The sequence below is a fragment of the Scyliorhinus torazame genome, chromosome 3, assembly GCF_047496885.1.
Source record: "Scyliorhinus torazame isolate Kashiwa2021f chromosome 3, sScyTor2.1, whole genome shotgun sequence".
In the NCBI taxonomy this organism is placed as follows: domain Eukaryota; kingdom Metazoa; phylum Chordata; class Chondrichthyes; order Carcharhiniformes; family Scyliorhinidae; genus Scyliorhinus; species Scyliorhinus torazame.
Genome location: NC_092709.1, coordinates 314,660,398 through 314,918,702, shown reverse-complemented (window position 1 = coordinate 314,918,702; position 258,305 = coordinate 314,660,398). Strand labels below are relative to the sequence as shown.

The window sequence follows — 258,305 nt, the reverse complement described above, 5'->3', positions numbered from 1 at the left end:
GCAGGGCACTGGAGATCATGCATATTTATACAGTTCTCTGTGGGCGGAGCCAGCCGGCAGGGGCTACCGGCGAACCTGTAGTGCAGGTCCTACCTTACATCTCCTATTACAGTGGATCACCACAATCTGCTTTTCTGTAATCTGATTTTCCATGAAGGGACTGTACCCAAGCTCGGGATAATCTCTTTAGTACCTATTTCTCATTGTGGGTATTGTCTGAGGGATCATAATTGGCACAAGCTCTCTGTCCTGCTTCAGTCGCGTGAGAGTCCATTTGGCCATATTGTCTGGTTCACATGGGCGCGGGATAACTCTCCGAATACTGCTGTGAAATGAATCCAAAGGCGTCCAGCAAACGCTGTTGGCTGCTCGGTCTTTTCCTGCCTACATTTATTGAGGCCTTCTACGGGATCTCCCTTATTGTAGCCGATTGCATCTAGGATCGCAGCATGCATTTCTTGGAGGGTGCCTCCTCCTACATTTTGTGGGTCAGGAAGGGCTGCCACGACTGAGGGGTCGAGGCTCAAAACTGTGAGCATAACTTGCTCTTTTTCGTCCAGGTCGTACATGGTCGCCTGTTGTTTAACTCTTGCAAAATAATGGTGTGGGTCCGATGTGTGTTGGAACGGTGTTATCTTATCGCACGCGTCCCTTAATTGAGTGACGGTTAATGGGGTGGTGTACAGAAAATCGGGGTCTCCGTTTGTTGTGGCTCTGCGCTGTGTGCGGACAGGGTTCATGGGATTGTGCTCTACCTGTGCAGTCGGGGGTGGGGGTGCTTTTCTTTTCTGAGGTTTATCCTGAGTACATGTTCCACGTACATATAGATGGGCAGTCTCATTTAACTCCTGCCAATCGGGGCCATTTTCCTGATCTAACTGGGGTCCAAATGTATTCTGGAAACCATTTTGTGCAGAGAGCAGGAATTGCAGGTCTGCAATTTGCTTTCGATATTTGGCGTGATCTACCGAGCTCTGCCTTTGTTCCGTCGTGGAACTGTGGAGTGCTCGTAGGGCTGCCTTTAAATCGTTACATTGTTTCTTTAATAGCTCGACTTGGTGTTATGTCTCCTCTCGTACCTACACCACACGTTGTGTGTCTTGGTCGGCCTTGTCGTATTGTGACTGAAAGCTGCTTAGGTGGGCGAGACAAGATTGGTGGGCTCGTTTGACATCAGCAATCTCCTTGTCCTTCGCCGCTAACTGCTCTCTAAGTTGCCTGTTAACTTTTTCGTACTCGCTATCGTCTCCCTCGCTATTATTTTCTCTGTCTTCAATCTCTCTGCGGTGTGTCCTCACAACCTCTTCTGTGCCTTGCAATTGTGCCAAGCAGGACACGATTGCCATCGGCTTACGAGCTTTCCCTAAGCTTTTCTTATGAATCTAGGTCTGGTTCTCCCACCAAGTATGTCCTATACTCCCGGGACCTGTTTCGTCGTTTGCACAAAATCCATCCAAAGGGGCCATCCTTTCCCTTTGAGATATTTCCGAATTTCCTCTTCCTATATGGGACACTGCCCTGCTCTATTGGTCACTGCGACCTTGAATTCCTGGGGATTCAAATTGCCTTCATTGCCATCCCTACTGTAATCTCTGGGTTTCTACCAAATTTGGAACAGGGGGGAATAAAGTGGTGATGTAAACACGGGTACGGCTTAAGCTATTTTCCGGTCTACAAAACTCCCGACAGTTTTACGCAACAAAATATATCAAGGTTACCTTATATCCCTTGTTCGTACACATGCAAATAACACACTTCTGAATCTTGGAGGTTTGATCGATATTGGTCTTATGCTTGTGGTTTTTACTTTTTCTAATTGGATTTCTAATTCAAATTTGGGTTCTCTCGGAGTGACAAAGCCACTTCTTTTTTTTTAAAATACATTTTTATTAGGATTTTCACAAAATATCAACAACAGAATGAAAAAGAAACCCAATAGAATTAAATACAAAACAAAGTAAAACAACCCCTGTGCCCCCCTCCCCCCTAATAAATAATAAATTAACACCCCGAGTTAACACAAAGCAAACATAGCAAAATATACACCCCCTCAGATCCCCCAGGGTTAATAAACAAAAATAAAATAGAACCCCCCCCCCCCCCCTCCCCGGGTTGCTGCTGCTGCTGACCATTCTCTACCGCTCTGCCAGGAAGTCCAAGAACGGTTGCCACCGCCTGAAGAACCCTTGCACCGATCCCCTTAAGGCGAATTTCACCCTCTCCAATTTAATAAACCCCGCCATACCGTTTATCCAGGATTCCACGCTTGGGGGGCCTCGCATGCCTCCACTGAAGAAGGAGGGCTACCTTCGCCGGGCTACCAGGGACTCAAAGGCCAGAATACCGGCCTCTTTCGCCTCTTGCACTCCCGGCTCCCCTGCAACCCCAAATATTGCGAGCCCCCAGCCCGGCTTGACCCTGGATCCTACCACCCTCGACACCGTCCTCGCTACGCCCTTCCAAAATTCCTCCAGCGCTGGGCATGCCCAGAACATATGGGTGTGATTTGCTGGGCTCCCTGAGCACCTAACACACCTGTCCTCACCCCCAAAGAACCGGCTCATCCTTGTCCCGGTCATGTGTGCCCTGTGCAGCACCTTAAACTGTATGAGGCTGAGCCTCACGCATGAAGAGGAAGAGTTCACCCTCCCTAGGGCATCTGCCCATGTCCCCACATTCGACCTCCTCTCCCAACTCCTCCTCCCACTTACCTTTCAACTCCACCACGGAGGCCTCCTCCTCCTCCTCCTGCATCACCTGGTAAGTTTCCCCACTCCAACCCCCCCCCCCCCCCCAAACCCCCCCGAAGGCACCCTGTCCTGTACTGTGTGTGGCAGCAGTCACGGGAATTCCACCACTTGCCGCCTGGCACACGCCCTTACCTGTAAATATCTGAAGGTATTCCCCGGGAGGAGCCTGTACTTCTCCTCCAGTTCACCCAGGCTCGCGAACTTCCCGTCCACAAACAGGTCCCCCAACCTTCTTAGCCCTGCCCTGTGCCACCCCAAAAACCCTCCATCTATTCTCCCTGGGACAAACCGGTGGTTCCCTGTATCGGGGTCCACACCGAGGCCTCCACTTCCCCCCTGTGCTGCCTCCACTGCCCCCAGATTGTGAGGGTAGCCGCCACTACCGGGCTCGTGGTATACCTCATCGGAGAGAGCGGCAGCTGCGCCGTTGCCAGCGCCTCCAGACTCGTACCCTCACAAGACGCCGTCTCCAGCCTCTTCCATGCAGTCCCCTCCCCCTCCATCACCCACTTGCGCACCATCGCCGCATTGGCGGCCCAGTAGTACCCACAGAGGTTGGGCAGTGCCAGCCCCCCCCCAACCCTACTCCGCTCAAGGAACACCCTTCTCACCCTTGGAGTCCCTCGCGCCCACACAAACCCCGTTATGCTCCTGTTGACCCGCCTAAAGAAGGCCTTCGGGATAAACATCGGGAGGCACTGGAACAGGAACAAAAACCTTGGGAGCACCGTCATCTTAACTGACTGCACCCTACCCGCCAGGGACAGCGGCAACGCGTACCACTTCTTGAACTTCTCCTCCATTTGCTCCACCAGCCTTGTGAAATTAATTCTAGGCAGGGCCCCCCAGCTCCTGGCCACCTGGACCCCCAAGTACCTAAAGCTCCTCTCCGCCCTTTTTAGTGGGAGCTCGCCAATCCCCCTCTCCTGGTCCCCTGAGTGATCCACGAACAACTCGCTTTTCCCCATGTTGAGCTTGTACCCTGAGAAATCCCCGAACTCCCTGAGGATCCTCATTACCTCCGGCATTCCCCCCACCGGGTCCGCCACATATAGCAGCAAGTCGTCCGCATAGAGCGTCACCCTATGCTCCTCCCCGCCCCGCACCAACCCCCTCCAGTTCCTCGACCCCCTCAGTGCCATAGACAGGTGTTCAATCGCCAGTGCGAAGAGCAGGGGGGACAGGGGACACCCCTGCCTCGTCCCTCGATGCAACCGAAAGTACTCAGACCTCCTCTTATTCGTGGCCGCACTCGCCATCGGGACCTCGTACAACAACCTAACCCACCTGACAAACCCCTCCCCAAACCTGAACCTCTTCAGCACCTCCCACAAGTACCCCCACTCTACCCTATCGAAGGCCTTCTGAGCGTCCATCGCCACCACTATCTCCGCTTCCCCCTCCCTCGCCGGCATCATAATAACGTTCAGGAGCCTCCGCACATTCGCGTTCAACTGCCTCCCCTTCACGAATCCCGTCTGGTCTTCATGGATTACCTGCGGCACACAATCCTCAATTCTCGTGGCTAAGACCTTCGCCAGCACCTTGGCATCTACATTTAACAACAAAATCGGCCTGTGAGACCCACATTGCAGGGGATCTTTGTCCCGCTTCAGGATCAAGGAGATCAGTGCCCGGGACATCGTCGGGGGTAAAGCCCCCCCATCCCTTGCCTCATTGCAGGTCCTAACTAGCAACGGGCCCAACAGGTCCACATATTTTGCGTAGAATTCGACCGGGAAACCGTCCGGCCCCGGTGCCTTCCCCGCCTGCATGCTCCCTATCCCTTTGGCCAGCTCCTCCAGCCCAATCGGTGTCCCCAATCCCACTACCAGTCCCTCCTCCACCTCCGGAAACCTCACTTGGTCCAGAAAGCGGCCCATCCCTCCCTCCTCCAGTGGGGGCTCGGACCGATACAATTCCTCATAAAAGTCCCTGAAGACCCCATTGATGTCAACCCCACTCCGTACCACACTCCCTCCCTTATCCTTAACTCCCCCGATCTCCCTAGCTGCGTTCCGCTTCCAAAGCTGATGCGCCAGCATCCGACTTGCCTTTTCCCCATACTCATAAATCGCCCCCTGGGCCTTCCTCCACTGCACCTCCGCCTTCCTGGTGGTCAACAGCTCGAATTCGGCCTGGAGGCTATGCCTCTTCCTCAACAGTCCCTCCTCCGGCACCTCCGCATACCTCCTGTCTACCCTCACCATCTCCCCCACCAGCCTCTCCCTCTCCCTCTGCTCTCTCATCTCCCTGTGGGCTCTAATGGAGATCAGCTCTCCCCTAACCACTGCCAACAGCCCCACCTCCAAGTGCCACAATGGGCGCTGGTCCCTCTCCTCCCCCAGCTCTCGGTCTACCCAACGCGGGGCGTGATCCAAAATGGCTATTGGCGTGTACTCGGTTTCCTCTACTCTCGCTATCAGCGCCCTACTCATAATAAAGAAGTCGATCCAGGAATAAGCCTTATGAACATGCGAGAAGAATGAAAATTCCCTAGCCCCCGGCCTTGCAAATCTCCAAGGGTCCACCCCTCCCATCTGGTCCATAAACCCCCTCAGCTGGCTTCCTACCTGTCCTAGACCTGGAGCGATCCAGTGCCGGATCCAACACCATGTTAAAGTCCCCCCCCATTATCAGGCCCCCCACTTCCAAGTCCAGGATCCGACCCAACATGCGCCGCATAAAACCCGCATCATCCCAGTTCCGGGCATACACATTGACCAGCACCACCCTCTCCCCTTGCAGCTTACCACTAACCATTACGTACCTGCCGCCATTGTCTGTCACAATGCTCGACGCCTCAAACGACACCCTCTTTCCCACCAAGATCGCCACCCCCCCGATTTTTGGCATCCAACCCTGAGTGAAACACCTGATCTACCCACCCCTTCCTCAATCTTACCTGGTCTGGCACCTTCAGGTGTCTCTCCTGGAGCATGACCACATCCGCCTTCAGTCCCTTCAGGTGCGCGAACACCCGGGCCCGCTTGACCGGCCCGTTCAGGCCCCTTACATTCCAGGTTATCAGCCGGACCGGGGGGGCTACCCGCCCCCCTCCCCCGCCGACTAGCCATAACCCCTCCTTGGCCAGCCACCCGCACTCACCCCACGCCCGGCCCGTTCCCCACGGCGGCACCCCCCCATCCCAACCCCCTCTACTCGCTCCAGTTCCCCCTTGACCATAGGAGCAGCAACTCGGTCCCCCCCCACAGCTAGGATCCCTCCGAGCTGCTTTACTCCCTCCGTTGCACTCCCGCAAGTCAGCTGACTCCTGCTGACCCCGGCTACTCCCGCCTCTCCTTCGACTCCTCCCATTGTGGGACATACCCTCCTCCTCCATTACCCATCCACAGGCTCTCCGCCTCCCCCTTCCATCCCAAGTGCGGGAAACAACCCTCGCTTCCCCGCCCCCTCCAGCCTTCAGCGCGGGAAAAAGCCCGGCCCTGCCACCTCTGTCGCCGCTCCTTTTACAGGCCCAGTCCCCTCACCCTCGACTCGGGCCTCCCCCTCACCCGCGGGGGCCCCATCCCCCCTACCGGCCATCCACCCCTACTCCATTTACTTACCCCCCTCCAAGAGCCCACCCGTCAGACCCAACCAAAACAGTGTCCGACCCACCCTAACCACCCTCATCGAACCAAACAGAAATAAGAGCAAAGAACCCCCCCCTCAAAGTGCAACACCCCAACAGCAATCCCCGACCACCCATCCCGACCCTCAGTTTGTGTCCAGTTTCTCGGCCTGAACAAAGGCCCACGCCTCCTCCGGAGAATTAAAATAATGGTGCCGGTCCTTGTAGGTGACCCACAGTCGCGCCGGCTGCAGCATGCCAAACTTCACCCCCTTTCTGTGCAGCACCGCCTTCGCCCGATTGTACCTGGCCCTCTTCTTCGCCACCTCCGCACTCCAGTCCTGGTATATTCGAACCTCCGCGTTCTCCCAAAAGTCCGATTTTAGCGGGAGCTGCCGAATGTGCTCCGCATAGCCGCAACCAGAAGTCGGCAAAGCCACTTCTAGGTCGAGTCCCGTCAGATGTCGCCAGTGATGTTGCTCTGTTTACTTGCTATAAATATGGCGGTTAATAAGGTCGCCTTTCTTAATCCTAATTATGAGTATACTTTCAGAGTCGCCAGGTATCTCTGGATACCGCCACAAGGTTCAACCCGAATACCAATCAAAGAGCCAATACACCAGTTAGTTAGTTCAAAGTCAATGGTATTTATTTACACACAGTATGATTTACTCATGCACAATAACACTACAGGCTAAACTATCTCTATCACAAAACTTAACTTCGGGTGCCCACTTAGGTCAGAGGAACAATGGCCGTTGTTCGGATCTGAGGCTGTTGGGTTCGAAGAGGTAACAGGAGTACAGCTAAGGTCGTCCGTCTGGTAACGAGCGTTGACCTTGAACTTACTTGCTTCTGGTGATGCTGGTGGATGGGTCTCTCCCCTTGAGAGCCAAATCCAAGAGAGTGAACCTTTGGCGGGGGTTCCTTCTTATACTTGGAGGGGCTTTGCGCGCTTTTAGGCGGGCCTTAAACTTGGTCCCAATTAATTGGGCAGCTTCTTGTGTCTGAGACAGTATCGGCTACCTGAGCATTAGTCCTTTGTACTTCTGAGATGGGCCATCAATATGTAAATCGACCCAGAGTTTCGATTCCGTCTGCAAACTGCCTTCCAAATATACATTCAGGCTCTGTGCCTGCTTGTTGCTTTGTATTGTCCACGTTTCCCTATAGGCTCTGCGAGTGTCCATTTTATACACTGAAAGTGGCCATCCCAGATGGCTACAGTGTACAAGCATCTTTTGCTGGTGAATTGGTCAGCAACATTGATTGGAGTTGGGGAGGAATGCACCCACATCATTCCAGCTAAGATTTTTGAAAATAAATGTAAAGTGGCCAATTCTTTTTTTTTCCAATTAAGGGGCAATTTAGCATGGCCAATCCATCTACCCTGCATATCTTTGGGTTGTGGGGGTGAGACCCACGCAGACACTGGGAGAATGTGCAAACTCCGCATGGACAGTGACATGGGGCCGGGATGAAACCCGGGTCCTCGGCCCCGTGAGGCACACTCCAGCTAAGATAAAGTATTTGGTGGCAAGTGCCCCCAATAGTGAAAATGTCACTTTACCATGTTTTAGTAATTACAAAGAAACAAGGCACAGAAGGTGCCAGCTGAAGATGAACAATCCAGAATAATACGACCTCTTGATCTGTTGTTCTGTAGTTTGAGTACAGAAGACATATTCTTAGGGCTGCACAGTGGTTAGCACTGCTGCCTCACAGCTCCAGGAACCCGGGTTCAATTCCAGCCTCGGGTGACTATGTGGAGTTTGCACTTCCCTCCCATGTCTGCGTGGATTTCCTGGTGCTCCGGTTTCCTCCCACAGTCCAAAGATGTGCAGGTAAGGGGGCAGTTAAGAGTCACCCACATTGCTGTGGGTGTGGACTCACATGTAGGCCAGACCAGGTAAGGACGACAGATTTCCTTTCCTGAGGACATTAGTGAACCAGGTGGGTTTTTACGACAATTAGCAATGGTTTCCTGGTCATCATTCCATTAGACTTTTTAAATTCCAGATTTTTATTGCATTCAAATTTCACCATCTGCAGTGGGGGGATTTGAACCTGGGTCCCCAGAGCATTATTCTGGGCCTCTGGTTTACTAGTCCAGTGACAATACCCACTATGCCACTGTAGCCATGTAAAATGGCTGACTCCCGATTAGAATGGCCAAACCCCGATTTAAAATGGCGAACGGAAGAGGCTGATGGGAAAATCAGCCAACAGGACTCAAACAGACAGCTGCAGGTAAAACTGTGTATTCGCCTCTGGGGAAGCCAGACCAAACCGATACCTGCAGCCATCAACATAACAACACACCAGCCATCTGCATAGTAAGCAGCCATCCCCGGGAACAATTGCTACAAATTAGCAACACAAAGCCGACCCAGACCTTTCGGCGCCAGCAGGAGCTTACACAAAGAAAGGTAAACGACCACCCCTCGATCAAGGAATCGCTCCAGTATTGGAGAATATCGAACCAAGTGATTGGGACCAAGTCCAATCACTTGGAACCAGGTACAAGGTCCGCCCCGAGAGGCGGGAAGCCCCTGGGGACTATAAGAATAGGGGCCAAGTTCAACTCGACCCTTCTTCTCCTCTCCGCACCCTTCGAGACCCTTGCTGAAAGAAACCGTAAGTTTTACTCCAACGGTCGCTACCAGATAGACACTCCTGACTATCGACCTGTACCAGCTTTGAATCCCGCAGGCTCAGAACCCATTCGAAAGGCCATTTGTTTCCCTGACCTGGTGGGCCATTTCCAAAGTTAAGTATTGGCCTGTTAGTGGTAGGTAGTAGTTTAGAAGTAGAATTAAGGTATAAGTATTGATTACGGTATATAATAAATGAGCGTTGATTTAACTCTTACTAAGCGGTGTGTTGGATTATTAATCATTACTCGGACTTGAACCACGTGCCGTTATCAGAAAGATACCTGGCGACTCAAGAGCAAAGGTGACAGAATTAGAGCAAATAAACTAAGGCTAATAAGAGCAACACCAGCACCTCCCATACCTGAATGATTGAAGATTAAAATGAGGAGGAAATATCAGGTTCATAAATAAGCAGAGAACGACGCTGAATACAAAACGTTACAAAGGAGAACTGAAAAAAGAACTGAGTGGCAGAGTATGAGAATAGATAAGCAAGTAACAGAAAAGGGAAGAGACATCTTTTATGAACGCAGTAAAATTTCTGAACCTATGTAAGAATAATTGAAATTGCCGCCACTATCCTCATTCTGAAGGTTCACAGGAAGGGTGGCCAATTGGGGACTGAAAGATTTTGGAGGTAGTAGGCATAGTGTGGGAGCAAAATGCCTAAAGAAGAGAATGCTGCCAAAAAGTGGAGGAGGGAAATTGGATAGGATACAAAAGCGGAGGTTAAGGCTCGCAGCGCTCAAATGTTGAAAAGTTTCCTGCTTTGTAAGGGATGCATGTTAGGTTGCTGAAAGGAGGATAGAAATTGTGGAGATTCTGACCACAACCTTCCAATCCTCCTTAGATATATGGGAGTCGTGTTGGAGGACTGGAAAATTGCAAATATCATACCCCTTTAAAAAAGGAGATCAATGAATCCAGCAACTGACTGACCAAGGGGGAACTTAATAACAATCCAGGACAAAATAATTGACACATGGAAAAATATGGGTTGATAAATTAAAGTCAGCACTGATTCGTTAAAGGCAAATTGGGTAAGTTGAGTATTTTTGATGAAGAAATGGAAAAGGGTGGATGGAAGGTAGTGTGGTTGAAGATATGTATTTGGACTTTCAAAAGTACCACATCTAGTAGCAAAGTTGATGTCTGTGGAATTAAAGAAGTATAGAAACATAGAGTGGTTACATCACGGACGACCAGCTCTTCATATCTGTGCTGGCTCTCTGCAAGAGCAACTCGGCTGGTCCCACTCCCCCACCCATTCCTCACCCCTGGTGTTTTTCTGTCTGATAATTATTTAATACCCTGTTCTGTTGAGAGCCACAACTGAATCAGGGCGTTGCAGATCCTAACCGCTGTTTAAAAAAAAGTTTTATCTCATGTCATCTTTGGATCTTTAGCCATTTATTTTTTATTGGTGTACTCTGGTTCTTGACCCCTTTGCGACTGGGAACAGTTTCTCACCATCTACTCTGTCCAGCTCCCCCCCCCCCTGATTTTGAACACCACTACAAAATCTCTTCTGAACCTTCTTTTCTTGAAAACAGCTCCAGCATCTGAAATCAATCCATGTGCACTGAAGGCCCTCACCCCTGAAACCATGGGGGGGGGGGGGGGGGGGGGGGGATTCTCCTACCCGCCGCGCCACATTTCTGCCCCGACCAGCTGGCGGGATTCTCCGTTATGCCAGCCGGTCAATGGGGTTTCCCATTGTGGGGCAGCCCCACGCCGTCGGGAAACCCCCGGGATCCGGCATAACGGAGAATCCCGCCGGCGGAGAATCCCGCCCCCAAAGTCTTTTCTGCACCCTCATGCCTTCACATCGATCCTAAAACATGCTGCCCAGAATTGGACACAACATTCCAGTTGTAGCTGAACTTTCATAAAGGTTTTCCAAAGCTTATGCCTCTAGCCCAGGATTTTCTTTTCTTAATATATTTTATTGCAAACATATTCAAAAGTACAAAAACATAAATAAATCAAAGAACGTTCTCAACACCTCCCAGTTCACAACTTGTGCAAGTTTGTCCCCCCTTTTCACCCACCCACCCCACGATGAACAATTCCTCAAACATGGTCATGAACAGTCGTCACCATGTCTCGAAGCCCTCCGCAGATCCCCTCAATTCAAACTTGCTCTTTTCCAGCTAGAGAAATCCGTACAGGCCCCCAGCTAGGCCGCCATCCCTGGTGGTGTTGCCGATCGCCTTTCCAACAGAATCCTTCGCCAGGCAACAAGAGAGGTGAAGGCCACAACGTCGGCCTTCCTCCCCTCCATCAACACCGGCATTTCCAATACCCCAAAAATCACCACCGTAGGGTCCGGCCTGGCCTCTACCCACACGACCTTCGATAGTGTCCCAAACACCCCCTCACAGTATCTTTCCAACTTCTCACAGCCCAAGAACATATGCACATGATTTGCTGGTCCTCACCCACACTTCTCACACTCATCTGCCACTCCCTGGAAGAACCCATTTATCCTTGCCCGAGTCATATGCACCAACTTAAACTGAATCAAACTCATCCTCGCACACGAGAAGGTCGAATTCACCCTACACATCGCCTCACTCCACATTCTCCATCCTATCTCCCACCCAGCTCCTCCCATTTCTCCTTAGTCCTCACCAACTGTGCTCCCCCCTGCTCTCCCAGCCATCTGTATATATCCCCAATTGTATCCTCCCCTTCCAAATCCGGGAGAAACAACCGCTCCAACAGGTGTACTCCGGCAACTTGGGAAACCCTCTCTATTCCTTCCGCGCAAAGCCATTCACTTGCATATCCCTGAACTCACTTCCCTTTGGAAGCTCCATCCTCTCCCACAGCTCTTCCAGACTTAAAATATAAATCCCTCATCCTCACCAGCCACACTTCTCTCCACCTCCTGTAAATGCCATTTGTCTCCCCCGGCTTAAACCCATGGTTCCCACACAGCGGTGCTAGCACCGACATCCCCATCATCCTGAAGAGTCTCCTCAATTTGTTCCACACCCTAACGGTGGCCTGTACGACCAGGCTCTCCGTTTACCTCCGAAGTGCCAGTGGATGCGCCGCGGTCACCATGGCCCTCAGGCTGGATCACCCACAGGATTCCTCCTCCATCCTAACCCACTCGGACTCCTCTCCTTCCCACCACCAAATAGTAGTGCAACAGATTTGGTAACGCCAACCCCCCTTTCTGCCTCTGTAGTGGGGCCCTCTTCACCCTAGGTACCGTCCTCACCCATATAAACTCCGAACTCGCTGCATCCACTTTCTAGAAAAAGGCCTTCGGAATGAAGATCGGGAGGGTTTGGAATACAAACAGGATCCTCGGCAGAACGTTCATTTTTACCCCCGGACCCTCCCGCCAGTGTCAGGTGTAACGTATCCCACCTCCTAAAGTCCTCCCTAACCTCCTCCTACAACTTTGTCAGGTTCCATTTGTACATTATCGCCCACTCCCCCATCATATGAACCCCTGAACACCTAAACCTGTCCCTGGCTACTCTAAATGGCAACACCCCCAGATTGGCTCCCCGACCCGCCACATTCACCGGAAACACCTCACTCTTTCCAACCTATAGTTTATAACCTGAGAAGGCCCCGAACCTCTCTAATATTTCCATAATTCTCCTCATACTCCCTAATGGGTCTGATACGAACAACAGCAGGTTGTCTGCGTACAACAACACCGGGTGTTCCCTACTCACACTCACAATCCCCTGCCACTCAGCTGACCCCCTAAGGGCCATCGCCAAGGGCTCTATTGCCAGCGCAAACAACAGACACCCCTGCCTCATTCGCCTATGCAACCCGAAGCTCCTTAAACTCATATCATTTGTCCGTACATTCGCCACATACAACAGACGCACACACGCCACAAACCTTGGCCCAAACCACCCAGCGAAGTTGGAAAACAGGAAGGAACTACAGGCGAGCTTTGACCGACTATCTACCAGGAAGGCGGTGCGCCAACTGAGGCAAGCAAGGGGTGCAGTTTACGAACATGGAGATAAGGCGGGGCATATGTTAGAAGGTCAGCTCCGGAGGGAGGCAGCAGCAAGGAAAATTGTTCAGGTGAGGGATAGGACAGGGAAGTTGGTAGTGGCTCCGGATCTGATTAACAAGGTTTCTGAGGAATTCTATGAGAGGTTGTACAGGTCAGAGCCACCTGCGGGAGACCGGGAGATGCAGGAATTTCTAGATGGGTTGGAGTACCCGAGGCTAGGGGAGGGGGAGAGGGCTACATTAGAAGGAGCGATAGTGGAGCAGGAGATAAAGGATGCGATTGGGAGGATGCAGACGTGGAAGGTGGCAGGGCCGGATGGGTTTCCGGTGGAAGATTATAAAAAATTCAAGGATAAGCTGGCACCGCTGATGGTGGGGATGTTTAAGGAGGCGATAGGGAAGTGGGTGTTGCCACAAACTTTGGGGCAGGCATCGATTTCCCTGTTGCTAAAAAAAATAAGGATCCACAGAGTGTGTGTCGTATAGGCCCACATCGCTTCTGAATGTGGACGCAAAAGTATTGGCGAAGGTACTGGCGGGTAGGCTGGAGGAGTGCCTCCCGAAGGTGATAGGTGAAGATCAGATGGGGTTCGTGACAGGGAGGCAGCTTTTTTCAAATGTTATTGAACGTAGTTATGGCACTGGTAGAGGGGAAGGAAACAGGTGGTTGTGGCATTGGACGCTGAGAAGGCGTTTGACCGGGTAGAATGAGGATACTTGATGGCAGTTCTGGATCGGTTTGGGATTGGACAAGATTTGTGAACTGGGTAAAGCTATTATATAAGGAGCCGAGGGCGAGTGTCCACACAAACAACATCAGCTCGAGATACTTTTCTCTCCACCGTGGGATTAGGCAGGGATGTCCTATGTCCCCCCTGCTGTTTGCACTCGCGATTGAGCCGTTGGCCATCGCATCAAGAAGTTTGGGGGTATGGAAAGGAATAGTGCAGGAGGGGGGATGCAAGCATAGGGTGTCCTTATATGCCGATGATTTGCTGTTATACGTGTCGGAACCGAGTATGTCGATAGGGGGGGGGGGGGGGGTATTGGAGCTGCTTCGAGTGTTTGGGTCTTTCTCGGGGTACAAACTAAATCTCGACAAGAGTGAGTATTTTGTGGTGTCTCAGCCGGGGGTGGGGGCAGCTGTGGGGGGGCTGCCATTTCGTAGGGCAGGGACTCACTTTAGGTACCTGGGGGTGCAGGTTGCCCGGGAGTCCGGGGGGGGCTCCGCAGGTACAACATTTCTAGTTTGGTGGGGAGGGTGAAAGCTGATCTGGCAAGATGGGATGGTCTCCCTCTGTCACTGGCGGGTCGGGTACAGGCGGTTAAAATGAACGTGCTGCTGCAATTTCTGTTTATTTTCAATGCCTGCCGATTTTCCTGCCAAAGGCTTTTTTCAGAGAGATTGAGGGAATGATTCCTTCGTTCATATGGGGAGGGAAGGTGGCCAGTGTTAGAAAGGTGGTGCTACAGAGGGGGTTTGGGTCTACCGAACCTGATATTGCTATTGGACGGCGAATGTGGAGAAGGTGCGGAGCTGGGTCAGAGGGGTTGATTCCCAGTGGGTCAGAATAGAACATAGAACAGTACAGCACAGAACAGGCCCTTCGGCCCTCGATGTTGTGCCGAGCTTTGTCCGAAACCAAGATCAAGCTATCCCACTCTGTCATTCTGGTGTGCTCCATGTGCCTATCCAATAACCACTTGAAAGTTCCTAAAGTGTCCGACTCCACTATCACAGCAGGCAGTCCATTCCACACCGTCACCACTCTCTGAGTAAAGAACCTACCTCGGACATCCTCCTATATCTCTCACCCTGAACCTTATAGTTATGCCGCCTTGTAACAGCTACATCCCCCTGAGGAAATAGTCTCTGAACGTCCACTCTATCTATCCCCATCATCGTCTTATAAACCTCTATTAAGTCGCCTCTCATCCTCCTCCGCTCCAAAGAGAAAAGCCCTAGCTCCCTCAACCTTTCATCAAAAGACCTATCCTGCAAACCAGGCATCCTGGTAAATCTCCTTTGCACCCTTTCCAATGCTTCCACATCCTTCCTATAATGAGGTGACCAGAACTGCACACAATACTCCAAATGTGGTCCCACCAGGGTCATGTACAGTTGCAGCATAACCCCACGGCTCTTAAACTCAAGCCCCCCTGTTAATAAACGCTAACATACTATAGGCCTTCTTCACGGCTCTATCCACTTGAGTGGCAACCTTCAGAGATCTGTGGACATGAACCCCAAGATCTCTCTGTTCCTCCACATTCCTCAGAACCCTGCCGTTGACTCTGTAATCCGCATTCAAATTTTTTCTCCCAAAATGAATCACCTCGCACTTATCAGGGTTAAACTCCATCTGCCATTTTTCGGCCCAGCTCTGCATCCTATCAATGTCTCTTTGCAGCCTACAACAGCCCTCCACCTCATCCACTACTCCACCAATCTTGGTGTCATCAGCAAATTTACTGACCCACCCTTCAGCCCCCTCCTCCAAGTCATTGATAAAAATTACAAATAGCAGAGGACCCAGCACTGAGCCCTGTGGTACACCGCTGGTAACTGGTCTCCAGTCTGAAAATTTTCCATCCACCACCACCCTCTGTCTTCTATGTGATAGCCAGTTACTTATCCAATTTGCCAAATTTCCCTCTATCCCACACCTCCTTACTTTCTTCATAAGCCGACCATGGGGAACCTTATCAGACACCTTACTAAAATCCATGTATACGACATCAACTGCTCTACCTTCATCTACACACTTAGTTACCTCCTCAAAGAATTCAATCAAATTTGTGAGGCAAGACAAATCCGTATTGACTATTCTGATAAAGCTGCATCTTTCCAAATGGTCATAAATCTTATCCTTCAGGACCTTTTCCATTAACTTACCGACCACCGAAGTAAGACTAACCGGTCTATAATTACCAGGGTCATTCCTATTCCTTTTCTTGAACAGAGGAACAACATTCGCCACTCTCCAGTCCTCTGGTACTATCCCCGTGGACAGTGAGGACCCAAAGATCAAAGCCAAAGGCTCTGCACTCTCATCCCTTGCCTCCCAAAGAATCCTTGGATACATCCCATCTGGCCCAGGGGACTTGTCGACCCTAAGGTTTTTCAAAATTGCTAATACATCCTTCCTCAGAACATCTACCTCCTCCAGCCTACCCGCCTGTATCAATCTCTCATCCTCAAAAACATGGCCCCTCTCCTTGGTGAATACTGAAGAAAAGTATTTATTCAACACCTCTCCTATTTCTTCGGACTCCTTGCACAAGTTCCCACTACTGTCCTTGACTGGCCCTAACCTCACCCTGGTCATTCTTTTATTTCTCACATAAGAGTAAAAAGCCTTGGGGTTTTCCTTGATCCGACCCGCCAAGGACTTCTCATGCCCCCTCCTAGCTCTCCTAAGCTCTTTTTTGTAGCTCATTCCTTGCTACCTTGTAACCCTCAAGCGACCCAACTGAACCTTGTTTTCCAATCCTTACATACGCCTCCTTTTTCCTCTTGACAAGATATTCAACCTCTTTTGTGAACCATGGTTCCCTCACATGGCCATTTCCTCCCTGCCTGACAGGGACATACCTATCAAGGACACGCAGTATTTGTTCCTTGAACAATCTCCAATTTTCATTTGTGCCTTTCCCTGACAGTCTCTGTTCCCATCTTATGCTTCCTAATTCTTGCCTAATCGCATCATAATTACCCCTCCCCCAATTATAAACCTTGCCCTGCCCTATGGCCCTGTCCCTCTCCATTGCAATAGTGAAAGACACCAAATTGCGGTCACTATCCCCAAAGTGCTCTCCCACAAACAAACCTAACACTTGGCCCGGTTCATTACCCAGTACCAAATCCAATGTGGCTCCCCATCTTGTTGGCCTATCCACATATTGTGTCAGGAAACCCTCCTGCACACACTGTACAAAAACTGCCCCATCCGAACTGTTCGACTTATAGAGGTTCCAATCAATATTTGGAAAGTTAAAGTCACCATGACAATTACCCTGAGACCTCCACACCTATCCATAATCTGTTTTGCAATTTCTTCCTCCACATCTCTATTACTATTTGGGGGCCTATAGTAAAATCCTAACGCCGTGACCGCTCCTTTCCTATTTCTAACTTCCGCCCATATTACCTCAGTAGGCAGATCCCCTTGGAACTGCCTTTCTGCAGCCGTTAAACTATCCTTGATTAACAATGCTACTCCTCCACCTCTTTTACCACCTTCCCTACTCTTACTGAAACATCTATACTCCGGAACTTCCAACAACCATTCCTCTCTCTGTTCTAACCATGTCTCTGTAATGGCCACAACATCGCAGTCCCAAGTACCAATCCACGCTCCAAGTTCACCTACCTTATTCCGGATGCTCCTTGCATTGAAGTAGACACACTTAAATCACCTTTCTGTCTGCTGGTACACTCCTGCGACCTTGATACCCTCCTCAGTACCTCACTACTCTCAACACTGGCTTCGGGACTACAGCTCATTTCCCCATCCCCCTGACAAATTAGTTTAAACCTCCCTGAAGAGCCGTAGCAAATTTCCCTCCCAGGATATTGGTGCCCCAATACAGGTGCAAACCGTCCTGTCTGTACAGGTCCACCTTCCCCAGAATGCACTTCAATTATCCATGTAACTGAAACCCTCCCTCCTACACCATCCCTGCAGCCATGTGTTTATCTGCACTCTCTCCCTGTTCCTCACCTCGCTAGCACGTGTGTCGTCTTTTAAAAATTTTCCTACTTCAAGATTGTGAAGAAAACAACTTTACAACTCTGTTCCGAAATAAATAACTTTGGCTTTATTGACCAAAGTCTGCATGCAGATGGCTACAGGTTAGAGAGAGAGAGAGCTGTTAAGGTAAACCTGCTCATTCTTTCTCAAGCTCGCAAAGACATGGAGAAAACATTCAATATTTATACAAAAGCTGTATCATTTTACAAAAACAGACCTTGTTCAAAAATGTCAATACAGTCATAACTTCTGATCAAACATGTTGTCATGGAAAGACCCTGACTCGGCTTATTTGCAGTATTTTGTCTTTAGAGGATTTAAGACGTGGTCCTATTTTGTTTTTCACCTCTGCCCTCATAATGCCTTGACGCAGATGGACCTAGGTCATGAGGAGGTTGTGTTATTAGGACATTCCTAGATCGTGGCTTTGTTATCAGGTTTTACTAAGGTCACGCACTATTTTCTCTCTTCTGGCCTTGTATGATACGATTATGTGGATTCTTAGCTTTGTCTAGTTTGTCAGGGTCTGAACTTGGCACTTAGCTGACACAGCTGTCTTACACTTGGTTACATAAGTTGGCTATTTTTCCCATCATGCTATTGCTGAGTTTGTACACTTTCGCACGTGGCACCGGCAACAAACCAGAGATGATTACATGGCTTGTCCTGGCTCTCAGCTTCTACCCTAGCTCCCTAAATTCCTGTTTTAAATCCCCGTCCATTCTCTTACCTATGTCGTTGGTACCGATGTGTACCACGACTTGCGACTGTTCCCCCTCCCACTTAAGAATTCTGAAAACACGGTCCGAGACATCATGGACCCTGGCACCCGGGAGGCAACATACCATCCGTGAGTCTCTTTCGTTGCCACAGAACCGTCTATCTGTCCCTCTAACTATCGAGTCCCCAATAACTATTGCTCTCCTGCTCCCCCTCCTTCCCTTCTGAGCCACAGGGACGGACTCAGTGCTGGAGATCCGTTCACCGTGGCTTACCCCTGGTAGGTCGTCCCCCTCAACAGTATCCAAAACGGTATGCTTGTTACTGAGGGGAACAACCACAGGGGATCCCTGCACTGACTGCTTCCTCCCAGCCCCTCTCACTGTCACCCATCTATCTTTATTCTTCGGAGTAACTACATTCCTGAAGCTACTATCTATGACCACCTCTGTCTCCCAAATGATCCGAAGTTCATCCAGCTCCAGCTCCAGTTCCCTAACGCGGTTTCTGAGGAGCTGGAGATGGATGCACTTCCCACAGGTGAAATCAGCAGGGACACTGATGGCGTCCCTCACCTCATTCTGCAGGAGGAACATTGCACTACCTTCCCTGCCATCCCCTCTAGATAAAACAAGAAAAAGAAAGAAAGAGCTTACCTGTTATTCACTCTACCCCTTAGGTTAGAGGAGGTGGAAGGGTGGGGGACACTACAAGTGCAGTGTCTAGGGTTTAGAAACCGCCCAACTTAAATACAGGTCAAAATAAAACACTTAACCAGCAATCACTGCGCCCCACACGAGAACAGCAATCAGCTGTTATGGGCCTGCGCAAACAATTTAAATCTTTACTACTTACCCAGCAGTCACTCTGTCCTCACTCCGACGGATTCAGCTGGAAACTTCCAACAGTAAGTTAAAAAAAAATTTTACTCCCCTTCTCAGCAAGCACAAACTCAGCAACCACTGCGCCCCGCACGAGAACACCTCAGGGAAAAGAAAAACTACTTACCAGTCACCAGACCATCACTTACCTGCAGGCTGTGACGTCACGGTGGAAGAGAGTTTGTGCAGGGGGTCGGGATTGAAAGCACTAGCAACAGTGCCGCTCCCGATAGCCCCGGAGAAGTACTCAGGGAGTCCGGGAATAATAGCTTCATTGAGAATTTGGAGGCAGTTTCGCCAACACCGGATTGGGGGCAGGGTCAAGGGAAGTGCTGATTCGGGGGAACCACAGATTTGAGCCAGGGAGGTGGGATGGAAATTTTCGGAAATGAGAGGAGAAGGGGATTAAGACACTAAAAGATTTGTTTCTTAGGGGTCGGTTTGCAGGGTTGAAGGAGCTGGAAGCGAAGTATGGGCTGGAGCAGGGGAAATGTTTAGATACATGCAGGTTCGAGATTTTGCCAGAAAGGAGATACAGAGCTTCCCGGTGGAGCCGGCCTCCACATTGCTGGAAGAGGTGCTGACGACTGGGGGACTGGAGAAGGGGGTAGTGTCAGCGGTTTGCAGAGCTATTTTGGAAGAGGAGAAGGCACCACTGGAAGGGATCAAAGTAAAGTGGGAGGAAGAGTTGGGCGAGGATATGGAGGAGGGGTTCTGGTGTGAGGTGCTCTGGAGAGTGAATGCCTCCACCTCGTGAGTGAGGTTGGGGCTGATACAACTGAAGATGGTATACAGAACACACCTCATGAGGGCGAAGGTGAGCCGATTCTTTGAAGGAGTAGAAGATGTGTGTGAACGTTGCGAGGGGGCCCCCGCTAATCACGTTCATACGTTTTGGTCCTGTCCAAAGCTAGAGGATTACTGGAAGGAGGTTTTTAGGGTAATTTCCAAAGTGGTGCACGGGAAACTGTACCCGGGCCCCCAGGAGGCCATATTCGGGATGTCGGATTAGCCAGGGTTGGAAACGGATGCGGAGCAAGATGTTGTAGCCTTCGCCTCGTTGATCGCCCGAAGGCGGCTCCTGATGGGATGGAGAGCAGCCTCTCCACCCTGTGCCCTGGCGTGGCGGGGGGACTTGTTGGAATTCTTGACTCTTGAGAAGGTGAAGTTTGAGCTGAGGGGAAGGATGGAGGGGTTCTACAATTCATGAGCATTATTCATCATGCACTTTCAAGAACTGGATAACATCGAACATTAGTTGGGGGGTGGGGGGGGGGTTGGGGTGGGGGTGGGGGGTGGGGGGGGGTGGGAGGGTTGGGGGAGGGGGGGCGGTGTGTGTTAATGGTGACAATGGGTGATTCCTGATTCCTATTTGTCATTTATTTATGTGAACATGCGGGCTAATTTGGGGTTTGGTGGGATTGTTGTTATTGATATGGGGATTGACATATTTGTTACTGATTATTGTTTGTTGTTGGTGGGTGCAAATTTGGGAGAAAATGTGAAAAAGGAGAATAAAAAAATACTTTAAAAAAAACCTTGGCCCAAACCTAAACCTTCCCAAAATCTCAAACAGGTACCGCCACTCCACCCGGTCGAAGCTCTTCTCCGGGTCCATAGAGACCACTACCTCTGGTACCCGTCCCTTCGACAAGGTCATAATCACATTTAATAACCGCCTAATGCTACTGGAAAGTTGCCTGCCCTTTACAAAACCCGTTTGGTCCTCTGCGACCACCCCTGGAACGCATCCTTCCATCCTCCCCGTCACTAACATAGCCAACACTTTCACATCTGTGTTTAACAATGATATGGGCCTATATGACCCACACTTCAACGGGTTCTTCCCCTTCTGCGGGATTAGCTTGATCAACACCTGGGTTAATGCCTCCTGCAGCTCCCCCTTCTCCAGCGCCTCGTTAAACATCCTCAATAAGTGTGGTCCCAACTCCGTCACAAACTCCTTATAGAACTCGGCTGGGTAACTGTCCGGCCCCAGGGCGTTCCCTGACTTCATTCTTTTTAGGCTATCCAGCAACTCTCTCAGCCCTATCGGCTCCTCCAGACCTACCTCCTCTCCTCATCCAGCCTTGGGAATTCAGCTCATCCAAAAACCGCCCCATATCCCCTTCCTCACCACCTGGATCGGCCCTATAAAACTTTCCGTAGTACTCCTTGAATGCCTCGTTAAACTTCCCCCGCACTGACACGACCTCCCCCTTCCCTGTCCGTACCCTCAGAATTTCCCTGGACGTGGTCTACCTCTGTAGCTGGTGGGCCAGCATACAGCTTGCCTTCTCTTCATATTCATACTGCACACCCCTCACCAGTGCCCCACTGCCTTCCCCCATCGTCAACCTATTGAACTGCCCCTGTAACTTCTTTCGCTCCACCAACCCCGCCTTCGTGGAGGCACTTGAATATTTCCTGTCCACTTCGAATATCTCTTCCAACAACCGTCCATCCTCCTCCTATCTCTGTGCGCCTTGAACGAGATAACCTCCCCCCAAACCACCGCCATCAACGCCTCCCAAAATGTGACCGCCAATACCTCCCCATTCTGATTCAACTCTACATAGTCTCTGATCACGACTGCGCCTTTTTTTTTAAATTAAAAAATTTAAAAAAAAATTCTCCTTTTTCACATTTTCTCCCACATTTACATCCATCAACAATAAACAATAATCAGCAAGATATGTCAGTCCCCATAATAACAACGATCCCATCTACCCACCAACCCCCAAACATCAGCCCGCATGTTTGCATAAACAAATGACAAAAAGGAATCAGGAATTACCCGCAGTCATCCGTAATCTTACACAGCTCTCTCCCCGCCACCCCCGCTCCCCCCCCCCAGGTCAGGTCTCCAGCTCCTCCCGTCCAGTGCCTCTTGTAAAACTCCTCCTCCCAACCTCGGTTCCTTCCCCCCAACTTTCCACCCCGGCTAGACCACTCGGACCCTGTTCGGCCAGGCTCCGATGACCGCAGCCCCTCCCCCCACCTCACTCCCGTTCATTGGTCGGCTTAAACTGGCCAGCGTGGAGGCCCCTGCCCGGGTCCCTTTCCCACTTGCCCGGCCCTAGGAAAGCCCAGAAATCCCCTTTTAGCACACAAACCCCGCATATCCACCTACACCTCTCATTTCGAGTGCAAGTCCCGTCCCTTCCCTTGTCCAAATATATACCACATTGGCTCCTTTAGTCTCTACACCCGCGCGCAGTGATACAAAAAAGAAGAAAATACAGTCATGAGGTTACATCGGCACATGGCCATTCCTCAATTTGTCAGTTCTGCCACAGTCCTTCTGCTTTCGCAAACTCCTCCGCTGCTTCCGCCGTTCTAAAATAAAAGTCCCTGAGCTTGTAAGTCACCCTCAGCTTCGCTGGATATACAATGCCGCACCGCACCTTGCTAATGTACAGTGCCCTCTTCACCCGGTTGAAGGCAGCCCGCCTCCTTGCCAGCTCCACCGTAAAGTCCTGGTATACACGTATACCAGCTCCAGCACACTGCACCACCCGCTTCTGCTTGGCCCAGCTCAGGACCTTCTCCTTCACCCTGTACCTACAGAAGCACAGAGTCACTGCCCTTGGCGGCTCACTCACCTTTGGTACAGGCCTCCACGACCGATGAGCCCGATCCAGTTCATATCGGGAGGGATCCTCCTCCTTCCCCAATAGTTTTGCCAGCATCGCGGCAAAATACTCAGTCGGCTTCGGTCCTTCAACTCCTTCGGGCAGCCCCGCAACCCTCAAATTCTGTTGCCTGGATCTGTTTTCCAGGTCTTCCATTTTAGTATCCTTGTTAGTATCCATCCCCTTCCGCATCTCTTTCCCCATCGAGGCAAGTTGATCACCGTGCTGCAATAACGTCTCCTCCACTTCCTTCAGCGCCTCCCCTTGCTCTCGCACCTCCGCCACTGCGGTCGCCACCTCCGTCCTCACCGGAGAAACCTCCTCCTCCACCAGCACACTCAAAACCTCCCTCATCTCCTTCCTCACCGTCTCCATGCATTTCGCAATCTGCTTTTCAAATTCCGTTGCCATCACCTTAGTTATTTCTACAGCCGTAAGCAGTGCGGCCTTCCCTGGTGCTCCAGCCTCCATTTTCCTTGGTGACCCCGCGGTGACCTTTCCACTCCCCGACGGACCTTCAGCTGTTTTTTTTCCGGCCGTTTTCTTGCTCACCCTCGACATTTTTTTTTGTTCTTTTTTTCCTCCTGTGTCTTCACTGTGCCTTCTCCCTGCTTCTGCCGCCTCCGCGGACCCTGGGACCGGGCTTAAAGCCCCGAAAATGCCGTTCCTGAACGGGAGCCCTCCATTGTGCAGCCACCTCCCGCCCGCCGTCACCGGAAGTCACGACTGCACCTTCCCACAGAACCCCTTGTCCGCCAAAAGCCCCGAATTTAACCTCCATCCTGGCCTCTGCTCCTGCCTCGAGCTAAGTCTTACCTCCAGCCAGTGCGGTGCATGATCTGAAATTATGATTCCCTCATACTCCGCCCCCACCAATGCCACTCGGCTCACCACAAAAAAGTCAATTCTGGAGTATACCTTATACATGTGCGAGAAGGAGTGTTCCCTCTGCCCCCGAGTTCCTAAACCTCCACAGACCCACCATTCCCATCCTTTCCATACCCTCCCACTCCTTCGCCACCCTCAACCTTCCCATTGACTTAGGGCTCGACCTGTCCACCCTCGGTTCCAGCAAGCAATTAAAATCACCCCCCATGGCAGCACATGGCACCGTGGTTAGCACTCCTGCCTCATGGCGCTGAGGTCCCAGGTTCGATTCCGGCTCTGGGTCACTGTCCGTGTTGAGTTTGCACATTCTCCCCATGTCTGCGACGGTTCCCCCCCCCCCCCCCACAACCCAAAGATGTGAAGGATAGGTGGATTGATCATGCTAAATTGCCCCTTAATATTAAAAAATAAATCACCCCCATAATCAAGTGATGTGTGTTCTGGTCTGGAAACATTCCCAGCAACCTCTTCACAAACCCCACGTCGTCCCAATTTGGTGCGTAGATGTTCACCAACGCCACCAATGTCACCTCCATCACCCTGCTCACTATCACGTATCTCTCCCCAACCCTCCGCCCTGGTCCTGCACTTCCTTGGCCCCTACAAACCCTGTCCTTTTGCTCAGCAGGATGATAGGTACATAGAAGATAGGAGCAGGAGGCCTTTTGGCCCTTCGAGCCTGCTCCGCCATTCATCACGATCATGGCTGATCATCCAACTCAGTGGACTAATCCTGCTTTCTCCCCATAGCCTTTGATCCCATTCTCCCCAAGTGCTATATCCAGTCGCCTCTTGAATATATTCAATATTTTAGCATCAACTGCTTCCTGTGGTAATGAATTCCACAGGCTCACCACTCTTTAGGTGAAGAAATGTCTCCTCATTTCTGTCGAAATGGTTTATCCTGAATCCTCAGACTGTGACCACTGGTTCTGGACACACGAACCATTAAGAGCATCTTCCCTATCTAGTCCTGGGGGAATTTTATAAGTCTCCATGAGATCGCCCTCATACTTCTGAACTCCAGCGAGAACAATCCTAACCTCGTCAATCTCTCCTCATATGACAGTCCCGTCATCCCTGGAATCAGTCTGGTAAACCTTCGCTGCACTCCCTAGAGAGCACGAACATCCTTCCTCAGAAAAAGAGACCGAAACTGCACACAATATTCTAGGTGTGGCCTCACCAAGGCCCTGTATAATTGCAGCAACACAACCCTGCTTCTGTACTCGAAACCGCTCTCAATGAAGGCCAACATACCATTAACCTTCGTTTTTAAAAAATAAATTTTGAGTACCCAATTCATTTTTTCCAATTAAGGGGCAATTTACCGCGGCCAATCCACCTACTCTGCACATCTTTGGATTGTGGGGGAGAATGTGCAAACTCCACACGGACAGTGACCCAGAGCCGGGATCGAACCTGCCATTAGCCTTCTTTACCGCCTGCTGCACCTATATGCTTACCTTCAGAGAATGGTGCACAAGGACACCCAGGTCTCGCTGCACACTCCCCTGTCCCAATTTACAACCATTCAGGTAGTAATCTGTCTTCCTGTTTTTTGCTTCCAAAGTGAATAACTTCACACTTATCCAAATTATACTGCACCTGCCATTGATTTGCCCACTCGCCCAACCTGTCCAGATCTTGCTGTAGGATCCCTGCATCCTCGTCACAGTTCACTTTGAGATGTTACGTTTTGTTCCCTCATCCAAGTCATTAATATATCTTGTTAATAACCAGCCCCCGCAACTTGTCAAACTCTGAGTGAAATACCTGACCCAAACGTCCCTTTCTCAACCTAACCTGATTCTTCACCCACAGATGCATCTCCTGTAGAAAGAACACCCCCGCCTTCTTGCTCCTCAAGTGCGTGAAGACCCGAGACCTCTTCACTGGCCTGTTCAGTCCCCATGTACATTCCATGTTACGAATCTTAGCTCCATTCCCCTCTACTATCCGCATCCTCCCCTTCCAATTCTGCCTCCTTTAATTTTGGCCTAAACCGGGCCCATCCAAGAAGGCCCTCTTCTCCGCCCATGACACAGTTCATTCTCCAACCACGCCATATCAACCCCCCCCCCCCCCCGGGCCAATCCCCGCAGCCACCTCACTTCCGTTCACCAGTATTGTGGTAAACCACCGTTAGTGTATTATATGTATTGTGGTAAACTGTTACTGTCCTACATGTATTGTGGTAAACCACTGCCTGATGGTTCCACCTCCCCTCGGGCTCGGTATAAAGGTGGCTGACCTCCGGCCCTGCCCCAGTTCGGGATCAGTGGCCAGGAGACTTTCTGTTTAGCTTATTAAAGCCACAGTTCGTTCACTACTCGTCTTGTGTTAATTGATGGCACATCAAGTATTACCTGCTAGAGTGGCAGCTCCTGCCCAAAGGCTCCTCCTATGTCCTTTCCCTCCATGGTCTGTGCAAATGGCTCCCCGTGGACCCACACAAAGACAGATACAAAACCACAGGTCACCCCCCTCCAAAAAGAAAAACGGTGTGTGTGGGGGCAAGGGGGTGGAGGTGGTGGGGGGGGGGGGCATTGCCACCGTACAAACTTATTGCCCCATAACAATCATATTAGCAAAATCACCCCACCCGAGAAAAAGCCCCCATCCTCCGGCCCCCACAATACCCGCATCTTCCGATCTCTGTTCCAGCTCCTCCGTCTCCCATCAACGATCAGTTCTCCCCCAGTTTATGGTCTCTAATGAAGTCATTGGCCTCATCTGGGGATTAAAAATAGTACTCATGGCTTTCAAAACTCACCCACAGTTTCACCGGGTACATTACCCCAAAACAGATCTGTCTTCGGTAAAGCACCATTTTGGCCTTGTTGAATCCAGCGCACCTTTTCGCCAGCTCCGCTTCAAAGTCCTGATAGATCTGGATCCTGTTCCCTTCCCATTCACAGTTCTGTTTCTCCCTGGCTGACCGCAGGATCTTCTCCTCCACACATTTATTGGGCCCCACTATCACCGCCTGTAGCGGCTCTCCCGTTCTTGGCTTTTGCCTTAGGGACCTATGCGCCCTATCCAACTCCGAGGCCTTGTCCAGCACCCCCTCTGCCTCCAGCCCCGCCAGCATCTTTGATATGTATCTCGTAGCGCTGGTGCCTTCCACACCTTCAGGCAAGTCAGCAATAACCAGATTCTGCCTTCGGAATCTATTCTCCTGCTCCTCTACCTTTGCCCTTAACGACTTGCAAAGGTCACCCAGGAGCCCCACCTCCGGCTTCAATGCCACGCTGTGGTCTGACGTCACCCTCTCCATCTCCCAGACCTGCGACCTCTGTGCCTCCAAGCGCTTCTTGACTCTCCATCGATCCTTTCAAGGATGCTATCGCTCCATTGATGGCCTTCGACCGATCTTCCTGCATCCTCTTTTGCTGCTGGTGGAACTCCTCTCTAATAAACGCCATCAGCTGCTCCACCTGGGCTTTTACAACTTGCGACAACCTTCCCCCTCCGCCATGTTGCTGCTGTGCCACAGGTCTCCTCCAGTTCCTTGGCCAGGTCTTTAACCTTCTCCTCTGATAACCAGCAGACGTGCCACTCATGGGGGAAATTCTTCTTACCTTCTGCTGCACTTTTCCAAAGAAATTCCCCTGCTTTCGGGTAAAAAGAGCTAAAGCCAACGCCTTTGAGCTGGAGCTACCGTGTACGGCCACTCACTCCATGGCCGCCACCGTAAGTCCTTCTAGCCCAGGATTTTAATGCCTTTTTAACCACATTTTCAACCTGTCCTGCCACCTTCAATTTGTGCACTTACAACCCTCCGGTCTCTTTGCTCCAGAACCCCATTAGGGATTATTTGGTTTATTGTATATTGCTGCTCCCACCAGAAAGTATAATTTCACCTCTCTGAGGTGATCTGCCATGGATTTGCCCACTCCACCAGCATGCTTTTGTCCTTGTGAAGTCTATGGGTTGTATTTACCTAAAATTGCAGTGTGCTGGATCAGGTGAGAACAGCTTAGCTCAGTGGGCTAGACAGCTGGTTTGTGATGCAGAACAAGGCCAGCAGTGCGGGTTTAATTCCCATACCAGCTGAGAATTCTGAATTCTCCCTCTTGCGTATCCGAACAGGCGCCAGAATGTGGCGACGAGGGGCTTTTTACAGTAACTGGTGAAATACACGAGAAGACAGATCGGACCACATCCGTGTACAGGCAGCACGGGAGCATTGTGGTTAGCACAATTGCTTCACAGCTCCAGGGTCCCAGGTTCGATTCCCGGCTTGGGTCACTGACTGTGCAGAGTCTACACGTTCTCCCCGTGTGCGTGGGTTTCCTCCGGGTGCCCTGATTTCCTCCCACAGTCCAAAGATGTGCAGGTTAGGTGGATTGGCTATGCTAAATTGCCCTTAGTGTCCAAAGTTGCCCTTAGTGTTGGGAGGGTTATGGGGTTAGGGTGGATGTATGGGCTTGGATGGGGTGCGCTTTCCAAGAGCTGGTGCAGACTCGATGGGCCGAATGGCCTCCTTCTGCACTGTAAATTCTATGATTCCAAAGACATTTGGCAGGTGAGTTTTAGTGCAAAAGATGTGTTAAGCAATTCATTTTTGGTAGTTCCTTCAGAGTGCCCTGGTAGCTGCCTCAGCGTCAGTGGATACACTACTGATCCGGTTTCCCGTTGCAAGTCTCAGCAGTGCTTTCCACTTCTGGGCCACCTCAACCTCATAGAAATGCAGTAATTTCTCCTCCACAAAACCGTGTATCTGATGCAGCGATACTTCAAAAACCCACTTAAGGTTTGAGTGCTGCATACAATTTAATTTAAAGACTTTTAACGAAACCTTTAAACACAAAACATTTGCTTGACTCATAGCATCTTGAAGTTAGGAGATTGCAGCTTCAAAAAAACAAAACAACCTTTGCTCTCATTTCAATCCATTACTGACATGGTCAGTTAGCAGATTGATGGAAGACTGTTAGAAGGAACATTGTGTCTGGGCTGGCTGAAAAAGAGGCAATGAGCTGAATTGATGGCCTCTTTCTGCACCATAATGTTTCGGAGCTGTGGAAGCCTGTCATTTTAGCCTTTAGGGTGCTGTCCAAGGCTCAACCCTCTTCAGGCACTTTGTCACTGACCATCCCTCTGCCGTAAGGAGAGAGATTATTGGGCTTCTTTTCCTCATTTGTATTCTGGTGTTTAAAGTAATGAGATGAACACTCGTAGGGTAAGGTTTTTAAACAAGATAGTTCACAATTCCAGTATGAGTATCCCTCTGATGGTGAATTGTGCATCCTACAAAAAGGGAAAAGAGTTTTTAATCTTTACTTCACTCATTTATTGATGACATGAAAAGTGAATGTACACTAGTCTGTGGAGTGCAGTTTTTAAGAATAAAACAATGTCCTATACTAGTGCAAGATGTTATTGGCTGCAAAGGTAAAGAAATGGCTAATTTATTGTCCGCTGAGCCTCAGGATAAGAATGATGCCCGCCTCAAGCCAGTTGCATTGCAGGAGTCTATTCCCAATGCCGGGTTTTCTCTGAGCTTGTCGACGGGTCAGTTTGCAGTTAATGAAAAGGGCCACTTGAAATTCATACACCAAGGTCTGGCTGCTCTTCCTCCAACTCTCCAAAAGTGGCCGTCTGCCGTTATTCTTTGCCCATACATTGGAATGACTTCAAACCTACAGCAAAGCATCTCTTGCTCATCGCTCTCTGGAGTCGTTCCTTCTCAACTGCTGATGCTATTCAGGGCTGACAAAGGATAACGCCTCAGGGACTTGGTCGAAGTCCAGAGTTTAATTATTAATTAGCTGTACCAAGAAAAGCGCAGCTAAAAGACATCAACTCCTTCTGAAGGGTAAGAGACAGCATCCTGGGGTCTGTCATAACAAATTGTGGACAACTGGTCTAACCTCTACTTGCAAATTCTCTCTTTTGATCACAAAGATGGTAACGACATTGGAGAGGATGAATTTCAGGGAATCATTCAGCAAAGATTATTAAATGAGTGAGCTAATTGACATTAATAACACAGAGCTGAATGGGATGTTAGGCTTTTGATCATGGGCAGCAGAGAATTCAAATCACAAACAACTAAGTTTTCAGTGTTACAATGACACTTGTCGTTTGACGCACCAGTGAAGAAAATTGTTGGGGAATTACATAAAACAGACAGCTAAATATCTTCAGATTAAGAAAATATATTCACAAATTACAGCAGCAACTGAGGCAATTTCACATCATTTGTTAATGTTCTACATACTTAAAGTTTACATTGTGTAGTATGGCATTGATAATACAGCAGGCAAACTGTAAAAGGTGCAAGATTATTTCAATGCACCAATGTCTGTGCTGTACTCAGTCCAGTGCAGAGTTCACGTGTTGCGAGCAAATACCAAAGCTCAATCCTTAAACAATCATTTTTGTGTTGAACAGAACATTTCACGAGCCCAGGGTGATCAAAACATTATTCTTGGTCGCTACCACTGCTGTCGCTGCTGGTGGCATCCAGATCTTCCAGTGATCTCCTGTTTATTCGTGAAAGAAGAGCAAGTATTAAAGCTTTTCAAAACCCACAATCTCACTTTGCAACAAATCTGGGTCATAATTTTAAGAAAATACTATATACACCCGATGCAGAATAGGCAGACTGTGAGGATTGGTACAAGTGAGGTAGAACATGCACTTACATAGAAAATAGGAGTAGGCTATTCACAGCCTTCTGGGGTAGAGAATTCTACAGGTTCAGAGTGAAGAGGTTTCTCCTCATCTCAGTCCTAAATGGCCGAGCCTGTATCCTGACCCTTTGTTCTAGCCCCCCCCCCCCACCAGAGAAAAGATCTTCACTGCATCGAGTCTGTCCAGCCCTGCCAGAGCGTTATATGTTTCAATGAGATCCCCTCTCATTCTTCTAAACTCCAGCGAGGGCTTGTCGACCCAGTCTCCCCTCGTATGACAATCCTGCCCTTCCCTCTACTCCACTAAAAAATAAAGAAACTGTGTTGGAAACACTGGTTACAAACGTGAACTACGCCGAGCAGACAGACTTACTTCTCCTCATCAGTCAGCTCAAATTCCTTCATCACCCAGTCAAACAGCTCTGATGTTGCAGGTAAACTGAATGCGCCGGCCAGCTTCACCAAGTCAAGAGCCAGGGCCTTGTTATTGCTTTCCTTGGCGTGGTCCAAAAACTCATCCAGTAGTTCTTTACTGAATAAAAATAAATTAAATTAAACAGATCGAGAAACTTCAGGAAAGCACCACTACTGAATTTCAAAAAAACGCACTGAGCAAGGGGTTGCCTCCCTTAATTTTAACGTTTACCGGTCCACATGGCATTCATTTCAATTGTTGAACATTAACAAGAAACAACTTACCCAGGAACCCGGTTGTTAGTTTTAAAAAGTTGCAGCATCCCCCTGCCAATAAAGATGACAAGTTATTGCATACACATTACTGGCTATTTAAAGTCAAAGATTGTCTTGTTTTAGGTTTAAATTGTCACTGGAAAGTTAGCAAATCAGTTTACATAAGAAAACACTTTTGCCACTCAGCACTTCCAGGTGAACTAGTAAAGCACAGGCAAACTAGCAAAGCACAAGCAAAGGATGAATGAAGCTCCCTCCACTATTCCTCAAAAGAAAGCTCAATTCCAAACTCCAACAAGACATTCTCCTGCCATTTTCCCATAACCCCTGATCTCCTTATCAAGAACCTAAATATCTCGGTCTTAAAGGCACTCAGTGGCTTGGCCTCCATAGCCTTCTGCGGCAAAAAGTTCCACAGATTCACCACCCTCTGGCTGAAAAAATTCCTCATCTCAGTCTGAAGCCGTGCCCTCGGGTTCTCGTCTTTCCTACTCGTGGAAGCATCCTCTCCACGTCCACTCTAACCAGGCCTCTCAGTATTCTGTACGTTTCAGTGAGATCCCCTCTCATTCTTCTAAACTCCATCAAGCACAGACCAGGGTCCTCAACCATTCCTCATACGACAAGCTTTTCATTCCAGGGATCATTCTTTTGAATCTCCTCTGGACCATCTCCAAGGCCGGCACATCCTTCGTTAGATATGGGCCCAAAACTGCTCATAATATTCCAAATGGTGTCTGACCAGAGCCTTATACATCCCTGCTCTTGTATTCTAGCCCTCTTGACATGAATGCTAACATTGCATTTGCCTTCTTAGCTGCCAACAGTCTGCATGTTAACTGCAAGAGAATCCTGAACTGGGACTTCCAAGTCCCTTTGTGCTTCTGATTTCCGAAGCCGTTTCCCATTTAGAAAATAGTCCATGCCTCTATTCTCCCTACCAAAGTGCACAACCTCACACTGAATTGTATTCTATCTGCCACTTCTTTGCCCATTCTCCTAGCTTGTCCAGGTCCTTCTGCAGCCTCTCGGCTTCTTCAACACAACCCGTCTCTCTACATACCTTTGTATCATCTGCAAAGTTAGCAACAATGCCCTTAGTTTCTTCTTCCAGATCATTAATACATATCGTAAATAGCCGTGGTCCCAACATTGACCCCTGCGGAACACCACTAGTCACCAGCTGCCATCCTGAAAAGACCCATTCTTTATCCCCACTCTCTGCCATCTGCCAGTCAGCCAATCCTCTTTCCATGCCAGTACCTTGCCCTAACACCATGGGCTCTTTTCTTATTTAGCAGCCTCCTGTATGGCCCCTTGTCAAAGGCCTTCTGGAAATCCAAATAGATCACTTCCACTGGTTCTCCATTGTCTAACTTCCTTGTTACCTCCTCAAATAATTTTTTTTTTTTTTAAATTTAGAGTATTCAATTATTTTTTTCCAATTAAGGGGCAATTTAGTGTGGCCAATCCACCTAACCTGCACATCTTTGGGTTGTGGGGGTGAAGCCCACGCAGACACGGGGAGAATGTGCAAACTGCACACGGACAGTGACACGGGGCAGGATCAAAGCTGGGTCCCTCAGCGTTGTCGGCAGCAGTGCTAACCACTGCACCACCATGTCGCCCCTCCTCAAAGAATTCAAACAAATTTGCTAGGCATGACCTCCCCTTGACAAATCCATGCTGACTCAGTCCGATTTTATCATGCACTTCTAAGTACTCTGCAATCGCTTCTTAATAATAGACCCGACCCTAAAATCTTACCAACAACCAAAGCCAGGCTAACCGGCCTACAAATTCCCTCGCTCCCTTCTTAAACAGGGATATTATGTCAGCCATGTTCCAATCATCCGGAACCCTCCCTGCCTCCAGTGATTCCTGAAAGATCACCACCAATGCCTCCACAATCTCCTCAGCTATCTCCTTTAGAACCCTGGGGTGTAGTCCATCAGGTCCAGGTGATTTATCCACCTTCAGACTTTTCAGTTTCCCCAGCACCTTCTCCTTAGTGCTGGTTTAGCACAGGGCTAAATCGCTGGCTTTGAAAGCAGACCAAGGCAGGCCAGCAGCATGGTTCAATTTCCATACCAGCCTCCCGGAACAGGCGCCGGAATGTGACTAGGGGCTTTTCACAGTAACTTCATTTGAAGCCTACTTGTGACAATAAGCGATTTCTTCTTTATAGTGATGGCCACTGAACTCACCTCTGACCCCTGATTCTCCTAGAGCTCTGGCATCCCACTGGTGTCTTCCACCATGAAGACTGATGCAAAGTAACTATTCCGCTCCTCTGCCTTTACCTTTGTTTCCTATTATTACTTCTCCAACCACATTTTCCAGTGGTCCAATGTCTATTCTCGTGTCTCTCACCGTTTATATATTAAAAAAACCCTCTTGCATTCTTCTTTTACATTACTAGCTAGCTTATACTCATATTTCATCTCCAACCCCCTTATTGCTTTTTTAGTTGTCTGCTCGCTTTTAAAGGCTTCCCAATCTTCTGGCTTCCCACTAATCCTCGCCATTTTGTATGCTTTGTCCTTTGCTTTTACGCTGTCCTTTATGTTCCAGCCATGGATGCCTCTTCCTTCCCTTAGCATGTTTCCTCCTCCTAGAGGTAAATTTCTGTTGTGCCTGCCGAATAACCCCCCAAAACTCCCGTCATTGCTGTTCCACTGTCTTCCCTGCTGGGCTCCTTTTCCAATCAACTCTGGTCAGCTTTGTAATTACCCTTATTACCTTCTCGTCTTTGCAGTTACTCTTATTTCATTGTAATACCGTTACATCTGATTCCGGCTTCTCCCTCTCAAACTACAGGGTAAATTCTATCATATTGTGGTCACTGCTCCCTAAGTGTCCCTTCACCTTAAGTTCCCTAATAAAGTCTGCTGCTGCATGGATGTTAACCAAAGTCCTGAACAAGGCCACCACTTGGGTATCCAGGGCATGTTTGTTGTCACAGGAGCAAACTCTTCGAATTTTTGTGTCAGGTTTACAAAATTCAAAGAGAACCTGTAGAGCTCACAGAGAGGTGACTTTTTAAATAAATTTAAAGTACCCAATTCATTAATTTTTTCCCAATTAAGGGATAATTTAGCATGGCCAATCCACCTACCCTGCACATCTTTGGGTTGTGGGAGTGACACCCACGCAGACATGGTAAAATATGCAAATTCCACAATGACAGTGACCCGGGGCTGGGATCGACCCCGGGTCCCCGACGCCATGAGGCAGCAGTGCTAACCACTTCGCCACCGTGCCGCTGATGCTGAATCTAGACATCTGACAGGACTGACGGAACAGTGTTAACCCACCAGTCAAAGACTCACTAATCTAATCCTCTCCTCCTTCACATATTATTTTAACAGCTAATCATGTTTCAGAGTATGTTCTTCTGCATTAACAGTCATTTAAAGTAGGCTTTAGTCAGCCATAGGTTACTCTCCACAATACTCACCAAGCATCTTGAATTCGACCTCCTCTCAAGAGCAGAACAGTCACATTTCCCAGAGAGGTAGCCGTCCATTGTATGTTACGGAACTGCTCCCGTTTGTATGCAGCCTTTATATCCAGTGCACAATCAGCAAATGTAACTTGCAACTGTAAAGAAATCCACAGGCCAATTTCAATACTTGTACACAGCACCTCAATGTATTCTGGGAATCACATCCTGCTTCCATCCCAGGAATAATAGAATTGGGGAAACACAGGCAAGGCTTTGACTGCTTCGGGGCAAGATGCCATTGATCTTCCCAATGTTAAATTCCAGGAAAGGTTTGGCTCATCCATGACTTATCAGATAAACAACGTTTCAAACCACAGGGATGTCCCTGGAATTCCTTGGCTGGAATGTCCTATCCAAGTGGGTTCAGGTAACATTATTAAACACAATTACATTCCAGATTCTGTCCTGGAGTCTATAATTCCCCTCAATTCATTATTCCTCGTTGCATCAAACCTTCAAAACTGATAAAACATGCCCAAGACTTTTCTAGCTGTAAAATTCTATAGCATTCGACTCCCAAGTACCGCTATCAGAAATCCAGCCTTATAACCGCCACTGGTTAAGTTTTCATCTACAGTTATTCGAAAAGTACCTCCAACTTTGTTGACACAACTGCTGGATGTTACCACTGATTACTTTGTTTTCACTTCAGATGATAATAATCATGCATTTAAATTTAGTTTCACAGGATGGATGTGGATAAGCAGCATTCAGCCCATTGAAGCTCGTTCATCTAGAATTAATTTGTATCGCCTACTCCGCTTGGATGTCTATTCCTCACTCACAGAGAGGATTGAAAGTATAGCCAACACACTTAATCAAAGCAATCAAAGCAATTCACAAATCCCGATTTGAAGGTCTAACCCCATATCTACTCAATTAGACAAAAAAGAAAAATCCACTTGCACAGTTGTTAACGTGTACCATCTCTGCCTCTGATCATGTCGCCTCAAAACACAAACTGCTCCCCCTTGGTCACCCTCCTATTCTTCATCCTCTGAACATCAGCTCAGCTAAAACACAACTCCACCTCCACAAGGCGCAGCCTGATGCAGCTAAAGTTGGTACATAGAGCCCACTTAACAAGAACCCGTATGAGTAGGTTCTTCCCAGAGGTGGAGGATAGATGTGAACCGTGCCAAGGAGGCCCGGCCAACCATGCCCACATGTTCTGGTCTTGCCCCAGACTTGCGGGGTACTGGACAGCCTTCTTCAAGGCAATGTCCAAAGTGGTGGGGATGAGGATGGAGCCATGCCCGAAAATGGTGGTCTTCGGGGTATCAGACCAGCCAGATCTATTGCTGGGGAGGGCGGACGCCCTTGCCTTCCTGATCGCCCGCCGTAGAATCCTGTTCAGCTGGCGGTCAGCAGCACCACCCAAAGCTGCAGACTGGCTGTCCGACCTCTCAGAATCTCTCCAAATAGAGAAAATCAAATTCGCCATCCGAGGGTCAGGCGACGGCTTCCACAGAACGTGGGAGCCATTCGCCGAATTGTTCCGGGACCTGGCTGTGGCCAACGAACAAGCAGAAGAATAGCCAGGTAGCCAAGAATCGGGGAAAGTAGCCAAGGCATGAGAGGGAGAGATAGACCGGGGGACGAACAGCTAAACCTAAGAGGAAAGAAAGGCGAACCACAGGAGGGGAGAGGGGAAGGGGGCAGATTGGGGGGGAAAAGAGTGAAGAGACAGGGAATTATAGAGGAGAACCAGAGAGGTGGGGGGCAGGCAGGTGAATGATAGCCGGAGATAACGGGAAACGATAAGAAACTTGGCATTTACAGGAACAGAGAGCAAGGACAATCCAGGCGAAAGACAGGCCGAAAGGCTGAAGCGGAGGTGAACGCGAGACAACAATGGCAGTGAAATCCGTCTGGGAGAAGCAAGTGACAACACCAACACCAGGCCCATTAGTGTATTGTCCTCTGTAATCGTTTCTCCGGCACCCAAATGTAAATCTACCCGCCCGCCCGGTGGGGTTACTGGGATAGGGTGGAGGTGTTGACCTTGGGTAGGGTGCTCTTTCCAAGAGCCGGTGCAGACTCGACGGGCCGAATGGCCTCCTTCTGCACTGTAAATTCTATGATAATCTATGATAACACTGCGGGACATCATCACCACAGGTACGGTAACAGCTCCAGGCAGTCCAAAACCTACTATGGCCAACTAGCGATGGACAAAAATAAAACAAACAAGTTCAGCCACTAGCATGTAATACTTATCCATATTGGAGTTGATCTCTCAATGTATTGCTGCAGTATTCTCTCTGCCAATATACACAACGGGATATCCCATTTTATTCATTTATATTTTTCTAATTTTTAAACTCAATATGTGGTAATTATAGCCACACAATTCAAGAATGAAGTTAAATATTAACTAGAAGCACGCTGGGTCCGGTGGCACCCTAGCGGAAGCAGGTCACAGGTCGGATCGCTCTCGCCCGCGATGGGCAAACGGACCTGTTTCGCAGGATTTTTTCGGGACCTGGCGACCTGAATCGGTGGAGGGGATGAAAGGAAGAGATTTCCCCCCCCGGGGTATGGACAGTTGGACCAGAAGTGGTCGAGTGGAGCGGCGAAGTTCGAAGCAGGAGCAGCAGGGACCCCAGACCGGGTGGCGAAGCATGGCGGATGGCAGGGAACAGGGAGCGGAGACTCACTGGCCAAGAGAGCAGCAGATGGAGTTTTTTAGGAGCTGCTTCACCGAACTGAGGAGGGACACATTGGACCTGATGAGGGCGGTGATGGATCGAATGGTCGAGGCGCAAGCAGTCCAAGAGAAGGCGCTAAGGGAGGTCGAAGTGAAGCTCTCCACCCAGGCGGACACAGTAACGGAGCTGGAGCACGAGGTGGAGGAGCTGAACTCTCGCCAGAAGAGGATGCAGGAGCAGCTTGAAGAGCTGGGGAATAGAGCCAGGAGGCAGAACCCGAGGATCGTGGGCCTCCCCGAGGGCTGTGAGGGATCGGATACGGGCGCATACGTGATGGGTATGCTCGGGGCGCTGATGGGACCGGAGGCCTTCCATCGACCCCTGGAGTTGGACGGGGCGCATAGAGGCCCCGCAAGGAAGCCCAGGACGGGTGACCGACCGAGGGCCTTGGTGGTTCGCTTTCACAGGCTTGCTGATAGTGATCGTGTGCTGCGATGGGCCAAGGTGGAGAGGAGCAGCAGATGGGAGAACTGCGAGGTGCACATCTACCAGGACTTGGGAACGGAGCTGGCCAAGAGGCGTGCAGGATTCATCAAGGTAAAGGCAGCCCTCTTCAAAAAGCAGGTGAGATTTGGAATGCTGTATCCTGCGAAGCTTTGGGTTACATTTGAGGAACTCCATCACTACTTCGAGACACCAGAACAGGCTTGGGCCTTTATTAAAGAGAAGCTGGATTTGAACTAACGGGCACTTAGTTTTTTCAGTGTTCTAACTTGCTTTGACTAGGAACGGACTTTTATTAAAAGAAGAAGCTGGACTTTAACTAAAGGATTCTGGGCTCACAGAGCTTTTGTGTGGCGGCGTCTGTTAAAGTATCCTGTACTGTAATGTTTTATGAAGATTGTTTTCAGCCTGGGCAGAGAGAGGAGGGTGCACTGGAGGGTGATTTTGGGAGATTGCAACGAGGGAGGGGTGGGGGACCTGCACTTGGTATCTTTTGGCGGGAGATCGGGGCCTCTGATTGGGGGGGGGGGGGAAATGGGCTCGGGGCTGGTTAAGGGACTTGAAAGGGCACGGGGAGATACAATCAGGTGAATGGGTCCTTAGTGTGTGGGGGGAGGGCCCGAGCATTTGGGCGGGAGACAGTCGGGCGCCAAGGGCAGGGGTCAGCGTAGCTAGCGTAGGTCAGGGGGCACCAGGGAGAGTAGAAGGGGCGGGCTAGGGCCAAACGCAGGGTGGACCTGGCAGGTCGAGCCTCGGGGGCGGGGGAGAGGTTTGGGGGGGCGGGGGGGGGGGGGGGGGGGGGGGGGGAGAGATCCCCTGTGACCGACAGCAGCAGCACCGGGGGGGGGGTTTTAGAGCCGCATTAGTTTAGTTGAACACGTGGGGCATGGGCAAACAGCTGATAGGGGAAGTGCCTTATTAATATGTTTATTCTTTCCCACTTTGTTTTCAATATGTTAAGGCTTTTGTATATGGCCTTTTTTCTCTGTAAATGTTACAAATCTGTTTTAAATAAAAAAAATTAAAAAAAAAAAAAAAAAACTAGAAGCACGCTGGCCACTTCCATCAACTGAACTGGACTAGCCATATAAATATTGTGGCTACAAGAACAGGTCAGAAGCTGGGAACATTGCAGCAAATAACTCACCACCTGACTCCCCATAGCTTGTCCACCATCTCTACAAGACGCAAGTCAGGAGTGTGATGGAATACTCTCTACTCGCCTGGGTGAGTGCAGCTCCAACAACACTCAAGAAGCCTGACACCATTCAGGACAAAGCAGCCTCTTGATTGGCACCCTGTCCACCACCACATTCATTTCCTCTATCACCGACGAACAGTGGCAGCCGTGTACACCATCTACAAGATGCACTGCAGCAACTTACCAAGGCTCTCCGCTAGCACCTTCCAAACCTTTTTAGGTCTACTACCTAGAAGGATGAGGGCAGCAGATACCTGGGAACGCCACCACCCAGGAGTTCTCCTTCAAGCAGCATACCATCCTGACCTGGAAATATATCACCGTTCCTTCACCGTCTCTAGGTTAGAATCCTGGAACTCCCTCCCTAACAGCACTGTGGGTGAACCTACATCATATGGACCTGCTGCACTTCAAAAAGGCGGCAGGGACTGCATGATAGCACAGTGGTTAGCACTGCTGCCTCACAGTGCCAGGGACCCAGGTTCGATTCCTGGCTTGGGTCACTGTGTGGAGTCTGCCCGTTCTCCCCGTGTCTGCGTGGGTTTCTTCCGGCCGGGTGCTCCGGTTTCCTCCTGAAGTACAGGTTAGGTGGATTGGCCATGCTAAATTGCCCCTTAAATGTCCAAAAGGTGAGGTGGGGTTACTGGGTTACAGGTGTGGGGTCATGGGCTTGGGTAGGGTGCTCTTTCATTGTGTCGGTGCAGACAAGATGGGCTGAATGGCCTCCTTCTAAGGGAATAATTGCTAGACTAGCCAGTGACACTCCCATCCCACGAGAGAATGCATTTTGAAAACTGCATAAACAATCAAAGTTGAGCTGAGGAATCGTACTGACCTCTGGACTGTGTTTGTCACGACCCATCAGTTCAAGCACTTCCTCCACAAGATCCTGCTTATTACTGTGACCAAGTTTCCTAATGTCTGTGTGAAAGAATCAAAACAGCAACACCTCAGCCTCTATTTAAAGGTTGAAAACTTTATTTTCCCTTCAAATGGTCAAACAGGTTGCACTGACCTTTCCAGATATTTGGAATCAGGTGTAACTGGTTCTCCGTATCCAATGCCTGCAACAGATCCTTCACACCTTGTACATTGGGATAGTAAAGCTGTAAAAAAATTACTTGCACTTTAGAATTTATTAAGGACTTTAGCATTTCTCCAACAAAATGTTTCCTGCATGTCTATTAAATGCAGCATTCACTAAAGAGATTAAAACAGAAAAGTAGCTTCAGCAATGACAATATTTCAGGTGCAAGTCCTCTGCCAGAGCTACAAACTGGAGGCTAAATGCCACCCTTGAACAAAACAGATACTTGCATGGCTCCCCTTCCTATTTCTCTTTGGACCACCCCTTCACTACTGAACTTAAGCCATGTCTTATTATCTCCCCCCCCCTCCCCATACACTCCATTAGGAACCTCTGATCCCCTTCTCTTTATCTACACAATGCCACTTTTCGCTTCCTTCCCCAAGGTTCATAAAACAAGCAAAAACACAAACTTGCTGGATAAACTCAGCAGGTCTTGCAGCATCTGTGGAGAGAGAAACAGTGTTTTTATTTATAAACAGGATTACTCCTGCTGGCCCATTCCTGTCCTAACAAGCTTTTCTCCTCGGAAAAACGTAAGAAACAGGAGTGAGCTATTTGGCCCCTTGAGTCTGCTCGTCATTTGAAAAGATCTGAATGTGGCCTTAACGCCACTCTCCTCCCTGCTCCCATTACCCTAGATTCCCTTGTAGACCAAAAATCGAATTGAGCCTTGAAGAAGGTCAATGCACTAGCCTCCACTGCTCGCTGGGGTAGTGTTATGTTCGGTGTTGTAGCCGCAAATCAGAGGTGACACAAGTCAAGTTTGTATAACATAGTGCAAGGGGTTTATTTACAAGATGTTGCTCAAACAGGGTTCAATGGTGAGCTCCTCAAAAACCCGTGAAACACTCCGATTATGCTGTTTGAAAACATACAATATTTTGGCTTCAGTCCATTCTCGGTGATGACAACATCTGCTATAGATTCTGTACTCTCACTATGCGCAGACAATAATTGGCAGCATGACGACACCAAAGTCTATTGCAAGAAAAATACTGCAAAGGGCGGGTTTACCAGTTAAATATCTAACTGAAGACTCACCGATTACCAAAGTGTCCAGTCAGCTTAAGGAATTAAAACTCGCTATTGTAGCAGTACAAGGAGACTAGCAGCTATTTTGGGTCTATCCAAAATTAAATGGGAACACTATTAAGATGGAAGTGGATACAGGTGCTGCAATATCACCTGTACCTGAATCGATATACCATCAGAAGCTTAAGTATCTATCTGCCACTGTAATCATCTGATGCGGTCTGGAGGACATATACCGAGGAGGTTGTACTGCTGAAGGGCTTCATCAAGGTGACTGTGGAAGTTAATGAGCAGAAAATGGAGTTGCCTCTTCACATTGTTCAAGGAAACATTCCAGCTTTGTTTGGGAGATCTTGGTTAAGGAAGATTTAAGTTAACTGGGCCATCATGAATTAACTTGTCGATTCTACGAACAATCTTCAACTACTTCTGAGAAAGTATGCTGCCACTTTCTCTGGATGCAGTTCATCAGGATATGTAGAATTGTCAGCTTATAGCCCCAATTAATATTCAGAATACTTTTGTTCTATTCTCTGTTATTCTTGTCCATTTTCTACACCCACCCCATAACCGTTCTGATTTACCCAGCCAGCTGGATAATCTCCCAGTTCTGATGATTGATTCTTGAGGAAGCACTCGCCCTACCTTTTCTCTTTCAGATGCTCATCAATTAGAGAAGCGTGTATGCTCAGAGTATTTTCCGGTTTCAAAACCAGCATCTATATCTTAAAAAAGACTTTTATCTGCAGACCCAAAAAATAGTATTTCAATTTATCAACTGGGAGTTAGAAACTATTAAAAGAGCTGTACATAGACATACCGATGGAATGAGGGTTTTATACCACTTGAGAACCACGTCAATGCTCTCCATCATGCACAAGATGTTAAAGAATCGCCCACTGAGAATTAAAAACAAACTTGATAAGCATTTTAAAGTTTCATCAGCAACAATTGTCTGCATTTACATAGCACCTTTACCACAGAATTGTTACAGCACAGTAGGCGGCCATTCAGCCCATCGTGTTTACACCAGCCCTCCGAAAGAGCATTTTACTTAGTGCCTTTCTCCGGCTTTCTCCCCCCAACTCTGCACATCCTGCCTTTTCAGATAAATCCCTTTTGAATGCTTTGATTGAACCCGACTCCACCACACTTCCAGGCAACACATTCCAGACAGTAACCACTTGCTGCCTGAAATAAATTGTTCCCACATTACTTTTGCTGTTTTTACAAAAACATTGGGTGAGATTCTCTGGCTTCCCCATGGCCACGGCTTCTTGGTGGCCTGCCTTTGGCCCCGTTGGTGGGATCTTTTGGTTCCGTCGCTGCCAATGGCATTTCCTCCAGGGATGCGCCGTCGGAGGGACCACAACATCCCTCCGACGTGAACAGCCGGAATATCTCGCCCTGTAAATCTGTGCTCGCTCGTTCTTAATCCTTTCACAAGACAGAACAGTTTCTTCCTATCTACTCTGCTCAGTGAAAAGTTTGTCCGAGTCTACTGTGTCCACACCAGTCACGATTTTGGTCACCTTTATCAAATCTCTTTTCAGCTTTCCTTTCTTCTTGAAAAATAGTCCTAACCTTTCCAATCTATCGTCACAACTGCTGTAGTAAATGGAGTGAGGCGAAACACAGGAGCCTTAAAAAACTATTTTTTTATGATTTCTTTAAAAATTCATTCACAGAATGTGGATGTTGCTGAGCAGAATTAGGCCACTCGGCCCATCGAGTCTGCTTCGTCATTCAATCATGGCTGATATTTTTCTCAACCCCATAACCCCTGATCTCCTTATTAATCAAGAACCTATCTATCTCTGTCTTAAAGACACTTAGTGATTTGGCCTCCACAGCCTTCTGCGGCAAAGAGTTCCACAGATTCACCACCCTCTGGCTGAAGAAATTCCTCCTCATCTCGGTTTTAAAGGGTCATTCCTTTAGTCTGAGATTGTATCTTCTGGTCCTAGTTTTTCCTACAAGTGAAAACATCCTCTCCAAGTCCACTCGAGCCAGGCCTCGCAGTATCCTGTAAGTTTCAATAAGATCCCCCCTCATCCTTATAAACTCCAATGAGTACAGGCCCAGAGTCCTCAACTATTCTTCATACAACAAGCTCTTCATTCTAGGGATCATTCTTGTGAACCTCCTCTGGACCCTTTCCAATACCAACACATCTTTCCTTAGATACGAAGCCCAAAACTGCTCACAATACTCCAAATGTGGTCTGACCAGAGCCTTATACTGCCTCAGAAGCTCTTGTATTCTAGCCCTCTCGACATGAATGCTAACATTGTATTTGCCTATTCAGGATTCCCAAGTCCCTTTGTGCTTCTGATTTCCTGAGCATATCCCCATTTAGAAAATAGTCTATGCCTCCATTCCTCATTCCAAAGTACATAACCTCAACACTTTTCCACATTGTATTCCATCTGTCACTTCTTTGCCCACTCTCCTAGCCTGTCCAAGTCCTTCTGCAGTCCCCCGCTTCCTCAATACAACATGTCCCTCCACAGAGCTTTGTATAATCTGCAAACTGAACAACAGTGCCTTCAGTTCCTTCTTCCAGATCATTAATGTATATTGTAAAAAGTTGTGGTCCCAGCACAGAACCCTGAGGCACACCACTAGTCACCGTCTGTCATCCTGAAAAAGACCCCTTTATCCCCACTCTCTGCCGTCTGCCAGTCAGCCAATCTTCTATCCATGCCAGGATTTTACCCTTAACACCATGGGCTCTTAACTTATTTAACAGTCTCCTATGCAGCACCTTGTCAAAGGTCTTCTGGAAATCTAAATAAATCTTGTCCACTGGTTCTCCTTTGTCTAACTTCCTTGTTATCTCCTCAAAAGAACGCTAACAGATTTGTCAGACATGACCTTCCCTTGAAGAAGCAGTCCTGACTCAGTCCTATTTTATCATGCGATCTCATCTTTAATAATGGACTCTAAAATCTTGCCAATAACTGAAGTCAGGCTAACTGGCCTATAATTTCCCGTCTTCTGCCACCCTCCTTCTTAAGCAGGGGTGTTACATTAACCACTTTCCAGTTCCCTGGGACCCTCCCTGCCTCCAGTGATTCCTGAAAGATCACCACCAATGCCTCCACAATCTCCTCAGCTATCTCTTTTAGAACCAAAGGCCAACTTGCATTGTCCATCTCCAATTACCAACATTCTTGAAAGGCTCTGTGGTGATGGTGCACCCATAGTGCTGTTAGGAGGGAGTTCAGGGAAGAAACGACAATACAGTCTCAAGTCAGGATGGTGTGTGACTTAGAAGTAATGCAGTTTCCAAGCGCCTGAAGCCTTCGTTCTTCAAGGTAGCCAAGATCGCGAGTTCAGTAGGTGTTATCAAAGAGGCAGTGGCAGGTTTCTGCAGTTCATCTCGCAGATGGTACACATCACCGCCGCTGTGTGCCAGTGGTGAGGGTGTGAAGGTGCTGCATAGGGTGCCAATCATGCTGGCCGCTGTGTCCTGGATGGTGTTTTACTGGAGCGCCACTCATCCTGGAACTTGTGCTTGGAGATGGTGGACAGGCTTTGTGGAGTCAGGAGGTGTACTGCAATGGCTAGACTAGAGGTATTGTTAATTATGAAGCGAGAATAAAGTACTTGAACAAACTCCAATGCAAAAACTAAAAATGTTGGGAATGTAATCTGTGCACTTGGTGCGACCAAATCTCCAAATTAAAGCACACGATTGATGCGTGAAACCCTCAGGTCTAATTTTAAATTAGGCACTAAAATTAAATTGGTCCCATGCAGGATGCTGTTCTCTGATGCCCAATGTCCTGATCTCTTGTGCTCTTCCTATTCTGGCCTCCTGCACATTCCCGACTTCCCTTTGTCCCACCGATGACAGTCATGCCACTAGCTGCCTAGGCCTCGGAAATCCTCTATCCCTCCCTTTTCCTTTAAGATGCTCCTTAGGACTTTGACCAATCTCCATTTGGTTTGGTGCCAAATTACGTTTGATTGCACCTGTGAAACAAGCACCTTGGGATGTGCTACCGTATACAAATTGTTGTTTAAAGTCAAGCAATTTCACTCAAGGTCTGGTGATTTGGCTAAACTTCCACTGCAATTTATGCACGACATCTCAGTTTAAAACAATAGCCACTAATTATCCCTCTCTGGGATTACGGATTCCTTTACTTAATTTCATCTCCTTATGCATATAGCACTCCTACAACATTGGTTTATATTCATTCATGGGATGTGGTCGTCGCTGGTTAGTCCAGTATTTGTTACCCACTCCTAAATGCCCTTGAACCAAGTGGCGTGCTAGGCCACTTAAGAGTTAACCACATTGCAGTGGAGTCACATGTAGGCCGGACCAGTGATGGGATATTTCCTTCCCTGAAGAACATTTCAAATCCAGTTCTGCAGTAAGTCCTCCATTTGATTCACAACACTTCTAATTAGATTTAAATTCAGGATCCAGGTTGGCCAAAATTCTTAACGTAGATTTTGCATTATTATTCTAAACTGTGCGGATTGTTTGCATGGATTTGTCAGGTAAAGTAATGGAGAGATTATATCAACGAGCCAGCAAAATGTGGGGTGGGGGAGGGAGGAAGAGAAAGAGTTCAGGGGAATTTGAATTTAGTTTTTGTTAATGTTCTCCTGGAAAGGAAAGTTGCTGCCATTCCCCTTGAAGCTTCGGAACAGCAATCCGCGTCGGATTGCTCAACGTCTTCGCTGAAGATTTCCCCCCAGCCTCTCTCGCCTGACCTTCAGATTCAGGCTGGGTGGGATTCAGGCTGTGCAGCGCTTCCTCAGGGCCTGGCGCCTAAGTGAGGCAGCGTTGAAGGGAAGGACACCATGCCCCTTTTCTAACACCATCTGCAGGGAAAATAACAAAAATAGAGAATTGGATGGGCGCGTGGGACAGTCCTGTGGCAGGGATTGGCCTGGCTCTGTATAATAATTACACAGATGTTAGAAGCGGGTTTAATCCTAATTCCGGGGAAGTACTGGTGTACGCAGTTAGAACCATCCAAAGATTGCGATTTAAAATCACATTTTCTGATGGTGCCCAGTGCAGGGCAATTGTCCGGGGGGATTTTCGTTTCTGGGCGACTTGCAGACAACACCTGGGAACTCCTGAAGGGGATTCCCCGGCGCATCTTTAAGGTAACACCTCCAATCAGATGCTGGGGGAAGCTCAGTTGTTATGGTCCAATAAGACGGACTCTTAAACTGTTCCTTCAAGTAACTTGTTAAGCCGTTCAATTGTCCCAGCACCTTTATAGGGAAGCCAGAGTGGGAACCACGGACACATCAGAGGAATAGTACAAGATACTTCTTGCTGTTTGGTGGCAGCATCAAACCAATACAGAACAGGTTTGCAGGGTTAATTGAAGCAGTGTCCAGAGGAATCCCTTTGACCATGGCATGACTGGCCCATCACCAGCTACAGGCATGATCAAATAGGGGAAGACAGTGCGCCATGGCACAGGACTAGTAAACCAGAGGCCCAGGCTAATGGGCTTGGGGGGGGGGGGGGGAAGAGAACGGGACGACGACATGGGTTCAAATCCCACCACAGCAGCTGGTGGAATTTAAATCAATGAATTAATAAATCTGGCATTAAAAGCTAACACCAGTGAAGGTGACCATGAAACGGCCATCGATTGTCGTAAAAAACTCCATCTGATTCACTAATGTCCCTGAGGGAATGAAATTTGCCGTCCTTACCGGGTCTGGTCTACACATGACTCCAGACCCACAGCACAGCTGCCCTCTGAAACGGCCCAGTTAGTTCAAAAGGAATTAGGGGCAGGCAACAAATGGTGACCTCGTCAGCGATGCCCACGGCTCATGGAACAATACAAAAGTTTGCAAAACCGGAGGGAAAGACCCAATCTGGTGAACAAGTGTCAAACGCTCTTACTAATAAATACTCTGCTGATAAGAATCGCCCAACAACATCCAGTTGTTTCCAGTTTCAAGGATCTTGTGTAATCTGTAGGCCAATTCAAGGTCTTTCAAATCCAAACACTACAAGGTGGAAACGAGACAAAAGAAAACGTTAAGCTTTGATTGTCATATTTAATCCAGTGTTTTTCAAACTTTTTTTCTGGGGAACAATTTTTACCAACCGGCCAACCTTCGCGACCCACGCCGGATGATCCCACGCCGGCTGACCTGCGCGACCCACCTTTTTCTCTTACCTTGTTTGTTGCTGGCAAAAATGGAGGAAATGGTTTTGGGTCCTTTTGGCCCCCGAACTTGGGAAAAAAAAAGTCTGCGACCACATAAAAACAAATGCTGCCGCACTGCGCATCGATGATCGGACACGCACGCGCAGTACGGCCGACTTTTAAAAATGTCTTCCTGGCCATTTTGAAGGCCGCTCACTGCCGGCATTATTAAAAGCCGGCTGTTGCGCGCGGATCTGCGCGATCGGGAGCGCCGCACAGCTCCCGACACCCGCTCGCGACCCAGCCACGGGCCGCGCCCCCGAGTTTGACAATGCCTGATTTAATCTACTGCAGTGATCACAAAGACATGTCTGTCCTGTCTCTTTCCCCCCCCCCCCGCAATTACTGAAACCTGAGGAATTGGAACTGGCAGCTGACACAATGACCCTCCTATCCTGCTGTTTGATGCATTTTCAGCTTTGATACAGTAAACAGAGCTGTCCGGTTTTACCGTCTTGGCAATCTTCTCCACCTCTTCCCTGCCATCCCGCCCGTCCGCTGGCCATTTAACAAATGTCACTGATTTGAGAGACTGATCCACACAGGGCTAAATATTTAGCACACTGGGCTAAAGCAGACCATGGCGGGCCAGCAGCACGGTTTGGTTCAATTCCCATTCCAGCCTCCCCGAACAGGCGCCGGAATGTGGCAACGAGGGGCTTTTCAGTCTTCATTTGAAGCCTACTTGTGACAATAAGCGATTTTCATTTCATTTTCATTTTCCAATTTCCCCTGGAAAAGGGGACACGTTGCCACCTGGTGGCGGTATGTTCCCGAAATCACCTCCAATATTGATGCAATTCTTAAACCAAGGTTTAATCGATTTGATGTCACCTGGGGCTGGATTCTCCGATTCTGGGGCCATGTCCCGACGCCGGCGTGGCAACGGTGGCGCTTCACGCCAGACAAAATGGCGGCTAGCATGACGGCAGCGTAGAGCACCCGGCTCTAGCTGCCGATACGGCCTGGACAATTGCCGGGTCCGTGGCAGCGCATGGCAGCGACCTGCTTGCAGACCCAGACCACAAAATTGTGCCCCTCCTTTGGCCGGCTTACTTGCCCCAGACCCCCCCCCCCACAGTGCCCCCCAGCCCCTAATAAAGGCTCCCCCTGCCCGCGGATCGGCCCTCCCCCCAACTGTGGCGGCGCTGGACTGAGTCCGCAGCCGCCACGCCGAGTTCCCGACGGATGAGACCACACCCGACCGACGCCGTCGGGAACTCGGCCGGTTTGGGGCGGGGCATCGGGCCTCAGGCAATGTCCTGAGGCCGTCGATACGTGGCGCAGCGTACTCTCCGAGTATGTCGCTTTGGAGTGGGTGGAGCATCGCGAAAGCGGCGCCGCCTCCGATTTTGTCGGGAACTGTGGATCTCCGGCTGATCGCAGAACGCAATTTCGGCTTCAGTGACCGGAGAATCCAGCCCCTGGTTCTCCCATTCCAGGTTTGCACAATCTTCCTTCATGCACATAAGAATTCCTTCACATCAATGCCTAAATCATGTTCTGCCACGGAATAGATTTAGCTTCCTCAGCCTCACGTACTCAATGATGTTTGCAGCCCTTTCTAACCCCCTTCACAGAATTCCGCATCTCTTCATTTGGTTACAATAACCTCCATCCTGCCTCAAAGCTTTAAGTCTTGTATACCATTTAGGGAACCCAACTTGGCTCAATTCCCATACTCTGTAATGCTTGTGCCAGCCATTATACGTTATATTTTCAGTCAATCACAAAAATGTATTTTAATGACAACGCCCAGTGGGGTGCGCCTGAATAACTGCGCGCAAATGCAGGAAAGCTATTGTTGATTATTCAGGCTATTTTGAGGGTAGATGGCATGGTTGTATGGGACTGTTGGGAATATTGAGTGAAAACGTAGTTTAATAATTCTCCTACGACTCTTTGAATACCAATCACATCTAGCCTCATTTACAGAAAAACTTCAGCACTGCTTGAAGTCAGGTTGCACCAAGTCGGAGACCACTTGAAAGGTCGAGCATGCAGTTAACCGGGCCAGCTTTAGTGAGTTAGTTTCCCCCACTGCTCAGAACATTACACCCCCCCCCCCTGCAGTTATTAGAGATAAATGCACAGTATTTAATTTTTACAAGCCTGTACACTGGAAGTAGGTAGTCACACCAAGAGCATTTTAAACCATTGACATCAACAACAAGAGCATGGACGAAGCAGCTGCTTTATTTATGCAAGTATAAAGGCGCCAGAAGAGTTAAACACTTACCAGCCTCATAGCACTGATGAAGAAGTTCACTGTGGAGGAAGAAAACAAGACCAGTTAATTTTTAATGGGGTTAGTGGAGGGAGGCATGGTGGAAATGATCAAACAATGTCATGGGATCTTCTGCATCCATTTGGCAGCTGGTTTAAACATCTCGTCTACAACGCAGCACGTCCTCAGCATTGCATCATTCTGATGGAGGCTCGAATCCACAACCTTCTAACTCACAGGCGAGAATGCTACCAACTGAGCCAAGTGGTCACTTCAGCAGCACACCTTGCACAATTTGCCTTGTATAAATACACCCCAATGCCACAATACAGTATTTTTGCTAGCCAATGGCAATGCTGTTACCATGCATGGATAACTTTTCAACCAAAGGCAATCCTAGCCTCACATCCAGCCTTTAAACTCGATATTTTCCATAATATGCTGTCCCTCACCTTGAGCAACATTGGTCAGTGCACAAGTGCGTCTCTTTCTTTTCATCTACGGTTCATACTCCAGTCACATATAGGCCAGAGTAGGTTACAGAGTGTATTCTCAACCCTTTCTTCTTATCGATCCTCGCGCATTAATTTTTAAAATTCAAAATCTCAGAATTGTTACGGTGCAGAAGGAAGTCGTTTGGCCCATCATGTCTGCACCGGCTCTCCAAACTAGTATCACAAATTGTTTATGTTTAACATTGTTTAAAAGTGCCCAATTATTTTTTTCCCAATTAAGGGGCAATTTAGCCTGGCCAATCCACCTACCCTACATATCTTTGGATTGTGGGGGCAAAACCCACACAGACACGGGAGAATATGCAAACTCCACACGGACAGTGACCCGGGGTCGGGATCGAACCCGGGTCCTTGGCGCCGTGAGGCAGCAGTGTTACTCACTGCACCACCATGCCGCCCGGCTGCACATTGGTTCTATTCAAATAATTATTTCATGGGATGAGGGCCCGTCTCAAATTTCCCTTGAATGGAGTGGCTTGCGAGACCATTTCACCACGTTGCTGTGGGTGTGGAGTTTCACGTAGGCCAGACCGGTAAAGATGGCAGATTTCTTTGCTTCAAAGGAAGTTGGCAATCAGGGGAGGCAGTGGCGTAGTGGTATTATCAATGGACTAGTAATCCAGAGACCCGGAGTTCTGCTGTGGGGTCCCAGGTTCAGTGCAGATGGTGAAATTTGAATTCAAAAACTGGAACTAAGTCTAATGATGACCATGAAACCACTGTCGATTGTTGTAAAAATCCATCTGGTTCACTAATGTCCTGTAGAAAAGGAAATCTGCCATCCTTGTCTGGTCTGGCCTATATGCGACTCCAGATCCACAGCAATGTGGGAGACTCTGTACTGCCCCCTCAAGGGCAATTAGGATTGGGCAATAAATGCTGGCACAGCCCAGGATTTGAATCCACATCCCCAGAGCCTGGGCCTCTGGATTATAAGTCCAATGACATTAACCCTAGAACCTCATGACTACAAGTATGGTGAACTGTGAGAACGACAGCAATAGTCATTAAAGCACATTAAGCTAGTGAAATGGGCGGACAAGTGGCAGATGAAATTTAATACAGACTGATGTGTAGTAGGAAGAATGAGGTGTAATATACAACAACAGGTATGATTCTAAGCCGGCACAGGAGCACATATACAAGTCATTGAAGGTGGAAGGACAGATTGAGAAAGCGGTTAATAAAACACAGGAAATCTTTGGCTTTATAAATAGCGGCAGAGAGTACAAAAGCAAGGGAGTTATGATGAACGCATACAAAACACTGGTTTAGCTCAACATGCCCCGTTCTGGGCACCAGATGAATGAAAGTGCAGAAAAGATTAATGAGAATGGTTCGAGGGATGAGGAACTTCAGTCATGGTGGATTGGTGGATCGATTGGAGAAGCTCAGGCTTTTCTCTTCAGAGAAGGCAAAGAGGCGAGGTGCTCATGAGGAACAGAGTTGATAGGAAGAAACCATTCCTATTGGGAGAATGGGGGAGGGGAGAGAAGGATCAAGAAGTTGAGGACACCGGTTTAAGATGATTTTACACAAGTAGGTAGGATTGGAATGCTCTGCTTCAGAGGATGGTGGAGGGTTAGCTTTCAAAAGGGAATTGGATCATTATCTAAAGAGGAATAATTGGTAGGACTACGGCAAAAGGGACCAGCACAGTTGCTCTTAGAGAGCTGGCACTGACTTGATGGGCAGAATATCCTCATTTTGTGCTATGATTCTAAGAATTAGCCAATTAGTACTTCCCGATTCACCTCACCATTATCCTTTTCAACCTGTGGCCCAGTCGTTCTTAGCCAGAAGGATCCTCTGGTGAAACGCGTTTGGATGGTATTGAACCAATCCTATTGCACTGCTGACTGAGGCACATAACAGACAACGAGTGACACTGATTTGGCACCAAAAAACAAAACATCACCAGCGCATAAAACCCTCCAAAACAGATCTCACTGCATTTAGAAAGGGCAAAAAGGCCACAGCCCCCAGATTTGCAATTTTAATAATCTTTATTGTCAGAAGTAGGCTTACATTAACACTGCAATGAAGTTACTGTGAAAAGCCCCTAGTCGCCACATGTTCAGGTACACAGGGGGAGTCCAATTCACCAAACAGCACGTCTTTCGAGAATTGTGGGAGGAAACCGGAGCACCCGGAGGAAACCCACGCAGACACGGGGAGAACGTGCAGACTCCGCCCAGACAGTGACCCAAGCTGGGAATCGAACCTGGGACCCCGGCGCTGTGAAGCAACAGTGCGACCCACTGTGCTACCGTGCCGCCCAGAGAGCAGGTTTAATGGCGTCATGTTAATAAAGGAAATGGTGGCTCATGCTGCTGAGGACCCGGGTTCAATCCCGGCCCCGGGTCATTGTCCGTGTGGTGTTTGCACATTCTCCCCGTGTTTGCGTAGGTCTCACTTCCACAACCCAAAGCAGGGTAGGTGGATTGGCCACGCCAAATTGCCACTTAATTGGAAATAAAGAATTGGGTACTCTCAATATTTAAAAAAAAAAAAGAAAAATGGGCAAAGGAAAAGCAAGAAAGATGAAACTCCTTTCATAGTAACCAAGCTCGACTTGTCAGATTCTGAAAAAAAACCAGATGGAAAGGTCCCAACAAATGTTCTGCAAAAAGAATGATGTTGGAATAATTTCAATCTGAGCACAGGATGTACTAACATTGCCTCACCTACCATCATCAGGATCCTGTGGCTCAAAGTGCGTCCCTTCTATTTCATCGAACACCTCAAAGATAATGTCAGTGTGTGGCCGGCTAGCTGCAGCTGTCCGGATAGAAAGGAACATCATTAACACACTAAGGGGGTGGAGAGAGAAAATGCAAGTGTCATTTACAATGTGTTTCACTGCCTGGATCGCCAATGAAAAAGTGAACCTCTGAATCTGCGGACGCAGATGAATTTGCCAAGAAATGCTACGCTAGAATAGAGAACTTGCTCATACAGCAGGCCTGAATGGTACTGCCAACTGTTTTTATATTTATATTTAAGAGAACCGATAAAAAGGCCACGGCAATAAAACATTCAACACACTTTCCCTCTCAACTACGGTTCAGGTGCCTCCAACGTTCTCCCAATTTGCACGATTCTTTGAAACTACGACCACTGGTCAGGTCTAAGAGATCCAGCTTTAAAAAATATAAATCACAGCAGCAGTGGCTCAGGCGTCGGCGATGTTTCTCATGCAGGTGCCTCTTCAAGCCTGCCACATGCAGGCTGAAGGAAGACCGCCCGCACTCAGCTCCCATTATCCAGCTGAGGTCTGTACCCCTGCGCCACTCATCATCGCCAGCTGCTCCACACTAACACAAAATAACACTTCATTCAGTAGAGGAAAGTTACATAACACAAATTACCGAGCATGGCCGATCCCAGCCTGGACATCATTAACGAGGGAAATCATCTCCATTCAGGCTCCCGATTCGTGGTGTCACTCTGCACTGTCTTTGTTATTTAGGATGCTTAAGAGGGTGGATTATTGACACAGGGAACGTTTTCAGTGCTGTCACACACACACCTTAAAAGGCACACACCTCTAAGCTGAGCACTTGAAATGCCAAAGCATACAAGGCTATGTACCACGTGCTGAGAAACGGGAATAGAAGAGGTCAGTGCTAGATTGCCGGCAAAGACGTGATGGGTCGAAGGGCCTCTTTCTGTGTTGTAAAACCCTGACTCTAACCTAACCAAAGAACCTCTTAGGAATAGGAGCACGGACAAAGTCTTAAGCTGTAACACATGCAGGCTGATTGTTTACCAATATGGTTATAATGGCTGGCATGTGTGACTCTGGAGGTTGATTTTGAAACGAGGTGGCCAAGGAGTGACCTAATAGAGGTCTTGAAAATTATGAAAGGTCTTGGTAGGAGCGAATACAGAGAGATTGTTTGTGGGGAAGAGCATAAATAGAATACTCACCAAATAATCCAATAGGGAATTCAGAAGGAACTTTAAAAAAATAAATTTATGGGACATAAGCATCGCTGGCAAGGCCAACATTTGTTGTCCACCTCTAATTGCCCTTGAACTGAATGCCTTGCTGGGCCATTTCAGAGGGAAGTTCATTGTCAAGCCACATTGCTGTGGGTCTGGAGTCACATGTAGACCTGACCAGGCAAGAATGGCAGATTTCCTTCCCTAAAAAGGACATTAGTGAACCAGATGGATTTTTTTGAAAATCAACAATGGTTTCACGGTCATCATTAGACTTTTTAATTCCAGATTTATATTGTATTCAAACTTCTTTGTGCAGAGTGATGAGAGTGTGGTGCCTCCCAGCACGGAGTGGTTGAAGCGAATAGATACACTTAAGGGCAAACTAGACAAGCATATAAAGAAAGTAATAAAGGATTGTAATGATAGATGGATGGAAGCTCGAGTGGAGCATAAACACTAGCAGACTGGCTGGGCTTAATGGCCTGTTTCAGTGAGAGTAACCCTATCTTTTAAATTAAATTAAAAAAAATTTAAAAAAAAAAGAGTACCCAATTATTATTTTTTCCAATTAAGGGGCAATTTAGCGTGGCCAATCCACCTACCCTGCACATCTTTGGGTTGTGGGGGTGAAACCCATGCAGACACGAGGAGAATGTGCAAACTCCACACAGACAGTGACCCAGGGCTGGGATTCGAACCCGGGTCCTCAGCGCTAACCACTGTGCCATGTGCCGCCCTTGTTACTGCTTTCTTGAGGTGCAATGAAAGTGGACACCTCCAGTTAAATAGCTGACACTAAAATATAAAAAAAGAACATATAAAAAAAAAAACCTCCCCTATTACTCAGTTTATACTTATCCTTTATGATTCCCAAGGAATCCCAGTTTCTGCCTGTAGCTGAGTTTACTTACCAGGTTTATAAAATATTGCAAGTAGGTGATCAAAGGTCGCCAAACTTGGTTCTGAAAAGGGGACATTTAAAAAAAAAAAGAGGACAGGGTTAGAACTCTTGTGCACTGGAATGTTTCATGCTTGGACCAGGAATCAGAGCATTCTGATGTGCCAAAACATTCAACTAAAATGCAAACAGACCACAAGACAATCAGAGACATTAAAAAACAGCTCAAAGTGAGGTGAGTCATCATGTTAACAAATTCAGGACAGCCGTTCTTTCAGCTCAAGACACACTTCAAACCTGGAGTGCCGGCTCAGACCTTGGCGTTTTTCTCGTGTGGATGTTCTCAAACAGCCCACTACATGCAAGCCGAGCAAGAAACAGCCACACTCAGCTCCCATTATCTAGCTGAGGTCCGTACCCCTGCGCCAATCATCATTGCCAGCAGCCAGACACATTTAGCTTTATTACCCAAAACATACATAAAATCTCGAAAGAGCAGAAGGAGGCCATTCTGCCCAGTGAGTCTGCACCGACCCTCTGAAAGAGTACTCCATCCAAGCCCACTTCCTGTCCTGTCCCAATAGCCCTTTAAACCAATCTACACATCTTTAGACACTAAGGGGCAATTTCAGCATGGCCAATCCACCAAACTTGTACCGAATCTTTGGACTGTGGGAGGAAACAGAGCAGCCAGAGGAAACAGTATCTGAAAAATACTGGCGGACACATTTGGTCATATCTTTCCCCTTTCTAAATTCCGACATCATCATTGATAACGGAAACAGCCTATGTAAACTTCTCACGGTGTAATTCCATCATTCCAGCAGTGATAATGCTTTAGTATTCGGAGTCACATCTCACCATCAGTTCAAATGCTCTCTAACCCTGCTTAACTTTAAGATTAAACTTCAATTTGACCATGGGAGTTCAACTAGGATAAACAATTGTATACATTGATTTACACATCCTAATTGAGTTTACATTCTCAGAGAATGGGATTACTAAGACTGTCCAAAAAAAAAAGCACTTCACAACAAAGGCAGCGACTCACTTTGTAATCCAGCTCTCAATTTGGGTGGGTGGATGGCATAGTGGTATTGTTACTGGACTAGAAATCCAGAGAATGGGACGGCAGGGTAGGACAGTGGTTCGCACTGTCGCTTCACAGAGCCAGGGTCCCAGGTTCGATTCCTGGCTTGGATCACTGTCTGTGCGGAGTCTGCACATTCTCCCAGCGACTGCGTGGGTTACCTCCGGGTGCTCCGGTTTCCTCCCACAAGTCCTGAATGGATGTGCTTATTAGGTGAATTGGACATTCTGAATTCTCCCTCAGTGTGCCCGAACAGGCGCCGGAGGGTGGCGACGAGGGGATTTTCACAGCAGCTTCATCGCAGTGTTAATGTAAGCCTATTTGTGACAATAATAAAGATTACAATGCTTGGGCTCAAATTCCACCACCATGGATGGCGAAATTTGAATTCAATAAAAATCTGGAATTAAGACTTTAAAGATGGCCATGAAACCATTGCCAATCGTCATAAAAACCCACCTGGTTCACTAATGTCCTTTATGGAAGGAAATCGGTCACTCTTACTGGCTTACATGTGGTTCCAGACCCACAGCAATGTGGTTGACTCTGGAATGGCCAATGATACACTCAGTTCAAGGGGCAATTAGGGATGGGCAACAAATGCCGGCCTTGCCCATGATGCTCACGGAACGTGAAAGAAAGAAAATCTGCCCGAACCACCCCCCACCCACAGTCCTGTGGCCTTCACTTCCATCCAATTCGGTGTTTGCTTTCGCCTTTTATTTCCGCTTCCTAGCATCACCTGAGATCGCGAGAGAATTGTGCCAAGGTAGCCAACCTTCGCCTGTGAATCTATGATGGCACGCCAGGCCGGATCCGGTCAACATCCACACCCTCAAGACAGCATCCAGCAGCTGGAACAGGGGCCGATTTGCTCCCCCTCAAGGAAGGGTGGGTCAGCAATGTTATCCGCAGCGCTCAGACTAACAGACCAGGAATCTGACAAAATATTCATTCTTGCGCCATGAGTATCACTGGCAAGGCCAGCATTTACTGCCCACCCATAGCTACTCTCGAGAAGGTAGGGGAGGGGGGGACTGCAGGGGTCCGAGTGTCCTCGTCAGGGTTTTGACCTTGTGACTACGGTGGACTACGTGGCCAAGCTATCACTTAGCTTGACAGATAGAGTCACGCTTTTTTTTTTACAATTACAGTCACATCAACACACAAAATAAACACCAGTAATACAGAGATACACATGTAATACAAACATAGAAAAGAATAAGGCTCAGTTACATACCAATATTTAGGTATTTCATTTCATTGATTATTTGGAGGGAAAGTCCCTTTGCAATCGAACCACACTTTCGGAGACTCTTTAATGCAGAATTAAAGGTTAACAAGTTCGGCTGCACCTTTTGTTCAGCCATTTGTTTCAGCAGCTCCTGTTTTAAATAAGTCGAAAAGGGTGAGACCTCGAATGAATACCAACACGATAATTAAAATCCGGTATCACAACTCTGAAAGATTTCGAGAGCAGCTACCAATGACGTGGTGATGGCAGTGGATTCAACAGTGACTTCCAAAAGGGAATTGGATATACACTGTAAGGAAATCACTGCAGGCGATAGGGAATGAGTAGTGGAGTGGGAATAATTGGACAGCTCACTTAAGAAGCAGGCACAGGCATGGAGGGTCGAAGAGCCTCCTTTTGTGCTTCAAACAAATTCTGATCCTGCCAGTGATGCTTATTACCCAGGAACGAAAGATTCTACAAAAGGAACTGAAGGTATAAATATATACAGGTAGAGAAATGATTACTTATCGTTTGGAAGCTGCCTTTTAATGCAAAACAACCAGAAATTAAGCTTATCCGTGGCAAGCATAGAAATGTGCATGATTTGCCACCAAATACACTCATTTTCCAAAAATTATTTGTTCATGGGACATGGGAGTCACAGGCTGTGCCAGCGCTTATTATTGTCCATCCTTAATTGCCCTTGAGGGGGCAGTTAAGAGTCAACCATAGGTCAGGACGTCAGATCTCCTTCACTAAACGACATTAGTGAACCCGGTGGGTTTTTAACGTCAATCAACAACGGCTTCATAATCATTAGACTTGTAATTCCAGATCTTTATTGATTTTACATTTTACCATCTGCAGTGGTGGGATTTGAACCTGGGTCCCCAGAACATTACTCTGGGTCTCTGGTTTACTAGTCCAGAGGCAATACCACTACACCATCACCTCCCTTGAGTCCAAGTGATTGTCCACAGTGCCCAAGCAGTGGGATTGAAGAACACAGTCTGCAATATTAAGTCTAAAATCCTCAAGATCTTATTTTGTTGGGTCAGGATGAGAAATGGGCTAGATAAATTCACCTGACTGGTCCTAAAATTTCATTACCCTTGGGATGAAAAAGAGGGGACTGGTGTTTTTAGGGTCTTCTATGAAGTCTCCATTTCCTGGTTACTGAACAGTAGGAAAGTCAAGTCATTAACAGTACAAATTGTGTCAATTGGGTCTCTTCGAACATTTATATTGGAAACTGCCTATGTAAACCCACCAAGAAAGCACAACAGCGCCTATACTTCCTCAGGAAACTAAGGAAATTTGGCATGTCCACACTGACTCTTACTAACTTTTACAGATGCACCATAGAAAGCATCCTATCTTGCTGCATCGCAGCCTGGTATGGCGACTGCTCGGCACAAAACCGCAAGAAACTTCGTGAACGCAGCCCAGTCCATCACACAAACCTGCCTCCCATACATTGACTCCATCTTCACCTCCCGCTGCCTGGGGAAAGCGGGCAGCATAATCAAAAAACCCTCCCACCCGGCTCATTCACTTTTCCAACTTCCTCCATTGGGCAAGAGATACAAAAGTCGGAGAACATGCACGAACAGACTCAAAAACAGCTTCTTCCCCGCTGTTACCCGACTCCTAAACGACCCTCTTATGGACTGACCTCATTAACACTACACCCCTGTATGCTTCACCCGATGCCGGTGTTTATGCAGTTACATTGTGTAGCCCTACGTATTTTCTTTTCTTTTCAAGTACTTAACGATCTGTTGAGCTGCTCGCAGATAAATATTTTTCACTCTACCCCAGCACACGTGACAATAAACAAAATCCAAATCATGGTGCAATTCCACCTTTCCACCAGTGGCCACTGAAATCCAGAGGGGACAAGGTGGCGTAGTGGTATTGTCACTGGCTATTAATCCAGAGACCCAGGATAATACACTGGGGACCCAGGTTTGAATTCTACCACAGCAGATGGTGAAATTTGAATTCAATAAAAATATGGAATTAATAATAATAATAATCTTTATTGTCACAAATAGGCTTACATTAACACTGCAATGAAGTTACTGTGAAAAGCCCCCAGTCGCCACATTCCGGCGACTGTTCAGGTACAGAGGGAGAATTCAGAATGTCCAATTCGTCTAACAGCACGTCTTTTGGGACTTGTGGGAGGAAACCGGAGCACCCGGAGGAAACCCACGCACACGGGGAGAACGTGTAGACTCCGCACAGACAGTGACCCAAGCCGGGAATCAAATGGGACCCTGGCACTGGAAAGCAACAGTGCGAACCACTGTGCTACCGTGCATTAAAAGTCTAATGACGACGAAACCATTGTCGATTGTTATAAAAACCTATCTGGTTCACTAATGTCCTTCAGTGAAGGAAATGGACCGTCCTACATGTGACTCAATGTGGTTAACTCTTAACTGCCCTCTGAAATGGCATTTAAGAGTCAATTCCAGGGCAACTAGGGATGGGCAATAAAAGTACATAAATTAATAGAAAAAAGTATATCGACTAAAGCTAACCACGCAAGACTGATTCGCATTCCAATTTGCACTCACCAGAATTAAATCCACTCTCTCATTGTACATCTCCTTTAATTCCGGGACTGCTGATATTAGCGCATTAAAGGTATAAACGTCCGCTGTAAAACAGAAATCTCGTTAATACCTATGTTCAAATAGCACCTTTAACTTAGTAAATCAACATTAACAAAACTTGTTACAGGTGGGTGGGGGGGGTGTCGGTATTGGAGAGAGGACCCATGGGGGTGCAATCCCACCCAGGAAGGACACAGTGGAGATGGATGGTGTGGTCGACCAGAAATTTGTGACTTCAGTAGGTCATTTCATATTTCAGTACTGCAGACAGGTTGGGGAACATGAATGGAGAGATGCAGAGTTCCAGGAAAGATGCCACAGGAGTCCAGCAATAGACGAGTTAACCGTGGTAGTGGTGAAGCTTTTAGAAATGATAATTCAGAACAAAATTAACAATCATTTCACTAAATACGGGTTAATTAAGGAAAGCCAGCAAATAGTGTTTAACTTGCTTGAGGTTTTGATGAGACATCAGAGAGGGTGGAGGGGGTAATGCTGTTGACGTCATGTACATTACAGTACATGTACAGTTGCACAGTGGTTGCATTGTTGCTTCACAGCTCCAGGGTCCCAGGTTCGATTCCCGGCTTCGGTCACTTTCTGTGTGGATTCTGCACTTTCTCCCCGTGTGTGTGTGGGTTTCCTCCGGGTGCTCCGGTTTCCTCCCATAAGTCCCAAAAGGCATGCTGTTAGGTGAATTGGACATTCGGAATGCTCCCTGTGTACCCAAACAGGTGCCGGAATGTGGCGACTGGGGGATTTTCAGTCACTTCATTGCAGTATAAATATAAGCCTACGTGTGACAATAAAGATTATTATACATGGATTTCCAAAAGGCATTTGCTATGGTGATGCACAGCAGAGCTGTGCAAAGTTAGAGCTCCTGGAATAAAAGGGACAGCAGCAACATGGATATGGAGTTGGCAGAGTGACTGAAAGCAAGAGTAGTTGTTAATGAATGTTTTCAGACTGGAGGAGGGTCTGTGGCGAAGTTCCCCAGGGATTGGATGGGAGGACTCTTGCTCTTCCTGATATACATGAATGACCTGGACCAGGGTGTACAGTGCACAATTTCAAATTTGGTGGATGATACGATACTTGGAAGCATTGTGAACACTTGAGCAGGATAGTGTAGAACACAAGACAGTTTGGCGAACAAGGGTCGGATGACATTTAATGCAGAGAAGTGCGAGATGACTCATTTTGGGAGGAAGACAGATGCACAATTCTGAAGCAGGAGCAGAGGGATCCCAGTGTAGATGTGCAGTGGTCATAGAAGGTAGCAGGACAGGCTGAGAGTGGTTAATAAAGCGCACAGTGTCCTCAGCTTTATTAAAAAGGACTGAGTACGAGAGCAAGGACGTTATGTTAAATTTATAAAACACTGGGTTCGCCCTCACCTGGAGTATCATGTCCAGTTCTGGACACCGTATTTTAGGAAGGATGTGAAAGCATCGGAGAGGGTGCAGAAAAGATTCACGGGAATGGTTCCAGGGATGCAGAACTTTTGGCTAGATTGGAGAAGTTGAGACTGTTCTTGGAGGGGAGAAGGTCGACAGGAAATCTAATAGAGATATTCATGAGAGGCCTGGACAGAGTAGATAGGGAGAAAATGTTCCCATTGGTGGAAGGAACAAGAACCCCAGAGGGCATAGGCAACTGGACAAAGTAATGGTGACAGGAGGAAAATAATTGTCATGCACCAAAGCGAGGTAGGGTCGTGAACGTACTATCCGAGAGTGTGGTGGGGGCAAGTTCAAGCGAGCCATTCAAAAGGGAATTGGTCATTATCTGAAAGGGAAAAATGTTCTAGGCTACAGGGGGAAGGCATTCCCGTGGCTCGATTTGAATTGCTCCTTTGGAGGGCCAGCACCGAAATGACAGGTCAAATGGGCTCTTCCTGTGCCATAACGATTCTATGATCCGGGAGGCAATGGCATGTTGAAAGCGCAGAAAGGAAAGGAAGGATGGAGGTTGGACAGGAACAGATTGGGGGTGGCAGCAGGGATTGACGTTCGAGGAGAGGAATGCAGGCAGTGGATTTGAAGCAATGAAGGCCAGAACCCAAAGAGAAAGAATTGTTAACAATGTCAGCTAACACGGGCAAGATTAGCTCAGAGTGGGCATGAGAAGAGATAGGAGAGAAACTAGGGAATGAAACAAGGCTAGGGTAAAGGGCTGGAGGTGCAAACCTCAGAGAAGATTTGTGCCAGTGGGTTAGGGGGAGGGGAATGATAGAGGCATCTGAACGGACTCAATCTTGGTGGCAAAGAATTCTGTGATTCCCTTGCACATGTTGGAGTTGAGGGTGGTGGAGATGAGAAAGGGGGTAAGAAGATATGAAGTTATCTTCACATTTTAAGAGATGCTCGAATAGCAGACAAAAGCAGGATCCATGGTGGTTAACATGCTCCAGCCAGTTGTTCAACCGGTCTTTCTGTAGACTTAGGAGACAAAGACTGCGCAAGGGAAAAAGGTCAGGGTGAGAGAACAAGTAATGGTTATAATAGGGGCTACAATTTAGATGGCGAAGGTTGAGCACATTGGTAGCTGCAGAAATGTTGTGAAGAGAGGGCAAAAAAGCTATAGTGGGGATTTTAAAATTGCAGTTATGGGCTAATTGGGAAATTTTTTCGGGAGGAATCAGACATGGGTGGAAGCAATACAAAAAAGTGATCAGAGGTGGCTTTATCTGTCAACGACATGACAGGAATAGAAGCCAAGGGTATGGAGAGTTTATACAAAAGAACAGACCAGGAGAGAATTGGATGACGATAATCGTGCGAGAGCACAGCGAATGGAGATTGAAATCACAGAAGATGAGTGGGCGGAGAGATTAATGCAGCGAAGCAGAACATTTTCTTTTAAAGGAAGTGTGGTTCAGAATCATAGAATTTACAGTGCAGGAGGCCATTTGGCCCATCGAATCTGCACCAGCCCTTGGAAAGTGCACCCTTTTTAAGAATACACCTCCCCCTAACCCTGTAACCCCACCAAACCTTTTTTGGACACTCAGGGCAATTCAGCATGGCCAATCCACCTAACCTGCACACCTTTGGACCGTGGGAGGAAACCGGAGCACCCGGAAGAAACCCACACTGATACGGGGAGAACGTGCAGACAGTGACCCAAGCCGGGAATCGAACCCGGGACCCTGGAGCGGTGAAGCAACAGTGCTAACCACTGTGTTACCATGCCACCATAAGGATATTAAATGGGACAGACAGCTGAAGTAAGGTGAGAAAGTGCCAGAGGAGAAGGGCGACAGGCTATGGTGTGATAATGACAAAGCAAATTAAACATAATTCCAGAAACGATATCATCCCATATAAGCTGTGATTTTTCCTCTTTTGTTATTTTCCACTCTTACATTAAATATTAAATACAAATCAGAAATGCAAAGCGCAGCCTACCTAATTGATCCATTTTAAATAAAAGCAGAATTTTAAGACAAAATAATTGCTCTAATTCTGCTTCTCATCCCAGTTAAAACATGGCAACAAAACTAAAGAACAAATTTATGTATGTCTGGCTTCATAATACGAAACAATTATGCAGCCATTCAATAGAATTACATTGACCACAAGTGCCAATGAGAGTATGTCAGTCATCATCATGCATTCAAAAAGTAGGGAGCATGTACAATCAGCAAAAGCATTCTTTTCCAGCACTCACCTTTCATTCGATTGTTCAGCAAGTCGGTGTACATGTTCATGGCCTTTGTATAAGCTCCATACTAACCTTACAAAACAGAAGTTAGTTATCACTCAAATCAAATGCACGACATAAAAGCGAATGAGCACATTGAACCATCAGCAGTACCTTCATCATTCCTCGAATCATTGTACAGAAAGAATGCTCATTCCGTTCGGGCATCAGGCTAAATATTCTCTCTGCATTATTGTCCACCCTAGAGAGAAGGGAAACTATAAAGTTTCTGTTCAAATGGATAAGGGTTTTGCTATAGGTTTTAAATGCACTAACTGGATGAGCAGCAAAATAGGGTAGCATTTCAAACAAGTTTACTGAATACACTTCACGATTAAAATGAATAGCCTGGATTACACTAGCGAGGCTATCAGACTCACTGTTATTATAGGTAAATTGACAGCAACATCTGGCTCTGCACAAACACAATTAGCCGCAAAGTCACAGTCTGTAAAAGGGGAGGCAGGGCAGTGGCGTAGTAGTATTGTTGCTGCACTCGCAATCGAGAGACCCAGCGTTGAGGATCAAGGTTCGAAGCCCACCACGGCAGATGGTGAAATTTGAATTCAATAAAAATCTGGAATTAATCCTGACCATGAAACCATTGCTGATTGTCATAATGCCCCACCTGGTTCACTGATGCCCCTTAGGGAATCCCTACCTGATCTGGTTCAGATCCAAAACAATGACTCTTACCAGGGCTGGGCAATACCCAGCCAGCAATGCCCACAACCCATGAATGAAAAATTCCGTTCTTCCACTCATGGTGTGAACGTGGGTTAATTTAGCACAGAAAAAGCTGGATTTTTAGGAGTTCAGTTTTTAAATGGTGTAATAACTAATAATTAGTGCATTGCATTTCAAGATAATTAATGCTACAGATATTTCTTAAAAGTTTGCATTTTTTGTACTCTGCTTGTTGCTCCTTAATCCCATTCAGTATTTATTTCATTTTCTGTACAATGATTTAAAAATAATGTGTGTTTCCTGGGTGCCTCAGTGAGGATACTTCAATAGAATTGGTAGAACAGCCTTGCTGCTGCTTGCTGTGTTGCGATGCCACAGAGCACCTCTAGAGGGTGCCACATTGCGCTAGATGTTGGGTGGAAATAGCCACAAGAAAGGCTGCAAAAGGGTGCTTAAACACCAGGCGAAGGATTTACAAAATGTCCCCTTTGCTGCCGAGAACAATATCCGGGCGAATAGATTTGATTTGTTAATCTACATGATGAAATGAAGGATTAAATTCTTCATATCGCTGACACTTCTAGGCAGTCACCTCCTGTAGTCACAAATCACGGGTGGAGTTCTCGCGTCCTAAAGAACTTTACATAACATACATAATAGAAAACTGGTGGTTAAACACCCAGAGTGTCAATAAAACTCAGCCAGCTCAGCTATACTATTCACGTACTGAACAATGGCAGATTCATGTTAACTTATGGTGACCTTCATTGAATTGTTTCATTTGCTTCTAGTTAGACTGCAGATGTTTCAAATCCATGCTTTTATTACTGCAAGCTATACACTTTGTAATCTGAGGTCGAGTTTGCAGTCTTATGATGGAACTCATTTTAAAAATGAATTTTGACATGTGGTTTGACATTTACATCAAAATGGCTAAATCACTGATCATTTTACTTATCAGAAATAGCCGGTTTCCTTCAGTGTTGGCGTTATTCCATCCACATAAGATGATGGACGGTGCAGCAAATCAAAACAATTGCACATTTTGCTGATGGCTGAAGAAACCAATCAGAGAGAGGCACGAGTGGTTACAGAGGTTATTGTGGGCTGCTGTTTTCGGCGTGGTTACCTGTTGCCACTCCGCTGCAATGGTGATCGTCGCGGCGATGCCAAGCGGCCCACAGCCAAAGCAGGTAAATCTTTTATTATGTCCTCGCAAACTGCACCCCCTGCACCACTTTATTCTCCCCTCCCACTGCCCTGAAGGGACAAACTCGTATCAGATCCAGGTGAACAGGACAAAATGGGCCCCCTCTTGTCCATTATACCCAGTGCCAAGATATTACTCCAACTGCCTTCCGGGACGTCACCCCCTGCACCACTTTATTCTCCCCTCCCACTGCCCTGAAGGGACAAACTCGTATCAGATCCAGGTGAACAGGACAAAATGGGCCCTCTCTTGTCCATTATACCCAGTGCCAAGATATTACTCCAACTGCCTTCCGGGACGTCACCCAGGTGGCTCTTGCAAAGCTCAGTTATCAATCGTCAATAGGTTTTTAAACATGGGTCTGAAAGTTAAAAATCGATTTATTAACACCCTCCGGGGAAAGAAAACTGCCAGCATCACGCCTGGCCTGGTCAACACACAACCTCAGTAACAGGGTATGTGGTTGACAACACTTTTTGTTGGCCATAACTTGGTCTCAGGTGTCTTCCCAGAACTATTTTTGACTTTAATGTTCACACTGGAAGACAGATTGCACAGTGGGCCAGTTGTCAATGATCACTTAAGTGCAGAGTTTTAAAAAACCCACTGACAATCCCTCCCCACTCCCCAGCGTAATTTGTTTATTCCCCTGCAGAACAAGCCAGTGTCAAGCCCCACACAAAATATAGCTGAATGACAAAAGAGAAATACACCAAGTTAAAAACTGATTAAAGAAAGAAATGAAATAGAAACAAAAAGAAAAAAATGGAATTCACAAAGACTTGGCAAAAAACTCAAGTCTATCTTTTCAGTCAAGGCGAGGACACTTGCTGCCAGAGAGACTCGACTCTTTCCAGCTTTTATCTCAGCGAATTCAATCGTGACTGGGGATTTGAATTTGGTTTGCGAAGCTGAACGCCACACCATTACCACGTGAGCCATTGGTACCAGCTGCTACTGGTTGAAATCTTGTACCAGCAACTGAACTGGCTCGAGGCTCGCTGGGAAAAGAAATTTCAGAAATCCCAAAGCCAAACAGAACTCCCCGGGAATTGTGCATTTCAGCTGCCCCAGAGTTTAAAGTTTTAACAGCTATGAAAACCAGGTCTCACGGCAATCTTACCCGTTGTCCGCAGACCAAAATTAAACTCGCCAAAATTCAGCGACCCCCGTCAAGATAATGCTCAAGTGGAAAGTCAAACAGTTTACAGAAACACTAGCCCCTTTACCTCCAGGTGACGCTCAGCAAATCTGACGCTTTGCGAGGACGGCCTCTCTGCTTTTTCTGAAAGTCTGCAGTCACCTCACCCTAAAGAGGATACCCATGAAATTAGTCCACAAATACTTGATCAAAGAAAGCAAAAAAAGCTTTTTAAACACTGATCACATGTTGCATAGAAAGATCTTGAACTGTATTGTGTGTTTGGTAAATGTTGAATATGAACTGTTGCAGAACGTTAACATTTTTAATGTTATAGGAATAAGGGGATGTTGCCAAGTTTATACTGCGCAAAGTGTTTGTGAAGAAAGCACCAACAACTGAATCTAAATTAGCGCCTTTACTATAGTAAAACATCCCTCAATGCTTTCTGCATCAGTCAACAAATTGCAAAGGAGGTGACAGTAGAACAAGCGACCAATTGGTTTAGTCAAGGAGGCCATCTTTAAGGAGCATTTAAAAGAGGGGTTTAGGGAAGGAATTCTGAAGCTGCGTCCCAGACAGTTAAAGGGACAGTCACCAATGCAATAATGGTGAGCAGTTTTGTTTCTATGAATCCAGCTACATCCTTTTTTGTTGCAGTCATAATTTGGCATTCCTCCCACCTCATCTTCAGCTTCTCTTGGTTCAAGCTGATCTTCTCTAGGTGGCTCTTTATCGCCATAAACACACAGGAGATCCAGCAAGGTATTGCCGATTTCAAGAGGCACAGGAGTTCCTGTTAAGACAAAGCAAAAAAATGCAAACCCTTGATTTCTGACAGTCTCAGCTTTTCTTTAATCTTCAAAACACTGAAATTGGTGACATTGTCAAGCAGCTGTGTTAGGTCAGCATTCAGAATAGAAACCTCACCCACAGCTGATATTCAGATTTCATGTTCAAAAACAATTTCCCGCTGGCTGTTCAGGTGAAAATGTCTGAATTGTAACATTCAACAACAAAAAAAGTTCAACGGGGAATGGGAGAGAAAGCCTTCGCGGTGTGGAATATTATAATTATACTGATTCTCAGGAGACTGATTGGGATTGAGAACACTTCAAAAAGATTCTGCTCGATCAATATTTGTAGAATTGGTCAATTAATTAAAAAAAAAAAAAAAAAAAAAATCACAAAATACAGTGAAAACAGCCTGAAGGGATGTGGAGGTTCCACTTGTGTCATGGGCCTCATACATTCACTTCAAGTGGAGGCCAGAACTTCAGAAGCTCCAGAGGCACCAAATCCCAGAAAAATCACATTACCACAGATCCCAAAAGCACACACCCAAGACTATCCTTTCCTTCAGTGCAGGTAATCACACCCACATAGCTCATGCAGCGCTTGGCAATAGGTTACACATGATGGAAATCGAGGCCTACCTGCTTGCATAAGCTGATCATACAAATCAACAGAGGCTCTCACTTTCCTGAGCCGAATGCGTTCTTTCAGGGCATCCACACTGATTTCATTGATCAGGGGTTCCAGTTGCTCCGGCAATAAACACTGCAGAAGAAAAAGGTTTCACCAACTTGCTTCAACCAAGACTTGCACTTCTAAAGAGCCTTTAACATACGAAGATTATTCATGGATGGGAGGGTGGCCTATACAGTGAGGATAGCGAGTGAGGGGAGCGAGAGTGGCGATGAAAACAGAGTGGGAATTAATTTTAAGGCTTTTATTTGGAAAGAAAAGTAGAGTTCAGTGTGGGAGTCCCAGAAAGTAAGGCTGAAGCAAATGAAGTCAAGATTTTACAATGGAGAGTTTATCAGTTACAGTACAGTCCTAGGATTGTTTTTACAAAGCAAGGATAAAACTTACGGGTATCGAAGGTTCAGCAAAGTCCTTCTGGAAAAGGTGAGGATAGGTGTTGACAATATACTTTGCAGCATTACACCCGGACCCCCGTGACAATGCGTAGAGACGCTGGAAGAAAAAAAAAAGACAATTCAGGTCTACACAGTGTTACGCATAGCAGCCATGATCATCCCAAAGACATCTTTGAAAAGCAACTAGAATTAAAATCATTTCCTATCGGGCCCGACCCAAAAGACCCATCACCAGAACTTGTAAAAGCACTGGGGCGAAGTATGAAAATCCTAACTTTTCAATGTATTTTCACTTAAATCCTTGAATCTCCTTTTTCATCAGCACTCCAGCCGGCGATAAGGTGCCACAGAAAAGGTCACTGCACAAGATAAGTGCTGATGGTGTTGTGGTAATATTTTAGCATGGATAGAGACATGGCCAACTGTTAGGAAACAAGAGTCAAGGTAAATTATACTTTTCAGGTAGGCAAATTACTGCGGTGTTCCTACATCAGTCTGTGGCTTCCACCATTCACAATCTTTATTAGTGTCTTGTGTCTGCAACAGGTCAGTGTGATGTGTCTGGTGGGTGGGTGAACAGTTAATGTGCTTTCCACTTGTGCGTGCCAGTTTATAAGCAGCTTACGCCGATGGAGGGCAGCAATGCGAAAGGGAGGCCCAAAGGTCTAAATCTCTCCCCATCAATACGCAGCCTCTCATCAGCAAGTCCTGAGCTGCTCCTCTTCGTGGTTATACACAAAAGCTGGGTCCCACACTAAGGTTCGACCCCCCACTTCCTGGATTGGGTAATCACCTCCTGCTACAAGGACACCTACAAGTGAGATGATGGACACTGACAACTGGGAAACAGTGGCAACATCTGGAGGCTGACTGTTTGAAAGGACATTAGAAGAGGTGAGCAGAGACCAAAAGCTCAGCAGGCCGAGAAGAAAGAGCAGAGGCCAGCAAATTATGCACCTTCTCGGTCCATTGTCTACCTCTGCAGCCATCACGGCAGAGACTGATTGATGTAGCTGGGTGTAGTGTGGGAATCCTGAGCCACACCAGGCCATGCGTTGACCACCACAGTGCAAACCATCATCTTATGGATTGGAAAGCTGCCACCATTGAACAATGGGCCAAAATGTACTATAGCCAAATTGACTGGTGATAGGAAGGAAGGTGGAGGGGCTGGTTTAGCACACTGGGCTAAATCGCTGGCTTTTAAAGCAGACCAAGCAGGCCAGCAGCACGGTTCAATTCCCGTACCAGCCTCCCCAAACAGGCGCCGGAATGTTGCGACTAGGGGCTTTTCACAGTAACTTTATCGAAGCCTACTTGTGACAATAAGCGATTTTCATTTCATTTTCATTTTCAAGTTGCGTGGAGGATACAAAGAGTCTGCCAAGTGATATAGATAGGTTAAGCAAATGGGCTAAAATCTGGCAGATGGGAAAATATCAACCTTAGTCGGAAGAATAGAAAAGCAGATTTAAATGCAGAGAACATTGGATGCTACAGTACAGCGGCTTTCCTTACATATGAATCACAAAACGTTAGCAAGCAATCAAGCAAGTAATTCAGAAGGAAAATGGAATATTGACTTGTATCATTAGGGGACAAGTGTACAAGTCGGGAAGTCTTGTGACAACTGTACTGGGGATTGGCGGGACCACACCTGGAGCAGTGTCTCCTCACTGAAGGTGGGATATATTTGCATTGGAAGGAGTTCAGAGAAGGTTCACGAGCCTGGTTCTTGGTACGACGGGGGTTGGTTGTCTTATGGAGGAAAGACCGTGGACTCATTGAAGCTAAGAAGAATGAGATATGAACTTACTGAAACATAGAAGATTCTGAGGGGGCTTGACAGAGGAACACTGAGAAAATGTTTCTTCTTGTGGAGTGATCCAGAATTAGGGGGTACAGTTTCAGAATAAGAGGTCTCCATTAAGACGAGGTGTGGTGGAATTTTTTCCTCTCGTTAAGTCTTAATTCTCTCCCTCAGACAGTAGTTGAAGCGGAGACACTAATTATATTCAAGGCCGAGTGGGAGGCACTGTAACACTGTTGCTTCGCAGTTACAGGGTCCCAGGTTTGATTCCGGCTTGGGTCACTGCCTGTGCGAAGTCTGCACTTCTCCCCGTGTCTGCGTGGGTTTCCCCCGGTGTTCTGGTTTCCTCCCACAAGTCCAGAAAGGCATGCTGTTCGGTAATTTGGACATTCTGAATTCTCCCTGTGTACCAGAACAGGTGCCGGAATGTAGCGACTAGGGGATTTTCACAGTAACTTCATTGCAGTGTTAATGTAAGTGACAATACAGATTATTATTATCGTTGGACAAGACTTATGGAAGTCAAGGGTTACTGGGGGAAGGCAAGAAAGGAGGGTTGAGACCACATTCAGATCAGCCATGACCTTATTGAATTGCACAGCAGGCTTAAGGTGCAAAACATCAACATATTGCACAGCTTCCCAAGAAGCCTAAATCACGTTATGGAATGTGTTGCTGCAATGGGTTACACTTCCATCAGATGGGTCAAAATTAAGGCTGGAAGGTCAACTATTTAAAAAGTGTTGGGAAATGGACATGTCTTCAATAGTCACTCAGTATGAACTGTACAAAATGGGTTTCTTACAGGTTCCGTTTTTCTGTTTAATGCTTTACTAATCTGTTCAGCTCTTCAGTTCATTTATCTGTTGCTCAACAATAATGCTTACTATTGGCTATTAAATGACTTTGAGAGCATAAATCAAAGACATCATTGTAACAAGGGCAGTGACTTTCATGCAAGTGGAACAAAGATCAGATTGTTGGTCACAGAACTGTAGGCAACAAGTGCAAAAAATAAAACGAAAGGGACCTAGCTAGAACAAGAGTTAATCATCAAATTGGCCCAGAGTTCTTTAACAAGACTGTTACCCTGCACGTGACTGCCACTACAACCCACATCCAATTCTCAATTCTAAGCACCCTATCCATGATAAATGAGCAGGCACAAAGGCCACATGTCCGAGCACTCACAAATTCGGGTGATGTCCTGGGAATGAGGTAAGGGTCATCCTGGAATTGGTAATGTACAGCTGTGTGGTCCTGTCAAACAAAGCCAACACGTATTGAACATCAGCAGCCTATACAGAATAAATTTCCTCCCCCCCCTCCCCGGATACGTTATTTACTAAAGTTAAACACTCACTCTGTTCACTGTGGCAGCAAGAGCTTGAAGGACTGCTAATTTGTCCCTTGAAAACAAAAAGCAAATATTGACAGCTCCAGATGAATTCAATTCAATATTTAAAGATTCTGGCATAGAAATCACAGGCTAGCAACACAGCTAACTTAGCCCAAATCGTCTATGCTGCACACAAACCCCTTCCACCTTACTTAATCTCACCTTTTACCAACATAACTTTTATGTATTTCTCCCTCACGCACTGCCTCCCCTTTAGCCATGTTTATGTTATTAACCTCACCTCCCCAGAGGGTAGGAAATTTCACACTCTAATGCAGCTATTTCCAAACTGTGGGTTGTGACACTCAATTGTATAATATGCAAACTTTAACAATTATATACTGAATGTTACAGTGCTGCTGTATTACTGTTTCTTTTGAGAGTCTGGATTCTCATTGGAATATAGTTAATGAAGTAATGATCTAACCACTTTGAAACAAGGTGTTATTGTAGAATAATACATTCATTGCTAGATGATTCTTAGTTCATTGGGTCAGTGTATCATCGGGGGAAAACTTGTACTTCACCCCAAAACTACATAGTTTAAAATGCAATTTGCCAAACAAACAATATGAAATTCAATGGACCAACCATTGTTGAATCTCCCACCATCAACATTCTGGGGAACATAAGAACTAGGAGCAGGAGTAGGCCATCTGGCCCCTCGAGCCTGCTCCACCATTCAATGAGATCATGGCTGATCTTTTGTGGACTCAGCTCCACTTTCCGGCCCGAACACCATAACCCTTAATCCCCTTATTCTTCAAAAAACTATCTATCTTTATCTTAAAAACATTTAATGAAGGAGCCTCTACTGCTTCACTGGGCAAGGAATTCCATAGATTCACAACCCTTTGGGTGAAGAAGTTCCTCCTAAACTCAGTCCTAAATCTACTTCCCCTTATCTTGAGGCTATGCCCCCTAGTTCTGCTTTCACCCGCCAGTGGAAACAACCTGCCCGCATCTATCCTATCTATTGCCTTCATAATCTTATATGTTTCTATCAGATCCCCCCTCATCCTTCTAAATTCCAACGAGTACAGCCCCAGTCTACTCAACCTCTCCTCGTAATCCAACCCCTTCAGCTCTGGGATTAACCTAGTGAATCTCCTCTGCACACCCTCCAGTGCCAGTACGTCCTTTCTCAACTGTCCTTGCTTGAGACAATTCACACCTCTTTAACCTGTGATTATCCCTCTCGCACCATTTGGACCTGTAAAGACTTCATTACCTACAAAGAGTTGCATCCAAAGTATCATCTTGCATCATTGGCTTTGTCTATATATGCTGTACGAAGTCTTACATCACCAGGTTAAAGTCCAACAGGTTTGTTTCGATGTCACTAGCTTTCGGAGGTTTCCATTGACCAGAAACTGAACTGGGCCAGCCATAAAAGCAGGTCAGAAGGTGGGAAGTCTGCAGAGTAACCAGTGCACAGCTGCAGCAGTCTGTACCATTCAATTAGCATCTTCCAAACCTGTGACCTCCAATACCGAGAAGTACAAGAGTAAGTGTGGGAACACATTCAAGTTATGCTTCCAGTCACACACCATCCTAGCTTGGAAATTTTTCCGCTGTTCCTTCACTGTCGCTTGTTCAAAGTCCGTCTCTAGCTGCATTGAGTGTACCTAAACCACATGGACTGCAAAAGCTCATCACCAACCACTCAAGGATAACGCGGGATGGACAATAAATACTGGCTACATCACGGATGTTCACCTTCCAGGATCAAATTAAGAAAATATATATCTGGCTGATGTAGCAGCACTGAAGAGACGCTTTCTGAAACATCATTGGTGATATACTTTGTTGGTGGAAGTTGTCATCACCGTCCTATACTCTGATTATAACATGCCTCATGTAGATTACTTCTACTGAGCAGAATAGAAAATAACATTAGAAAATAAAAATACGTACCAAGTTTTCTTCCTTGGAATTACTATTTCTTCTGCAGAATCTTAAAAAGCAGAAACACAACAGTGAACCTTCCAGCAAGGTTGGCAGCAGAGGACAAGACCAGAAATTGCTCTGATTGCCCAAATAAAACCAGGGCTGATGTCAACAGGAATGACAAAAATAAGTTACCTGTCTGTTTGGGTGCAGCCGACTGACAGAGGAAATGGCTTGTGGAATAATTCCTGTCAAACAAAAGTAATCAAATTCAGAATTATAGAGTGCTACTATCAAACCACCCGCTTCTTGTCTAACGCTTTGGGTCACTGCCTAGGTAGAAACGCAGGGGTTTATGACAACTTTATATTTATAAAGCACCTTTAATCCAACAAAATATCCCCAAGTCACTTCACAAGGGCATGATAAAACAAAATATGACATCGTGCCACAGAAGGAAATATTATGGTCAGAAAGCTTAGTCGAAGAGGCGGACTTTAAATATCGTAAAGAAGGAAATTGAGGTAGAGTTAGAGAGGTGTTCGTCGGGAATTTCAGTGTTTAGGATCCAGACAGCTGAAGGCACAGCCTCCAGTGGCCTAGTGGGTCAAATCAGAAATGTTCAAGTTGCCATTATGACAACACCGATATCGTGGAGGGCTGTGGGATCGGAGAAAATTACAGACACGTGCCAAGGCCATGGAGGGATCAGCAAACAAGGGCAAGAATTTTAAAATCAAAGCCGGGAGCCAACATAGGTCAGTGAGTGCAGGTGAACAGGACTCGGTTTAACAGTTAAGACACAACTCCGGTGGCGAAGCTCAAGGGCAAGTGGGAGGATGAGCTAGGAGGAGAGATAAGAGGCGGGTCTATGGGCGGATGCCCTCGGCAAGGTCAATACCCCCTCATCATGTGCCAGGCTTAGCCTGATACAATTCAAGGTAGTCCACCGGACACACATGACAGCGGCTAGGATGAGCAAGTTTTTCGGGGTAGAAGATAGGTGTGCGAGGTGCGCGGGAAGCCCAGTAAATCATGTCCACATGTTCTGGACATGCCCGAAGCTTAGAGGGTTTGCTAAGGCAATATCCACGGATCTAAAAACATGGATGGTGTCGAGTCCGGAGGTAGCGATCTTTGGAGTGTTGGAAGAGCCGGGGGGGCGAAAGAGGCTGACGCCTTGGCCTTTGCCTCCCTGGCAGCCCAGAGACGAATCTTGGTAATGTGGAGGGACTCGAAGCCCCCGAGTGTAGAGACTTGGGTAGTGACATGGCTGGGTTTCTCAGTCTTGAGAAAATAAAGTTAGCCTTAAAGAGGGTCAATGTTAGGGTTCTGTTTTCCCAATATTTAATTGGGAGGAAATTTCTGCTTATGCAGTATTGAGTGTTGGATACACAGTCTGTTAATTTAGCAACAAGTGGCGGAGTCGAGGTGGTGGTAAGGTAGATCCAGGTGTTGCACATGTGGAAACTAAGACTGTTTCCGCAGGGCAATCGCAGAGGGGGCAGTATTTAGTTGAGAAATAGGAGAGAGCCAAGAATCAATCCTTGGGTTAATGGTGCAGAAGGAAACTAAACCAGTGCAAGTGATTCTCTGGTTAGGGTTTCATAGATAAGAATGAAACCAAGTGAGTACAATCCCACTCAGCTGGGAGAGAAGCACGAGAGGAGGATGGTGTGGTAAACAATGTCAATAGCCACAGGCAAGTTGAAAAGGGCACAGTAAGAAGTCTAGCAACATCATGTTAAAGTCTAACAGGTTTATTTGGAATCACGAGCATTCGGAGCGTAGCTCCTTCATCAGTTGAATGAAGAGGTAGGTTACACAAACACAGCATATATAGACAAAGCCAATGATGCAAGATGATACTTTGAATGTGAGTCTTTGCAGGCAATTAAGTCTTTACAAGTCTAGAGAGGAATAATCAGTTTAAAGAGGTAGGAATTGTCTCATGAGTATGGCCTCAATCGGGATCTTGGATTCATGGCTCACTACATTTAACCCCCCACCATCTGGCATGGGCTTGCAAAATCCTACCAACTGTCCTTGCTTGAGACAATTCACACCTCTTTAACCTGTGATTATCCCTCTCCCCAGTCGCACCATTTGGACCTGCTCGAGGTCATCACCACACCCCCACTACTTGCCTTCAAACAACCGCGCAACCTCAAACGAACCATTGTTTGCAGTAAACTACCCAGTCTTCAGAACAGTGACCACGACACCACACAACACTGCCATGGCAATCTCTGCAAGACGTGCCAGATCATCGACATGGATACCACTATTACACGTGAGAACACCACCCACTAGGTACGTACTCGTGCGACTCGGACAACGTTGTCTACCTCATACGTTGCAGGAAAGGATGTCCCGAAGCGTGGTACATTGGCAAGACCATGCAGACGCTGCGACAACGAATGAACGGACATCGCGCAACAATCACCAGGCAAGAATGTTCCCTTCCAGTCGGAGAACACTTCAGCAGTCAAGGGCATTCAGCCTCTGATCTCCGGGTAAGCGTTCTCCAAGGCGGCCTTCAGGACGCGCGACAACGCAGAATCGCCGAGCAGAAACTTATAGCCAAGTTCCGCACACGGGTGCGGCCTCAACCGGGACCTGGGATTCATGTCACATTACATTCATCCCCCACCATCTGGCCTGCAAAATCCTACCAACTGTCCTGGCTTGATGCAATTCACACCTCTTTAACCTGGGGTTACCCCATTTCTGGATCTGTAAAGATTTAATCACCTGCTAATGCTCGCATTCCAAGCATTGTCTGGCGTCTTTGAATCTGTCCATATATATGTTTCTGGAACATACCTCTTCATTCACCCGAGGAAGGAGCAGCGCTCCGAAAGCTAGTGACATCGAACAAACCTGTTGGACTTTAACAGACTTCGTACTGTGCTCACCCCAGTCCAACGCCGGCATCTCCACATCATATATATGCTGTGTTTGCGTAACCTATCTGGTCACTCACCTGATGAAGGAGCTACGCTCCGAAAGCTTGTGATTTCAGATAAACCTGTTGGACTTTAACCCGGTGTTGTAAGATTTCTTACTGTGCCCATCCCAATCCAACACCGCATTTCCACATCAAGTTAAAAAGGATGAGAGATAATTTACTTTTGTCACACTCCACGCAAGACGTTGTTTAAGAGCCATACCTAGTGAATGAACTGGCTACTCTGTTTGGCTCATAGAGACTCACCTTTAGGGTTAATGAGACTCTAAACTACAAGCATATAGACTAAAATCTCAACAATACATGACTGAATATAGATCTTCCCACATATGGCTTGGGGACACCATTCCTTCTAAAGCATAAAAGAGGTAGTTACAAAAAGTTGTGTTAATTCAAAATAAATCAGAAGAAAGCATCAACTTTGCGTCAATAGCCACTTGCAATTGTACTTGGAAAGGAATTTGACAATCACAAGAAAAACACGAGTGAATGAAAAGATAAAGGAAATTAGCAATCTGACAGAGAAAAAAGCAAAATGATTGTTTCAAGGAATGAAAAAGCCACATTTAAATTGGCATTAGGTATACAGGAGTCAAAGAGCGACAACGATAGCAAGCATTGAATGAAACGCTGTTATAGCATGCGTTATAGCACAGATGCTGTAACAGCAAGATGTTCAGTGTGGGATATCGATGCAGAAGTGGACACGCTCATCGCAGAACTGTTAGGGGGGGGGATGCCTCAGGGGGACGGGGGGATGCCTGGAGGGGAGGGATGCCACGGGGGAGGGGGGTGCCTCGGCAGGGGTGAGGGGCAGAATGCCTCGGCAGGGGCAGAATGCCACGGCGGGGGGGGGGGGGGGGGGAGGGGGAGAGAGAGAATGCCTGGAGAGAATCTCCTTCGGCGTTTATACCACAGACGAAATCAGGTAAACAAAACTGCCCGGGGGGGGGGGGCAGACTCCCTGGCACAACCAGGGCCCCCACTCCCCCCTTCACTGTAAAGTCAGCACTGAAGTTTATTGATTAACTTTGGGCTGATATTTAACTTTTTCTCATTCATTTTCTGGAGTGTGCAAATGTTTGATCTCTAAAATGGGAGCCGCTGTAGCCCCCCCACCCAACCCGAAATTAGGCTGCTCTTCCATGCCTGGTGGGCACCGCCGGGGTTAGATCATAGAATTTACAGTGCTGAAGGAGACCATTCGGCCCATCGAGTCCTCACCGGCCCTGGCAAAGAACACCCTACCCAAGCCAACACTTCCACCCTATCCCCACTGTATCTTTTTGGACACTAAGAGCAATTTGGCATGGCCAATCCACCTTACGCGCACATCTTTGGACTGGGAGGAAACCAGAGCACCCGGAGGAAACCCATGCCTGCGGGGGGGAGGGGAGAAAGAGAGGATGCCTGGGGGGGGGGGGGGGGGGTGGTTGGGAGGAGAGGGAGAGAGAATCCCTCGGGGGGGGGGGGGAAGAGAGAGAATGCCTCGCGGGGGGGGGGGGGGGGGGGAGGACTCGGGAGAGGGGGGGGAGAAGAGAGGGGGGATGCCTCGGGGGGGGGGGGGGGGGAGGAGAAATGCCTCGGGGGGGTGTGTGTGGGGGGAGAGAAATGCCTTGGGGGGGGGGGGGGGGAGAGAGAGAAATGCCTCGGGGGGGGGGAGGGGGGGAAGAGAAGCGCCGGGGGGGGGGGAGAAAGCGAGAAATGCCTTGGGACGGGGGGGGGGGGGAGAAATGCCTGGGGGGGAGGGGGAAAGAGAAATGCCTGAGGGGGGGGAGAGAGGAGGAGAGAAATGCCTGGGGGGGGGGGGGGGGGGGGGGGAGAAATGCCTGGGGGGGGGGGGGGGGAGATGCCTGGGGGGGGGGGGGAGAAATGCCTGGGGGGGGGGGGGGGGGGAGGAGAGAAATGCCTGGGGGGGGGGGGGTAGAGAGAAATGCCTGGGGAGGGGGGGGGGGGGGGGGGGGGGAGAGAAATGCCTGGGGGGGGGGGGGAGAGAAATGCCTGGGGGGGGGGGGGGGGGGGAGAGAAATGCCTGGGGGGGGGGGGGGAGAGAAATGCCTCGGGGGGGGGGGGGGGAGAAATGCCCTGGGGGGGGGGGGGAGAAATGCCCTGGGGGGGGGGGGGGAGAGAAAGAGAAATGCCTGGGGGGGGGGGGGGGGAGAGAAATGCCTGGGGTGGGGGGGGCCAAGAGAAATGCCTCGGGGGGGGGGGGGGGGGGAGAGAGAGAGAGAAAGAAATGCCTCGGGGGGGGGGGGGGGGGGGGAGAAGAGAAATGCGTCGGGGGGGGGGGAGAAGAAATGCGTCGGGGGGGGGGGGGGAGGAGAAATGCCTGGGGGGGGGGGGGGGGAGAAATGCCAGGGGGGGGGGGGGGAAGCCTCCGGGGGGGGGGGGGGGGGAATGCCTCGGGGGGGGGGGGGAAGAAATGCCTGGGGGGGTGGGGAGAAATGCCTCGGGGGGGGGGGGGGGAAATGCCTCGGGGGGGGGGGGGAGAGAAATGCCTCGGGGGGGGGGGGGGGGGGAGAAATGCCTCGGGGGGGGGGGGGGGGGGGAGAAATGCCTCGGGGGGGGGGGAGAAATGCCTCGGGGGGGGGGGGGGGGGAGAAATGCCTCGGGGGGGGGGGGGGGAAATGCCTCGGGGGGGGGGGGGGGGGGAAATGCCTCGGGGGGGGGGGGGGGGGGAAATGCCTCGGGGGGGGGGGGGGGGGGGAGAAATGCCGCGGGGGGGGGGGGGGGGGGGAGAAGAAATGCCTCGGGGGGGGGGGGGGGGGGGGGGAATGCCTCGGGGAGGGGGAGAAATGCCTCGGCGGGGGGGGGGGAGAAATGCCTCGGGGGGGGGGGGGGAGAAATGCCTCGGGGGGGGGGGGGAGAGAAATGCCTCGGGGGGGGGGGGGGGAGAAATGCCTGGGGGGGGGGGGGGGAGAAATGCCTCGGGGGGGGGGGGAGAAATGCCTCGGGGGGGGGGGAGAAATGCCTCGGGGGGGGGGGGGGGGGAGAGAAATGCCTCGGGGGGGGGGGGGGGGGGGGAGAAATGCCTCGGGGGGGGGGGGGGGGGGGAAATGCCTCGGGGGGGGGGGAGAAATGCCTCGGGGGGGGGGGGGGGGGAGAAATGCCTCGGGGGGGGGGGGGGGAGAAATGCCTCGGGGGGGGGGGGGGAGAAATGCCTCGGGGGGGGGGGGGGAGAAATGCCTCGGGGGGGGGGGGGGAGAAATGCCTCGGGGGGGGGGGGAGAAATGCCTCGGGGGGGGGGGGGAGAAATGCCTCGGGGGGGGGGGGAGAAATGCCTCGGGGGGGGGGGGGGGGGGGGAGAAATGCCTCGGGGGGGGGGGAGAAATGCCTCGGGGGGGGGGGGGGGAGAAATGCCTCGGGGGGGGGGGGGGGGAGAAATGCCTCGGGGGGGGGGGGAGAAATGCCTCGGGGGGGGGGGGGGAGAAATGCCTCGGGGGGGGGGGGGGAGAAATGCCTCGGGGGGGGGGGGGGAGAAATGCCTCGGGGGGGGGGGGGAGAAATGCCTCGGGGGGGGGGGGAGAAATGCCTCGGGGGGGGGGGGGGGAGAAATGCCTCAGGGGGGGGGGGGGGGAGAAATGCCTCGGGGGGGGGGGAGAAATGCCTCGGGGGGGGGGGAGAAATGCCTCGGGGGGGGGGGGGAATGCCTCGGGGGGGGGGGGGGGAGAAATGCCTGGGGGGGGGGGGGAGAAATGCCTGGGGGGGGGGGGGGAGAAATGCCTGGGGGGGGGGGGGGAAGAAATGCCTGGGGGGGGGGAGAAATGCCTGGGGGGGGGGGGGAGAAATGCCTGGGGGGGGGGGGGGAGAAATGCCTGGGGGGGAAATGCCTCGGGGGGGGGGGAGAAATGCCTGGGGGGAGGGGGAGAAATGCCTGGGGGGGGGGGGAGAAATGCCTGGGGGGGGGAGAAATGCCTGGGGGGGGGGGGGGGGGAGAAATGCCTGGGGGGGGGGGGGGGGGGGGAGAAATGCCTGGGGGGGGGGGGGGGGGGGGAGAAATGCCTGGGGGGGGGGGGGGGGGGAGAAATGCCTCGGGGGGGGGGGGAGAAATGCCTCGGGGGGGGGGGGAGAAATGCCTCGGGGGGGGGGGGGAAGAAATGCCTCGGGGGGGGGGGGGAAGAAATGCCTCGGGGGGGGGGGAAGAAATGCCTCGGGGGGGGGGGGGAAAGAAATGCCTCGGGGGGGGGGAAGAAATGCCTCGGGGGGGGGGAAGAAATGCCTCGGGGGGGGGGGGAGAAATGCCTCGGGGGGGGGGGGGGGGAGAAATGCCTCGGGGGGGGGGGGGGGGGGGAGAAATGCCTCGGGGGGGGGGGGAGAAATGCCTCGGGGGGGGGGGGGGAGAAATGCCTCGGGGGGGGGGGAGAAATGCCTCGGGGGGGGGGGGGAGAAATGCCTCGGGGGGGGGGGGGAGAAATGCCTCGGGGGGGGGGGGGGGGAGAAATGCCTCGGGGGGGGGGGGAGAAATGCCTCGGGGGGGGGGTGGAGAAATGCCTCGGGGGGGGGGGGGGAGAAATGCCTCGGGGGGGGGGGGGAGAAATGCCTCGGGGGGGGGGGGGGAGAAATGCCTCGGGGGGGGGGGGGGAGAAATGCCTCGGGGGGGGGGGGGAGAAATGCCTCGGGGGGGGGGGGGGGAGAAATGCCTCGGGGGGGGGGGGGGGAGAAATGCCTCGGGGGGGGGGAGAAATGCCTCGGGGGGGGGAGAAATGCCTCGGGGGTGGGGGAGAAATGCCTCGGGGGGGGGGGAGAAATGCCTGGGGGGGGGGGGAGAAATGCCTGGGGGGGGGGGAGAAATGCCTCGGGGGGGGGGGGAGAAATGCCTCGGGGGGGGGGGGGGGGGGGAGAAATGCCTCGGGGGGGGGGGGGGGGAGAAATGCCTCGGGGGGGGGGGGAGAAATGCCTCGGGGGGGGGGGGGAGAAATGCCTCGGGGGGGGGGGGAGAAATGCCTCGGGGGGGGGGGGGGGGAGAAATGCCTCGGGGGGGGGGGGGGAGAAATGCCTCGGGGGGGGGATGCCTCCGGGGGGGGGGGGGATGCCTCCGGGGGGGGGGGATGCCTCCGGGGGGGGGGGGGGATGCCTCCGGGGGGGGGGGGGGGATGCCTCCGGGGGGGGGGGGGGGGATGCCTCCGGGGGGGGGGGGGGGGGATGCCTCCGGGGGGGGGGGGGGGGATGCCTCCGGGGGGGGGGGGGGGGGTGCCTCCGGGGGGGGGGGGGGGATGCCTCCGGGGGGGGGGGGGGGGGATGCCTCCGGGGGGGGGGGGGGATGCCTCCGGGGGGGGGGGGGGGGATGCCTCCGGGGGGGGGGGGGGATGCCTCCGGGGGGGGGGGGGGATGCCTCCGGGGGGGGGGGGGATGCCTCCGGGGGGGGGGGGGGATGCCTCCGGGGGGGGGGGGGGATGCCTCCGGGGGGGGGGGGGGGGGATGCCTCCGGGGGGGGGGGGGTGCCTCCGGGGGGGGGGGTGCCTCCGGGGGGGGGGGATGCCTCCGGGGGGGGGGAAGAGATGCCTCCGGGGGGGGGGGGGGGAAGAGAGATGCCTCCGGGGGGTGGGGGGGGGGGGGGGGGGGGGGAGAGATGCCTCCGGGGGGGGGGGGGGGGGCCATCGTGTCTGCACGGGATCTCTGAATGAGGATTTCACCTCGTGCCTCACCCCCCCCGCCCCCTTTCCCCGGAATTCCTACATCTCTTTTCTTTTCAAAAAACCATTCAATTCCCCCTTTAATGCTTCGATTGAACCTGCCTTCACCACCACACACACTATCGGGACGAGCGGCCTTGCAGACCCTAACTCACTGTGCGTGAGGCGAGCAAGTTCCCCTCCTGTCTCCTTTGCCAGTTACTCGAGACCGGCGGCGTCCGGTTTTGGAATCTTTGGCGAGTGCGAACGATCTCGCTGCGGGGCTCCCTCCCCCAAGGGCGCGTGAGGGAAACCCCGCGCCTTGGGGCTCTGCCCTGGAGGAGCGCGGGGACAATGGGCCGGCCCCGCGTTCTAGAACCCCGGCACCGAACGTCCAGCGCTCAACATTCCGCGCCTCCAGCCTCCCCTCGCGCTCTTACCCGCGAGCCCCTGGCTGCAGCCCCGCCCGGCGGCCTGCTCCCGGGCCCAGCAGACGGTGGCACAAGCGGACGCAGGGCGCCGCCATCTTGTCCGGCCGCGCGCTGCATTGTGGGCAGGGCCGGCACCCACCGACGCCGCAGGCACGGGGAGACTCCAAACCTCGAGAAAAGCGAAGGCCCTGCTGGCTGCCCCAGGTGGAAACGGCGTGATTCACCCCGGCTCCTCATTTCTCCGGTGCCGTTTCTCGGGGTCGGTGTTCCGGGACGTTCCTCTGCTCCCCTCCCCGTCCTCTGGCCACAGTTTCTCCTCCATGTGGCTGCAGTGAAAAATCTCTTTCATTTCGAATTTCTTCACCGCGTCCTGGCCACAAGATGCTCATTGGGAAGGAGATCCCCTGGAGACGCCTGGAGAGAATCTCCTTCGGCGTTTATACCACGGAGGAAATCAGGTAAACAAAACTGCCTGGATGGGTAGGGGCCAGACTCCCTGGAGCAACCCGGCCCCCCCCCCCCCCACTCCCCCCTTCACTGTAAAGTCAACACTGAAGATTATTGATCAACTTTGGGCTGATATTTAACTTTTTCTCATTCATTTTCTGGAGTGTGCAAATGTTTGATCTCTAAAATGAGAGTCGCTGTAGCCCCCCCCACCCCAACCCGGACTATTAGGCTGCTCTTCCATGCCCGGTGGGCACCGCCGGGTTTAGATCATAGAATTTACAGTGCTGAAGGAGACCATTCGGCCCATCGAGTCCGCACCGGCCCTTGGAAAGAACACCCTACCCAAGCCAACACTTCCACCCTATCCCCGTAACCCAGTAACCCCACTTTATCTTTTTGGACACTAAGGGCAATTTATCATGGCCAATCCACCTTACGCGCACATCTTTGGACTGGGAGGAAACCAGAGCACCCGGAGGAAACCCATGCAGACACAGGGAGAATGTGCAGACTCCGCACAGACAGTGATCCAAGCCGGGAATCGAACCTGGGACCCTGGAGCTGTGAAGCAACTGTGCTAACCACAATGCTACTGTGCTGCCCCACTGATCGTCCCATCTGATTTGATATTGCTAAGTTTCCATTGTTGTTTTGGGCAGGAGGGACTCCTTGTCCCTGAGTTTATTTCGGTTATTCTATTAAGTTGATTAAAGGCATAGAATCTACAGTGCAGAAGGAGGCCATTCAGCCCATCATGTCTGTACCGGACCTTATTAAGAGAACCCTACTTAAGCCCACGCCTCCACCCTATCCCAGTAACAGCACCTAATCTTTTGGACACTAAGGGACAGTTTAGCATGGTCAACCCATTTTTGGACAGTGGGAAGAAACCCACACAGACACGGGGAGAAAGTGCAAACACAGTCCACCCAGACAGTCACCCGAGGCCGGAATTGAATCTGGGACCCTGGAGCTGTGAGGCAGCAGTGCTACCCACTGTGCCACCGTGCTGCTCATAAAATTGGGCCCAAAATAAACCATTAGGCTGCTCTCCCCCTTCTGAGCGAGCGACTTGACTGGTGGTGATTTACCCTGAGGATCACCATACCTCAGGTGAACAGTAAGGTTGAGAAGGCAGGGATAACCTCAGCCGTTACAGGGATTGACCCACGCTGCTGACGTCCCAAACCTGTCACTTCTAGCTTTGAGGAAAAAGTCCATAAGTTCCCCTCCAAGTCTCTCGCAATCCTGGCTTAGAAATTCATCACCATTCCTTAAGTGTCACCAAACTTCCTACCTAACATTAACATGGGTACATCTACACCACATGGATGGCAGTGGTTCAAGAATGCCTACCCACCACAAAACGTGAGTAAACCTGATGGACATGGGATTAAAAAAAATCTTTTCCCCTTGGATACAAAAAATGGCATGGCTCGGCCCCCTCTGACGCATGAAAAAAAGTATTTTGCTTCAAAAGTCACTCTGACTGAATATTTAGATGGGTATCAATCAAACAGGCAGATTTAGTCCTGGATGGTAAAAAGCTTCTGTGTTGTTGGAGCTGCACTCATCCAGGCAAGGGGAGAATATTCCATCACAGTCCTGACTGGTGTGTAGATTGTGGACAAGGCTTTTGGGAGTTGGGAGGTGTGTTACTCACTGCAGCATTCCTCGTCTCCGACCTGTTCTTATTACCAGGGTAATCATCTGGCTAGTCCACTTCAATTTCTGGTCAATGGTAACCCCCAGGATGTTGATGGAGGAGGATTTTGTAATGGTAATGCCATTTATCGTTAGATTCTCTCTTGTTGGAGATGGTCATTGCTTAGCACTTGTGTGTTGCGAATGTTACTTGCCAGTTGTCAGCCCAAGCTTGGATACTGTCCAGTTATTGTTGCATTTGGACATGGACAGCTTCAGTATCTGAGGAGTTGCAAATGGTGCTGAACATTGTGAAATTATCAAAGAACATTCACACTTTTGACCTTGTGGAAGGAAGGTCGTATTGGCATTTCGGGTGGCAGATTATCGCTAATGCCTCATCCTTGTCTTCTGCAAGGACATAGTGGACTCCTCCAGCATTGAGGCTGGGGATATTTGTGGAGCCTTCTCCTCAGTGAGTTGTTTTAACTGTCCACCATCATTCATGACTAGATGTGGCTGGACTGCAGAGCTTGTATCTGATCCATTGGTTGTGGAATTGCTTAGCTGTCTGTCACTTACTGCTTATGCTGTTTGGCACACAAGTAGTCCTGTGTTGTAGCATCACCAGGTTGACACCTTATTTTTAGATATGTCTGGTGCTGCTCCTGGCATGCCCTCCTGCACTCTTCATTGAACCAGGGTTGATCCCCTGTCCCTCGATCTGCCCTTCAGCCTCTGGTGGCTTTTCCGATCTCACCCTTGTGCCCTGAGCAATAGAGAAAATGGGAAGAAACTGGCTTGAGTACTGTAGCAAAATCTCTTTCATACTTAATTTGAAAAAAGTGATCAAAAATCTCCAATTTGTCGGAAGAGCTTTTACAAGGAAAGTGAAGGGCAAGAGAGTAGGAAGGAAAAATACCATCTTAGGCCAAATCTTCTTCATGTCCTGTTAAAGGATGGTTCCAGGCAAGTGCTTTTTCTTCAACAAGGTTTGTTTTATTTTCTCTGCCTCATTTTCAACTGGAAACAATAGTGACTAATAATTGTAATTCACATTGCCCGAAACAGTTTTTCTCATAAACTCAGGGCCACAAATGTAAGATAGTCACCAATAAATCCGGTCGGAAATTAAGAAGAAACCTCTTTACCTAGAGAGTAGTTAGGCTGTGGAACCCACTAGCACAAGAAAAAAATTTGCACATCACTTGAATGCCGCTTGACTGGGACGTCATACCTTGAAATGAAGACATATCAGGAACAGCTTGGAATTATTTGCAATTCTCCTGCAATAATTGCATTTTAAATAGTGATTATTAAGGAGTAGCCTTGATAGATTTAGCAATATTCATTCACCCTTGTTTAATAAAACTCCTTTCTTTGGGTTAACTCAAAATGATCTCCTTTTTTCCTTAGGAACCTTAGTGTAAAGGCAATCACAAATCCTTATTTCCTGGACAATGTGGGTAACCCAGCAGCGAATGGCCTGTATGACCTGGCATTGGGTCCAGCTGATTCCAAGGAAGTATGTGGTACCTGTGCACAAGATTACAATAATTGCCCTGGACACATGGGCCACATTGACCTTCCATTAACCGTCTATAATCCCCTATTTTTTGATGTAAGTATATGAACTGTAAAGATACAATGATTGAGTGTATTGGATATATGGGGATGACTGCTATTTCTGATGTGTATGCAGTTGTATTGAATATTTCAGCATTGGGGCAATTAGAGGGAAACTGGTAAGTCACTACATGTTGTCCACTGCAGCTGATGACCTTTGTTAAAGTTGCTGGGTTTACAGTTGACAGCTATGGAATACGTTGTGCAATACCTGTAACTTGCCTATACTCAAAATACTGGAAAAGAGGTTACAAATCCTCAGGATTCTTTCGCTACTCTTGTGTTAATGGTACACATGCATTCTTCACAATTGGCACAATGCTTTACCAATACAAAAATTGCTGCTGCTAATGTTAGCAGACCCTGTGTAATCTATTGTATGAGATTCTTCTGTCTACTATTTTAACATTTACATGCACTAATAGAACAGTCAGAGCCTAGATCATACAGCCTTCTCCTCCATTCAATACAATGAACTTCTACCTCAACTCTGCTTTCCTGTCTGCTCCTCATATCCATTGATTCCCCAATATACCAAAACTCCGTCTGTCCCAGCCTTAAATACATTCAGTGATGGAGAATTCACAACCTTCTGTGATGGGGAATTCCAAAGATACACAACTATTTAAGTGGAAAAAAACTTTGCTCATCGCAATCCTAAATGGTCGATCCCTTTTCCTGAATCTGTGACCCTCGATCTATGTGTCTACCTTATCAAGCTCCTTAAGAATCATGTGTGTTTCAGTGGGATCATCTCTCATTCTTCTGAGCTCCAGAGAGTATAGAACCAACCTATTCAGCCTATCAAGATAGAACAATCACCTCATCCCAGGAACTAATCTCGTGACCCTTTGCTGTGCCACCTCTAGTGCAGGTATATCCTTCCCTAAATATGGAGAATAAACTGCAGACAGTATTTCAGATGTGGTCTCACCAAAGCCCTATACAATTGTAGTGCGATTTGTTTATCCCTGTACTCCAAACCGCTTGCAATAAAGGACAACCTGCCATTTGCCTTCCTAATTGCTTGCTGTACTTTGTAATTTGGATAAGTGCACCCAATTCCCTCTGCACATCAACGTTTTAAAAAATTTATACGTTTTAAAATATTCTGTTTTTCTATTCTTACAACCAAGCAAAAATAACTTCATGCTTTTCCACATTATACTCCTCGTTGCCCACTCACTGCCTGTCTATCATGTCTTTGCAACCTCTGTCCTCCACCTAGTGTTGATATCATCATCAAACAAGGATATCCTCAATCTCATTATCTAAGTCATTCATATAGGTTATAAATAGCTAATCCCCTGCACCGATCCTTGCTAGACTCCACCAATCACAGCATGCTTGTTATGTCTAATACCCAGTTGGTAAAGGATAAACCAGAGTCAATATTTACTCAGTTTAGATTTATTCATAGAATGAAACATTACAAGTATGTACCTTCCAATTCAACCACACCACAGTGACATAGGTGTCTTTTTATATGTGGTCATATAACAACCCAGTCAACAACATATAGTTAACTGCAATTGATATACAATTAACATTGCCAGCTGGAAACTGCCTCATTTATGTCAACTCTGCTTCCTAATTGCCCATGAGAAGATGATTTAACATTTCAGGTCTATTCACTTTGATGATTCCAGCAAGCCTCACTCCTTATCAATAGTTTTGAGATGAAGTGGACTGAAAAATGTTGGAATGAAACCCACTGAAACTAACTAAACCGAGGCAGAATTTAAATTTCAAGAAATTACCAATCAGACACGCATCAGAAGTAATCATGTTGGATGTTTGCATTTGAATTGAGCGATTTGGTTTCTCCCTCATAGCCTGGCAACTAAGTGTGCAGTCACTACAATAATGTATCGCGTTAAGTCAAAACCTAATTTTTAAGAGTAGCGTTTTGTTGACCTTTCATATACAATAGAATTAAAGCAGCTAATGCCAAGCTAAACTTTAGACAAAAATGCTCCTTTTGCTCCACGATTTTAAGTGTTGTTAAAGGCAGAAACACACTTGGAGATTGTAATAGGAATACTTAATTTTGGACTTCAGCTCTATTCTGCAGGGCTAGCACATGAATGAATATTGCAACAATTTTGCATTGTGAAATTAACTGGCTTATGGCATTCATTTAAATTTGAGTCAATGTTAAATATTTTAGCTTGTCGTCTTACCCTGTTTCTTTTTTTATTATAAATTTTAAGAGTACCCAATCCTTTTCCAATTAAGGGGCAATTTAGCGTGGCCAATCTACCTAAGCTGCACATCTTTGGTTGTGGGGGTGAAACCTACGCAGACACGGGAGAATGTGCAAACTCCACGCGGACAGTGACCCGTGGCCAGGATCGAACCTGGGTCCTCAGCGTCGTAGGGAGCAGTGCTAACTACTGTGCACCGTGTTCTTACCCTGTTTCTGTGTGATTTTCAAATTTCTTGAAAGGATTAAGTTCTGATTGTATTGAGATAATGGAAAATTAAAAAACCTGTGCAGTTCTGACATGGGATCTGAATTGATAGAAGGTATGGTTTCTTCTCTCTTCTGTGTTATTCTAAGGATAATTTTTTTGTCTTTAAACAAATACCTTTCTGCGCAGAAACTTTATCTGTTGGTAAGAGGCTCCTGTTTGAATTGCCATCTGCTGACCTGCCCCCGTTCAATGGTGTACCTGGCATTAAATCAATTGCAAGTCGTAGATGTTGGAGCTATTGAAGCTGTTTATGAATTGGACAAAGTACTGAATGAGGTGAGGGGTACTTGATATTCAGTTGTAAAATTGCAAACAGTTTCATCTCGGTGATTGCATGATCATTTTTCTCCTGTCATTAGTTTATTATTTTGATGGTGTCAGTTTTTGCTCAGAGGCAGCATTCTCACACCCGATTCAGAAGATCGAAGATTCAAACCCCTTACCAGAGAGTAGAGAATCTAGGCTGGCACTTTAGGGCAGTTTTAAAGCTGTGTTGCATTGTTGGAGGTGGCATCTTTTTGAATGACACATTAAGTTGAAGTCCCATCTGCATGCTTACGTGGATATAATAGATCCCCAAGCAATATATGTTGCCGAATACGGTCACTTTCCTTTGACCTGGTTAATGTTTATACCTGATTCAACACCACTAAAACAGGTTTTTACTAGATAAAACCACCATGAAAAAGTAACTGAGTTGCTTGCTATGGTTCCAGAGTGGGTGTGGGCCTGCATTAAAGGCCAGACCAAGACTAGACATGAGTGAATGAGAAGGTTTTTACGAAAATCCGACGGTTTCATGGCCATCATTATTCATGCTAGCTTTTTATTGGAAATTTAAAAAAATTAATTAATTGAATTTAAATTCCGTGGCTACTGTGATGGGATTTGAACTCGTGTCCCTGGATCATTAGACCAGGCTCTGAATTATTAGTTCATTTCACATAGCCACCAAACTACCATTCCCAAAGCTCCTTTGACAGCACTTTACCAATCCATGACCTCTATTGCACAGAAGGACAAGGGCAGCAGATTCATGGGAACACCACCACCTACAGTACTTTAATAGCAAAGCACTGTGGATGCTGGAATCTGAAAAAAAAGCAGAAAATGCTGGACAATCTCAGCAGATCTGGCAGCATCTGTGGAGAGAGAGAACGGAGCTAATGTTTCGAGTCTGGGTGGCTCTTTGTCAAAGCTAGAGAGAAACACTACCACCTACAAGTTCCCTTCCAAGCCACTCACCATCCTGACTTGCAAATATATCACCCACCATTCCTTCACTGTCGCTGGGTCAAAAGCCTGGAACTCCCGAACAGCATTGTAGGTGTCCTTGTACCACAAGGACTGCAGTGATTCAAGTAGGTGGTCACCACCTCATTCTGAAGGACAATTAAGGGATTGGGAATAATTTGGTTTGATTTACTATTTCTTATCTCTTCCCAAGCTGATTCAACATTTGATTATGACTTATTTATTGTCACGTGTACCAAGGTACAGTGAAAAGTATTGTTCTGCGTACAGTCCAGACAGATTGTTCATACATGAAATAACAGTCCTATGTAAATACATAGGCACAGGCATCGGGTGAAGCATATGGACTGTAGTACTACTCAGTAGAGAAGATATGTGGAGAGATCAGTTCAGTCCATAAGAGGGTCATTCAGGAGTTGGGTAACAGCGGCGAAGAAGCTGTTTTTGAATCTGTTAGTGTGTGTTCTCAGACTTTTGTATCTCCTGCCCGATGGAAGAGGTTGGAAGAGAGAATAACCCAGGTGGGTCTTTGATTATGCTGCCCACTTTCCCAAGGCAGTGGGAGGTGCAGACAGTCAATGGTCGCCATGCTTTCCAGTGCTGCCCACATCCCGTGAATGAATTAAACAAAAGTATAATTTATCATTCATCTTGCTCTGTTCATGGGACCTTGCAGTGAGTAAATTGATTTGTCATGTTTGCCTGCATTGCAACAATGACGGCCGAGAGGATTGTAAGAGAGGGAAGCAGATGTGCATCTTCAGTATTTTTAAATCCGTGTTTTCCAAAATTGGGGTCGCAACCCATGGGTCACCAAAACGTCTCCAAAAATGATCCCCAAAGATCGCCTGACATTTTTCCCATTTTCCCCCGGGTAAATTCTTGCTGCAGTACAGTGTATGACCACATGAGGCTGATGTAGAGACCTGTGCCGTGGACTTCCTTTTTTTAAATATAAATTTAGAGTACCCAATTCATTTTTTCCAATTAAGGGGCAATTTAGCGTGGCTAATCCACCTAGCCTGCACATCTTTGGGTTGTGAGGCAAAACCCACGCAAACACGGGGAGAATGTGCAAACTCCACACGGACAGTGACCCAGAGCCGGGATCGAACCTGGGACCTCGGCGCCATGAGGCAGCAGGGCTAACCCACTGCGCCATCGTGTTGCCCTGCCGTGGACTTTCTTGCCTCCCTGGATCACTGTTACAGTCACCGCAGACACAGCCTTCCGCAGCAACTGCCGTTTCTGTAGCAGCTGATTGGCCAAATTAGTCAGCACCTGCTCTGACAACTGAAGAGTTTAAAAGAAAAAAATCAATTATCTTTACATTTCTTTCCTTAAGATGATACTCCGAGTTAGTTTCCAGTAGTGTTTCGCACTTTCTTTCCAGGCCTGCATCTCCCACCCAAAACCAAATGACTGCTTACTGGAATATGTTTCCATAAGTGCCCCAGTCAGCAGCTTGTAGCCTAAGTACTCCCATGTAAAAGATTTAGCCGATAATTCCTGTGTACCCTTGGGGATCTCCTGCCTTTCAATTGGTTCATTGTTACGAAGCTGATGCAAGTTTGCCCAATTCTGAACTCAGCTCTGGGACGACGGGTGTGGGTTTGGGAACTCAATCCATCCAATCGTGGGGGGAAATGCATCTGTTCAAGTACAGCTCATAGGAAGCATGGAGTCAATGATCATGCTAAGAGATCGACTTCAGGGTTAACGTTCTGAATCGGGTGCATGTTTAATGTCTGCCATTGTTACCATTGTCAATGAACCTTGAATTTCTGTTATTATTAATGTTGTTGCTGTTGGTTGAATTTCTGTTAATCTTAACCTTGTGTTACGTTTAAAGTTGTGCTGTCTGTGCATAAGGGGGTTGATATATATTTAAAATGGGGAGCCGCTCTCTGCTCACTTTCTGAGATCCATTGCTCTCTCAGTGAGACTGTCTTTGCGATCACTGGTGCACCTCCTTTCTTCCCCATCAACACAAAATCCAGGCATGTTTCCAAGCATTCCCTCATTTCCTCCTTTCAAACACCCAGGAGTCTGAGATCAAAGATCTTCAATACCTTGTATTACAAGTTATTTAGATCTCCAAATAACAACAGAAAAAAAAAATTACTTACAATTTTATACATTTAATTCGACAGAAGTGTCAACATGTGGCGAGGGTAGTGAGAGTTGGCTATTTTGTAAAAGTGGGTCGCTGGAAGAAAAGTTCGAAAAACACTGTTTTAAATGATGGTTTGATATAATTCTGTTTTTGCAGGTGTTGGATAAAAATGTTAAGGCCACAATGGATGAAATCCAGGCAGCACTGAATGAACATACACAAACTGTGCTGAATAACCAAGTGAATTGTGAAGCTTCACCGGTAGGTGTAAAACTGACCATAAACATTGCCGTGCAGACCTTCGTTAATGTGCCCATTACCTTTTTAGAAGGTGTTCCATAAGACGTTCCATAATTTCAGCTGTACAGTGTAAGAAAGTGAAGTGCCCTGAATAGAAATTTGGGTAACAAGCAAGGGGGTGGACACGGTGGCACAGTGGTTAGCACTGTTGACTCACTGTGCCAGGATCTGCATTCGATCCCAACCTTGGGTGACTGTGTGGAGTTTGCACATTCTCCTCAGGTGCTCCAGTTTCCTCCCACAGACCAAAGATGTGCAGATTAGGTGGAATGACAATGCCAAATTGTCTCTTAGTGCCCAAAGATGTGCAGGTTAGGAGTGATTACGGCGATAGGGTGGGGGGAGTGGGCCGAGGTAGGTGCTCTTTCGGAGGATCAGTGCAGACCCGATGGGCCGAATGGCCTCCTTCTGCACTGTAGGGATTCTATGGAAATTACTGATAATGTCACTGGACGAGTAATCAGAGGCTCAGGCTAATGCTCTGGGGTCATGCGTTAAAATCCCACTATGGCAACCGGAATTGAAAACTGGTCTTTGTGATGGTTGTCATCGATTGCTGTTGAAACCCTGCTGTCATGAGTATCTGGTTATCTAATGTCCTTTAGGGAAGAAATCAGCCATCCTTATCTGATCTGGCCTGCATGGGCTCCAGACCCACAGCAATGGATTTAAATCCTAACTGCCTTCTGAAATGGCCTAGCAAGCTACTCAATTTAAGGGCGTTGCCAGAGACGCCCAGATACCATGAAAGACGAAAGAGAAGAGCTGCTGTTTCTCCCAAAAGCCCACCAGCTTGGGACAGGACCTGAACATGTACGTATGTCGAACAGGCCGTCTTGAGCAGTGCTCACACTTATCCTCGACCCCCTCAAAAAATCGATTCATCCTCGCCCTAAGCACCACCTTTAGCTGTATCAAGCTCAACCTCACACTGAATGACGTAGCGTTCACCCTACGGAACCCTCCAAAATAGGTCCCAGCTCCTCCTTCCACCTGGCCTCCACCTCATCCACCGAAACCTGCTCTTCCCACATGATCTGCCCACATATCCAAGAGGTGCTGTGCTCCTCCGGCCCCGCACACAAGATTATCCTTTCCAGCATGCTAGGCGATGTTGCCTCCGGGAAAGTCCCGAGCACCCGCTGAACAACATCCCGCACCTGGAAATCTAGAAATATCCCCCAATCCCTGCTTTCTCCTTCAACTCCTCCCAACTCGCAAACTGCCCATACAAAACAGATCCCTCGCCCTCTCCAGTCTCCTACCTTTCCACTCCCGAATGTAGCATCCAATTTCTCAAACAAATGGGTCCTACAGATTGGGGCCCACCTTGACATCGTCCTCAGCTTAAAATGCTGACACAGTTGACGCCATATTTTCAACATGGAGTCTACCACCAGATTCACAGAATACTTTGCTAGAGAAAACGGCGCGGATGCCGTCACCAGGGCCTCCAGGCCAGTCCCTTTACATGACCCTGACTCCATCCGTACCCAACTAACTTTCTAACTTTCTGGTTTCAAAGCCACACCAACACCTTCTCAGCATTGGCCACCCAATAATAATACATCAAATTTGGCAGCGCCAACCCCTCCCACCTTCCTTTAACTTTGTCAAGGACCCATCTTCGAATCCGAGGCGTTCTCCCTGCCCATATGAAGCCCATTATGAGCCGCTCCATCTCACGACAAAGCGACTTTGGCAAAAAAACTGGGAGGCATTGAAATAAGAACACAGATCGCGGAAAAATATTCATTTAATAGATTGAACTCGCCTGCCAGCAACAGTGGAAGGCTGTCTCAACTCTAACTCTGCTCGCCAAGCTTGTAAAATTCAATTCGCGAAGTCGCGCCCAATCCTGGACCACTTGAACCCCCAAATATCGAAAACTGGTTCCTGCCAGATGGAATGGCAACCTCCCCAACCCAGCACCCTCTGAAGGCGAACCATAAAATTTTCACTCTTCCTAACACTCAGTTTATATCCTAAAAGGAACCAAACCTCTTCAATCCCCCTCATTATCTCCCCCATAACTGGCCAAGGATTCCTTAGGAAAAAGAAGATCGCAAACTTATCTCTTTAATCCTCTTCCTCCTTTTCCCAACTCCTGCTGGTGTGTATTATTCCTATCCTGGAATGATTTGCTACAGTAAAGCTGCATTATAAATGAGAAGTGTTTGTATTGTACTGAAGGTGGTTGCAATCCCATAGTACTTTGTTCAAGTGGCTATTTCTACACAGAGTTTAAACTATGGATTGGCTGTTTGAACATGGAGCAATTTTTATTCTTGTCTGATATCAACAGATGATACTTAGGGAAAAGCGAGGGCTGAATTGAAGAAAAGTTCAGAAAAATAATAAAGCCAGCAATTTTTAAAACAGATACTGCCTTGATAATAAGTATATTCAAGTACTTTTTTTTAACATATTAACACTAACATCCTATTTATCGTTCTGTTTTGTTACAAGGTGAAAAGTGTGAGTGACTGCAAGGATAAATTAATAGCAAATTTTTGGAAAAACTTCATGAAATCTAAAAAGTGTCCAAATTGCAAGTAAGTGAATCAGCCCCATGATGTGGGACAATATTACTTTGTACATTGGAATAAAAGCCTGAAGTAACTGTCAGTTAACATGCAGTTATTTGGCAGCACAGAACTGGAGTATTGCTGTAAAAAAAAAAAAACACATGTTGAAGCTTTTCATCTTGCATTCATCAGGACCATTCGCATGAATACCAGAAGTGAAGGGAAAAACAATTTCTACTTCAAGAGAAGAGAGTGCTGGTTGGTTGGCAAGTGGACTCTTCGCGGCATTGCTGTGGAGAGTGCACCAGTTAACTGCCAAACTTTGTTTAAATTCAAACAAGCAGGTTGACTCTGATTGGCCTGGGGAATGAAGCTGAGAACAGCATGTCTCTTCGGCTGTTCGCAGAAGACAAAGTGTTGATTGTACCCGCCCAGCCCGTGCTTGCAAAACTCAAAACACAGTGTCCATAGGTAGATGTGATTTCATGATTGGACGATATTTGCAAATAATCCTGAACGTGCTAAGAATCATGCTGATTGTACTGTGATGGTTGACCAAAAATTTTCAATAAAATATTTATATTAAAAAAAAAGAATCATGCTGATAACCACTTCAAGATGATCAATCAGGCCTGCAGTGTGGCTCACTTACAGGTGCCAGAAGCCATGTTAATACACAGAGCCCTGTTCTCAGCAGTTAGAAAGAACACATACAAACATTGCAGCTGTTTCAATAAAACAAAATAGACGATAATCATTCTCCACTTCATTCCCCAGGCAATGCCTTGACCAATCAGCGTCGACCTGCCTGGTTTGAATTTAAACAAGCAGGGACGCACTGAGGTGCTTATTAAAGGAATAGAATCTGTATTAATGTTCTTTTTTGGGTCAGAAACAATTCCTCCTGCTTTCCTTCTAGTCCACAGAATGTTCTTGGCACTAACTACAAAGATGGCATTAAGGGTCACCAGCAACTCCGCACACAGCAGAGCAGGAGATGTAATAATGAAGAATCTCATTTAAAAAAAAAAACTTTTTATTGCCATTTTCCATATTTATAAACAGCTATATACATTTTTCTTAACTGCATAAATTTACTTTATTGTACAGAAAGGTTTATCCTGTCCCCACCTCTTCTCCTTTTTTTGTGGCTTTCCTGCCTTTCCTCTTCCTTCTCCCCCCACTCCCTCCCCCTGGGTTGTGCATTCCTTTGGTTCTTCATCTATCTTGGTAAGAATCTAATTTCTTCACTTTGCCCGTTTAAATGAGGGTATAATTGAATTATAATTCATGGAGAAATGAGATGTGGGTGCAAGTAAAGGAGGTGTTGGGGAGCTATAGCATAGGAAGGGAGTTAGGAACTGCGAGGAAGCATGTCAGCTTCTGCCACCAGAAAGATCTCCACTTCATCAAGGATCAATGTGCAAAGAGAATTGTGCCGTCTCCTAGAAGCGGCCCTGTAAGTAAATGTGATGCCGGCACTTCAGTTGCTCCACTTGAGGTCAAATAGTTCAGCACAGGGCAGCACATTGGTGCAGTGGTTAGCGCTGTTGTCTCACGCCGCCGAGGTCCCTGGTTTGATCCCGGCTCTGGGTCACTGTCCGTGTGGCGTTTGCACATTCTCCTCGTGTTTGCGTGGGTTACGCCCCCACAACCCAAAGATGTGCAGGCTAGGTGGATTGGCCACGCTAAATTGCCCCTTAATTGGAAAAATGAATTGGGTACTCTAAATTTATATTAAAAAAATAGTTCAGCACAAATTAGTTAATTAAACCTTGCATCTTTGTGCCTTTTACTACTTCGTCACAGGGATCGCATGGGAATTTATTCTAATAGCTCTGCTGTTATTTATATCTCTGCTGGATTGCAATTTGCCTTAAAGAATCCAGTGGTTACTATTACTAACAAAGCACCAGTTTATTAGGAGTAATTTAGTTCTAGAAATAAGGGGTGGGATTTTCCAGTCCCTTCTTCCCTGAGACTGGAAATTCCTGCCCAAATTCAACACGTCTTTCAATGGTCCATCAAATTTTCCGTCCCGCCCGCAATGATTCCTGCGGCGGGTGGGATTGGAAAATCTATCCCAAGGTGTTCATTTTAAAAACAAAGATACGTTCTTAATTTCAGGGTTAAAGTTTGTTTATGCAGTGTGTAGCTGAACTGGAAGTTGCTGATTTGAAGGAAATGATTGAGGAAGAACCTTGGATTTATGGAGAGACCATTATGAGATGTGTGGCAGGAAGCTGTGTCAAAGTAGAATGGGAAGCCTTGCGGCTGTTGCAGGTGGCGTGCCAGTTGTGAAAAATTTTGAGTAGACAGGATATGGATATTGGGAATGGTGAAAGCACAGTGAAGGTGGAGATCTAGCAGTAGATGGTGGGCAGACAAACATCAGAGGATTTCAAAAAATGGAAGAATGCAGGATTCTTAAAGGCATGTAAAATAGTGTTCAGCTTGGAGACACAGCAATAAAGAAAGCTGCTTTGAGAGAGTAAAAGTCCTTCCTACTGAGTCTATATCTTTTGTAAATTAACTCTTAGTTCAGTGGTTGTGTCCTCTCTTTAAATTCTTTCACTGGATGTGGGATTCGCTGGCAAGGCCAACCTTTATTGCTCGTCCCCAATTGCCCTTGAGAAGGTGGTAGTGAGCTGCCTTCTTGAACCGCTGCAGTCCATGTGGTGTAAGAACATGTACAGTGCTGGTAAAGGGGAAGTTCCAGGATTTTGACTCCGTAACAGTGAAGGAACAGTTGTTATGTTACCAAGTCAGCATGGTGTGGGTCTTGGAGGGGAGCTTGCAGGTGGTGATGTTCCCATGTATCTGCTGTCCTCCACCTTCTAGGTGGTCGAGGTTGTGGGTTTGGAAGATGCTGTTGAAGGAGCCTTGGTGAAATGCTGCACTGCATCTTGCAGATGTATCTTTTGCTGTGTCTGCTGCTACCGCAGTGATGTAAGGAGCCACAGAGTTTAGCATGGAGAGTATATAGGTTTCAGTTTGTGGTCAGGCCTGTGCTGTTATTGAGAAGTCAAGCACCTTGGAATGACGATTTAATTCCAGGATACAATTGTGCAAGATGATGTGTGACTGCATTCTTGGGAGCCTGAGATATGTAGCTCGGGGAGAAATATAAAAGAGTAAAGAGAAAATATAAAGAAAATTAGGGCGAGTTGCACCCTCTTCAAATTCATATTAATGGTTTTTAGAAAAAGCACAGAAAAATTACTGATCTGAAGCAGTTTGATGTTTGTTTCCATTTTTTTAAAAAAATATATTTTATTGAAATTTTTCGTTCACAATTTTTTCCCCTTACACATCAAACATAAAGAAAATTAACAGTACATGTAACATGATAACCACAATCTAATAAAAAGTAACTAACCAACATGGTAAACTAATCAATTAACATAAAATGAAACTTCCCCCTCCTCCCTGGGTTGCTGCTGCTAGTCATCTATCTTCCCTCTATCGTTCCGCTAGGTAGTCGAGGAATGGTTGCCACCTTCTAGTGAGCCCTTGAGCCGATCCTCTCAGTGCAAACTTAATCTGCTCCAGTTTTATGAACCCCGCCATATCGTTTATCCAGGCCTCCAGTCCGGGGGGTTTCGCTTCCTTCCACATGAGTAAAATCCTACGCCGGGCTACTAGGGACGCAAAGGCAACGACATCGGCCTCTTTCGCCTCCTGCACTCCCGGCTCATCCGCAACTCCAAATAAAGCTAACCCCCAGCCTGGTTTGACCCGGACCTTCACCACCTTCAAAATCACTCCCGTCACTCCCCTCCAATACCCCTCCAGTGCCGGGCACAACCAAAACATATGTGTGTGGTTTGCCGGGCTTCCGCCGCACTTCCCACACTTGTCCTCCACTCCGAAGAACCTGCTCAACCTTGCTCCCGTTATGTGTGCTCTATGTAGCACCTTAAATTGAATCAGGCTAAGCCTGGCACACGAGGAAGAGGAATTTACCCTGCTTAGGGCATTAGCCCACAGACCCTCCTCTATCTCCTCCCTGAGCTCTTCTTCCCACTTTCCTTTTAGTTCGCCCACCAGCTCCTCCCCTCTTCTCTCATCTCTCGGTATATCTCTGACACCTTGCCCTCCCCGACCCACACCCCCGAGAGCATTCTATCCTGGATCCCCTGTGTCGGGAGCAATGGAAATTCCCTCACCTGTTGTCTTGTGAATGCCCTCACCTGCATATACCTAAAGAAATTTCCCCGGGGCAGCTTATACTTTTCCTCCAACGCTCCCAAGCTCGCAAACGTCCCGTCTATAAATAAATCTCCCACCCTCCTAATTCCCAACTGGTGCCAGCTCTGGAATCCTCCATCCATCCTCCCTGGGGCAAACCTATGGTTGTTCCTGATTGGGGACCCCACCAGGGCTCCCAGCACACCTCTCTGTCGCCTCCATTGTCCCCAGATATTTAATGTTGCCGCCACCACTGGGTTTGTGGTAAATTATTTTGGTGAGAACGGTAGTGGCGCCGTCACCAGCGCCTCTAGACTCGTCCCTTTACAGGACTTTCTCTCTAGTCTTTTCCACGCCGCTCCCTCACCCTCCATCATCCATCTACGTATCATTGCCACATTGGCGGCCCAATAGTAGTCGCCCAAATTCGGCAGCGCCAGTCCCCCTCTATCTCTGCTACGTTGTAAGAACCCCCTCCTTACCCTCGGAACTTTCCCTGCCCACACGAAGCTCGTGATGCTCCTGTCTATTTTTTTAAAGAAGGCCTTAGTGATCAGTATAGGGAGACATTGGAATACAAATAGGAACCTCGGGAGGACCATCATCTTAATTGCCTGCACTCTGCCCGCCAGTGACAGTGGCTGCATGTCCCACCTCTTGAAGTCCTCTTCCATTTGTTCCACCAGTCGTGTCAGATTAAGTCTGTGCAAGGTTCCCCAGCTCCTGGCTATCTGAATCCCCAGGTATCGAAAGTTACTTTCCACTTTCCTTAAAGGCAGGCCATCTATCCCTCTACTCTGGTCCCCAGGGTGTATCACGAAAAGTTCACTCTTCCCAAGTTAAGCCTATATCCCGAGAAATCTCCGAACTCCCTCAATATCTGCATGACCTCTGTCATCCCCCCCACTGGGTCCGTCACATACAACAGTAGGTCATCCGCGTAGAGTGACACTCTGTGTTCTTCTCCCCCTCTAATCACCCCTCTCCATTTCCTGGAGTCTCTCAGCGCCATGGCCAGTGGTTCAATTGCCAACGCGAACAGTAATGGAGATAGCGGGCATCCCTGTCTCGTTCCCCTGTATAGTCGGAAATACTCCGATCTTTGCCGACCCGTGACCACACTTGCCGATGGGGCCCCATAGAGGAGTTTGACCCAGCTAATAAACCCGTTCCCGAACCTCCTCAGCACCTCCCATAGGTACTCCCACTCCACCCTGTCAAATGCCTTCTCTGCATCCATTGCCGCCACTATCTCTGCCTCCCCCTCTACTGGGGGCATCATTATCACCCCTAGTAGCCGTCGCACGTTGACATTTAGTTGTCTCCCCTTTACGAATCCTGTCTGGTCTTCGTGCACCACCCCCGGGACACAGTCCTCTATCCTCGATGCCAGCACCTTTGCTAGCAATTTGGAGTCCACATCTAATAATGAAATAGGCCTATAGGACCAGCACTGCAGCGCATATTTATATCCCGCTTCAAAATTAGCGATATCGTCGCCTCCGGCATTGTCGGGGATAGAGTCCCTCCTTCCCTGGCCTCGTTAAAAGTCCTCACCAACAGCGGGGCCAGCAGGTCCACATATTTTCTATAAAATTCCACCGGGAACCCATCTGGTCCCGGTGCCTTCCCTGCCTGCATGTTCCCCAGCCCCTTGGTAACCTCGTCCACCCAAATTGGTGCCCCCAGGCCTTCCACCTCCTGCTCCTTCACCCTCGGGAACCTTAATTGGTCCAGAAACTGCCGCATCTCCTCTTTTCCCTCCGGGGGGTTGGGACCTATAAAGTCTTTCGTAAAAGGTCTTAAACACCCCGTTTATCTTCCCTGCTCTCCGCACCGTAGCTCCCTTTTCGTCTATAATTCCCCCTATCTCCCTCGCCGCTGTCCTCTTTCGCAGCTGATGGGCCAACAGGCGACTAGCCTTTTCCCCATATTCATACCTCATCCCCTGTGCCTTCCTCCACAGCACCTCCGCCCTCCTGGTGGTCAGAAGGTCGAACTCCGTCTGGAGTCGTCGTCTCTCCCTGTACAGTCCCTCCTCCGGGGTCTCCGCAAATTCTCTGTCCACCCTTAAGATCTCCCCCAGTAATCTTTCCTTGGCCTCTGTTTTCCCTTTGTGGGCCCTGATGGAGATCAGCTCTCCTCTGACCACCGCCTTTAGTGCTTCCCATACCACTCCCACTCGGACCTCCCCATCGTCATTGGCCTCCAGGTACCTCTCGATACATCCCCGCACTCTTCCACAGACTCCCTCATCCGCCAACAATCCCACATCTAATCGCCAGAGTGCACGCTGCTCCCTCTCCTCTCCTAGTTCCAGGTCCACCCAATGTGGGGCATATTCCGAAATAGCTCTGGCTGAATACTCAGTTTCTTCCACCCTCGAGATCAACGACCTTCCCAAAACAAAAAAATCTATCCGGGAGTACACCTTATGAACATGGGAGAAGAAGGAAAACTCCCTGGCCCTCGGTCTAAGAAATCGCCATGGATCCACTCCCCCCATTTGGTCCATAAACCCCTTAAGCACCTTGGCCGCTGCCGGCCTTCTTCCGGTCTTAGATCTGGATCTATCTAACCCTGGGTCCAGCACGGTGTTGAAGTCTCCCCCCATTATCAAGTTTCCTAACTCCAGGTCCGGTATACGTCCCAGCATCCGCCTCATAAATCCCTCATCATCCCAATTCGGGGCATATATGTTAACCAACACAACCTCCATTCCCTCCAGCCTGCCACTCACCATTTCATATCTGCCTCCACTATCTGCTACAATGCTCCTTGCTTCGAATGATACCCGTTTCCCCACCAGTATGGCCACCCCTCTATTCTTTGCATCCAGCCCTGAATGGAACACCTGTCCCACCCATCCTTTCCTTAACCTAACTTGGTCCGCCACCTTCAGGTGCGTCTCCTGAAGCATAGCCACGTCTGCCCTCAGTCCTTTCAAGTACGCGAGCACTCGGGCCCTTTTAATCGGTCCATTTACGCCTCTCACATTCCACGTGATCAGCCTCACTAGGGGGCTATCTGCCCCCTTCCCGTGTCGACTAGCCATCACCCTCTCTAGGCCAGTCCCACGTCCCGATTCCGCGCTCCCACCCGTTCCCCAGGTGGCGCATTCCAGCCCCGACCACCCTTTCTTTCGCCAGTTCCTCTTTGATTTCTGCAGCAGCAACCCAGTTATCCCCCCCCCCCCACCACCACCGCTAGATCCCCCTCTAGCGTGATTGCTCCCCCCATATTACTTCCGCAAGTCAGCTGACTTCAGCTGACCCCGGCTTCTCCTGCTCACTCCTTGACCCCCCCGTGTGGGGAACTCCCATCTACCTTGCGCCTATCTTCCCGCCATCATCTTTCTGGCGCGGGAACATCTCTGTAGCTGACCTGCCCCTTGTGGCGCAGCTCCCTCTCCCACCCCACTCCCATTCCTCATCCTCCGCCTATGTCTCTTCTTTCCCCCCCCCCACCGGCGCCCACATTTCTTAGTGTCCCCCCCTTCCCAATTTACATCTCTATATACATCGACAGTGACATTTCCCTCTAATATCAGTCCCTCAGTTCCGATCCAATTTCTCATCTTTAATAAAGGTCCATGCTTCTTCCGCCGTCTCGAAGTAGTGATGTCTCTCCTGGTACGTGACCCATAGTCGCGCCGGCTGCAGCATCCCGAACTTCATCTTGTGTAACACCTCCTTGGCTCGATTAAAACTCGCCCTCCTTCTCGCCACCTCCGCACTCCAATCCTGGTACACCCGTACCACTACATTCTCCCATCTGCTACTCCGTACCTTTTTGGCCCATCTCAGAACCACTTCTCTATCATTAAAGCAGTGAAATTGCACGATTGTCGCCCTAGGTGGTTCTCCCGCCTTTGGTCTCCTCGCAGGGACCCGATGAGCCCCCTCCACTTCTAAGGGGTCCGAAGGGGCCTCAGCTCCCATCAGCGAGCTTAGCATCGTGCTCACGTAAGCCCCGCAGTCCGCTCCTTCCACTCCCTCAGGGAGACCCAGGATCCGAAGGTTCTTCCTTCGTGCTCTGTTTTCTAGGGCCTCAATCCTTTCAATGCACTTTTTGTGGAGCGCCTCGTGCGTCTGTGTTTTGACCGCCAGGCCCAGGATCTCGTCCTCATTATCCGTCACCTTCTGCTCCACCACGCGGAGCTCTGTCTCCTGGGTCCATTGTGCCTCCTTAAGCCCCTCAATTGCCTGTAGCATCGGGGTCAGCACCTCCTTCTTAAGTAGCTCCACACACCGTCTTAAAAATTCGTCTTGATCGGGCCCCCATGTCGCCTGGGCTTTCTCCGCCGCCATCTTGCTTCTTTTTCCTTTCTGTCCCTATCGTCGAGGATTCCTCGCGATGTAACCGCCGCCGCAGATATTTTTCTCTTTCGTTGGGGGGGGACTCCCTATTAACTCACCCCACACCGGGTTTCGTCGTGAGAAAATTTCCCGTTGGGGCTCTTAAAAGAGCCCGAAGGTCCGTTGGAGCTGGAGCCGCCGAAACGTGCGGCTTAGCTGGGCATCGCTGCAACCGGAAGTCCGTTTGTTTCCATTTAACCATCAGAAACATGTAATTGTAATTTTTGATTGTTTGCTGAGTAGAATGTGATGATAATGAAGTTTTGCAATTCATAAACATTTGTGTTTATTTTAACTCTAGAGCTGGCAAATCAACTGTGCGGAAGGAACACAACAGTAAACTAATAGTGACGTATCCCACAGCTGCTTTGAAAGTCAAAGGGAAAAAAAATACAGACTCAGACTCAGTGTTGGAAGACAGTGGAGGTAAGTCTGCATTGAAACGGACCTGTGCACCACATCTTCCACACAGCTGATGAGCATGGTGGGAGCAGTGCTCCCTGGTAATGTTAAATTATATAGGTCCATTAGAAAGTGTGGATTTGCCTGTACCTGTAGTGTGCTATAACCGGCATGAATCTCCAGTGCTGTGAGGCTTATCTGATCGACGCGTTCTTACTTTAATTTGTTGGGCAGTTGGATTCTCGACCTTACCTCGGAGTTACATTAAAGTAAAATTCTGCAGATGCCGGATATCTGAAACAAAAACAGAAAATGCTGGAAATACTCAGCGTGCCTGCCCTGAAACATTATGTTTCTCTCTCCACAGATGCTGCTAGACCAGCAGACTATTTCTGGTATTTTCTGCATTTATTCCAGAGTAATGCTTTCTCACTGCGTACCTGAGGCCATTTGCACTGACCTGGAAGCAATAGTTTGATTGTAGCTTTAATAACTGGCTTTTGTTCTGATTTTCAGTCTTTGGCTAGCCAGTTCCTTTATTAGTTTCAAAATACTTAGCATTACCTATTTGAATATTACTCCGACAATACCGAAGTGGGAGATGGTGAAACCATGTTGTTTAGTTTGTTCTATTCCTTTGTTATTTTTTAGTTTGCATGTGGTACTTCCAGCTACATGTGTAGCTTTTTAAAAAAAATATTTTTTTATTCTCCTTTTTCACATTTTCTCCCAAATTTACACCCAACAATAAACAATAATCAGTAACGAATGTAATGTCAATCCCCATATCAATAACAACGGTCCCATCCTCCCACCAAACCCCGAAACATTAACCCACATGTTAACACAAACAAATGACAAAGAGGAATCAGGAATCACCCATAGTCACCATTAACAGGAATCACCCATAGTCTCCCACCAACCCTCCCAGCCCCCAACCCCCCTAATGTTCGATGTGATCCAATTCTCGAAAGTGCATAATGAATAACGCACATGAATTGTAGAATCCCTCCATCTTTCCCCTCAGTTCAAATTTGACCTTTTCAAGCGTCAGGAATTCCAACAGGTTCCCCCTCCACGCCAGGGCCCAGGGTAGAGAAGTTGATCTCCACCCTAACAGGATCCACCTTCGGGCAATCAATGAGGCGAAGGTTACAACATCTGCCACTGCCCCCGTTTAGCTATCTGTGTAGCTTTAGGTATTAAATCGAGGCCTTGTTTATCTGATAGCATGAGTGCAAAATAGCCCATGGCGTGTTGTTGAAGAATAGCAGGTGGTTCTCTTGGTCAACATCCACCCTGCAACCAATGCCATGAAAACAGATCGACAACATCAAGAGCAATCTGAATTTGTATTGCCCCTAAAGATGTAATCTGAAAAATGGACAAACAACCTAAGGAGATGCTAGGAAATGTGATTCCAAAACCTTGTGAAAGGAGAGGAATAAGTGGAGCAGCAAAGGGGTTTAGGGATTCAGCTCCAAAATATGGATCCTAGGAAGCTGAAGCCAATGGTGGGGATGAAGATGGTGACCTCATAACAAGGGGCTCAATGGAGAGGTCAGGACGGACAGGCGGGTGGCGAAGGAGTTTTATAGCCTGGTAAAGTTGCAGAGGTATGTGTTGGTGAGGCTGGAAATGGGTTTTAAAATGAGGAAGCGAAGCCACTGCTGGAGATGCACTGGCTATGATCGAATAGGTAAGAGTTGATTAACTGGCCATTTATCGCATTACTGTTTGTGGGAAGTTGCCGGGTACATATTTGTTTCATTTTCCTATATCACAATAAGTACACTTCCAAAAGCAATTCATTAGCTGTGAAGTTAATTGCCACATGCTGAGAATGCATTTTTTAAATGCAAGTTCTTACTGTTTTTGTCTCTGTCATGCACTTGTGAGCTGACATTTATTATTTTATTTGTACCTTTTGACAAGGTCTTGATGATTCTCTATTTGGAAAACGAGGATTTCTGACTCCCTCCACTGCCAAAGACCACATGGTGGAATTATGGGAAAATGAAGGTAAATATTTTATGAGTGCATTTAGGGGAATCAAAAACCAAAGAGGGAGGAAAGAACAATATTATGTATAAAAGATACTTGGGGAATGTGCTGGAGGTAGAGCCGTAACAAATCTTTGATTCTGTGACTAGCTTTTTAAAATTCTAGGTTTGCTTTAATGAACTGAATTTAAATTTCACCAGCTGCCATGGTGGGATTTGAATCCATGTCCCCAGAGCATTAATCTGGGCCAGTGAATTAGGAGTTTGCACGTTCTCCCCGTGTCTGCGTGGGCTCCGGGTGCTCCGGTTTCCTCCCACAGTCCAAAGATGTGCAAGTTAGGTGGATTGGCCATGATAAATTGCCCTTAGTGACCAAAAAAAAAGGTTAGGAGGGGTTATTGGGTTACAGTGATAGGGTGGAAGTGAGGGCTTAAGTGGTTCGGTGCAGACTCGATGGGCCGAATGGCTTCCTTCTGCACTGTATGTTCTATAGTCCAAAGATGTTACCACTATCTCCCCGCCAAGTTAGTGTTTGCACCATGCATGTGCACAATTAACTGGTTTGGTATGTTCAGATTAGCTCATGCAGGGCTCTTGGAGTCAACATAGATAGGAGACATTCATATCATCAGTTTGAACTGGATTCAAACTTGCACCTCAACAGCCTAAAACTGATGCACCCTCCCTGTGTAACAAGGAGGGTGGACAGTTTTTAGACATAAACGCTGAAATTGAAGTGCGACTTTAGAAATTCAAAAGCAATTTTACTGACAATCCTTTGACAGTTTATGATGCACATGTTATGAATGCCCAGGGAAATAATGGTGTATCTAAAATATGAAAACATCATCCTTCTTTAAATCAATCCTTCATTTTGATTAGGCTTCTTCCTGAAATATCTGTTTCCTGGCTTGAGAATATGTCAAAATACAAAGACATGCTGGAACCTGGACATGTTCTTCCTCGATGCTGTTGTTGTGCCTCCTTCCAGGTAAGATATTTCGAAGGGAGAATTTGTCCTGTCAAATTGCATTATAGTATCTTAAAGTGGTGACTTAATTTAACTATTTTCATTAAAAAAGACATTTATTAGTTGCAAGTCCACAGTCCTTGGAGTTATTTGTAATTTTTTAACTTTGCTTTGTTGCTGTAAAGACATTTTTTTTGTCAAAGATTTTTGTTTGGACTCATCAGGACAATCCGCAAGAATATCGATGTATGGGAAACAACTTCTTTTTACTGTATGAGACAAGGCTGCTGATTGGTTGATAAAGTGGATTCTGATATGTAGAGGCCTCTGGCACTCCTCTTGTACAGTATAAATTTGTTGGTTCCTGCTAGTTGTTCTGATGAATGCAAGGTAAAAAGCTTTGATTAAGAAAATCTATTTTTTTTAGCCGCACTCCCAAGTTATATACAACTCAACAGCTAAAGTAGTTGTTATGATGGAGACGAGAAACCTTTCTTGGGCTCTTGGCCACAAACGATTTCCAGCATGGTTCACGTTTCTATTTTCCCTTTTTGTTTTGCAATTGGTAGGTTTCGTCCAATTAATCGGCTTGGAGACCAAATGTTCACCAATGGTCAAACAGTTAATCTACAAGCAGTGATGAAAGATGTTCAGGTGATACACAAGCTTCTGGCTCTAATGGCACAAGAGCAGATCAAGACAGTGCAGTCTGTTCAGACTGAGGATATATTAAATACACAGGAGGTAAGAACACAGACTTGATTTCTTTTTAAGATTGTTTAAATAAATGAAAGCTTAAAGATTGGTAACAAAGTCCATTTTAACAACTGCTGGACGGCTTTGCATTGTGCACTGATGGAACAGTGCCGTGACTTATACAAAATGACTTGAGTATAACAAGACTTGTGGTCCAATGTGTCAAATCTACCCCACAAAATCTATTGGGCTGGATTCACCGTTTCTGAGGCTAAATGTTTACGCTAGTGGAGGAACTGGCGTTTTACGAAAGTAAAATCGGCGCCTCGCCCTCGCCTATCCTGCGAGCTGTGAGGGGAGGGCAGCCGCGCCTAGTATAACTCTATGGCTCAAGTCCGTGTCGGTGTCCTCGGCGCTGCTCGGCACCTGGGACTGTGGCTGAGGGCCTACCCCATCACCAGCGGCTCCTGTAAGACACAAGACAAGACACATGATTAAACCACAGGCTGAAGGTTGTGGGGGGGTGGTGGAGCAGTGTCTGGGGGGTGTTATGGGTGTGTGGGGGTTGGTGTCAGCAGCACGGTGCTGCCTACTCACCCTGGCCACCCCAAGGAGGTCGTGCAGTTTGTTCCTGCCTGCTATAGACCTGGCTCCTTCCATTAATTACATAATTTCTATTCCACTAACTGGGTTATGACCATTTTACTAAGGCTAACCACAACCCCATAATTATCTGAACCCAGGGAATCTTATTTCTATAAACACAATTCCTGTAAACAATGTACGTGGTTGGAATGAATGATGATCTTACTTTTATGACATCTTAATTGCACCTTCTGCAGGCACAGTGTATGGAAACCTTAACCTAGTTTCTTTAATAATCTTACTGCAGCAGATATATATACCTGAACTCGGGCATTAAAAACATTATTACAAAACGTAAAATGCAAAATTTAAAAATAACAATTTCTTGCATTCATCACAACAGGAAGCAGTGTTTGTTGCCTGAGCGGAGAATCCTGCCGCCATCTGAGGGGGAAGTCATGCCTCGGAGAGCAAGTGGTCAATCTGATTGGCCATCAGCTCTGTAGTCCCAACTTCACTAAGTTCAGCAATGACCGAGGCTGGGACTAAAGACAGTCTCTGAGCAAAGGGAGGTTATGGAGCCAGACTTAAATTTATGTGTTGTTGGGGCCTGGGAAGCAGACCCTAGCAATGGTGGTGAGGGAGTTTGCGGGTGCCAGGTTTGAGAGGCCACAGAGTGTTGGGGGGTGGGGTGGTTATGATCTTGGCGCGGCAGGTGAACAGGAGCCCCCCAAAGGAGATTCAGCCCCTCCCTTGTCCAACACCAGTCCACGCCCTAAATCCTGCCGGGCTAGCTACTCGGCCTGACCCCCCCCCCCCCCCCCCCCCCCACCATCTCCTGTGGGTAAAATAGAGTTGGAGCGAGACACTTTAATGGCTTCAATCCGTTGGAACGCGTTGCCAGGGGAGGTTGTCGAAGCACGTACATTAACGGCTTTCAAAAAGCATCTCAAAAAACACATGGATAAGATGGGGACAGGGATACGGCATTAGGAAGTGCTGAGGGTTTTGGCCGAGGGTGGTATCATGACCAGTACAGGCTTGGAGGGCCGATGGGCCTGTTCCTGTGCGATATTGTTCTTTGTTCAGTTGGCCCATGGGCATGTGGGCTGCCTGATGTTACCGTAAAAGAAACATTACAGCCAAAACAAAATGCTGCAGGTGCCAGAAATCTGAAATGAAAACAGATGATGTCAGAAACACTCAGCAGATCTGGCGGCATCTGTGGAGAGAGGAATAGAGCTAGTGTTTCAGGTTGATGACCGTCCATCAGTGAAGTGACAGACTTTACTAACACCATTTGCTCAACTTTCAGGCGGAAGACGTGTCAGCTAGGATGGACCTTGCCTTCTTAGGTGGTATCCCTGGGCAGACATTGACAGACAAACTCCACAGTGCCTGGATACACCTTCAGAGCCACGTCAATATTGTTTTTGACAGTGATATGGACAAACTGATTACTGACAAGTTTCCAGGTATCCGTCAGGTATGCTAGAAATTGAAGCGATTGTTGCATTCTATCGTGCTCCTTTAATTGGATTGCTTGTACCAAACATAACATTAGATTTCTTTTTAGAAATATTTAATAACAAGCTTCTCAGAACAGTCGTCAGGCTGCAGTAGTTGTTCTTGTTGGTGATCGTAGCTATCAAAAAATGAGCATGTCACTGTTGCAGCTCTTAAAACTGATCATTAAAGCAAGAAGAAATCTAAGAAAGGCATTGGTGAGACCATGATTTTATTGAATGGAGGAGCAGCCTCTACTGCTAATTCGTATGATCGTATGGCTATTATCAAGCCATTTGGTGCAAATAACTGGGTTAACAAAAATTAAGAAAGGCCGTTGTTTTCAGTTAAGAAGGGTATCCAGGGGAAATCTAATATTCCTTATGCTATCTAATTGCCTTTCTCCTGTAAAATATTTTTATTAAGATGCTGAGTAATCTTTGATATACTGTTTAAAGTGAATCTGACTATATGATTCCTGTTTGCTTTTTTGAATTGGGTGTTCAAATTACACTCAGTGTGATTTATAAGCTCGATACCATTGTGTTTTAAGTCAAACTAACAATTTTGTTATTTAGCTGATCTCTGCTGGGGGAAGCAACAAATAGGGAGCTGCAGTTATCCCCAGTAGCAGAGAAGTCATCCTTTTTTCTTTGTTCACATTCACTGGTTCCTGCTGCTCCAGGGACATTGGGTAATGACAGTGTCCTGGGGGCTATCTTCCTGTGCCAAGTTTGACAACCTGTGTGTGATGTCAGTGAGAGGAATCCCAGTTAGGCTGAGTACCAGAGACAACCTGAACCGTATCCAGTTGTAGCAGGGGTGGTCAGTGAGGTTATCAGCAAATAAAATCCAAATGCCTGGATTTACAATTTTATTACATATTCTCTTCAGAGTGGAAGGGTGGATTGGCTGAGGTTAACATGCATGGGTTAACACATGTGACGTGAGCTTTCCTTTTCCTAATGATGCATGGGTTAACACATGTGACGTGAGCTTTCCTTTTCCTAATGATTCTCCCCCTTTCTTGAACTCAGATCCTGGAAAAGAAGGATGGTCTCTTCCGCAAGCACATGATGGGAAAACGTGTGGATTATGCAGCCCGTTCAGTTATCTGCCCCGACATGTACATCAATACCAATGAGATTGGTGTCCCAATGGTAAACTCTTTATTGATTTGGATATGTCCTAGTAAATAAGCAAGGGTGCCCAAGGCTTGCTTGTGCGTTAAGCGATGTTGGAGAAAGAATGGATCAGGATTTTCCAGTACAAACTAGAATGCTGGTTTCCTTGAAAAACAGGCGAAAGGGGCAGTAGATTATTTATTGTTCAAGGGTATGGGGGAAAGGGCATGAGAATGGCACAAAGGCATATTGCTCAATTTGGCGAGTGTCGCGACTGGGCTAGTGTGCCGTCAATTTCACCCTCACTTGACTCGGAGTCGGAACACAGGTGAAATTAGATTTTATTTAAAATACCCGAGGTCCTTGGCTGAGCCCAAATAAATTACAGTCAGCTGGTTTGTAACTTTAACACAAGTAACCTTTTATTATGTACAGTATAATAATTAGACTGACAACTATCTGCTCCCCCTTTCCCAACCCCCCTGGCCTCTCCTCTGCAAACATAAGAGCTGGGAACACAATGTCCTGACAAGCAGGCTGCTTCAGCTTGAGTCTTCTGCTTAAAGGCACATTCTGATTATGGGTCCATGGACCAAAAATAATGAAATAAAAGTGGGAACAAAGGCAATAATAGGAAGGACTCTTGCGAGAACCAGAGCGCAGGCATTTTAAGCCGAGTGGCCGCCTTCAGCACTGTAACGATTCTGTGAAGTGCGAATGTGATCCGAAAATACAGGGACAAAAATCCTACCTATTATAAATAAATCTTGATTCATTCAGTCACCATAACCAGTATCTCAAATTATCATGTGTGAGATAAATTGAGATACCACCAGAGGGAGCCTGCTACTACAGCCTAAATACCTTCTTCAATTGTCATAGATACAAACAAGAATGTGAAGCATTTGTTCCATTCGTCAAAACTTAGCACTCTGGTGCTTTAACTCTTCCAAGTAACATCCAGCTGCACTTTGAAAGGCTTTGTTTCTCTGCCAGAAAATATTCTAAAATGCCTCATGCTCTTGAATTGAAGAGGTTTTTTTCAAATAGCTCTAAAACTTGTCTTATTGCGAGTTTAAATTTGCATCTTTGTGTCTTACTTTTCCTACCTTAATTTGAAGGACGATTTTGAATTACTTTGTTTCAAACACAATGCTTCATGGAAACCTTCAGTCCATTTGGTTTGCCCCTTGTCATATCAAGTCGGCTGAGTGCACTGAACCCAGCAAAGACTGTGGACCCTGACACCGTGTTGGCTGTAGTGATGGTGCCCTGTGCTCTACACCTTGCCTTTGCAACATAAATTGCTGAGGTGTATCCTGACCACAAAATAAGGAGTACAGATCTAACCTGGGAAGTTCCCACCCCATCTGTCTACCCTCCATCATCAGCAAAGTGGCGGAAGGAGTCGTCAACAGTATTAAGTGGCATCAAGGAGGCATTTGATTATTTGTGACATCGAGGGGCCTTAAGGAAAGCCCTTTAGAGGGTGAGTCATACTTGTCGGGGTACTTGGCGAACGTCATCTCAGATCATGCTCTGCATATTATTGACCTGATGGTGGAGCCAGGTTGCTCTCAGCAACCCCAGTGGAGATTGAACACAGTGTAGCTTACGGGTGAGAGATTTTGTGAGTGTATATCCTCCGCCATTGGGGAATATGTTGGGTTCAACAGGAACAAGGCGGTCTCAACATCCAAACAAAGAACAAAGAAATGTACAGCACAGGAACAGGCCCTTCGGCCCTCCAAGCCCGCGCCGACCATACTGCCCGACTAAACTACAATCTTCTACACTTCCTTCTATTCCCATCCTATTCATATATTTGTCAAGATGCCCCTTAAATGTCCCTATCGTCCCTGCTTCCACTACCTCCTCCGGTAGCGAGTTCCAGGTACCCACTACCCTCTGCGTAAAAAACTTGCCTCGTACATCTACTCTAAACCTTGCCCCTCTCACCTTAAACCTATGCCCCCTAGTAATTGACCCCTCTACCCTGGGGAAAAGCCTCGTGACTATCCACTCTTGTCTATGCCCCTCATAATTTTGTAGACCTCTATCAGGTCTCCCCTCAACCTCCTTCGTTCCAGTGAGAACAAACCGAGTTTATTCAATCGCTCCTCATAGTTTATGCCCTCCATACCAGGCAACATTCTGGTAAATCTCTTCTGCACCCTCTCTAAAGCCTCCAGATCCTTCTGGTAGTGTGGTGACCAGAATTGAACACTATACTCCAAGTGTGGCCTAACTAAGATTCTATACAACTGCAACATGACTTGCCAATTCTTATACTCAATGCCCCGGCCAATGAAGGCAAGCATGCCGTATGCCTTCTTGACTACCTTCTCCACCTGTGTTGCCCCTTTCAATGACCTGTGGACCTGTACTCCTGGATCTCTTTGACTTTCAATACTCTTGAGGGTTCCACCATTCACTGTATATTCCCTACCTGCATTAGACCTTCCAAAATGCATTACCTCACATTTGTCCGGATTAAACTCCATCTGCCATCTCTCCGCCCAAGTCTCCAAATGATCTAAATCCTGCTGTATCCTCTGACAGTCCTCATCGCTATCCGCAATTCCGCCAACCTTTGTGTCGTCTGCAAACTTACTAATCAGACCAGTTACATTTTCCTCCAAATCATTTATATATACTGCAAAGAGCAAAGGTCCCAGCACTGATCCCTGTGGAACACCACTGGTCACAGCCATCCAATTAGAAAAGCATCCTTCCATTGCTACTCTCTGCCTTCTATGACCTAGCCAGTTCTGTATCCACCTTGCCAGCTCACCCCTGATCCCGTGTGACTTCACCTTTTGTACCAGTCTGCCATGAGGGACCTTGTCAGAGGCCTTACTGAAGTCCATATAGACAACATCCACTGCCCTACCTGCATCAATCATCTTTGTGATCTTTTCGAAAAACTCTATCACGGATCACTGTCCGTGTGGAACATAGAACATTACAGTGCAGTACAGGCCCTTCGGCCCTCGCTGTTGCGCCGACCTGTGAAACCACTCTAAACTTCTAAATCATCTTAGTGACCTCCTCGAAAAACTCTATCAAGTTAGTGAGACACGACCTTCCCTTCACAAAACCGTGCTGCCTCTCACTAATACGTCCATTTGCTTCCAAATGGGAGTAGATCCTGTCGCGAAGAATTCTCTCCAGTAATTTCCCTACCACTGAAGTAAGGCTCACCGGCCTGTAGTTCAAAGGTCCCAGCACTGATCCCTGTGGAACACCACTGGTCACAGCCCTCCAATTAGAAAAGCATCCCTCCATTGCTACCCTCTGCCTTCTATGGCCTAGCCAGTTCTGTATCCACCTTGCCAGTTCACCCCTGATCCCGTGTGACTTCACCTTTTGTACTAGTCTACCATGAGGGACCTTGTCAAAGGCCTTACTGAAGTCCATATAGACAACATCTACTGCCCTACCTGCATCAATCATCTTAGTGACCTCCTCGAAAAACTCTATCAAGTTAGTGAGACACGACCTCCCCTTCACAAAACCGTGCTGCCTCTCACTAATACGTCCATTTGCTTCCAAATGGGAGTAGATCCTGTCTCTAAGAATTCTCTCCAGTAATTTCCCTACCACTGAAGTAAGGCTCACTGACCTGTAGTTCCCGGGATTATCCTTGCTACCCTTCTTAAACAGAGGAACAACATTGGCTATTCTCCAGTCCTCCGGGACATCCCCTGAAGACAGCGAGGATCCAAAGATTTCTGTCAAGGCCTTAGCAATTTCCTCTCCAGCCTCCTTCAGTATTCTGGGGTTGATCCCATCAGGCCCTGGGGACTTATCTACCTTAATATTTTTTAAGACACCCAACACCTCGTCTTTTTGGATCACAATGTGACCCAGGCTATCTACACCCCCTTCTCCAGACTCAACATCTACCAATTCCTTCTCTTTGGTGAATACTGATGCAAAGTATTCATTTAGTACCTCGCCCATTTCCTCTGGCTCCACACATAGATTCCCTTGCCTATCCTTCAGTGGGCCAACCCTTTCCCTGGCTACCCTCTTGCTTTTTATGTACGTGTAAAAAGCCTTGGGATTTTCCTTAACCCTATTTGCCAATGACTTTTCGTGACCCCTTCTAGCCCTCCTGACTCCTTGCTTAAGTTCCTTCCTACTTTCCTTATATGCCACACAGGCTTCGTCTGTTCCCAGCCTTTTAGCCCTGACAAATGCCTCCTTTTTCTTTTTGACGTGGCCTACAATATCACTCGTCATCCAAGGTTCCCGAAAATTGCCGTATTTATCTTTCTTCCTCACAGGAACATGCCGGTCCTGTATTCCTTTCAACTGACACTTGAAAGCCTCCCACATGTCAGATGTTGATTTGCCCTCAAACATCCACCCCCAATCTATGTTCTTCAGTTCCCGCCTAATATTGTTATAATTAGCCTTCCCCCAATTTAGCACATTCATCCTCGGACCACTCTTATCCTTGTCCACCAGTACTTTAAAACTTACTGAATTGTGGTCACTGTTACCGAAATGCTCCCCTACTGAAACATCTACCACCTGGCCGGGCTCATTCCCCAATACCAGGTCCAGTACCGCCCCTTCCCTAGTTGGACTGTTTACATATTGTTTTAAGAAGCCCTCCTGGATGCTCCTTACAAACTCCGCCCCGTCTAAGCCCCTGGCACTAAGTGAGTCCCAGTCAATAATGGGGAAGTTGAAGTCTCCCATCACCACAACCCTGTTGTTTTTACTCTTTTCCAAAATCTGTCTACCTATCTGCTCCTCTATCTCCCGCTGGCTGTTGGGAGGCCTGTAGTATACCCCCAACATTGTGACTGCACCCTTCTTATTCCTGATCTCTACCCATATAGTCTCACTGCCCTCTGAGGTGTCCTCTCGCAGTATAGCTGTGATATTCTCCCGAACAAGTAGCGCAACTCCGCCTCCCCTTTTACATCCCCCTCTATCCTGCCTGAAACATCTAAATCCTGGAACGTTTAGCTGCCAATCCTGCCCTTCCCTCAACCAGGTCTCTGTAATGGCAACAACATCATAGTTCCAAGTAGTAATCCAAGCTCTAAGTTCATCTGCCTTACCCGTAATGCTCCTTGCATTAAAACATATGCACTTCAGGCCACCAGACCCGCTGTGTTCAGCAACTTCTCCCCGTCTGCTCTGCCTCAGAGCCACACTGTCCCTATTCCCTAGTTCTCCCTCAATGCTCTCACCTTCTGACCTATTGCTCCCGTGCCCACCCCCCTGCCATACTAGTTTAAACCCTCCCGTGTGACACTAGCAAACCTCGCGGCCAGGATATTTATGCCTCTCCGGTTTAGATGCAACCCCTCCATCTTATACAGGTCACACCTGCCCCGGACGATCTCCCAGTGGTCCAGATAACGGAAACCCTCCCTCCTACACCAGCTGTTTAGCCACGTGTTTATCTGCTCTATCTTCCTATTTCTAGCCTCACTGGCATGTGGCACAGGGAGTAATCCCGAGATTACAACCCTCGAGGTCCTGTCTTTTAACTTTCTGCCTAGCTCCCTGAACTCCTGCTGCAGGACCTCATGCCCCTTCCTGCCTATGTCGTTAGTACCAATATGTACAACGACCTCTGCCTGTTTGCCCTCCCCCTTCAGGATTCCCTCTACCCGTTCGGAGACATCCTGGACCCTGGCACCAGGGAGGCAACATACCATCCTGGAGTCTCTTTCACGTCCACAGAAGCGCCTATCTGTGCCCCTGACTATAGAGTCCCCTATTACTATTACTCTTCTGCGCTTTGACCCTCCCTTCTGAACATCAGAGCCAGCCGTGGTGCCACTGCTCTGGCTCTGCTGTTTTCCCCTGATAGGCTATCCCCCCCGACAGTATCCAAAGGGGTATATCTGTTCGAGAGGGGGACAACCACAGGGGATTCCTGCACTGACTGCCTGCCCTTTCTGGTGGTCACCCATTTCTCTGCCTGCACCTTGGGTGTGACCACATTTACATAACTGCGATCTATGACGCTTTCCGCCACCTGCATGCTCCTAAGTGCATCCAATTGCTGCTCCAACCGAACCATGCGGTCTGTGAGGAGCTCCATTTGGGTGCACATTCTGCAGATGAAGCCATCCGGGACGCTGGAAGCCTCCCGGACCTGCCACATCTCACAGTCAGAGCACAGCACCCCTCTAACTGACATTGCGTCAATTAATTAAAATTAAAATTAAAATTTGTCTTTTTTTTTTAATACTTTTTTAAAAATTTCAAAGTTACTGTCAACTATCTGTTTCCTAGCACTAGATTTCTAATAGAAATGCGATAGCTAACTATAATACTCTCCGATCTCTGGCTTAGATATCCTCTAAATTATAATTAAGTTATTATGTTTAATTAGTTCCCAAATACTCAAATTTTTTTAAAATTTAGGTTAGAATCCCAACCAGCCACTCTGGCCACAGCTTTTCTGTGATGTCCCCCGACACACACAATTTTTAGTTTCCCCCGACACACACAATTTGAAAAAAGGTATAAAAGTAAAAATCACTTACTTACCTTCTTACCTTCTGAGTGTCTTAGATGTTCTCAGGTTCTCTCGCTGAGAGAAACCCTGGGGAACCCTGAAATCGGGACATTAGGGGGAGATAATCACCTACAAGGCGCATAGGGTTAAATCTGGCAGAGTAGAGAGGCAGAGGCAGATAGATTCCATTTTCTAGGTGGACTGCCAGTAACTGATTCCCCAGACGCCAGATTGTTGGCGAGCAGAAAGAAAGTTGGGGGGGCGGGGGGGGGGGGGGGAGAGAGTTGGCGGCCACATTGGTGCAAGCATCGATTTCCTAAATCCTGAAGGACAGGGATCCTGCCAAATGTGGGTCACATGGATCTATTTTGTTGTTAAACGCTGATATGAAGTTGTTGCCAATGCATTTGGAGCCCTGCCTCCCTGAGGTGATTTTGGAGGAGCAATATTAGGAGATTGTTAAATGTTGTGTTGTTGCCCTCCTTGGGGCCTGAGCCAGATGTAATTATTTCAATAGATTCTGAGAAAGCGTTTGATAGGGTTCAGTGGAGGTATCTCTTTGAATTCTTTGCTGGGGCGACAGTGGGGTAGGGTTATTATTGCTGGATTAGTAATCCACAGACCCAAAGTGATACTCTGGGGACCAGGGTTCGAATCCCCCCATGGCAGATTGGTGAAATTTGAATTCAATAAAAATCTGGAATTAAAAGTCTAAAAGGTGACCATGAAACCATTGTCGATTATAATTTAAAAAAAACATCTGGTTCACTAATGTCCTTTAAGGGAAGGAAATCTGCCGTCCTAACCTGGTCTGGCCTCCATGTGACTCCAGACCCACAGCAATATGGTTGACTCTTAAATGCCCTCGGGGATGGGCAATAAATGCTGGACCAGCGATGCCCACATCCCATGGACGAATGAAAAAATATCCTTGGCTTTGGGCCAAAATTTATATATTGGATTAGACTTTTGTACACTACAGGGTCCCCACCGTGAATGTGCATATTAATGACCTGAGCTTGGGTTCTTTTCAACTGAATAGCGGTGCAAGGCAAGGGTGTCTATTGTCCCCACTTTTGTTTGCCTTAGCAATTGAGCCACTGGCCATTGCGTTGAGGTCGTCACCAGATGGAGGGGAAGGAGCATAGAGTGTCCTTGTATGCAGATGATTTGTGACTATATTTCACGGACCCGCTCCAATGTGGAGGAGATGATGCTCCTCGGGGTACAAGCTGTATCTGGGCATAAGTGAATATTTTCTGGTGACCCCCCGGAGAGGGGAGCAGATCGTCTTGTCTCACCAGGACTAGCTTCCATTATCTGCAAGTCCATGATTGGGCCTTGCTCCATAAACGTTGCTAGCCTGCTGGAATGGCCGACTTGAAAAGATGGGACTCCCTCCCTCTGACTTTAGACGGTGAAGATGAATATTCTCCCGAGGTTTTTGCTTTTGTTCCAGTGTCTCCCAGTCTTTCTTCCCAAGACTTTCTTTTGCAGGGTCAGAAAAATGATCTCTATTTTTGTTTGGTCTGGTAAGACCCTTCTGGTTTGTAGAACGTTTCTGTAAATGGATAGGCATTCTGTGGAGTTGGCACTGCTGTTATGTTACCATTGGACGGCAAATATTGATAAGGTGCGAGGGTGGCTCAGGAATCTGGACTCTTTCTTTTTTTTAATAAATATTTTACTGAGGTATTTATGATTTTATAACAATACAGAAGAAACAGTGTGCATACAAATATAAACATAGTGCAAAGGCCGTTTTCCTCCCTCACAGGTCCCACCTTTCTTACACACTAATCTAAACTAAACTAAACACCAACTCTACTCAACGCATCCGCCCAGAGACCATCCTCTATCTCGCCTCTTAACTTCTCTTCCCATTTGTGTTTCAGCTCCTCGGTCTGCGATTCCTCTGACCCCATGAATTCTTTATAAATGTCCAAAACCCTCTCTTTCCCCACCCACATTCTGGAAACTACCCTGTCTTGTATCCCCCTTGGCGGTAAGAGCGGAAGGTTGAGACCTGCCTGCATAGGAAATCTCGCTCCTGCAGGTACCTAAACTCATTTCCACCCGTCAATTCAAATTTCGCCTCTACTCTCTTAGGCTGGGAAAGCTCCCCTCTATAAACCGATCTCCCATCCTCACGATCCCTGCTCTTTGCCATCTCCGAAACCCTCCATCCAGCCTCCCCGGGGCAAACCGATGGTTATTGCATATTGGGGACCAGACCGATGCTCCCTTTGCTCCCACATGTTTCCTCCATTGCCCCCAGACTCTCAGGGCCGCCATCAGCATGGGACTGATGGAGTACCTTGCCGGCAGGAGCGGCAGAGGTGCTGTTACCAATGCCCCCAAACTCATGCCCTTACATGATGCCGCCTCTACTCGCTCCCACATCAACCCCCCTCCCCCACCACCCACTTCCTAATCATGGCTATATTTGCTGCCCAATAATAATGACTAAAGTTCGGCAGCGCCAGTCCGCGCCCCCCCCCCCCCCCCCCCCCCCCCCCGGGCTACGCTCCAGCATCCCCTTTTTTACTCGCGGGGTCATGCCCGCCCATACAAAGCCAGAGATCACCTTGTTGACCCGTTTAAAGAAGGACCGACGAATAAAGATGGGGAAACACTGAAACACAAAACAGGAATCTCGGGAGGACCATCATTTTCACTGTCTGTACCCTCCCAGCCAGTGATAGCGGGAGCATCTTCCTTCATTTGGTCTACTAGTCGGGTCAAATTTAAGTTATGTAGCCGTTCCTATTCACGTGCCACCTGGATGTCTAGGTACCGAAAGCTTCCCCTTACCACTCTAAACGGCAGCTCACCCAGTCGCCTCTCCTGCCCCCTTGCCTGGATCGCAATCATCTCACTTTTCCCCATGTTCAATATATAACCCGAAAACCGGCCAAATTCCCCCAGAATCCTCATAATTTCTTCCATCCCTTCTAGTGGAACCGAAACATATCGGAGCAGGTCATCTGCGTATAGCGAGACTCTTGTGTTCCACCCCTCCCCGAACCAGCCCCTTGAGACTCTCAGCGCAATTGCGCGGCTCTATGGCTATAAAACTCCTTAAACACCCTATTAACCCTGCTGAATCTCCGACCAGGTTCCCATCCCTGTCCCTTACTTTCCCAATCTCCCGGCTGCCTCCCTCTTTCTGAGCTGCTGCGCAAACATTCTACTGGCCTTCTCTCCATGTTCATAAATCGCCCCCCTTGCCTTCCTCAGATGCTCCACCACCTGCCCTGTAGTTAACAAGCCTAACTCCGCCAGTAGCCTCTGTCGTTCTCTTAAAAGCCCTGCTTATGGGGTCTCCGCATAGCTCCTGTCGACCTGAAGTATTTCCCTTATCAGTCGGTCTGTCTCTGCTCTGTCTACCTTCTCCCTTTGGGCCCGTATCAAGATCAGCATTCTTCTGACTATTGCCTTCACCTACTCCCAGACCATTGCAGCCGAGACTTCCCCCATATCATGAACTTCCAGGTAGTTCTGGATACATTTCCTCACCCGCCCGCACACCACCTCATCTGTTAACAGTTCCGACATCCAGTCTCCAATGCGGGCGTTGGCCACCCTCCGCGCTCACCTGCAGGTCCACCCAGTGCGGGGCATGATCCGAGACCGTGATCGCTGAATACTCAGTGTCCACTACCCCCGTCAGTAAAGCCCTGTTCAAGATGAAAAAGTCGATCCGGGAGTACACTTTATGCACCTGTGAGTAAAAGGAGAACTCCTTCACTCTCGGCTGCCCAAGCCTCCATGGGTCCACTCCCCCATCTGCTCCATAAACCCCTTTAGCTCCTTTGCCATTGCTGGCACCCTGCCTGTCCTTGAGCTCGACCGGTCTAGCCTGTGTTGAAGTCACTGCCCATGACCAGCGTGGGCGATGGAAGGACTGAGAACTTGTGTGGGCCTGTGTGTGAGAGATGGTCTGTGCATCCCTGTGTATGTCCCTGCGCACACCTCTGCGCGTCCCTGTGTTCATCCCCGCCGCGCACGCCTGTGTGTATCTGTATTTTTCAACCACAAAGTAAAGCACTGATTTTTTAAATTCTTACAAGGTTTTTGCGACTAAGCTGACCTATCCTCAGCCGGTGACACCGTGGAATGTGCAGGAGCTGAGGCAAGCAGTGTTAAATGGCCCAAATACACATCCTGGGGCTTCTATGGTAATCAATGAAGATGGGTCTCGTACTATCCTGAGTGTAACCAATCCAACTCAGAGAGAGGCCATCGCCAAACAACTGCTAACACCAAGTACCGGCGAACAGCACATGGGGATGAAAATTGTAAGTTGAGGCCATTGGCAATTAAAGCTAAAGAAATGTTTGCATTATTCCGTTTGTACAAAATGAGATGAAAGTTCATAATCAAAACAGAAAATGCTGGAAATACTCAACGGATCTGGCAGTATCTGTAGATAGTGAAACAGAGTTAACGTTTCAGGTTGATGACCGTCTCTCAGAACTGAGCAAACGTAGAAATGTTTTGAGCAAATAAATGGGAAGATTAACGAAAGGAAAGGTCTGTGGTAGGGTGGAGGGCAGGAAAAAAATAAATGACAGATTAATGGTGCAAGGCCAAAGGGAGTGGTAACAGGATAAGTAAAGAAACGACAAATGTCCGGAGGAAGTGTGAATGGCAGGATAGCTGTCATCCAAACGCAAAATAAAGGAACTAGAAGAGAAAGAGGAGGGGAAAGGAAACCCAGGAAATAAACACAGCCAAATGGTGTTATGAGCACAAATTGTTGAAGCCTGTGTTGAGTCCAGAAGATTTTTGATAAGGTATTGTTCCTTGAGCTTGAGCTGTGTTTCATTGGAACGCTGTAGTAGCTCAGAGGGGGAGCTAGGGAGGGAATTGAAATGACTGGTGACTGGAAGCTTGGGGTCATGCTGAACTAAATTGTTCCACACAGGGATGAGGTTTGGGGGCCTGTGAACATTGTTGGGAGCTGGGACACTGTGCTGGGGGACTGAGGTAAGCCTTTACACCCCATGCACTACGAGCCAGATCCTGGTGTGGAAAAACAAAAAGGGCACGTGAAGTCACACATTGGCCAAATACACAGCATATCGGGTTTTCCCAAGTCCAGAGGGCGGTTCATCCCATAGGGTACAAAAACAAGGAAGTATTGATGAACCTTAATACAGCACTGGCTTGGTCCTAACAGCAGTGTTGTGTCCAAATTGGGGCATGGCACTTTCATAAGGATTTGAAGACTTTAAAGAGGGGTTTGCTGAGATGATGTATGAGAAGAGGATCAGGGACCTGGGACTTAAGTTAGGTGGATAGATTGGAGAAGTTGGGAATGTTTTTCTCGGAGAAGAGAAGGTTGAGAAGAAATTTGATGAGAGATATTCAAATCATGAGGGGACAAGACAGAGAGAAACTGTGGCCATTGGTGGAAAGCCGAGAACCAGAAGATACAGATTTATATTATCAAAAACGATACAATGGTGCTATTTTCATGAATGCACTGTCTGAGTGCGGCAGAGACAAATTCAATCATGACTTTTGAAGTGGAATGGGATGAGTACTTGAGCAAATCCACATGCAGCGCCATGGAGGAAGCGTGGGGGAATGTGTGTGACTAAATTGCTCTTGCCGAGAGCTGGCACAGGTTCAGAGGGCCGAATGGCCTCCTGTGCTGTAACATTCTATGGCTTCAATTGTTTTTTCCCTCTCCACTGCTTTGTGTTACATTTGCTGGTAGGTCTCACTTTGCAATTTTCCACTTTCGGCTGGAATGTGGACATATCAGACAATAACCATTTTCTTCTACCCTGTCCTGGTGTTTATGAGCTGTAAGAATTTCCAGGCAAGGCAGGGTATTCCGAACTGAGCTTTATACAGAGCTGCAGAAAAATGGGACTTGATTATTCGCCCGCGGCATGCTCTGTTTTGCCGGCAGTCCAGGGGTTTCCCAACGCCGCGGGGCTGCCCCACAATGGGAAAACCCATTGACCGGCTGGCGTAACGGAGCATCCCGCCGGCAGGGTGAAACAGAAATGTGGCGGGGTGGAGAATCCCGCCCCAGGTGCTTGATATGAAAAGAAGAAACTGAACCTTGGCCATGGAGAGGATGTGGAAATAGTGAGGCTAAAAACATCGAAGGACCCCAAGGCCTGGAGCCATCAAAGACCAGGGGCGAGATTCTCCGACCCCCCGCCGGGTCGGAGAATCGCTGGGGGCAGGCGCGAATCCCGCCCCCGCCGGTTGCCGAATTCTCCGGCACAGGATATTCGGCGGGGGCGGGAATCGCGCCGCGCCGGTTGGCGGCCCCCCCCCCCCCCCGGCGATTCTCCGGCCCGGATGGGCCGAAGTCCCGCCGCTAAAATGCCTGTCCCGCTGGCGAAGATTAAACCACCTACCTTACCGGCGGGACAAGGCGGCGCGGGCGATCTGGGGCCCCGGGGGGTGCCCCCACGGTGGCCTGGCCCGCGATCGGGGCCCACCGATCCACGGGTGGGCCTGTGCCGTGGGGGCACTCTTTCCCTTCTGCCTCTGCCACGGTCTCCACCATGGCGGAGGCAGAAGAGACTCCCTCCAATGCGCATGCGCGGGAATGCCGTCAGCGGCCGCTAACGCTCCCGTGCATGCGCCGCCCGGAGATGTCATTTCCGCGCCAGCTGGCGGGGCACCAAAGGCCTTTTCCGCCAGCTGGCGGGGCGGAAATTCGGCCGGCGTGGGCCTAGCCCCTTAAGGTTGGGGCTCAGCCCCCAAAGATGCGGAGCATTCCGCACCTTTGGGGCGGCGCGATGCCCGTCTGATTTGCATCGTTTTGGGCGCCAGTCGGCGGACATTGCGCCGTTTCCGGAGAATTTCGCCCCAGATCTTTTTTTCGCCGGTTGTGTTTGAATCTAATGTGTCTACACATTAACTTAACAAAATGGTGAAGTAATACGATATTTTATATAATTTTGAAAGGTGTGTCGGCACATTAAGAATGGAGATGTTCTGTTGCTGAACCGCCAACCAACTTTGCACAGGCCCTCCATACAGGCCCATCGGGCCCGGATCCTCCCAGGAGAGAAGGTCCTGAGGCTTCACTATGCGAACTGCAAAGCCTACAACGCTGACTTTGATGGTGATGAAATGAATGCACACTTTCCACAGAATGAACTTGGCCGAGCAGAGGCCTACGTGATTGCCAGTACTGACCAGCAGTATTTGGTTCCCAAGGCAAGTATATAATATCAGCAAGTAAAGATGGGAAAATTATCCTGCTTTTCCTTAAGAGTGAAAAAGTTACATTTTGCAGTGTGGATACTTGTACATCTTTCCACCGTCTCCAAGGCACAAGTAAGGAGTGTAATGGAATACTCTCCACTTGCCTGGATGAGTGCAGCTTCAACAACACTCAAGAAGCTCAACACCATCCAGGACAAAGCAGTCGCTTGACTGCTTCCCTTTCCGCAAACATTCAAAGCCTCCCACTATCGATGAACAATGGCAGCCATCTACATGATGCACTGAAGTAACTCACCGAGGTTCCACAGACATCACCTTCCAAACCCACTACCATGACCATCTAGAAGTACAAGAGCAGCAGGTACCTCGGAACCCCACCACCTGGAGGTTCCCTTCCAAGTCACTCACCACCCTGACTTGGAAATATACTGCCGTTCCTTCACTGTTGCTGGGGCGACATCCTAGAACTCCCTCCCTAACAGCACAATGGGTGTACCTACACCTGAAGGTCTGCAGCTGATCAAGAAGGCATCTCACCACCACCTTCTGAAGGACAACTATGGATGGGGAATAAATGCTGGCCTAACCAGCAATGCCCATGTCCCGTAAATGAGTTTAAATCAAATCTGATCTCTGGTGCTACTGAGAAATGGTACTGAGCCAATTAAGAGAGCCGACCATGATAATGAGATAATTGAAAGAGATTGCAAAGGACAAAATGTATTTAAACTATGTGCAAATCACAGTATAGGGATAATCATATGGGAATTGTGAACTTGGTATCTATAATGACCTCAGCCTGCATTATTAATACTGTAATAAAAACAGATAATGCTGGATAAACTCGGCAGTATCAGTGGAGAGAAGCAGAGTTAACGTTTCAGATAGAAATGATTCTTCGAGCGAACTGTTTCTCGCCACAAATGCTGCCAGACCTCCTGCGTTTATCCAGAATTTTCTGTTTTTATTTCAGATTTCTAGCATCTGCAATATTTTGCTTTTATCTGCTTGTTACTACTGTATACGTACTCTGGTTAAGGTAATATGATGAATTTGAATGAGGAAACCGCCCAATCCTGGGTGGGGAAACGGCATTGGGTGAATTGTTCATTCGGAGTGCACTGCAGACACTTCCCAAATATATTTTTTCCTTTGTCCTTTAAATTTAGTTTTCCTGAGATGGGGTAATATTTTACGCTGGACCCCCCCTACCTGATATATTTTCTGCTCCCCCAGTGATTAACACTGACCAACTGGCTGGTTAGTCAGACACTGTTGAATGATTTTTTCCCCCCAATTATGGGGCATTTGAGCATGGACAATCCACCTACCCTGCACATCTTTGGGTTGTGGGGGTGAGACCCACGCAGACACGGGGAGATTGTGCAAACTCCATACGAATAGTGACCCGGGGCCGGGATTGAACCCAGGTCTACAGCGGCGTGAGGTAGCGGGTAACTACTCTGCCACCATGTTGCCTGAATGATTTTAGTTTTCAGTGATTAGGTGTGACTTTTCTGAAATGCTTCAATATCTACTGAAAACTGGCAGCGAAATGTTCTGCTGACACATTTTCATCAACGCCTTCCTTACTGGCCTCCTGATCTCCATCTCACCATGCTCATCCAGAGTTCTGCCATCTTGTCCAGACCTGCACTGCACATCTCATTCCTGTCCTCATTGACCTCCACTTGCATCCTAGCTCCCAAAATGCTTGTGTAAAAGAGCCTCTGCATCCTCTTTGATCCCTTGATGCTCTTGCTCAATCCTAAATTTCCACCTCCTCCAGCCACATCTACCACCACAATGCCCCTTGCCCCGACCCCATTGAATTACCACATAGTTTCTCTCTGTCCATCAGCACCTGCTGACCCTTGCCCATCAAGGTTTGGTGTTTAGGAATTCTTTCCTGAAATGCCCATTCCTTATTTCTTCCCATCTTCAAAAACAGCCTATAATACTGCCTATTGAGTCTAATTTTCTTCTGATCCTGGCTTGGTGCCTAATTTCCCCTGTGTGGTGAAGCTTTGCAATCTGTTGAGTGCAATTGCTGCTGTTGACACCTCAATGCTGAATCAGGATGTTTTAGTGATGGTAAACATTTCCTTCGGCGCTAATTTGCAACCTGATGTTCCTGGGACAATGACTAGTCGGAGCATTGTGAGTGTTTTGCCTTCCACTCAATGAGAGAGGATGTTGTTTCTCTCAGTCTTTCTGTAGCAGGTGATCCTGTTACATCCCCGAGTATATGACATCAGTTATTAAGGGGTTAGGAGCTTTTCACAGTAACTTCAGCTATTATTATTATTATTATTATTATTAATAAATGTAAAACACTTTTTGCTATTTTCCATTAGGACGGTAAACCTCTGGCAGGTTTAATTCAGGATCACATGGTTTCTGGCACCAGCATGACAATCCGTGGTTGTTTCTTCACCCGAGAACAGTACATGGAGCTCGTCTACAGAGGCCTTACAGACAAAAAGGGCCGGGTGAAGATTCTTCAACCTGCTGTGATTAAACCTTATCCACTCTGGACTGGAAAGCAGGTGATTCCCCTGACTGCCAAACAGTCTATCATAAATCACAGTGTCTATCATGAATCACAGTCAGAAGTTGTTGAAAGATTAATTAGCACTGGAATGATGAACTATTCATCGTCATGGTGGAAAAATCTGTTTAAACAGAGTTCCACTGAACACTGGGGCAAGCTCGAGGGGCCGAACAGCCTACTCCTGTTACTATTTCTTATGGTATTGTCATGATCGATCCTCCTTTTTGGTGAATTAGTTAACCTCGGGTGGGGCGATGGTAGAGGCTGCTGCAGCTTACCTCAATATCTCTTGCACCACCGGCACAGTGTTTAGCGCTGCTGTATCACAGCACCAGGGACCGGGTTCAATTCTGACCTCGGGTAACTGTGTGGAGTTTGCGTGGGTTTCCTCTGGGTGCTCTGGTTTCCTCCCACAGCCCAAAGATGTGCTGGTGAGGTGGATTGTCTATGCTGAATTGTCCCTTAGTGTCCAAAGGTTTGATGGGATTAAGGGGATGGGGCGTGGGCCTGTATGGGTTGCTCTTTTGGAGGATCGGCAGACTCGAAGGGCTGAATAGCCTTATGTACTGTAAAGATTCTATAAGGGAATTTGGGACATAGGAACCATGCTGAATGGTATGGAGTGGCTCTTCCTGCACGCCGCCACTGGTAAGTATGGATGCTAAATGGGGGCAGGATTAGGTTTAGTTGCCAAACCATCCACACTCAATAGGTCATCGATTCCAGTATTTAAGCTCACACTTGATTGCTTTGGCAAATCGAGAGAGTGGTGTGTGATAGATTAGCAATCATTAATTAGCAGAAGTTGGTATGTTTGATGAAGGATTAGAGGAATGGGGAAATATATACATTTTAACCCAGCTTGAACAGCATTGGAATAAAAATGTTAACTCCTTTAATCTTGGTTAATGTTGATGTGGAAATGCCGGCGTTGGACTGGAGTGAGCACAGCAAGAAGTCTTACAACACTAGGTTAAAGTCCAACAGGTTTGTTTCGATGTCACTAGCTTTCGGAGCGCTGCTCCTTCCTCAGGTGAATGAAGAGGTATGTTCCAGAAACATATATATAGACAGATTGACACAATTCACACCTCTTTAACCTGGGGTTACCCCATCTCTGGATCTGTAAAGATTTAATCACCTGCTAATGCTCGCATTCCAAGCATTGCCTTGCATCTTTGAATCTGTCTATATATATATATATGTTTCTGGAACATAACTCTTCATTCACCCGAGGAAGGAGCAGCGCTCCGAAAGCTAGTGACATCGAAACAAACCTGTTGGACTTTAACCTGGTGTTGTAAGACTTCTTACTTGGTTAACGTTGGTATTGCATGCATATCGAATGCAGTGGTGAACATGTAACACTGACTGGGGTGGCAGTGGTGTAATGGTATTGTCGCTGGACTAGTAATCCAGAGACCCAGTGCCATGCTCTGGGGACCCGGGTTCGATTCCCGTCAGGGCAGATGGTGAAATTGGAATTCAATTAAAATTCTGTAATTAAAATTCTAAAGATGACCATGAAACCATTGTCGATTGTTGTCAAAACCCACCTGGTTCACTAATGTCCTATAGGGAAGGAAATCTGCCGTCCTTACCTGGTCTGGCCCACATGTGACTCCAGATCCACGGCAATGTGGTTGACTCTTGGATGGTCTCGGGGATGGGCCCACATCCCATGAATAAAGAAAGAAAAAATGCTACTTACTGCTGGCTGATTCCCATTTCTCTGTGCTGCATCTAAACACGTGGCTGTCTTCTCAGGTTGTTTCTACATTATTGATTAACGTAATTCCCAAGGAGCAAATACCGTTGAACTTAATAGGAAAATCTAAAATCAGCGGGAAGGCTTGGACTAAAGAAGCACTGTTCCAGGTGGCAAACTTCGACCCAGAATGGATGTCCGAGTCCAAGGTATGTCAGCACTTGCATTATGTTTTGCAATCTTGGGAAATTGAATTTTGGTGCTTGGTTGTTTTCCCTCTCTCTTTTTGACCTCCAAGTGCTGACACACACGGAATTATAACCTGTGGGCAGCAGGCATCTTTGTACGCTCAGTACAAAGTTTGCAAGTTTGGATAATGTGACATTTAGTGGGGTATTTGTCATGTAGGCAGTGTGATGGGTTGCGGATCTGCGAATACAGCCTGAGCCTGTTGCTGTTCTTGTCACAAACACGCACTTTACAGTGGACTCGTTGGATAATGATCAGGAATGGGTAAAACCAGGTGATTTCCCCGTTCTCCAGTGCAGCCACCAGATCTAAATGCTTCCCTCGACTGAGTTCTGTTAACCTGTCTCAGACAAGGGAAACCAGAGTGAGAATTCTTACTCTGTCGTGCTCAAAAGTGTCTTTATCAGCTGGGTCACTCGGTGCTTGGTATTTTTAAACCTTCTTTCTGGGACGCGAGTGGCGCTGATAAGATCAGCATTTATTGCTCATCCCAAAGAAGAAATTGGTAGATGTTGAGTCTGGAGAAGGGTGTGTAGATAGCCTGGGTCACATTGAGATCCAAAAAGATGAGGTGTTGGGTGTCTTAAAAAATATTACGGTAGATAAGTCCCCAGGGCTTGATGGGATCTACCCCAGAATACTGAAGGAGGCTGGAGAGGAAATTGCTGAGGCCTTGACAGAAATCTTTGGATCCTCACTGTCTTCAGGGGATGTCCCGGAGGACTGGAGAATAGCCAATGTTGTTCCTCTGTTTAAGAAGGGTAGCAAGGATAATCCCGGGAACTACAGGCCGGTGAGCCTTACTTCAGTGGTAGGGAAATTACTGGAGAGAATTCTTCGCGACAGGATCTACTCCCATTTGGAAGCAAATGGACATATTAGTGAGAGGCAGCACGGTTTTGTGAAGGGAAGGTCGTGTCTCACTAACTTGATAGAGTTTTTCGAGGAGGTCACTAAGATGATTTAGAAGTTTAGAGTGGTTTCACAGGTCGGCGCAACAGCGAGGGCCGAAGGGCCTGTACTGCACTGTAATGTTCTATGTTCCACACGGACAGTGATCCGTGATAGAGTTTTTCGAAAAGATCACAAAGATGATTGATGCAGGTAGGGCAGTGGATGTTGTCTATATGGACTTCAGTAAGGCCTCTGACAAGGTCCCTCATGGCAGACTGGTACAAAAGGTGAAGTCACACGGGATCAGGGGTGAGCTGGCAAGGTGGATACAGAACTGGCTAGGTCATAGAAGGCAGAGAGTAGCAATGGAAGGATGCTTTTCTAATTGGAGGGCTGTGACCAGTGGTGTTCCACAGGGATCAGTGCTGGGACCTTTGCTCTTTGCAGTATATATAAATGATTTGGAGGAAAATGTAACTGGTCTGATTAGTAAGTTTGCAGACGACACAAAGGTTGGCGGAATTGCGGATAGCGATGAGGACTGTCAGAGGATACAGCAGGATTTAGATCATTTGGAGACTTGGGCGGAGAGATGGCAGATGGAGTTTAATCCGGACAAATGTGAGGTAATGCATTTTGGAAGGTCTAATGCAGGTAGGGAATATACAGTGAATGGTGGAACCCTCAAGAGTATTGAAAGTCAAAGAGATCCAGGAGTACAGGTCCACAGGTCATTGAAAGGGGCAACACAGGTGGAGAAGGTAGTCAAGAAGGCATACGGCATGCTTGCCTTCATTGGCCGGGGCATTGAGTATAAGAATTGGCAAGTCATGTTGCAGCTGTATAGAATCTTAGTTAGGCCACACTTGGAGTATAGTGTTCAATTCTGGTCACCACACTACCAGAAGGATCTGGAGGCTTTAGAGAGGGTGCAGAAGAGATTTACCAGAATGTTGCCTGGTATGGAGGGCATTAGCTATGAGGAGCGGTTGAATAAACTCGGTTTGTTCTCACTGGAACGAAGGAGGTTGAGGGGAGACCTGATAGAGGTATACAAAATTATGAGGGGCATAGACAGAGTGGATAGTCCGAGGCTTTTCCCCAGGGTAGAGGGGTCAATTACTAGGGGGCATAGGTTTAAGGTGAGAGGGGCAAGGTTTAGAGTAGATGTACGAGGCAAGTTTTTTACGCAGAGGGTAGTGGGTGCCTGGAACTCGCTACCGGAGGAGGTGGTGGAAGCAGGGACGATAGTGACATTTAAGGGGCATCTTGACAAATACATGAATAGGATGGGAATAGAGGGATACGGACCCAGGAAGTGTAGAAGATTGTAGTTTAGTCGGGCAGCATGGTCGGCACGGGCTTGGAGGGCCGAAGGGCCTGTTCCTGTGCTGTACATTTCTTTGTTCTTTGTTCTAATTGCCCTTGAATGGATTGGCTTGCTCTGCCATTTTGGAGTGCAATTAAGGGTCAACCACATTGCTATGGATGTGGAGTTACATGTAGGCCAATCCAGGTTGGTTGAGGTGCTTCTGCAATCTGCTCGAGCCTCATCACCCATCAGTTCTTTGGGCTGCCTCTTATTGCTTTGGAGGATTAATCACTGGGGTAGTTAATTGTAGAAAAGTCCTAACTGGTAATTTAAAACTGCAAAAGTAAGTCAACAGAAAATACATTGACCCACTGGGGACATCAATCTGCCAGCTGCTTCAATGTAGCTTGGGATGACTGCAATGAACTTTTCCTTCACTTGGAGTTCTATGCCATTATTAATTTATCTGCCTTTTTAATATTGTTTGTGCAATGTTATGGACAGGGAGAGAGGCAAACTGAACACCTTCATTTTTATTGCATGCTGTTCGTGAGAACGTGTATTTTCATTTTTGAAATAGACCATAGCATGTTTTGCCAAACTCTCTATTTGTAATTTAAAGTAACTCGCAGCAAACTCTCTTTAGGGTCAAATCAGAAATATTGTTTATTCATATGATCAAACAGAAGAGAAAAAGCATCGCAGCTCAAAACCCTTGTCATCACAACTATATCACATAAAATCCCTACTGTGTAGAAGGAGGCCATCGGCCCATCAAGTCTGCGCCAACCCTCCGAAAGAGTCCCCATCCTATCCCTGTAACCCAACCTAACCTTATGGGCACTAAGGAGCAATTTGGCATGGCCAATCCATCTAGCCTGCACCTCTTTTTGGGAGTGGGTGTGTGTGTGTGTCGGTGTGTGTGTGTGTCGGTGTGTGTGTGTGTCGGTGTGTGTGTGTGTCGGTGTGTGTGTGTGTGTCGGTGTGTGTGTGTGTGTCGGTGTGTGTGTGTGTTTCTGTTAAGGGAGGGGGAGGGGCGCCTGGGCTTTGGGGGATTGTTTGTTTTGTTTTCTGTATTGGATGTTATTGTATTGAGAACTTATGTTAAGAGGGGGGGGGGGGAGCAGATTACGCAGGTTGTAGAATGTTAGGCGCCGGGGGCGAGAGCTGCTGGGCTAGCTGGATAGCTAGTTAACGGGAGCAAACTGGGGAGAGAGCTGAGGCGAGATGGAGGGGGTGTGGGAGGTGGGGGGGTAGGGACTGCTGACGAGTAAGGGACTTTTGAAGGATTGGAGATGGAGAGCAGAGGGTGGTAGCTGCCGAGGGGCGGACCAAGGGTGGTGCGGGGCCTTAGAACCTTAGTTAGGCCACACTTGGAGTATAGTGTTCAATTCTGGTCGCCACACTACCAGAAGGATGTGGAGGCTTTAGAGAGGGTGCAGAAGAGATTTACCAGAATGTTGCCTGGTATGGAGGGCATAAGCTATGAGGAGCGATTGAATAAACTCGGTTTGTTCTCACTGGAACAAAGGAGGTTGAGGGGCGACCTGATAGAGGTATACAAAATTATGAGGGGCATAGACAGAGTGGATAGTCAGAGGCTTTTCCCCAGGGTAGAGGGGTCAATTACTAGGGGGCATAGGTTTAAGGTGAGAGGGGCAAGGTTTAGAGTAGATGTACGAGGCAAGTTTTTTACGCAGAGGGTAGTGGGTGCCTGGAACTCACTACCGGAGGAGGTAGTGGAAGCAGGGACGATAGTGACATTTAAGGGGCATCTTGACAAATATATGAATAGGATGGGAATAGAAGGATACGGACCCAGGAAGTGTAGAAGATTGTAGTTTAGTCGGGCAGTATGGTCGGCATGGGCTTGGAGGGCCGAAGGGCCTGTTCCTGTGCTGTACATTTCTTTGTTCTTTGTTCTTTGTTGGGGCATGGGCTAAGGGCTGGCCTCGGAAATGTCATGGCTGATCGACAGGGGAGGGGGGGTGAGAGCCCCCCCGACCAGACCAGTTACGTCGAATGTTCGTGGACTGAATGGGCCAGTCAAAAGGGCCCGTGTGTTCGCACACCTGAGACTGTTAAAAGTTGATGTGGCCATGCTACAGGAGACACACTTGAAGCTGGGAGACCAATTCAGATTGAAGAAGGGATGGGTCGGGCAGGTGTTTCATTCGAGACTGGACTTTAAAACAAGGCGGGTGGCCATCCTGATTAACAAGAGGATGGCCTTTGAGGTGGGGAGGATAGCGGCAGACCCAGGGGATAGATTTGTTATGGTCAATGGGAAGCTGGAGGGAATGGCAGTGGTGCTGGTAAATATATATGTCCCAAACTAGGATGATGTCGCTTTTGTTAGGAAGGTGCCGTGAAAGATCCCTGACCTGGACTTGCACTGGCTGGTTGTGGGGGGTGTTGCTCGTTTTAGCCTTGGTTTAATTGCTCTTGTTTTATCACCTTTGCTCTTGAGTCGCCAGGTATCTTTCTGATACCGCCACGTGGTTCAAGTCCAAGTAATGATCAATAATCCAACACACCGCTTAGTAAGAGTTAAATCAACGCACGTTTATTATGTACAATAATCAATACTTATACATTAATTCTACTTCTAAGCTACTTCCTACAACTAACAGGCCAATACATAACTTTGGAAATGGCCCACCAGGTCAGGGAAACGAATGGCCTTTCGTATGGGTTCTGAGCCTGCGGGATTCAAAGCTGGTACAGGTCGATAGCCAGGAGCGCCTATCTCGTAGCGAGCGTTGAAGTAAGACTTACGATTTTAGCGGCTGTTGCAGAAGGTCATCAGAAGGGTCTCGAAGGATGGAGAGAGGAGAAGAAGGGTGAAGAGGGGTCGATTTGAACTTGGACTCTATACTTATAGTCCCCAGGGGCTTCCCGCCTTTCGGGGCGGACCCTGTACCTGGCCGATATTCTCCAATGCTGGAGCGATTCCTTGATCGATGGGCGGTTTTGGGGTGGTCGTTCACCTCTCTTTGTGTAGGCTCCTGCTGGCGCCGAAAAGTCTGGGTTGGCTTTGTGTGTCTAATTTGTTGCACATTGTTCCCGGGGATTGCTGCTTAATATTCAGATGGCTGGTGTGTTGTTATGCTGATGGCTGCAGGTATCGATTCTGTCTGGCCTCCCCAGAGGCGAATACACAGTTTTACCTGCAGCTGCCTGTTTGAGTCCTGTTGGCTGATTTTCCCATCAGCCTCTTCCGTTTGCCATTTTAAATCGGGGTTTGGCCATTCTAATCGGGTGTTAGCCATTTTAACTGGCTACAGGGGTGACTTCAGCACGGTCTTGGATCCGAGACTGGACCGGTCGAGTTCTGGGTCAGGGAAAATATCAGCAATGACGAAGGAACTGCGGGGGTCCATGGAGCGCATGGGAGGGGTGAATCTGTGGCGATTTGGGAGGCCAAGGAGCAAGGAATATTCATTTAACTCCCATGTGCGCAAGGTTTACTCCAGGATAGATTTCTTTGTACTGGATAAAACACTGTTAGCGGGGGTGGAGGGCACTGAGTACTCAGCTATTGTGGTGTCAGACCATGTGCCACATTGGGCAAGCACGGGAAAGTCTCAGCGCCCACAATGGAGATTAGATGCCGGGCTGCTAGCGGACAATAAGATCTGTGAGCAAGTGAGGTAGGCCATCCGGGGGTACATAAAAACAATGATACGGGAGAGACTGCTGCTGGAGTGGTTTGGGAGGCATTGAAGGCAGTTATCAGAGGGGAATTTATTTTGATTCGGGCCCATAGTGAGAAAACTGAGCGGGCGGAGCTGGACAGATTGGTAGGTGAAATCTTACAGATGGACAGGAGGTATGCGGAGTTTCCAAATGAGGAGCTCCTGAGGGAGCTTCAGAGACTCCAAATGGAATTTGGGCTCCTTTCCACAAGTAAGGCGGAGGGACAACTGAGAAGGGCAAAAGGGGCAATATATGAATATGGGGAGAAAGCTAACAGGATGATGGCACATCAGCTGAGGAAGCAGGAGGCGGCGAGAGAAATAGGGAAAATAAAGGATATGAGAGGGAAGGTCGTGAAAAACGGGGGCGGTTAATGACGTGTTCCGTGAATTTTATAGTCGGTTATATGAGTCGGAACCCCCAGCCGGGGAGGAGGGTATGAATCAATTCCTAGAGAGGCTAGAGATCCCGAAGGTAGATGAGGAGCTGGTGGAAGACCTGGGGGGCCCAATTTGGCTGGGGGCGATGCAATCGGGTAAGGCCCTGGGACCTGATGGATTCCCAGTGGAATTTTATGTAAGTTCTCTGGGTTACTGGGGCTGCTCCTGTTTAAGGCTTTTAACGAGTCTAGGGAGCTAGGAGTACTCCCCACAACGCAATCACATGCATCAATTTCTCTCATACTGAAGCGAGATATGGACCCGGAGAACTATGGATAGTACAGGCCAATTTCCGTGCTGAATGTTGATGCTAAATTGCTGGCAAAGATCTTGGCCACTCGAATAGAGGTTTGCGTCCCAGAGGTAATCAGGGAAGATCAGACGGGATTTGTGAAGGGCAGGCACCTGATATCCAATATTAGATGGCTTCTTAATGTTATAATGATGCCAGCGGAGAGGCGTGATGTTGAAGCGGTAGTAGCTTTGGACGTGGAGAAGGCTTTCCACCAGCTGGAGTGGAAGTACCTATGGGACATTTTAGGCAGGTTTGGGTTCGGACATGGATTTGTGGATTGGATCCACTGTTATATCAGGCTCCAGCGGAGAATGTAAAAATCAAACGAGTCCAGGCAGAGTATTTTAGTCTCTGCAGGGAGACAAGACAGGGATGTCCGCTCTTCCCATTACTGTTTGCCCTGGCCATAAAGCCCTTGGCAATGGCCCTTTGATCATCAAATGCATGGCAGGGGATAGTGCAGGGGGGGGGGGTGGTGAAGCACAGAGTCTCTCAATATGTGGATGATTTGTTGCTCTATGTCACAGTCCCAGTGGGGGGATGGCCGAAATCATGGAGATACTCAGAAAATTTGGGCGATATTCAGGCTACAAGTTAAATATGGGAAAGAGCGAGATGTTCGTGATCCAGACATGGGGGCAGGAAAGGAGACTGAGGGAGTTGCTGTTCAGAGTGGTTGAGAGGAATTTTAGAAATCTGGGGAGTTAAGTGACTAAGCATTGGGGGCAGCTTCATAAGTTAAATCGGGGCAAAGCGGTGGATCAAATGAAAAGGGATTTTCGCAGGTGGGACAAGCTCCCGCTGACGCTGGCGGGAGGGTCCAGACGTAAAGATGACGGTCCTTCCGAGACTGCTCTTTTTTCAAAGTCTTCCGATTTTTATCCCAAAGGCTTTTTTCAGGAAAATGAACCCGGTTCCTGAAGGCATCTGACAGGTTCCAGTGGTGGGCTTTGTTCTTGGCCGCTTACGAGTACACGTTAGAACACCGCCCCGGCATGCGGATGGCACGCCGACAAATCGAGCTGACTACCCCCTCCACGAGGCTGCCGGCATCTGCCTCCGCTATGGAGGGCGCCGTGGTCCTCCCATTTCATAGACTCTCTGCTGGTCATGGCGGCTTGCATCAGAGAATAGACCCAGACAGACCCGCAGTTATTCCCAGGTCCGACACATGGTTCACTACGGGGCCCAACACAGGGCCTTGCCCGATGGTTAGAGCGTCCATTTGACTAGCTCCCAGAGCTTAGTGTGGAGGGCAGTATTTTATTATGGAGTACACGAGTGGTTGTCCCGGAACGCAGATATGTGCCACTACTGCAGGACCTCCACACTGGACACCCGGGGGTATCAAAAATGAAGATGCTTGCCCTGACTTATGTTTGGTGGCCTGGGATCGATTCCGACATCGAGAAGGTGACCCAGCGCTGTGGGCCATGCCAGAAAAACCAGAAGGCTCCACCAGCTGCACCAATGCAGCCTTGGGAATGGCCAGGGAAGCCATGGACCGTGTCCACATTGACTTTGCAGGGCCGTTCCAGGGTGCAACTTTCCTCATCGTGGTGGATGCCCGCTCGAAGTGGCTCGAGGTCCACAAGAAGTAAATCAAACATTTGATGCCATTTCAACAGAGTTGGGCATCAAGAGTAAAAATAAATTGTGAACGGTTTGTACAGCAGTCAAGACAAAGTAATCCTGAAGGGGGAGTTGTAAAACCCTGTACACTGGATTTGTTGATAAAAATGAAGGGGGAACTTTGTTTCAAAGAGTAATTTGGAAAATCTGAACTGTATTTTGGAATGCAAACCGCATTGTTGTGAAAGAGGGTTTTAATGAGGGGCAGCACGATAAAGAGGGGCAGCACGGTAGCATTGTGGATAGCACAATTGCTTCATAGCTCCAGGGTCCCAGGTTCGATTCCGGCTTGGGTCACTGTCTGTGCGGAGTCTGCACATCCTCCCCGTGTGTGCGTGGGTTTCCTCCGGGTGCTCCGGTTTCCTCCCACAGTCCAAAGATGTGCAGGTTAGGTGGATTGGCCTTGCTAAAATTGCCCTTAGTGTCCAAAATTGCCCTTAGTGTTGGGTGGGGTTACTGGGTTATGGGGATAGGGTGGAGGTGTTGACCTTGGGTCGGGTGCTCTTTCCAAGAGCCGGTGCAGACTCGATGGGCTGAATGGCCTCCTTCTGCACTGTAAATTCTATGATAATCTATGAATGTCTGTTTCTGTGGGAGTGGAGTTTGGAAACTCTTATGTGGCAATCATCTAAAATGATTTTGTGGAAACATTCACTTGTATTCAGAGTGGAGAGTATATTTGACCAGAGCTAGTCTGTGAATTTAAAGGGACTTTGTTACTGAGACCATTGTAGCTAAAGATATGCTTTGTAATCCGTGTTAATTTTAAAATGTGTTATCCATGTTAACCGTAAAATGTATGTATTTGCAAAGCTAAGAGGGGAGTAAAGGAGCATTGTATCATCATCCAATTTTTTCTTGTTCAATAAATGCTTTTTTTTTTCTTGTCACTAAAACTAATTAGCGGTCCTGCGACTCTGTTCTTTCACATTTTCCTTTTTTTGGAAGTAAACGTTACTGCCCTTTGAACCAGGATTCCATTCTGGGATTGTCCGGGTCAGTTATAACACCAACTGGGATTGTAACACACTGTTTAAAAACAGGGTGTTGCCTGTTTAAAACAGATTAGGCAAAAATGTTTCCGACAGAGGGTAGCGTGTCTCTGCAACTCTCTTTGTGAAAAGGTGCTGGAAGCAGACTCTTTGAATATTTTTAAGGCAGAGGTGGATAGATTCTTGGTTAAAAAATGGGGAGATAGGTTTTTTTTTTTGGGGGGGGGGGCGGTAAATGGGATTCCATTATGAGGTTACTCTCAGATCAGCCATAGAATCCCACAGTGCAGAAGAAAGCCATTCAGCCCATTATGTCTACACCAACCCTCCAAAAGAGCACCCCACCCAGTCCCAAACACCTGCCGTGACTCTGCACCCCACCTAACCTTTTGGACACTAAGGGCAATTTTAGCATGGCCAATCCACCAAACTGGACATCTTTGGACTGTGGGAGCAAACCGGTGAAAATCCATGGAAACACAGGGAGAACGTGCAAACTCCACACAGTCACCCAAGGTCGGAATTGAGCCCTGGTCCCTGGCACTGTGAGACAGCAGTGCTAACCACCATGGTCTTATTAAATGAAGGAGCAGGCTCCAGAGACTGAATGGCCCCCTGCTCCTTGCTCATACGGCTTTGTGCAGTAGTGAGGGAAAGTGCTGCATTGTCTGAGGTGCTTCCCTTTGGATTGAGACTTTAATAAACTTGGGGCTGGTTTAGCACACTGGGCTAAATCGCTGGCTTTTAAAGCAGACCAAGCAGGCCAGCAGCACGGTTCAATTCCCGTACCAGCCTCCCTGAACAGGCGCCGGAATGTGGCGACTCGGGGCTTTTCACAGTAACTTCATTGAAGCCTACTTGTGACAATAAGCGATTTTCATTTTCATTTCATTTTCAACTTCGATCCCTTGGTGGGAGGAGATGTTGCCGATCCCATGGAACTTTTTCAACAAACAGCAGAATTCTCAATGCATAATCCTGGCTCATATTCCTTTCACAGCCACACCCACCAAAAATAGATTAACTGGTCATTCATCTTGATGCTGTTTATTGGACTTCTGAGATGTGTATACATAAATAGTGACCGCATGTCAAAGGAACTAATTCAATGCAAAATGCTTTGAGACATTTCTGAAAAATGTGATACGATATAATATAAATTTCTTTCTTGATGCTTTTGTTAAATTAGCACATACATTTTTGCAATGATGTTGCTAATATAGCAGAATGTGCTTTCATCCCATTAATGTTTATTGTACTTGCACTGGATTTATTTGGGACGACAGGTTGTCATTCTGGAAGGAGAGTTGCTGTGTGGCGTTCTGGATAAGGCACATTATGGCAGCTCAGCCTACGGCCTGGTGCACTGCTGTCAGGAACTGTATGGCGGTGAGACAAGTGGAAAAGTGCTGACTTGTCTGGCTCGTCTCTTCACCGCTTACCTCCAGCTGTACAGGGGGTTTACTTTAGGTAAGAGTTTTTGGCTTACCATTTGATACTTCTGTCTCTCTCCTGTTTCAAACTTTTACTTGGGAACATAGGAACAGGAGTAGGCCCTTTGGCCCCTTGAGCCTGCTCTGCCAATTAACTGGACCATGGATGATCTACCTCAATGCCATTTTCTTACACTATCATGATATCCGTTAATGCATTAGTATCGAGAAATGTATTGACCTCTGCTTTGAACGTACTCAATGAGTGAGCTTTATTACGATCCCAGACCAAACCACAACAATGGCTAGGATACTGGACCAAAACCCCAATATTTTAGTTTATTTTAAGACTGCACGGAAAACCGGCCCTGGGTCTCTGTCCATGTGGAGTTTGCACATTCTCCCCATGTCTGCGTGGGTTTCACCCCCACAACCCAAAAGATGTGCAGGGTAGGCGGATTGGCCACACTAAATTGACCCTTAATTGGAAAATTAATTGGATACTCTAAATTTATTTTTTAAAAGACTGCACGGAAAGAATGATTTGCTCCAGGAGTGATTATATGAAAAAATATGGCTTTGGCCTTTCGAAAACAAAACTTTATTATAAATATAATGTTCAACTTTTAACTTTACACCCAAAAAAGCATTGTCATTTTACACACTTCAATGAGATCACCTTGCATACTTCTAAACTCAAAAGAATACATACCTTCTTTCCTCACAGAACAAAGCTATTTTAGATCTTTGTATCAAATATCAATTGCTTTATTGTGTGTGAAAAGGGCATCAGGAAATTATTTTGCGTGGGCTGAGTAACACCTGTTTATGCACATTGCCTTTCAATACATATCAAGGAAACATTGTGCAACGGTGGAACTGACCATTTAATCAGACTGTCGGAACTAAATGGAAAGGGATCAATGTTACATGGTTCATGTAAGAAAATTTATCTCGCTGTAACAATTACCCATTGAGCGGACATAATTACCTGAACTTCCTGAAAGTTCCAAATATGAAGCTATTAAGGCAGATCAAGGTGCTTGGTGACTGTCAGCATGGTAACTGGCTTGGGACGGAAAGCAGAGAATGGGCAAGGATCTGGGTCACAGAAACAGCCGCAAAGGGTTGTAAGCTGTTTCTAGAAGTTCCCAAGACTGTTAAAATGACTGCATGCTTGGCTACGAGTAAAACCTTGTAAGCGTGTTTCTTTTGCTAAACAAGGCGACCAGAAGTTAAAAATCCAAAATATTTGTCAACTCGAAATGGATTAATCATTTGTTGCATTTTACACAAAGGTTTCCACTGCAGTTCAAAAAAGAGCAATTGTTCCTAAAGTGCTTTGAAACATCCTGAGGATTTACTAAGATGCTGTACGCAGGTGCTATCTTAGACATCAGATATTATGAAGATGTGGGAGTAAACGTATTTGAAACCTTAAAAAGACTACTGCAGTATGAAAAGAAAGATTTATTTTGGGTGAATGCATATAAAAGTTTCCTGTTCAGCTTGTAAATGTTTGCTAAACGTGACTTTTCATGTTAGATGTTGAAGATATCCTAGTGAAGCCCAAGGCAAATGCAAAGAGGCAGAAGATCATTGCAGAGTCGACACGGTGTGGAGCCAAGGTAAAGGTTCTGTTGATTTTTAGTTTTATGAGCAGCTAACCAGTGCAGTGAACTTGGCTTGCATCTCGTGCTGAAAAATTCAGTTCAAATTGAATGTGATGGTAAGGGGACCATTTTGGCAGTCAAGGCTTAGAAATGTGAAGTTAGGAAAGTTGCCCTCTTTTGATGTTGCTGAAAAGAATTGCCAATTTCTCCTGTACACCACTGCTAGAAGCACGAGGGACATGGGCAATCATCCAGGAACTTATCATCAGCCTGGTCGATTAATAATTAAAGCAACAAGAAATTTTAGTAGAAATGCAAAAAATGCATTGAATAATAAAAGTACCTAATTTTTAAAAGAAGTGCTTGAGCATTGAAGTGTTTTTGCCGATTCGAGGATCAAATGGTGGGCAAAGGTTGCTTAAACTTGGCATATTTCCTTGATTGTATAGCGGGATGGTCGAATCGAGGTGTTCAAAATGTGGAAAGAATTTTATGATTATTTCTCCTCATTCTTAATTCCTCCACTAGAGGGAATAGTTTCTCTATCTAGAGTATTGGATCTCACAATTTAAAAACCTTGATTAGGTAACCCTCAATCATCTAAACTTGAGTGAAATTTACAGAACCTGACCTCAATTTCACCCTTTATTAGCCTGGTGCTTATTTGCTTTACCCTCTCCAAACCCAGTTCTTCTTTCCTAATTCTGGATGCCAGATTCTGAACACATTTCTCCACCCAGATGGGTACTGGCCAAGGCTGCAGAACTAAGCATCAATATCACAAACATGGTAGGAAGATCCATAGAATCCGTACAGTGCAGCAGGAATCATTTGGCCCATCGAGTCTGCACCAACCCTCTGAAAGAGCACCCTACCGAAGGTCCACTCTCCCATCCACCCTGTACCTGTAACCTAATATGCACATCCCTGGACACTAAGGGGCAACCTAGCATGGCCAATCCACCTAATCTGTGCATCCTTTGGACTGTGGGAGGAAACCGCAGCACCCGGAGGAAAGTCACGCAAACACTGGAGAAAGTGCAAACTCCACACAAGACAATCACCCAGAACAGGAATTGAACCTGGGTCCCCGGCATTGTAAGACTGCAGTACCAACCACTGCCATCATGCTGCCCATAAAACTTAAGGGCCGGGATTTGCCGGTAACCGGCGGGGGGCCGTACCGGCGCCAAAGAGTGGCGTGAACCACTCCGGCGTCGGGCCGCCCGGACGGTGCGGAAACCACCACACCTCTGGGGGCTAGGTAGGCGCTGGAGTGATTGGCACCGCGCCAACTGGCGGCGAAGGGCCTCCGCCGGCCGGCACAAGTTGGAGCATGCGCAGGAGCGCCAGCGTGTTCCCAGAACCGCTGCCGTGATCCCAGCGCACGCGTAGGGGGTTTCTTCTCCGTGCCGGCCATGGTGGAGCTTTACAGCGGCCATCGTGGAGGGAAAAAGTGCCCCCACGGCACAGACCCGCCCGCCTGCAGATCGGTGTTCCCCCCCCCACCCCACCGAGGACTCCGAAGGCTGCCCGCAGAGCCAGGTCCCGCCGGTAAGAACCTTGTTAATCTCCGCCGGCAGCACGGCCCATCACGGAGCGGAGAATCGCCAGGGAGGGGCGCTGCCAACGGCCCCAGACCGGCGTGGCGCGATTCCTGCCCCCGCCAAAAAGCCGGCGCCGGAGAATTCGGCAGCCGCGCGGCAGGGCGGCATTCACGCCGCCCCCTGGCGATTCCCCGGCCCGGCGGGGGGTCGGAGACTCCCGCCCAAGATGTTTTATGTTCCTATTTCTGGCAGAAACATAAAGAAACTAGAGTTTTTCTTAAAATGCCAATTAGCAGAAATAGTTTTGAACTATCAAATGAAATGATGCATTTATGACTCTTAATGGACATAATTATTGCCAAACTAGTTAATTCAAGTTACATGTTTTTTCTTAACAGGCTATCCGAAATGCTTTTAACTTACCAGAGTCTGCCTCGTGTGATGAAGCACGCGACAAGTGGCAGAATGCTCACCTCAGTAAAGATCCCAAGGACATGAATGTGGTGGATCTGAAATTTAAGGAAGAAGTCAATCTGTACAACAACCAAATCAACAAGGTCCGAAACTTAAGGGTTAACTTTTTTTATTTGCTGTTAGGGGATATTTCTTCCAGTGGAGGCGATGGGGGTGAGTGCTCAAGAATGGAACCGTACCGTGGATGTACCTAAGCATAGACTGCAGCAGTTCAGCATTTGCCTCTTCTTGAGGGCAATTAGGAATGTGTAGCAAATGCTGATGGTGCCAGCAATGCCAACACTCCATGAAAGAATAAAAAATAAGTTATGTAACCCACGCCCACTCCTCTCACCCACTGTTGGTGTTGAATGCTCCCAGGTCATTGATGGAAATGGTCAAGAGCTGCAGAGTGAAACTTTGGCTTCTGTACTGCTAACCGGAGACCTAACCTCAGCCTCAGAAGAGAATTCTGTTGTGCAGTAGCAACTGTCTTTGAGTCCCCATCCTGATGGCCAATTTGTGGAAACCTATTAAGTGGATCCATCTATACTTTCAACAACTGTATGAGATTTGGATTCTTGTAGCCAGAAGGTGGAGGAAATCCTCATTCCATCTGTCTGAGGCATTCAAGCCATTGATTAGTTCTGACCTACTGTAGCTTTTAGTTCTCATTGATTTAATTTTCTATCAGTTTGATTTGTTTAACTGTAATGTGTTTGTCTCCCCCCCCCCCCCTTTAAATAGATATGTTCTCTTCATACCTGGAGTACTGTACATAGTTTTGATCTCCTTACCGCAGGAAGGATATACTTGCCTGAGCTCAGGTGTAACAATACTTTCCTAGATGAGTTTCTGGGATAAAAAAGTTGTCCTATGGAATGGGGTAATACGTTCTGGGGTTTAGACGAATGAGAGAAACATATAAGGCTCTGAGGAGGCTTGACAGGGTAGATGCTCACAGGCTATTGCTTGATGGAAAGTCTACAGCTAGGGGGAATAGTCTGAGGATAAGGCCATTCAGGACTGATATAAAGATAAATTACTTCTCTCAGGATTACGAATCTTTGGTTCTTTACTTCAGAGAGCTGTGGATGCTCAGTTTATTGAGTGTATTAAAGATTCAGATCAGGAAAGTGGAATTGATGTTGAAGATTAGCCGCAATCTCATTGAATAGTTGAGCTGGCTCAAAGGATTGTATGGCCAAAGGAATGGCAACCGGTGATGAGTGGTGTCCCGCAGGGTTCAGTGTTGGGGCCACAGCTGTTCTCTTTATATATTAACGATCTAGATGACGGGACTGGGGGCATTCTGGCTAAGTTTGCCGATGATACAAAGATAGGTGGAGGGGCAGGTAGTATGGAGGAGGTGGGGAGGCTGCAGAAAGATTTAGACAGTTTAGGAGAGTGGTCCAAGAAATGGCTGATGAAAATCAACGTGGGCAAGTGCGAGGTCTTGCACTTTTGGAAAAAAGAATAGAGGCATGGACTATTTTCTAAACGGTGACAAAATTCATAATGCTGAAGTGCAAAGGGACTTGGGAGTCCTAGTCCAGGATTCTCTAAAGGTAAACTTGCAGGTTGAGTTTGTAATTAAGAAAGCAAATGCAATGTTGTCATTTATCTCAAGAGGCTTGGAATATAAAAGCAGGGATGTACTTCTGAAGCTTTATAAAGCATTAGTTAGGCCCCATTTAGAATACTGTGAGCAATTTTGGGCCCCACACCTCAGGAAGGACATACTGGCACTGGAGCGGGTCCAGCGGAGATTCACACGGATGATCCCAGGAATGGTAGGCCTAACATACGATGAACGTCTGAGGATTTTGGGATTATATTCATTGGAGTTTAGGAGGTTGAGGGGAGATCTAATAGAAACTTACAAGATAATGAATGGCTTAGATAGGGTGGACGTAGGGAAGTTGTTTCCATTAGCAGGGGAGACTAGGACCCGGGGGCACAGCCTTAGAATAAAAGTGAGTCACTTTAGAACAGAGATGAGGAGAAATTTCTTCAGCCAGAGAGTGGTGGGTCTGTGGAATTCATTTCCACAGAGGGTGGTGGAGGCCGGGACGTTGAGTGTCTTTAAGACAGAAGTTGATAAATTCTTGATTTCTCAAGGAATTAAGGGCTATGGAGAGAGAGCAGGTAAATGGAGCTGAAATCAGCCATGATTGAATGGTGGAGTGGACTCGATGGGCCGAATGGCCTTACTTCCGCTCCTATGTCTTATGGTCTTATGGCCTACTCTTGCTCCTATACGTTTGAGGCAATGATCCAGCTCTGACTATTTGTGATCTTAAAATATTGGCTAGTGAGATAGTTGATGCATTAGTTTTAATTTTTCAAAATCCCCCAGATTTGGGGAAGGTTCTATTGGATTGAAAAATAGCAAATGTAAATCCTTTATACAAAAAGGGAGGGAGACAGAAAGCAGGAAATTACAGACCAGTTAGCTCAACATCTGTAATATGTAGAGAAAATGTTAGAAGCTATTATTAAAGATGTCAAGCAGAGTTAACATGGTTTTGTGAAAGGGAAATCATGTTGCACGAATTAATTGGAGTTCTTTGAAGAGGTCATATGTGCTGTTGATTAAGGGGAACTAGTGGATGTACTATCCTTCGATTTCCAGAAAGCATTTGAAAAGGCGCCACGTGAAGATGCTATTGCAGAAAATAAAGTTCATGGTGTGGGCGGTAACATATTGACATGCATAGAAGATTGGCTGGCTAACAGGAGACAGAGTAGGTATATATGGGCCATTTTCTGGTTGGAGAGAAGTGACGAGTGGTGTGCGGCAGGGATCTGTGCTGGGGCCTCAACTTTGTTCAATTTATTTAAATGGCTCCAATGAAGGAACCAAAGGTATGGTTTCTCTGGTGGCAAAAACATGGGTAGGGAAGTAGTTGTGAAGAGGACAAAATGAGGCAACAAAGGGCTATAAATAGGTTAAAAAACTGGGCCAAGATCTGACAAATGGAGTATAATGTGGGCAAATATGAAATTGCCCATTTTGGCAGAAAAAATAAAAAAGGAGCATATGAATGGTGAGAGACTGTGGCCTAGTGGTTAGCACTGCTGCCCCACAGCACTGAGAATTCGGGTTTGATCCCGGTCTCGGGTCACCATCCGGTGGAGTTTGAGCATTCTTCCCGTGTTTGTCTCGCTCCCACAACCCAAAAGAAGTGTAGGCCAGATGGATTGCCCCTTAATTGGAAAAAACTAATTTGGTACTCTTAAATTTATTAAAAAAAAAAGAAAGGATGTAAATATGTTGGGAGCAGTTCAGAGGAGGGTTACTAGACCAATACCTGAAATGGGCAGGTTGTTTTATGAGAAAAAGTCAGACAGGCTACGCTTGTAGCCACTGGGATTTATAAGAGCAAGAGGCGACGTAATTAAAACAAAAAGATCCTGAGGAGTCTTGACAAGGTGGATGTGGAGGGGATATTTTCTCTCGTGGGAGAACCTAGAACTCGGGGTTATTGTTTAAAAATAAGGAATCGTGAATTTAAGGCTGGGATTAGGGGGAAAAAAGAGGGTTGTGAGTCTTTGGAACTCTCTTCCTGAGAAGGTGGTGCAAGCAGAGTCTTTGATGTTGTTTAAAGGCAGATTCCTCACGGCGCCGAGGTCGTAGGTTCGATCCCGGCTCTGGGTCACTGTCTGTGTGGAGTTTGCACATTCTCCCTGTGTTTGTGTGGATTTCACCCCCACAACCCAAAGATGTGCAGGGTAGGTGGGTTGGCCGCGCTAAATTGCCCCTTAATTGGAATAAATGAATTGGGTACTCTAAATTTATTTGAAAAAAATCTATAATGTAAATATGGTTATGATTAACCATATGTGAACGTTCAATCCCATCTTTAGAATCAGCGAGTTTACAATTTGAATTTAAAATTTGATATCTGATATTAATAGGATTCTGTATCAGCCATGTTCTTATTGAACGGTGGAGCAGGCACGAGAGGTCAAGAGGCCTACTCTTGCCTCTAATTCATTTGGTTGTAAATATATTCTGGATTGGATTGGATTGGATTTGCTTATTGTCACGTGTACCGAGATACAGTGAAAAGTATTTTTCTGCGTGCAACTCAACAGATCATCAAGTACATGAAAATAAAATAAAAGGAAATACAGAATAGGGCAACACAAGGCACACAATGTAAATACATAGACACCGACATTGGGTGAAGCATTCAGGAGTGTAGTATTAATCCGATCAGTCCATAAGAGGGTTGTTTAGGAGTCTGGTAACAGCGGGGAAGAAGCTGTTTTTGAATCTGTTTTTGCGTGTTCTCAGACTTTTGTATCTCCTGCCCGATGGAAGAAGTTGGAAGAGTGAGTAAGTCGGGTGGGAGGGGCCTTTGATTATGCTGCTTGCTTTCCCAAGGCAGCAGGAGATGTGAAGAATGATGAAACAACTGCATTGCCATTTGATCAGCACACCATTATAAATAAATGTGACCTAAAAAAAAAAACTTTACACTTTTAATTGTATATCTGTTCTTTGAATTAGTTTTACACCGCAGAAGGCAACCATTTGGTTCATTTGCACCCAGTTCAGCTCTTTGCAAATGTTGCTCTATTCACCTGCCCTTTACCCATACACTTTGAATTTTTTCTGTCTGCTATGCCACTAAAATAATAGGTTCCATTTGGTTAAGATAATGGATTTTATTCACTCATGCTAACATCCATTGTACGTTTTGCTTTGACTGACAGGTGTGTATGCCCCTAGGCCTTCATAGACAATTTCCAGAGAATAACCTGCAACTCATGGTGCAGTCTGGTGCGAAGGGCTCAGCCGTTAATACTATGCAGGTATTTTTCTTTGAAAACAATTGAGCAATTTTATGCCATAATTTGTATGCACATCTTTTATGTAATGCAAATACTGAAGTGCGGTCTGGAAAATCTAGTTGATTTTGCTTTTGAGGAAGTCACTAGCCTGGTGCACAGGGGAAGTATCTTTGGATGTTGCCTGTATTAAATTCCAGAATCATTCTATGGGCTCTGCAGAAGAAATTATTAAGGATACGCAATTGGAGGTAACCTTGTGATATGGCTCGCAAATTGACGGAGAGGGACAGAGTGTAGAGGTAAAGGATTGCTCGCTGATTGACAAGATGTGGTAAATGGTGTTCCCTAGCGTTCCTGTACTGGGGCTTCAGATTTTAACCATTAAACAGTTTATTAATGACATGGAGGAAGGAATTGGTATATTCACATTTCTAACTAAATTAAGAGACATTGTAAATGTTATTGTTAGTGGCAAGGGGTTGCAAAAAGACAGAAAAATGAAGTGAATGGGCGCTACTTCCGCAACTGGTATCATAGAATCATAGAAGGAGTACAGAAGGAGACCATTCAGCCCATCGACTCTGCACCGGCCCTTGGGAAAGTGCACCCTACTTAAGCACCTGCCTCCAACCTAGTAACTCAGTAACTAGTAACTAGTAACTCCCCGTAACTCAGTAACCCCACCTAACCTTTTTGGACACTAAGGACAATTTAGCATGGCCAATCCATCTAACCTGCACGCCTTTGGACTGTGGGAGGAAACCGGGGCACCCGGAGGAAACCCACACAGACACAGGGAGGACGTGCTGACTGCACGGACTGGAGTTCAGAATGGGGTTATCTGAGATCATCCACTTTGGAATTGAGAAAGGCAGAATATTTTCTTAATAGTGAGAGACCAGAAGCTGTGGAGGAACAAAATCATTTGGATACACAAGTGGCCAATCTCACTTCACTTGGAATCCCTGAAAATCAGCAAAGCGACAGAGCCATTTTCCAGATGACCATTTAAAAAATGTTTGAAATTGTAATGTTCTGTGAACCAAGTGAATTTGTCTTTGATTACGATTCTCATGAAGTGATAAAATATAAAGTCACGAGTAAACTGATGATTTTTTTTTTTGTTTCCAGATTTCGTGTCTTCTTGGTCAAATTGAGCTGGAAGGAAGGCGACCTCCACTGATGCCATCTGGGAAATCTTTGCCCTGTTTCCAACCTTATGACTTCACTCCGCTATCTGGCGGTTTTGTCACTGGCCGATTCCTCACTGGTATCAGCCCTCCGGTAGGCAAATATGCATTATTAAGGGTTTTGGCATCCATTATTTTGTTGTCAAGTTGAAATTGGTGATACCAGTACTGTCCTTGCATGATTATTGCTTGTAAAAACTAATTGGAGGATACAGTTGTTTAATCGGTTCCTTTTTGCTCAGAGGAACGTTGGAAACAGCAGGGTTCTCCTGCAATCCCCTCTACTTCATTCTGCAGTGAAGGGGTGTGACACTTTTCTAATGTTAGTTACTAGGAATGAGAGTTTCTCCTATATTAGCAAAGGAAAAGCGGCATTGAGGCTGCAGATGGTAATGGTAGTTCTTTCGCCCATATAGTACGGGCCATATAGTCCGGGGAAAAAGAAAATTGCAATCACGGATTCCGCGACATGTCGCTGGTCCGCGGACTCTGATTCATCCGGTCCGCCATCAAATCAGCGACTCGATGATCTAGATGTCACTTTTAAAGTACCCATTGGAAAACGTGGCCCGTCTCTGATGTGGGAGGGGATAATCGCTTCCTACCTTTGCGTCATCGTCAAAAGCGACATTGGCTGTCTCACCATATTTCCCGCTCCATTACCGAACCCGCCCAGGAGGGAAAACCCCAGCCTAGCTATCAGCAATGGTTCAAGAGGTAGCGTTCTTGGCTCTCGTGTCAGAATGTTGTGGGTTCAAGTTGCATGCAGTAATGAGAGGGTGCTGCCCTGTCCAAGGTTCCATCTTTCAGCTAAGAACATCATAAGAGAAGAACGAGGCACAGGAGTAGACCATGATCCCACTCCATTATTCAATATGATTGTGGCTGGTCTTTGGCCTCCACTTAACCTGTTTCACATATTCATTGACTTCCCGCAGGACCAAAAAATGTATCTATCTCAGCCTTAAGTAAACTCAATGATTTAACCGCTATGGGTCAAATCAGTGCTCTGTCTAACCCCCTCATGGGTGTAAACAATCCGCTGGCACTATTTTGAAGAAGAACAGGGAAATTCCCTTGGACAATATTTATTCCTGGACAACTTCACTTAAAAAACAAATGTTTGGTCATTATCGCATATGCTGTTTGTGAGATTTTGCTGTGTCCGAGTTGAAGATTGTTTACAACATTTCAAAAGTGTGGACTTAGTTAATTGTAAAGTGCTTTGGGATGACTCCTTTGTATATCAAAGATCCATCGAACTCAGCCTTGAATAAATTCAATGCACAGCCTCCACTGCCTTCTGTGGAGCAGAATTCTACAGACAAAGGGGAAACTTCGTATTTTTAAAATGTGTCCCCTAATTCTAGTTCCCCCCACATACACACACACATTCACACGCACACACACACACACACAGGTTTCCACACTGTCAAGTCCCCTCAGGATCTTTTGTGTTTCAATAAGCTCACCTCTCATTCATCTAATCTCCAATGGGTACGGAATTCAACCTTACTTTATGAGATAAGTCCTTCATCCTAGGAATGAGTTGGGTGAATCTTCGCCGAACTGCTCCCATGGACACCAAATAACTGCAGTAAAGCTTCTAAAATGTTTATATTCATTCCCCTTATAATTTACGTCAATATTCCATGTGCCTCCTTGATCACACACTGCAGCTGTATACTAACTTGTGATTCATTTAACCATGGTTATGTACAATTGAAGCAATATTTTGTATTTCACTTCTCGTTTTGAGAGAGGGGTCAAAAAACCATTAGCCTTTTTGGAGCTGAACACTAGCTTTTTGTGATTTTATGTATATGGACACCTAAATCCCATTGCTCCTCCACCATGCCTAGCCTCTTGCCATTATAATAAAATTTGGTTTGGTTTCCTTGGATCCAAATTTGATGACCTCACACTTGCCTTCATTGAATTCCATCTGCCACCAATTTGCTCACTTGCGTAATCCATGTCCCTTTGTGACCTGTATTCACTAGAGTTTAGAAGAATGGAAGGAGATCTGATTGAAACATATAAAATTCTAACAGGGCTGGGCAGACTAGGTGCAGGGAGGATGTTTTCTTTGGTGGGGAATCGAGAACCACGAGACACACTCTCAGCGTATGAGATAGACTATTTAGGACTGAGATGAAGAAAAAAAATTCCACTCATAGGGTAGTGAACCTGTATAATTCTCAACCTTCTATAGAAGGATATTGTTGAGGCCAAGTCACTGAATGTATTCAAGAAAGAGTTGGATGATGTTTTAGATTTTAATGGCATCAAGGGGTATGGGGAGAAAGTGGGAATATGGTATTGAGATCAAGGATCAGCTATGATCATCGTGAATGGCAGAGCAGGCTTGAATGGCCTACTCCTCCTAGTTTCTATGTTTCCATCTACACAACTTGCTGCTGAATGTATTAATTGGGGGTGCTGGGCAGTGGAGGTGGGTGGTGATAGTGGCAGGGAGTGAAAGGCAGAATTCTAGAAGGAACAAAGTAACAGTGACCCTGATCACAGTAGATTGTAAATCTTGTTTCATAAGCTTTCATGGAAGGAAAATTACTTCAATTGTTGGCACAAAAGTCTAAAAGTGATAAGCCAGTGCAAGTTGTTTGCAATTATGAAAATACGAATGGCATCTATTTTTACATGTTGAATTCTTGTACTCTAGGAATTTTTCTTTCACTGTATGGCTGGCCGAGAAGGTTTGGTGGACACTGCTGTGAAGACCAGTCGTTCTGGGTATCTTCAAAGGTACAGAACTATTTAAGCTTTAAATGCTGAAATATACTTTTAATTTTGTCACTTTGTTTGTCTTTCCCCTTTTGTGTGTTTTCCCCTCTTTCCATAACAACAGTACTAAGCTAATGCAAGGATGGATGCAGTTTGTCTTGTAGATTACTCAGTGATACTGTGTCAGCCGTGGCTCAGTGGAAGCACTCTCCTCTTTGAGTTAGGAGATTGTGGGTTTGAGTTGCACCTCAGACTTGAGCACAATAATCTAGACTAACACTCCTGTGCAGTGCCGAGGTTGTGCTGCACTGCCAGAGTGGCATTTTTCAGTTGAGACAATAAACTACAGTTTGTCTGCCCGGGATGTAAAAGATTCCATGACCCTATTTCAAAGAAGAGCAAGTGCCCCAGTGCCTTGGCCAATATTTCTTTCCTCAATTGACATCACTTAAAACAAATGATCGATCACCTGGTTAATATCACATTGCCATTGCTGTGTGGAAATAGAATCATAGACTGGTTACAGCGCAGAACGGGGCCATTCAGCCACCTTCATGGTCCTGCCAAGCTCTCTTCATAGTTCTGGGAAAAAGGCAGGCGAGTGGACTAACCATGCTAGTCTGGCACATCACTTATTACATCCTGCCAATCCGAAAAAAATCTACTTATCCCGACTCTGCTTCCTGTTAGCTAATCAATCCTTTATCCATGCTAATATGTTACTTCCTACACCTGTGTGATATTTGATATGGCACCTTATCAAATGCCTTCTGGAAATCTATGTACCCCACATACACATGTTCCCTTTTATCCACCTTGCTTGTAACTTCCTCTGATCTGGGGTGAAATTCTCTGGTACTGGCGCGATGTCTGCCGACCGGCGCCAAAATGGCGCAAATCAGTCGGGCATCGCGCCGCCCCAAAGGTGCGGAATCCTCCGCATCTTGGGGGGCCCAGCCCTAACCTTGAGGGGCTAGGCCCGCGCCGGACTGATTTCCGCCCCGCCAGCTGGCGGAAAAGGCCTTTGGTACCCCGCCAGCTGGCGCGGAAATGACATTGCCGGGCGGCGCATGCGCTGGAGCGTTAGCGGCCGCTCACGGCATCACCGCGCATGCGCAGTGGAGGGAGTCTCTTCCGCCTCCGTCATGGTGGAGACCGTGGCGAAGGCGGAAGGATAAGAGTGCCCCCACGGCACAGGTCCGCCCGCGGATCGGTGGGCCCCGATCGCGGGCCAGGCCACCGTGGGAGCACCCCCCGGGGCCAGATCGCCCCGCGCCCCCCTCAGGATCACGGAGCCCGCCCGTGTCGCCTTGTCCCGCTGGTAAGAAAGGTGGTTTAATCCACGCCGGCGGGACAGGCATCCTAGCAGCGGGACTTCGGCCCATCCTGGCCGGAGAATCGCCGGGGGGGGGGGGGGGGGCGCCAACCGGCGCAGCGCGATTCCCGCCCCTGCCGAATCTCCGGTGCCGGAGAATTTGGCAACCGGTGGGGGCGGGATTCACGCCAGCCCCCGGCGATTCTCCGATCCGGCGGGGGGTCGGAGAATCTAGCCCCGATCCTCTTAATTCTGCCTGATCACATTATGATTTTCTAAGCATCCTGCTGTAACCTCCTTAAGAATGGATTCTACCAACTTACCGAGGATAGAAGTCAAATTCTGCGGTTATTAAGTGGCTGTGATACAACTCAAATGAAACATGTTGGGGGAATGGAATATAGCCTGTGAAGTGAATTTGTGTCTTGTGGCCTGGCTCATTTTAAAAATCATGGGACCCGGTGTCGTGAGGCAGCTGTGCAAACCACTGCACCACCGTGCTGCCCGACCTGGCTCATTACTGATGCAACCTGCTTGGGAACTTGAAAATTCTAAAGCGTAATGTGCTAAATTGTACAGTTGTTATGCAAAAGGAGCCGTTCATAGTATCATAGAAAGTTTGTAGCACAGAAAGAGACCATTTGACTAATCGTTTCTGTGCTGGCTGAGAAATGAGCCACCCAGCCTCTCTCCATTTTCCAGCATTCAGTCCGTAACCCTGCAGATTACAGCACTTTGGTTATTTAAAAAAATTCTTTGATGGTATGTGGGCGTCGCTGGCTGGACCAGCAATTTGTTTTATTGCCAATCCCTGAGGGCATACAGTGTCAACCACATTGCTGTGGATCTGGAGTGGCATATAGGTCAGACCACGCAAGGCTGACAAGTTTCCTTCCCTAAAGGACATTAGTGAACCAACTGGGGGTTTTATGACAACCGACCATGGTTTTGTGGTCATCATTAGGCTTTTAATTCCAGATTTCTATTGTTTTCAAATTTTGGCATTTGCCGTGGTGAGATTTGAACCAGGTTCCGCAAAGCAGTACCCTGGGTCTCTGGATTTCTTTAAAAAAAAAAATATTTTATTGAAAATTTTTGGTCAACCAACACAGTACATTGTGCATCCTTTACACAATATTATAACAACACAAATAACAATGACCTATTTTATAAACATAAAATGAATAAATAATAAATAACAAAAATGAAAACTAACCCTAATTGGCAACTGCCTTATCACAAGTAACACTCTCCAAAAATATACTTTAACAGTCCAATATATAATTATCTGTAGCAACGACCTATACATATTATACAGTATATATTAACAACCTTGAGAGTCCTTCTGGTTCCTCCCCCCCCCCCCCCCCCCCCGATCCTGGGCTGCTGCTGCTGCCTTCTTTTTTCCATTCCATCTATCTTTCTGCGAGGTATTCGACGAACGGTTGCCACCGCCTGGTGAACCCTTGAGCCGACCCCCTTAGGACGAATTTAATCCGCTCTAGCTTTATAAACCCTGCCATGTCATTTATCCAGGTCTCCACCCCCGGGGGCTTGGCTTCTTTCCACATTAGCAATATCCTACGCCGGGCTACGAGGGACGCAAAGGCCAAAACATCGGCCTCTCTCACCTCCTGCACTCCCGGCTCTTGTGCAACCCCAAATATAGCCAACCCCCAGCTTGGTTCGACCCGGACCCCCACTACTTTTGAAAGCACCTTTGTCACCCCCATCCAAAACCCCTGTAGTGCAGGGCATGACCAAAACATATGGGTATGATTCGCTGGGCTTCTCGAGCCCCTCGCAAACCTATCCTCCACCTCAAAAAATGTACTGAGCCGTGCTCCAGTCATATGCGCCCTGTGTAATACCTTAAACTGAATCAGGCTTAGCCTGGCACACGAGGACGACGAGTTTACCCTGCTTAGGGCATCTGCCCACAGCCCCTCCTCGATCTCCTCCCCCAGCTCTTCTTCCCATTTCCCTTTTAGTTCATCTATCATAGTCTCCCCTTCGTCCCTCATTTCCCTATATATATCTGACACCTTACCATCCCCCACCCATGTCTTTGAGATCACTCTGTCCTGCACCTCTTGTGTCGGGAGCTGCGGGAATTCCCTCACCTGTTGCCTCGCAAAAGCCCTCAGTTGCATATACCTGAATGCATTCCCTTGGGGCAACCCATATTTCTCAGTCAGCGCTCCCAGACTCGCAAACTTCCCATCCACAAACAGATCTTTCAGTTGCGTTATTCCTGCTTTTTGCCACATTCCATATCCCCCATCCATTCCCCCCGGGTCAAACCTATGGTTGTTTCTTATCGGGGACCCCCCCAAGGCTCCAGTCTTTCCCCTATGCCGTCTCCACTGTCCCCAAATCTTCAGTGTAGCCACCACCACCGGGCTTGTGGTGTAGTTCCTCGGTGAGAACGGCAATGGGGCTGTCACCATAGCCTGTAGGCTAGTCCCCCCTACAGGACGCCCTCTCTAATCTCTTCTACGCCGCTCCCTCCTCCTCTCCCATCCACTTACTCACCATTGAAATATTAGCGGCCCAATAATCCTCACTTAGGCTCGGTAGTGCCAGCCCCCCCCCTATCCCTGCTACGCTGTAAGAATCCCTTCCTCACTCTCGGGGTCTTCCCGGCCCACACAAAACCCATGATGCTCTTTTCGATCCTTTTAAAAAAAGCCTTCGTGATCACCACCGGGAGGCACTTAAACACAAAGAGGAATCTCGGGAGGACTACCATCTTAACCGCCTGCACCCTCCCTGCCAGTGGCAGGGATACCATATCCCATCTCTTGAAATCCTCCTCCATTTGTTCCACCAACCAGGTTAAATTTAACCTATGCAATGTGCCCCAATTCTTGGCTATCTGGATCCCCAGGTAACGAAAGTCCCTTGTTACCTTCCTCAACGGTAGGTCCTCTATTTCTCTACTCTGCTCCCTTGGATGCACCACAAACAACTCACTTTTCCCCATGTTCAATTTATACCCTGAAAAATCCCCAAACTCCCCAAGTATCCGCATTATTTCTGGCATCCCCTCCGCCGGGTCTGCCACATATAGTAACAAATCGTCCGCATACAAAGATACCCGGTGTTCTCCTCTAAGTACTCCCCTCCACTTCTTGGAACCCCTCAACGCTATCGCCAGGGGCTCAATCGCCAGTGCAAACAATAATGGGGACAGAGGGCATCCCTGCCTTGTCCCTCTATGGAGCCGTAAATATGCAGATCCCCGTCCATTCGTGACCACGCTCGCCACTGGGGCCCTATACAACAGCTGCACCCATCTAACATACCCCTCTCCAAAACCAAATCTCCTCAACACCTCCCACAAATAATCCCACTCCACTCTATCAAATGCTTTCTCGGCATCCATCGCCACTACTATCTCCGTTTCCCCCTCTGGTGGGGGCATCATCATTACCCCTAACAGCCTCCGTATATTCGTCTTCAGCTGTCTCCCCTTCACAAACCCAGTTTGGTCCTCGTGGACCACCCCCGGGACACATTCCTCTATTCTCATTGCCATTACCTTGGCCAGGATCTTGGCATCTACATTTAGGAGGGAAATAGGTCGAAAGGACCCGCATTGTAGCGGGTCCTTTTCCTTCTTTAAGAGAAGCGATATCGTTGCTTCAGACACAGTCGGGGGCAGTTGTCCCCTTTCCTTTGCCTCATTAAAGGTCCTTGTCAATACTGGGGCGAGCAAGTCCACATATTTTCTATAGAATTCGACTGGGAATCCATCCGGTCCCGGGGCCTTTCCCGCCTGCATGCTCCTAATTCCTTTAACCACTTCTTCTGCCTCGATCTGTGCTCTTCCACCTTGGGAAATTCCAGCCGATCCAAAAAGCCCATCATTCTCTCCCTCCCATCCGGGGGTTGAGCTTCATATAATTTTTTATAAAATGTCTTGAACACTCCATTCACTCTCTCCGCTCCCCGCTCCATCTCTCCTTCCTCATCCCTCACTCCCCCTATTTCCCTCGCTGCTCCCCTTTTCCTCAATTGGTGTGCCAGCAACCTGCTCGCCTTCTCCCCATATTCGTACTGTACACCCTGTGCCTTCCTCCATTGTGCCTCTGCAGTGCCTGTAGTCAGCAAGTCAAATTCTACATGTAGCCTTTGCCTTTCCCTGTACAGTCCCTCCTCCGGTGCTTCTGCATATTGTCTGTCCACCCTCAAAAGTTCTTGCAGCAACCGCTCCCGTTCCTTACTCTCCTGCTTCCCTTTATGTGCCCATATTGATATCAGCTCCCCTCTAACCACCGCCTTCAACGCCTCCCAGACCACTCCCACCTGGACCTCCCCATTATCATTGAGTTCAAGTACTTTTCAATGCACCCCCTCACCCTTAGACACACCCCCTCATCTGCCATTAGTCCCATGTCCATTCTCCAGGATGGGCGCCCTCCTGTTTCCTCCCCTATCTCCAAGTCCACCCAGTGTGGAGCGTGATCCGAAATGGCTATAGCCGTATACTCCGTTCCCCTCACCTTCGGGATCAATGCCCTTCCCAGCACAAAAAAGTCTATTCGCGAGTAGACTTTATGGACATAGGAGAAAAACGAGAACTCCTTACTCCTAGGTCTGCTAAATCTCCACGGGTCTACACCTCCCATCTGCTCCATAAAATCTTTAAGTACCTTGGCTGCTAACGGCCTCCTTCCAGTCCTGGACTTTGACCTATCCAGCCCTGGTTCCAACACCGTATTAAAATCTCCCCCCATTATCAGCTTTCCCATCTCTAGGTCCGGAATGCGTCCTAGCATCCGCCTCATAAAATTGGCATCATCCCAGTTCGGGGCATATACGTTTACCAAAACCACCGTCTCCCCCTGTAGTTTGCCACTCACCATCACGTATCTGCCCCCGTTATCCGCCACTATAGTCTTTGCCTCGAACATTACCCGCTTCCCCACTAATATAGCCACCCCCCTGTTTTTCGCATCTAGCCCCGAATGGAACACCTGCCCCACCCATCCTTTGCGTAGCCTAACCTGGTCTATCAGTTTCAGGTGCGTTTCCTGTAACATAACCACATCTGCCTTAAGTTTCTTAAGGGGTGCGAGTACCCGTGCCCTCTTTATCGGCCCGTTCAGCCCTCTCACGTTCCACGTGATCAGCCGAGTTGGGGGGCTTCCTACCCCCCCCCCCCCCCCCCCCCCCCTTGTCGATTAGCCATCACCTTTTTCCAGCTCCTCACCCGGTTCCCACGCAGCTGTATCTCCCCCAGGCGGTGCCCCCCCGCCCATCCTCTCCCATACCAGCTCCCCCCTCTCCCCAGCAGCAGCAACCCAGTAATTCCCCCCTCCCACCCCCCGCCCCCACTAGATCCCCCGCTAGCATAATTACTCCCCCCATGTTGCTCCCAGAAGTCAGCAAACTCTGGCTGACCTCGGCTTTCCCCTGTGACCTCGGCTCGCACCGTGCGACGCCCCCTCCTTCCTGCTTCTCTATTCCCGCCATGATTATCATAGCGCGGGAACCAAGCCCGCGCTGCTCCCTTGGCCCCGCCCCTAATGGCCAACGCCCCATCTCCTCCACCTCCCCTCTTCCCCCCATCACCACCTGTGGGAGAGAGAAAAGTTACCACATCGCAGGATTAGTACATAAAACCCCTCTTTGCCCCCCCACATTCGCCCCACCACTTTGTTCGAACGTTCTTTTTAATAACCCGCTCATTCCAGTTTTTCTTCCACAATAAAAGTCCACGCTTCATCCGCCGTCTCAAAGTAGTGGTGCCTCCCTCGATATGTGACCCACAGTCTTGCCGGTTGCAGCATTCCAAATTTTATCTTCTTTTTATGAAGCACCGCCTTGGCCCGATTAAAGCTCGCCACCTCCGCACTCCAGTCTTGATAAACGCGGATCACCGCGTTCTCCCATTTACTGCTCCGAGTTTTCTTCGCCCATCTAAGGACCATTTCTCTATCCTTAAAACGGAGGAATCTCACCACTATGGCTCTGGGAATTTCTCCTGCTCTCGGTCCTCGCGCCATCACTCGGTATGCTCCCTCCACCTCCAACGGACCCGCCGGGGCCTCCGCTCCCTTTAACGAGTGCAGCATCGTGCTCACATATGCCCCGACATCCGCTCCCTCCACACCTTCAGGAAGACCAAGAATCCTCAGGTTGTTCCTCCTTGCGTTGTTTTTCAGTGCCTCCAACCTTTCCACACATCGTTTCTGATGTGCCTCATGCGTCTCCGTCTTCACCACCAGGCCCTGTATGTCGTCCTCATTCTCGGCTGCCTTTGCCTTCACGACCCGAAGCTCCCGCTCCTGGGTCTTTTGTTCCTCCTTTTGCCCTTCGATCGCCTGTAGTATCGGGGCCAACAGCTCTTTCTTCATTTCCTTTTTGAGCTCTTCCACACAGCATTTCAAGAACTCTTGTTGTTCAGGGCCCCATGTTAAACTGCCACCTTCCGACGCCATCTTGGTTTTTGCTTGCCTTCCTTGCTGCTGTTCTAAAGGATCCACTGCAATCCGGCCACTTTCTCCTCCTTTTTCCATCCGTATCCAGGGGGGATTCCCTTCTGGTTTACCACACAGTGTTTTTAGCCGTCAAAATTGCCGTTGGGGCTCCTATCAAGAGCCCAAAAGTCCGTTTCACCGGGAGCTGCCGAAACGTGCGACTCAGCTGGTCATCGCCGCACCCGGAAGTCTGTTGTAACTTTTCATATGGCATTTGGAATAAAGTACTTTTTTTTTTTTTTAAAGCCTGGGAGGAAATTGAGGAGGGTCTGAACATTATTTTCCAATCCTCAGCAAGCTGGATCCGAAATTGGCTCAGTGGCAGGAAACAAAGGGTACTTGTTGATGGATGTTTTTGCGACTGGAAAGTTTGTTTCCATTGGAATTCTGCAGGCCTCAGAACTGCTTTTTTGTGGTGTCTATATTAAAGATTTGGGAGTAAACGTAGGGGGAACGTTCAAGAAAAGTTTGCAGACAACACAAAAATTGGCTGCGTGGTAGACAGCGAGGAGGGTGGTTAGACTGTCGGAAGGTATCGATGGGCTGGTCAGGTGGGTAGAAAAGCAACAAATGGATTTCAACCCAGAGAACTGAGGGTGATACATTTGGGGAGTCAAACAAGGCAGTGGACGACACAGTAATTGGGAAGTTACTCAAAGGTGGAGAGGAAGTGAGGGATTAATAACCCGCTCATTCCTGGGAGTACAGTACGAATATGGGGAGAATGGCGAGCAGGTTGCTGGCACACCAATTGAGGAAAAGGGGAGCAGCGAGGGAAATAGGGGGAGTGAGGGATGAGTGAATGGAGTGTTCAAGACATTTTATAAAAAATTATATGAAGCTCAACCCCCGGATGGGAGGGAGAGAATGATGGGCTTCTTGGATCGGCTGGAATTTCCCAAGGTGGAAGAGCAGGAAAGGGGGGGACTGGGAGCACAGATCGAGGTAGAAGAAGTGGTGAAAGGAATTAGGAGCATGCAGGCGGGAAAGGCCCCGGGACCGGATGGATTCCCAGTCGAATTCTATAGAAAATATGTGGACTTGCTCGCCCCGGTACTGACGAGGACCTTTAATGAGGCAAAGGAAAGGGGACAACTGCCCCCAACTATGTCTGAAGCAACGATATCGCTTCTCTTAAAGAAGGAAAAGGACCCGCTACAATGAGGGTCCTATAGACCTATTTCCCTCCTAAATGTAGATGCCAAGGTCCTGGCCAAGGTAATGGCAATGAGAATAGAGGAATGTGTCCCGGGGGTGGTCCACGAGGACCAAACTGGGTTTGTGAAGGGGAGACAGCTGAACACGAATATACGGAGGTTGTTAGGGGTAATGATGATGGCCCCACCATTATCATAGAATTTACAGAGCAGAAGGAGGCCATTCAGCCCATCGAGTCTGCACCGGTTCTTGGAAAGAGCACCCTACCCAAGGTCAACACCGCCACCCTATCCCCATAACCCAGTAACCCCACGGGCAATTTTGGACACTAAGGGCAATTTATCATGGCCAATCCACCTAACCCGCACATCTTTGGACTGTGGGAGGAAACCGGAGCACCCGGAGGAAACCCACGCACACACGGGGAGGATGTGCAGACTCCGCACAGACAGTGACTCAAGCCAGAATCGAACCTGGGACCCTGGAGCTGTGAAGCAATTGTGCTATCCACAAGGCTACCGTGCTGCCCCCTAGAGGGAGAAACGGAGATAGTAGTGGCGATGGATGCCGAGAAAGCATTTGATAGAGTGGAGTGGGATTATTTGTGGGAGGTGTTGAGGAGATTTGGTTTTGGAGAGGGGTATGTTAGATGGGTGCAGCTGTTGTATAGGGCCCCAGTGGCGAGCGTGGTCACGAATGGACGGGGATCTGCATATTTACGGCTCCATAGAGGGACAAGGCAGGGATGCCCTCTGTCCCCATTATTGTTTGCACTGGCGATTGAGCCCCTGGCGATAGCGTTGAGGGGTTCCAAGAAGTGGAGGGGAGTACTTGGGGGAGGAGAAGAGCACTGGGTATCTTTGTATGCGGACGATTTGCTACTATACGTGGCGGACCCGGCGGAGGGGATGCCAGAAATAATGCGGATACTTGGGGAGTTTGGGGATTTTTCAGGGTATAAATTGAACATGGGGAAAAGTGAGTTGTTTGTGGTGCATCCAGGGGAGCAGAGTAGAGAAATAGAGGACCTACCGTTGAGGAAGGTAACAAGGGACTTCCGTTACCTGGGGATCCAGATAGCTAAGAATTGGGGCACATTGCATAGGTTAAATTTAACGCGGTTGGTGCAACAGATGGAGGAGGATTTCAAGAGATGGGATATGGTATCCCTGTCAATGGCAGGGAGGGTGCAGGCGGTTAAGATGGTGGTCCTCCCGAGATTCCTCTTTGTGTTTCAGTGCCTCCCGGTGGTGATCACAAAGGCTTTTTTTAAAAGGATTGAAAAGAGCATCATGGGTTTTGTGTGGGCCGGGAAGACCCCGAGAGTGAGGAAGGGATTCTTACAGCGTAGCAGGGATAGGGCGGGGCTGGCACTACCGAGCCTAAGTGAGTATTATTGGGCCGCTAATATTTCAATGGTGAGTAAGTGGATGGGAGAGGAGGAGGGAGCGGTGTGGAAGAGATTAGAGAGGGCGTCCTGTAGGGGGACTAGCCTACAGGCTATGGTGACAGCCGTTCTCACCGAGGAACTACACCACAAGCCCGGTGGTGGTGGCTACACTGAAGATTTGGGGACAGTGGAGACGGCATAGGGGAAAGACTGGAGCCTTGGGGGGGTCCCCGATAAGAAACAACCATAGGTTTGCCCCGGGGGGAATGGATGGGGGATATGGAATGTGACAAAGAGCAGGAATAACGCAACTGAAAGATCTGTTTGTGGATGGGAAGTTTGCGAGTCTGGGAGCGCTGACCGAGAAATATGGGTTGCCCCAAGGGAATGCATTCAGGTATATGCAACTGAGGGCTTTTGCGAGGCAACAGGTGAGGGAATTCCCGCAGCTCCCGACACAAGAGGTGCAGGACAGAGTGATCTCAAAGACATGGGTGGGGGATGGTAAGGTGTCAGATATATATAGGGAAATGAGGGACGAAGGGGAGACTATGGTAGATGAACTAAAAGGGAAATGGGAAGAAGAGCTGGGGGAGGAGATCGAGGAGGGGCTGTGGGCAGATGCCCTAAGCAGGGTAAACTCGTCGTCCTCGTGTGCCAGGCTAAGCCTGATTCAGTTTAAGGTATTACACAGGGCACATATGACTGGAGCACGGCTCAGTAAATTTTTTGGGGTGGAGGATAGGTGTGCGAGGTGCTCGAGAAGCCCAGCGAATCATACCCATATGTTTTGGTCATGCCCGGCACTACAGGGGTTTTGGATGGGGGTGACAAAGGTGCTTTCAAAAGTAGTAGGAGTCCGGGTCGAACCAAGCTGGGGGTTGGCTATATTTGTGGTTGCACAAGAGCCGGGAGTGCAGGAGGCGAGAGAGGCCGATGTTTTGGCCTTTGCGTCCCTAGTAGCCCGGCGCAGGATATTGCTAATGTGGAAAGAAGCCAAGCCCCCGGGGGTGGAGACCTGGATAAATGACATGGCGGGGTTTATAAAGCTAGAGCGGATTAAGTTCGTCCTAAGGGGGTCGGCTCAAGGGTTCACCAGGCGGTGGCAACCGTTCGTCGAATACCTCAGAAAGATAGACGGAATGGGAAAAAGAAGGCAGCAGCAGCAGCCCAGGATCGGGGGGGGGGGAGGAGGAACCAGAAGGACTCTCAGGGTTGTTAATATATACTGTATAGTATGTATAGGTCGTTGCTACAGATAATTATATATTGGACTGTTAAATTATATTTTTGGAGAGTGTTACTTGTGACAAGGCAGTTGCCAATTAGGGCTAGTTTTCATTTTTGTTATTTATTATTTATTCATTTTTTGTTTATCAAATAGGTCATTGTTATTTGTGTTGTTATAATATTGTGTAAAGGATGCACAATGTACTGTGTTGGTTGACCAAAAATTTTCAATAAAATATTTAATTTAAAAAAAAGAAAAGTTACAACACATAAACAATTCGGGAAACAAACTTCCCAATGCACAACTATACAGTTTGTACGAATTTTCCCCTTTTTCGCCCCCCCTGAACGACGAACAACTTCTCAAACACGGTCACAAACATCCCCCACCTTGCCTCAAAACCCTCCGCTGAACCCCATAACTCTTATTTGATCTTATCCACCTAAAGGAAGTCATATAAGTCACCCAGCCAGGCCGCTACCCCCGGGTGGCGTTGCTTTCAAGACCTCTTCGCTCTTTCTACCTATGTTGTTGGTACCAATATGAATCATGGTCTCTGGCTGTTTTCTCTTCCCCCTTAAGAATGTCCTACAGCCACTCTGTGATATTCTTGATCTTGGCACCAGAGAGACAGCATGCCATCTTGGAGTCATGTCTACAGTTGTGGGAAAGCCCTTTCTGTTCCCCGAGTTATCAAATTCCCTACCACTCTTCCTTTTCCACCCTTCTCCCTTTCTGCTGTACAGCTGAGCCACCAGTGTTGCACCTAATGTGGTTCTTGCTGCACTCCAGTGAGGAACCATCCCTCTCACTGGTGTCCATAATGCAAAACCAGTTCGTGAACGAGATGGACTCGGAGGACCCCTGCTTGGTCCTCCTAGAATTCCTGGTGGTCGCCCATTCCCTCTCTGCACACTGCTAACCTGCGGTCCGCCCACCTCCCAAAACGTGCTATCCACCAAGCCGCCAGTGTCGCATATGTGCCACAATGACTCCAGCTTCTGCTTGAGCTCTGAAACCCCAAGATTCTGCAGCTGGTGACACTTCCTTTTTAAAAAAATATGATTTATTGAAATTTTTTTTCTAAACAACATTTTTCCCTCTTACAAAACAAACGGAACGATAACAAAATAGAAATTTTTAACAATACACAAGTAACAAAACCCCATTATCTATTGACCTATACTAAACTAACCCCCCCCCCCCCCCCCCCCCCCCCTCCCCCTGGGTTGCTGCTGCTGGTCATCTGTCTTCCCTCTAACGTTCCCTTAGGTAGTCGAGAAATGGCTGCCACCGCCTGGTGAACCCTTGAGCCGATCCTCTCAGGGCAAACTTTATCTGCTCCAGTTTAATAAACCCTGCCATATCATTTACCCAGGCCTCCAGTCCGGGGGGTTTCGCCTCCTTCCACATAAGTAGGGTCCTGCGCCGGGCTACTAGGGACGCAAAGGCCATGACATCGGCCTCTTTCGCCTCCTGCACTCCCGGCTCTTCCGCAACTCCAAATAGAGCTAACCCCCAGCTTGGTTTGACCCGGGCATTCACCACCTGCGAAATCACTCCCTTCACTCCCTTCCAATATCCTTCCAGTGCCGGGCACGCCCAAAACATATGTGCGTGGTTTGCCGGGCTCCCGCCACACCTCCCACATCTGTTCTCCACTCCAAAGAACCTGCTCAATCTTGCCCATGTTATGTGTGCTCTATGTAGCTCCTTAAATTGAATCAGGCTAAGCCTGGCGCATGAGGAAGAGGAGTTTACCCTGCTTAGGGCATCAGCCCACATACCCTCCTCTATCTCCTCCCCTAATTCTTCTTCCCACTTACCCTTTAGTTCTCCCACCGACTCCTCCCCCTCTTCCCTCATCTCTCTGTAAATCTCTGACACCTTGCCCTCTCCGACCCACACCCCTGAAAGCACCCTGTCCTGTATCCCCTGTGTCGGGAGCAATGGAAATTCCCTCACCTGTTGTCTAGTAAACGCCCTCACCTGCATATATCTCAAGAAATTTCCCCGGGGTAACTTATACTTTTCCTCCAATGCTCCCAAGCTCGCAAAAGTCCCATCTATGAATAAATCTCCCACCTTCCTAATTCCCAACTGGTACCAGCTCTGAAATCCTCCATCCATTCTTCCTGGGGCGAACCTATGGTTGTTCCTGATAGGGGACCCCACCAGGGCTCCCCGCACCCCTCTCTGTCGCCTCCACTGTCCCCATATGTTCAGTGTTGCCGCCACCACCGGGTTCGTGGTATACTTTTTAGGTGAGAGCGGTAGCGGTGCCGTCACCAGCGCCTCTAAATTCGTCCCTTTACAGGACTTTCTCTCCAGTCTTTTCCACGCCGCTCCCTCACCCTCCATCATCCATCTACGTATCATTGCCACATTGGCGGCCCAGTAATAATCTCCCAAGTTCGGTAGTGCCAGTCCTCCTCTATCCCTACTACGCTGAAGGAACCCCCTCCTTACTCTCGGAACTTTCCCTGCCCACACAAAGCTCGTGATGCTCCTATCTATTTTATTGAAAAAGGTCCTGGTGATTAATATAGGGAGACATTGAAATACAAATAAGAACCTCGGGAGGACCATCATCTTAATTGCTTGCACCCTGCCCGCCAGCGATAAAGGCTGCATGTCCCACCTCTTGAAGTCCTCCTCCATTTGTTCTACCAGCCGTGTCAAATTAAGTCTGTGCAAGGTTCCCCAGCTCCTAGCGATCTGAATCCCCAGGTATCGGAAGTTTCTTTCCACTTTCCTTAGCGGTAAGCCTTCTATCTCTCTACTCTGGTCCCCTGGATGTATCACAAATAATTCACTCTTCCCCATGTTTAGCCTATACCCCGAGAATTCCCCGAACCTCCTCAAAATTCGCATAACCTCTATCATCCCCCCCGCTGGGTCTGACACGTATAACAATAGGTCATCCGCGTATAACGAGACTCAATGTTCTTCTCCCCCTCTAATCACCCCTCTCCATTTCCTGGAGTCTCTCAACGCCATGGCCAGAGGTTCAATTGTCAACGCAAACAACAATGGAGACAGCGGGCATCCCTGTCTTGTTCCCCTATTTAATCGGAAATACTCCGATCTATATCGACCTGTAACTACGCTTGCCGTTGGTGCCCCATAAAGAAGTCTAACCCAGCGAATAAACCCGTTCCCAAACCCAAACCTCCTTAGCACTTCCCATAAATACTCCCACTCCACCCTATCAAATGCCTTCTCTGCGTCCATTGCCGCCACTATCTCTGCCTCCCCCTCCACTGGGGGCATCATTATCACCCCTAATAGTCGTCGCACGTTAACATTCAGTTGACTCCCTTTTACGAACCCTGTCTGGTCTTCATGCACCACCCCCGGGACACAGTCCTCTATCCTCGATGCCAGTACCTTTGCCAGCAACTTGGCGTCCACGTTCAATAGTGAAATAGGTCTATAGGACCCGCACTGCAACGGATCTTTGTCCCTCTTCAAAATTAGCGATATCGTCGCCTCCGACATTGTCGGGGGTAGTGTCCCCCCTTCCCTGGCCTCATTGAACGTCCTCACCATCAACGGGGCCAACAAGTCCACATATTTTCTGTAGTATTCCACCGGGAACCCGTCCGGCCCCGGAGCCTTCCCTGCTTGCATGCTTCCCAGTCCCTTAATAACCTCGTCCACCTCAATCGGCGCCCCCAGGCCTGCCACCTCCTGCTCCTCCACTTTCGGGAACCTCAATTGGTCCAGGAACTGCCGCATCCCCTCCTCTCCTTCTGGGGGTTGAGACCTATACAGTTCCTCATAAAAGGTCTTAAACACCTCATTTATCTTTCCTGGCCTTTGCACAGTGTCTCCCCTTTCATCCCTAATTCCTCCTATCTCCCTTGCTGCTGCCCTCTTTCGCAGTTGGTGCGCCAACAGGCGACTAGCCTTTTCCCCATATTCGTACCTCCTCCCCTGTGCCTTCCTCCACAGTACCTCCGCCTTTCTGGTGGTCAGAAGGTCAAACTCGGTCTGGAGTCGTCTCCTCTCCCTGTACAGCTCCTCCTCCGGGGTCTCTGCAAATTCCCTGTCCACCCTTAAAATTTCCCCCAGTAATCTATCCCTTTCCTTGGCCTCTGTTTTCCTTTTGTGGGCCCCAATAGAGATCAGCTGTCCTCTGACCACCGCTTTTAGTGCTTCCCAGAACACTCCCACAGGGACCTCGCCGTCGTCATTGACCTCCAGGTATCTCTCAGTACACCCCCTTACTCTTGCACACACTCCCTCATCCGCCATCAGTCCCACATCTAATCGCCAGAGTGTTCTCTGCTCCCTGTCCTCTCCTACTTCCAGGTCCACCCAATGTGGGGCATGATCCGAAACCGCTATGGCTGAGTATTCAGCTTCTTCCACCCTAGAGATCAACGACCTTCCCAAAACAAAAAAATCTATCCGGGAGTACACTTTATGGACATGGGAGAAGAAGGAATACTCCCTAGCCCTAGGTCTAAGACATCGCCATGGATCCACTCCCCCCATTTGGTCCATAAACCCCTTAAGTACCTTGGCCGCTGCCGGCCTTCTTCCGGTCCTTGAGCTGGATCTATCTAGCCCCGGCTCCAGCACCGTATTGAAGTCCCCTCCTAAAATCAAATTTCTTGCCTCCAGTTCCGGTATACGCCCCAGCATCCATCTCATGAATCCCGCATCGTCCCAATTTGGGGCATACACATTAACCAACACGACCTCCATTCCCTCCAGCCTACCACTCACCATTACATATCTACCTCCGCTATCTGCTACGATGTTCTTTGGTTCAAATGCTACCCGTTTCCCCACCAAAATGGCCACCCCTCTGTTCTTTGCGTCCAGTCCTGAGTGGAACACCTGTCCCACCCATCCTTTCCTTAGGCTAACTTGGTCTGCCACCTTTAGGTGCGTCTCTTGGAGCATAACCACGTCTGCCCTTTGTCCTTTCAAATGCGCGAGCGCTCGGGCCCTTTTTATCGGTCCATTCAGGTCTTTCACGTTCCACGTGATCAGCCTCACTAGGGGGCTACCTGCCCCCCTCCCGTGTCGACTAGCCATTACCTTCTCTAGGCCAGTCCCATATCCCGCCTCCGCGCTCCCGCTCGCTCCCCCAGCGTCGCACACCGTCCCCGACCACCCACTCTTTAGCCATTCCCTTTAGGATTTCCGCAGCAGCAACCCAGTTGTCCCCCCCCCCCCCCGGCTAGATCCCTATCTAGCTTGATTGCTCCCCCCATATCACTTCCGTAAGTCAGCTGACTTCAACTGACCCCGGCTACTCCTGCTCACTCCTCGACCCCCCCCCGGTGTGAGGGAACTCCCATCCGCCTTGCACCTGTTTTCCCGCCTTATTCTTTCTGGCGCGGGAACATCCCTTTACCTGACCCGCCTCTTATGGCGCAGCTCCCTTTCCCCTCCCCCTCCCCTTCCCCATTCTCCAACTATGTCCCGTCTTTCCCCCCTCACCGACGCCCACATTTCCCCAGTGTCTCCCCCCTTCCCTGTTTACTTCTCGATTAACTTTCACCATAACATAAACAATAACAATAACAATTCCCTGCAGCATCAGTCCCTCAGTTCCAGTCCAGTTTCTCTTCTTTAATAAAGGTCCATGCTTCCTCCGCCGTCTCGAAGTAATAGTGTCTCTCCTGATACGTGACCCATAGTCTTGCCGGCTGCAGCATCCCAAACTTCACCTTTTTGTGCAAAACCTCTTTGGCTCGGTTGAAGCTCACCCTCCTTCTCGCCACCTCCGCACTCCAATCCTGGTATATCCGTACCACCGCATTCTCCCATCTGCTACTCCGCACCTTTTTAGCCCATCTCAGGACCTCTTCTCTGTCCTTAAGGTGGTAGAATCGCACGATTATCGCCCTCGGTGGTTCTCCCGCTTTTGGTCTTCTCGCCGGGATCCGACCTGCCCACTCCACCTCCATGGGGCCCGCAGGGGTTTCAGCACCCATCAGTGAGCTCAGCATCTTACTTGCGTACGCTCCACAGTCCACTCCTTCCACACCCTCAGGGAGACCTAGTATCCTAAGGTTCTTCCTTCGCGCTCCGTTTTCAAGGGCCTCGATCCTTTCAGCACACTTTTTATGAAGTGCCTCGTGCGTCTGAGTCTGAACCGCCAGGCCCAGGATCTCGTCCTCAATACCTGACACCTTCTGCTCCACCACGCGGAGCTCAGTCTCCTGGGTCTTTAAAGTCTCCTTAACCTCTCAATTGCCTGTAGCATCGGGGTCAGTACCTCCTCCTTCAGCAGGTCCACGCACCGTCTCACAACCTCGTCCTGCTCAGGCCCCCATGTCGCCTGCGATTTCGCCGCCGCCATTTTGTTTTCCTCTCCCTCTGGCCTTATAGTCGAAGATTCTTCGGGCTGCAGCCGCCGCCGCCGGTTTTTTCTTCCGTCGTTCGGGGGGGACTCCCTTCCCACACACCCCACACCGGGTTACTCGGCCGAAGAAATTCCCGTTGGGGCTCTTAAAAGAGCCCGAAGGTCCGTCGGAGCTGGAGCCGCCGAAACGTGCGGCTAGCTCATCCTCACCGCAACCGGAAGTCGTCGCTGGTGACACTTCCTATCGATATGCTAGTCTAGGCCATGTGAAGTGTCCATGACTCCCCGCACACCACAGGATGGGCACTGCACATGGCCGAGCTACCCTGCAATACCTTAAGCATATTCTTAGGCTTTGTGCTATAAACTGGAAACTAGAAAGTAAAGTAGATTTACTCACCAATCGGCTTCTCTTGGCTACTGGAGACTGATTGGGGAAAAAAGGTACCAGATGGAGCACCTCTTTCATCCTGTGCTCGGAATTCCGAGGTGAGACAAATTCCCTGCTCTGCGCTCTGACTGGCATTATCGCCGGCAGGATCTTCTGGTCCCACCGACAGTGAGCCCCGCTGAGGGTCACCTGATGGCGGGCCGGGGTGCCAAACATGGGAAATCTTACTGACAGCGGTAGGAACTGAAGATCCCGTCGCCGGTCTATGGCGGGCTGCCTCCCCTGCCAAAAAACATGCGGTGCGAGACGTGGGAAATCCTGCCTTCTGACCACATCTTACTCGGGTGTTGTCATCTCCCGTGCGCCCCTTACTGTTAGTTGTGGCATGCTGGCACTGTGGTTAGCACTGCTGCCTCACAGCTCCAAGGTCCCGGGTTCAATTCCAACCTCGGGTTGCTGTCTGTGTAGTTTGCACTTTCTCCAAAGGTTTGCGTGAGTTTCCTCCGGGTGCTCCGGTTTCCACCCACAATCCAAGGAAGTGCAGGTTAGGTGGATTGGCCATGCTAAATGGCCCCCTTAGTGTCCAAACGGTTAGGTTGGGTTACGGGAATAGGGTGGAGGCGAGGACCTGGGTGGGGTGCTCTTTCCGGCCGGGGGTGGGGGGGCAGACTCGATGGGCCGAAAAGCCTCCTTCCGCACTGTAAATTCTATGAGCGGTGACTGTAAATGTAGGTTTTAAGGAAGAACTTAGCACGAGAAAAAGGCGCAAAGTCGTTCAGAAAATGAATTAGAGGGTTTAGGTTTAACTGCTTGAAGGCACAGTGGAGCAAGGGGAGTTCTGAATGTCAGTTGAAAGAACACAGTTTGCTGTGCAAAGTAGACTGCCACTGAGCCACGGCTGATACAGAAAGGGGAAGAAACTACACCATTGACTATGATTTGAATTTTACCGTAGGTGCATTATAAAACATTTGGAAGGGCTGGTTGTACAGTATGACCTGACCGTACGAGACAGCGATGGCAGTGTTGTACAGTTCTTGTATGGTGAGGATGGTTTGGATGTTCCAAAAACCCAGTTCCTGCAACCAGAGCAGTTTCCCTTTATTGCTGCTAACTACGAGGTAAGTTGTTGTTCAACTTGTTGAATTATTGAAAGATGTACTTAGTCAGCAAAATCAGACTAAACTACCTGACCAAAGGGAAGAAATTGCTTTGGGCAAACATGTAACCTGTTTGTTTCAAATTCTTCCTGGTGTTATCTTAAACCTAATGGACAAAGGGCTTTAATGCAATCATTTATAAGGTAGCTTAAATTAATCATTATCCTGCTGCAAAGGCTGATTAGAATCTTTGGGGCATTCTCCCTGAGCTTTGGGGGATAAAAACATTGACCAGTGAGACACAGTCATATGAACAATAACCAACAGGAAAAATCACAAAAGGCTATTATGCAGGTTCAACAAGTCATTAGGAAAGCTAATAGAATGTTATAATTTATTGTGAGGGGAATTGATTACCAAAGTAGTGAGGTTATGATTCAGTTGTACAGGGCACTGGTGAGACCACATCTGTTGTATAGTGCACAGAACTGGTCTCCTTACTTAAGGAAAGATGTAAATGCGTTAGAAGCAGTTCAGAGAAGGTTTACTAGACTAATGGGGAGGTTGCCTTATGAAGAAAAGTTGGAGGGGTTAGGTTTGTGCCCACAAAAATTGAGAAATCCTTAAGATCCTAATGGGTATTGACAGTATTACAATCCCAGCTGATGTTACTATTGGACAGTAAGATCCCTGAGCAGAACCCTGGCTTGGTAGATCGTAATCTTTATTTTCTGGTTTAGAGACGCGGATGAACAGAGTCGCAGGAATACCAATTAACAAAAGAATAAAACATTAATTCACAAAAATGATAACTAGAAAACACTAGTCCTTCACGACACTATACCTGTACAGGTTTGTACAGATTTATAAGGATATCACAAATTACAACATATATCTTTTATTCTAATTTTTTCAGTAAGTACATAGTCCATGTAAACCAATCGGCGAAATGTGTTCAGACACATTGAAACCAAGTGCCAGGTTCCAACCAATACAGCTTTGTTGGATTTCTCATCAAATCCCCCAGATGCTTGTCACATTGTGAGCCAACTGGTTGCACTGGAACTCTGACTTCCACATGAGTGTTTCCAAACTCCACTCTCGAAGAACACATGACTTGGAATCTTCTCCCAAAAATGTTTTCTCTGTGATATTTCCACCAAGGATCCACTTCCAGGTTTTCAGTCTCTTTTCCGTATTCCTCTGCCTTGGATTGCCACATGTATTAAAATTTCCAGACAATCTTTCAGGTACCCAGCAAGAACACTACTGCTTGCAGGCTGTGTTAAAATATCACCAAGCGTTTGAGTTATCTCCGATGATGGCTTCTTACCTAGCCGACTTTAAATCTGCTTCTTGCAGCTTTCTCTTTAACTCAGAGCACTTTCTCTGTTTTTGTTTGAATTTTTCTGAACAGGACCTTGTTCAACTTCTTGGGCGTCATTCTCCGACCCCCCGCCGGGTTGGAGAATCGCCGGGGGCTGCCGTGAATCCCGCCCCCGCCGGTTGCCGAAGTCTCCGGCACCGGATATTCGGCGGGGACGGGAATCGGGCCGCGCCGGTTGGCGGGCCCCCCCCGCTGGATTCTCCGGCCCGGATGGGCCGAAGTCCCGCCGATAAATTGCCTGTCCCGCCGGCGTGGATTAAACCACCTTTTCAAAGGCGGCGTGGGCGGGCTCCGGGGTCCTGGGGGGGGCACGGGGTGATCTGGCCCCGGGGGGTGCCCCCACGGTGGCCTGGCCCGCGATCGGGGCCCACCGATCCGCGGGCGAGCCTGTGCCGTGAGGACACTCTTTCCCTTCCGCCTCCGCCACGGTCTCCACCATGGCGGAGGCGGAAGAGACTCCCTCCACTGAGCATGCGCGGGAAACTGTTAGCGGCCGCTGACGCTCCCGCGCATGCGCCGCCCCGAGATGTCATTTCCGCGCCAGCTGGCGGGGCAAGAAAGGCCGTTTCCGCCAGCTGGCGGGGCGGAAATTCCTCCGGCGTCGGCCTAGCCCCTCAATGTTGGGGCTCGGCCCCCAAAGATGCGGAGCATTCCGCACCTTTGGGGCGGCGCGATGCCCGTCTGATTGGCACGTTTTTGAGCGCCAGTCGGCGGACATCGCGCCGATTCGGGAGAATTTCGCCCCCTGTTCTGTGTTTCTTTAACTTAAACTATCTTCCTGAAACACATTTTTCCCCCACAGCTCCCTGTTTTATTGGAATTTCTTTTGGGAAGTATGCTTTCTGCAGCTCACTGGTCTTGTCCAGCTTTTCCTGGGTCTAGCTTTCTATCTTGGGTAGCCCTGGTTGCAGAGCAAAAACCTAGTTTTCTTTAAGCCCTGTTTGCTTTCACATTGTAAACTCTCATTACCATGCATCCATCTAAACCACACTGAAGTCATTAACCCTATCAAAAATGGAAACAAATTAAAAAAAACAAAAACATTTAGAGGTACCTAAGTGTGTTTTTTTTAAATAAGGGGCAATTTTAGCATGGCCAATCTACCTAGCCTGCACATCTTTTGGGTTGTGGGGGAGGGGGGCGAAACCCACGCAGACACGGGGAGAATGTGCAAACTCCACACGGTCAGTGACCCAGAGCCTGGATGGAACCTGGGACCTCGACGCCGTGAGGCAGCAGGGCTAACCCACAGCGCCACCGAGCTGCCATCAAAAATGGAAACAAAATTAAACTTAGTTAAAACTATTCCCTACTTTTAAAACCCACAAATATAAATATAAATTACTTAAAAGTATCTCTTTCCTGACAACAGGGTGGATGTGAAGAGGATGTTTCCACTTATCAATGAATCTAGAACTAGGGGTCATTGTTTAAAAATAAGGGGTCACTCATTTAAGACTGGGATGAGGAAAGTCTTTTCTCTCAGAGGGTTGTGAGTCTCTAGATCTCTCCCTCAAAAGGCAGTGGAATCAGACTCTGAATATTTTTAAGGAGGGAGCTAGATATTGATTCTTGATTAACAAGGGGGGGTGAAAGATTATCAAGGGAAAGCAGGAATCTGTGGTTGAGGTTACAATCAGATCAGCCGTTATCTTTTCAAATGGCGGAGTAGAGTTCTGGGGCTGAATGGAAAGCCCCTGCTCCTAATTCATATGTTCGTATGCCCCTCTGGTTTATCCAGCCTGTACTCGGACATTAAAAACCCATGTTGCTCAGTGTGATTTGAGCTGACGTCAAATAAGACGCTGTGATATCTGCATTCCTGGCTTAGGCAGAGGCAAAAAGAAAATTTAAATGTCCTGATTGCCATTTGTAACCCTTTCTTGAGTGGCGGTGTGGAGACATTGAGTAAGGGCCTAAGAATAGGAGAAAGTTAGTCCCCAAAACTGTCTCTTCATTCCGTAGAGCATGGCTGATCTGTATCTTTAACTCCATCAACCCACCTTAGTTCTCTATCACCTTAATATGCTTGTCTGCTTAACAAAATCTTATCAATCTCAGTTTTGAAAATTTCAGTTGCCCTATTGGGTTAATATTTACAACATCAGCTCCCCGGTGAAGGCTAGGTATGCATTGCATCTCCGAGGGATAAAGGGAGAAGACTGGGTTGGGGTGGCTGGTTTGGAAATTAAGCAAACTCTTCAAATTTGATTCAACTGCATCTGTTGTATTTATTAGGTCATCAAAAAGTCAGAGCACCTGGAAGAGGTTTTAAGTAAAATGGATTCCGAGGCTTCAAGCAAGTTCCATAAAGCAATAAAGAAATGGAAGGCAAAGCACCCAGCTCCCAGTCCTCGTCTCGGCGCATTCCTGCTGTATTCACAGAAGAAGTTCAGTAAGATCAAGGCGATGAACCCAGACACAGAGCTGATAAATTCCAGAGATCTTGCAACCCAACAAGTGAGTGTGTGATCTGAATAAGGAGCTCACTGTACTACAGAGGGAACAAGAGGCTTTTTATTCCATTCCCTCTGACAGGTTGAGACCATTATCACCTTACCACTTTTTGAATGGAGGCCCCATGAATGAAACGTCAAACTTCATTAAATCAGATAAATTACAGCAAAGATGGTGCCCATTCAGCTGCCCTCTTGGCAAGGGTGCTAGTTTCACACCAGAGCTACCTACTCTAATCTCATTTTTCTGCATTTTCCCCTCCTACTGTTCAATATTTTTATTCATTTTTTATCTATAAGTCGAGGCTGGTGCAACTTAAGCAGCTGTTAATGTCAATGCATCCTATGTCAGAAGGAGTATGATCGAATCCTTTGGGATCGCCCCTTATAAATCAAGTACAGATTCCAAATAAATGACCCATTTTGTTATCACTGGAAATCATTTTCACAAATTTGATTTTCAAGGCATTCTTTAAAATTGTGAATGCAACAGCATAAGACCATAAGATATAAGAGCAGAACTAGGCCACTCGGCCCATCGAGTCTGCTCCGCCATTCAATCATGGCTGATATTTTTCTCAACCCATTCTCCTGCCTTCTCCCCATAACCCCTGAGCCCCTTATTAATCAAGAACCTATCTATCTCTGTCTTAAAGACATTCAGTGATTTGGCCTCCACAGCCTTCTGCGGCAAAGAGTTCCACAGATTCACCACCCTCTGGCTGAAGAAATTCCTCCTCTTCTCTGTTTTAAAAGATTGTCCCTTCAGTCTGAGGTTGTGCCCTCTGGTTCTAGTTTCTCCTACCAGTGGAAACATCCTTTCCACACCCACTCTAACCAGGCTTCGCAGTAACCTGTAAGTTTCAATAAGATTTCCCCATATCCTTCTAAATTCCCAATGAGTACAGACCCAGAGTCCTCAACAACTTGTATTTTTGTAGCATCTTTAATGTCACCCCCAAGGTGCATGATAGAAGCATAATCAGACAACAATTGACTTCAAACCAAAGGAGATATTCGGACAAATGGCTAAAAACTTGATCAAAGAGTTAGTTTTTAAGGAGGGTCTTTAAAGGAGGAGAGGTTTCGGGAAGGAATTCCATAGCTCTGGGCCAAGGCAGCTGAAGGCCAAGCTTCCTGTGGTGGGATCAAGAAAGCAGGGAGTGTACAGGATGAGTTGGAGGAATGGAGGGCTCTTAAGAGTGTCGTAGGGCTGGCGGAGGTCACAGCGATAGGGACTGTGGACCTAATAAATGCAGCACTGCGTGCAGGAATGTTTTAACTTTTTATACCGGCTGGCGATGCACTAAAGTGGATTTTATTTTGTGCTGTGTTTGTTGGCAGTGTTTGGAGATTTGGGCGTTGCTGACTGAAAAGAACATATATAAACATTTGACGAATTCTGATTGCCCTGTCTCTCACTTTTCAGTTTCAACTAATTTTACTTGCCAGGTTTGCACTAAAATGTGTTTGTTTTCTGTTGTCTGCAGCTGTTGGAGATTTGGAACTCGCTGGATGAAGAGAGCAAATCTAAATATTTGAAGAAAGCTGCCCACTGTCCTGACCCTTGTTTTTCAGTTTATCGTGCGGATCTTTATTTTGGCTCAGTTTCGGAGAAATTTAGTGATACTGTAGATAATTACTTCGCTAACCAGGAGGGAAAAGAAACAAGCAGCTACAGCAAGCCTGAGCTGTCAATGGATCGGTATTTATCAAGTACCTTATCTGAAGTGTCTTTGTTTAACCTTTCTCTTAAAAATGCATTGGTGCCTCGGGAGGTGAGGTAAATAGCATTTAGAAATTAAACTCCACAATGGACAAGAGCTGTTTACCAATCCAAGATTTAAAAGAAGATAATTAACTGCAATCGTTGTGATTAATTTGGATAATGAATGGTTTTAATGCAGTGTCCCTTCATGTTGACTAGGCCCTCAGTATTTAGTATTAGGCCAAACATGGAATCATCAAATTATACACTAGTTACAACACAAAAGGAGGCCATTCAACCTGTCATGTCTGTGCCAGCTCCCTGTAAGAGCATATCACCAAGACCCATTTCCCTGCCTTTTCCCTGTAGACCTGCAATATTTTTTGCTCTTCAGATATTTGTCAAATTGTCTTTTGAAAACCACAATTGAATCAGCCTCCACCACATTCACAGGAACTGAATTCTAGATCCTAGCTACTTGCTGCATTTAAAAAAAGATCTTCCTCACATCACCATTACTTATTTTGCCAATCACCTTAACTTGGCATCCTCTGGTCTGGAGTTTTGAGGCTATTCTTCATTCTCGTCTGCAGTGCAGCACTTCTCGCGGATTTCTCGGTGGTGTTGGGTCGCTTAAATGGGAATTCCCTTTGACAGTGGGGCGACCAGAGCATGCCGCCTCCCACCACTGGGAAATGCACCGCTGGGAGACTGAAGAAACCCAGCCTGGGTAGTCAATCCTTGCACCAGTGGGAGCAGTTTCTCCCGGTTTACTCTGCCCTCATGATTTTGAATACCTCTATTGAATCTCTTCATAATCTCCTCTTGTCCATGGACAATACCCTGAATTTCTCCAACCTATCCATATAACTGAAGCTCCTCATCAATGGAACCATTTTTGGAACAGTAAAATAAATACTGTGGCTGCAAGAACAGGCCAGAGATTGAGAATTCTGGAGTGAGTAACTCACCTCCTGACACCCCATAGCCTGTCCATCTACAAGGCACAAGTCAGGAGTATAATGGACTAGTCTGCTTGCCTGGAAGAGTACAGCTCCAACAACACTCAAGAAACTCAACACCAAGCAACTTGCTTGATTGGCACCCCATCCATCACCTTAGACATTCACTGGCGCACAGTAGCAGCAGTGTGCACCAACTACAGGATGCACTGCAGCAACATATCAAGGCTCCTTTGTCAGCACCTTCCAAACCTGTGATCTCCACCTAGAAGTAAGAAGTCTCACAACGCCAGGTTTAAGTCACAACAGGTTTATTTGAAATCACAAGTTCTCCTTTATCAGGTGAAGTCACATCATGCCCACCTAGAAAGACAAGGGCAGCAGACACATGGGAACAAAACGATCTGCAAGCTCCCCTCCAAGCCACATGCCATCCTGACTTGGAACTATATCGCAGTTCCTTCATTGTCCCTGGGTTAAAACCCCCCTAACAGCACTATAGGTGTACCTACCCCACATGAACAGCAGCAGTTCAAGAAGGCAGCTCACCACCACCTACTGAAAGGCAATTAGAGATGGGCAGTAAATACTGACCTGCCAGTGTTGCCTTCATCCTTTGATATAATGGGAAAATATTCTTGTAATTCCTTTCTGCAACCTCCCTAATACCTTTTTACCTTTGCAATAGTAAGTCTACAAGTACCTTCTCAAGGGAATGAGGAATTGAGGATGCAGAAAAGATTAGGTAACAAATTCATCTCTGTTGATGTGATTGTAAAATTACACAGTTGGTGGGTGCAGAGATTTGTTACATTCGCCACAGAAAGCTTTAAAATGTAGCAGATTTTTTCAAAAAAAAGAGCTCTTGTATAATACCTTTGTGCTGTGGCAACTTTGAATGCTATGGCTTTTCTTATTACTCTCTGCATGATTATTATTTATCTTTCATTCATTGTTGTAACCCAAATTATTGTAACCAGCAATCTGAACTTCTTCTGAATATATAAAACAAAAAAGAGTGGCTAAGGTAATATTGGTCCTTTAGAGGATGAGAAGGGAGATTTAATAATGGGAGGTGAGGAAATGGCTGAGGAACTGACCAGGTTTTTTGGGTCGGTCTTCATAGTCGAAGACACAAATAACATGCCAGTGACTGATAGAAATGAAGCTATGACAGGTGAGGACCTTGAGAGGATTGTTATCACTAAGTAGGTAGTGATGGGCAAGCTAATGGGGCTAAAGGTAGACAAGTCTCCTGGCCCTGATGGAATGCATCCCAGAGTTCTAAAAGAGATGGCTAGGGAAATTGCAAATGCACTAGTGATAATTTACCAAAATTCACTAGACTCTAGGGTGGTCCCGGCAGATTGGAAATTAGCAAACGTGACACCACTGTTTAAAAAAGGAGGTAGGCAGAAAGCGGGTAATTATAGGCCAGTGAGCTTAACTTCGGTAGTAGGGAAGATGCTGGAATCTATCATCAAGGAAGAAATAGTGAGGCATCTGGATGGAAATTGTCCCATTGGGCAGACGCAGCATGGGTTCATAAAGGGCAGGTCGTGCCTAACTAATTTAGTGGAATTTTCTGAGGACATTACCAGTGTGGTAGATAACGGGGAGCCAATGGATGTGGCATATCTAGATTTCCAGAAAGCCTTTGACAAGGTGCCACACAAAAGGTTGCTGCATAAGATAAAGAGGCATGGCATTAAGGGTAAAGTAGTAGCATGGATAAAGGATTGGTTAATTAATAGAAAGCAAAGAGTGGGGATTAATGGGTGTTCCTCTGGTTGACAATCAGTAGCTAGTGGTGTCCCTCAGGGATCAGTGTTGGGCCCACAATTGTTCGCAATTTACATAGATGATTTGGAGTTGGGGACCAAGGGCAATGTGTCCAAGTTTGCAGACGGCACTAAGATGAGTGGTAAAGCAAAAAGTGCAGAGGATAATGGAAGTCTGCAGAGGGATTTGGATAGGCTAAGTGAATGGGCTAGAGTCTGGCAGATGGAATACAATGTTGACAAATGTTAGGTTATCCATTTTGGTAGGAATAACAGCAAAAGGGATTACTATTTAAATGATAAAATATTAAAACATGCTGCTGTGCAGAGACCCGAGTGTGCTAGTGCATGAGTCGCAAAAGGTTGGTTTCCAGGTGATTAAGAAGGCGAATGGAATTTTGTCCTTCATTGTTAGAGGGATGGAGTTTAAGACTAGGGAGGTTATGCTGCCATTGTATAAGGTGTTAGTGAGGCCACACCTGGAGTATTGTGTTCAATTTTGGTCTCCTTACTTGAGAAAGGACGTACTGGCACTGGACGTTGTGCAGAGGAGATTCACTAGGTTAATCCCAGAGCTGAAGGGGTTGGATTACGAGGAGAAGTTGAGTAGACTGGGACTGTACTCGTTGGAATTTAGAAGGATGAGGGGGGATCTTATAGAAACATATAAAATTATGAAGGGGATAGATAGGATAGATGCGGGCAGGTTGTTTCCACTGGCGGGTGAAAGCAGAACTAGGGGGCATAGCCTCAAAATAAGGGGAAGTAGATTTAGGACTGAGTTTAGGAGGAACTTCTTCACCCAAAGGGTTGTGAATCTATGGAATTCCTTGCCCAGTGAAGCAGTAGAGGCTCCTTCATTAAATGTTTTTAAGATAAAGATCGATAGTTTTTGAAGAATAAAGGGATTAAGGGTTATGGTGTTCGGGCCGGAAAGTGGAGCAGAGTCCACAAAAGATCAGCCATGATCTCATTGAATGGCGGAGCGGGCTCGAGGGGCCAGGTGGCCTATTCCTGCTCCTAGTTCTTATGTTATGTTCCGATTCACAGATTCTGACCATTGCTGTAAAACTATGGTTTCACACACATTTGGCACAGTGGTTAGCATGGCTGACTCAGCACCAGGAACCCGGGTTCGATTTCCGACCTTGGGTGACTGTCTGTGTGCAGATTGCACATTCTCCCCTTGTCTGCTTGGGTTTCCTCCAGGTGCTCCGGGTTTCTCCCACAGTCCAAAGATAAGTGGATAGGCCGTGATAAATAGCCCCTTAGTGTCCACAGGTTAGTTGGGTTTGCGGGATAGGGTGGGGGTGCGGGCCTCGATAAGGTGCTCTTGCAGATGGTCAGTGAAGACTCGATGGGCCGAATGGCCTCCTGCAGTGTAGGGATTCGATGATTCCGTTTCTCTGCTTTGATAACTGGTGGCAAAAGCTGCAGTTATTTGTGCTCGTGAGTTATGCATTTTGCAGTCACTTAAGAATGCAAATGACATAGACTGTGATCCAGTATGCCCACTGTGCCAATAGCGCAATCAGCATTTGTTGGCATTGAATTGGTGGTTGCTTGCTGTCATTGCTAGTACAGTACTCGGTTGCTTATGGGTAATTTACAGCCATTTGATTAACTGTTAAAGCAACTCAATTTTAGTGCATTTGTCCTGTTGGTAGTGGAGACCGTAGGTGATACAATCTGATTCTGCTCTTCGCTAAGTTGTGAAGTGCAGAGATCAAAAGATTGGCTTTTGCTGTGTCACAGACTAATTGGTGTCTTCGAGAATCCTGAGAAAAAAAATTACAAGGTTGTCTCCTTAATTCCAGTAAATAGGTTGGAAACCTTTCCTTTTTTTTTGCCCGAAGAGGGAGATGGAAATAAAATCATGCATTTGCGTAGCGACTTTGAGCCATGCCCCACAGGACTCTACAAAACTCTTTTTTCATAATGTTGGAAACACGGCAGCCAATGTGAACATCAAGATCCCAATCATTTTGCTGTGCTCCGATAACGCAGCTTGTTAAGTCACATTGCACAGAAAAAAACCTAGATGCTCTGGTTCTGACATTTAAGCCTAGTGAGAATATGGGGGAAATGACATGGGTTATCTCAGGATTGTATTTACTTTTCTGCCCCCCACCCTCAAATTTTCCTAAAGTTGCTCCTTTGTGCTGAACCAAACGCAGGATGAGGAAAATCTGCCTTGATAGTTTAAAAACTTGACTGGGCTTTTCTTTCCCTTCTTAAGTTTAAAGGAGCTGCTGTGTCTCAAGTGGCAGCGGGCTCTGTGTGAGCCAGGAGAGGCGGTCGGTCTCCTTGCTGCGCAAAGTATTGGAGAACCATCAACCCAGATGACACTGAACACTTTCCATTTTGCTGGCAGAGGAGAAATGAATGTCACTTTGGGTATCCCCAGGTAAGGGTGCATTATGAAATCAAAGCAAGACGTTCTGCAAATACTCAGCAGGTCTGGCAGCATTTATGGGGAGAAAGAAATGGTTAATGTTTTGAGTTCAATGTTAGTCTTGAGAACTGAAGGAAGGTAGAAACGTCGATGAAAAGAACAAAAGAGGAGGTCTGGCATAGGGTGCATGCAGAGGGAGGAAGAGATTGAATGACAGGCTGTCGTGGAACAAAAAGCAAAGGGGGTGGTAAAAGAACATTTGTCGACACTTCCGGGTGCGGCGATGACCAGCTGAGTCTCACGTTTCGGCAGCTCCCGGTGAAACGGACTTTTGGGCTCTTGATAGGAGCCCCAACGGCAATTTTGACGGCTAAAAACACTGTGCGGTAAACCAGAAGGGAATCCCCCCTGGATACGGATGAAAAAAGGAGGAGAAAGTGGCCGGATTGCAGTGGATCCTTTAGAACAGCGGCAAGGAAGGCAAGCAAAAACCAAGATGGCGTCGGAAGGTGGCAGTTTAACATGGGGCCCTGAACAACAAGAGTTCTTGAAATGCTGTGTGGAAGAGCTCAAAAAGGAAATCAAGAAAGAGCTGTTGGCCCCGATACTACAGGCAATCGAAGGGCTAAAGGAGGAACAAAAGACCCAGGAGCGGGAGCTTCGGGTCGTGAAGGCAAAGGCAGCCGAGAATGAGGACGATATACAGGGCCTGGTGGTGAAGACGGAGACGCATGAGGCACATCAGAAACGATGTGTGGAAAGGTTGGAGGCACTGGAAAACAACGCAAGGAGGAACAACCTGAGGATTCTTGGTCTTCCTGAAGGTGTGGAGGGAGCGGATGTCGGGGCATATGTGAGCACGATGCTGCACTCGTTAAAGGGAGCGGAGGCCCCGGCGGGTCCGTTGGAGGTGGAGGGAGCATACCGAGTGATGGCGCGAGGACCGAGAGCAGGAGAAATTCCCAGAGCCATAGTGGTGAGATTCCTCCGTTTTAAGCATAGAGAAATGGTCCTTAGATGGGCGAAGAAAACTCGGAGCAGTAAATGGGAGAACGCGGTGATCCGCGTTTATCAAGACTGGAGTGCGGAGGTGGCGAGAAGGAGGGCGAGCTTTAATCGGGCCAAGGCGGTGCTTCATAAAAAGAAGATAAAATTTGGAATGCTGCAACCGGCAAGACTGTGGGTCACATATCGAGGGAGGCACCACTACTTTGAGACGGCGGATGAAGCGTGGACTTTTATTGTGGAAGAAAAACTGGAATGAGCGGGTTATTAAAAAGAACGTTCGAACAAAGTGGTGGGGCGAATGTGGGGGGGGGCAAAGAGGGGTTTTATGTACTAATCCTGCGATGTGGTAACTTTTCTCTCTCCCACAGGTGGTGATGGGGGGAGGAGGGGAGGTGGAGGAGATGGGGCGTTGGCCATTAGGGGCGGGGCCAAGGGAGAAGCGCGGGCTTGGTTCCCGCGCTATGATAATCATGGCGGGAATAGAGAAGCAGGAAGGAGGGGGCGTCGCACGGTGCGAGCCGAGGTCAGCCAGAGTTTGCTGACTTCTGGGAGCAACATGGGGAGAGTAATTATGCTAGCGGGGGATCTAGTGGGGGGGGTGGGAGGGGGGAATTACTGGGTTGCTGCTGCTGGGGAGAGGGGGGAGTTGGTATGGGAGAGGATGGGCGGGGGGGCATCGCCTGGGGGAGATACAGCTGCGTGGGAACCGGGTGAGGAGCTGGAAAAAGGTGATGGCTAATCGACAGGGGGGGGGGGGGGGTAGGAAGCCCCCCAGCTCGGCTGATCACGTGGAACGTGAGAGGGCTGAACGGGCCGATAAAGAGGGCACGGGTACTCGCACACCTTAAGAAACTTAAGGCAGATGTGGTTATGTTACAGGAAACGCACCTGAAACTGATAGACCAGGTTAGGCTACGCAAAGGATGGGTGGGGCAGGTGTTCCATTCGGGGCTAGATGCGAAAAACAGGGGGGTGGCTATATTAGTGGGGAAGCGGGTAATGTTCGAGGCAAAGACTATAGTGGCGGATAACGGGGGCAGATACGTGATGGTGAGTGGCAAAGTACAGGGGGAGACGGTGGTTTTGGTAAACGTATATGCCCCGAACTGGGATGATGCCAATTTTATGAGGCGGATGCTAGGACGCATTCCGGACCTAGAGATGGGAAAGCTGATAATGGGGGGAGATTTTAATACGGTGTTGGAACCAGGGCTGGATAGGTCGAAGTCCAGGACTGGAAGGAGGCCGGCAGCAGCCAAGGTACTTAAAGATTTTATGGAGCAGATGGGAGGTGTAGACCCGTGGAGATTTAGCAGACCTAGGAGTAAGGAGTTCTCGTTTTTCTCCTATGTCCATAAAGTCTACTCGCGAATAGACTTTTTTGTGCTGGGTAGGGCATTGATCCCGAAGGTGAGGGGAACGGAGTATACGGCTATAGCCATTTCGGATCACGCTCCACACTGGGTGGACTTGGAGATAGGGGAGGAAACAGGAGGGCGCCCACCCTGGAGAATGGACATGGGACTAATGGCAGATGAGGGGGTGTGTCTAAGGGTGAGGGGGTGCATTGAAAAGTACTTGGAACTCAATGATAATGGGGAGGTCCAAGTGGGAGTGGTCTGGGAGGCGTTGAAGGCGGTGGTTAGAGGGGAGCTGATATCAATAAGGGCACATAAAGGGAAGCAGGAGAGTAAGGAACGGGAGCGGTTGCTGCAAGAACTTTTGAGGGTGGACAGACAATATGCGGAAGCACCGGAGGAGGGACTGTACAGGGAAAGGCAAAGGCTACATGTAGAATTTGACTTGCTGACTACAGGCACTGCAGAGGCACAATGGAGGAAGGCACAGGGTGTACAGTACGAATATGGGGAGAAGGCGAGCAGGTTGCTGGCACACCAATTGAGGAAAAGGGGAGCAGCGAGGGAAATAGGGGGAGTGAGGGATGAGGAAGGAGAGATGGAGCGGGGAGCGGAGAGAGTGAATGGAGTGTTCAAGACATTTTATAAAAAATTATATGAAGCTCAACCCCCGGATGGGAGGGAGAGAATGATGGGCTTCTTGGATCGGCTGGAATTTCCCAAGGTGGAAGAGCAGGAAAGGGTGGGACTGGGAGCACAGATCGAGGTAGAAGAAGTGGTGAAAGGAATTAGGAGCATGCAGGCGGGAAAGGCCCCGGGACCGGATGGATTCCCAGTCGAATTCTATAGAAAATATGTGGACTTGCTCGCCCCGGTATTGACGAGGACCTTTAATGAGGCAAAGGAAAGGGTACAACTGCCCCCGACTATGTCTGAAGCAACGATATCGCTTCTCTTAAAGAAGGAAAAGGACCCGCTACAATGCGGGTCCTATAGACCTATTTCCCTCCTAAATGTAGATGCCAAGGTCCTGGCCAAGGTAATGGCAATGAGAATAGAGGAATGTGTCCCGGGGGTGGTCCACGAGGACCAAACTGGGTTTGTGAAGGGGAGACAGCTGAAGACGAATATACGGAGGCTGTTAGGGGTAATGATGATGGCCCCACCAGAGGGAGAAACGGAGATAGTAGTGGCGATGGATGCCGAGAAAGCATTTGATAGAGTGGAGTGGGATTATTTGTGGGAGGTGTTGAGGAGATTTGGTTTTGGAGAGGGGTATGTTAGATGGGTGCAGCTGTTGTATAGGGCCCCAGTGGCGAGCGTGGTCACGAATGGACGGGGATCTGCATATTTTCGGCTCCATAGAGGGACAAGGCAGGGATGCCCTCTGTCCCTATTATTGTTTGCACTGGCGATTGAGCCCCTGGCGATAGCGTTGATGGGTTAAGAAGTGGAGGGGAGTACTTGCGGGAAGAAGAAGAGCACTGGGTATCTTTGTATGCGGACGATTTGCTACTATACGTGGCGGACCCGGCGGAGGGGATGCCAGAAATAATGCGGATACTTGGGGAGTTTGGGGATTTTTCAGGGTATAAATTGAACATGGGGAAAAGTGAGTTGTTTGTGGTGCATCCAGGGGAGCAGAGTAGAGAAATAGAGGACCTACCGTTGAGGAAGGTAACAAGGGACTTCCGTTACCTGGGGATCCAGATAGCTAAGAATTGGGGCACATTGCATAGGTTAAATTTAACGCGGTTGGTGGAACAGATGGAGGAGGATTTCAAGAGATGGGATATGGTATCCCTGTCAATGGCAGGAAGGGTGCAGGCGGTTAAGATGGTGGTCCTCCCGAGATTCCTCTTTGTGTTTCAGTGCCTCCCGGTGGTGATCACAAAGGCTTTTTTTAAAAGGATTGAAAAGAGCATCATGGGTTTTGTGTGGGCCGGGAAGACCCCGAGAGTGAGGAAGGGATTCTTACAGTGTAGCAGTGATGGGGGGGGCTGGCACTACCGAGCCTAAGTGAGTATTATTGGGCCGCTAATATTTTAATGGTGAGTAAGTGGATGGGAGAGGAGGAGGGAGCGGTGTGGAAGAGATAAGAGAGGGCGTCCTGTAGGGGGACTAGCCTACAGGCTATGGTGACAGCCCCATTGCCGTTCTCACCGAGGAACTACACCACAAGCCCGGTGGTGGTGGCTACACTGAAGATTTGGGGACAGTGGAGACGGCATGGGGGAAAGACTGGAGCCTTGGGGGGGTCCCCGATAAGAAACAACCATAGGTTTGCCCCGGGTGAATGGATGGGGGATATGGAATGTGGCAAAGAGCAGGAATAACGCAACTGAAAGATCTGTTTGTGGATGGGAAGTTCGCGAGTCTGGGAGCGCTGACCGAGAAATATGGGTTGCCCCAAGGGAATGCATTCAGGTATATGCAACTGAGGGCTTTTGCGAGGCAACAGGTGAGGGAATTCCCGCAGCTCCCGACACAAGAGGTGCAGGACAGAGTGATCTCAAAGACATGGGTGGGGGATGGTGAGGTGTCAGATATATATAGGGAAATGAGGGACGAAGGGGAGACTATGGTAGATGAACTAAAAGGGAAATGGGAAGAAGAGCTGGGGGAGGAGATCGAGGAGGGGCTGTGGGCAGATGCCCTAAGCAGGGTAAACTCGTCGTCCTCGTGTGCCAGGCTAAGCCTGATTCAGTTTAAGGTATTACACAGGGCGCATATGACTGGAGCACGGCTCAGTAAATTTTTTGGGGTGGAGGATAGGTGTGCGAGGTGCTCGAGAAGCCCAGCGAATCATACCCATATGTTTTGGTCATGCCCGGCACTACAGGGGTTTTGGATGGGGGTGACAAAGGTGCTTTCAAAAGTAGTAGGGGGGAGAGGGAGTGGGGGGGAGAGGGGGAGGGGGGGAGGGGGGAGGGAGGGGGGTGAGAGGGGGAGGGGGGGCGGGGGGAGAGGGGGCGGGGGGAGAGGGAGTGGGGGGGAGGGGGGAGAGGGAGGGGGAGGGGGTGGGGAGAGGGAGGGGGAGGGGGGGAGAGGGGGATGGGGGGGAGGGGGGGAGAGGGAGGGGGGAGAGGGGGATGAGGGGGGGAGGGGGGAGGGGGGAGAGGATGGGGGGGGTGGGGGGAGGGGGGAGAGGGATGGGGGGGGGTGGGGGGAGGGGGGTGGGGGGGAGGGGAGGGGAGGGGGGGTGGGGAGAGGGGGTGGGGGGGTGGGGAGAGGGGGTGGGGGGATGGGGGGGGTGGGGGGAGGGGGGAGAGGGATGGGGGGGGTGGGGGGAGGGGAGGGGGGGTGGGGAGAGGGGGTGGGGGGAGGGGAGGGGGGGTGGGGAGAGGGGGTGGGGGGACGGGAGGGGGGGTGGGGAGAGGGGGTGGGGGGACGGGGGGGGGAGGGGGGAGAGGGATGGGGGGAGGGGGGGAGGGGGTGGGGGAGGGGGGAGGGGAGGGGGGTGGGGAGAGGGGAGGGGGGGTGGGGGGAGGGGAGGGGGGGTGGGGAGAGGGGGTGGGGGGACGGGGGGGGGGGGAGAGGGATGGGGGGGAGGGGGTGGGGGAGGGGGAGGGGAGGGGGGTGGGGAGAGGGAGGGGGGAGGGGGGGTGGGGAGGAGGGGGGGAGGGGGGGTGGGGAGGGGGAGGGAGGGGGGGGAGAGGGATGGGGGGAGGGATGGGGGGGTGGGGGAGGGATGGGGGGGTGGGGGGAGGGGGAGGGATGGGGTGGAGGGGGGTGGGGGGAGGGGGAGGGATGGGGTGGAGGGGGGTGGGGGGAGGGGAGGGGGGGTGGGGGAGGGTGGAGGGGGGTGGGGGGAGGGGAGGGGGGGTGGGGGAGGGGGGGTGGGGGGAGGGGAGGGGGGGTGGGGGAGGGGGGGTGGGGGGAGGGGAGGGGGGGTGGGGGAGGGGGGGTGGGGGGAGGGGAGGGGGGGTGGGGGAGGGGGGGTGGGGGGAGGGGGAGGGAGGGGGGGAGGGGGGTGGGGGGGAGGGGTAGGGAGGGGGGGGTGGGGAGGGGTGGGGGGGGTGGGGAGGGGTGGGGGGAGGGGTGGGGTGAGGGGTGGGGGGGAGGGAGGGGGGGAGGGGTGGGGGGAGGGATGGGGGGGTGGGGGGAGGGGGGATGGGGGGGTGGGGGGAGGGGAGGAAACAGAAGGACTCTCAGGGTTGTTAATATATACTGTATAATATGTATAGGTCGTTGCGACAGATAATTATATATTGGACTGTTAAATTATATTTTAGGAGAGTGTTACTTGTGATAAGGCAGTTGTCAATTAGGGTTAGTTTTCATTTTTGTTAATTATTATTTATTCATTTTCTGTTTATAAAATAGGTCATTGTTATTTGTGTTGTTATAATATTGTGTAAAGGATGCACAATGTACTGTGTTGGTTGACCAAAAATTTTCAATAAAATATTTTTTTAAAAAAAGAACATTTGTCCAGGCTGTGTGTGAATGGCAGGATAATTTCAGCTGTATCGAAAACAAAAACGTGAAAAGCAAGATTCAGACGTGGCAAAATAAAAACAAAATCAAAATGGAAGACCGGGTTCATGATATCTGAAATAGTTAAACTCCAGGTTGAGTCCATCAGGCTGTAAAGTGCCGAATTGAAAGATGACGCACTGTTCCTTGAGCTATCCTGGAACACTGCAACAGACCGCAAACACAAATGTGAGCAGGAGAACAAAATGGTGAACTAAAATTGCAAATAAACAGAAGCTCTCTCATCTCCAAATCTTCGTTCCCTTCCCACGGCACCTTTCCATGCAACCAGAGGAGGTCTAACACCTGCCCCTTTGGCTCCTTATTCCACAGTCCAAGCCACAAAACACCTGGATGAAACACTTCTACTCCTTTTGATTTAGTACTCGCTGCTCACATTGCGCTCTCCTCTACACTGGAGAGACCAAACGCAGATTGGGTGACTGCGTTGGAGAACTGCACCACTCAGTCCACAAGCACGCCCCTGTGCTACCCTATCGCAGATCTTCCCTTTGTCCTTCTTTCCCCGACTTTAGACCATCACATTTCTACCTTCAGTTCTGAAAAAGTCAAATTCGATTTGGAAACATGGGCAGAATGTTGCCTCTTGTGGCATAGTGTGAACTCGGGCGGGAAAGGCAGAATGTAGCCATCAGCTTTTCCTATCATATTTTCAAATATTTAACCAAAAGGAACAACAGCAGCTCTTAGAAAATTCAAGGGCGCCCTGATAAAATAAACATGTTTTAAAAAAGCACCCTCACATGAACCCCCCCCCCCAATATGGCAGTGCCTAGATACTGCCCGGGCATGACCCGAGGCTGTACCTACTCGTGCTCCTGATGGGGACCGTTTACTCGGTCCCCATTTTATAGAGCTGTTATATACCTCGCTGACATGGAGTCATGCTGATACGGGAGAGATGCCACCCATCCCCCTCCCAACCATTAACTATTGCACTCTGTAAAGTTGCTGCCAGTGTTTTCTCCTTTATTTCAGATTTCCGGCTTCCACGGTATTTTGCTTTTATTTAAGAGAGAATTATGGCTCTCTTTTGTCTCTTTTTTAAATCTACCAAGAGCAGGAAATATAATATTGCATTAACGTAACACCTTTCATAAATTCAGGATGTCCCAAAGCACTTTGGGCAGTCAACAGGTTTTTCTTCAAAATGTAGGAAACATGGCAACCAATTGCACTCGACACAATCCCACAAATAGCAGTGGAATAAATGGTGAGATCACCTGTTTCAGTGTTGATGATTGGGGATAGATGTTGGCTAGGACACCAGGTTAGATTCTAAATATGGGAAAGTAAGGTGAGGGACATCCATTTTGAGAGATACATAGATACATAGAAGCTAGGAGCAGGAGGAGGCCTTTTGGCCCTTCCAGCCTGCTTTGCCATTTATCACGATCATGGATGATCACCCAACTCAATAGCCTAATCCTGCTTACTCCCTATAACCTTTGACCCCATTCGCCCCAAGTGATATATCTAGCTGCCTCTTGAATATATTCAATGTTTTAGCATCAACTACCTCCTGTGGTAATGAATTACACAGGCTCACCACTCTTTGGGTGAAGAAATGTCTCCTCATCTCTGTCCGAAATGGTTTACCCTGAATCCTCAGACTGTGACCCCTGTTTCTGGACACACCCACCATCGGGAACATCTTCCCTGCATCTACCCTGTCTAGTCCTGTTAGAATTTTATAAGTCTCTTTGAAATCCCCCCTCATTCTTCTGAACTATAGCGAGAACAATCCTAACCTAGTCAATCTCTCCTCATGACAGTCCTGCCATCCCTGGAATCAGTCTGGTAAACCTTCGCTGCACTCCCTCGAGAGCAAGAACATCCTTCCTCAGACGAGGAGACCAAAACTGCACACACTATTCTCGGTGTCCTCACCAAGGCCCTGTACAATTGCAACAACACATCCCTGCTTCTGTACTCAACCTCGCAATGAAGGCCAACATACCATTAGCCCTTTTAAACCACCTGTTGCACCTGCATGCTTACCTTCAGCGACTGGTGCACAAGGACACCCAGGTCCCGCTGAAAACTCCGCTCTGCCAATTCATAACCGTTCAGGTAGTAATCTGCCTTCCTGATTTTGCTTCCAAAGTGAATAACCTCACATTGTTCCAAATTATACCTGCCATTGATTTGCCCACTCACCCAACCTGTTCAGATCATGCTGTCGGAGAATAGAAAACATTTTATATCTTCTTCAAATCGACTGCTCTCTGCTCCAGGTATAGGGCGATTAGATACTCCGTAAATACTCTACTCAAGTAGTCCAAAGATGTGCAGGTTAGGTGGATTGGCTATGTTAAAATTGGCCCGAGGTGGAGTTACAGGGATAGTGTGGGATTTTGGCTTAGGTAGGGTGCTCTTTCAGAGAGTGGGTGTAGACTCAAATGGGCCGAATGGCCTCTTTCTGCACTGTAAGGATTCTGTGATACTCCAACAATGTGCTGTTTGCTTCCAAAACACCATTCATTCGGAACATCTGGGGGCAGTAAGCTGGGAGGGCAGCAGTATAGTCCCAAGTGGAGATCTCATCTTCAGCTTCCATACCATTTCCTTGCCAGTCCTCAGTCGATACAAAATAATAAGTGTATTAAAAAAATCTAAAGTTTTGTGGGAACGTAGGCTATGAGGAGAACATTGAGGGCGGGAAGAAATATCAACCAGCATGGCAAGAACATGGCAGATAGAATATAATGTGGGTACGTGTGAAGTTATCCACTTTGGTAAGAAAAACAGAAGAGCAGAATAGAATATTTCTTAAGTGGTGGATTTAGGTGTCACTATGCAGAAAGTTGATACTTACTAAATTATTTATTATATTTCTTAAAGTTGGCATGCAGGTACAGAAAGAATTTAGGAGGGGAAATAGTATGTTGACCTTTATTGCAGGGATTGGAGTGTAAAAGTAAATAAGACTTCTGATAATTATACGCATTTCTATGGCATATTTTGGTTACTAAGGGGATTCAGACGTATAAGGATCGCATGGAAAGGTAGACTTGAGGTAGAAGATTAACTATCAGCCTTGTTTAATGGCAAAACAGACTTAAATGTCTGAATGGTCTCCAATTTCTCATGTTTTTATGTCTCCTTATTTTCTTGAAAATGCAACCTGCTACCCATCCAGGAAATCAGAGTATACTCAAGGCTGGGGTAGAGAAATGTTTGGCCTCTTATGGAATCAAGGGGCATGGAGAGCGAATGGGAACGTGGAGTAGAGGCAAAAAATCAGTTGTGATCTTGCGGAGCAGGCGGGATAAGCTGAATGGTCTACTCCTATTTCTTATGCTGCTAATGTTATATTAACCTTCTGCGTGCCTCTGCGGAAGGCTCAAATCCAGCGAGCTCCGCAGAGCGGTGGATCATAGTGCATTTCTCATATTCTTTAAAATTTGTTTCAGTTTAAGGAGCAGTATTAATGTATATCTGATGAATAAAGCATTTTGTAACAAATGGAAAATGCTTTGACCTTTAATGTATGTTTTATTTTTCTCTCCTGTCAAAAATGGTATTCACAAAATAAACAAATGTCAGCGCTATTCCGTATGACTGGTGCAATGTAACCTATCTAGTTTTTCTTTCCAAAAAGGTTGCGTGAAATTCTAATGGTGGCAAGTGCTAACATTAAAACTCCAATGATGAGCATTCCTGTGTTGAACACAAAGAAAGCTTTGAAGAAGGTTAAAAAACTGAAAAAGCAGCTCACACGGGTGTGTTTGTCAGAGGTAAGCATATTTGCAGAAAAGGTTGAAAAGAAACTACTTTAGAAACATAGAAAAAATAGGTTTCTATGAGATCCCCCCTCATTCTTCTGAAGGGCAGCATGGTAGCATAGTGATTAGCACAATTGCTTCACAGCTCCAGGGTCCCAGGTTCGATTCCCGGCTTGGGCCACTGTCTGTGCGGAGTCTGCACGTTCTCCCCGTGTGTGCGTGGGTTTACTCCGGGTGCTCCGGTTTCCTCCCACAATCCAAAGATGTGCCGGTTAGGTGGATTGGCCATGCTAAATTGCCCTTAGTGTCCAAAATTGCCCTTAGTGTTGGGTGGAGTTACTGGGTTATAGGGGTAGGGTGGAGGTTTGGGCTTGGGTAGGATGCTCTTTCCAAGAGCCGGTGCAGACTTGATGGGCCGAATGGCCTCCTTCTGCACTGTAAATTCTATGATCTATGATCAACTCCAGCGAATACAATCCTAACTGATTCAATCTCTCCTCAAACGTCAGTCCTGCCATAGAAACTTTGGAAAAATTAGTAGCAGGGGGAGGCCATTCGGCCCTTCAAGCTCACTCCACCATGGCTGATCATCCAACTCAATAGCCTAATCCCGCTTTCCCCCATACCCTTTGATCCCCTTTCCCCTAAGTGCTATATCTAACTGCTTCTTCAAACCATACAATGTTTTGGACTCTACTTCCTGTGGTAACAAACTCCACAGGCTCACCTCTCGCTGTGGGTGAAGAAATTTCTCCTCATCTCGGTCCTAAAAGGTCTACCCCGTATCAGACTGTGACCCCTTGTTCTGGACACACCCACCATCGGAAACATCCTTCCTGCTTCTACCGTGACCAATCCTGTCTGAATTTTATAGGTTTCTATGAGATCCCCCCTCATTCTTCTGAACTCCAGTGAATACAATCCTAACCGATTCAATTGCTCCTCGTACATCAGTACTGCCATCGCATGAATCAGTCTGGCAAACCTTCACTGCACTCCCTGTAGAGCTACAACATCCTCCGATAAGGAGACCAAAACTGCACTTAATATTCCAGGTGTGGCCTCAATAAAGCCCTTTATAATTTCAGCACGACATCCCTGCTCCTGTACTCAAATCCTCTTGCAATGAAGGAGCATTTTTGCCTTCTTTACCACCTGCATGCTTGCCTTCAGTGACTGGTCCCATGTCTCGTTGTATGTTCCCCTCTCCTAATTTCTGGCCATTCAGATAATAATCTGCCTTCTTGTTTTTGCTACAAAAGTGGATAACCTCATATTTATCCATATTAGATTGCATCTGCCATTCATTTGTCCACTCACTCAACTTGTCCAAATCACACTGAAGGATCTCTGCATCCTCCTCACAATTCACCCTCTCACCCAACTTGGTGCAAATTTGGAGATGGGACATTTTGTTCCCTCATCTAAATCGTTAACATATATTGTGAATAGCTGGGGCCCTAGCACCGATCCCTGCGGTACCCCACTGGTCACTGCCTGCCAATTTGAAAAAGACCCATTAATTCCTATTCTTTGTTTCCTGTCTGAAAAGCAATTTTCTATCCATCTCAATACACTACCCCCAGTCCCATGCGCTTTAATTTTACACGCAAATCTTTTATGCGGAACTTTGTCAAAAGCCTTCTGAAAGTCCAAATACACCACATCCACTGGCTCCCCTTCATCAATTCTACTAGTTACATCCTCAAAGAATTTCAGTAGATTTGTCAAGCATGATTTCCCTTTCATAAATCCATGCTGACTCTATACGATCCTGCCACTGTTTTCTAAGTGCCCTGCTGTAAAATGTTTGAAAATGGATTCTAGGGGCAGCACGGTGTGCAGTGGTAGCACTGCAGTCTCACGGCGCCGAGGTCCCAGGTTCGATCCCGGCTCTGGGTCACAAACAAAGAACAAAGAAAAGTACAGCACAGGAACAGGCCCTTCAGCCCTCCGAGCCTGCGCCGACCTTGCTGCCCGTCTAAACTAAAATCTTCTACACTTCCGGGGTCTGTATCCCTCTATTCCCATTCTATTCATGTATTTGTCAAGATGCCCCTTAAATGTCACTATTGGCCCTGCTTCCACCACCTCCTCTGGCAGCGTGTTCCAGGCACCCACTACCCTCTTGTGTAAAAAAAAAAAAAAAAAAAAAAACGTGCCTCGTACATCTCCTCTAAACCTTGCCCCTCGCACCTTAAACCTATGCCCCCTAGTAATTAACCCCTCTATCTGGGAAAAATCCTCTGACTATCCACTCCGTCTATGCCCCTCATAATTTTGTAGACCTCTATCAGGTCGCCCCTCAACCTCGGTCGTTCCAGTGCGAACAAACCAAGTTTATTCAACCGCTCCTCATAGCTAATGCCCTCCATACCAGGCAACATCCTGGTAAATCACTTCTGCATCCTCTCTAAAGCCTCCACATCCTTCTGGTAGTATGGCGACCGGAATTGAACACTATACTCCAAATGTGGCCTAACTAAGGTTCTATACAGCTGCAACATGACTTGCCAATTCTTATACTCAGTGCCCCGGCCAATGAAGACAAGCATGCCGTATGCCTTCTTGACTACCTTCTCCACCTGTGTTGCCCCTTTCAGTGACATTTGGACCTGTACTCCTAGATCTCTCTGACTGTCAAGACTCATGATGGTTCTACCATTCACTATATATTCCCACCTGCATGAGACCTTCCAAAATGCATGACCTCACATTTGTCCGGATTGAACTCCATCTGCCATCTCTCCGCCCAAGTCTCCAAATGATCTAAATCCTGCTGTATCCTCTGACAGTCCTCATCGCTATCCGCAATTCCACCAACCTTTGTGTCGTCTGCAAACTTGCATTTTCCTTCAAATCATTTATATATACTACAAACAGCAAAGGTCCCAGCACTGATCCCTGTGGAACACCACTTGTCACAGCCCTCCAATCAGAAAAGAACCCTTCCATTGCTACTCTCTGCCTTCTATGACCTAGCCAGTTCTGTATCCATCTTGCCAGCTCACCCCTGATCCCGTGTGACTTCACCTTTTGTACCAGTCTGCCATGAGGGACCTTGTCAGAGGCCTTACTGAAGTCCATATAGACAACATCCACTGCCCTACCTGCATCAATCATCTTTGTGATCTTTTCGAAAAACTCTATCACGGATCACTGTCCGTGTGGAACATAGAACATTACAGTGCAGTACAGGCCCTTCGGCCCTCGCTGTTGCGTCGACCTGTGAAACCACTCTAAAGCTCATCTACACTATTCCCTTATCGTCCATATGTCTATCCAATGACCATTTGAATGCCCTTAGTGTTGGCGAGTCCACTACTGTTGCAGGCAGGGCATTCCACGCCCTTATTACTCTCTGAGTAAAGAACCTACCTCTGACATCTGTCTTATATCTATCTCCCCTCAACTTAAAGCTATGTACCCTCGTGCTAGACATCACCATCCGAGGAAAAAGGCTCTCACTGTCCACTGTATCCAATCCTCTGATCATCTTGTATGCCTCAATTAAGTCACCTCTTAACCTTCTTCTCTCTAACGAAAACAGCGTTAAGTCCCTCAGCCTTCCCTCATAAGATCTTCCCTCCATACCAGGCAACATTCTGGTAAATCTCCTCTGCACCCTTTCCAATGCTTCCACATCCTTCCTATAATGCGGCGACCAGAATTGCACGCAATACTCCAAATGCGGCCGCACCAGAGTTTTGTACAGCTGCAACATGACCTCATGGCTCCGAAACCAATAAAAGCTAACACACCGTACACCTTCTTAACAACCCTCTCAACCTGGGTGGCAACTTTCAGGGATCTATGTACATGGACACCGAGATCTCTCTGCTCATCCACACTCCCAAGAATCTTACCATTAGCCCAGTACTCTGTCTTCCTGTTATTCCTTCCAAAATGAATCACCTCACACTTTTCTGCATTAAACTCCATTTGCCACCTCTCAGCCCAGCGCTGCAGCTTATCTATGTCCCTCTGTAACTCGTAACATCCTTCCGCACTGTCCACAACGCCACCGATTTTAGAGTCATCTGCAAATTTACTCACCCATCCTTCTATGCCCTCCTCCAGGTCATTTATAAAAATGACAAACAGCAGTGGCCCCAAAACAGATCCTTGTGGTACACCACTAGTAACTGGACTCCAGTCTGAACATTTCCCATCAACCACCACCCTTTGTCTTCTTCCAGCTAGCCAATTTCTGATCCAAACTGCTAAATCACCCCGAATCCCATGCCTCCGTATTTTCTGCAGTAGCCTACCGTGGGGAACCTTATCAAACACTTTACTGAAATCCATATACACCACATCAATTGCTTTACCCTCATCCACCTGTTTGGTCACCTTCTCAAAGAACTCAATAAAGTTTGTGAGGCACGACCTACCCTTCACAAAACCATGTTGACTATCTCTAATCAAATTATTTCTTTCCAGATGATTATACATCCTACCTCTTATAAACCTTTCCAAGATTTTGCCCACAACAGAAGTAAGGCTCACTGGTCTATAGTTACCGGGGTTGTCTCTACTCTCCTTCTTGAACAAGGGGACAACATTTGCTATCCTCCAGTCTTCTGGCACTATTCCTGTAGACAAAGATGACTTAAAGATCAAAGCCAAAGGCTCAGCAATCTCCTCCCTAGCTTCCCAGAGAATCCTAGGATAAATCCCATCCGGCCCAGGGGACTTATCTATTTTCACACTTTCCAGAATTGCTAACACCTCCTCCTTATGGACCTCAAGCCCTTCTAGTCTAGTAGCCTGAATCACAATATTCTCCTCGAAAACGTTGTCTTTTTCCTGTGTGAATACTGATGAAAAATATTCATTTAGCACCTCTCCTAACTCCTCGGACTCTAAGCACAGCTTCCCACTACTGTCCTTGATTGGCCCTACTCTTACCCTAGTCATTTGTTTATTCCTGACATATCTATAGAAAGCTTTAGGGTTATCCTTGATCCTACCTGCCAAAGACTTCTCATGTCCCCTGGCTCTTCTTAGCTCTCTCTTTAGGTCCTTCCTAGCTAACTTGTAACTCTCGAGCGCCCTAACTGAACCTTCATGTCTCATCTTTACATAAGCCTCCTTCTTCCTCTTGACAAGTGTTTTGACTGCTTTAGTAAACCACGGTTCCCTTGCTCGACCACTTCTTCCCTGCCTGACAGGTACATACTTATCAAGGACACGCCGTAGCTGTTCCTTGAACAAGCTCCACATTTCCATTGTGCCCATCCCCTGCAGTTTTCCTCTCCGTCCGATGCATCCTAAGTCTTGCCTCATCGCACCATAATTGCCTTTCCCCCAGATATAACTCTTGCCCTGTGGTATGTACCTATGTATGCTTCATCCGATGCCAGTGCTTTTGTAGTTCCATTGTATATGTTGTGTTGCCCTATTATGTATTTTCTTTTATTCCCTTTTCTTCTCATGTACTTAATGATCTGTTGAGCTGCTCGCAGAAAAATACTTTTCACTGTACCTTGGTACACGTGACAATAAACAAATCCAATCCAATCCAATCCCTTTCCATCACTAAAGTAAACGTAATCGAATTGGGGTCACTATCACCAAAGTGCTCACCTACCTCAAAATTTAACACCTGCCCTGGTCCATTACCCAGTACCAAATCCAATATGGCCTCGCCTCTTGTTGGCCTATCTACATACTGTGTCAGGAAACCCTCCTGCACACATTGGGCAAAAACAGACCCATCTAAAGTACTCGAACTATAGCGTTTCCAGTCAATATTTGGAAAGTTAAAGTCCCCCATAACAACTACCCTGTTGATTTCTCTCCTATCCAGAATCATCTTTGCAATCCTTTCCTCTACATCTCTGGAACTTTTCAGAGGCTTATAGAAAACCCCGAACAGGGTGACCTCTCCTTTCCTGTTTCTAATCTCAGCCCATACTACCTCAGTAGACGAGTCCTCATCAAACGTCCTTTCTGCCACCGTAATACTGTCCTTGACTAACAATGGCACCCCTCCCCCTCTTTTACCACCTTCCCGGAGCTTACTGAAATATCTAAACCCCGGCACCTGCAACAACCATTCCTGTCCCTGCTCTATCCATGTCTCCGAAATGGCCACAACATCGAAGTCCCAGGTACCAACCCATGCCGCAAGTTCACCCACCTTATTCCGGATGCTCCTGGCATTGAAGAAGACACACTTTAAACCACCTTCCTGCCTGCCGGTACACTCCTGCAACTTTGAAACCTTACTCATGACCTCACTACTCTCAACCTCCTGTATACTGGAGCTACAATTCAGGTTCCCAAGCCCATGCTGAACTAGTTTAAACCCGACCGAAGAGCATGAGCAAATTCCCCCCACCCCAGGATATTGGTACGCCTCTGGTCCAGGTGTAGACCATCCCGTTTGTAGAGGTCCCACCGACCCCAGAATGAGCCCCAATTATCCAGAAATCTGAAACCCTCCCTCCTGCACCATCCCTGTAGCCACGTGTTCAACTCCTCTCTCTCCCTATTCCTCATCTCGCTATCACGTGGCACGGGTAACAACCCAGAGATAATAACTCTGTTTACCCTAGATCTACGTTTCCATCCTAGCTCCCTGAATTACTGCCTTACATCCCTATCCCTTTTCGTACCTATGTCGTTGGTACCTATGTCGACCACGACTTGGGGCTGCTCCCCCTCACCCTTAAGGATCCTGAAAACACAATCCGAGACATCACGCACTCTGGCACCTGGGAGGCAACACACCAACCGTGAGTCTCTCTCGTTCCCACAGAATCTCCTATCTATCCCCCTAACTATGGAGTCTGCAATGACTAATGCTCTACTCCTCTCCCCCCTTCCCTTCTGAGCAACAAGGACAGACTCTGTGCCAGAGACCTGTACCCCATGGCTTACCCCTGGTAAGTCCCCCCCCCTCCCCCAACAGTATCCAAAGCTGTATACTTGTTAATAAGGGGAACGACCACAGGGGATCCCAGTACTGACTGCTTCCTCCCAGCCCCTCTCACCGTCACCCATCTATCTTTTTTCTTCGGAGTAACTACATCCCTGAAGCTTCTATCTTATGACCACATCTGCCTCCCGAATGATCCGAAGTTGCTCCAGCTCCAGTTCCGTAACGCGGTTTCTGAGGAGCTGGAGATGGGTGCACTTCCCACAGATGAAATGACCTCAAACATTCTGCAGGAGGAACATTGCGCTACCTTCCCTGCCATCCCCTCTAGATAAAAAAAGAAAAAGAAAGAAAGAGCTTACCTGTTATTCACTCCCCTTCTCAGCAAGCACTCACTCAGCAACCTTTGCACCCCGCACGATAACACCTGAGGGAAAATAAAATAAAAACTACTTACCAGTCACCAGCCAATCCCTTACCTGCAGGCTGTGACGTCACGGTTCAACTTCTTTCTACTTCTACCTGCCCTCGAGCCTTCCTCTTGATCATTACAGCCGTTGTTTTTTGTTGGTTATAGGAGGGGGTAGGGAGAGAAACATTGAAGAAGTGTTTCGGGCTTAAGTGTCACTTGACAGCAGCTCCTCCACAAACCACCTTCAAGTTAGGGTGAGCACACGGACGAAAGCAAATTTCCCCCGCAACAGCCAGTCAGCAGCTCCGCTCTACTGCCCTCTGCTGGATGCTTGTCTTTATTTGAACAGCTAGGGCCTCTTGCTCAGGTACACCTTCAAATTAGGATGGGCGCACGGACGTATGCAAATTTCCCCTGCAACAGCCAGTCAGCAACTCCGCTCTACTGGCCTCTGCGGGATGCTTGTCTTCACTTAGAACAGCTAGGGTCTCTTGCTCAGGTACACCTTCAAGTTAGCGTGAGCACACGGACGTATGCAAATTTCCCCCGCAACAGCCAGTCAGCAGCTCCGCTCTATTGCCTTCTGCTGGAGTTCGCACATTCTCCCCGTGTTTGCATGGGCTTCGCCCCCACCACCCAAAGATAGGTGGATTGAACATGCAAAATTTCCCCTTAATTGGGAAAATGAATTGGGTACTCTAAATTTATTTAAAAAAAGAAAATGGATTCTAGAATTTTCCCTACGACTGACATCTGGCTGACTGGTCTATAAATACCTGCTTTCTCTCACCTCCCTTTTTAAATATTGGAGTTACATTAGCCATCCTCCAATCTGCAGTTTGTAGACTGATGTGTTTTTCATGTTATAGTTATCACATTAAATATTAATGTCAAATACTGAGGTTGATTATATGGGCAGGTGTGTGCCACAGGTTGGATGAAGGTAGGAATCATACATTCAGGTGAACAGGTATTAGGCCAGTTTCCTGTCACATTCTGTGGTAAGGGACCACTTTAAGAAGTTCTGTATTGAGGTTCACCCAAGCCTGTTGGAAATTGTGTTTTATTAGGGGAGCGCAGTGACTTATCGGTTGCCGAACCTTGTGTATTTATTCAAGGCTCAGATATTCCATATGTGATATGTTGGCAGCTGCACCACAAATTGCCATGTCTAAAGTTTTGATAGTGGATACTGTTGATATAATTCTGGCCTTTTAAAAAAAATATATATATATTTCATGGGATGTGGGCATCTCTGGCAACGTCAGCATTTGTTGCCCATCCCTAATTGCCCTTGAATTGAGTGGCTTGCTCGGCCATTTCAGACAGCAATTACGAGTCAACCACATTGCAGTGGACCTGAAGTCACATGTAGGCCAGACCCGGTAGGGACTGCAGATTTCCTTCCCTAAAGGATATTAGTGAACCAGATGTTTTTTACGACAATAATTGTCATGGTCACCGTTACTGAGACTAACTTTCTACTCCAGATGCATTAACTGAATTCAAATTCCACCAGATGCTGTGGTGGGATTTGCACCCATGTACTCAGAGCATTAGCCTAGGCTTCTGGATTACTAGTCCTGTAATCAGTCACAATTTTGATCACTTTATCATTGGTCTTGCTTTTAGCTGTTGAGGTTCTAAGTTATGGAATTTCTTCCCTAAACCTCTCGCCCTCCTTTCCTCACTTTGCTCCTTTAAGACACTCCTTTAAAATCTACTTGTTTGACCAAGGTTTTGGTCATCTGCCTGAAACTCCTTATGTGGTTCAGCGTCCAATTTTGTTTTGTAACACCCCTGTGAAGCACCTTAGTGTGTGCTTTATTTCACTGAATAGGTGTAGAAATATAAGTTTCTGATTATAGAGGCAAGGACCTAAGAAAAGGGAGAACTAACATTTGCTTCATATGCACGAACCTAGCTGACTACATGGAGACCTATGTTGTCGTGTCTGAGCAAATCTTTTCTTTTCCACCTACACTTCAGTGCAATAAAGAATTCGGGGAGGCCGGTATGGGAATTGAACCCGCGCTGCTGGCAGTGTTCTGTATTACAAGTCAGCTATTTAGTCCACTGTGCTAAACCAGTACACAGAGCCACTCACACAGACAGACACTCACAAACATGCACAGGGACACATCCAGTGCGATCAGGTGGACGTTTTTCCTCACACCAACCAACCTGACTAATACTGTGCTTAAGGTCCATAAGGTTCCAGAACTTAAAATAAACATATCCAGGGCAGAGCTATGAGCAGTGTTGACCATCCAATTCCATCCCTTTTTCTGAACTTTAAGAAAAAATAGCAAAACACTAACCTTGGGCGATTTATTGCCATCCTGGGTGGTCAGCCCCGATGTGAGTGGTTTAGCACAGTGGGCTGCTGGTTTAGCACAGTGGGCTAAGACAGCTGGCTTGTAATGCAGAACAAGACCAGCAGTGCAGGTTCAATTCCCGTTCCAGCCTCCATGAACAGGCACCGGAATATGGCGACTAGGGGCTTTTCGCAGTAACTTCATTGAAGTCTACTTGTGACAATAAGTGATTATCTTTATTATTATTATTATACAACACGGGACAGCATCTCTAAATGATCGAAGAGTGTACTTGCTTCCTGGTATCACAGATGATGCTAATTACCCTTATTTTGATGGGTTGATGAAGAAAATTCTAAGACAGATTACAAGGAGAAATAATGCAATAGGAATGTATTCACTGAACAAGAGAAAAGCTTTCAAACAGCAAAAGAATTGAATATATTGAGCCCCGAAGTGGGGGTGTAGGCAGGTGAGGAAGCTACAAATAAGTCTAATAACTTGATTTTTGGCCTAGTAAGCCATATTTAGGGGAAGATTATAAGCAGAATGCATTCATTTAAGGTGAATGAAGATAAAAAGAAGCAATGGTAATGTGGGGGAAAAAATTCTGTGCTGCATCTAGAATCTTGAATACACTGCCCGAAAATGTGGTGGAGACAGATTAAATTGATACCTTGAAAAGAAAATTAGACAATTATCTGTTTCTGTCAGATCAGCTATAATCTTATTAAATGGTGGAGCAAGCTCGAGGGGCTGAATGGCCCATTGCAGCTCCTTGTTCATATGTTCGTATTTGTGGAGGAAAATATCTGCAGAGTTCGGGGTCAATGCCAGAGGACTAGGATGAGTTGCTGTTGCAGAAATTTGGCAGATGCCCCATTTGCCGAATATCTTCTTTCTGTTCTGTAATCTTTCTATGACATAGAACGATATAGGAGCGGAATTAGGCTATTCGGCCTATCGAGTCTACTCCACCATTCTAGTGTGGCTGATATGTTCCTCATCTGTTATCTACAATGCTACAAGTCAAGAGCTGGATTGCAAAATCAGCCAGGGCATCTCCTCCCTAGAACACTCCGTACTCCTGGGAGCAGGAGTAGGCAATTCAGCCTCCTGAGCCTGAACACCTTTTTTTAAAATTTAGAATACCCAATTATTTTTTTTCTCCAATTAAGGGACAATTTAGTGTGGCCAATTCACCTACCCTGCACATCTTTGGGTTGTGGGGGTGAGACCCACGCAAATACGAGGGAAATGCGCAAACTCCACACCAACAGTGACCCGTGGCCGGGATCAAACCCGGGTCCTCAGCGGAGCCTAAATATCTTCAATGTGATCATAAAGTCTTGCTGCTTCCTCCAAGAACTGGTTTACCGACCAATTTACCCCGAACAGTTTGTGATGTGCATGCAGATTTAGCTTGCCGAGCATGCTTACATCAACCAGTTTGGTAATATTAGCCTTTATATGTTCCATCAAGATCAGCTTTCAATGAACAAATTAAAGTTTTCTTGCCAATTATCAAAGAAGCTGTCAGAAAACAAAGTCACATATAACAATTGTTTGCTCCCTTTAGGCAATATGGAAATGAGTTGATAGAGTTCATTTTTTGTTAATAAACATTTTATTGAGGTATTTTTGGTATTACAACAACAAAATAAACAATGTACATGAATCTATAAACATAGTGCAAAAGACATCTCCCTCCCTTACAGGTCCCACGTTTATTAACACCCTACTCTAAACAAAACAAACCCCCCCCCCCCTTTCTTCTGACGATTAATTTTCCGCAAAGAAGTCGACGAACGGTTGCCACCGCTGGGCGAACCCTAACAGTGACCCTCTCAAGGCGAACTTGATTTTCTCCAAACAGAGAAAGCTAGCCTTTGGGGGCCTTGTGTCCCTCCAAGCTAATAGTACCCGTCTCTGGCCTACCAGGGAAGCAAGGGCCAGAACGTCTGCCTCTTTCTCCTCTTGGATTCCCGGATCTTCCGACACCCTGAAAATCGCCACCTCTGGACTCGGTGCCACCCTTGTTTTTAACACCATGGACATGACATCTGCAAACCCCTGCCAAAATCCCCTAAGCTATAGACATGCCCAGAACATGTGAACATGGTTCGCTCGTCCTCCCGCACACTTTGCACTCTTGTCTTCCACCCCCAAAAATCTGCTCATTCGGGCCACTGTCATGTGAGCCCGATGAACAACCTTGAATTGTATCAGGCTGAGCCTGGCACATGCTGTGGACGCGTTGACTCCACTCAACTCGTCCGCCCATAGACCATCCTCTATCTCACCTCCCAGCTCCTCCTCCCACTTGCGCTTTAGCTCCTCGGTCTGCGTCTCCTCTGACCGCATAAGTTCCTTGTAAATGTCAGAGACGCTCCCTTCACTTACCCACCCTCTGGAAACTACCCTGTCCTGAATCCTCCTCAGTGGTAGGAGTAGTAGACCCTGTCGATGTCAGAAGTCCCGCACCTGCAGGTGCCTGAATTCGATTCCCCTCACCAACCCAACTTCTCCTCTAGCACCCTCATACTCGGAAAGCTCCCCTCTATAAACATATCCCCATCCTCTCAATCCCTGTTCTCTGCCATATCCGGAACCCCCCCCCTCTCCATACTTCCCGGGGTAAACTGGTGATTATTACAGATTGGGGACCAGACCGATGCTCCACCTGCTCCCACATGTCTCCTCCATTGCCCCCAGACTCTCAGGGCCGCCACCACCATGGGGCTGGTGGAGTACCATGCCGGCGGAAACGGCAGAGGCGCAGTTACCAACGCCCCCAGACTGGTGCCCTTACATGAAGCCACCTCCATATGCTCCCATGCCAGCCCTTCCCCCACCACCCACTTCCTGATCGTGGCTATATTCGCCGCCCAGTAATAGTTACTAAAATTTGGCAGCGCCAGCCCACCTTTTGCCAGACTCCGCTCAAGCATTATCTTCCTTACTTGCGAGGTCTTGCCCGCCCAAACAAAGCCAGTGATCACTTTGTTGACCTGTTTAAAAAAAGTACTGCGGAATAAAAATGGGGGGGACACTGAAATACAAACCAAAATCTCGGGAGGACCGTCATCTTCACCCTCCCAGCTAGTGAACTGAAGCGTGTCCCATCTCCGAAAATCGTCCTTCATTTGGTCTACTAGTCGGGCCAGATTTAATTTATGAAGCCGGTCCCATTCCCGCGCTACTTGGATGCCTAGATACCTCAAGCTTCCCCCTACTAAACTAAACGGCAGCTCCCCCAATCGCCTCTCCTGTCCCCTCGCCTGGACTGCAGACATCTGGGGCAAAATTCTCCCCCAACGGCACGATGTCCGCCGACTGGAGCCAAAGCCGGCGCCAATCAGACGGGCATCGCGCCAGCCCAAAGGTGCGGAAGGCTCCGCATCTTTGGCGGCCTAGCCCCAACATTGAGGGGCTAGGCCGACGCCGGAGGGATTTCCGTCCCGCCAGCTGGCGGAAATGGCGTTTGTTGCCCCGCCGGCTGGCGCGGAAATGCGGCGCATGTGCGGGAGCGTCAGCGGCCGCTGTCAGTTTCCCGCACATGCGCAGTGGGGAGAGTCTCTTCCGCCTCCGCCATGGTGGAGGCCGTGGCGGAGGCGGAAGGGAAAGAGTGCCCCCATGGCACAGGCCCGCCCGCGGATCGGTGGGCCCCGATCGCGGGCCAAGCCACCGTGGGGGCACCTCCCAGGGTCAGATCGCCCTGCACACCCCCCCACCCCCCCCCCCCCCCCCCCCCCCCCCCGGACCCCGGAGCCCGCCCCGCCGCCTGGTCCCACCGGTAAATACCAGGTTTGATTTACGCCGGCGGGTCAGGCAATTTCTGGGCGGGACTTCGGCCCATCCGGGCTGGAAAATCCAGCGGGGGGGTCCCGCCAACCGGCGCGGCCCGATTCCCGCCCCCGCCCAATCTCCGGTACCGGAGACTTCGGCGGGGGCGGGATTCACGGCGGCCAACGGCCATTCTCCGACCCGGCGGGGGGTCGGAGAATGACGCCCCTGGCTTTTCCCCATATTTAGCTTGTACCCCGAAAACCGGCCAAATTCCCCTAGAATCCTCATGATTTCTTCCATCCGCTCTATTCGGTCCAATACATACAGAAGCAGGTTGTCTGCATAAAGCTCTGTGCTCTACTCTCCAACACCACCCGCTTATCGATCAGGATTGCGACCCCTCTTGTCTTTGAATCTAGTCCCGAGTGAAAGACCAGACTGACCCAGCCTTTCCTCAATCTAATCTGGTCAGTTACCCTAAGGTGCGTCTCCTGCAACATTACCACGTCCGCCTTCAGTCCCCTCAGATGCCCGAACATGCGTGCCCTCTTGACCGGCCCATTTAGCCCTTGAACATTCCAGGTGATCAGCCTAGTTGGGGGGCTCATTGTCGTCCCCCCCCCCTCTTCGGTGATCGGCCATCCCCTTTTTAGGGCCAGCATCCAGCCCGTGCTCCGCGCCTCCACCAGCCCAACCCCAGGCAGCCTCCGCCCCCAACCTCCTCTCTGTCCCTTAGCACGAGTCCATCCCTCGTCAGCAGAACATGTTCCCCCACTTCCCCCCCCCCCCCCCCCCCCCCGCTCGTGCATACATTTTCCAATAACAAACAAACAACACAATTGCCCGACAGAAAAAACAGGAAGAAAAAAAAACGCTACAAAGATCAAGTAAGAGATCCAAAATTTAAACAAGCACACCTCCATCCCCCAACAGTGCAAATGTAAACTTTAACTCACTCAGCTCTGCCACTGGTCCCAAATCAATACAAAAGGCATTACAGACAGCTTCCACAAAACGAAAAACAAGAAACTAAAAAATCCCATGAACGTTGCAGCGAATTTCAAAAGTTCTCAGCCCACCACCAGTCCTTTTAGCGAAGTCCAGCGCATCCTCAGTCGACTCAAAATAAAAGTGCTGTTCCTCGTACGTGACCCAGAGACGGGCCGGATACAACAGTCTGAACTTCACCTTTTTCTTAAAAAGGATCGACCTGATCTTGTTAAAGCCTGCTCTTCTCCAGCCCACCTCCACACTCAGATCTTGGTAGACCCGCAGGATACTGTTGTCCCATTTACTGCTCCGTGTCTGCTTGGCCCAATGTAGAATGTGTGCTCCTTATCCAAGTACCTGTGGAATCTCACCACCATTGCCCTCGGGGGGGGGGGGTCTCCCATTCTCGGCTTCCTCGCGAGTGCTCTGTGAGCTCTGACCACCTCCAAGGGCCGGGAGAATGCCCCATCCCCCAGCAGCTTCTCAAACATGTCAGTGATGTATGCCCCAGCGTCCGGTACTTCGGACCCCTCAGGGAGCCCAACGATTCTCAAATTCTGCCGGCGGGACCTATCCTCTAGGTCCTCCACCTTCTCCAGGAGCTTCTTCTGCCGGACTCTCAGCCCCACCTCCGACTGCACCTCAGTTTGATGTTCCTCCTGCTCAGCCAGCGCCTTCTCTACCTTCTGGATCGCCCGATCTTGGGCATCCAATCTCTACTCCAGCAGCTCAATTGACTCTTTTATCGGGTCCAAGCAGTCCCGTTTCTGCTTAGCGAAGCCTTCCTGAATAACTTGCATCAGCTGCTCCGTTGACCGACAAACCAGAGGTCCTCCGCCATGCTATCTCCTGCTGCAGCTTCAGCCCAAGCCTTCTCTGTCTTTCTGTTTCTGTCTTTACGAGCACTTCTAGTCCTCCTCTCCATGCACCGATGTGGGAATTCAGTACACAATTGCCTCTGTCATCAATTTTTCAATTCAAGTCCGGTAGAAAATCGGGGGGGGGGGGGGGAAAGGTCCAAAACTCTGACTGGAGCGGGAACCACCAAATGTGCGACTTACTCCTTCATAGCCGTCACCGGATGTCCGTTGAAAGGGTTCAGTGACAAAATAAATTATAGAAGTTGTGTCACCATCATTCTCCTTGAACCTTTGCTCTTGGGTAAATTCACCATCTTTACTGGTAGCTATACCGGGATGAAATCTCACGTCATTTAATCTCAGGGAAACACTTCTATCGAAGTTTCATTTGCCTGTTATTGCCGTAAAGTCTTAACTTTTGTAGCCTTCTCCCTCTCTGTCAGAGATGCATTGTTTGATTTTTTGAGACACCCTTCCTCATATACTAGACATGTGTTGTCCAGTGGGGTTTCAGTGCTTGCCAGTCACGTGACGATCAGGTTACCATATTCCTCAAAAGGCACAAAGTTTATCAGAAGGATGGGGAGAATCTTGTAACATAGATGAACTGACTTTGAGGGAATGGATGGTGGTGCAGTGGTACTCCAGAGACCCCGGAGTCTCTGGGGACCCAGGTTCAAATCCCACCATGGTAAAACCTGGAATTAGAAGTCTAATGATGATTTAGACTCACAATTCTGCCAATTCTCACAAGAACCCAAAGATAAAAGCAAATTACTGCGAATGCACACAGCAGCACGGTGACACAGTGGTTAGCACTGCCGCTTCACAGAGCCAGGGACCCGGGTTCAATACCGGCCTTAGTGACTGTGTGGAGTTTTTATGTTCTCTCCATGTGTGCGTGAGTTTCCTCCCACAGTCCAAAGATGTGCGGGTTAGATGGATTGGCAGGAGGGCAGAGCTTATATCTGATCCATTGGTTGTGGGATCGCTTGGTTCTGTCTATCACTTGCTGCTGATGCTGCTTAGCAAGCAAGTACTGTGGTGTAGCTTCACCAGGTTAACACCTCATTTTTGGTATGCCTTGTATGTTCCTGCATGCCCTCCTGCACTCTTCATTGATCAAAGGGTTGATCCCCTGGATTGGTGGTAATGATAGAGTGGGGGATATGTTGGGCCGTGAGGTTGCAGGTTGTGGCTGAGTGCAATTCTACTGCTTCTGATGGTCCACAGCGCCTTCTGGGTGCCCAATTTTGAGTTGCTAGATCTGAATCTATGCCATTTAGCATGATGGTAGTGCCACAACGATAGAAATGGCAGGATTTGAGAACTATGGATGACGAGGGAAATTATAAGCTTTGTAAAAGGAAAAAGGAAGCATACGATAGGACTAGGCATCTAAAAACTGTCAATATATCGAAGGAGGAAGTGTTGAGTATCCTAAATTGCAACACGGTAGACAAGTCCCCAGGGCCAGATGGGATCTATCCCAGATTCCTGCAGGAGGCAAGGGGAGAAATAGCTGGGGCCTTAACAGATATCTTCACATCCTCTTTGACCACAGGCGATGTTCCAGATGACTGGAGAATAGCCAATGTTGTTCCCTTGTTTAAGAAAGGAAGCAGGGATAATCCAGTAAAATATAGGCGGGTGAGCCTGACATCAGTGGTTGGGAAGCTTTTGGAAACGATACTAAGGGACAGGATATGTACACATTTGGAGGAATATGGACTAGCTAGTGACAGTCAGCATGGTCTTGTACGGGGAAGGTCATGTCTCACCAACTTGATTGAGTTTTTTGAAGAAGTGACAAATAAAATTTATGTGGGAAGGGCTGTGGATGTAGTTTATATGGATTTCAGTAAGGCATTTGTCAAAGTCCCACATGGCAGACTGGTTACAAAAACTAAAATCACATGGGATTCGGGGTGGGCTGGCTAGATGAATACAGAACTAGCTTGGTTATAAATGACAAGAGAGTAGTGGTAGGTTGTTTTTCAGAATGGACATCTGTAGCTAGTGGTGTTCGGCCCAGGGATCAGTGCTGGGATCTCTGTTTGTAGTATATATAAATGATCTGGAGGAAAATGGGTGGTCTGATTTGTAAATTTGCGGCTGACCCGAAGATTGGCGGAGTTGCTGATTGTGTCAAGGATTGTCAGTGGATGCAACAGGATATAGATAGAATGGAGACTTGGGCACAGAAATGGCAGATGGAGTTTAATCCGGACAAATGCGAGATGATGCATTTTGGAGGATCAAATCTAGGTATGAATTATACGGTAAATGGCAGAACCCTAAGGAACATTAACATACACAGGGATTTGGGGCGTGCAGATCCACAGTTCCCTAAAAGTGGCAACACAGGTGGCTTGGTGATTAAGAAGGCATATGGCATGCTTGCCTTCATCAGCCGGGGCATTGAGGACAGGAGTTGAGAAATCATGCTGCAGCTGTATAAAATCTTGGTTTGGCCACATTTGGAGCATTGCATGCAGTTCTGGTCACCACATTATCAGAAGGACGTGGAACTTTGGAGAGAGTGCAAAGAAGGTTCACCAGGATGTTGCCTGGTCCTAAGGGTGTTAGCTATGAGGAGAGGTTGAATAAACTAGGATTGTTTTCACTGGAAAGATGGAGGCTGAGGGGAGACCTGATAGAGGTCTACAAAATTATGAGAGGCATAGACAGAGTGGACAGTCAAAGGCTTTTTTCCAAGGGTGGAAGTGTCAATTCCAAAGGGGCACAGGTTCAAGGTGAGAGGGTGAAAGTTTAAGGGAGATGTGTGGGGCAGGTTTTTCACGTAGAGTGGTGTGTGCCTGGAACACGTTGCCAGAGGATGTGGTGGAACCAGGCACATTAGCAACATTGAAGAGGAATCTGGATGGGTACATGAATAATAGAGGGAGACGGACCGAGTACGTTTTTTTATTAGTTCGGGCATCATGATCGGCACAGGCTTGGAGGGCCGAAGAGCCTGTTCCTGTGCTGTACTTTTCTTTGTTCTAACGTGATGGGCGGTATCCTCAATGTGAAGACAGGACTTTGTATCTGTCAATCCTCTTGTCAAATGGTATACATTTAAGACAAAGATATGTAGTTTTGATAGAGTGCCAAACTCGACCCTGGGGGCAAAAATCAAAAATGTTACTTTGACCCTTTGAAATTCTTCCCATGGTGAGAGTAGTATTTTAAGGCTCTGCTGTTGCAAATGCCATGGGGCCAAAATGTTACAATGGTTTTGTAAAAAAAAAAATGAGTGAACATGCACAAAGAAATGTCGAGAAGTCTTGCTCTGCCCAAGTTAAAAACACAAATAGAGCATATTTTAATTTAACTCTTAACTTTCCATTGGTTGGAGTCACACCTGGCACAAAGGAAGATAATTATGGTGGTTGGCGATCAATCATCTCAGCTCCAGGACATCACTGCAGGAGTACCTCAGGGTAGTGTCCTTGGCTCAACCATCTTCAACTGCTTCATCAAGGACCTCCCTTCCATCATAAGGTCAGAAGTGGGGATGTTTGCGGATGACTGCACAATGTTCAGCACGATTTGCGACTCCTCAGATAATGAAGCAGTCCGTGTCCAAATGCAGCAAGACTGGACAATATCCAGACTTGGGCTGACAAGTTGCAAGTTATGTTCGCACAACACAAGTGCCAGGCAATGACCATCTCCAACAAAAGAGGATCTAACCACCGCCCCATGACATTCAGTGGCATTACCATCACTGAATCCCCCACAATCAACATCCTGGTGTTACCATTGATCTGAAACTGAACTGGCCTAGCCACATTAATACTGTGGCTACCAGAGCAGGTCAAAGGCTAGGAACTCTACAGCAAGTAACTCACGTCCTGAGCTTCTAAAGGCTGTCCACCATCTACAAGGCACAAGTCAGGAGTGTAATATTCTCCACTTGCCTGGATGAGTGCAGCTCCCAACACTCAAGAAGCTCAACGCCATCCAGGACAAAGCAGCCCGCTTGATTGCTCCCCTTCCACAAACATTCAAACCCTCCACCACCGACGAACAGTAGCAGTCATGTGTACCATCTACAATATGCACTGCAGTAACTCGCCAAAGTTCCTTAGACAGCACCTTCTAAACCCATGACCACTACAATCTAGAAGGGCAAGTGCAGCAGAAACCTGGGAACCCCACCACCTGGAAGGTCCCCTCCAAGTCACTCACCACCCTGACTTAGAAATATATCGCCATTCCTTCACTGTCGCTGGGACAACATCTTGGAATTCCCTCCCTAACAGCACAGTGTGTGTACCTACACCTCCAGGACTGCAGTGGTTCATGAAGGCCATCCACCACCACCTTCTGAAGGCCAACTAGGGATGGGCAATAAATGCTGGCCTAACCAGCCACATCCCGTAAATGAATTAAAAAATAAATACAAATATAAATTGCCAAAATATCGCAAGGAAGTTGCAAGTGTTTAGATGAGACCCGGTTACAACCAGCACCTCTGTTATTGCTTTAAAATTGCATGGTCGTACAGCCACTGAAACCACAAGTTATATGTCTGTTATATTTCAGCATTTGTATAAGAAATAAATCCATGTGATGTACACCTATCGCAGACTGTTATCTGTCCCCTATCTGATCTGTTTCTCTCTCCTCTCTGTTTAATTGTAGCCAAGTCAAACTATTTTGGCACTTACAACATGTAGCTTCAAAATTCTATTGCAGAAATTTGTTGTTTTACACTTTGCTACATTTTTCTCTTTACTTGGTACTGAATGTTTTCTTATAAATAAATTTCAGGTTCTACACAAAGTCAAAGTGAAGGATTCTTTTCAGGTTCAAAGCAGGCTGGAGAAGTTCAGAATTTACCAAGTAAAATTTTATTTCCTCGATTACAAACTGTATCGGCAAGAGAAATGTTTGACACCAGATGACTTATTGCATTACATGGAAACCAGGTAACAGGTTATACAATCGTAAATGTTTTGGCATGGAAGGCAGCCATTATTCATGCTGTACTATTAGCAACAATACGGGTAGTACTTTTGTCCCCTTTTGAACCTGTCTTAGCCATTCAGTCCGATTATGATTTCAATCTGTATCATATTTCCATTCACTTGCAACTTATCCATATCCCCTGATACCTTGACCTAACAGGAATCTGTATTTATACCCAACTGGGCAGGAAGGTCAACCTCTAAGACAGTACCTCTAATGTGCAGGACTCCCTCAGTAATAGACTGAGGTGTGAGCCTAGATTTGGTGCTCAAGGCTGTGAGAGTGGGTCTTGAACACAGGAGCTTCTGACTCCTGCAAATAGAGAAAGGGCCCATGGATGGAAGGGGATACACTGGTACCCGTGGAACTGTGTCCCTGCAAAAGTGTGAGAATGGGAGAGTAGTGGTGGACCAAATTTCAAGAAAAAAATATTTTGCTAAACGACCCGAGGGAAATCTTGGGTTAAAAATCCAATGCAGATTGATTTTCTTTGGCACAAACAGTTGAATTTTGGCCAGTACCATCATTCTTACCAGGAGAGAAAAGAAGGAGGTGTGAACAAGTTTATTTTATGGAAAATGTTATAATCCCAAAATGGCACTTGCACTACGTTTTCATGTACTCAAACCCCATGCGGAAAGCAATGTCTTTGGTCTTTCACATTGAGCAGTGGACCTTCTGAAGGTTGTAACAAAGCTTAACATTTCTTTTGAAGAAATGTATTATTATAGAGTGAAAGTTGTGTAGAGCTGTGAGAAACGGGATCTTTAGTGGAGTTATCATGCATGTTCCCTCTTTCAAAGCTAACCTCAGGATGTTGCAATTCCTTCAAAGTGATTGAAGAGATAGTCGGGAAGTCAGTGAATTGCTTTAGGAAACAGTTGATATGAACACAATGGACTGTAGAGTGCCTCTAACCAATGTGGTGGAAGGCTAATTAATTGTGTGATCCTTTCACATGATAAATAATTGATAAATAACATTAAATGCTGCCTCTGTTGCGTTTTTAAAAGCAAGTGATTTAATAACTTAGGCTTTTATGGCTTTGTTGGCATGTGGTTAGAAACGAATCCGGGTTTGTAGAAGATGAGCATTATTTGAGTCGAGTGTTTCAGAAGCCTTGTGGAGGGTTGAGATCATCAAAAACAAAAAGGAGAGGGCATAAATGGTTTAATCCTCTAGAATTAACTCAACTTGTTGGATGACATGTTAATATTTCAGTCCTTTTTTAAAAAATAATTCCTGTTCAGCATTAAGCAGCACTGACCAGGCTAGTCTATTGCCCCATCTCTAATTGTCCTTGAACAGGTGGTGGTGAGCTGCTTGGAACCGTGTGGCTTGTTCAGATATTTCTGTGGGCAGCTTAAAAGCCAGCCGCATTGGTATGGCTCCGGCTTCGCAGATAGATCAGACTGGGTAATTTGGGCTGATTTCCTCCCCTGAAGGACATTAATGAGCCAGGTTGGTTTTTATGACAATCAGGTAGTTCTTGATCATTATTAATAAGAACTAGGAGCAGGGGTGAGCAATTCAGCCATTCAGTATGATCTTGGCTGGTCTCATCTCGGCCTCAACTCCACTTTCCTGCCCGTTCTCCATAACCCTTCAACCCATTGCTAATTGTCTATCTCCTCAAATGTCCCTGCGTCCACCCCACTCTGGGGTAGTGAATTCCACAGATTCACGACCCTTTGAGAGAATTAATTTCTCCTCATCTCCGTTTTAAATCTGCTATCTCTTATCCTGAAACTAGATTGCCCCAGAAGAGGAAGCATTTGCTCTACCTCTATTTTGTAAATACCTTTTATTATCTTATGTACCTCAATTAGATCTCCTCTCATTCTTCTAAACTCGAGTGAGTATTGGCTTAAACTGCTCAACCTCTCTTTGTAAATCAGACCCCTCATCTCTGGAATTAATCTAGTGATCATCCTCTGAACTGCCTCTAATGCAACTCATCCCACCTCAAATAAGGGGACCAAACTGTACACCGTACTGCAGTGATGTTTTTGCAGATTTATGAATTGATTAAATTTGAATTCCCCAAACTACCGTGATGGGATTTGAACTTCTGTCTCTGGATTACTAGTCCAGTCACATTACCACTACGGTACAGTCCCCATATTCTGCCAAACACCACTGGAAACGAGAAAAAAGTTTCTCTGCAATAAGATCTCACAAATGTCAACAGAATTTATTTTTCTCGAAGGATAAATTGAAACTTGTAACATTCAGAATGTAGCTGGATCTCATTAACTGGAGAGTAGCAGAAATTACCTTTTGATGGGCTGAATGGATTTTTCTTATCACTGTAGATATAGTAACCGATCACCAAGCAAATACTGGACTTGAGCCCATGTCATCAAGCATTAACCCCATAGCTAATAGATAACGCTTATCTGTCAGAGAAAACTCCCAATCGGGCAGCATGGTGGTGCAGTGGATAGCACTACTGCCTCACGGCATTGAGGTCCCATGTTCGATCATGGCTCTGGGTCACTGTCCGTGTAGAATTTGCACATTCTCCCCGTGTTTGCGTGGGTTTTGCCCCCACAACCCAAAGATGTGCAGGGTAGGTGAATTGGCCACGCTAAATTGTCTCTTAATTGGAAAAAATGAATTGGATATTCTAAAAAAAAATTTTTTTTTTTTTTTAAAAAAAAAATTTTTTTTTTTTAAAAAAAAAAGGTAAACCCCCAAGCCTGGTTGTGAAGAAGAAACCGAGACTAGGATGCCTTGGTAGAGGCTCTTTATTGTTTGCCACAGAGCTTACCTGTCCACACGCATCTTCCCCAGTGCTGCCTGACTCTTTATATACCCATCTGAGTATACTTAACTATTAAATACGCAACACCATATTACCTTGAACTACTAGGTATTTAATATCCATCAACAGAATCTGTTGAATACTAACATTCCCTTCCGCAAGTAACCAAAAAGAGTGCACAGCTGTGTTTCAAAGGTCCTTACTTTGTTTTTAAATTATCTTGTAGCACTATTTAGGATGAAATTTGCTCTGTGCTTTGTCTACATGTCTGCAGTTATCCAAGTTCATTTTCAGGGCCAAATATTCAACATTCAGCTGGTAAGGAAGATAAGGAAACCTGCCTTATGGAGAAGGAAGAGCAGAACTGTTTATGATCAATGTGTTAATTTTCAAAATCCCTTTTGATTTAGGAACTGTGCCTGTTGGATACAAAAAAATCAGCAAATTGAATGTCAGAAGAGACTTGAGAGGCTGAATGGCATGTTATTGTTCTTGTATCCCTAATCTACAATTAAGTTTAAGTTTGTTGGTTGAAACAGAAACCAAGTTGAATTGCTGACAACATAATCGATTATGTTGTCAGCAGAGTTACTCTTGAGCAATTATACATGAGATTGTTTACTCTTAGCCGTGGTGTTCCGAATCGTGTAAGAATGCAACACAGATGGTTCGGTCAGCATTTCTATTGACATCAGCAACTTCTGAGATGATAAGTCAATGTGTGCACATGTGCCGTTTTATGGTTGCCCCTGATCTGGTGAACCACAGTGGACCATCATGTGACATGTGTTTTTTTATTTGTGTGATTTTTGGAGGTGGGTGTAGGTGACCCCACCATGTGTTCCTGCATTGTCTGTCTGCCAGTGATTTATGGGCATTTTGTTCTTTTGCCTATTGACTCCAGATTACATGTGACCTCGGCATAGTCTTATGTGGAGCAGAAATCATGGACCATTTGAGTCGAGTGGACTGATTCTGCCCTTTTACGTTCTGTAGGATAATACGGAAGACTTTTATTTTTCATCACATCAGTTTTAATTAGCTTATCACTGTGAAGTATTAAAAAATGAGCAGGGTGCGGGTCTTTTCTACAAAGTTGTTCTTGTCTTTTGTCAGGTTCTTCCAACTACTGCTTGAGGGCATCAAGAAAAAGAGCGTCAAGCTGGGCTCATTTAAAGTTGTGAATACCCGGAAGGCTACGCAGAAGGACCTGGATCAAGGCTCTGGGGAAAGCGATGGGAAGCAGGTGGGACTTAGCACTGTTCCAGTGGGTTACTGTATGAATATTACAAAATTTATAGTTTTCAAAAGCTTTCTGGCGCTAGAATATCATAGAATCCCTACAGTACAGAAGGAGGCCATTCAAACCATCGAGTCTGCACCAACCCTTTGAAAGAGCACCCTACCTAGGCCCAATCCCCTACCATATCCCCATAACTCCACCAAACCTAGCATTTGGACATTAAGGGACAATTTAGCATGGTCAATCTACCTAACCTGCACATCTTTGGACTGTGGGAGGAAACTGGAGTAACCGGAGGAAACCCACGCAGGCATACGAATCTGCAAACTTCATATCGACAGTTACCCAAGGTCGGAATCGAACCTGGGTCCCTGGCACTATGAGATAGCAGTGCTAACCATTATGTCACTGTGCTCCCCTTGTGTGTATATAATATATTTGTGTTACAGCCGATTGGCATTGCAGGAGGTCCAAATTGTTACATTTCCTTTGCTGGACATTAACGATATACAGCCAAGAAGAGTTTAATCCAGGATTCAAATATTTCTGTTTTTCTTTCATTTACCATGTGCATTGCCATGTGCTTTCAAATTTACAGAACAATTAATTATTCTGACTGACGGTAAACATTGGGGCCGTCCGATCAGTTAACATAATCATTGCCCAATCTTGCAAACTCTTGCAGAACTTTGAACACGCTTCTGTTGCGCCTGCACTCCCGTGATTGTCTGATCATCTATCCCCTCAGTTTACAATCTGTGCTCTGATGTTGTATTGTTTTTAAAGAGAGGATTATGAGGAACTGATCGTTATGACTGCAGTTTTCATACTTGACCACATTTATCACTTAATTTGAACATGTTGGAAGGACAGGAAGAAAGGAAAAGGAGTTTGGGTAGTTTTATTAATAAAGTTTGAGATCAGTGCTGTGGTGAAAAATGATCTTGATTTGGAAGATCAAAATGTAGAATCAGTTTGGTGGAGATAAGAAGAAGCCACTTGTAGAAGTGGTTTATAGATCCCTGGCAGTAGTTATAGTGTAGGACAGAGTATAAATTAAGGAATAATTGCAGATTTTAAGATAAGCGGTCGAATAATCGTGGGTCGTTTTAATTTTCATGTTGACTGGACAAATCAAATTGGCAAAGGTAGCCTGGAGAATGAGTTCATAGCGTGCTTTCAAGTAAGTTCCTAAGAACAGTACACCTGGAACCAACCAGAGAATAATCTGTTCCCTGCAAGAACACTATTCACGACGCCCTATGCTGCTCTTGCTCATGTATTTGCTTTGGTTGGCCCCTTGTTCCCGCACTGTAACCAATCACTGTTTGTCGATGTTCCATTTGTCAATGTACTCTGTCAATTATTCTTTTTTTGTCTACTATGTACGTACTGTATACATTCCCTTGGCCGCAGAAAAATACTTTTCACTGTACTTCGGTACATGTGACAATAAATCAAATCAAAATAATGAGACATGATAAATTAATGACCTCATAGTAAAGGATCCCCTAGGTAAGAGTGAAAATAATATAGAATTTGACATTCAATTTGAGGTTGTGAAATTTTGATCCAAAACTAGTATTTAATTAAATTTAAATAATGTTAATTCCAGAGATATGAAGACAGGGTTGACTGAAGTGGATAAATAAAGATGGCTAGGAAAAAGTTTAAAAAGTAAGACTGCAGAGAAGCAGTGGCAGACGTTTAGAATCAGAGAATAGAATCAGAGTTTAGGCGCAGAAAGAGGTCACTTGGCCCATCGTGGCTGTGCCGGCTGAAAAATGAGCCACCCAGCCCAATCCCTTTTCCAGCGTTTGGTCCGTAGTCTTGCAGGTGCATATCCTGACACCTTTTAAATGAATTGAATGTTTCTGCCTCTACTACCCTTGCAGTGAGTTTCAGACCTCTACAATCGTCTGGGTGAAAAATGTTTCATCATCTCCCTCTAATCTTGCTACCAATCACGCTAAATCTATTCGCACTAGCCACTCTGCAATCCATTCTATCCAGGTTCCTCACAATTTTGCACATCTCGATGAAATATCCCCTCAACCTCCTCTCTTCCAAGGAGAACAATCGCAAACTAACCAATCTCGCCTCATAGCTGCAACTTTCCAGTCCTGGCGACATTTAAGCTCTCGACAAAGATAGAGCCGACTGAGAACGAAAAGTTCTATGAGATCAGTGCACTATCTGTGGCTAACTAAGGAAATTAAGAATGGTATCCAATTGAAAGAAAAGATGTACAATGCTACAAAGACAAGTGCTAGCCCAGAAAATTGTGGGGGGAAATAGAAACCAGCAACGGTTGGCTAAAATACAATAGGGAAAAGTTGGAGTGTGAAAGAAAACTAACAAGAAATATAAAAAGACAGTAAAAACTACAAGTATATAAAAAGGAAGAGAATAGCTCAAGTAAGCGGTTCCAAGAGGGTGAGACTAGGAAGTTAATGATAAGAAACCAGGAAGTTGTGGAGACTATCAACAAGTATTTTGTATCTGTCTTCACAGTAGAAGATACAGAAAACGTCCCAAGAATAGTAGGAATTTATGAGGCAAGAAGGAGGGATGAGCTAAAAACACTAGCCACCACTAGAGAAAAAGTACTGGGAAAACTAACAGGACTAAATGCAGGACCTTGTGGCCCGCATCCTTGGATCTTAAAGCAAGTGTCTGCAGAGATAGTAGAGGTATTGGTTGTATTCTTCAAAATTCCCTAGATTCTGGAAAGGTCCCAGGAGATTGGAAAACCACAAATGTAACACCATTGTTAAAGAAAGGATGGAGACAGAAAGTAGGAAACTATAGGCCAGTTATATGCTGTCGATGGGAATTAGCTGTTAATAGACAATTAAAGTGATAATAGTTGGATATTTAGAAAGTATTAATGTGACCAGGCAGAGTCAACGTGATTTTGTGAAAGAATGTGTTTGTCAAATATATCAGCGTTCTTTGAGGATGGAACAAGCAGGAATTTAAAGGGGTACCAGTAGATGCAGCACAGGCTTGTTCAAGTGACCATATTTCAATTTCTTTCTCACTCGGTGCGGAGGAGAGGTGTGCAGCTTTATGGAAGAAAAGGAAACTGAATCAGATGATCAGGGAACTTCCTGTTCCCTTATTTCCCCTTTTTTTCCCTTTCTTTTACTTTTGCTGTCACATTTTTGATTTATGGACATTGTCTTTTAGGCAGCCTGACACTTTAATTCAAGCAGCAGAAAGCAGTGGCCTATGCCTTTAATTCAAACAGCAGGATCCAGAAGGCTGTGCTGATTTAAATTGGTGATTGCAGATGGACTGGCACCAATGTCAGAGATTGGCCGGTATCAGTGATAACTCGGTTTGATTGATTTGGTTGGCGGCCAATGAATTGGCCGAAAAGGCTGTGCTCCGCCCGGTAACAGGTGGCGATTGGATCTGACCCCTTTGGAATGTTTCAGAGCTTCAAGGGTTGGGTTTTTGGTTTTAGTTTGAACTGGCAGCCCTAAGGAAGGACTGCTGTCCTTTACCCTCTCTGTTTTCTCCAGAAAGGCGTGTTTCTGAACTGGCAGGGAGCCTGGATGAATCTATTTACAGGAGAACCATTACAGGCAATGCAAGCAGGGGAGAACCAGCCAACTCTTTCTTCAGAAAATGCTGAAGCCTGTAAATAAACTACAAACTAAAAGCAAAGTTTGATGTAAAGCAAAGGGTCCTCTCCAGGAAAAGCTGGGAGTAATACTTTTTTAAACTACAGAGAAGATCATTCCAGGCTGCAAACCAGTGGCTTTGATCAACCAGTGTGCTGTGTGGAAAGCATGGGAAAGAACTACCATTTGAAACAAAGCCTCTTGGCCTTCATCTTCATTTCCTTTACCCCTTTCCACCCTCTGTCTTGTGTGTGTTGGTAGAGAATGGGACAGTTGGAGGGGTAGTGGGTATTAGCATGTTGTTATCCAGTTGCATTTACTACATATTACATGAAAGTTCTTGGTATAGATAAACAGTAATTATGTTTCAACTTAAAAAGCTGCTGACAAATTATTTGCCGGCCAAAGGCTTGGGGAGTTTTTATAAGAATTATTAGTGAATTCACTTGTGTCGTGACTCCAGGGCACAAGAGGCTGGAATCGACTGTGCATTTGCCCAGGATTGCGGAAATATAATAAAGACCTCCACAACTGGAGTAGAACCACTGCCCTTGCTATTTTTGCATCTCTCCGGAAAGTAATTCTGTCAAACATTTCAGTGTTTAGATAGATATCTGCCTTCCTTTGTGTATCATTCAGTTTTTTTTTTCTTTAAAGATGCAAGATGACCGTGACCTTGAGGTAGAAGACGAAGCTCCAATCGTTGATGCGGAAGCAGAAGAAGGGGATGCTGATGCGACGGAAACTAAAAGACGCGAGAAACAGGAGGAAGAGGTAAGACAAGACAAGTTGCACCTGAATTGTGATTATTTTGTCCCTTGGTGCCAAGGTGAGAAGTGTTCAGCAAAGTGGACTTTCACTGATGGCTATACCTTAACTATGATATAATTTTCAGGCTCTTAATTTACTGCAACTGAGTAAGTCACATTCCATTTTGGTTGCTTACGATCCCTGGGGTTCAGTATTCCACAATTCCATCCGAGCATAATTGCACTATTTTAAAAATCATTAACTTGTTTCTGTTTGCATTTCATGGGATTGGAAGGTTTTTTTGAGTGATTTGAATATTTTTGTCAGCCTTCCTGTTTCACAATTTTGTCACCTTTTCTGATGCGCCAGGTGAATTGCTCAGACGACCAGTGTAGACACAATGGGCCAAATGGCCTCTTTCTGCACTATAGCAATTCTGTGATTATTATTCCCCCCCTCCCGTGCCATCCTCCAGAAGTCTCTTAATCCTAGATATTTATTCTTGCTCAACAAATAAATTTGTTTCACACATGCACTAAAAGCAGCGCCAAATTCAGGCCTAACCCTACTTAGGCCTTTTTAAATTGGGGTTTGTTACCATTTTTGCATTGGATGACCAATAGGGTCTCTCCCATTAGAAGCTTCACTCCTTGGGCTGTATCTAATGAATGTGGTGGGCGTCTCACCCACTGGCTTGGGAGGCAGCGAGAGCCCTGGTGCCGTCTCTTTTAAGGAAGGCCTACCATATTAATGCCGCTCAGGCACTTAACTAGACATCTACAGGCCTTCTCTGTGATTAAGGACCCCGGGGGTTGAAGTCCCACCTGTCGAGAGCTGCTAGCCCACCAGAGGCCGGTATATCTGTTGAACAGCAGTACCGGGGAGATTCAGTCCCTGTTGCCAGTGACATCTACCCGAAGCCTAGTATTGTCTCTGGATCTCAGGCTACAAGCAAGGGATGTCAGGAGGGTGAATCGTGCGGTGGGGTTCATAGGGATGGGCTTTGGCAAGGTCTCTCAGCTGCCTCCCGCTGCCTTCTTGATGTTGGTTACCCTGATCAAGTGCTGCGTGCTTTGGAATGAGAAACCACCATGGTAGCTCACACGCTTTTGCTCATCATGCTCCTGCATGGCAAGCCTTCTGTTACTGTAACATTAATATTGGTGGCCATGTGATGAACCCCAGTAATTGCTCATGTAAGTACCTCATTGGTGATAGGACCGAAAGGCCATCTATGGGACTTCCTGCCAAAATCCTCATCCACCGTCCTGATTAAATCTCTCTCTCACACACCAGCACACAGTCACCACAAGGGAGAGCAGGGAATTCCTTGCCATTGCTGTAAAAGGTGCTTGAATCAGACTGGAACAGGAGCAGGCTATTCAGCCCCTCAAGCCTGTCCCACCATTTAATGAGATCATGGCTGATCTGTAACCTAACTTCATATACCTACCTTGAGCCCATATCCCTTAATATTTTTGCTGAACAAAAATCTATCTATCTTAGACTTAAATTTAACAACTGCTCTAGCTTCAACTGCTTTTGTGGAAGAGAGTTCCAAACCTCTACCACTATTTGTATGAAGACGTTCTTCCTAACATCTCTCCTGAACGGTCTAGCCCTACCTTTTAGACCATGCCCCCTAATTATAGAATCTCCAATCAGTGGAAATAAGTCATCTTTATCTACCCTGCCTTTCCTTGTTAATATCTTGAATACATCAATCGGATCACCCCTTAACTGTCTAAATTAGAGAGAAAACAGGCCTAATTTGTGTAATCTCTCCTCGTAACGTAATCCCTGTAGTCCATGTGTTATTTTTGTAAACCTAAGTTGGTGGCCAGAACGTTAAGGTTAAGTTGTGGAAAAGGATGAATATTCCTTGAATCTGTCTGTTCACGTTTGGGAATGAGATCAAGGTTGATCTAAATCTGAACCCCACATAGGGCTGCAGGAAATTGGAGGGGCAGGGTGGGATCAAGCCACAAAGATGGTGAGTGTTTTAAAACTGAATCATTCCTATCTTTCATGGCGTAGTCGCACACCCACCAGGCAATGAATTTATCCATTACTCTCTGCGGAGGAACTGATGGTTTAATTATTTCTCTCATTGTGGTGATCTTTTAGATTGATTATGACAGTGAGGAAGAGGAGGCCAGCGACGATGGCGAAGAACCAGAAGAGAAAGATGAAGATTTTCCAGGGAGCGAGCAAAATGAATTCACAGATCAAAACGTTTTAGAAAATCCTTGCAATTTTGAGAAGAGCAACAAAGGGAAGAAGAGAAGCAAGAGGACTACCACAGAGGAGATGGATACAAAGAGAGTGAATGCAGTGTTAAATTTGCATTCTGCTATTGACGATTATAAATATGATACAGCTGACAGCCTTTGGTGTGAGGTAAGACAGCACAAAGAGTACAAAATGCAAAAGATCCACCTGTTGTATTTATTTTTGTAGAAATGTATTTCGTCCATAGTCTATACTGCTGTGTGTGGTCAGTCTTCTATCAGTGCAGTGCCTGCATTACGTGTATTGAGTTGGAAGGAATTTCTGATCATGTAATACTGGATGTTGGACAAGAAGACGAGCAATTTAGAGACAGCGCTTGGAATTCACCGGTGCCACTGGTATGGCATCAAGGAGCCCTCGCTAAACTAGAGTCACTGGGAATCGGGGGAAACTCTCCGCTTGTTCGAATCATACCTGGCATAAGGAAGATGGTTGTGGTGGTTGGAAGTCAATCATTTCAACTCCAGGACATCACTGCAGGAGTTCCTCGGGGTAGTGTCCTGGGCCCTACCATCTTCAGCTGCTTCATCAATGACCTGCCTGCCATCATAAGGTCAGAAGTGGGGATGTTTGCGGATGACTGCACAATGCTCAGCACCATTCGCGACTCCTCGGATAATGAAGCAGTCCATGTCCAAATGCAGCAAAACCTGGACAATATCCAGGCTTGGGCTGACAAGTGGCAAGCTACATTTGTGCCACACAAGTGCCATGCAATGACCATCTCCTTCAAGAGAGGATCTTACCACCACCCTTTGACATGCAATTGCATTACCATCGCTGAATCCCCAACAATCAACATCCTGGGGGTTACCATTGATCAGAAACTGAATTGGACTAGCCATATTAATACTGTGGCTACCAGGACAGGTCAAAGGTGCCTACTGCTAGTAACTCATCTCCTGACACCCCCCCCCCCCAAAAAAAAAGCCTGTCCACCATCTACAAGGCACAAATCAGGAGTGTAATGGAATACACTCCACTTGCCTGGATGAGTGCAGCTCCAACAACACTCAAGAAGCTCGACATAATCCAGGACATAGCAGCCCGTGTAATTGGTCCTCCTTCCACAAACATTCAAACCCTCTGCCACCGACGAACAGTGGCAGACGTGTGAACCATCTACAAGATGCACTGCAGTAACTCACCAAGGTTCCTTAGGCAACACCATCCACAACCACTAACACCATCCACAACCACTACCACCTAGAAGGACACGAGCAGCAGATACCAGGAAACCCCACCACCTGGAAGTTCCCCTGCAAGTCACTCACCACCCTGACTTGGAAATATATCGCCGCTTCCTCACTGTCGCTGGGGTAACATCCTGGAATTCTCTCCATAGTGGCACAGTTGGTGTACCTACAGCTCAAGGACTACAGCGGTTCAAGAAGGCAACTCGCCACCACCTTCTGAAGGGCAATTAGTGATGGGCAATAAATGCTGGCCTAACCAGCGATGCCCACATTTCTGTAAATGAATTTTTAAAAAACCCAGCGGTTTAATATTGTCCTTCAATGACGTGATTCCTATTGGGACCTCAAGCCTCTTGTCAATTTGTAACTATTCTTGCTGCGGATTGTTAAGTGGTTAATTACAGTTATAAAAGAACGTAGTAGCTTTTTTCATATCAATGAAACATTGGCTACTTTAATAGTGAAATTGCAGTGGAAACTAATGGAATAAAATATTCTTAAACTGCCTCGGCACTCAACTTCCTTTTATGTCAAGTAAGATTTTGCGGATAAAAGTTGACTTGAACATAAATTTTCCCTGTGTGAGTAAATTGGATCTTTTGTTTTAAGAGTTAAAGCACTGTGTGACTGGAGATTCCCGGAGGCTCAATGTGAAGTGGGACAGGACATATGGCTGCCAGTCTGTTTAACTCTTAATAGATGCAATAAAACGTACATTCTCTCATCATCCCCTGCTCCAAAAAAGGCCATCCTTGAGAATGTAGGGACCAGGGCCATTTGCATAAAGGGCACTCCTGTCCAATCTTTTAGAATACATCCTCGGGTGTCCACCCCACAGATCCAGAAATTTCAGGGTGGCACTTTGAGTGAGGGGGTAGGAAATTCTGGTGAAGGATCATTGAGTTTTATCGAAGACATCGTTTTGCAGCAGCCATTTTCTCAACTGCAGTTCATTGCCTTTGGGAGCCAGCATTCTGGGCCCCACTTCCACATGGACACCAGGAGAAAGGAGGCAGAAAAGGCTAATGTCCATCTGAACCTCCTCGTTTGACTGGGAATGGATGAAATACACATTTGTATCTTCCCATCCCAATTTCCCATTGGACAAAAAAAGGACACCTGACAGAACCTGGTCCTGGACATGATTCTTCCCCCACCACTGTCATTGGATCCCCATCTGCATGTTTAAAGAAGGACTTCACTGGCTTCCTGTGGATTTCCCTCACCCCTGCTCAGAAGAGCGTTAAGATCAGAACCCATTAGTGAAGACAACAGAATTGATAAGTCCATGGGCTATTTTAAGCACCTGCCCCAGTTATTGGTTGGCATTCTTTGTTAATATGACACTGAAGTACGAAACGTTAAATTACAGCAGAGTATGTGGAACATTGTACATCGGCTACCTGTAAAAAGTGCCATTCATGGATCTCCATTGCCCAATACCCGTGTCTTAAAACTGCAGCCACATGCAGCCTGCAAGCTCCGATATCTCCATTTATATGCATGGGGTTCTTGTTTGAATTTTGTAGGCTTGGAGCTTTGAAAAGTGCGGTTGACTCATTGGTGAATAACTTCTACCAAGATCTGTTGATGTCTACTTCTTGGGATGCATTAGTAGGAAGATGGCTCAGAACGTTATCTGTGGTCTGTGAGGTGCACCTAAGTGGCTCACAGAAGCAAAAAGCAGTACTCTTGCACACATGAAAACCATTTTTGTGAATTTCATTCCGTTTTAATTTGGAATTTCATTCCAACAGAATTATTAGGAAGGAAAATTATTTTTTTTTCAAATGCTATTTAGTAGATGTTGACAAGTGCTTTTGAAATCGGGACTAGTTATTTTTGTGCCAATACTAACCCTGGGCCAGTAGCTCTAAAAATAGTTTGTAATCTTAGAAGACCCTTCTGGGCAGGTTTTTGTTTTTTAAAACAGTCAGTTAGATATGTTGCAATGATTATGTATTTGTCCTACAGGTTAATCTGAAGCTTCCCATTATGAAGGTGCACTTTGACCTGTCCTCACTGGTTATGTCAATAGCACAAAGCGCAGTTGTTTATGAAACAAGAGGAATCACTCGTTGCCTCTTGAATGAAACAACCAACAGAAGAGGAGAGAAAGAATCTGTTTTGAATACAGAGGGAATAAACCTCACTGAGATGTTCCAGTATGGTGATGTACGTACAATGTTTTGGCTGGCACAATTGTCTTCTAACTTGAAATGGGGACAAATAAGGAGAGGAATGGTGTCATGGTGTTGTCACCAGACTAATCCAGAGACCCAGGATAATGCTCCGGGGACCTGGGTTCGAATCCCCCGAATTTGAATTCCCTTAAAAAGAAAATCTGGAATTAGAAGTCTAATGATGACCCTAAAACCATTCTTTGTTGTAAAAAACCGTCTGGTTCACTAATGTCCTTTAGGAAAGGGAATCTGCCTCCTTACCATGTGATTGACTCTTAAATGGCCAAGCAAGCCACTCAGTTCGAGCAATAAATGCTGGCCCAGTCAGCAATGACCATACCCCATGAATGAGTGATAGGTTCTAGCTGGTGTTTGAACTTGAAAATTATAAATGGGCAATAAGAGATGCTGGGATAGCCATCCCAGGACCCATTAAAAAGAATTAAAACATCAAACCCACTGATAGATAAACCAAAAGAAAAACGCACACACCAGGAATAAATCAGCTTATACTACCTAGTTCCTGTTGAAAGTGGGTAGCTGGTAACCCAATTTTTTTTTTTAAATGAGAATGGACAAGCCCTGGACTTGGCTGCTAATTTCCTTGTTGTAATTGGCACAATGAGCAATCTTGTTTATACCTTGGACAGTCTTGATCACTCCTCCACTCATGCACTGTCTCCTCCCTATCTGTGGTCTGTCTCTATTCAGAAAAGAATGGTGGGATGTTAATACAGAAATGAACCCGAACAAAGGGAATTGGATATATACTAGGGTGTAAAGTATAAATGAACTTGTAGAACTGTGGGGAAGATTAGGGGGAAATGGAACCAATTGGACAGCTTTTCAAAGGACACGATGGGCTGAATGGCCCACTTCTGCACTGTAGGGAACCTGTGATTCTATAAAATTACAATTTGAGCTAAAACACGGTGATGTCCTCTCATGCGTGACATGAGAATAATTGAAGAGTTTTGTCAAAGAACGGGCACAGTCACGATGGGATGAATAGCATCTTTCTATACTGTGTGATCCCTTCACAGTTCCAAAGTTATTTCAGTTGTCTGACCTTTCCTGATAACCTATTCCCTGGCAATGTGACCTTTTCGGGGAAAATGACTCCATCTTGTTTTATGAATTTTTATTTTACATATCTCTGCAACAACCACAGATCTTGTGGTTGTGAACAGTACTGCTCTTGTGCGTTTTCTAACAGTCCCTGCTTTGATTTGCTGCCAAGCTGCAAGAATAGTTGCTCTATTCTGTAACGCTGATATGCTATCATTATTTTCACCAGTTCTTGCATTCTTTTCCAAGTTTCATATTGTGATGCCTTTGTCAGTAAACAACTGGCGAGAGACTGGAATGCTGCAGGAGGGGGAATTGGGTGTCGTCATACAAGAATCACAATATATTAGCATGCATGTATAGCAAGTAATTGGGGAGGCAAATGGAATGTTGGCCTTTATTGCAAGAGGGGTGGAGTATAAAAGTGGGAATGTTTTGCTATTACTATGCAGGATATTGGTGTGAATAAACGAGAAAAGGAGGTGAGCAAGTTGAACCTATACTCATTGGCATGCACAAGAATGAGGTGTGATTTTATTTAACTATGTATGATTCCAAGAGGGCTTGATGGTAGTTAGCAAGAAATACAGCAAGCAATTGGGATGCAAAGAGGATGTTTCCTTTTGTCGGTGAATCTGGAACTTAGGAGTATGGTTTAAAAATAAGAGGTCTTCCATTTAAGACAGAGGTGAGGAGGAATTTCTTCTCTGAGAGTCATTAGTCTGTGGAATTCTCTTCCCCAGAGAGCAGTCGATGATGGGATATTGAAGGCTGAAACAAAAACAGAAAATACTGGACAATCTCAGCAGGTCTGACAGCATCTGTGGAGAGAAAAGGGAGCTAATGTTTCGAGTGTGGGTGGCTCTTTGTCAAAGCAGAGTTTTGATTGACAGGGGAGTTAAATGTTGTGAGGACAGGCAGGAAAGTGGAGTTAAGGCCACGATCCGAACAGCCATGATCTTATTGAATGGTGGAACAGGTTCGATAATTAGATACTGATTACTGTTTATTACTGATTATTGTTTCTTGTGGGTGCAAATTTGGGAGAAAATGCGATAAAGGAGGAGAATAAAGAAATTTTTTTTTTTTTTTAAAAGGTTAGATAATTAGAATGGCCTACTCTTGCTCCTACTTCTTATTCGCATATGATCTTAAATATAGAACTAACATTGGAAATTTAAACAAGATCCAGTTTTCAAATCAATTTCAATATGCGTTCCTCATTTAAACTCAACCTGTTCACTAATATCCTTCAGGGAAGGGACCCTGTCACCACTATCAGTTCTGGCCTAGATCTGACCCTTGTCCACATTAAATGGTCAACTCTTAAGGCCCGTTGAGATAACCTAACAAGCCTCATAAAGCTTCCAGTCTCACCCACACCCAAAGAACCAAGCATAATAAATTTGCTTTAATATTTTTGAGTGTGCAACCTAACTATAAGTTTCTTATCATTTAGACTTTGGACCTCAATCGCTTGTACTCAAATGACATCCATGCCTTTGCCAGCACCTATGGTATTGAAGCGGCTCTAAGAGTCATCGAGAAAGAAATAAAAGATGTCTTCTCCGTATATGGTAAGCCTTTTCTCATCTGTACCAGTGCTATTAGGCAGGGAGTTGCAAGATGTTTACCCAGTGACAATAAAGGAATGCGATATATTTCCAAGTCAGAATGGTTTTGTGACTTGGAGGGGAGCTTGCAGGTTGTGTTATTACCGTGCGCCTGATGGAGATCTTGGGTTAGGAATGTGCTGTCAAAGAAGGCTTGGTCAGTTGCTTAAAGACCTCTTGTAGATAGTAGACATAGACACTGCTGCTACTGTACGCCAGTGACAGAGGGAGTAAATATTTAAGATAGTGGATGTGGTGCTGGTCAAGTGGGTTGCTTTGCGCTAGATGGTGTCAAACTTGAGTGTTGTTGGAGCTGCACTCGTCCAGGCAAGGGAAGAGTATTCCATCACACTCCTGACTTTTGCCTTGTGGGTGGGCTTTGGGGAATCAGGAGATGAATCACTTGCCACAGAATATACAACCTCTGACCTGATCTTGTATCCACGGTATTTATGTGGCTCATCCAGTTAAGTTCATGACCAGTGGTAACCCCCTGGATGTTGGTACGGACTTCAGTAATGGTAGTGCTGTTACGTGTTGAGCAAAGTTGGTTAGATTCTCTCCTAAAATCATTGGATTATTAGAGATGTCCATTGCCTGGCTTGTGTGTGGTACGAATGTTACATGCCAATTATCAGCCGAGCCTGACTGATGTGTAGGTCACAAAAATGCCACTTATCAGCCGAGCCTGACTGATGTGTAGGTCACAGAAACGACACAGGGCAGAAGGAGGCCATTTGGCCCTTTGTGACAGTGCTGGCTCTTGAGCAGTTCATCTACTGCCATTCCCCTTCCTTCTGTCTGTAATCCTGCACTGTCATCTTTTTCAGATAGTAATTCAATTCCGTGTTGGAATGCTACTCTCCGCAGCACATCCCAGATGTTAACCACGTACTCCATGAAAACGTTTCTCCTTGTATCTATTGCTTCTTTTCCCAGTTAACTTGAGCCCTCTCGCCCTCGACTTTCCCACCACCAGTGGGAACAACGTTTCCTTCTCTACTTTCCCAAACCTTTCTCAATTTTGAATACCTCTATCAAATTTCCAAGAACCTTATTTTCTCCAGGGGAAACGGTTCCATATTTTCCAATCGGTCTACGTAACTGATCCCTGGAATCAATTTGATCCTTCCAGTCTCCTCTAATGCCTTCGCATCCTTCCTAAAACTTAGCACCTAGAATTAGACCTAATGCTCCAGCTTGGGCTAAGCTAGTGTTTTACACAAGTTCAACATAAACTCTTTGCTTTTGTACTCCACACCCCTATTAATAAAGCCTAAGATACTGTGTGCCGTAACCACTCTCTCAAACTGTCCTGTCTCTTTCAATGAAAATACATAGGTCCCACTGCTCCTGTTGAACCGTAGAATTCCTACAGTGCAGAAGGAGGCCATTTGGCCCATTGAGCCTGCACCGACCCTCTGAAAGAGCATCTCATTTCCCCGCCCTATCCCCATAACTAAACCTAACCTGCACATCTTTGGACACAAAGGGGTAATTTAGAATGGCCAAACCACCTAATCTGCACATCTTTGGACTGTGGGAGGAAACTGGAGCACCCGGAAGAAATCCAATCAGGCACAGGGAGAAAGTGCAAACTCCGCACACAGTCACCCAAGGCTGGAATTGAATTTGGGTCCCTGGCGCGGTGAAGCAGCAGTGCTAACCACTGTGTCACTATGCTGCCCTGTAACCCCTTTAGCATTGTACCCTATATTTTACATTGTGTCTCTGCATTCTTCCTACCAAAATGAATACCTTCACACTTCTCTGCATTGAGTTTCATCTGCTATTTGTCTGTCAATTCCACCAACTTGTCTATGTCTTTTTGAAGTTCTGCACTATCCTCCTCACAGTTTACTAAGCTTCAAAGCATCATCTGCAAATTTTGAATTGTGCTCTGTACAGCAAGGTCTAGGTCATTAATATATGTCTGGAAGAGCAAAGGTTACCAACACTGACACCTGGGAAACTGCACGACAAACCTGACTGAAGCCTGAAAAAATATCCATTAACCACTGTGCTCTGTTCACTGACACTCAAGTCAGTTTCGTATCCATGTTGCTGCTGTCCCTGTGGTGATATTGTTGCTAACTTTCTCCTTGGTTCAATTGCTCTGTTTTATTACCTTTGCTCTCGAGTCGCCAGGTATCTTTATGATACCGCCACGAGGTTCAAGTCCGAGTAATGATCAATAACCCAATACACCGATTAGTAAGATTTAAATCGAAGCACATTTATTATACACAGTAATCGCTACTCATGCACAAATTCTACGTCTAAGCTACTTCTACAACTAACAGGCCTATACTTAACTTCGGACTGGCCCACCAGGTCAGGGGAACAAATGGCCTTTCGTTCGGGTTCTGAGTGTGGGATTCGAAGTTGGTACGGATTGGTAGCTAGGGGCGCCTATCTCGTAGCGAGCGTTGAATTAAGACTTACTTTGTTCGGTAGTCACTGCACCGGTCACGGTCAATGTTGGTTCGTGTTGCTGGGTGACCCGGGCAGGACGAAGAGGTGAAGAGAGAAATTTGAACTTGGGGCTTAACTCTTATAGTCCCCAGGGGCTTCCCGCCTTTCGGGGCGGACCCTGTACCTGGTCCCAAGTGATTGGACTTTGCCCCAATCACTTGGTTCGATTTCTCCAATACTGGAGCGGTTCCCTGATCGATGGGCTGTCTTGAGGTGCTCGTTCACCTCCTTTGTGTTGGCTCCTGCTGGCGCCGAGGAGTCTGGCTTTGCTTTGTGTGTCCAAAATGTTACTTATTGTTCCCGGGGATTGCTCATCAGTATGCAGATGGCTACTACTTTGTTATGCTGATGGTCGCTGGTATCGATGTTGTCTGGCCTTTGCAGAGGTACATACACAGCAAACCTGCAGCTGCTGGTTTCTGTCTTGTTGGCTGACTTTCCCATCAGCCTTTGCCATTCGCCATTTTAAATCGGGAGTTGGCCAATTTAGGTGGCTACAATATGCATCACTGTAAAGACACAAGGGGTTAATGTAAATACATGTAGACTAGCTAGACACTAGAGGGAGCACCAGAGACATGACACACAGACACTCAACCAATAGAACTGTTCGATAGGACACGACCACTGGGCATTCATGATACACACAGAGGTGACACGACCACAGGAGGGCATTACACCAACCCATATATAAAGGACACAACACACATGATCTTCTTTCCAGTGGAGACAGTCAGTGAGTAGAGACACAGGGTTGATTCACTATTGCACCCACCACGTGGATTGCAGCAACTGGTTAGTCTGTCTGTGTAGCTATAGAAGGATTAACAGTAGTGGCGAACCCGAGTAGGAGAAGTGTAAATAGTTTAATAAACGTGTTGAAGTTATCTCCACATCTGAACCTTCCTTTGTCAAGTGCACCACAAGGAAGCCGCTTATGCTACGCCTAGAGCTTAACAAGACAATCCCTTTTATTCCATGAGCTAGAATTTTGCTCACAAGTCTTTTGTGCAGCACTTTACCAAATGCCTTGTCAGTCAATGTGAGTCACATCGACAGCATTACCTTCATCAACCCTCCCTTACCTTTTCAAAAATCTCCCAAGTTAGTTCAATACGATTTTTCCTTCAGAAATCGGTGCTGGCTTTCCATAAGTAATCCACATTCGTCCAGTCACTATTAATAATGATCACTATCCCCCTAAATGTTCTTCTACTGAAACTTGATCCACTTAGCACACCTCATTTCAAGAACCAGGACCAGCATTGCCTCCTGTCTCATTGGACTGGAAACATACTGTTGTAGAAAATTCTTCTGAGCCCTTGCCCCTCTCTTCTACTACCATATTCCTGCTTTCCCAGTCTATATTCTCAGTCTATACTCAGTTAACCAAAGTTTCCAGTTGTAACTACTCTATAATTCCCTTGTTCCTCTCCATTCTTCCCACTGGTGGCCTATCTAATACACCGTGTAATGTAATTGCACCTCTTTTTCTACCTTGGCTCTAGCCAAGTAGATTCTCTCCTTGACCCCTCTGAGGCATCCTCTCTCTGTCCAGTATTGCAATGTTCTCCTTAATACTACCATCCCTCCCACATTTCTTTGATTCCTGGGCGAAATTCTCCTACCCGCCCCGCCACATTTCTGCGTCGACCGGCCGGCGGGAGTCTCCGTAACACCGGCCGGTCAATGGGGTTTCCCATTGTGGGGCAGCCCCACGCCGTCGGGAAACCCCCCGGTGCCGGCAGAACGGAGACTCCCGCCGGCGGAGAATGACGCCCCCTGTCTTTCATCAGCACCTTGAATCCATAAATGTTTAATACAGACCTGCCCTTCTTTTGGATAGGTCTCTGATATAGCCAATATTGTATTTCCACAGGGAATCAGTTGTGTTTATGCCCCCTGTGCCATGGACTTGGCTCTGGCTGCAATCCCTAAATGAACCACCACGCTCATCGGCATTCAGGGTTGAATACCACTTGGAGAGCGTGATGAGCTCAGCGGGCTCATGCATTGTCTGCCTGTTTCTTCTTGACTGTCTGGTGGTCACCCATTCACTCTCTCCCTGATTAGCTGCTAAATTACGACATCTGTAGACGGGCTATCCAAGAATCTCCTTGTTGTGCACGCAGTGACACTGGCTTCTGCTTGAGCTCTGGAGATCAAGCTACTTTGATCGATGAAACTTCCTGCGCGGATATTTACCCAGGAGTTGGGAAGTATGGAGTTGCCACATGACACTGAGGTTGGAGCAGCCTTGCCTCATTCTATGAGCGAATAAACCTTGCTCCCGTACCAGCCTCCCCGAACAGGCGCCGGAATGTGGCGACTAGGGGCTTTTCACAGTAACTTCATTGAAGCCCACTTGTGACAGTAAGCGATTTTCATTTCAATTCATTTCATTTCACAACTAACGCTAATAATAAACATTACTGCTGCTATTAAACCTTCGTACCGTTGATTCCAATTCTCTTCCCTCACTACTACTATTGATCAATCTTACCAATATTAATAGATCTTAAATCCGTTCGTAATACCAACAAACCTTTTGAACAATAATACATTTTTCTTTAAAATAAAATAAATACACCAGCAATACTCACCAGCATCACCTAACCACTATCCTGTAATGTCACTGGATGCAAACAGCAGCAGAGACGATTAGCACCTCTGTCTTGTTCAGTTGGAAATACCCCAAACTCAGGGCATTAGTACGTACACTTGCGGTGGGGGCCCTATACAATACATACACTTGAGGTGCAGACCCTATATAAAAGTCTAATCCATTAAATAAATTTTGGCCCCGCTTAACCGTATTGAATGCCTTGTCTGAGTTCCATTGAAGTCATCACCTCTGGCTTGGTCTCTAAGGAGGGAGACAACACAACTTTTAGCAATCCCCTAATGTTGGCCGACAGTTGCTGGCCCTTAACAAATCCTATCTGCTCCTCCAAAATCACCCCAGTAGGCAAGGCTGCAACATCATTGCCAACACCTTAGCGTCAGCGTTTAACACCAAAATAGGCCGATACAGCCCACATTCCGTGGAATCCTTGTCTTTCTTCAAGATCAAGGATCAGCTTTGCCGGCAACACCCCCCAGGACATGGAATCATTAAACATGTCCAGCAGAAGTGGGACCAACTGACCAGCAAACTGTTGGTAAAATTCAATGGGTAACCCATCCAGACCCGGTGCTTTGCCCATCTGCATTAACTGAATACAACTCATGATCTTCCCTCAGCCCTACCAGTATCTCCAACTTCTGCCTTCTCTCCTGCTCCACCTCCAGGAAGGTCCACCTATCCAAAAATTGTCACATTGCTGAGCCATCCACTGGATGCTCTGACTCGTACAACCCATGGTAGAAGGCCTCAAACACCCCATTAACCTTCTCTCGGGCAGAAACTATCCCACCACCTGATACTATACTATCTCCCAGGAGGCTGCCTGCCGTCTCAGCTGGTGAGCCAACAGCTGGCTGACCTTCTTCCCATACTCAGAAAGCCCCCCTCGAGCGACGTAACTAAGTCACCATCTTACCTGTTGACAACAACACAAATTCCATTTGCAACTTCTTTCTGTCTGCCAATAACTCCGGAGTCAGTGCAATCGAGTATTGGCAGTCCATCTTGAGAATGGAATCCACCAGCCTTTGCCTCTTCACCTTTCCAGATTTACCCCGATGTGCCTTAAAGGAGATAATCTCCCCCTAACCACCATGTCATCCAAATTTGCTGCTTGCACATTGACCAGCAGCACTGGTGTGCCCACCAACGACCCACTGATGATTAACATACCTCTTACCTGAGTCTGCCAATATCGAAAAAGCAACCCTCTTATTAATTTTTCTCTCTCTCTCTCTCTCTCTCTCTCTCTCTCTCTCTCTCTCTCTCTCTCTCTCTCTCCCCCCCCCCGCAATCAAAATCCAAGTGGTATATCAGCCCCACCCATCCCGCAACCTTATTTGATCCTCAAATAAGTCTCCTGTATATAAAAGAAACACATGCGCCCTCGAACTTCCCAAGTGCGCAAACACCTGGGATCTTTTGACTGGGCATTTAACCCCCTCACGTCCCATGTTATTAACCGAATGAGGGGCCTCCACCCACCCTCCCCCCCCCCCCCCCCCCCAAACCCAGGATCAGCCATATCCACCATGTGAGGCAATCCAGCAGTGTCTCAACCTGCGCCAGCCCTGGCTCCACTCAATGTGGCTGCCCTATCCCCCATAAAGCCAGTGCCAAAACAAAGGAATTGCAACTGTCAGCAATTCCCCCTCCCAGCCCCACCCCATCCTGAAAACCCTTCAAAAAGAACAAACACCACCCCATGCACAAGCCCAAACAAAACAGAAACAAAAAGCCTTTCATTACCTGAAAAAAAAGGCCTCCTACATGGTAACAAGCTGCAAGCATCCCATTTCTTTGCTCCCGTTAAATAGCTCTACTGCTAGCAGAGTGACCCCTGCACAGAGTAGAAATCAAAGTCAACAACAATATATCAACGATCAGCCCCACCCAGACCAAATATTAATACAGAACCCGAGAGGAAAAAACAACACCCATTCCCTCCAAAATAAAACTCAACAACATAATTTAGAAACCCCAATTTCACCAGAATAAACACCCACCAACAGGCCCAGGCACAACCCCAAGCCCACCCACATTACAAAAATCGCCCACAAGTTACAAATACAGATGAACTTATGGGCGGCACGGTGGTGCGGTGGTTCAATCCTGGCCCCGGGTCACTGTCCATGTGGAGTTTGCACCTTCTCCCCGTGTCTGCATGGGCCTCACCCCCACAACCCAAAAGGATGTGCAGGGTAGGTAAATTGGCCACGCTAAATTACCCCCTTTTTTAAAAAAAACAAATACAGATGAAAATGAGCAAAGCAATAAACTCCATAGTCCTCTTACAGTTCAGTTCACCCCCAGTCCATGCTTCTTGACAAACTCATTCACATCCTCCGGGGCATCAAACCAATAGTCTCTATCCTTGAAAGTTGCCCGAAGACGAGCCGGGTATGCGCACCGAAACTCATGTTTCTCCTTTACAGCGCAGCCTTGGACATATTAAATGCTACACGGCTTCTCGCCAGATCTACTCCAACATCTTTGTATATTCTGATGGCAAGGCCCTCCCATCTCAGTCCCGCTGGGTCCTTCGCCCACCTCAGGACCCGCTCCTTATCTGGGTATTGATGAAACCTCACTATGATCGCCCGAGGTGGCTCCTCCGATTCCACTTCTAAATGTTCTTTAATATCGTGCCTCATTAGATCTGGATTCCTCCATCAGAGAGGGAAGAGTTTTCTTTGTATTCAGCTCAGTCAATCGTGTGGTCATTTGAAAGATACCTATGAGATTTATTGCTTAATGTGTAGCTTCTGCTGTTAATGAGTTTTTCCTGGCAATCGTCCCAGGGGCCTTGCAACCTTTGCTTCACGGTACACTAGTTGCCCTTTGAGAATTTACTTTGAACACATGAGTTTCTTGGGTAAACTTTCACAGTTGGTATATATATCACTTCCAGGCACAGCAGCTGGCAGATAGGTTCAGTCAAGAAGAATCAATTTAGCAAGAACAATCAGTTGGTGCAATTGTTACTGGAAGATCGGGTGACCCATTGAGTATGGCAGGTGAAGTTCTACAATTACTGCATCCTGGTTCTGCGACTTAACAGAACATCGAGAAATAGCAATGAAACTGCTGGTTTCTAATCATATCTGAGTGATGACCAAACAATTGTACTACCAGCAAGAGGAAGGGCTCACACCTAAATAGCAGCTTTCACAATCTCAGCATGTCCCAAAGTGTTTCACAGACAACAAAGAACTTTTCAACTTGTAATGGAGAAAATATGACAGCCAGTTTGCACACAACAAGCTGTTTGATGATTACTCAGTCTATTTTAGTTGAGGTATACATATTGACTAGGGCAGTGTTTTTCAATGTTTTTTTCCGGGGACCCATTTTTATCCAACCGGCCAACCTTCGGGACCCATGCCGGCCAACCTTCGCGACCCCCGCCAGCCAACCTTCGCGACCCACACAGGCCGTCCTTCGGGACCCCGCCGGCCGACCTTCGCGATCTACGCCAGCCAACCCTCGTGACCCACACAGGCCGTCCTTCGGGACCCCGCCGGCCGACCTTCGCGATCCACGCCGGTCAACCTTCGCAACCCACCATTTTCTGTTATCTTGTTTGCTGCTGACAAAATGGAGGAATCGCAATCGCGGCCAAAGCACGTGACGTCGACTTTGGGGGTCGTGACCTGCTCTCATTAAACTTTAAAAAAAATCATCTGCAGCGTCTACAATTGCGCAAATTTGCGCTCAACAGCCAGCTTTTAACAATGCCTGCTGTGTGCGGCCTTCAAAATGACAGCCCCGACCATATAAAAAAATGCAGGCGCACTGCGCGCCTGCTCATTGGTGCGCATGCGCACAAACACAGTGGTTCTGCACGTGCGCACCTATGGGCGGGCATGCATGCGCAGTGCGCATGCATTTTTTAATATGGTCATGGCCGTCATTTTGAAGGCCGCTCGCAGCCGGCATTGTTAAAAGCTAGCTGTTGTGCGCGAATTTGCGGAATCAGGAGTGCCGTGATCCTCCCGACACCCGCCCTCGACCCACCCGCGGGTCGTGACCCCGATTTTGAAAATGCCTGGACTAGGGCACCAAGTATGACTCTTCTGTTCTTTGAAATGGATTTTCTGAATGTGGCTGAGAGAATAGGCAAGCCACTATGAATATCTCATTTGAAAGACTGCACCTTGGGCACAGCACTCCCCTGCACTGGATTGTCGGTCTTGATTATGTGATATTCAACAGTGGATGATGCAATTCATTACACAAGTTGATAATCAAGTTTGTATTGCTATTTGTGTACTATATTTACAAATATCTTCATTGACTTGTAGCATGGGAAATAACTTGTTTATCTTAGGACAAATTTCCCTATATATAAAGAAAGGCCTCTTTGAAAAAATGCACGATGGCATAGTTATTTAAGTGCATCAAAGCTTCAACACGTTTTGCCACAGAGGTTGGTCGGGAAGTCCCCAATCCTACTTCATGTTAGCTCTCCACAGAGGTGGCACAGTGCTGCCTCATAGTGCCAGGGACCTGGGTTTGATTCTGACCTTGGGTGGCTGTTTGTGTGGAGTTTGAACACAGAACATACAGTGCAGAAGGAGGCCATTCGGCCCATCGAGTCTGCACCGACCCACTTAAGCCCTCACTTCCACCCTATCCCCGTAACCCAATAATCCCTCCTAACCATTTTGGTCACTAGGGGCAATTTATCATGGCCAATCCACCTAACCTGCACGTCTTTGGACTGGGAGGAAACCAGAGCACCTGGAGGAAACCCACGCAGACACGGAGAGAACGTGTAGACTCCGCACAGACAGTGACCCAGCGGGGAATTGAACCAGGGACCCTGACACTGTGAAGCCACAGTGCTGTGCTACCGTGCTGCCCTGTGCTCCCCATGCCTACGTGGGTTTCCCCCGGGTGCTCTGGTTTCCTCCCCGCAGTCCAAAGGTGTGTACGTTGGGTGGATTGGCCATGATCAATGCGTGGGGTTATGGGAATAGTTCGGTGGAGTGGGCCGAGTTAGAGTGCTTTTTTGGAGGGCCGGTGTAGACACCATGGGCAGAATGGTCGCCTTCTGCACTGCAGGGATTCTTTGTTAAAGCAGCCAAGAAGCATCCATGATTGAGAATCTAGAATCCACAGAACATGCATAATGAACTGAGTGACCTCTTTCCATGCTGAAACATCTGTCGATATGGTATCGATAGTGAATCAGGCTGTCCATCAGGTGATGGAAGGAGCTGTGCTCTGTAAGCCTGTGATTCCAAATAAACCTGTTGGACTTTAACCTGGTGTTGTAAAACATCTTACTGTGCCCAGCCCTGTCCAACGCTGGCATCTCCACATCTTAGTTCTAACTGCCCACTGCCAAACATGCCATCTTGGAGCCATCTCAATCCTAAATTAGTCACTCCTAACATTCCTCATTTTTTTGGCACCCCTGCCCCGGAGGTCTCACCACGCAAACCGGTCCTTACTACAGCCTCTTGGTAAGAGCTGTGTTCGGATCTTAAGGATACAACATGTATTTGTTGTCAATGCCAATTCACAAAAACCTTTTTAAACTTTGATTGACGACACTTTAGCAAAGGGAATATTATTCTGAAGCGTATTGTCTAATATGCAACCCACAGATCTGCTTCATTTCCTTAATCATGCTCTAGGTCTCGTGATGTGCTGCATCATCAGCTATTTCTTCAACAGCTTTCCTTTGACCTACTTGGATATTCAAATATTGTTCTTGAAGGGCTCTGTTTTTGCCACAAAATACTCTTTAAAATTTAACAGGGTGCTGCTTACAATTCAGGGCTACTCAGCTGAGGAAGGCAAAGGGGGCAGTCTATGAGTACGGGGAGAAAGCGAGTAGAATGCTGGCACACCAACTGCGAAAGAGGGGGCGGCCAGGGAAATCGGGGGAGTAAAGAATAAGGAGGGTAACATGGTCTTGGATCCAGGGGGGGGTGAATGGAGTCTTTAAGGAGTTCTATAGTAAACTATACGAGTCGGAGCCCCCGATGGGAGCGGAAGGGATGAGGCAATTTTTGGACCAGTTGAGGTTTCCAAAAGTGGAAGAGGACCTGGTGGAGGGGCAGGGGCCCCCGATTTAATTGGAGGAGATTGTCACGGGTATCGAGGGCATGCAATCGGGTAAAGCCCCGGGCCTGATGGTTACCAGGTAGAATTCTATAAGAAATTTTCGGAAATATTGAGCCCACTCCTGATGAGGACCTTCAGTGAGACTGGAGAGAAAGGAACCCTCCCCTCAACAATGTCACAGGCCTTGGTCTCACTCATTCTTAAACGAGGGAAGGACCCGGAACATTGCGGGTCATACAGGCCGATTTCGCTTTTAAACGTGGATGCCAAATTGCTAGCTAAGATTCTGGCCACAAGAATTGAGGATTGCATCCCAGGGGTGAAAGTGGAAGACCAGACTCGGTTTGCTAAAGGCAGACAATTCAATACCAATGTCCGGAGACTTTTGAATATTATTATGATGCCCTCAGAGGGAGGGGAGGCGGAGGTGGTAACAGCGATGGTCGCAGAGAAAGCCTTTGACCGGGTGGAGTGGGAGTATCTGTGGGAAACGCTGGTAAGGTTCGGGTTTCGTGAGGGCTTTACTGGCTGGGTGAAATTGCTGTACCAGGCGCCTGTAGCAAGTGTATGTACAAACCGGCTGAGGTCGGGGTACTTTGAGCTTCACCGGGGAACGAGGCAGGGGTGTCCCCTCTCCCCGTTACTATTTGCCCTAGCTATAGAACCGCTAGCTATGGCGCTGAGAGCCTCGAGGTACTGGCGGGGACTGGTTCGGGGGGGGGGGGGGGGGGGGGGGTGGAACATCGGGTCTCGCTATACGCGGATGATTTGCTCCTGTACATTTTGGACCCTGTGAAGGGGATGGGGAAGGTTCTGCGGATCCTGAGGGATTTTGGTAGTTTTTCAGGGTACAAACTGAACATATATCTGCAAGTACGAACCTTCCTGAAAAAACAGGTAGTGGCCTTTCCGACACTGCCGTCACTGAGGATATAGGACAGGGTGGTCTCTGGCACCTGGGTGGGGGAGGGGAAGGTGTCGGATATCTACCAGGAACTACAGGAGGCGGAGGAAACCCCGGTGGAGGAGCCCAAGGGCAAGTGGGAGGAGGAGCTAGGTGAGGAGTTGGAAGTGGGTCTGTGGGCAGAGGTCCTGGGCAGGGTTAATTCCTCATCATCATGTGCCAGGCTCAGTCTAATTCAATTTAAGATGTTCCACTGAGCACACATGACGGCAGCGAGAATGAGCAAGTTTTTTGGGGTAGGGGCAGCCCTGCAAACCATGTCCACATGTTTTGGGCATGCCCGGAGCTTAGAGAGTTCTGGCAAGGGTTCGTGAGGGCAATGTCCAAGGTGCTTAACACACAGGTGGTGCCAAGTCCAGAGATAGCGATCTTTGGAGTGTCAGAAGACCCGGGAGTTCAGGGGCGAAAGAGGCCAATGTCTTGGACTTTGCCTCCCTAGTAGCCCGGTGACGGATTTTATTAATGTGGGACTCGAAGCCCCCGAGTGTAGAGACTTGGGTCAGTGACATGGCTGGGTTTCTCAGCCTCGAGAAAATAAAGTTTGCCTTGAGAGGGTCAATGCTGGGATTCTCTCGGAGGTGGCAGCCGTTCGTCGACTTTCTCGGGGAGAATTAAAATGTCAGCAGCAGCAGCAATCCGTGGGGGCGGGGGGGGGGGGGGTTGCTTCATTGGGATGGTGTGGGAAGATTGAGTCGTGTGGAGTAATGCATATTTAATTGTTACTGTATATTCTCTTTTTGCACTATGTTAATGTTCACTCTTGTTTGTTTTGTTATTATTGTTACTGCTGTTTTATTATGAAAAATTCTGCAAAACCTTAATAAAAATACTTTATATTAAAAAAAAAACACAATTCAGGACTACTGTTGTTGGTCAGACTTGAGCATGGATATCCAAATAGTTCTCTGCTCCAATGATAGTCCAATTCTGCAATGGTGTACTGCTGTTCTTGTATTGAACTGGTGCTTGTTCGGTTCTCACTGATCACATTCAATGCTTTTAATGAACTGAAATCCATTTTCTTTGTCTCTTGCGCAGGCATTCAAGTGGACCCTCGCCATCTTTCCCTTGTGGCAGATTACATGTGTTTTGATGGATCATACAAGCCATTTAATCGAATTGGCATGCAATCAAACTCCTCCCCCCTCCAACAGATGAGCTTTGAAACCAGCTACAAGTTCTTAAAACATGCAACTATGCTAGGTAAGAATCATCTTGTTAACACGGAAGACAGTTGTTTTTTTGTTTATTTTCATTTTAACTTGATGAGCTGCACAGTCTATTCAAAACCAAGCTTTATGTTTCTTTTTTCTGTTGGGAAAAACGTGAATGTTGATGTGCTACTATGGTTTGGAAAAGTCAGGAGATGACTGAAAAGAATCAGAATGAGTGTTTAGGTTGGCAGGTTTCTAGCGGGATGAATCTTGGCAGTTTTGGAAACTGGGAGCGACGGAGTAGGAGATGTTGCAATGATTCAACACGTGAAGTACAGAGGAGGAAGAATGATGTGTAGGACTGTTTAAGGAGGAACGGAGGAGAAAATGTCAGTGGAAGTGATCACACCGGTTAAACTAGCCTGGTCAACAATCCACGGCTGGAAAATTGCCCCCTTTATGCTGGATCTTGTTGCTACATTGATGGAAGAATGTTGGAGTTGTAGCTCTCTTTTGACTGATCCATTGGCCGTTTGATGCTAGTTTAGAGGTGGTGGACCAAGGCTTTGTAGGATTCGGGTCTCAGTTTCACAATACACACTGGAATGTAGGAGACATGCAAAAGTTTATGGCATTTAAGGACAAGTGGGAAAAATGATTAAATATCTTTTTTTTTAAATCACATTGAATTTTAAACAGTTTTTTTACATTTTCCAGAATGGTTTGAGTTTCAAATAAAAGCAATTCTTGAGGTGTAGCCATCGCTGTTTTAGCTGGTTTAGCCAGTTTAGCTCAGTTGGCTGGACAGCTGGTTCGTAACAGCACAGGTTCAATTCCCGTACTGGCTGAGGTTATCCATGAAGGCCCACCTTCTCAAACTTGCCCCTCGCCTGAGGTGTGGTAATCCTCAGGTTAAATCACCACCACCAGTCAGCTCTCCCCTTCAAAAGGGAAAGCAGCTTATGGTCATAGAACATAGAATTGTACAGCACAGTACAGGCCCTTCGGCACACGATGTTGTGCTGAACTAGTCTGATACTAAGATCAAATCAACCTACTCCCAATCATTCTAGTGCATTCCACATGCCTATCCAATAATCGCTTGAAAGTTCTTAAAGTGTCCGACTCCACTGCCCCACTCTGAGTAAATAACCTACCTCTGACATCCCTCCTATATCTTCCACCATTAATCTTATAGTTATGCCTCCTTGTAACAGCTACATCCACCTGAGGAGAAAGTTGCTTAACGTCCACTCTATCTATCCCTCTCATCATCTTATACACCTCAATTAAGTCACCTCTCATCCTCCTTTGCTCCAATGAGAAAAGCCCTAGCTCCCTCAACCTTTCCTCATAAGACCTACCTCCAATCCAAGCAGCAACCTGGTAAATCTCCTTTGCACTCTTTCCAATGCTTCCACATCGTTCCTATAATGAGGTGACCAGAACTGCACACAATACTCCAAATGTGGTCTAACCAAGGGTCCTGTACAGTTGAAGCATAACCTCACAGCTCTTAAACTCAATCCCCCTGTTAATAAATGCTAACACACTATAGGCTTTCTTCACGGCTCTATCCACTTGGGTGGCAACTTTCAGAGATCTATGGACATGAACTCCGAGATCTCTCTGCTCCTCCACATTCTTCAGAACCCTGCCGTTAGCCCTGTAATCCGCATTCAAATTTGTCCTACCAAAATGAATCACCTCACACTTATCAGGGTTAAACTCCATCTGCAACTTTTCAGTCCAGCTCTGCATCCTATCAATGTCACTTTGCAGCCTACACCAGCCCTCCACGTTATCCACTACTCCACCAATCTTGGTGTCATCGGCAAATTTACTAACCCAACCTTCAACTTCATCATCCAAGTCATTGATAAAAATCACAAATAGCAGAGGACCCAGCACTGATCCCTGTGGTACACCGCTGGTGACTGGGCTCCAGGATGAAAATTTACCATTTACCACCACCCTCTGTCTTCTAAGTGATAGCCAGTTACTGAACCAATCGGCCAAATTTCCCTCTATGCCATGCCTCCTTACTTTCTGCATGAGCCGACCATGGGGCACCTTATCAAACGCCTTACTAAAATCTATGTATACGACCTCAATTGCTCTACCTTCATCAATGTACTTAGTTACCTCTTCAAAGAATACAATCAAACTTGTGAGGCAAGACTTATCCCTCACAAATCCATGCTGACTATCCTGGATTAAGCTGTATCTTTCCAAATGATCATAAATCCTATCCCTCAGGACCCTTTCCAATAATTTACCTATGACAAATCTGGGAGTCTGGCGACTTTACCGTACCTATTAAGAGCTAACCAGATTGGCGTGCGACTGGAGTCACATACAAGCCAAATCAAGAAAGGACAGCAGATGTCCTTCCCAGAAGAACATTTCTGAATCCATTGGCTTTTCATAGTAATTCAAGAGTTTCATGGTCACTCTTACTGATGTCAGTTACTTTTATTCCTGCTGGGTTTTTTTGTTATAAATTTAGACTACCCATTAATTTTTCCAATTAAGGGCCGATTTAGCGTGGCCAATCCACCTAGCCTGCACATCTTTGGGTTGTGGGGGCGAAACCCACACAAACACGGGGAGAATGTGCAAACTTCACACGGTCAGTGACCCAGAGCCGGGATCGAACCTGGGACCTCAGTGGCGTGAGGCAGCAGGGCTAACCCACTGCGCCACCGTGCTGCCATCCTGCCCTTTGTTTTAAGACTGAATCCAAAGCCTCGAACTGCCGCAATGGGATTTGAATTTGTGTTCCCTGGATTGTTGTTCCAGCCCTCTCAATTATTTATACATTAACATAACCACCACACTGCCATATCCCATTTCACAAACAATTAATTGCTACTAACAAATGCAGTTGCTGTAATGTAGATGAACAATAGGCATTTCATACACAGCAGAATCCCACAAATTGCATTAAGATGAATGAGTAGTCTAATTGACTTCTGATGCAATTATTTCAGAGTTTCTTGGCTGGAACACTGAACAAGCTCTCTGTTCCGCAAATAGTCGCATTGGAGCTTTAATATCCATAGAAATAGGCAGACATTCATCAAAGGGCAGTAGCTGCGGCAGCAAAGCGTTCTCTGAATAATTCAGTGTCGGCCCAGATAGTGAGTGTGCTTAAAAGTCGAGACCGAAGCCCGAACCACAACTTTCTGATCCAGATGCGGGAGTGTCCACGAACCGCTGACATACAAGGATAGAGAAACCTTTTCTACTTTAGTGGTAATATTATTTGAGCAATAAGGCTACTGGTCGAACAGTTTCCATCTTGCTGTGAAATTAGTGTTTTTATAAGTTTGTCTGTGGGGAAAATATTGTCCCTTGAGCCACTGGAAAATTTTGAAGATTAAAAAGGCATGTTTGTGACAGTGTTCCTGTATGTCTGCTGCTCTTAACCTTCTGGGTGATAGAAGTTGCGCATTTGGAAGGCTCTGTTGAAGGAGGCTTGGTGAGATGTTACAATGTGGTAGATGCTGCCACTGTATGCCAGTGGTGGAGGAGTGAAAGTTTAAGGTGTGGGTGGGGTACTATTCAAGCCGTCTGTTTAATATTGGATGGTGCCCAGCTTCTTGAATGTTGTTGGAACTAATCCAGAAAGATGTGGTGTATTCCATCACATTTCCCGGATGTGGCTGTGGATGGTGGACAGGCTTTGATGGTATCAGGAGTTGTAGCCAAGGTCCAGTTCAGTTTCTAGTAAATCCTAACTCTCAGAATTTAATAGCGGAGATCTTAGCAATACTAATGCCCTGAGCAATCACTTTCTCTGTTAATATCCTCTTCATAATGTTGAAGACCTCTATCGGGTCATCTTCCACTCTGTCAAAGGAAAGAGTCCCAGCCCGTTTAATGCTTCCCTCTAAATTCTAGTATCACCATTGCATTTTTTGTTCTTTAATTTCCCCAGTTTTTATATCAGTTTTGAAAAATGGAGACCAAAAATGTGTGACGCACTCTTTATTGTGATTTAACTGAAATTCTACATAAGTCTAACACCACTTTGCTTTGATTTCTATCTGATCATTCTCACACTGCTATTTGTAAATTGGCTGTCTTGTTTCCTAGACAACTTGCAATCCATAATGTCACATTCAACTGCTTGTCAACCACTCTACTATTCGGCAGCCTATCAAATGCCTTCTGAAAAAAACAAATAAACTCCATTGCTTTTATCAATTTACAGTGTAGAAGGAGGCCATTTGGCCCATCGAGTCTGCAGGTTGTTACAGGTAGAATACCCCATACCTTGTGGCGGAGTCGATGCCGAATTTAGGAACTTGTCAATTTTCAGAAAGAAAATCTGAATTCCTTAATTCAATAAATAGGGGACGTGGGAAAACCAAATAAGTCTTTCTTGCCTCTCCCACCTCCCTACGGATAGGGGCCAGTACTTGGCATGCCATCACACTGATGCAGCAACTCCCTAAACCTTTCCAAGCTGGGTCAGGTGAGCATGGGAAGATAATGTCCTGTTTTCGGACACCATTGGCTGACTGATAGGTATACTGCAACTATTTCCATTTAGGTGGTTCAAACACGGAATTCGACACTTGCTGAACAACATATCTTGGAACGTCAATCAAGGCTGTGGGAAATTTGATCTGCCCAATGGGCAAATCTAGTGTTTCCATGTGTTTTCTCCTGTTGCCCATGGTGCCCAACAGGATCAAACCTGTTGCGCATCTATCCCAGTTGTGACATCTGCCTGCAACCTTTTATGTTATTTCAAAATGGAAAGCAAGTCTCAAGACTGGATATATGGAACAATGCAATTGCAACACTTAATTCCAGAATTTTATTCACCCTTGCACTCTCACCTTCAGCTTTTTAGTTGACCAATACTTGTCGTGGTGGACCAACTATCGTCTACTGAATTTCTTTATATGTCTTTTTCAAGTTACTGATGGTCCTTTGAATTATGGACTTTGCTAGAATCATGTCTCAGATGAAGGAATGAACTTCAGTATAGAATTGTTGCCCAGTTTTTTGTAACCAAGTGATGATGGGGTTGACTTGAGGGCAAAGGTTGAACAGGTTGGGTCAATACTCATTGGAGTTTGTAAGAATGGGAGGTGATCTTATTGAACCATATGGGACTCTGAGGAGGCTTGAGAAGGTAGATGCTGAGATGATGTTTTCCCCCTGTGGGAGAATCTAGAACTGCAGAGCGTAGATTCTGAATAAGAGGTCTCCCATTTAAGACTGCGATGGGGAAGATTTTTCTCTTTCATAGGATTATTATCAAAGAACAAAGAAAATTACAGCACAGGAACAGGTCCTTTGGTCCTCCAAGCCTGCATTGACCATGCTGCCCGTCTGAACTAAAAACCTCCTACCCTTCCAGGGACCATATCCCTCTATTCCCATACTATTCTTGTATTTGTCTAGATGCCCCTTAAAAGTCACTACTGTATCTGCTTCCACTACCTCCCCTGGCAGCGGGTTCCAGGCTCCCACTACCTCTGTATTAAAAAAAAAACTTGCTTCGTACATCTCCTTTAAACCTTGCCCCTCACACCTTAAACCTATGCCCCCTAGTAATTGACTCTTCCACTCTTGGAAAAAGCTTCTGACTATCCACTCTGTCCAAGCCCCTCGTAACCTTGCAGACTTCTATCAGGTCGCCCCTCAACCTCCCTCTTCCAGTGAGAACAAACCAGGTTTCCCCAACCTCTCCTCATAGCTAATGCTCTCCATACCAGGCAACATCCTGGTAAATCTTTTCCTCTCCAAAGCCTCCACGTCCTTCTGATGGTGTGGCGACCAGAATTGAACATTATATTCCAAGTGCGGCCAAACTAAGGTTCTATAAAGCTGCAACATGACTTGCCAATTTTTAAACTCAATGCCTCGGCCGATGAAGGCAAGCATATCTTTGGAAGTCTCTGGCCACGAAGAGAAGTGGAGGCTGGATCACTAAATATATTCAAGGTTAGACATTTTTTTTTATCCACGAGGAAGTCAAGAGGGCAGGTAGGAAAGTGGAGTTAAGGCCACAATCTGAACAGCCATGATCTTCTAGAATGGTGGAGCAGGCTGAAGCGAATAAGCAGATTACTCCTTCTGTTTCCTAATGAAACCTAGTTTCTGTTTTTTCTTACTACTTGTTATGTTACATTGTGTCACCCTAGTCTTCTCGTGAATCTATTTCCAACATTGTGCCTCCATCCGTCGCACAATTTCTTAGTATTTGTGTTCCCATATTTTACTGATTATTCCAGGGGCGGTTGGCCCTCATAAACTGCAAATAGAATACGGTTTTCCTCCTTGCATCCTTTGTGTTAAAATCAGGACTAGTGACCACATCTGCTTTATCTGACCACCTGAAACAGTGAAACGTCTAACCTCCCTTAATCTTGCCTTCCTTATGGGCTTCTAAGGATTTCAAAATCTGAGCATGACCTCACTCAATCGTTGTTCGGTTTCCCTCAACCCTCGTTTGGGATACCAGGCTGCCACACATTCCACATTGTCTAGTTCTGATATTATATCCATTTAGTTGTTCCGACATTAGCTTAGATTTCGATTTATTGTCACATGTACCGGGGCACAGTGTAAAGTATTGTTCTGCGTAGAGTCCAGGCAGATCGCTCCATGCATGAAAAACATAGGACATACGATAAATACATGGGGATGCAGAATGAAAATACATAAAACATAGACAGCGGGTGAAATATATGATATAAAGTGCTACAACTGTAGACATTATACATGTTGCATATTTACCCAGCAAAATTCCATGTCCTGTAATAATTCAGTGTGTCTGTACTTTCCCAGGCGACAGCCCGTAAAATCTTGTGTGATCTACAGCCATTGGGCTGTTGAGCAGCAAAAACATAACAACCAAACCCAATTCTGTCCCCAGGCATGTCTGCATGTGTACTTTTCAACATAGGTCATTGGATAACCATTCGGACCAGGAATTGTGAAGGCTTGTAAACCCTAATGTATTCATGGTATTATGATCTCGATAGAGATGAGTAACATTTTTAGCTTTTTTTAGAATCCAAAAAAACAGGTATTTACTAAAAGATTAAAGCCACCAGGTTCACGGTTTAAACAAAATAATTTTACGAGACAAAAAGAAAGAAAATGAAAACGATAGCTCCGCTTCATCTTAAATAGTCTTAATGTCATGTGAGAGTACCTTTAAGAAGTGGGTGTTTATAAAATAGCTGTAGTGGATGTACCTTTAAGAAATGGGTGTTTATCAGTGATGTCAGTGTGGGTGGAGCTGGGCTGTCTGTCTGCTTTTACTTTTGCTTTGGGCTGTCCGCTACAGGGTGTGTTTAGTTTCATTTTAGATTTGGAGAAGCTGCAGTCACAGCAAGATGTGTATGAATCTCTGCAAGCTAAAGAATGTTCATTTGGTGATTTCAAAGTGGTAACTGCTCTCAGTAGAGAAGTTAAACCTGATGTCTTTCTGTAAAAAGGGTTCTTTTTTGTCTTATGAATGTTGCAAGGAAAGATTAAGAGTTACTTACGAGGACTGTATTCTTTGGGGGATTTATTGGTGTTGATAGTTGTTAAGATGTTTACTGTGGTTTTATAAAGTGTGAACTGGTTTCATAAATGAACATTGTTTTAATTTAAAAGTACTGTAGATCTCTGTTGAATCACACCTGCAGAGTAGGGCCCGTGTGCTCCCCATAACCACAACCTATTAAAAGTTGTGGGTCAGGTGAACTCCATGATACACTTTGGGGTTCTCTAAACCCTGGCCCATAACATTAAAGATAGTCAAATTAAACACAATTATTTATATTACAAATCTAATATCTTCATTCCATTTTCATTCTACATCCTTTATATGTACACACAAAAACTGTCAGTCAGATACTTGTCAAAACTGTGTCAACGATTTTTATATGGGCTGAGATTTCTTGGACCTTCCATTTACTTCCAGCAGGGTTGTTCCTTCAGATCTCCTCCAACCATCCTAAGGTGGCAAACTCCCCATTCAACATGGGGCATCTCTAACGTCTTAAGTGCAACCACCACAGATCAGAACGGTCCTGGTTCTAATATTCTTTAAACTAGGAAAATTAACCTAAAACTCTCCCTCCCTCCCTCTCTCCCCCCTGCCCCTCAGCTTGGCTATACCAGAAATTCCACCCCCTGTTAATAGAGTCCTTCTCTTCATAACTCTTCACACTCAGAATATCAACTAAATTCTGCTTCTGTCACTCCAGCTTGTTCTAAACTGTCAAATTAAACTGCTTGAACCGAGAGCCACCCCATGGAATCTACTCATCTATATTCAGATTTCTTGACTTATTTTCTATTATTAATTCTCCCCCTCTTCCACATGCGCCACCGCCACGCGCGCGCACACACTGCCATCACTGCCGTAATGCAGTTTATAGACATGAGACGGAAGGTTGTTTTTAAATAGTGATTCATGAAGAACATTGGGAATTCCAGTGCTCATACCCGAGGCAATTCAGAAACATCTATCGTGCTTGGCATTTGTACTTTCAGTATTGATTCCTTAATTCTGATTCCTTTTCCTTTAGGCTCCCACGATGAATTGAAGTCTCCATCAGCCTGCCTGGTGGTGGGGAAAGTTGTCCGTGGTGGCACCGGCCTTTTTGATCTGAAGCAGCCACTTAAATAATTACCCTTATCCAATGTCTTGCCTGATTGAAGAGTGAAATTGGAAGTGGACGAGAATGGGATATTATGTTGTGTATATTTTTATATATTCTGTAAGATACAGATCCAAAGGGACAAATATAAGAGACAAGAGGCCATACCGAGGCCTCTCTCCAGCAGCAAAGGATGAGCCAGCGCAAACAACTTGATGTTGCTTTGAGCTACTTGCTAATTGAGTTACAAAAGAGGTGCCAAATTTCCCCCCATAAGCAGGAAGAAAGAATGGATCATGGTTCAACGGAAGTCAAAAGTGAATGATGGAATCTGATTTGAACAAAACGGAGTTTTATGTGGGCTATCACTGGTTGACAGCATTTATTGTCCTGCTGGGTGGCAAAGTAGGATCCTCATCAGTGTTCGCAGGAACATGGAGTTACATTTCACGAGCTAGCAACAATGACAATAAAAAAAAGCTTTTGATTTACACCATTGTCAGGGTGAAAGTTTTGTTATCCTCATGTTTAAAGAATTTAATACAAGTTTAAAAAAAATATTCTTAACTGTATTTGACAGACTTTTAACAGGATTTTCATGCGGCTAAAATTGAAGGAAAGCTGCCCTGCTAAATGTATTTCCCAAATATTCACTATTGGGGTTCTGAAACATTGACCAAGTCTTAAAATAAATACTATGCGCTGAATTTTCATGATGGCGAAGACACGTCCCAGCCAATTCCAGCAGCCCCAATGCCATGTTAGGCTCTGCTCTAACCATCGTTGAATGGCATAAGGTGGGACTTCGGTCTCTCAATCGGGTGTAAGACCCAGCTTGGAGAGCTGCCAGGCAATTGGATTAGCCAGACACACTCCAATCCCTTCGGGCACAACGCTGCAAGGAGCTGCCTGGCACCACGTCCCGGGAACCAGAGGACAAGGTAAGTGGCAGGAGTCCTTGGGCAGGGAGAGTAGAGAAAACCTAGGGGATCGCGAGGGGGTGATGATTCGGGTCATAGAATCATAGAATCCCTACAGTGGAGAAGGAGGCTATATGGCCCAACGGGTCTGCACTGACCCTCTGAAAGCGCACTCCACCCAAGCCCACTTCCCGCCCTATCCCAATAACCCCTTAACCTAACCTACACATCTTTGAACACTAAGGGGCAATTTAGCATGGCCAATCCACCTAACTTGCACATTTTTGGACTGTGGGAGGAAACCGGAGCACCCAGAGGAAACCCATGCAGACATTGGGAGAAGGTGCAAACTCCCCGCAAACAGTCACCAAAGCCAGAATTGAACAAGGGTCTCTGACTCTGTGATGCAGCAGTGCTAACCACAGTGCCACCTTGCCGCCCTCGGAGGGGGGGGGGGGGTGGATGTTAAGCTGTTGGGGGATAGGTTTGGAGGTTCCTGGCCCTTGAAATTTAGGGGAGAGTGCGCTGAGTGGTGGCTGACTCCCACCTCCAAGATCCTACTATCTTTAATTGCATGTTTTGGCTATAATCCTAAATATTGGGGCTTGGCAGGAGATTGTGCTTAAGTTGCCACTTAATCACTTGAGGGCCTTAATTGGGTCAAGGGCAGGCTTCCCATCTGAGGCCCTGCCCACCGTTGCTTAAAATCGCTACCAGGTCAGGGTGGGCAAGAACCTGGAGGAAATCCCGTCAATGTAATTTCACTCGGCTCCCTACACCTCCCCTCACCTCAGAACCTGCCGGGGAGTATAAGGTTTTGGCTTATGACTCATGCAAAATGAATCAAACTCATTGTTCCAGCTACCTCAGTCTCCAGCTGAAGTGCGTTGCCAAATTAATTCTAAGTTTTTCTTCTACAATTGTTTTTTGTTTTTGTTTGACTGAAAAATAGCCAAGCGTTGTAGTTGCAACATAACTTTATCAATTAGTTGGTCTTTTACTCCCTTGACATTTCCTTAATTGGCAGGATGAAAAGTAACTTCAAAATTGACAGAAACTTCCATAATTACATTAACGGTTACAAGCAATGTGGGTCCTTTAAAACTGATAATGGTGATGTTGTCAATCCAAATAAGAAAATGATGGCCATCTGAACAATTACAATAGAGGAAGAGGTCAACATGTCAGACATTCCAATCCAACACTCCGTCAGGAACTCAGCAATGTTAATGGAAGTAATTGAGAAGCACAGGCACAGCGGTTAGCACTGTTGCTTCACAGAGCCAGGATCCTAGGTTCGATTCCCGGCTTGGGTCACTGTCTGTGCGGAGTCTGCACGATCTCCCCATGTCTGCGTGGATTTCCTGTCACAAATCCCGAAAGATGTGCTGCTAGGTAATTTGGGCATTCTGAATTCTCCCTCCGTGTACCCGAACAGGTGCCAGAATATGGCGACTAGGGTCTTTTCACAATAACATCATTGCCTTGTTAATGTAAGCCTACTTGTGACAATAAAGATTATTATTATTAAAAATAATGGAACAAGGATAATAAATACCCAGGATCAGATGTTATCCATTCTCACGTTTGAAAAGAAATTGGTAAGAATATTGCAGATGCCCTAACTATAATCGCTGAAAGGTCTCCCAATTTGGATAGAAGGAATTACCAGCCTCCCCGAACAGGTGCCGGAATATGGCGACTAGGGGCTTTTCACAGTAACGTCATTTGAAGCCTACTTATGCCAATAAGCGATTTTCATTTCATAGACCAGTTAGCCTAACATTTGTTGTCAGAAAATTGCTAGAGTCTCTTAATTAAAGGCAGGATTACAACACCTTGAAAATTAGAGCTATTATAAATTTATAAAAGGTAGGTCAAGCCAGACTAATATGATTTTTTAAAAAAAAAATATTTTATTGAAAATTTTTGGTCAACCAACACAGTACATTGTGCATCCTTTACACAATATTATAACAACACAAATAACAATGACCTATTTTATAAACAGAAAGTGAATAAATAATAAATACAAAAATGAAAACTAACCCTAATTGGCAACTGCCTTATCACAAGTAACACTCTCCAAAAATATAATTTAACAGTCCAATATATAATTATCTGTAGCAACGACCTATACATATTATACAGTATATATTAACAACCCTGAGAGTCCTTCTGGTTCCTCCTCCCGTCCCCCCCCCCGATCCTGGGCTGCTGCTGCTGCCTTCTTTTTTCCATTCCATCTATCTTTCTGCGAGGTATTCGACGAACGGTTGCCACCGCCTGGTGAACCCTTGAGCCGACCCCCTTAGGACGAACTGAATCCGCTCTAGCTTTATAAACCCTGCCATGTCATTTATCCAGGTCTCCACCCCCGGGGGCTTGGCTTCTTTCCACATTAGCAATATCCTACGCCGGGCTACTAGGGACGCAAAGGCCAAAACATCGGCCTCTCTCGCCTCCTGCACTCCCGGCTCTTGTGCAACCCCAAATATAGCCAACCCCCAGCTTGGTTCGACCCGGACCCCCACTACTTTTGAAAGCACCTTTGTCACCCCCATCCAAAACCCCTGTAGTGCCGGGCATGACCAAAACATATGGGTATGATTCGCTGGGCTTCTCGAGCACCTCGCACACCTATCCTCCACCCCAAAAAATTTACTGAGCCGTGCTCCAGTCATATGCGCCCTGTGTAATACCTTAAACTGAATCAGGCTTAGCCTGGCACACGAGGACGACGAGTTTACCCTGCTTAGGGCATCTGCCCACAGCCCCTCCTCGATCTCCTCCCCCAGCTCTTCTTCCCATTTCCCTTTTAGTTCATCTACCATAGTCTCCGCTTCGTCCCTCATTTCCCTATATATATCTGACACCTAACCATCCCCCACCCATGTCTTTGAGATCACTCTGTCCTGCACCTCTTGTGTCGGGAGCTGCGGGAATTCCCTCACCTGTTGCCTCGCAAAAGCCCTCAGTTGCATATACCTGAATGCATTCCCTTGGGGCAACCCATATTTCTCGGTCAGCGCTCCCAGACTCGCGAACTTCCCATCCACAAACAGATCTTTCAGTTGCGTTATTCCTGCTCTTTGCCACATTCCATATCCCCCATCCATTCCCCCCGGGGCAAACCTATGGTTGTTTCTTATCGGGGACCCCCCCAGTGCTCCGGTCTTTCCCCTATGCCGTCTCCACTGTCCCCAAATCTTCAGTGTAGCCACCACCACCGACCGGGCTTGTGGTGTAGTTCCTCGGTGAGAACGGCAATGGGGCTGTCACCATAGCCTGCAGGCTGGTCCCCCTACAGGACGCCCTCTCTAATCTCTTCCACGCCGCTCCCTCCTCCTCTCCCATCCACTTACTCACCATTGAAATATTAGCGGCCCAATAATACTCACTTAGGCTCGGTAGTGCCAGCCCCCCCCTATCCCTGCTACGCTGTAAGAATCCCTTCCTCACTCTCGGGGTCTTCCCGGCCCACACAAAACCCATGATATTCTTTTCGATCCTTTTAAAAAAAGCCTTCGTGATCACCACCGGGAGGCACTGAAACACAAAGAGGAATCTCGGGAGGACCACCATCTTAACCGCCTGCACCCTCCCTGCCAGTGACAGGGATACCATATCCCATCTCTTGAAATCCTCCTCCATTTGTTCCACCAACCGCATTAAATTTAACCTATTCAATGTGCCCCAATTCTTGGCTATCTGGATCCCCAGGTAACGAAAGTCCCTTGTTACCTTCCTCAACGGTAGGTCCTCTATTTCTCTACTCTGCTCCCCTGGATGCACCACAAACAACTCACTTTTCCCCATGTTCAATTTATACCCTGAAAAATCCTCAAACTCCCCAAGTATCCGCATTATTTCTGGCATCCCCTCCGCCGGGTCTGCCACATATAGTAACAAATCGTCCGCATACAAAGATACCCGGTGTTCTCCTCTAAGTACTCCCCTCCACTTCTTGGAACCCCTCAACGCTATCGCCAGGGGCTCAATCGCCAGTGCAAACAATAATGGGGACAGAGGGCATCCCTGCCTTGTCCCTCTATGGAGCCGAAAATATGCAGATCCCCGTCCATTCGTGACCACGCTCGCCATCGGGGCCCTATACAACAGCTGCACCCATCTAACATACCCCTCTCCAAAACCAAATCTCCTCAACACCTCCCACAAATAATCCCACTCCACTCTATCAAATGCTTTCTCGGCATCCATCGCCACTACTATCTCCGTTTCCCCCTCTGGTGGGGGCATCATCATTACCCCTAACAGCCTCCGTATATTCGTGTTCAGCTGTCTCCCCTTCACAAACCCAGTTTGGTCCTCGTGGACCACCCCCGGGACACATTCCTCTATTCTCATTGCCATTATCTTGGCCAGGATCTTGGCATCTACATTTAGGAGGGAAATAGGTCTATAGGACCCGCATTGTAGCGGGTCATTTTCCTTCTTTAAGAGAAGCGATATCGTTGCTTCAGACATAGTCGGGGGCAGTTGTCCCCTTTCCTTTGCCTCATTAAAGGTCCTCAATACCGGGGCGAGCAAGTCCACATATTTTCTATAGAATTCGACTGGGAATCCATCCGGTCCCGGGGCCTTTCCCGCCTGCATGCTCCTAATTCCTTTCATCACTTCTTCTACCTCGATCTGTGCTCCCAGTCCCACCCTTTCCTGCTCTTACGCCTTGGGAAATTTCAGCCGATCCAAAAAGCCCATCATTCTCTCCCTCCCATCCGGGGGTTGAGCTTCATATAATTTTTTATAAAATGTCTTGAACACTCCATTCACTCTCTCCGCTCCCCGCTCCATCTCTCCTTCCTCATCCCTCACTCCCCCTATTTCCCTCGCTGCTCCCCTTTTCCTCAATTGGTGTGCCAGCAACCTGCTCGCCTTCTCCCCATATTCGTACTGTACACCCTGTGCCTTCCTCCATTGTGCCTCTGCAGTGCCCGTAGTCAGCAAGTCAAATTCTACATGTAGCCTTTGCCTTTCCCTGTACAGTCCCTCCTCCGGTGCTTCCGCATATTGTCTGTCCACCCTCAAAAGTCCTTGCAGCAACCGCTCCTGTTCCTTACTCTCCTGCTTCCCTTTATGTGCCCTTATTGATATCAGCTCCCCTCTAACCACCGCCTTCAGCGCCTCCTAGACCATTCCCACCTGGACCTCCCCATTATCATTGAGTTCCAAGTACTTTTCAATGCACCCCCTCACCCTTAGACACCCCCCCTCATCTGCCATTAGTCCCATGTCCATTCTCCAGGGTGGGCGCCCTCCTGTTTCCTCCCCTATCTCCAAGTCTACCCAGTGTGGAGCGTGATCCGAAATGGCTATAGCCATATACTCCGTTCCCCTCACCTTCGGGATCAACGCCCTTCCCAGCACAAAAAAGTCTATTCGCGAGTAGACTTTATGGACATAGGGGAAAAACGAGAACTCCTTACTCCTAGGTCTGCTAAATCTCCACGGGTCTACACCTCCCATCTGCTCCATAAAATCTTTAAGTACCTTGGCTGCTGCTGGCCTCCTTCCAGTCCTGGACTTCGACCTATCCAGCCCTGGTTCCAACACCGTATTAAAATATCCCCCCATTATCAGCATTCCCATCTCTAGATCCGGAATGCGTCCTAGCATCCGCC

The 258,305-nt window shown here is 47.3% G+C and overlaps 2 protein-coding genes and 2 non-coding genes across 6 annotated transcripts; 1 reads left to right on the top strand and 3 right to left on the bottom strand.

Annotated features, from left to right (window-relative positions):
• Positions 1 to 30,009: 30,009 nt before the first annotated feature.
• ptcd3 (pentatricopeptide repeat domain 3) lies at positions 30,010 to 82,812 on the bottom strand. Of its 2 annotated transcripts, XM_072497570.1 has the most exons (24): positions 82,678 to 82,812; positions 73,850 to 73,902; positions 73,682 to 73,721; positions 71,729 to 71,774; positions 71,557 to 71,625; positions 68,548 to 68,652; positions 68,109 to 68,232; positions 67,356 to 67,468; positions 66,761 to 66,840; positions 63,749 to 63,836; positions 63,602 to 63,662; positions 59,888 to 59,970; positions 57,306 to 57,450; positions 54,989 to 55,039; positions 52,818 to 52,907; positions 49,624 to 49,652; positions 47,075 to 47,181; positions 41,999 to 42,077; positions 40,072 to 40,162; positions 39,892 to 39,977; positions 34,653 to 34,795; positions 31,202 to 31,243; positions 30,876 to 31,034; positions 30,010 to 30,352 (listed from the first exon to the last, which is right to left on the bottom strand). In XM_072497570.1, the coding sequence occupies exons 1-24, from the start codon at positions 82,761 to 82,763 to the stop codon at positions 30,292 to 30,294; spliced, it is 2,031 nt and encodes a 676-aa protein (XP_072353671.1). In that variant the 5' UTR covers positions 82,764 to 82,812; the 3' UTR covers positions 30,010 to 30,291. The 2 variants fall into 2 exon arrangements, with proteins under 2 accessions (XP_072353671.1, XP_072353672.1); XM_072497571.1 differs by lacking the exons at positions 73,682 to 73,721; positions 73,850 to 73,902 and having other exon boundaries at positions 82,678 to 82,778.
• Positions 53,297 to 53,433, bottom strand: LOC140409665 (small nucleolar RNA SNORD94). Its single transcript, XR_011940467.1, has one exon. It is a non-coding gene; the product is annotated as a small nucleolar RNA SNORD94 (small nucleolar RNA).
• On the bottom strand, positions 55,281 to 55,417 carry LOC140409664 (small nucleolar RNA SNORD94). Its single transcript, XR_011940466.1, has one exon. It is a non-coding gene; the product is annotated as a small nucleolar RNA SNORD94 (small nucleolar RNA).
• Positions 82,813 to 82,974: 162 nt separating the features above from the next.
• On the top strand, positions 82,975 to 252,234 carry polr1a (RNA polymerase I subunit A). Of its 2 annotated transcripts, none has more exons than XM_072497568.1 (34): positions 82,975 to 83,126; positions 86,179 to 86,383; positions 88,992 to 89,141; positions 92,392 to 92,496; positions 95,005 to 95,090; positions 103,914 to 104,038; positions 105,950 to 106,036; positions 106,900 to 107,008; positions 107,557 to 107,731; positions 109,584 to 109,754; positions 110,812 to 110,934; positions 121,468 to 121,695; positions 124,337 to 124,591; positions 126,958 to 127,149; positions 128,922 to 129,071; positions 139,662 to 139,845; positions 141,354 to 141,436; positions 143,367 to 143,525; positions 148,147 to 148,245; positions 149,356 to 149,508; positions 152,098 to 152,180; positions 171,416 to 171,581; positions 175,186 to 175,407; positions 176,894 to 177,108; positions 182,094 to 182,261; positions 192,720 to 192,855; positions 212,881 to 213,038; positions 216,962 to 217,091; positions 221,378 to 221,494; positions 223,598 to 223,870; positions 226,933 to 227,133; positions 229,669 to 229,786; positions 243,004 to 243,168; positions 251,672 to 252,234. In XM_072497568.1, the coding sequence occupies exons 1-34, from the start codon at positions 83,050 to 83,052 to the stop codon at positions 251,770 to 251,772; spliced, it is 5,169 nt and encodes a 1,722-aa protein (XP_072353669.1). In that variant the 5' UTR covers positions 82,975 to 83,049; the 3' UTR covers positions 251,773 to 252,234. The 2 variants fall into 2 exon arrangements, with proteins under 2 accessions (XP_072353669.1, XP_072353670.1); XM_072497569.1 differs by lacking the exon at positions 82,975 to 83,126 and adding an exon at positions 84,300 to 84,486.
• The last annotated feature ends 6,071 nt before the right edge of the window (positions 252,235 to 258,305 follow it).

Bases quoted from the DNA above. Each gene is read 5' to 3' on its own strand.
- polr1a (XM_072497568.1), top strand. From the start codon at position 83,050: ATGCTCATTGGGAAGGAGATCCCCTGGAGACGCCTGGAGAGAATCTCC. The intron at 227,134-229,668 runs GTACGTACAATG...CTTATCATTTAG, and splicing joins AGATGTTCCAGTATGGTGAT to ACTTTGGACCTCAATCGCTT. The intron at 229,787-243,003 runs GTAAGCCTTTTC...TCTCTTGCGCAG, and splicing joins AGATGTCTTCTCCGTATATG to GCATTCAAGTGGACCCTCGC.
- ptcd3 (XM_072497570.1), bottom strand. From the start codon at position 82,763: ATGGCGGCGCCCTGCGTCCGCTTGTGCCACCGTCTGCTGGGCCCGGGA. The intron at 67,469-68,108 runs GTAGGCCTCGAT...TTGTCTTAACAG, and splicing joins TGATCAGCTTATGCAAGCAG to GAACTCCTGTGCCTCTTGAA. The intron at 52,908-54,988 runs GTAAGTAAACTC...CTATCCGGACAG, and splicing joins TGCAATATTTTATAAACCTG to CTGCAGCTAGCCGGCCACAC.